A 247,085-nucleotide genomic window follows, 5' to 3' on the forward strand; every position below is an offset into this window, starting at 1 on the left:
CCCATTTCTGTTGGCCACCTGTGTCACCAAGCAGAAGTGTGACAGGAATATTTCCTTTCTGCCTGCACCATGCTACACTTCGTTCCAAACAAGCTAGGTGTCCTCACCCTAGTGAGTGGAGCCCCAATAAGAGGAGATTTTTGCCTGTCTTTCTTTAAATACTGAGGTAAACCCCACAACCCCCATTCTCACAAACTTCTCACCCCCATACCCAAATTTCTGGGCCTCCGAGGCCATTTCTCTCTCATCCTTGTGTGGCTCCCTCATGTGCAGGCACGTGTGTGTATGAAGAATTTCAGGGTGGAGGTGAGCAGGATGGGGAAGAAGTCAGCTGGGCAGCCAAGATCCTCGCCCGGTGCCCGGCTGCTGCCGCCATTGGGAAGCCCCTGTGGTGACTCACCCCATCTCTGTTCAAGTATAGCCCAGAGGTTTCCAGGACCCCATGTTTCTGCCAACACTAGGAGAGACCTACAGACCTACCCTGTCACTAGCTCGAGACACAGATGAGTAGCCCTTGGCCTGGAGCAGAAATAACAGTGGGTGGTTTGAGCCATATGATAGCAGCTCCCTTCAGCCTTCTGGGAGCCTGAATGCCTCAGGCTAGAGAGATTGGCTAGCTGGTTCTTCAATTTTTTTTTTATGACAAGGCCGAGAAAAACTCCAACTGGAGGAATTGGTGATAGTGACTGATTCAAATGGCTATCTATGAGACGGTGATGGTAAGGCCAGAGAGTGATCTGGTGTCCTCTAGGGCAGACAACACTGGTCGTGTGTGTGTGTGTGTGTGTGTGTGTGTGTATGTGTGTGAACATGTGACACGTGTCTGTATCCTCCATCCAGTGTGTGTTTTCTGTCAGCCAGGCACTGTGCTCAGCACATTCTAACCCCATCCCATTTATTATTTCCAGGTAGGGAAAGAACTTCATAGAGTTCATGTGTCTCAGCTGACTTAGCATGGTTTTGACTGGGACAGAGGGGATTTACCCAGAGCTCTGATGAGTCTCCCACTAGCACCTCCTAGAGGACCAGTCTATTATCCTCCAAATGTCCTCTTCCTCCCCATCCCCTTAACCTCTTACCTAGGGCCTTCATGTAGCCTTCAAAGTTCTCATTACTCTCCATTTCCCAGGTTCCATTCTGGTCCCTCGTCATGATGGTGGCCTCTGGTCTGGTGTAGGCGTCTGGTGACCGTGAAGGGACAGGCTGCAGGGAGACTGTGTTAAACCGAATTGCTTTTATAGCTTAGTTGGCTGGGTGTAAGAAGATAGTGGTGTCAAAGGTCATAAGGCTGACTCAAAGGAATCATCTTTGCCTCTGCAAAGTTCAGCAGGTCTGTGGGCAATCCGGGCACAAAGTCCTGCTGTTGCCAGGTGTGCGTGTCCCAGTGACCTCCACGACATGCTGCCTTGGAGCAGCTTGTTTGCGACTGGTGGCCTCCCACAGAGGCTCTGGCCTCACGTGGAACATTCTATCCAGTTCCTAAGGGAAGCAAACACTGAATATCTGCCCCACAAGCTCTGCAGCTCTGCAGCAGCCCAGCACCAGGCCTACCCACCACATCACCAGCGCTCTAACCAGGCTGGCGAAGCTGAGATGATGGCTCTCACATCCATGGACGTGTACTCGGTGCCTGGTGGCATTTGAACTTCATTTTGTCTTAGTTTACAACAGATCTTGGGTTGTACTTAACAGCCCTCCTTCCACAGGTAAGCAAGGCTCCAGGAGGTTAAATGACAAGCCGCCTAATAGCAGGTATCTTGTAAAAGACAGAGCCAAAAGAAGGACTGTGGCAACAGAATGAGACAGAAAGGGCCGTTGGGATTCATCATTTGAGGCCTAGCCAGAAGCTTACAGAGCATGCAGTAGCGGTGGGGATTTGTGCCTACACTCAGATTTAAGCACACAATTCCTCCCACCTTCCAACCCCCAGGTCTTGCATCCAAGAATGGAAGGAAGGCTGACCCAGTAGGGGGAGGGGCTGGAGACAAGAAAGGATGTTAATTGTGATGAACTAGAAGCCTGGGTGTTGATGAGCAAAGCAAATGGAGGCGTTGGTGCTGATGCAAGACCAAAGAGGAAATCCATACGCCCACAGGAGATCCAAACTCTTGCGGGCTGTGTCTTTAGCTTGGACTCTGCATAGGTTGACGGATCCGTTGAATGAGGCATGCCTGACTTTGACATGGGTTTAGATTTTGAGTTTATACTTGAACTAACCAAAGGGATTCAGTAAGTGTGAAACTACATTGATATATTTCAGTCCAGGCCAGAAAGAGTTCTCTGTGGTAAACACATGTAAAAAGAGGTTCGAAATCAGAAAACATTGTGAAGCTTATTACCAAGAGCTAGTCCCAGAAGTAAATGGGTCTCCAAGAGTTTCAGATACCAACTAGAAAATAGATTTTAAATCAATATGGAAATTTATGGAGATGAAAAATTTCCATAATCAAATTTTGGAAAAATTATGGAAATCACACCAAAACTGAAAAAGGCATAAAATGATATTTTTAAAAAAATTACTGCAGGTGTAGTGGCACATGTCTTTAGTCCCAGCACTCAGGAGACATAGGCAGGTAGATCTCTTGTGAGTTCCAAGCCAACCTGGTCTGTGTAGCAAATTCAGGATAGACAGAGCTACACAGTGAGATTCTGTCTCAAAAATATTGTTAGTATTTTAGAAATTAAAAATATAGTTGCTAGGGGCTACACATACATATACTCAGGCACACACATAAAATAAATAAAGAGATATTTAACATATACAGTTGCTAAAATTAAAAAGGCAATAGATGGTATGAAGAGTTTATTAAATATTGCTGAGGAGAGTATCTGTAAAATGGAAGACCCAAGAAGTTTACTCAGAGAGAAAATGTGCTCTATAGTTTTTATCAATTTGAGCCAGCTCTAGACATATTGAGATATTGCCTCCAGCAGACTATCCTGTGGGCAAATATTGGGGGCATTTTCCTGATGAATGATTGACACCCAAGGATCTAGTCTGCAGTAGGCGATGCCACCCATGGCCAGGTGGTCCTGGGTTGTATAAGAAAGCCGGCTGAGGTTTCAATAAAGGAACCTTGTTCGTAGTATGTGGCTTGGCTTTATCTCCACTACATCAGAGGGGTAAGATCCTGTTGTCTTGCTCCAAACTCAGCTCTGTTTGTCTAACAACTGTCCAGATTGCTACTTTTATAATTTTGGCAACTAAGATCCCATATGATACAGTACCATAACCCAACACCATTGACAAATGACTCACTTTTTATTAATGTCTATGTATGACTGATGGATGTCTAGGAGGGCCCAAAAGGCTTGGCGTCTTTGTCTTCACATTGCAGCTCTCCCCTCTGCAAGCTCAGCCTTGGACTCAGAGCTTTGCCAGCTGTTTCCCCTTGGAACAGGTAGGTGAGAAGCGGGCTGAGTGGCGAGTAGTGACTGTGGCTAGGAGGTTGCAATGGGTGGTGTCCTGTGGAGAGCACAGGCTGCTGAGCTCCTCCCCTGAGAAGGGCAGGGTGAGACCCAAGAATGGGCATTTCCACAAAGCCTCCAGGAGCCAGTGCCTTACCCCAGGACCAGAAGTGAAATTATTGTCTAACAGAATGGAAGAAAGCGTCACTTCCTGGCCTTGACCGCTGGGCACTTACCTACCTTGAGTTCCACATTTATTCGCTAGTCATCGTAAGAGACAGAGCAGAGGACAGAGAAAGAGAGAGACAGAGAGAGCGTACTTGGTCGTGAGTGTTTGCGTGTGAGCGCGAACAAGTGTGTGGAGACCAGAAGATGATCTTGGCAGCATGCCTCCTCAGGCATCACTCTTCTTATTTTTATTTTTTTTTATTAGAATTTAATTTTATGTGTGTATTTTGTCTGAATGTATGTGTGTGCATCACTTGCATGCCTGGTGCCTGTAGAGGCCAGAAAGGGTGTCAGACCCTCTAGAACTGGAGTTACAGATGGTCGCTAGCCACCAAATAGATCCTAGGAATTCAAGTTGGGTTCTCTACAAGAGCAGCCAGTGCTCTTCACTGCAAAGTCATCTTTCCAGCCACACCCATCTCGGGTTTTGAGACAGGGTCTCTCATTGGCCTAGGGCTTGCTGAATAGGGTCAGGTGGCCTCCAGGGTCTGTGCCAGCTATAAATGGTTAGAATGCCTGGTTTGTAGGTGTGGGTTCTGGGGTTCTAACTCAGGTCCTCATGCTTATGTAGCCGACAGCTTATCTTCTGGGCCATCTCCCCACATAGAGAAAAAGACGGATAGGCTCTTAGAAGGGTTCCTGGCATCTACTAATGGTCTGTTCAGGATGGCGGCGGTGGTGTGGGGCTGCCGACCAAGCTGCTGGCAAGGGCCTGATTCATCCTCACCCTTCCAAAAACCAGAGCTTTCGTATCCCATGGTTTCTGATCTGTGTACAGAGGTCAGAGGCGAACTAGGAGGAAACAGGGCCGTGAGGAAAGCAGTGGCCACTTAAGCACTCAGCCATACAAGTCCACGAAAGATCACGTTCCTCACACGTGGTCACAGAGCCCTGGTAGCCCGCCCTCCCTCCAATTCTGACCACACCTGAGTGCATCCCATTTTGTATCTGCTTACCTTCGGGGCATCCCTGAGGTGACTTAAGCATGGAAAAAAAATTACCATCTGTAACTAACCTGCAAAGAATATCCTGGAGATCAGAGGAAGAAAGGCAGACCAATCGCCAAGAATGAGCTCAAGGAAGGGCCCAGGCCAGTGTGAAGTCTTCAGCTGTGCCTGCCAGCTGGCCTAGGGAGGCTTCCTCTACCAGGGCAGCCTCACCCAGTCCTGCCCAGGTCCTCCCAAGTTCGCCTTGCTTGCTTTCTTCCTCCCTCCTCACTGTTTTTTGTTGTTCTCCTGTATTGAGGCTCAAACCCAGGGACTCCTGCGTCCTGGCAAGTGCTCCACCTCTGAACTCTTTCCAGGCTCCTCCTTCCCTCACAATGAAGATGGCTCTGTACTGGATGCTGCTCAGTGCCTCAGGGAAGACGCCATCCCTGCCTGCCGCTCCTCTGGGGTGATGCCCCTGTGATTCCAGCCCAGTTGCGTGTGCTCTCTGCGGAGATCAGAAAGTCCATGCCTTTGTCTGCAGGCCACAGGAGGAAGGCGACCTGGGATTTCTTTGAGTCAGAGGCCAGGCTGGGCCTTGTCTCAGTCTTTTACATACCTGGTGCTTAAAACATTTGCATTCCAGAAGGGAGAGCAGGAGAGCAAGGAGGTCATATTTCCACCACCCCTCCCCCACCCAGGACCCAGGGACCACATTGCCCTGGCTCAGGAAGAGTTTTAGTGGTTTCTTCCCGTCCCTTATCTTTTAGTCAGAGAAGGCAGGAGCTGAAGGGTTCAGTCCTAACCATCCTTTTCCCTAGGGGTGCTCCTTACCTCTCCAGGGATACCCCACAGAAACTTCTATTCCCTGCACCGCAAACCGTTTCGCCAGACCCAAGGGATATCTGGCCAGGTAGAGTTGGGTTATGGGTCTCTGAGGGCGTAGGCACCACTTCACTTTCCTCCCGTGCTTAGTGCCTGCAGTGTGGTGGCCGAGGACCATGCCAATGCAGGTCGAATGAGCACAGCTTGTTAGGGGTGTGACCAGGGTGGGACTTTCTGGGACATTAAGCCCTAGCTCGAGGCATCTCCTGGAGCTGGAAGGACAGAAGAACTTTGATTACAAGTGGTTCTGGGAACTATTAGCAATTCTTCTTTTCTAGACTTCAAACTAAATAAAAGCATTGGTGAGCTGATCAATAAGATATCGGTCCGTGCACTCTCCCCACATTTATCAAATGTGTTTGATGTCCTAAAATCAATGAAGATGCACCATTCAAAAACTTCTATATACGGTGTTATGTTCCAGCAAGTGGTTTGACCCGTGATCAGAATGACAATCGTGACCCTTTGTGTCCTGAGTACGTGGTCTGTCTTAGGTCAATAAAGTGGGGGTGTCCTTGAATTTTCACTGCCAGGTTGATGAATACTAGGTTCAGAAAGCTTAAATGATTTTGTAAAGGCCACATAGGTAGTAAAAAGATCATGGATTTGAACACAGAACCTGTCTGTCTGGTTTATCTAGCCTTGTTTCCCCAGGTCTTAGGACTCTTTGTATCCTGTTAGCATCATAAGTGATTCTGATACCCAGCAAAGCATGAGAACCAAGCGTGTGTTGTATACACCAAAGCGTGACAGAGCTAGGAAGCAATGAGGTAGCAGCTGTGATACAAATGAGAAAAGAGCATGCGTACGATCCAGGACAGGTGGAGTGACTGTCACACAGGCTCCCCTGGGACTGCACATTCCTAATGCCACCCTCTGGGCTTAGAAGAGCCAGGCCTCTGGAATAGACACAAGGATGCCCATGGCTGTGGCTGCCCTCCACGTCATCCTCAGGACAGACACTGGAAGGTGGGGCACAAGTACCTGTTTGGATCAAGGCTGGGTTGCCATGAGGAACCCCAGTGCTGGTGGCTCATTGTAGTAGCTGCTTTTCTTGTTAGCTGTGACCCGATGAATACCTGACAGAAGCACTTCGGGAGGAGAAGTCTATTTTGGCTCTGGCTTTGTGGGATTCTAGTTTATTGTGGTGTAGAAGGAGCTGCGGGCAGGCCTGCTTTTCATCCTGCCCGGCTCCCACATGGTTAGCTTTACACCCGAAATAACATCACACAAACTGTATTCATATAAACACTGCCTGGACCATTATATCTAGCCTCTTCTTGGCTAACTCTCATATCTTGCTTAACCCATATTTAGTAATCTGTGTAGCACCACGAGGTGGTGTCTTACTGGGAAAGAGTCAGCATGTTTGACCTGGCGGCTTGCTCCATTGCATCTGACCAGAGAGGAGAGGCATGGCGTCTGCCTCACTTCCTCCCAGCATTCTGTTCTGTTTACTCTGCCTACCTAATTTTCTGTCCTATCTAAGGGCCAAGGTAGTTTCTTTATTAACCAATGAAATCAACTCAAAACAGAAAACTCTACCACATCATTGTGGCAGGAGTAAGAGGCAGCTGCTCATACTGTGTCCACAGTCAGGAAGCAAGGAGCTATGAACAGTGGTGCACAGACAATTGTCTCCTTTGTGTTCAGTTGAGGACTCTAGTCCACGGAGGGGTACTACTTACACCTAGGATGGGTCTTCCCATCTCCATTACCCAAACTAGACAATTTCTCACAGACATACCTGGGGATTTGTCTCCCGGATGATATCAATGTCAACTATCACACCAAACCCAGCCAGGGACATCATTTTCCGAGGTCACTGGAACCAAGAAAGTCTGCTCTTGTTGACAGGGGTGGAACACCAGCCACAGGGCTTCTGAGGGTCTCCAGGCAACCCTAGTGCTTACAGGCTGTGTACTGGCTGGTTTGTGTGGCACCTTGACACAAACGAGAGTCATCACAGAGGAAGGAGCCTCAGTTGAGGAAATGCCTCCATGAGATCTAGCCTTAAGGCATTTTCTCAATTAGTGATCCAAGGGGAGGGCCCAGCCCATGGTGGGTGGTGCCATCCCTGGGCTGGTGGTCCTGGATTCTGTAAGAAGGTGGGCTGACCAAACCATGGGAAGCAAGCCAGTAAGCAGCTCCCCTCCACAGCCTCTGCATCAACTCCTGCCTCCAGGATCCTGCCCTGTTTGAGTTGGGTCCTGACTTCTTCCATGATGGATAGCAATGCTGAAGTGTAAACCAAATAAACCCTTTGCTCCCCAACTTGTGTTTTGGTCATGGTGTTTCGTTGCCACAGTAGAAGCCCTAGGATAGGCTGGGTGTGAATTGGCAGACTTGTTTCAGCTTCAGGCCTCAGTGGGAAGAAGGCAGAGGAGATGCATCAGGTCAGGTTTGTGCACCTGGACCATGTCTTAGTTTTCCACATACATCTGCCCCTTTCCACTTTCACTCCAGATGGCAGGGAAGGAGATCAGGCAGGGAGGGCAGAGGAGGACAGATGCCCTCACTACTCCCTGGTCACAGTATTGGAAGGAGGCCCTTGTACCTTTCCTTCTTTCCCTCCTCTCTTAGCAGGGAGTGAGCATCAGAGCCAGGGCCAATCCAGCCTACCTCACCTCCCCTGGAGCAGGTTTGTCAGGCCTTCCCCTCCAGGACTGTTGGGATTCTGGTGGCTGTCTATCATTACACTCTCCCTGGGATCTGCTTCTGGTTAACTGTGCCTCATCAAGGGAATACCTGACATTTCTCCCAATAAATCGTGTGGATGCTTGTCCCAACCCATATGATCTGTTTCCTTCTTATTTTTGTGTTTGTATTTTTTTGCTTGAGCAGTAACACATTTGCATAGCTCTGAATTCAAGCGCTATGCTAAGAAAGAGGATGCAACATGGCCCACCTGTGTTCATTTCCCATGGCGGCGGCCGCTGCAGGAGGCACCCACTCCCGCTGATTTCTGGTGCATGCTTCCAGGGTCTGCTTATGCACATACGATTGAATTCAAAGGCATGTTTTACTTCTTGCCTTTTAATCCAAAAAGTAAAATACAACTTTCTTAGCTCGTTTTCTGCTGCTGATCCAGAAAATCCAACACAGTAATTCATAAAGGATAGAAATTCATTCCCTTGAATTCATCCCCTTGTGGTTTTGGAGTTTTGGAGCCTTGGCAAGTTCAAGATCAAGGAGCTGGCATATGGCAAAGACCTTCTTTCTGTATTCTTACCTGATAGAGGGTGAAGGGGCCAGGGAGGGCAAACCCACCCCTGCAGGCACTTTACAAGGTATCCGTCCACACATCTGGACAGGGTGCATCCTTAGGAGCCAGGCCCACCTCGAATATTGCTACATCAAATAGGAAGTTTTCAATATATGGGTGACGGGGAGCATGTTCAGGCAGGAGCAACAAACTTGGTGTTATGGCTTGGATATGAAGTGTGTCCTATACTCATATATTGGGAGGTCAGTGGTCAATGGCTGGATCCTGACTTAATCAATCCATTGATCTCTTGGTGGAGCCATTATATGGCGGCATCATAAGGAGGTGGTGAAAAGTGAGAAGTGGTGTCTTGTTGGAGGAAGACAGGTCACTGGGGTCATAGTTTGTTCTGGTTCCTTCTTACATCATGACATCCACTCTGCTCCCATCTGCAGGAGGTTCCTCCCCCAAGGTTCTTGTAACCCAGCTCTTCTGTCCAATTTCCCCCAAGGTTCTTGTAACCCAGCTCTTCTGTCCAATTGCGTAAGAGCCTTAAGCTCTTTAAATCTGCAAGCCAAGGGACCCGCCCCCAACCTCCATTGCTCTTTTAGGTGTCTTGCCACAGGGACAAGAATACTTGGGCCCATGTTTGTCCTTTTACTTAACAGTTCTTGGCAGATTGTCCTTAGCACAGCCGAAGACATCCATGTTCTCTCTGATTATGCAGAAAACCCACAACTTACAAGTGCCACAAATGAATTAGCCACTTGGAGCTGGAGGTCATTGGGCTGCTTCCTTTCTGGCTTGTAATTGTGAGCAGTGCAACTCTGATCTATTTTAAGCTAGTATTTTGGGCATACGATAGCAAACGTCAGAATAGTTTCCACCTAGGCTTTCCTGATTTGTGACTGTTGTGACAGATCTGATTCCAGGCTGGACAGCTCTGTGTGTTATCAGTTTAAATCACTTTGCCAGTCGGATGTATTTCTAAATGTTGTCTTTGTTTGGGCGGATTTCTTTGATCCTAAATCCTAAGTGTTTTCAAATAGTTTTCACCTTTTTCTGTGAGTAGCTTTATGTCCTCTCTTCATTTTATAGTGGGTTGCTAGTCTTTTTTATTGATTTTAAAAGGCTTTTTAAATATTAAGGAAATTAATATATAATTTATTTATTTACTGAGACAGGGTTTCTTTATGTAGCTCAAGGTCCTGGAATTCTCTCTGTATACCAGGCTGGCCTCTAACTTGGAGATCTGCCTGAGTGCTGGAATTAAAGGCATGCACCACCACTGCCCAGCTAAGGTAATCAATCTCAGTGTATAACTTAAAAATATTTTCCTCAGTGTCTTGTTTGCATGTGAGCTTTTAAAAATAATACTGTTTAAAACTACAGTGCATGTAGTTATTATATAAAAGTCAGGTTACATGGAGGGGGGGGTTGTCATATCACTAGGCCCTGAGTTCCTGCCTCTCAGAAGTGTCTGTTTCCAGCGGTTAGTCGTTTCTCTAGACTATAAAGTCTACATTTCAAAATAATAAATTTCTATTACTTTATTATGTCAGTTTTAGACATTTTCTATTGATACTGTCAGTGGATGTAAAAAAATGTAATACTTTTATTCCACCACCCCCTCTCCCGTGTGTGTGTGTATGTATATATATATAAGTACATGCATATATGTTACATAATTCTAATTCAATTTTGGTGAGGTCAATAGCCAGCATTTATTATTTTGGTGAAAAAGTGTTTGTGATGGACCTATCAGCTCTCTTTCCTGGTGTTATCAATGGCCACAAAATTCTGTAGGCACAAAATGTCTGACACTTAAAATCCCACGTGCTCCGGCTAATCCACATCTTTGACTGTGTCTTTGCAAACTCTCTACTGTGCTGTGAACTCCTTCCGATGGGAGCCAAGCATCTGAATCCGACTGTTTCTTCACCCTCCTTGCAACATTTCTGCTGAGGTTGCTCCTCAAACCAAGAAGACGGTGCTGTTGGTGTCCTCAAATCCAGAGTCCCACGAAATAATTTCTTGGAGAATAAACTTGTGATTCTTTTTTTTTTAAGTATTTATTTATTTATTATGTATACAATATTCTGTCTGTGTGTATCCCTGCAGGCCAGAAGAGGGCACCAGACCCCATTACAGATGGTTGAGAGCCACCATGTGGTTGCTGGGAATTGAACTCAGGACCTCTGGAAGAGCAGGCAGTGCTCTTAACCACTGAGCCATCTCTCCAGCCCCCAAACTTGTGATTCTTAAAGGGAGTAGGTAGGCATACTTCATTTTCTGCCAGAGCTAACTTAAAAATCTGCAATCTTTGATCTTTGTTTTTGCTTTAGAGTTAATTTATTTTTTATTTATTTTTTTTTTAGTATTGATTTATTGATTGATTTTGCTGTTAGTCACCACACCGCTGGGACATCTGGCTGCAACCAGTGGTTTCCTCGAGAGTGTTGTGGGCAAACTGGATTGGTTCTTTGTGTCAGCTTCCTTCATAACCTCTGGGCTTCATCCAACCACATTCCAGTCTCACCACCCTTCACTTGCTGCTGTTCTCTCTGTCGGGGCTTTTGCTTCTGTGAATGAGTGTCATCTTTCGTCTTTTGTGAATTTTTTTTGTTAGCATGTTAAAGTTAATGGGTGGTTAATCGCCTCACCTGTCCTTCAGGTTGTCCTACCCGGGTATGTCCGAATAGGATTATTTTCCAAGTCTGTTGTTGTGTGGGGAAGTAAACGAATGTCTATGTACCCCACGTGGGCACCAATGATGAACCAAAGGAGCGAGCCTGCTGGAGGCTAGGCTGGTGCCCAGTGAATACTTAGATGAGCACAGCCGAGGGGCTGTTGACAGGAACAGGAATGAAGCAAAGAGCACAGCATTACTGGAAAGCTCCACCCCGTGTGTGTGATGACTCAAGAAAATTGCATCACTGCATTCTTGCATCACCGGAGCTCCTGTGCACCCTCAGGAAGCTTCTATCCAGCCATCTCTTCTCCCCAGCAGCTCTTCATTGGTTACGGAGAAGGGGCCTGATGAATCGTATAACCTTCTTTCATACCTAACCAAGTCTTGCAAACTTCGTCAGCGGTCTGCACAGTACCAGCCTCCCTTGGCTCTCTAGGAGGGAGTATTTCATTTTGGAGGAAGCAGCGTCCTGACACTTTATCTTTTACTTTGATTTTTTTTTTTTTTTTGCCTCATTTTCATGATGCTTCAAGGAAGCCGCATTACTGGAGTTACCTGTGCAACTTGGAGACAGCGTTGCCTGAGTTACTTCTTCCCCATCAGTGTCTCATTCCTCAAACAACCTTGGGAAGGGGCCTTAGAGACTTGTAGCTTTCTGAGGTTCTTGAGTCAAATAAGTTCTATATATTTCCAGAGTCTTAAGATTCCCCAAGAGAATGTTCCAGTTTGGAGAGAACAGCTGCAGACTATATTAGAAATATGAAACTGTTCATAATGTACACATTTCTGGTTTGTAGCTATGTAAATTATTCCCTACTATGACAATGAAAACAGTTTTTTGGGGGGGGGAAGGAATAGAAGTCTCTGTAAGTTATATTTTCCTTTAAATCACTTGAAATTCCACAGGTTTCTTTATTAATGAATGAGCTAAGATGAAATCCTCACCAAGCCTTCTCTTTTTATTTGTATACTTAGGATTTTGCCTTGTAAGCCGACAGATCCTGGGGAACTTTGTACCCAGAGAAGTCTGTCTCCTGAACAGCTTGAAAGACACCCTCCTCCACGCAACCCCGTCTGGCTTGGAGAGAATTCTGACTAGCACTAATCTTTGCTCTTGCAGACTTAGAGTCAGTGGGACTTTTCCCGCTCAGTTTATGTCTTGTTTGGTTTTGGTTTTAACTCGGCTGTCTATGCAAAAAGTTATATCTCCTCGAAGACAGAAAAACTGAGTATTAGCTTTATGGCATAGCCAGTCTGGCAGAAGATGGCCTCTACTGGGTGAGACACAATAGAGAAGACAGTGGGAGGTTTAAGTCTTTGTGTTGCTTTGTTAGTTTGTGTAGCTTACGCGTTTGTCAGTTTTGAATGCAAATTGATTAAAAATGTCATGGCTACTGCGGAGAATGAGAACATCTCCTTCATAACCGCTAGTGAAAGTATTTCGCCTTCGTTTGTAATCTGTGTCTCTGTGTGACCCAGGCTGTGGCTGTAACTGTAGAATTAAAGCCGGCGGTTCTCTCCCTGTCATTAGGAGATGCTGCTTCTCAACGAGTGTCTATGGATTCCTGTTTCTGACGAGGTAAACAAATTAAGCTGTGAAACATTTTAAAACTACAATTGCTTTTTTATTTGGTTGGTTTATACAATGAATAATTGCCTAAATAAAATCCCTAATATGTAGGCTAATTAAACATCAAATTTTTTAGCATGCCATGACAATGTGCTATTTTTCTCTTCAACCAACTCAGGAATTTTGTTTGTGTTTGAGACAGTCTCACTATGTAGCTCTGGCGGGGCTGGAACTTGCTGTGCAGACCAGGCTGGTCTCAGTTTTACTGTAACCCTACTGAGTGCAGCCATTACAGGAATGTGTTCCCAGACCCGACTCAGACACCTTTTTAAAAGTCTGGATTCCCACAACTAAAGTGACTGACTTTCATTTTAATGAAGACAACCCTTCTCTAATTTATCACATTATCACAATATAAATAAGTAGCTTATTCTAGTTGGTGTGGTTTCCCTTTTTTTACTTATCAAACAAGCTAATGTCGACACAAAATTTAAAATTAAGAAAAGTGTAAATCTATGTTGAACTAAATCAAATCATTTAAAAATCCTTACTGCAACAGTCCTTGTGTGTCTGTAGAATGTCGGCTGGAAGATGATTTCCAAGATCTCTACATGATTTAAAACTCTGCACAGACACTAAATCAGATCAAGTGTAGTGAGCCTGGAAGTGGTGGCGCATGCCTTTCTTCCCAGCACTTGGGAGGCAGAGACAGATCTCTGTGAGTTTGAGGCAGCCTGTTCTACAGAGTGAGTTCCAGGACAGGCTTGCGAGCTGCAGAGAAACCCTGTCTTGAAAAACAAAACAAAACAAAACAAAACAAAAAATCAATTGTGGTATGGTCAGTAGTCACAAAGGGCTTCTATGGGTAGAGCAGGACACTGACCTAGTGACCTGTAGATTATCAAACACTTTTTCTCGTCTTGGTAGGGAAAAAGCAAACACTACAGCAATGGTTCAGATTAAGAACCTTCTCTTTGCCACATGGCGGCCCACAGCACTGTAAAAGTCATGTTATAAGCTTTGTTAATCTCCTGAAGTGAGATCTTATCCCCCTCCTTATTTCGTGAAATAAGAGTTAATCGCACCAGTTAAAAGTTATCATTAGTTCCAGGGGTTGCGACACCCCCGGGGGCCCAGCTGGTAGGGCAGTATCCGAGGACGTGCAGCCACTTTCCTGGGCTTCTTGTCCTCAGCCCTGTGACTCTTAACTGACATCTTCACAGACCTTTTAGACCCTTTGCTCCTGCCGTCACCCATATTTGTGTTCCCTGTACTAGAACTCAAAGGGGAGAGTTATTTTAAATCTTTATTGCCCAGTTCATATTTCCCTGCAGTGCTCCCTAATTTTTTATTTTTTAGAATTTTCTCTTCTGCCTGGTGTTGGTATGAAGTTATGTCCTTTACCTTTTTTGTTACGTTTTGTTTTTGATACGGTGTCTTTCTATATAGCCCTGAATAGCCTGTAATTCATTATGAGAACCAGGCTGGCCTGGCTCTCACAGGCTATGCCTCCTAAGAGCTGGGATTAAAGTGTGCCTTACCACCATCTACTTCCTTGACGTCTTTTTAAGATTAAGGTTATTATTTTTTATCAATTCTATGTGTGTTCTAGATAGAGTTCACTTCCTGTTGTAGACAGGCCAGTTGCCTGTTATGAATCACCCTGTGGTTGTATCATCTGTTGAACAGAAACCATTCATTATACGCAATCAATGTGATGTTTTGTCTGATGGCTTGTGCTTCTGGAGTTTTACGTCTACCCCTTTGTGTCCTCAAACAGACACCCTTTTGCTCCTGAGGTTTTTGTTTTGCCGTTTCTATTCAAGCCTTTACTTCACCCAGAGTGTGCCTTCTGGGTGGGGTATTATAAGGGTGTCTGACTTTCTTTTCACTGGTTAGTGAACTACTTCTCCGCTCTCTGTCCCTTCCCCTTTGGTTTGTGCAGCCCTGTCTACTGGACATGAACTTCCTACCTCCACAAGGGTCTGGCTCTGGCTCCTCTGCTCAGCCCGCATCCTCCAAGTGAACCTGGATCACTTCACTTTGCCTTGGCAGTATATTCTGATCTCTAATAAAATAAATCTCTCCCCACACCACTCTTTACAAAGACTTGTTTATTCATGGGCATTATTATTTCGTGTAAACTGTGGAGCAGGGGCATCGTTTGGGAATAAATACAGTTTACAGATGAACGGGGAGGAATAAAATCATTTACCATGTTACATGATCAGATCAAACACAGAATGCCTCCTCACTCCTCGATCTTCTTCCAACTTTTTTAATAAAGTGTTAAGATTTCTCCATCAAGATCAGATGGTTGCACTTCTGGTAAGTTATAGCTGGCACAGGGCAATATTGTTGATTTGGTTGGTTGTTCTGATAGCTGGAAAATGTTATAAATTCTCTCATTACTTCAAACCAGATTGGAGTTTGATTGTGATTATTTTATTAGATAAGTAATTAATTATATAACCTCAAACACTGACAATTTAAACTCTTTAAATTTTTGTATTTCTCAGGTGAAATAATCTAAAAAGACACCAAAACAATAAAAGCTTCAGGGTTCTTTGCAGTCATTGGGGACTTGAAAGAACTTCTATTTATGTGGTAACGACTACTCTGTTTATTAAGGTGGAACAAGAGACTCATCTAAAGCCAGCAGGATGACTAGGTACCACATTACCTTAAATAGTTTCTTAAATTTATTTAAAATTTAGCTTTGAACTTGTATCCTAGACCTGAATCAGAATTAAAATGTCGTCAGAGGGCAAACAGAATCACAAAGAACAGAAAGGTCAAAGGTCACTTTTGCTTACTATGGTTTAACGATAAATTTGAAAATCTCTTATAAGCTACTAAAGGTGCTAGTGGGTTAACAGGACATTTGCCTAGCATGAACAAGGCTCTGGTTCTGTCCCTAACCAACATTGCAAAAGATAAAATTAACATTTTTATTGATTTTTTTTTTTAGTTCTGATAGGCTACTTTCTTGCTTTACTAAGTAATGTCTTCACCTACTAATGCTATACGAATGTTTTTTATTTCTTTGCTGGCTTTTTAGTTTATTTATCTATTTATTTATTGGCTAGCATGCCTGGTCTTAGTCATCATTGTGGGATTCTTCTTTGGTTGTTTTTTTTTTAAGATTTATTTATTTTAATGTGTATTGGTCTTTTGCCTGCATGTATGTCTGTGTGACAGTACCAGATGCCCTGGAATTGAAATAACAGACAGTTGTGAGACACCATGTGGGTGCTGGGAATTGAACTCAGGACCTCTGGGAGAGCAGCTAGGACTCTTAACCACTGAGTCATCTCTTCAGTATCATTTTCTTTGAATTAATTCAGTTATATTTTGTGTATATGTGCTCTGTATGCCAAAAGAGGGCATCATATCCTATTACAGATGGTTGTGAGCCACCATGTGGTTACTGGGAACTCAGGACCTCTGCTAAGCCTGTGGTTTGCCTGTGAGAACAATTTTCCTGATCTGGGACATTCAGTGTGAGAACCAGCATTGTCCTGAGAAAGCCAGGTCACTCTATCTCCTCTGTATACTCTGCCTGTGGCTGACCTCGGCAATTTTACAGTCTGTGTTCTTACTTAATGCCTTTCATGTAAAAGGAAGAAGGGAGGGAGAGGAATAAACGAAATGATTGAAGAAGAGAGGAGTAAGAAGGAAGAGGGGGGAAGGGTTCCTCATGCAAAAGAAGCAAGACTCTTTCCGATCCCACTGCCTTCTGTCTGTTTTTTTAAACATCTTGTCACGTTGATTCAATAGGCAACCAGACATGGCTTCTCAGGCACCCATTACCTCTCTTAATCAAGGGTTCAAATCTCCTCTGACAACATCTTCTGATTTTTGCTTTCCACAAATCGGGCGTGAGATACAGAAGAAAATTAAATAAAGCTTGCAGAGCATCTATTAAGCCTAAAACAGACTTTGAGATTTCCCCGAGGATTGCTGGAAAATCACAAGGATTTATCTTTTACCTTGTGAAAAGAGATGCTCAAAATAAATAGGTTTGGAAGGGTGAATAGAGAAAGCTGTCAAATCAGAAAACACTCTCTGAACGTATGCCTGGGAGATGTTATTAGCATAAACACTAAAGAAACCTCATACTTTCTATGCAGGTCTTAGGGATTCATCTATGCCTCATTTCTACATGTATTTTGCTTTTAAGAAAAGGAAAATACCCCACTAGTTAGAGGTCTTGCAAAATTGTTCTGTTGGTTTTTCCTGTAGTTATTTGAGTCTTCACAGTGTTGTATCTAATGATGTTTACCAAAAATGTGTTTTTTTCTTTTTCTTCCTTTTTTTTCCCCAAAGATTTACTGTGCATACAGTGCCATATCTGCATGTCTGCCTGCACACTAGAAGAGGGCACCAGATCTCATTACAGATGGGTGTGAGCCACCACGTGGTCTCTGGGAATTGAACTCAGGACCTCTGGAAGAGCAGCCAGTGCTCTAAACATCTGAGCCATCTCTCCAGTCCCAAAAAATGTTTTTCAATTGTTGCTTGAAGTGTTATTTGACAACAGACTCTTTCCTTTAAAAAATACAAAATGGAATCAAGTTATGCTTAGCCAGTGTTTTCCAGTGTGTATCTGATCAACAGAAATGTTTAAAGTTATTCTGGGTTTTCTGAGTCCCTTTGATGTCTGTGATACATGATGTACTTGCTATAAAAGAGGACTATGATATAATTTAATATTTATTTTTGTAAGATGGACATTCTATTTAGTGACTTCTTCGAAAACAGATTTACTTTTTTTACCACTTAACAAATTTTTTTCTAGATTACTTTATGAGTTATCAGAGTTTATTGAAAACTTAAAATTACCAGAATTTTATGTTAAATGATTACGTATTTGCCTAGGAAGCCGTCAGACTCTATCCTGAGTCTGTGGAAACTGATCTGGGTAAGCGCAGTGGTTTGAATGAGAAACATCCCCCCATAGACTCGTGTTTGGACATCTGCTTCCCAGTTGGTGACATGTTTGTGGTTTAGGAGGGGCAGCCTTGGGGGAGGAAGTCAAGTCACTAGAGGAGGGGCATTGAGAGTTTAAAGCCTCATACCATTTCCTCTTCGGTCTCTCTGCTTCATGCTTGTGATTGATGAGTATACAGTTGGCTGTTCTGGCCCCTGTGCCTGTTGGGGTTGCTCTCCCTCCCTGCCATGGTGGCCATAAGAGCCCATCCGGAACTGGAAACCCAAACAAGCCCTTGTCTTATCGGAGTTGCCTTGCTCATGAGGGTTTTCGTTTGTTTGTTTTGTTTTTTAAAATCACAGTAACAGGAAGGTAACACAGAGAAGAGAGTTGAGGGACTACCAAACCAACAGCCTTGCCCTGTGCCAGCTGTGACTCAAACTTCCCGAAGTGCAATCTAAACAGCTGGAATTGTTCCCCAGGACAAGAAATCCCCAAAGGAATGAGCAGAAGCGGAAACCACATGATCTTTGTGGAGAAATCTTAGCAGGTTTACTAAAGATCACAAAGGAGGTCGGGAATAATGTGGGAGAAGAATAAACAAGACTAGAACAGCATAGGAATCATGCCCTTCTACCACGGTCCTGTGGTACCACTGAAAACATGGCAGGCACCTCCAGCAAGCCCAGCTTATGCATATGTGTTATATGAGGGGTGGGTAAGGTGGCTCAGCAGGTAAAAGCACTTCTTGAGAAGCCTGTCAGCCTGAGCCCCACCCCTGGAATTCATACAAAGGTGGGACCTCACTAAAAGTCATCTCTGACCTCCACACAGGCACTATGGCATGCATGCCCACCCCACCTCCCCCAACCTCAGTAATACTAAATACAAAATAATTCTAAACTATGCTATACTAATCCCATTAAAATGGCTTTTATGGAGGGAGGTGGAAAATGAGGACATAAAAATAAAGAGGATAAACTCATTGTGTGTATGTGAGAGTCCTTTTTGGTCCTTGAAGATTTAATAAGAACATGCATTCAAAACCATTTGGCCTGTTGCCTTTGTGAGAAAGCCTTGTGCTTTGCCAGGGTTCTCAACTCCCTGCAAGCTACCTGGTCTCTTTAGGTTTTGTGAGTATTCTTTCCCATTCTAGTTTTAATTTTGTACACTTTAGACTTTTCTGCCTTGTCTTGATTTTGCTAGCTGGTGGCTTGTCTTCTATTTAGAGCTTTAACTGTTGGCTTTATTATATAGTTGTATTTTCAACCTTGTTCATTAACATACCTGTTAATTCCTTTCGCTGTTAGCAATTTTCCTTCTATTATTATTATGCTTCTTTTTTCTATTTTATAACTTTTCATTTCTTTGTGTTTAGGGTGGAGTAGTTCATGTGTGAAAGGTGTGTGTGTGTGTGTGTGTGTGTGTAAATATGTGTACACTTGTATGTGCATGCACCTAGAGGTCAAAGGTCAACTTTGGGTGTCATTCCTGTTCCTAGGAACTATCCACCTTTTTTCTATTATGACGGGATCTCTCATTGGGACCTGACACCTGATAAACCAGCCTGTCTGGGGATTGGGTGGCAGGGACCTGCCCACCTCTGCCTCCCCAGCCCTGGGGTTACAAGTCTGCACAGCCACACCCGAGTTTTTATGTTGGCACTCGGGATCAAGCTCAGGTGCTCATGCTTGTGTGGCAAGCACTTTGTACAGAGCCATCTCTCCAGTGTCCCTAAGGCTTCGTTTCTTAATTCAGTCATTCTGCTTTATCAAGTACTTATAATCGTTTCTTAAGATCCTTGATTAACCATAAGAACTTAAAGTGTTCTTCATAAAACTTCTTACAGTGTTGAAGTAATTATAGACACGCAAAGTCCCTTACTTTCACAACTAGCTTCCCTGGTGGTGACATCTTCTGTGAGCACACAGCATGACCAGAGCCAGGAAACTGTTGGCGTCCTGTGTAACACAGGGAACTGGGTCACAAAGCTTGGATGTCATCGCTTTTCTGCATGCTCTCCGTTTTGCGTTTTTAGGTATAATTTTATGACATTTAATCAGATGTATAATCTCCGCCACAATCATGTGTTCTGTCTCCCTCTTGTGCCCTTTCTTACGTCACTCCTCTCCTGCCCCTTCCCTGCTTCAGCTTCACGTGTGTCCTTTCTACATGTGTCATTGAGACCTTGCCATGTAAATGTGCCATATAAAACCTGACTTCTATGACTGGCTTTTAAAGGCACACACTCTTGTTTTCAGTGTGCCATGGCAAAGATATGGAGGAGGTCAGACAACAAATTTCTGATGTCACTTCTCTCCTTCTGTCATGTGGGTTCGGCAGAGAGAGAATTTGGGCTGTCAGGGTTGGTGGCAAGGCCTATTAAGTCATCCTCCAGACTCGTTATACTGGCTTTGAAAGGTCTGCCGAACGCCCTTAGGTCCATCCAAATTGCTGTTAAGTAACCATCATGTGTTGTTACTTACTACAGAGTGACAGTCCAGTGCATAATGTCCCACAGTTGCTTCAGGCATGTCAAAAGACATTTCGGTGTTAGTTTTTGGCTATTATACATAAAGTGGTTATAAGTAACTATATTTAGCATATAAATCTATGTAGTTTATTCATGAGTATGCCTGTTGCGTATATGTACACCATGTGAACCGAGAGGGTGTTGGATCTCCTGGTGAGAGAGTTACAGGTGCTTGGGAGTTACAGCTGCCTCGTGTGGGCACTGGGAACTGAACCCTGGTCCTCTTCAAGAACAGCAAGTATTCTTATCCACTGAGCTAGCCCCATTAAATTTTAAAGAAATTATAAACTTATTTCCAGAGCACACTTACCATTTTCTCTTCTTTCTAGAATAGTATGCTCAAATAACCTTAAATTCTCTGCACCCTTATTAACGTTCAATTTTATCGGTATTTACAGTTAGAGCCGTTCTGAAAAGCACTCGGTACTATGTCACAGTGTTTTACTCTGAACTCTCCCGATGGCTGATGTTGTTGAACATCTGATGCTCTGACACCCCCATTGGTGGAGGTCGCACTCAGGCCTTCTGGTCATTTTCTAGTTGGATTATTTGTTTTCCTACCATTGACCTTAGAGTGTTTTTCACTTATTTTGGGGATGAGTCCTTTGTTAGATGCATGATTTTTCTCCCACATTTCCCCCCCCCACATCAGTTTCTAATCATAGTGTTACCTTTAAAATTATAATTTATTTCAAAAAAACTGACTTGGTAGACCACAAAAAGAATGGGATTTATTAATGACACAGTGACAGTTGGGGTAGGTCATCAAAGGCTAACAGAGACACATTTTGCTTAAGTATGGCTTTTATCCCAGTCTTGAAGAAATCTGTGGCTGATTACAGGAACCTTGAGGGCTATCAATTAGGGGCTATAAAATGGCAAGAGTCCCAAAGTGCAAAATAGCAAAGCTTCTTAAGACCTCCCCAGGCATTATCTTGTTCCCCCCTGTAGGTGAGGCAATGCCCGTACCACCTGAAGAGCAACTGGCCTCTCAGAGATGACTCTTTTAGAGGCCAAAGGTCCCTGTCCACTGCTGCGTGGCAGGAACATTTCTTAAGTTCATCTATACTTTTCTTTGAAGGACCATAAATGATGGGGTGGTAAAGGTTGAGCTGATAACCACAGTGCATGGACTTCCAGGTATTAATTAACTTATTGAACAGTCCAGAGAACTGTACTCAGTGGGTGGGGGGAGCAGGAAGGGAGTGGAGAACAGCGTTTGACCAGATCCTCTGGCTGGCAAAAGTCTGACGGAAGTAGCAAGGTGATAAGATGGGTCAGTAAGGAAGCTCCTGGCATGTGTGGGCGGAATCGTCCCTTCCCTGCTAAGATGTCCTATTGGCAGAGGCTGCTCGTTTGTTTCCCAGCTTCCCAGACCTGAAATAATCACACAGAAACTATATTATTTGCAATACTGTTTGGCCAATAGCTTAAGCATATTTCTAGTAGCTCTTACATCTTAAATTAACCCATTTCTATTAATCTATGTATCGCCACGTGGTTGTGGCCTACTGGTAAGGTTCCATCTGGCATCTGGCGTCTGTTTCCTGTGGTGGCTGCATGGCTTCTCCCTGACTCCGCCTTCCTTCCTCCTCTATCTGCTTGGAATTCCTGCCTTGCTCTATCCTGCTAAGCCACTGATCGAAATAACTTTATTCGTTAACCAACAAAAGCAACACATATACAGAAGGACTTCCTGCACCATTTTCACTTTTCTGTTCAAATAAAAAAAGGTTTTAACGTTAACATAGTAAAATTACATATGCAAAACAGTTATCAATCAAGAATTACAGTTACAATATTTATATCTAATTTATCTTTTATTATAACTAAGGAAAACTATAATTATAACTATCTAGTCTTCACCTCCATCAAAGACTCTAAGTAAACAGGAAGTGCATTGTAAGCAACTTCTAAAACTCTAGAATTGACAGACATCTCGCTACCTAGACAGTCACTTAAAGTTCTTCTGTTCTCACACTGGCACCAAATGAAGCATGATTAATAAAAACTCAGGGTCAGAAATTGGGGTTTAACCTGAGGATCCGAAAAGTAAAACAGCCAGCCACAGGCTCTTACCTTGACCTCAATCTGAAGTGGAAATCCTGCCTCAAGGAATCTCAGAATAAGACTGTGTGTCTGAGAACTATCCCCTCCCTCATCTGATATTCCTCTCTAGCGCTGGGATTAAAGGTGCGTGTCATTGTGGCTACTGGGATTAAAGGTGCGTGTTACCATTACCTGGTTTATAAGGCTGACTAGTGGCACTGTTTGACTCTCAGATCTTCAGGCAGTTTTATTTATTAAAATACATTTGAAATGCCACTACAGTGTCCTGAACATCATCCCAGTCAAAACTGAGCAGAATTGGGAGAGTCATCCAAGGAACACTTCTAGGAGGACGGACTTTTTGAACATGTTTCTAAAAACAGAAGGGACATTCGTCAGGGGTTAGGGAGAGAACGAGTGGAGTGTGGACCCTCTGCATTCACTTCGGGAGAGAAGCCTGAGTCCAGCAGCTTCAGGGGGACACCAGAGGCCTTCCAAATACCAGATGAAGGGGGACACCAGAGGCCTTCCAAATACCAAATGAAGAGGGCATATGCTCTGTGACAGAGGTGGAGGTGCTGCCATGGACACAGGCGACTTTGAAGCCTCTTCTCATTCCCCGCAGAGTCTGAGATGTCAGGGAGAGTCCTAGATCACATTATTGCACTGAGGCCTTACTCACTTCAGGTTCTGTTTTTAAATTTTAAATTTTTGAGACAGGTTACCGGCCAACACTTTATTTAGCCAACAATGACCTTGAACTCTTGACCCTTGTGTTTCCAACTCCTGAGGTCTAGGACCACAGTGGTCTGCCACCATACCTGGCTCCCACTTCAGGTTCTTTAGAGACACATTCTGAAGGTATTTCCTCCTCCTCTGATCCCCCAGTGATGGACCCAAGCCAGGTGTTGTATGTTTTTGCCTACTTGAAATGTCCCCCTTACCTTCCAAATCCCTTCCCAGCTTGCAGGAGGTTTTCCGGAGGCCCAAGTGCCATCTATATCTGTACCTCTGGCTATCTGGAATGCTCATTTTGTTATCTGGCCCTGATATGGCATTTCCTGTGCAAATGGCCTAACAGATCTCCTGGCACTGAGAAGATTATCACTATCCGTGATTTGATTTCATTGCTGTGCTTTGCTGTTGTTTATTCATCTGGACATCACAGAAAGATGTTCTCAAGGCTTGGGAGCCAGAAGTAAAACACGAGTGTGGCTAAATCTGCTTAACCTTTGAACCATCAGATCCGCTTTCCTAGCTCCTACGAGCAGCAGTCTTCATCATTCCTTGATATGTACGTGTGTCACTTCCATTATTCTCTCTTCAGATCACCTTATTCTGTGTGTGTCTTTCTGTAGGAGTAGTCTCACTGGACCTAGGACCGACCCTCATCTAGCATGACCTTATCTTGTTCCTTACCTTGGTCGTATTTCCATTGTTTGCTTGCTGTTTAGTTTATTTGCACATTCATTCACGCGTGTGTGTGTGTGTGTGTGTGTGTGTGTATGTGTTTGAGTGTGTGTGTGTGGGCACATGTGGACATCAGAGACAGCTTTGGGGTGTCAGTTTTCTCCTGCCATGTGGGTCCTGGGGATCAAACTTAGGTCACTAGGCTTTGTTGTGAGTGCCTTAGCCATTGAACCATCTTCCTGGCACTATTTGTTTTAAGAAAGGGTATTACTAGGCTAGGCTGGCCTCTCTTGGACAATCTGCCTGCTTCAACTTCAGATGGGATTATGAGTGTGCACACCACCTACTTTCTGAATGAATAAAATAAAATAAAATAAAAGGAGGACATGACTGTACTTCAGGGCTTGAGGAGAAGGGTTATTGTAAAGATGAGGGTGAACATAGCCAGAGACATCTGGAAGAGTCCATACTGAACATGGTCAGCCAACTGAGCCAGGCCCAGTGAGGAGAGTTGGGAGGGGAGAGGGGAGAGGAAGAGAGAGGAACCTAGAGAAGCAATCAAGAGGCTGAGAGGCCAAAATGGCCAAAAAGAATCAGTAAAGCCAAAATGGCTGGGTTGTATAGGAATCAGAGCAGTCAGGGGAGAGGAAACCCAGCCCTTGGACTGGAGAGTTCAGGGTACGGGGTGCCGGGTGCGGGGTGCCAGCCAGGGCAGGGTGGTGCAGGGAGATCCTATAAGAGGTAGGGACTGGGGATTTGTGAGAACCTGGTGGCCACCATCAGCCTTGCTATGTTAATAGGCATCTCAGCCATTTGTCCCACGTTTGAGACCTAACACTTCGCATTGGGTTTTAAATGATTAAGTTAACAAGAATTGATATCACCATCTTTCCCAACTTTTGGTCTGAGATTCAAAGTAATAGTTAGGCTTGTTAGTCCTTTATTTGTCTCTCCTTAATGTCTCCTTATTCTAACTTTTTGGCATCCAGTGATGTGGCCTTCAGGAGAGGAGACAGTATGTGGTATAACAAGATTCAGCTGTCAATCTCAGAGCTGCCTCTTGGCTCTGCCTTTGAAACCTCTAAGGCAGAAAGTAAGTCACCGGCAGCCTGCAGGCCGTATATAAGGAGTCTATGAGAGCAAGCGTTTCTTCACGGTTCCCATCAAGATACCTCAATCTGCACAGAAGTCACCCTGATTTGTGTTAGTGTTGGGTTAAAAAAATATGCTAAAATTTGGTATGGTAAACAAAGCATTACATTTCACCATTCTAAGGGCAGGAAATAAAAGCAACTTGTATAGAGCTGGGCCTCTGCTTTAAGATGGCTCAGAGACCATAGGGGAGATACCCCAGTTGTTCTAAATGTGGGTTTTCTCACTGCCCCGCAGATATCCTCATGACCCAGTGCTGCCTTCCTGCAGATCAAGTGGTCAAAAGAGTGAGCAAGGAAGAAACAGTATCTTTTTATAGCCTAACCTGGGGCACCATATATATCACCCCTGCCTCCAGCCCTCAGTCTCTGTAGTCAAGGGCCAACAGGCCTTTGAAGTAGTCAAAATATTTTAAGATTGGCTTTGACTTATGTGTATGTGTATGTCTGTCGTGTGTGTGCAGGGTGCAATAAGGCAGAAGGTGGTTTCAGACAGCTTGGAGCTGACATTGCAGGAGATTGTGAGCCACCCAGGCTGAGTGCTGGGAATCAGACTCAGCTGTCTGGAAAAACAGCAAGCCCTCTTAACTGTGTAGTCATGTCTCCAGCCCAGAAGAATCTGGCGAAGTAGTTAAAACCATGGCAGCTCCCTTCTCCAGTTTTTTTTTTCTTTGCTCTTCTCCTCCTCCTCCTCCTCCTCCTCCTCCTCCTCCTCCTCCTCCTCCTCCTTCTCCTCATCCCTCCACTTGGTCCCCGTGTTGCATTGCTCTCCTCTCCTAACCTCTGCCCACATCTTCAGAGTCCATGGTAGGTGTGAGTGTGGGGGCAATGGGCGTGGTGATTGTCAAATTCAATCCTAGAAGTCCTAGGCAGCACTAATGGGGCGGGCATGGACAATCCCTCCAGGGTTAAAGCTTGGGTGTCTACTGGAGAAGAAGTCTTTCTCTGGCTAACATGGAGTCTGCCTGCTCATGAAAGAGCTTGGCTCTCACAAAAATTTTCTTACTGCTCTGCAATGCCAAGGAGTCTTTTCCCACAAAGGGTGAGTGAAAGAAGAAAGAAAATGATTGGGGGGACGCCACAATTTTAATAATGTAATTATATAATTTTAAGCAATTTAACCGTTCAGACATTCCATTTCTTCAGCAGGAGGCCAGGAATAATAATATTTATCCTAAAAAGCCATTATACCAAGGGCTGGAAGGCATTGGAACCCTGCAGCTGGAGTTAAAAGCAGTTGTGAGCTGCCCAGCATAGGTGCTTGCTGGGAATCAGACCCTGGTCTTCTGCAAGAACAGCAATTGCTGTGTCATCTCTCCAGTCCCTTTAACTAGGTCATCATCATTGTCGTCACCATCATCGTCATCATTGTCATTGTCATCATATTCAGAGTGGGTCAAGTGTCTGCTTCTACAGACGTGATAGTTGGATGGATTCCACAGAGCCTGCTTAAACACTCATGGCCTCGCTCACGGCAGTCTTGGCTTGCCTCTTTTCCTCTTAGTCCTTTCTTCCCCAGTAATCTTGTGTGTTGTTGCTGTTTTGCCTGTGCGGAGAGGTGAACCCGGAGCCTTGTGTGTGATAGGCAAAAACTCCACCACTGAGCCACATCACCCCAGCCACCACTTCCTAAGGATCTTTAAACAAGCTCTTTAATTGGTTAAACATTGCCATTCTCACACTAAAAACTTAGCAGTCTCTCCAGCGGCAGCAAATAGCCAACTCGTTTTATATATTCCCTCAATTGTATGCTTTTGTTTGTTTTGATTCCATTTTGTTTTTATGGCCAGTTTGTTAGGGCAAACAGTATAACTAGTTAATTTGTCCCCTGTGTCCCCTGTAGACTGTAGATTCCATCGTAGTACCTTTCCCTGTCTTCTAGAACTTACCCACTGATGAGGCGGGTTGCGTGCTGTTGGGAGTCTCCTGTGCGTTATCGATTGCTTCTCTGTCATGTCCTTTAAGATGTCCTCTGTCCTCAGATTTGTTTATGTTTTGCTGGACCGGCAGTCTCATGAGGTTCAGAGCTGATTTCTCAGTAGGACCCACACACTTGCTCATCTACCTCTTTGCTCTGTGACCGTAGCAGCCATGGAGGAGCAGGGCTTCAAACCATCAACTCATTAGGAGTTGTTAACTTTTCCCAGTCATAAAACGAATGTGTCTTCACCTTAAAATAATGAATAATATAACATGATATAAAGTGGAGAGTAAAAATCAAGTGTCATTTTCCTCCCGACTCATTACCTTTTCTCTGCACAGGTCGCCATGTTGATGTCATCCCCATTGATGACTTAAGAAATCGATGAAATTACTTCAGAAAGGTGAGGAAGGATGTTTTATGATGGTAAAATCGGGGTGGCTGTCACACTGAGACTTATGTGACTATGGATCAAGAAGATCTATTATATATGCATGTATATAACAAATAAAATAAGAATATAATAATATGCTTATTGTATGTGTTTACCTATATAAGTGCTAAGAAAACAATGGCCACACCTGAGACGGTCATATCAGGAAGTCTCAGGGACCACATGATTAATTTCCAAATGAGTAACTATTATTCAATAGATTTTTCTAGTTCAGAGTACCTGCCTTAGGCCAGAAAGAGAAACATGTTGGGAGACCTTAGGAATAACTCCTTATGTCTTTAGCATCCGTTAGCATGATCAAAGACTATCACATGCAGAGTATGAGAAGCCATGAGGAACACAGCAGCTGCCTTCCCAGGCTGCTCTGCCCACATCTGTGTCACCCCATCTCTACAGACCAGCTTTCTCTGCTTTTCCAAGCACCGCTGCAAAACACTTCTCTGACCTGTCTCCTGATCCACACCCAGGCTCAGGAGCCGCTGTTCAGTGGCAGAGACTGGCCAGCGGCTTTAGATCTCAGTTCCCAGGATCTCACGCAGGAGGAGTCGGGTTGCAAGGATCCCTTCCATCTGTTAGGGCTGAGGAACCAAGTGAGGAAGTAGAGCTGTGGCTGCACTGCCTCTTCCTGTTCTGGGAGAATGTGAAGGTCTTGTGTGAGGCTTGCCTCAAGAAGAGTGGGGGAGGGGATGTGAGATGGGCATTCAATGTTTTGGGGGGCCGGGGAGTGGAGTGGTCAGTGTCTTACTGTGTAACCCAGGCTAGCCTGGAACTTTCTATGTAGCCCAGGTTAGTCTCAAACTCCTGGCATCCTAGCTTTGTCTTCAGAGTGCTGGGTTTACAGCTGAAAGCCCAGGGTCCTAGTCATGTTCATTGGTTTTCACTGCAAGCAGAACTCAGAATATGGAAAGGGAATTCATTGTACGGTCTTGGTATCTTCAGAGTCAAAATTGAGGCTACATATGAGGAAGTAGTACTGCAGTACAACCCAGCATCCACCATCAATGTAGACAGTATCCATGACACCCACAAGGATGTCGTCCTAGTTACTTAGAATCTGAATTTTCAGGGGTAAATACACTAATTACATTTGATCAGCAATAACATATTCCCATATTGAAATATTACACCACATCTAGTAAATATGTATAATTACTAAATACAAGTAACGTTAAAAAGTGACGAAGCAGTTTTCTAACCCCAGCTGCTCAGGAGGCAGATTACAAATGCAAGACCTGCCTGGGAAATTCAGTGAGACCCTGTCTCAAAATAAAATGCTTTGAAGAGAAGGGGTTGAGGATATAGCTCAGCAGAGTGGATGCTTCCTTAGCATAAGGTCATAGATTCCATCCCCAGTCCAGCCAAAATAGAAATGATGGAGAGTGTGAGAGTCGAGCCTTAGGAGTTCACACACGGCCTCCTATGTGACATGCAATATTGGAGAAGGGAACCTTCTGGCCCAGACATTTACTCAAGACATTTCAATTGTTGACATTGTCTCCAAATAAAGTTGAATAAGAGGGGTGCAGAAACACAGTGATAGGAGAGGAAGAGCCCATCATCTTCTGTAACATTGTGCACCATAGTGGGGCCAGACAGTCCCGGGGCAGCATTGATTTGAATGTCTTATAACCCTATCATTATCTTGAACTAATGTTGCAGGAGGTCTTTCCGCCCCTCCAACCAATAGCTGCTGTAATACCAGCCCATTGGGGCGTGGTCTCACTCCCTTTAAAAAAGCGGCTATTTCCTCTGCTTGCTCTCTTCTCTTCCTGCTCCGCTGGAGACTAGACTCCCTTCCTGGTTGCGCAGATGGCTGTTGTCTGGGATTGTGATCTGTAAGTTTTTTCCCCTTTAAATAAATAACACCCTATTAATCATAACTCCAAACTGGTGTTGCCTTGTTCGTGACTTACGTCTTCAAACTAACACTGCTTAATACTATCATATCACCTCTTTCTGTGTGAAGCCATTTAATTTGCTACAGATAATTATTTGAGATAATCCACAATACTTTTAATTTTGGCAAAAACTAGTGGTTCTTTTTTAGAGTTGTCTCAAACTGGGCAATGATCAGGTTTTACTTTGAGAAATGCAGAGCTTAAACAAGAGGATATTCAGGGTGCTGAAGAGCGGGGAGAGGACCTCCGAGCTCATCTCTGAAGGTCTGGCAGGGCCTGTTGCTGTCACTGAAGTGGGAGGGGAATGCTCGCAGTAGTGTCTGGGCAAACCGATCCCTTTCTTGAGAATAGGATGGCGATTCTTGTCCTTGCCTCAAGCCCTGGAGAGGAAAACTCATGGGTCCCAAGCCTGGAGGGGACATGAGGTGGGGATGAGGACACAGCAAAACCCTTACAGGAGAAGGGTGTGGAAAGTTGGGATGTTCAAGTTGGGGTAGGATGGCTACTGCCACTGTTGACATGGATAAGGGACATCCAGAGTTGGGCTGAGTTTGATCACAGGTGTGGTGTTGTCTATTTTTGTTAGCGCAGTTTTGGCACCGTAGTTGGTTGAGGTAGTTTATAAATCAGGACTTCCAGAGAGATACTTGGGGTTCACATTGTCCAACTTTATTTATAGGAAGGCTTGGAGGCTCCCTGGGGGGTCTCAGAGTCTAAAGTTTATCCTTATATCTGGAATTGAACGGCACTTGTCTCATCAGAAGCTCCTGGGTTCCAGTCCACATCACATGTGCGCACGTGTGTATGTGTGTGTGTATATATATGTTAACCTGAGTCGTGTGTATATGTATATAGGGTATCAGTCCCCCTCCTATATGTGTGCCTGTATGTATATGGTATATAATGGAGAGTCTGAGTCTCTGACCCTTTCACCTATTGTTGGGGCAGAGTCAGGGCCTCCCCTTTTGATTTCTGTGTTCATGGGGCTTGTCCTGTACTTCAGCCCTCTTCACTTATAACTGTGGGCAAACTATTCTGCTTATCTCAAGCCTGAGGAGATTCTATGATCTTTTTTGTTTGTTTAAATTCAATAAATTTACTTTCTATGTGCTAGACACAAAAATAAATACTAGATTGTCTATATCTGTCTATCTATCCATCTATCTATCTATCTACCTATCTACCTATCTATCTACCTACCTACCTACCTATCTATCTATCTACCTATCTATCTATCTATCTATCATCTATCTATCTATCTATCTATCTATCTATCTATCTATCTACCTGTCTATCATCTGTTTGTCTTATAACCAATCTATCTGTCTGCCTACCTGCCTTTCTATCATCTTTCTGTCCTTGTTATTAAACTCACAATTATCACAAGCCTTTGATAAATGGATAAACTCAGGCACAGAGGACTGGTCCAAGTTCTTTCACCTCACAGAGTAAGGAAGGGACAGAGCTGGAGCTAAGCCCTGGATAGATGGATCCAGAGCTCAGCCACCACAGTCCGTCTTCAGTTGTAAAGTTGAGGTGCTCCTCAGAAGCACCACTTTCCTGAGGGAGTGTGCAGGGCAGACTTGCATCTCAGGTCGAAGTTACATGACGCCAGTACAGGATGGTCTCACTTACAGCATTCGTTGAGAGATTGTAACCTTTGGTCCAAAAGCAGTTTCAAAATGACATTCTTTCCGAGGTGACTGTCCCTGGAACTTGTAAAATGTGGGAAACTCTCTCCATAGCGTCATGGTACCAGTCCAGTCAAGCGCCATCTTTTGTCAATTCTTGTGGGTGCCACAGTGCTGGGGCCATGCTTCAGAGACTTGAGGGTGACTCCATTATGAGTGTCTGGTTATATTTTATATCAGGCACCTTTGTGTACCCCATGACAATGACATCCACATGCTGGTCAGGCAGCAGGGCTTGGCGTCACGGTAGTAGCATCCATAGCTTGGCACTGGAGGCAAGAGAGGCTAAAGTACCACAAAGAAGGCTGAGCGGCCACGGAGACACAAGGTGCTGGCAGCTTAGGATCAAGGCTCTGCGAAGTGTTGGAGACAGCTGTGAAAATAAAGAGCAATATTAAGCCAAACCTGTTGCTATGGTTACAGGTTTACGAACAACATGTTGTCCTCTGCTCCACATGCATTCCTTTGGCGGCAGATGAACTCTGAATTAATTGTGCCTGTCCCGTGCCAAACTCCTGAGTGCGGTTCTTCACTTGCTTTTATTACTACTGAGGCAATGGCTTCCAGCACAATTATTTTCAAAGCCTGAGCAGGTCACTTTCTTGCTCTAAAGCTTTCTTGGCTCCCTACTAACTGCCCACTAGAACCAGCTCTGGTATTCAGGCCATTCAATGAGAATAACACTGAGTTTCATGGGACCAGAGCTCTTGAAGTTCGGGCCACAGTTCCTACATGTGCTTGTACCAGGGTCACGTCTTGGTCTTCCATTAGGACTTAACTGTTGAGTATGGCATTTATGTATTGGAAGGAGAGCACTCATGAGGAAGGAGGCCTCAGTACCTGAGGTAGTATGGGACAACTCCTGGTGTTTCAAACATTTCTGAGTGTCCAGTGGGCACGGCACTTGGTCATTAGCTGGTGCGTAACAGGCCTTCAGAAACATCTGTACGATCTGTATGTGAAAGGTCTTTTTAAGAAGCCCTGTCTGAGTTCTCTACTGATGAGGACAGAAACCAAGGCTGATCAGAAAAGGGTTATCCCACAGCATAGGGCAGGCTAGGCTTTCTGCTATTTCTGTGACTGTAGGGGACTTCGGACCACCAGACCCTGAATTTCCTGTAAACAACTTTCTTCCAGTACTCTGAGCAGTCTGCAGCTGCTCTGAGCATAAGACCCTGATAGCAGGGGAGTGGTTTCTGGTGGATCCGCAGCTGAAAGATCCTAAGAGCTGGGGTGTGGCCAGAGCACTATATAAGCTGCCCCTGAACACAATAAAGGGGGCATTCTTGTTTCAAGGATGACCCATGTCTCTGTCTCTGTGTTTTTGTGTTTAAATTTCCAGGCCCTTGCCCGAGACTTGCAAACTGTCTTGTAGTGCAGGCAGTACGCTCAGGTGTAGTACCATAGTGCATGTAGTATAGGTGAACAGTACAGGTGACATTGATGATAAAAAAAATAATCTAGTTTTGACTATCTTAGCTAGGGTTTCTATCACTGTGAATAGACACCATGACCACAACAACTCTTATAAAGGAAAAGATTTAATTGAGACTGGCTTATGGTTTCAGAGGTTCAGTTCAGTATCACCATGTTAGGACATGGTAGCATGCAGGCAGGCAGACATAATGCTGGAGAAGGAGCTGAGAGTTCTACATCTTGACTCACTGGCAACTGGAAGCGAGCTGTGTGCCATACTGAGGGTAGCTTGAGCAAAGGAGACCTCAAATTCCACCCCTCATAGTGACACACTTCTTCCAATAAGGCCACACCTACTCCAACAAAGCCATACCTCCTAATAGTGCTACTCCCCTTGGGGGCAATTTTCTTTCAAATGACCACATAACTAAGGCAGTTTCTCAACTTATTATTGCTATTTCCACCTGGATAAATCTTTGTCATGTGCCCTGCAGGCTGCTTAGCAATGTTGCTGCCCAAGTCCTAAAATTATCACCGGACAACAGCTGAATTACCCATTGGGAACCCCTGGCCCAGGGCAGCAGCTCTTAATTCTGGTGGCATTCCAAATCATCTGGGAACTTTAAAAACTTAAGATGCCTGGTGCTTTGATATGGCCCAAATAGAACTGATTCTGGGAACAGCCAGGAGACTATAAGAACTCCACACGGATTTCTCATCTTACTACAGAGATAATTGCTTGCCCATGTTTATTGCTGTTCTATTCATAATTGCCAGGAATTGGAGAAAGCCAAGATGTTCATCAAGTGATGAATACATGAGGCAGTATGGGAACCTGTGGTGTGAACGGGTAACAAAAATGTGGTATATTTATACAAGGCAGTATTATTCAGCCGTGAGGAAAATTGAAATTATGAAATTTGCAGGTAAATGGATGGGGCTAGGTTCTGAGTGAGGTAACCCAGCCCCAAAAGACAAAGGTTGCATGTTTCCTCTTATATGCATATGTTAGCTTTTATGTATTTCATTCAGAATAACCACAGAGGAGATAGCTAGTAAGGGGCCAGAGAGGAAAGGGGGTCTTCTGAGTAAAGAGAAATAGAATATCATGTTAGAAAGGGGTGGAAGGGAAATTAAAACAAGAAGATTAAAGGGGGTGGGGGATTTGAGGGCAGGGTTGAGGCCCTTTGAAAAGTCATATTAAAATTTACTACTATAGAAGCTTCCGTGTGTGTATGTGTGTGTGTGTGTGTGTGTGTGTGTGTGTGTGAAAGGAATTCAAATGAAGTCACCATTTATGTAGGGGAGACAATATCCCAACTAGACATCATATGTTACCAAATAAAACCCCCAGGACCAGGAATGGGTTTCATCTTTTTGAATCTTTATCTAACAGGCTCCCAGACTCCTCAAACTCCACAGGCTAATGCCAGTGCTGCCGGTTACCCTGACATAAGCTGACAGTAAGATCCTATTGCTGAAGACACCTCATAATTAAGGCACAGAACACAGGGAAAACTATCTGGCACTCAACTGGAAGCTTTGCCTCTACTGGCTCGCATTCATAGTGCTAGATGGTGCTTTTATACACTATTAGAGGAGAAAAATAATCACCAATTTGACTCAGCTACCAACCCTGTGAGCTATAATAGTGGCCTGCCTGCAAGATATGCCCAGTGGTACAACCAATGGCAAAATGTAATGGGAATAACCTGGGAATAACCAACCACCACTACTTCTTCCTCCTCCTCCTCTTTCTTCTTCCTCCTCCTCCTTCCTTGTTCTCATTCTTCTTTCCTTTTTTTTTTTTTTATCAGATTTAAGACCCACTCCATGGGGGCTGGAGAGATGGCTCAGTGGTTAAGAGCATTGCCTGCTGTTCCAAAGGTCCTGAGTTCAATTCCCAGCAACCACATGGTGGCTCACAACCATCTGTAATGAGGTCTGGTGCCCTCTTCTGGCTTGCAGACATACACACAGACAGAATATTGTACACATAATAAATAAAAATATTTAAAAAAAGAAAAAGAAAAACAGCTTTTCCTCTTAAAAAAAAAAGAAAAAAAAGACCCACTCCATGAGATAAAACCTGTATTGTTAGAGTCTAAGAATCTGTGACTAGGTACTTCATGGGCCTAAGGGAAATCCTGCTGTTATTTTACAAACTGAACATAGCAGAAAGTTCCGTTTTGCAGTGGATGGGCATTAACAGAGACCCAGAACTGGCCTCTGTGCAGAGAGTGAGAGTCTTTGGAGTGCTCAGCCCTGAATCGATGTCTTTATCAAACTCCTCTCTGAAATACTGAGGGATATAAGCAGGAAATGGAGAGATATAGGATCCAGAAACAGTGGGTGACTTCAAGAAAACAGCGTTTTCCAGACGCAACAGGGCAGATGTACAAAAGAACTACAGAGACTGTGACAGTGTGCACAAGACCTAAACAAGTTCAAGTCAGATTAAAAAAAAAAAAAAACAGCACAAAGGAGGGGAAGTGGACACAGAGTTCTATTAAGAGTCAAGAAAGTATTCACAATGATGGCTTCTCGGAGAGAAAAACAAACAAGTTTTCTTCACTAGAGAGGTGGCGGGAGGAAAGCTTGGTGAGCAGATGGTCAGCGTGAATCAGACTCCATGGTTTTTAGTGTCCTTTTTTCTTTAAAGAGAAAAAATTTGAAGTAGTGTAGATAGAGCAGTGAAGGATCTGCAGTAAGTTTAGGGATGGGAAAGAACATGATAAAAATATATACTGAACAAAAATCTCAAATAATAAATAAAAAAATTCCAGAGTAATCAGGGTTTAGTGAGCAGGGAGAAGGAGGAGGAAGAGAATGAAAAACTCCCTCGCTGTCTGTCTGATATGTAGTTGGGTGTGAGAATGTTCCGGTGCCGGGCAGTCTGCAGGCTCCACACCCTGCCTGTGTGGAGGGATGGCTGATGCTCTGGCAGCAGCAGGCTCTAGGCTGCTGTGGAGTTGCTCTGTGAGCAGTGAAGTGGGCCTTGAACTCTGCGTGTGACTCCTAACCCAATACTATTTCCAAAGTGTGGAGTTCAGTTGGGTTGATTAGTTGGTTGTCAGGTTGATTATGGAGGGGTTGTCCTCCATGTGAGCCGTTCCTTACTTCCCTTCCAGTGCTGGTGTTCTCTCTCTCTCCTGGATTGAACCTAGGATCTTACGCATGCTAGTCAAGCACTCTATTACACAGTCACATCTCCCAGTCGTTTCCCTGTTTCTTTCACTTAAATATCTATCTATCTATCTATCTATCTATCTATCTATCTATCTATCTATCTATCTATCTATCCATCTATCCATCCATCCATCCATCCATCCATCCATCCATCCATCCATCCATCCATCCATCTATCTATCTNCCATCCATCCATCCATCCATCCATCCATCCATCCATCCATCTATCTATCTATCTATCTATCTATCTATCTATCTATCTATCTATCTATCTATTTTTAAGACAGGGTTTCTATGTGTAACAGTCCTGGCTGTCACGGAACTTGCTTTGTAGTCCCGGCTGGCCTTGAACTCACTGCAATCCACCGGCCTCTGCCTCCCAAGTGCTGGGATTAAAAGCATCTGACACCATTGCCCTGTGAAAAGTATGCTCGCACCAGGTATGTGCAGGAGGCCAAGGTAGCCAGACTAGGACAGCCAATCACTTGGAATCAGCACTACAGGTGGTGAGGAGCCGCCGTGCATGTCAGGACTCGCTCAACCTAGCACTCTTAACTGCTGAGCTATTGTCCAGCCTCTTCTCCACATTTCTCTACAGCAGTGGTAGTCCAGCCAGCAATCACTTACGCTTGGGTGTGAAGCTGAGGCTGCTCTCCCTTTCTAGAAGGATTTGCATGTCTCATTAGAATAGTGAGAAGAATGGCTTGGCATCAGCCCACCAGTGGGTGGGGTGGAGTCAAACCCAGTCGGTAACCGATTTGGATTACGGTTCATCTCATTCTAGTTTTGAATGAAAATTCTGTTCATTTCCGTTTCATTCATGGCTAACACAGAGGCATCTCCTGGGTGTGTGGTGCACCGGTGAGGCCAGATTCTGCTGGCCAGATCTCTTAAGGCTCTCAGTGACGAGGCTGATGGTGACTTTGGCTTCACTACACTGTGACTTGGTGTGGACAAGGGATGTGGGGAGTACTTGACACCCAGATGATAGATACCGAGCCAAGCACACTGTGTTCCTCCAAGAGCTCAGCGCGTGCCTCTGGGGAAAGAAGCACAGCTGTACCCTCAGGACTGAGTCTTCGGTGGCTTTGCAGTTTCTCCCTCTGCCCAAGGGAGGCATCAGGAGGAACTGGCCTCAGAGGCCCTGGAGAAAAAGCAAACATGGGTGGATGTAAAATTTCTCCAAAACACACGTCTTAAACAGATATCATTTTTATTGGGGGTAGCTTCATCTCAAGAAAAGGAAAAGAGACAAGACGATGAGACAGACTCTAATGGCAGATGCCTGGGTGGCTATGTGTTTCCAACCCATGTTAGGCAGAGGGTTGGGGTGCTCCTGACCACAGACCCATCCTATTCGCTCCTCAAGACCAAGGCTATCTTCTCAGGCTGCTCAGTGCACTTTCTTGAACACTTGCTTGCAGATCACACCCTGGGCTCTCATCTCCTGCAATGATAAAGACGCTCATTATTAGTTAAAGCAATGTTACATTTGAGGCTCCAAGCATCTCAGGACAGGGACTTGGAACATATTGAATGGCTACTATCATTCGGCATGAGCTTAACTAATTCCTTAGACAGCTGATAGAGTGGGAACCACAGAGATGAGGCTCTCTGATTCCTATAGACAGTACAGGCTGGCAGAAGGGTTGGTTCCCAGTTGACCAATAGGAGTCCTTGATGGCGCCCCTCTCCCTATTCCCTTAAAAAGTCAAAGAGCTTTAGCAACCCAGGCTTGGGACAGTCTGTGCTCAGGCTCAAAGGAACTGGTTCGCTAGTTTGCTTCAGAGTAGACAAGGATTTAAGCCTGGGTTGTCTATTGGAGTTACCTGGAGTTTGGGGACAGTGTTGAGTTGCCAGTATCTCAGTGGGTGGAGCCTGGCCTTCCAGCGAGTTCTAAGAGCAACCAAGATAGCCCAAGATCTGCCCACAGGGACAGCTCCTGCTGACTAAAGCCATGGGCCAATGGCAGTTAAACTCTGTGTCTTCCGAGTCATTGGGAAGTGGAGCTGGAGAACTGGACATTTGCGTGACATTCACTGAAGTTTAAGTGTTGACCCAAGAAGCTTGGAGCCCTTTAAGAGCCATGTGAAACCATCTGAGAACCTTCCCAGCCTGATTTGTAGTCTCTGACATAGAGCAGCAGGGGACACTGAGTGAGGGGACACTGAGATCGTGCCTGCCCCTTTTGTAGCTAAGCAAATGGAGGCCCAGGGAGGAGCCTGAATGGAGGATGGACCCCACACACAGGCCCCAAGCAGCTGGCCTCCTCTCCTCACAGCTCGCATCCTCACAACTGCCGAGGTCATGCGCGGCAGGATGGTGTCCTCAGACGAGGATGGGGACAGCTGGGGACCAGTGAGTGGCCCAGGATTAAGGTCATCTGGCCCAGGTCCCTTCAAAAGAAGGGTAGTAGTTGGGGGATTCCAGGGTAGAGGAGTGATAGGCGACTTCCCCCTCAGAGGACAAGGGCCATGTTAGCTCTGAGGGAGTGCAGGTCTCTGTGCTTGCTTTCCCAGGCTGAAGTCAAAGGGGAAGTGACTTTGACCTGAGGCTGAGGGTGGAGAACAGGACTGAACTGAGGAAAACCTTGCCTGGCCCCTGGCCTACGCTGAGATCATATTCTCCTGGTGAATTCGGCAGGAATTATTTGGAAGCAAATTTGGTTATTTCCATGCTTTGTGGAAGTGCCACCGGACAGGCAAGCCAGCCTCTCGGAGTTCCACATCTCATTTCCAGAGAACAGAAGGGCCTTGCCAGCTGCCAGTCCTACTAAATACCTCTCTACCTGCTCCCTCTCCTTGGACCTAGGGTCAGCCTAGATCTTGAAAACAAATTTCTGAGTCTCTCGGGCGTCTTCTCCAGACCCTTAGAGGAGAAACTTCAGAGTAGAACCAAGGCCTCACCACTCTGTTCTTTCCCAGCATCCATCGCTTCTGCAGGGAGTAAGGACCTCTGGGGGGGAGCACAGGCCGGGTCCCCACCATAGAACCTACCAGGTGCAGCTCATCACCCTCGATCCACTGGGTCCAGCCACGTCCCTCCTTCTCGCCCTTCTGCACACACTGGAGCTTGTCCCCGTCCCAGCTCACTGTGGTCTGCCAAGCAAAAAACCCACAGTAGTCAGTTCTAGGGAAGAACACACCCCACCCCCCTGGACCGGAAGAGAGGGATGCTTCCTGACCTCAATAATTCAAGATGCGCTTTTGGCAATTTTAGTGTAGAAAATTTGCAGCCCAATACTCCCAGCCTACCACATGCTTTTATTAAAGTGTGCAGATCAGTTTTAAAATTTATGAAAACCTTCATAAATTCCATTTAAAAGGGCAATTAGGAAGGGAAAATGTCATTGAGATAGGGTTGAGAATGGGGATTGGGAAGGAGGGGCTTCCAGGCTGAGCACAGGCTGCATCTGGGTATGCCAGTCAGGCCCGCATCTTGTCTGTGAGGAGAACCCTGTCTATCCCCTGACAGATCAGCCATTCAGTCATTATCACTTCAGCTTTTGCTAGGTCTTGTAATACCAACAAGGCCTCATCCATGCCCTCAAAGACCCTTCATCTCCCGGGGTTAATGACCTCAGATATCAACAGCCAGCTCCAGGAGTTGGCTGACAGCCACCTGCAGCTCTGAACCAAGTCTCAATCTCTGTGTTTGTAGCCTGCTACATGGGCTGGAATCTCCTGTATATGGCCCAGGTTAAGGTCGGTGGGGCTCTGAAGTCCCCTCTTCCACTCTGCTGTGCGGCTTCGTTTTAAAGACCTTACGCCACTTACGTCTCATGTGAGAGACTTTAAGGAGGTCAGCAGTAAGTTAAGGAAGGGGAAGCCAGGGAGGAAGAGATACTGGGATGGGCCCCAAAGGAAGGGTGAGTCCATGGGAGACAGGTGCTTGGTGGTCTGTCGTGAGATAGAGGCATAGGAGGGATAGAATAAGGTACAAGTACTCGCGACTTGAACTGTGTGTGGTCCTGTCCTACGAGACCAGCAGCCTATAGGCTGCACTCTATCTGATACAGCTCATCCCCACATCCCACCCTTAAGCCTTCACATCCTCACAAAGCATGGTATGCCCTTCCAGATGCTGAGACAGGGAGACAGGCATCTCTGAGGAGTTTCTGATTCTTTGGAGCAACCAAGACCCACCCAGTAACACAGGGGTGGATAGGGACACTCAAAAGAGGGCCAGAGCTCGGTCTGGTCTCCCTAGAATGGCCAATGAATAAGCACCCCGTGTCAACAGGACCTCAGCTGAGTGAACAGACATGCCTAGGACATTGCCCACATATCATACCCACCGTTTGGATACACAGTCCTTGTCAGTTGCCCTGTCTGCCCCTGGGAAGGGCTCTGTTCACTCTTGCTCACTGTGTGGCACTGAGTGAGTTTAACACTGACTCTGAGGCCCTGCATTCCCACCAGTCATGAGGGCGCTAACTCAGAGGCTTTAGATAGCTCAAGTTCTGAGCTTCCTTTGTTCTCTGTCGTACTTAGCATCAGGACCACCAGTAACAGTCTAAGGCGGATGGGAGAGAGGAAAAATCTGGGCAACGAGGGTGGAGTGAGGATTTCTAGAGGATCTTTCCCTTTCCCCTTGCTGCCCTTGAAGGGGTACCAGCCCCATCTTTGGGCTCGCTGATCACTACTGCCCTCTGCTGTTGAGATGAGTCCTCAATGGGTCACGTAGGAGGAGACGGGAGATGGAGACAGGGAGATTCTACATCTGTAGAAGGGTGTGAATTAGAGCTCCAACATTCATGTAAAAAGTCTGGTGCTGCCCTGTGCTTATGATACCATTCATTGCTAGGAGACAGATATTGGGAGATCCTTGGGACCCCAGCCTAATCTGAGAACCGCAGGCTAATGGGAGACAAAACAAAGCAAAACAAAAAGCAAGCAAACAAAATAAAAGAAACACAAATGTGGAAGGCACTTCTGCAAAATGCCTTCTAGGGTGGACCTCTGATTGCCATACACATGTGTCCATGCACCTGCCTATGTGTAGATGGGTGCATGAGTGTGCACACACACAAACCGTGCTGGGTGGACATTTCAGCAGGCAGAGTGCCTGCTGCACAAGCTGATGACCTAAGTTTGGGTGGGTCCTCAGAACTCACAATTAAAAGTTATGCACAGTAGTGCACGTCTATAATCCCAGGGTGCCCCTCAAAGCAGATGGGAGGTGGACAGAATTGCCTGAAATCAGTGGACCAATCAGCCTCACATAAGCAACAGTGAACAAGAGACCATGTGTGTCTAAGAGAAAGTGGAAGGTGAGAACCAACACGTAAGGCTGTTCCCTGATCTCCACATGCATGCCTTGCATGTGTGTAGCTGCACTCAATGGCATGAACACAGACACACAGGAGGGAGGCAGGTGCAGCCAGCTGTGTGCCACCTCACACAGGAATAAATCTGACCTCAGCTCCTGGAGGGGGTTCATAGTGAGGAGCACAGGGAGACTTGTGGGTGGCTCCTCTCCTTGAATCAAAGACTCAGTTGGAGCACATGTGTAGCCTCAAACTTGAGGAAGTCCAGTATCCCAGTCAGAATAAAGTGTAGTCCATGTCCAGTGAGACTGCCATGGGACAAAGCTGTTACTTTATGTCCCAAATGTAGCAAAAAGCCATTCCTGGATGTCATTCATGCCAGATGGGAAGAGGGATGGGAAAATGAGTCCTTGGCTTCAAAGAGTTCCTAAGAACACTTGGTTTCCTCAGCAACCGATCACCCTGTGTTTATGCAAAGACCTACTCTGCTGGTGTAGGGCTCCTGACCTCATCTAGGCATGGCCAGACTGGTTGGATCTCAGTTGTGATCTACAGTTTTGCTTTTTCCAAAAAAGTTAGTCAATGGGCAGACCCTCTGTTGTAGGAGCCCGCTTGTTCATTCACTGCTGCCCAGATTCGAAATAATCACACAGAAACTGTATTAATTAAATTACTGCTTGGCCTATTAGCTCTAGCTTCTTATTGGCTGGCTCTTACATCTTAATTTAACCCATTTCTATTAATCTGTGTATCACCATGTGGCTGTGGCTTACCGACAAGGTACCAGCTTGTCTGTCTCTGGTGGCGGCTACATGGCATCTCTCTGACTCCACCTTCTTTCTCCCAGCATTCAGTTTAGTTTTCCCTGCCTAAGTCTGGTCTGGCCTGCTATAGGCTCAAAGCAGTTTCTTTATTCATTAACCAATAAAAGCACACATATACAGAAGGACTTCTCACATCAACCTCCCGTAATGGAAAAGAAGGAATAGAAATGAGTCTATGGCATCTTGCTTCTTCAGCAATAACTGCCCAGCATTTGGTCTACTTCTGTCCAGCTGTTTATCAACATACCTCAATAGGATTACATTATTTCTGCCACTCTTTCATGCCTTGTTGTCTCTTCATTTAGAGACTACTCCCACTTTGACAAATAGTCTCCATGAGCATTCTTTTCACTGCTATGTTCTGTCCAGAAAATGGCCACATAATTTGTAAGGACCAGAGTAATATGAAAATCAGGGGCTCTTATTCAAACACACCAAGATTTGAAGATAGTAACAGCAGACCATCCATCCAGGCAAGGAGCCCCTTGAAGCCCTTGAAGCTGGCACTGGTGGTGTTTTAGTGAAATTACACAACTTTATTCAGCTAAATACCTCTTCTTGGGCATTGGATATTTTAGAATTCTACACTAGTATAAATAAAACTTTCTCGTACACATAGTTTTTTAACACATTTCCTCAAGACATATGTCCTGAGGAGGAACTGTCTTAGGGAATTGTGTGTAGATTTTTTTTAAAGCTTTTAATGGCCATGCCAACTGGATCTCCAGACTCACACCTGTTTACCCTCAGGTGCCAGTGTCAGGGAATGGGCATGACTGGGATATGATTTCAGACAAGAGGACATTCCTGATGCTTTTCAAGTCTCAAGGAGAGGAAATGCTGAGAGTGCGTGCGTGTGTGTGTGTGTGTGTGTGTGTGTGTACGTGACATGAACTGATGTCCTAGACTCAGGAACCTCACCTTAGAAATGAAGGCCAGATACATCCAAGGACAAGGCAGGGGACAGTCTCACTGTTACTCAGACTCTCAGCAGCTCTTACCAACATCACAGGAAAGTACAACAGGACTCGGGCCAGGGTGGCAGCTTATAAGCAAATCTTGTCTAAGTTTTTATTAAAAAATGAACAATAATTCACATCTCTTTGGCTCTGTCAGCAGCTTTCTGAGGGAGATACATGCCAAGAGATGAGTGAGGATAATTTCACACCACTCTGACAAGGGACTGTCATTTCATAAGCCATTATCCCCCTTCCATCCACTCAGAAATCCCAGTTGGTACTGCAGCCAAGAAGTCTGAGTGACCCTGTTCCAGGGATGCTTTTGTGCTTCTTTGTCCCTTTCAGGTGACTAGTAGTGGTTGTGACAGCGACCTGGTGTGACCTATAAACACCGAGACTCAATGTGGCTCTCAGGAAATGTGTGACATTTATTAAGGGTCCCACATGCTGCCACTTACTCCAAGGACAGGGATGACTGGTCACTTCTATCCCTCCATGTTGTCCACCCAGCCCTACCAGGCTCTCTCTTGCTGGACCCACCTCTGGCTCAGTCTTGTCTCTGTGGATCCAGAGGCAGGTCATAAGAGGAGACGCTGTGCCTGCGGTGACTTTTGTGTGCAAACTCCAGAGCCACACCTGACCCCAGCACCCACGCTCTTTAGATTTGGGGGTAAAAGGCAGAGCTCAGACAGTGCTTTGGCACTTTTTGTGTTTATTCTGTGAACTGGTAAAAGACAGAAACTGGCCTTTCCTCCTGCCGTTTGCTTTTAACACATGCTTTTCTCTCTGAGGGTCTTTCTGTTCCTGGCGGATTGTGAAGGCGGCCTCCGGTGCTTGTCTTAAACAAGCTCTTGGGTGGGAGGGGTAGGAAAGTCCTAAGCGCTAACACATGAGGACCAGGCCCTGTCCTGAGAGCCTGCCACAGCATTTCCGTCATCTGCAAGCTTTAGAACTGGAAAACAAAAGAACAAAACCCCTAAGCTTCTTATAAAGTCCAGTCTGCAGCCCTTGGGGCCTGAGAAGTGCAAAGGACAGGTAGCGGCTTCTCTTTTTCTGGTCTACTCCCACGGGGCTTGCAACTACCTAAAACCAGCACATACAGGGTGACGCTAACTTGCAGATGAAAACCAAATTAATAAGGCTTTTAAAATGCAAATGAGTAATTAGAGACATAAAGAGCACTAAAAACAGCTACTATGAATGAATAAGCTGTGACGAGACCTTTGTGGGCACAAGAGACTGCAATTCCGGCACGAGTCTTCAGCTCTACCATGTTAACAGAGAATGGTGACCTGAGTCTTAGGACCAATGAAACGAAATATGTCCAGATTAATAATCTTGGTACATTATTCCACCCCACCCTACCCCCAATTGTTTAAGAAAGGGCCGAAAGTGCCAGATACTAAAGTGCTAGCCACGGAGGCCAAGGTTCTGAGGAGAGGGTGAGAGGCTGGGCAAAAGAGTGTTGGAGGCCCCTGCCACCCAGCCCTGTTCAGGCAACTGGAAGGCTTTCTGGTTGAAGTGACAGTATCGTGTCATGATCACCACCACTATGGTCACCATCGTGACAAGTGCAGACACTCAGAATGCGCCAGGCAGTGTACTGAGCAGGTCAGGAACACATCACCTTGACACCTCAAGACCTCTTGGAGCCCTGGTCCTTCTCAGTTTAGAGAGGCCAGAGACTGCTCAGCAGTCCCCTGGTTTCAGCTGAGCCTTGCCAAGAAGGAGGAGGTGTGGCTGGGCTCTGCTGGGAACAGCACTCAGCTCCCCCCCCCCCCAGCTTCCTGCACACCAGGAAACCTCCCCAAGAATGAACAGTAGGGAGCTGAAGTGCTGAAGGTTTGAAAGCAGGAGGTTGCCCCATCAGCTGGAGGGAGAGGCAGCCTGAAGGAGACTTGGCCAAGAGTGACACTAGAGGAGACTTTGGAAAGTTCTGTTAAGCAGGAGAGAGAAGAGGAAGAGTCAGAGAATCCCAGGCAGAGGGAACAGCCTAGGAATTGCTGGCAGATCAAAGGGGAAGGGCTGCAGGGAGGAAGCGCTAGGCCAGCCTTTCCAGGGTGGACTCTCCCGTTCTTTTATATAAAGCTGGACCTGGCACTTCCAAAACAGGATTTGCTTAGAAGGTTTACAACCCCCTTCTTGTTGTCTTTGGGGCTCTAGCTGGCCAAAGGCGGTTCTGTGTTAAGCCCAGGTAGTGGTCTCTCCTGCCCCTGCTCCCAGGGAGTGCTGGAGACAGGATGAAGAGGGATCCAGGAGAAGATGACCCACCTGAGTGTAAAGAAACCTTTTGTCTCTCACAAGAGCCCCTGGCCTCTGCAGATCTTTCCCAGCAAACAGAAATGAGGAACCCAGAGGATATAAGATACATTCTTAATAGCTAGGGAAGAGTATGCAGCTCAGAGAGGTATTTCCAGGGAGTCTGGGATCCTCTTACCACATGTGGGATGCCAATCACTACTTTGTGGCAGAAAAGTACATACAAGTTTTTGAATGAATGAACGACTGGAAAAAGCCATCCTAGGGCCACACCGGCAGTTTTCAATGACTCTTCCAGAACAAACCCCAGGACAAAAAAAAAAAAAAAAAACCCAGGCAATGTGGCAGCCAGTTCCTCCACAGATGAGTTTTATAGAATATGCCAGCCATAGGAGTGACCTGGCTTCAAGGGCCTAAGAAGTGAGGGGTGATACACAGAGACATGAAGTACGGGCCATAGTTTTAATCTCCTGTCAGACTCTGAGCCCACAACCTGCCCTCTGCTCCCACAGGGCCATTGTCCACCAGGGATCTCTTCCCAGCTGCAGGGGAGTCTGCTACAGTCATGGAACTGTGGTTGAGCCATCTCTACTCCTTTCTGGTGAGGTGAGCCTGAGCCATTCACCCTACTTCTGCAGCTTCCATTTCCTCATTGCAAATAGGTCAGCTCAAACATGGCTGTTCCCATGCAGGCCATAGACTCTTGGGTCAGTAGCAACCTGGTCCTCTGCCGGCCTCCCCCAGCCTGGTCTGTGGTATGGAGTGGCACATGCCATTTTAAACCTTCCACTCTCCCAACCCTGTCACATCTTCCCTGGATGGGCATGTGTCCCTTCATACATGTGCCTAACCCGGTAATGATCTCCTGAGGCGACAGCTCACAGGGTGGGAGGATAAATACCAGCAACCCATCCCGCCCTGAAGATTTTCTCAGTACATCACTTAACTTTCACTGAGAAGCTGTAATCCCTGACTTGCTAATTACCCCCATTTCACAGGTTAGTAGAGGCTCAGAGTGGGGGAGGGGGGAAATAATTCCTCCCCCTCCCGACCTCCTGGGGCAACAGTTCACACAGAGATAAAATTTCAAAGGAGGTCAGGCCCGCAGAGTTGACGGCCAGGACTGACTTCTAGACTCCTTAGACAGGAGGGGGCATGGATGAAAAATCGTGTCCAGGAAGACAAGGGATAATTGCCTCCTTTGAATTCCGGCTTCTTAGCCAGCCCCGTGGCCTTCAAGACTGGGAAGAACAGATTTCAAAAGGGACCCTCTCTCCTGTTACTGATGAGACCATCCCGTGGCAGGGCTTCATGAAGGGACACCGCAAAGCTCAAAGGTAGGTTAACCCAGAGCTCTGATCCCTAAGACAATAGTCACACTTCTCTTTGCTAAGCACCTAGAGTCACACTGCCTGGATCCAAATCCACCAGGTGCCGGTTTATCCTGCATCGTGGAGAGAGAGAGAGAGAGAGAGAGAGAGAGAGAGAGAGAGAGAGAGAGAGAGAGAGGAGAGAGGAGAGGAGAGAAGAGAGAGAGAGAGAGAGAGAGAGAGAGAGAGAGAGAGAGAGAGAGAGAGAGAGAAAGTGATTAGAAGAATGTCTGGCAGAGGAAAATACCTGGCAGACATAATCTATTATTAAATCGGATTAGAGCAGATCTTGTATGACAGGGCCAATGGCAATCTTTTATACTGTCCTGCTATTTTCATTTAACATTCATTTAAGAAACACACTGGAACCCCTCATGCCAGGTCATGAGATGCAGAAGTAAGGGTCTCTGCTGTCTAGAGTCTCAGACACATTAGCGAGTGTCATGGGTGGCCTAAGAGATGGGTACAATTGCCGAGAGGAAGCCTGGGGCAAAAGGAAGGATGGTGGCGAGAAGGAGAATCCAGACAAGGCCGAGAGAATAGGTAAGCCTGGGCTAGCTCTCCACCACTGGGTAACTATGCTTCCAAAAGGAGGCAAGAGATTGTCCTGGAGGAGAGAGCAGAGAGAGCAAAGGAAGGCATCCCACTCAGGATGTGTGGTGGGGAGCGGGACTGGAGTGGCCAGTGGCTATTTCCTAAGGTCAGAGGGTGGTCAGCCCTGAGGAGCTCTGGGAGGTGTCAAGCTGGGAGTAGTGTATGAGCAGGTGGTGTGCTGGAGTGTGGAGGATGGGGGAGGGGAGATGACCGCAGAGGTATGGCAGTCATTAAGTGAAACCGTCCATAGGAAGTGCCGCGCTTGGCACACAGCAAGCACAAGAGATGTTAACTGTTATTACTGCTGTTATTACAGGCAAGATATTCAGAGCGGTGCAGACGGAAGGGGGTGGATATTACAAAACTGAGTCCTTGGAACTGGACGACGGATTGCCCATAAACACTTTTATCTTCACAGCAACCGTTGACATGGCTGCGTAGTGGTCTCTGGAGGTAAAGAGCCAGTCGTTCTGGCCACCCGTGAGGACTTGGAATTTAGGAAGCCAGCAGGAGTCAGCTTGTTCTCGGAACCACACAAAATCAGAAGTTGCAAACATCTAAAGTTCAAGCCCAAGGCAACAGACTTGAAGTGGTTGTGACCCTGGAAACTCTCCTCCTCACGGCTCCCCCCACCTCCCACCCAGTGTGTAAAGTAGAAAGGCAGGGGCGGGGGGGGGGGGCTGCTCTCCAGGACTCCTGGAGAGCTCAACAGAAACAAGGTCACAGGAGCTCTTAGAGCTATGTTTATGGGGGGCTGTTGGGGATTTTTTATTAAGAACCTGCACACAGACACCTTTGTGCAAACTTAAGGGGAAAGAGGTGTTCCTGGAATCCCAGCTCCGTGCATGGCTGTGGGCTGTCTGAGTCAGGAGTAAGACGATTTTCTGACTCACAGTCCGTTGTCAGACAGAGACCTTTTTTTTCACTGGCGGGATGTAGGAACAGTTTCACTGTGAGGTGGGAAAGATGGTTGTAGGGCCTGTGTTTCCTGCCACCCCTTTGTGTACATCCAGTTTATAGTTCTTTCCCAAAAGACCTCTCCGTTGTCCTTCTACTCCCAATTCAGAAGAAGAGGGCTGGTGGGGTACAAGGACGGAAAGATGCCGTGCTCCCCTTGTATTTGAGGTGCTGTTTCGGGGTGTCTGCATATCAGAGGAAACCCCAAGAGAAGTCAGAACAGTTAACAATAAAAATGGACTTTAATGAAGGATTCAGTCAACAGAAAAGGTACCTGGATGAGTTAGCAGGGGTGTTCTCTCTCTCTCTCTCTCTCTCTCTCTCTCTCTCTCTCTCTCTCTCTCTCTCTCTCTGTGTGTGTGTGTGTGCAACAAGCACTCTAATACAATTTAATTTACACAACACACAGGGTGTGGCAGGGTTCTAGAAAACCAAGTGACTGATGCTACAAAAAAGACCCCCCCAGAGAGGTACTACTGGTGGTTTGGGCCCTTGTTCTCAGGAGTGTTTCCAATCAACTCTAAGTCAAAACCACCATGATCTCCTGAGCCCGCAGAGAAGGGACTGAAGTTGACTGAGGCCTTGATTTCTAGAGGACAAATGGTCACAGGAGTGACTGTCAAAAGAAAGGAACAAACTCTCCGGGGTCCTCCTGTGAGGCCTCTGGCAGGAGGGTCCTCAGAGAAGGTTGGGCTAATAGCAGAGACCTCAGCACAGAGGTTATTCTCCCCTTCTATCCCTCAGGATGGGCTCCTGAGCTGGGCCCAGGAGGTGAGAAATCACCACCTCTACCCGAACTACAAAGGACAGGCTCAGGCACACCTCCTGGGGCTCCATTCCCACACCCCCACAGAGCCCACTGACGTTAGTCAGAGACACAGCCCCATCTGGATAGACCTTCAAAGCTTCAGCAAAGAAACCAGCTCCAGACCTGCTGGGCAGTCACAGCGTGCCGGAGGCCATGGTGACAGTGTGTCAGGCTTGCAGCCCTGCCAGCTCCCCTGAAGCATCCGTCAGGGTTAGTTCAGAGCTCCGCCACACCCTGCTTGCTCAAAGGTGGAGCCTGGATCCTCTCCTACACGGGGTGGGGGAGCGTTTCTGACCACTTCTGCCAACAGAATATAGGAGAGTTGCCAGGAGATGCTACAGTTTGGACAGGTGTCCCCAAGCCCCATGTCCCTGCTGGGAGGTGTTGTAACTTTTAAGAGTTGAGGCCTGTTCAGAAGCCTTCTGGTGATAGGAGGGGATACTCTTGAAGGGGATATTGGGATTCTGCTTTTATTCTGGCCATTACCCCTAATGGCCCATGAAACAGCCATCCCCTGTAAAGAGCTTCCTCCATGACCTATACCACCTTGACATGGCCCCAGAAGGAACAGCACCAACTAACCATCCACTAAAACTTGCAAGGCTGCACGCCAAAGTCAACCCTGCCTCCCTCTATCTAAATTAGCTCAGGTATTTTTGTTACAGCAGTGGAAAGCTACAGTGCCTTCGGAGCTCACAAAAATGTCACACACATCTGCCTTCCTCTCATGAGCAAGCCATCTGGAGAGAGAATCCTTGGGCCCCCAGCTGGGACATCCGCTCTGATCTTTAGCTCAAAGTTCGTGTTTGCAAATGAAATAAACGACTTATTTTAAGGTATTAGTTTTCAAGATAGTTTGTTACTCTGCAATTAAGAAATATATAATTTATCATCATATTTAATTTGCACAGCGCTATAGGTGGGTATAGTTTCTGGTTCCTCTTTGCAAATAGGACATGAGGACTCATCTCTCCGGGAAAACAGCTGGAAGCTGGAAGCAGGATTCAAACGCCTAACCTGACTCCCTGAACACTGTCATTCCCTATTGTCTCAGAACACTGTGCCTGTCCATCCGCATATTCAGTTGCCTCACCGGAACCCGGAACTATCTTGGGTTGTTGCAAGAGTGGTGTCCATGGGCAGTTCCTGGTCCTGTCTCCCACTGGTATGGAGCTGGACCACTCATATCTCCCGCCCCTGAAGGGAGCAGTTTTAATGAAGCAACAAAATCCTTATTCTGAATTATAATGAGAAGGCCATGGGAACAAGGGCCCTGCCAGCTGTTCCTCAGAGTACTAACAGTGTGGTCCTTTGGACCAGCAACATCAGCAGCTCCTGGGAACTGGTTGTTGGAAAGACAAGCATTCAGGCCCAAGCCCAGAGCTCTGAAGGAGAGAGAACCTTCTGGACAAGACAGGCTCAAGCGTGTGAAAACTACTGTTCTAAAGATTTGGGAGGTCATTTCAGGAGCTCTGGACTCTGAATGTCTTAGGATGTTTCCAGACACAAGAAGAGATGGGAATGCAGTTCGCCGGGCTCAAGGAGAAAGAAAGATGCACCGTTAGCTTAACTATATGGGAAATTGTATTCCCATAGATTTGTAAAATGTACAATTCCCATAACTGTAAAATGTTGAGAACTCCCACAACACTCCAAGTCGCTCTCTCTCCCCCTCGATGCCCATGTCCCTGACCCTGTCTTGTTTCCCCCTTCACTTGGGTTTCTCCAGGTAGCTGTGGAAGTGGGAAGATGGGTGTGGGCACTGGTCACAGAGTCTCAGGGTCAGGTCACATCAGCTTCGTTATCTCTCTCCCACAATCCTCAGATAAAATCCCAGGAAAGGGCGTGATGGGCATGTATCACCCTGTCTGCAGGTTCTCATCCTGGAGAGGTGCTGTGTTGTGGGCCCACCAGGATCCAGAAAGAGAGTAGGGAATTCCTACCAGTAAAAACAGGTACCTTTCTGGATGGGGCAGGGCAGGGGATAAGGAAGCAATGATGGCCAGAAAAATCAAACAACTGCAAGTTATTTAACAAACACTTGGCCTTGTCCGGGCGTCAGCAAGGGTTCTGGTCCTATTCTGTGCATGGCATGGCAGCAGAGCCAAGGTAATATGTATGATCTCCGTGGTCAGTCCTCAGAACTGACCCCAGGAAGCCAGGCAGAACAGCAATCACGATGCCCATTTTACGAATGTGGAAACAGAAGCAGGGTGTGTAATCAGCTGCCTTCACCCTGCAGGCAGCTGTGTTGACAGTGCCCCAAGCTTTTCCCACTTAGCCCAGGACCTCTGTGACCCTTTGCATGCTCACTGCTTACCTGACAGACATTGGGGCAGCGATCTTCAAAACACCATTTTTGTGTGAGCCCTGGTTTTTTTTTTTTTTTTTTTTATCTACGACATGGGTAACACGATCCCTACTGAAGAGCATTTGCTATGAGGACCTAAGGAAAAAAGAGGTGGGAGAGAGCTTGGTGCAGTCAGGTGCAGGGAAGATTGACTGCACGTTATGTTTCCTCCCTCCTGCCTTGCAAAACTCCAGACCCTCCCAGCGGGAGTCCTGAAAAGCTACTTTGTAAATTTTGTTTGGCTGCTTTAATTCTTCTGGTTGTAATCCTCAAAAGCATGCTACGGACACTGGTTTCAAAGGTCGGAGAACTTAAGCTAGGACATGAAAGAGATCCTGTGTTAAAGCCTTGGAAAAGACCCAGCTGAAGGGCCTGCTCTGGTCAGGGGGGCTCTAATGAGGCTCCCAGATCCAAAGGCATCTGAGTTCTGCAGCCTGAGGCGTTCATTTTACCACTGGCAAGACATTTGTTAACACAAGAACCCAAAGATCTCTCTAATGGGTCAAGAACAGGATCAGGAAGCTGGCAAGAGTTTAAACCAGAGTGCTAACAGAGGCTTGATGGATTTCATGTGTTGCCATACATAATTAGATGCCTGGCTGGATGAATGTGGATGAACGAATAAACGGGCATGTGCAAGGAAGTTATATGGAGGGGAAGGAAGGAAACACAGACAGTTAAAAAAAAAATTAAAAAATCTGAAAGTGCAGATAAGGAGAGGTGCCTAAAAATATGGAGTTAAAAAAAAAACTATATGCAGAAAAAGGGAATTTTCCCATCTCTCTTCTCCCCTCCTTTCCTCTTTTTGGTCCATCCTTCCCTTCCATTTCCTCCCTTCCCCTCTCTCCTTCTCTTTCTCCCTTCTAGCCTTTGGCAGGTAATTTGGCCAATTCACCAGCTGGCAGATAGACACGCGTGGCAAGGCTTAGGCTTTTCCGATACACACGCTGGAAACTGTAGCAGTTATAAGCTTTGAGGGGTAGGATACCAGCTGAGAGGAGGAAGGGGCCCTTTTCTTTTCTTTTTGTACTCTTCCTCTGTTATTTGGTTCTTTCTCCTTCCCTTTTATAATAAAAACAAAGAAAGCGGCAGTGGGCCAAGTGCTGGGAGCGGAAGGCAGGCCCCGTGGAGGGGTCATTCTGAGTTCAAAGCTAGATATGAAGGCGAGGCCAAAGCCGATGGAGGCAGCGCCAGACCCAAGCGAACAAAGCAGTCTCTTCCAGGGAAACCCTGACCTGGTGTCCACTGTGGGATGACAGATGGCCCTTCTGCCACCAGCATGCAGAGCCAGGCTCACTGCTGGTTCCTAGCTGAGGCTCAGTCTTGTCCCGTCCCCCTCACTATGGAGAGCAGCTGAGGACAAAGACCAGAATGATTGTAGTGCTTGTCCTGACCAGAAGCGGGGAAACTCTACCTGAAGCTGCAGAACACCTACTTGTCCCAGCCCCATCCTGAGAAATCCCCATAGGTTGACTGTATTTGACACTCACGGTTGATCTTGTCCGATAACTAACAGTACGGACAAAAGAGACTGCAGACAGTGGGGAAATCTTTTGTGTCTTTTGGATCCCAATCAGCCTTCCTATACATCTACCAGAACTGAGGCCTCTGCTTGCCCTGTGGTCCAGAAAGATCTCTACTGACCAGACTGGAAATGGTGGGCTAGGGGCTTCAGAGTCACTCAGACAGCTCATATGTTTCTAGATCATGTCCAGGGCGGCAGGTGAGGTAGATTAGAGCCAGCGACCTATGGTCCTTTGCATCTCATTTCTGCTTTTTATACAGGCACAAGTGTAGAGAGGCTGCCTTTCTCCAAAGCAGGAGCTACAGAGTAAACAAGACAAACAGCTACTTGACCCTCTGGTACCAAGGTGGAGAGGATGGTGGCAAACTACTCACGTAAAGGCGGTATTGATTGGTGAGAGACCTACACCGTGGAGCAAGAGTGCAAGTTCAGGGTTTTCAGCTCTTGATGTTTTGTTTCCTAAGAACAGTCAGGCATAGAATCTTTTTTTTTTCTCCCTATGAAATCTTAGACGCCTTGGCCCTCATTGGCAACTGACTCAAACACTGTGCAGGCCAAACAAAATACATCTGCAGGCTGGATTCTGTCTTCTGGCTGTCACTCTGAATACAGATGAGATTCCCATGGAAGAGGAAGAAACAGAGACATTGCACCAGCAATCTTCTGGCCCTGTGCAGAGGAATGTGAGCCTGGCCCCACCTTGCTGGCTTGTCAGGTCACATTTAGGTCCTCTCTCAGGTCCTCATCACCCCTTGTCCCTCTGCCATGTTTTGAAGCCCAGCCACACACAAGCTCTTGCAGAGTACCGGCTCTCTCACTGACAGCCGCCTCTCACCCACGCTTTTCTGAGTGCCCTGTTTCACCACGCCTGTCTGCTCTGCCTCCTTCCCACCTCGTCCTTCAGGACCCTGCTCAGGGAGCTTCCTTAACCATAGCTCCCTTAGCCCCAGCTCTGTGCCTCAGTCCTCTGTGCTTCTACCAGGCATGGGTCTGCAAGGGCCCACAGATACAGATGCATCTCCCTCCTCCACTACCCTGGGCACCCAGGAAGCCAGCTCCCCAGGCTGAGCTCAGAACCCAGTAAGAAACAGGTCTGAAATAACTTTTTTTTTTTTTTTTTGGTCAGACACTTGTCTTGCCCTTGGCCTTGCTTTCATTCCTTTCCTGTTTAGCTGGTTACAGTTACTTCCTGTCTATCCTTCAGGCCTCAGCTCAGGTAGTGAGAACTGTCTCTGACTCCAACTTTGATAACAATCCCATCTCCCAGAGAGTGAGGCCAACAAGTCTTGCAGCAAAGAAGATAACAGGAACACTAGCCCAGCATCCCCCAGAATGCCCCAGTATCCCCCAGCTCAGCCTGAGGCTAGATCCCTCCCTGGTTCACCTACCAGGAAGGTCTGAGAAAAGGTGGCCATTGCCCCTTCCTTTGTGCTCCAAATCCTCCCCCATCTCCCATCCCTTTCTAACTAGTGCAGAAGGGACCTCCCCCAGAACCCCAGGATCCCCCCCTAACTGCCCCATGACTTGCCTTGCCTCCCTTTGTCTTCCTGGCACACAAACGCTGTTATGACCTCTGAGAGTCTGACTTACACAATGACTGTGTGTTCTTGGATGTCAAGGACGGTGCTTTGCTTTTGTGTGTGTGTATGTGTGTACGTACACGCCTGGTGTCCCAACCACACCCAAGGGAGGCAGACTGCTCATTCAGACTCTTCCACTGTTTTGCAGGGAACTCCCACTCTGACCAGGAAGAAACCTTTTATATAAAGCTGATGAAGAATTGGTGAATTCATGTACACTATAACATCACCAGGCACACGGTAGACACCTAGTTTTACTAGGTGATCCCCAACAATAATCAATCAAGTTCAAGCCACCACACTCAGAACTGTAGTGATCCCAAATGAAGGCACATCTGATGTGTTGTGCTAGAACCCCTAAGAGGGAACTGAAGTATGGAGCAGAGTTCTATGTAGTGGCCCGGAAGCAGTCTTGGGCAATGGAGAGAAGGCAGACCCTGTCTGAAGGTGTCCTTTCTGACTGTAAGCATCTGGTGCCTGAGATTTGGGAGCAGTGCTGAACTCAGTGGTAACGGAGTGCAGCTGTGTGGTGACAGCCATTGACAAGTGAGGGAAGGATAGCAAGCTCCTCCTTCCTGCAAACAAGGCAGCTCCTGGGAGCAGGCACAAGTGAGGTCTGGACCCAAGACAACACAAGAGGCACTGGAAGCATCCTGGCCTCCCAGAAACCCCCGCAATTGGGGATGGCGGCCCGAGACTGACCTTCCGGAGTCTGCTGGGGCATTGCTAATTGGGGTCTGAGGGTCACTAGTTTCCCACTCTTAGGAAGCAGGGGCTGGGCCTTCCTGTACCCCTACTGTTTCTCCTTCTAGCTCTGGATGCTGGGCACTGTTCTATAGATTTAGGAATTGGGTAAAAGGTTGAAAGGAAGTTCAGGGCTCAGTGGGTATCAGGGTGAGCCAGGGCCAAATCCCAGCTTTGCAGCAAGAGCAGCAGGCCAGGGGACTTCCAGCAGAGGCCAAGGCCCCCTGCTCCCTATAGAGACTTCACACTAGATTACTGGGGAGACTATGCCTGGAGGGGTCCCTGTGTTTTCTCCTCCTTCCTTCCTTTTCTCTATCAAAGAGTTCACGGCCTTGTTGGGAATCCCAGGCCCTCTCCCCACTACTCTACCGGATTCATTAAGTCAATTTTATCTGTAAAATAGATGAGCTCCTATCTCCTCACAGTTAGGGTGAACCTTGGTGCAGCCACGTGTGTCTGAGCACCAGGTAGAGCCTGAATACCATGGAGACTCACTGAAGTGGAACCTCTGCAGCTGCCACCACCAGCCACCAGTATTTGAAGAGTGTTTTTTTGCCTACCCTGGGGTCATGGGGCTGGGAGGGAAGATCTGCAGTCCTTCCCAACACAGGATCATTGCTCCCTCCAGATGAACGAGCCAGCTCTGGAACAGAACCCCAGGGTAGGCGACATCAAGGGCTCGCGGGGCCTCACCATGCACTTGCGGTCGTCAATGCCTGTCAGATCCTCCTCAAACTCCTGTCCAACTTGGAAGTCCATAATGTAGTTGCGAAAAGTGCTCAGCGTGCGGATGATCATGTGGTCGCCATCCTGCACGATCTCTTTGTCTGGCTTCAGCAAGTTGGCGATTTTGCGCAAGGCCACGTTGACATCTGCAAGGGGTGCGGAGAGATAGGTACAGTTGTTTTAAAAAAGGAGAAGAAAAAGAAAAGGAAACGGAAAAGGAAGAGTTTCCTAGCTAGACAGCTTCGGGAGCGATCGCACGGAGGAACAAGGTTGGGATTCCTTGCTCAAGTTGCAAGGCTTTTGAGGGCCTTCTGTGCTCCCCCCCCCCGCCCCTTTTTTCTTTTGAAAATAAACTTTTTGTTTGTTTGTTTGTTTTGTTTCGCTAGCCTTTCAAAAACAAAACTAGCAAAGCTAACCCGGTTCTCCTAATTGAATTATCTGTCACCAGGGACAGCTAATGGACTCTTGCCACCAATTAACCCTAACAGCTCAGGCTTGCTAGTTGGCAGCCGGCAGCCGAACTCTGGGCTCGGGGTGACCGGGTCTGCATGGAGCCCGGGATTGCTCACTCAAGCGCGCTTACCGAGCGCGCGCAGGTACTCCTCAAAATTCTCGTTGCTTAGCATCTTCCAGTACCCATTGAAGTCCACAGGCATTTTGGGGACGGTCTGGGGGTGGTCGGACACCGAGAAGGCAGGAGTGGCTGTAGGCTCGGCCTGGACGCCGGCTGCCACTGCACTCCGAGTGACGGGCGGCCCGGAAATGAGCGCCCTCGGGGGACTCCGGGCTCTGCGGGGCGGTGACAGCTGGATTCCAAGCGTGCACAAAGCCCGCAGGAGGATCCATTGTAATCCTCCCTCCGCCCAGTGTACGAGGGCGGGGCGGGGACAGGGGCGGGGACTAAGGCGGGGGTGGGGGCGAGGAAGGTGCGATACTAGGTTTGTCCCTGCTGCAGGCCACCTTCTGGTTCAGAACTTGCATTTGTTCTTTTCACTTTCCCAGGCCAGAAAGATGTGGAAGGGGAAGAGCTGCTATTGGCCCTAATTTCTGTGTACCCTCCTGGGAGTCCTTTAGGCGCCTGGATTCTCACCGGTATCCGCCTGGGAGTTCTTGAAACGTCAGGAACTCTCACCCACAGACCTCTCGAGAGTTGAGAAGTTGTCTCCTCCGGGTTTACCATTAAGGAAGAGGTCATTTTGTCTAAAGCTCCACGCCAGTGGCATGGCCATTTTGGAAAAGCTGGTCTGTTTAACTCTGGGGATGAAGAGCAGCGCAACTGCCCACAGCTTTCCAAGGAAATGAAGCAAAGTTGGTGGTATTAAAGGTGCATTGGACGAGAAAACGCTCCAGGTGAACCGTGCACCGTGATCTGAGACCCAAGGCTTCTTGCCGGTCTGAACTGTCATTTTTCTGCGGGCTGTTGTGGTTTCCTCTCCATCGACAGACAGAAGGCGAGCACAGCCCTCCCCTTAATTCTGCACTTGGCTTCTCTCACTTATATTCTGTGCCCTTTCCAATAGCAGTGCAGAGAACGAATCCCCATTGTTTTGTAGGCTTCCATTACTTACCCAGCTCAGCTCCTGTTTGCCTGCTTCAGGGCTGTGGTTGGGGTAGGGGTGGGTGTGTTCCGTGGCTTCTGATCCTCGCTGCCATTGGCAACAGTAGCAGTGAAGACCTTTATCACACCTCACCTGTCACCTGTGTGCTACAAAGAGATGGCGTATTCACAGTGGCTGACTTTTTGACCTACGAAAGATTAAATATTTCTTTTAAAATTGTTCTTAGCACAGATCAGAGCCTGTGGAATGAGGGGTGGTATGCTTTCTTCTAGCTACAGAACCATGCCTCCTCCAGTCCTCAGTGCATTTGGCTAAATGACTAAAGAACACATTCTCTCATGGTGGGAAAAGTGTCCTCTCCTCTGGGAGAAAGGTTGGGATTTTAGCATCTCTCATTCTCTTGCTGTCCCCCAGGGCTCTATTGGAATGTAGAGCTATTGGAATGGACAACTATAGGAATGTATAACTATTGGAATGTAGAGCTACCCTGTATCTTGGAGAATTTTCAGTAGCACTTCTAGCCCCGACTAGATTCCACAAAGATGCCTCCAGATGTTGTCAGGTTCTGGGGTTGGGGGAATCATCCTGGCTGACTGCCACAGCTGTATTTGCACCACAGCCCTGGTCTCCATCTGCCCTTTGTCGGGCTCTGGGTTGCTCAAGTTGTGGGCTGTTATCCAGATCCTGGCGCTGGGTCTCCTCCCCAGTTAGTGCAGAGCTCAGCTAAGCTGGGTAGCCAAGGTAGCCTGTCTTAGCTGTGCATAACCCAAAAGTGTAAGAAGTCACTTTTGTGATCCTGCCTTGCCCAAATCATCTAGTCTAAGACACTGAATGAGGGGCAGCCCCAGCACACAGCGTCTTTGTCATCCTCACTCACTGGGATGGAGGACTGGCTAGTGGATTAAATGGTGAACTGATGTTCCCTTAGCCACCCCCACTCCCAACAAGTCTAAAGTCCTTCTCCTGCCCCCTCACATTCCCGGAACTTCCACCCCCTCCAGCCCCTTCCCTCTGTGCCCTGAGATGAGGCTCCTGAGATTGTTTATGCCAAAGCCCAGTGTAGTGCTCGTGAGTCCCGCTCTGGTTGCAGTGCTCCGAGTGGCACCTTGTGTTCTGGACAGAGGCATGTTCCTCTACCCACTGTCCTGCTCTGGGTCTGCTGCTCATCAGGGAAGACACAGATCTGGCCACTCCTCTCCCTGGTCACTTTGGCCATCTCCCGCTCTCTTGACCTTTGTGCTGAGCTGGCTTGCTGAGCACGTAGCTGCCGGTCAGTTAGTTTACTTTGTCTCTGCCTGTCTCTTTTTCTAGTGCCCTAAAATCCTGCCCTTGTGGGTTTTCTAGGAGGCTCCCTGTGGGGCAGTGGTTCTCAACCTGGGGGTTGAATGACCTGTCCACAGGAGTTGCCTAGGGCCAGTGGAAAACATTTACATTAAGTTTCATAAAAATAGCAAAATTATAGTTATGAAGTAGCAATAAAAATAATTTTATAGTTTTGGGTCACTGCAACAAGAGGAACTGTATTAAAGGGTTAGGAAGGTTGAAACCACTGAGTTAGGGTTTCTATTGTTGTGATAAAACCAGGACAAAGGCAACATATAGAAGGAAGGGTTTATTGTGGATAGGGGTCCCTTACCATCATGGTGGGGAGCACAAAGCAGGGGAACGGTCCTGGGGAGGAAAATGAAAACTCATATTTATAATCCAGAGCAGAGTGAGTGTACAGGGGATGAAGGCAGGAGCCTGAAACCTGAAAGCCTGCCTCCTGCACACCACACCCATACATCTTCCAAGAAATCAATGCCTTCCAATCCTTCCCAAACAGTTCCACAAAAAGAAATAAGACTGTGAACATATGAGCCTATGGAGGGGTATAGCTGCTGACTGTCTTGCAGCTGGGTCAGGTTGCATGCATGGGCTTTAGGGCAGATCACATGTTTTTGACATAACCCACGTCACTGTCTTACTGAGGGATATTGGGTAGTTACTTAGCCTCTTTAGGCTTCAGTCTCCACACTTGTAAAATGGGTACTTACCCCTCAGAATGGTGGGACCTGAAAAATAAAGAGATATAAGGGGTATGACACAGAGGGCAAATCCACACCCTCTATGCGTTATCCAGAGGGATCAGGAGTGAAAGAAGGGGGAGGGGGTAGTGCTGGCCTCTGCCCTACTCCAGGGTCTTAAGATCCATCCACTAAACTGAAGTGCAAGGTGTTCCACGGAAGCTTCGGGTACCACTGTGATTATCCTTTGGCTGATACCTGCCTCTGCTGGTCAGATTCTGTAGAGCGGGTTTCAAATGGCCTTCTGTGTGATTGACGCAGAGGAGAACAATGGAGGGCAGGGGCTACTGACCCAGGAGGCAGCTCTTGCTGGAGCTTCAGGACAGGCAGAGTCAAAGAGGGGATCCAGGGGAGGATCAGCATGCAGGGGGAAGGGAAGGGCGGAGGAGGAGCGAGTCTGGGGAAGCAAGGGGCAGGCTTGTTCATGGCAGGGTGCAGTACACGAGGACACCCCTAACTGAACTTTCTTCGTTCACTGGTCCTAAGAACAGGAGTGGAGATTCACAATCAATTCTTGGAGACCCAATGAGTGCCAAGGTCAAGAGCAGCCAAGCCAATGCCGTATGTATACAGTGGGACAAATAGGAGCAAGGGGCACTCCTGGACTGTGGTGGGTAGGGAGGAGGACTATGGGGGCACACTGGTGAGGAGCTCGGAGGAGCTCCGGGCCCTCCCTCTGAAGACCAGGAGGAGACATGCTTTTACATTCTTCAGCTGATCTGTTTCTCCACAGGGTAACATCAGAGGCACGGGGATCTTCATCACATGCCTGCCTTATAAGGTGGGCTATCTTGGCACCTGCTGCTGGCACAGCAAGCAGCTGGCTTAGTGTCTTCTTCAGCTGTTGGAACTACAGAGTTCCCCAAGGGCAATGAGATAGGCAGAGACTGTTCATCCTCAGAAAATACTCCTGTCAAGATGCTGAGAGGGTACCGATATCATCCCATCCTCTCTGACAGATCTTCCACACCAGAACCCTTATCTCATGCAGAGGACCAGTGGTTTGGCCTTCTGTCCTGTATTCTCACATTGTATCTCTGCTTCTCTCCTTAAGGGCTCAGCCTTCTTTGGGGACTTGCAGCATGGCCAAACGTCTCTGAAGTCACACTCTAGAGAATAACCCAACTCTAGGGTCAGCTGCCACCATGCTATCTTCAAGATTATTGTTTGAAAGAAAAAGGGGGCGGACATCAAAACTGCTTTCCTGAGTCCTGTGCTGGACTGACAGGGCTTTATCAAGAGGTCCTAAGGGCATTGACTGGTGAGTGTATCAATATTCAGACGTGAGTGAGATGGCTCAGCGAGTGAGCACTTGGTGCACAAGCTAGACATAACCCAAATTCCATCCTGGGATCCTACCCAGAAGGAATGGTCATTGTCCTCTGACCTCCACACATGTGGCATGTGCACACACACACAAACATATTCAAATGTGAAAATTATATACCCATGTCTATAATTCAATTCCTGGAGTCATAACCTAAGGTGTGTGTGTGTGTGTGTGTATGTGTGTGTGTTTATTTCTGTATAGAAGATGGCTCTACAGGGTGGGTCTGCTGCCTTTTGTGTGACTTCTCAACCAATCATGTGACATTTATTTCTGTAGACTGTGACAGACCATACAGGGCCTTTTCTCCATCTTTTCTGTCCCTTTCTCTCCTCCATTCTTTCCTCCTCCTCCCCCTTTTTGTTTTATAAACTATATCATTATGGAAAAAATTTAAACCAGAAAAAGAAAAAAAAATATTTAAAAACCCAACATGGATTCATCCCAGCTTTAACAGCTCTCAAAGCATGGCCAGCCTTCTTTCTTCTCTGTCTCAGCTCCCACTTTCCAAAGAATTTAAAGTAAACATGATGTATTGTATCGTTTTAAGAAGTCTCTCTCAAAGTCAAACGCTTGTGTGCTTTTGAGCATAAAGCAACATGTTTTACTATCTTCCACACTGAAGGTCAGAATCTCACATGATCTCATGGGTTAAAATCAAGGTAAGCCCCCTCCTGCCTCTTTGGGAGAGCCTGCTTCTCTCACTCTCCAGCTTCTAGGTGTTACCTACACTGTCTAGCTAATCACCCCAGCATTTTGACTATTGCTCCCTTCCCCAGCTTCTTCATTTTCAACACTCTGGCTGGTTTAGAATCACATGGTGTGTCATTCCACTGTGCCCAGCATCCCTTCTGCAGATCTGTCATAAACTGTCAGGCAGCTTTCCATCCCTGCAACAAAATCCCCAAGATAATTATGAAGACAAAGGACTCATTTTTGGCTCACAGGTTGGAGGTTCCAGTCTAACATCAGCCTGAGCAGTGGCTTTAAGCCTCTGGTGGGCATCCCAGAAGCAATGGTGAGGAGCATGGGGCAGAACAAGCTGGAGGCACAGAAATGAGAAAGGGATGCTATCATGACTGCTGTCAAGAGCAATGGTCTAAGGACCTCCCCACCAGGCCACACTTCCCAAAGGTTCACTCCCTCTCCAAAATACCACTCTGTAGACCAAGCTTTTATTTTATTTTATTTTATTTTATTTTATTTTTTTGAGGCGGCAGAAAAACTGTTTAATTTGGAAAGTGAGGGTTACACCGAGGGAAGGCCGGGTTCGCATTAGCAGGTGTGCACTGTGAAGCCAGACTGGCAGCAAAGGGAGCTCTCTGGACTCCCCATTTCATACCAGTCAGAGTCATCGTCAAGCACAAATCTGAAGAATCAACGTTCAACAAGCTGTCATCTCAAGAATATATTACCTAAGCAAACAGACCAAGCTTTTAATACCTTGGATTTTACCAGACATTTATCCACACCACAGCAGAAACAGGTTTGCGGGTCTCACGGTTGGCCCCTGAGCACCTCTGCAATTCTGCCTGTACATGGGGAACTAAGAAAAACCTCTAGTGAGTATGATGGCTTACTCCTGTAACCACAGCACTCAGGAGGCTGAGATGGGAAGATTACGTGAGTTCAAGACCAGCCTGGGCTACAGTATGGGGAGGGGAGAAATCAGAAAAGAAAACTCAAACCCTCATTCCAGTAACAAAACAGACACCAGTAAATATAATAAGAAAGACTGTCATGTGATCATCTTTTCAAGCTAATAAAGGGTGTGGGGATGGCTTTTCAGTGCTGCTTGGAAGACACAGCAAGAGCAGACAGTGACCCTTGGCAGAAGAGGTGAGGTGGGGAGAGATGCGAGGCAAGACGAGACCAAAGTCCTTGTGCAAAGTTAAGGGCTTTTCAGATGCCGCGAATCTTAACTACACACAGCTGTAGAATTCTGGGTAAGACGAGACTATAGGGTCTTGGTCTTGAGAGGCTCATGAAGTTTGGAGGGAGGTTTTGTTTGTTTTGCTTTTTTACTTGTTCCAGGCAGGTCACATGGGTGGAAAGTCAGCGCTGACTGGAGTCAGAATTTGTGTCTTGCTCTGTCTGGTTCCAGAGCCTCTGATCTTAACCACCCGTTGTCTCTCCAGTGAGGTGAGGATCTATGGGGACCCTAGCCTGCCGGATCTGATAAATAAGTCTGTGGAAGGGAGCCACAGAGAGGAAACAAGCCTCCCAAGCCATCATCAATATGGAAGTAGAAACTGAAACCCATGTAAAATGAAATCACTGGGCATATATTCTAAGCAGAAAAGGAAATCTATAAGCTGTTAAGAATTAATGTACCTTCGTAAGGTTCTGACCAGATTTAAAGGGAACAAATCCGGCCAGAGTGATATTTGTGTGATCTTGGAGTAGAGTTATACAATGAAGGGATAAAAGGGAGACATCCAGTCAGGCACACATTGATTTCCAGATAGCAGGAGACCGAGTCCTCTGAGGCAGTCCCTGGGAGTCCTGCTGACCTCAGAGGGATGGGCCGTGGTTGCATGGGGTTAAGCTGAGACCCCAGGCTGGATCCAATCTCCTCAGAAACCATGGGGGAACAAACATGGTTTTAGACAGGCTGCAGAACACTCAGGCATCTGGAAAGATGAGGAGCAGCCCAGGAGTTCAATGAGTCAAACAATGACCACCTCCAAATATCACATGGTCATTTCTTTCTACGACCTTCCTGCTCTGACTTGTGACTGACCGAATCACAGGGAACGGCCAGGGCTGGGTTTTAGAATTTGATTGGATTGAAACCGCAGTCCCATTGCCGCCTGTTTGATCTCAGCCACTTGGTGTCTCAGAGGGGTCATCCTCTCAAAGGAGGTTTGAGGAGTCTGACATGTATGTTTGTCACGGCCACCCTCGACCTATAAGGAAAACGCAACACTCGGAGCTCTTCTTGCAGCAGTTTTCCAGGACTTTATTCACAGCAATCTATCTCCTTCTCTCCCCTCTCTCTCCTCGGGCAAACCTCTCCCAGCTCTTAAGTAGGCATGGACTGCCAACCTCAAACTGCCAGGTGGGCACTGCCCATAGGGTCACGCATCTGCAGGCAGCTGATAATCATTGCATGATCATAGCATAGGTCAGGCCTTAGCCATCTTAGGAGTTGATTATACATCTCTATCAGGTGTGACACCACGTAGCTCGCTACAGTTCCCCCTTTTGTTTTGTAAAGCAAACAGGTAAGAGTAGAGGTCTGATCTCTGTTAAAAATGAAACATGTACTAGTGTTTGTCCAGGTGTCATCCACTCAGAGAACACTAGACCTGTCCGGTGCCTTTTTACAGAGGTGGGAGCTAGACACCAACCCACATGCAATCAGACTTGCTCTTCTTCTTCTTCTTTTTTTTTTTTTTTCAAAAAAAGATATAAGCTTTATTTTACTTTGTTGAAAAAAATTAAAAGTAAAACAGAGAAGTCCGTCAGGCTGGAGCAATAGGTCTCCTCTTGATAGGGTACATCCTGAAGCTCTATCCATGGGCATTGGCCAGAAGATGGGACCCCTTGGGATCTGTCCAGGGTTGGGTTTCATCCACCCATATTAATTTCCAACCCAGAGACCTGGTCCTGTGCTTACTTCTGCCCTGATCCAGACAGCTGGGAGGTAAGATGCAGGTCTACGGCCACAGGGCTGAAGATCCAGCTTCTCTGCTGGCTGGATCACCTGTGGTTGTCTCAGTAACATGAGTCATGAGCACCGCACAGCAGGAGGCAGGTCACAGCAGTGTGACGCTTGGTCTCGTCTCTGTACGGTGCTGGTCTTCATGACCTATGGCTCTTGAGCATGACCAAGCACTAGATTCTCTGTAACTATCAAACTACGTAACCCATTTATTTACCCTGGAATTCAGGCAGCACAACACAGAATAGTTGACCATGTGTGGGGAAGAGAAAGTAGCACCAAGTTACAGAGCCTGAGGCTGATCCCTCTGCAGTGAGGTCCAGAGTCAAGCAAAGTCTCCTGGTTCCTGACCATAGGCCAGGGGCTGTGAATGAGACTGGTCCCATGACGACCTCAAGTGGAGACCTATGGGGATGGATGAGGTCTTCCATCCCCCTGGTGCAGTTAGATCACTATTGCAATGCTAGGCTGGGGACTACCTTGGGCTTGGGATGCCCTCTAGTGCTGAAATACTGACAACATCCCAACCTGGGATCCAAGAGCAGGAATCACTACTCCGGGAAAGAAGCCACGTGCTTAGAATTTCTGGAAGAAAAGGTAACAGATGAAGTTGCAATGAAGGCCTTGCCCTTCAGTTCACAGATGACAATGGGCTCCAACAAAGAGCAATTTTTTGGAAGTAATAACAGCTCAATCAACAAAATACGGCACCCCAAACTGACACCATAACAATCAATATGAACCCCCACCCCCAGGCAGAGTTCAACACGGTTATCTTAAGGAACCACAAAGAACTTCAAGGAAATACAGAGCAGCAATTCAATATTCTGTCATAGAAATTAAACAGAGATGGAAGGACCTTAAAAACTGAAATCCTTGAACAGAAAAGTACACTAAATGAGATTTTAAAATATGATAGATGCTATCAATAGCAGAGTAGATCACATCGAACAAAGAATCAGAAAGCTACAAGGCAGGCAGGCTCAGGACCAATGTGATGGCTCAGTGGGTAAGAATGCTTGCTGCCAATCTGAAGACCGGACTTCTATCCCCAGGACAAAGAGCAAACCAACCCCACAAGCTGTCCTCTGACCTCCATATACACTCCGTGCATAGTTCACAGCGCTCCCATTGAATAAATCAATGTAATTTAAAATAGTTCCTTTCTTCTTTTCTTTTCTTTTCTTTTTTTTTTTTTTTTTGACAGAGTTTTTTGGTAGCTTTGGAGCCTGTCCTGGAACTCACTTGGTAGAACAGGCTGGCCTGGAACTCGTAAAGATCCACCCATTTCTGTCTCCCAAGTGCTGGGATTAAAGGTGTGTGCCACCACCACCAGGCATGTAATTTTAAATAGTTTTAAAAGGCAGACAGACATAGTTGAAAAATACACAATCAGAGAACAAAAACAAAGGATCGGATCTCTGAAACTATGAACCCAAATAAGCCTTCTGTCTTGATTAGATTTCTTAGGTATTTGTTATCTGGAAAGCCAGCAAAGTATTTGACTGAGTGGTTTTAAGATACTTGTTTCTCTGCATGCCCAAAGGACACGAGTTGTTTCTCTTACTTAAATGAATAATGCTGCAGACATATTACACACAGGTCTGAGAGGATCTGTTTGAATTTCTCTAGGGTGGATTCCTAGAAGGGGAATGGCTGGGCTGACTTCAGCCCTTCTAGTAGGTTGACATGAGGTCTCATTCTGGGTTAGGTTTGGACCTTTCCACACGACTTCTCGTCACTAGTATGCTCCCTTTGATAAAGTGTCTTGGGGCATTCCACCTTAGGTGACCTGCTTGAAGGACGTCAGGCTTCCAGGGCAGTTATACCACAGTGATGATTCCTGCAACCAAAGGACACAGACAGAGTAGAGGACTCCAGGTGCAGGCTTTGAAGTCTTCCACAGCGCAGGGGTCCCCAGAACACACTCATTCTCTAGCAGCAAAATGAAACAACAGTGCACACTGCTTCTGCCCAGGGAGCCTGCTTGAGATTCGAAGTCAGGGCTCCTTCCTGGGTTGGTGATAGAAGCACCTCTGGTACACAAGCAGCTGTGGCTAGCCACCTAAAAGGCAGATGCTCACCAGAAACAGCACTGTACGAACATCCCAGGCAGGGTGGCTTAGCAGGCTTCAGTATCCCAAGAAGAAACAAAGGCCTATCTTTTGACAGAGGTTTCTGGCCCACCTGGTCCTGCAGCCGTTCAGTCCCAAAGAAACACACAGAGGTCTACATCAGTTATAAACTGATTGGCCTATTAGCTCAGGCTTTCTTATTAACTAACTCTTACATTGCAGCACGCCGCTCCCGCCAGCAGAAGAGACGACTGCAACAGGATTCTTCTCAGAACACACTTTATTGGAGCACTTACACTAGAGGTTGTAAAGAGGCAAAAGACCCCGTCCCCGTGACGCAGAAGAATATATATGGTGCCAGACAAAGCCCTGACGTGTCATCAACCCAATGGCTCAGGCCAGAATGGAGTGATCGTGCTTAAATTATGATTGGCCAGATCGGATGGCCAGCTCGAAATACTCCCCGCGTTGGGGGTGGCTCGCGCGCGCATGCGCTGTGTGTGCGCATGCGCACAAGTTGTGCACAAGCTGTCAAGTTTGACGTGGAACAGCAAATGGCGCCCAGGCTCCGTGCCCCTGACATGACAGCGCCATGGTGCGCGCTACATTACATCATACATTAATCCATAATTCTTGTTTGTTTTAGTCATGTGACTTGGTAACTTTTATCAGCAACTTGTTTCCTCTGTGTCTGGGTGACGACTGCAGACTAAGCCTTTCCTCTTCCCAGAATTCTCCTATTCTGGTCACCCCACCTATACTTCCTGCCTGGCTACTGGCCAATCAGCATTTATTTAAACAATATTAAGTGGCAAATCTTTACAGGGTACAAGACCATTGTCCCACAGCACCTATCAGAAACACAGGCAGCATTGCAGAAGGTGAGTTCTCAGATGCCAAGCAAGCTGAGCCTCACTTGCAGACCCTCTGACCAACACTGCTGGGTCTGGAAGCTTTATCCTTTCCAGCCTGGAACTCTTTGGATCAACCTTTGACTGGGTTATTGATTCTGCTATTTCATTGTTAGACTTCTTGACATACTTTGGAAACAATCCATTTACTAGATACATACATTAGATACATACATTTTGCAAATGTTCCCCTCGGTCTGTGGTTTATCTTTCTATTTTCTTAATGGCTTCTTCCAGAAGGAATACCAGTAGGGAATGTGACTGTGTTAGAACACACATGCATGGATGTTTACTGCACACATACTTCCTAGGTGAAGAAGATCCTGACTGCAGGACCCAGAAGTGGGATGGGACACCCTTTTTGGTCACTGTACTGGTCAAGGTAAGAGCTGAGGATGCTTTGGATGTCATTAGGTGTCTTGGTTGACTATGGCAACTTGACAACCTAGAGTCATCTAAGAGAAGCCTTAATACAACTGTGGAGATGAGTGTGGTGTGGGCGTGCCTGTGAGAAATTATCCTGATTGTTCTCAGATATACAAGGGCCCAGCACCCTGTGGGTGGTGCTATTCCCCAGGCTGTGTAAGACAGCTAGCTAAGCATGAGGCTGACAGCAAGCCAGTGAACTCGCTGACCAGCATCCTCCTCCATGGTTTCCACTGTGCACTCTGTGAGCCCACTGACTAGCATCCTCCATGGTTCCTGTTGTGTACTCTGTGAGCTTACTGACCAGCATCCTCCTCCATGGTTCCTGCTGTGCACTCTGTGAGCTGCTTACTGACCAGCATCCTCCTCCATGGTTCCTGCTGTGCACTCTGTGAGCCCACTGACCAGCATCCCCCATGGTTCCTGCTGTGCACTCTGTGAGCCCACTGACCAGCATCCCCCATGGTTCCTGTTGTGCACTCTGTGAGCTTACTGACCAGCATCCTCCTCCTGCTGTGAGGTCATTCACTGGTCAGAATTAAAGCTGTATAGAATAGCAAGCCACCTCGCCTCTGGGTTCTTGCCTTGAGTTCCTCCCCGACGTCACATCCTGATGGACTGTAACTTGGAAGAATAGGATGAAATAAACCCTTCACACCTCTAACTTGCTTTTGGCCACGGTGTTTATCACAGCAACAGAAAAGCAACTAGAGCAGGAGGTGACATGAAGGGTGCACAGAAGGCAGTATGCACAGGACATGCAGGCACATTGCAGTTCCAGCAGGAAGTAATGCAGGGCTTCCCCAATGCGTCCCGGAGCATACCATTTGTTCATGTTCCAACTCCCACTCATGCAGTGTTTGCTAATTCAGAAACACGAGTCACAGCGAACTCCAGGGTGCTTCCTATAGTCCCTGCAGCCTGCGCCGTCAAGAGCAATGTTAAACAATACTAAACTATTCAGAGGCATGTGCCTGTATGAATCACTACAGAGATATATTCATCAGTCACTCATATCGGCATCCACAATGTCAGATTCTGGGCTAAGAAGATAACTTTATGACTGACACTGGATACTATAACATATGAAGACCTCTACAACTGGGGGGGGGGCAGCAACACTGACAGCACAGCAAGTGAGGACGAGGCTAAGGAAATACATATTTATGTATTAGCCCAATTACCAAACGTGCTTTGCAAAGCCGGAGCTCCATTGGTTTGAAATGGGATTTCACATCATTCTGTCCCAAGTGACACAGACAGTATTAGAAATGAAAATTTCTTTCCCCAGGCAAAGATACAGCACTGTTCTCATTTGGGTGTCGGAGAGTGTCATAGGAGAACCTTTATTTAAGGCTGGAAATTCTATTTACCCAGGAGCCTGAGCCACGGTTCTGTTTTTGAAAAACAAACAAAATACCCAGGCATCAAGATGCAAGGACACCTGAGGGAGTGGAGAGGAATGTGAAAGCAGTACACAGGGTGGTGCCGGGCAATGCATCAGGGGCAGAGCAGTGGTACACATTTTCCCTTCTGCTACTAAGGTGACATGAATCAGTGAGATAGAGCAGGTGACAGAAATCAAGATATATGTGTGTGTATGTGTATACATACATACATACATACATACATAACACACACACATATATAAAGCATAGGTCTTACTGTACTTTGTTATAGAAATAGCTGATGTTTGGTGGGAACTACACAATACAGACATGGATCAGGGAGAAGGCAGCATGCCCTCGAAGGCTATTAAACCCATGGAAAGGCTGGGCAGGGAGACCATGGCATGCTGGGCACCTGCTGTCAGGTGCAGTGGAGTAACTGGTACCTTGTTTGCGAGGTAATAATGACTCTAGGTCTCCATGGTGCCCATTTTGCCCCTTCTGCCTCAGGCTCTTTGCACTTGCCATTCTTCAAAACCACTTGCCTCCTCCACCCATCCCAAAGTCTCTGGAACACTTTCACCAGGGAAAACCACTTTATGAGAGTCTATTCCTTGTACAGGTTCAGAGAGACCCTTTCAAAAAAAGGGCCTAGAGTCAGGAACTCGGATTCCTATATGATTTGGATGTTGGAAAGTGGAAGGCCAAAGCCTGAGCCTCTCTAGCGCCACAGAGAACTTGCTGTCTCTGGCCATCAGCACATCAGTGTGGCCTTTAGCAGTCCCATCATCTCTGGCAATCACGTTAGCTTGTGATCATTGGATTGCTGGTTCTCCACTGTGCTACAAGCTTCCTATGGATGGAGACCGTGTCCGATCACCATTATGCCCCTAGCAAACACGAGGACCTCAATAAATGTGATTTGAACAAATGACTCGTGAAGTTCATTAACAACAAGGAAACCATCAACTCCCAGCGGGGAGCCTCCACTCATCAGGCCCTCAATGCCCGCATAGAAGGCTCAGCTATGTTGGAATCCTCGGCTGTAAAAACCTAGTCCAGAAAGACACTGTGAGTGCTGAGGGAGGAGAGAGGAGAATGGGAGCTGGGGTGCCTGGGAGTCAGCGGTGTGGTGTTCCAATTCCTGTGCAATGGCACTGTGCGCCTAGAATGAGCGTGACTTCATGCACGGTAGAGGACCTCTGGCTCACTAGTCTTCTCTGACAGAAGCTCCAGGTGGACACTGCAGCGTCTTGATGTCTTCAATGAGAAAGAGGAAAGAAGCCCCACTCTTCCCAACATCTGCATCGTAGCCTTGAACCAGTGGCTCTGAGCTGCGGCTGGAACTGGTGTGCTGGATGTTGGACAAATGTATTGGAAAGTTGTGTTGCTGTGGTTACTAATGATGCTACTAGCATCTTGTGCACAGAGGCCAGGAAGGAGTCCTCCCATGCACAGGATAGGAAAAAATTATCCAGGCAGAGTTACACAGCCCAGAATGTCTGTTGTTGAGGCTGAGGACCCCTTCTCTAACCACCTGTAGGCTTTTGGTCTTTTCCTTCTTGACCCACACAGAAGAGTGGGGGCAATGTGGTTCAGATAAGGGGTGGTACCCATCAGAGTGCCAAGTAGTTCTGATGGTACCTTCAGCAGTTAAGAACACTGGTTGCTCTTCCAGAGAGAGGTCTTGAATTCAGTTCCCAGCAACCACAAGGTGACTCAAAACCATCTCTAGTGGGATCTAATGCCCTCTTCTGGCATAAAGGCATGCTGCAGATAGAACACTCATATACATATAAAATGAATAAATAAATTAATCTTAAAGAAAACAAGTGATCACTTGGAGTAAGTGATGCTGAGGCCAATGAAACTCATTAGAAAGTCGATTCTGTTGGTTCATTTGCAGGGGGCCCAAGAGTCTTCCTGGAACTAACTCCCCAGAGTGCAATAGCAACTCTTACCTGCAAATGACAAGATTTTTTTCTTGAACTTTGGAAGCTTCCAGTCTGACTAGATGGGTGCTGGACTCAAAGAAGGGCATAGAAACTGAAACCTTGGGGGGTGGTATGTGCTTGGAGTCCCAGCACAAGGTCAGGCAGTATGGCTAACCTAGCAAGTTTCAGGCCATTCTGGGATAAGAGTGAAATCTTGTCGAACAACAACAACCCCAAACTAACAAAACCAAATCAAAACAGAACCTCAAAATCAAAGCTCAAACCCAAACTATATTCTTTTCTTTGTCTTTTTTCTCCTTCCTTCCTTCCTTCCTTCTTTCCTTCCTTTCTTCCTTCCTTCCTTCCTTCCTTCCTTCCTTCCTTCCTTCCTTCCTTCCTTCTTTCCTTCCTCCCTCCCTCCCTCCCTCCCTCCCTCCCTCTCTCCCTCCTTCCCTCTCTCTCTCTTTTCTTTCTTTCCTCGCTCCTCCTCTTCCCTCTTTTTCTTCTCTCCATCCCTCCCTTCATTTTTTTAAGTAAGAAAAAGAAAATTAGAGCTGGAAGAGTCTAGAGCAGGCCTAACCACATTCTCCACTTTGGAGTTGAGAACCTGCACCTCCAGCGGTGGAAGGAGCTAAAGGGCTACTGTGTGCCGTTAGACAAGCTCCCTTTTTTTTTATACAGCTCAGGAATACCAGCCTAGGGATTGATGTTGCCCATAGTGGGCTGGACACTTCATTAGTTAACTATCAAGATACCCGCTTCCAAAACGTGTACACAGGACAAATTCTGATCTGGATAATCCTTAATTGAGACGACCTCTAGGCAACTGTAGGCTGTGCTAATCTGACTAGGACATTTCTCTACTTCCAGTACTTAGGACACAAACTTTTAAATTCACGCCACTTAGATTGGAACAGGAACAAATTTCAGAGCAGCTAAAAAGAGGAGCAACAGCTGGAACACTGGGCATTAATAATATAACAAAGAAAAAAAAGAAACTTTTCATTAGTACTTTTTGATGTCAATTTATTATTTATCCTTTTGCCAATATTCAAACAGTCAGGCAGTCATAAAACATTCAAAAGAGCTTCTAAAACAGCTAGGCATCTGCTTTACTTCAGTTCCTCTTTAGAAATCAGGATATTGGGAACCCTAGTGTTTAGAGGATAGCAGTGTAAAAATACTTGCTGTATCAAAAATATTGCCTGAGGGGCTGGAGAGATGGCTCAGTGGTTAAGAGCCTTTGCTCCTCTTCCATAAGACTGGTTCCCAGCATCCACATCAGGTGACTCACAAGTGCCTATAACTCCATCTTCAGGAACTCTGAGGTCCTTCTGACTTCTCCTCATATTCACACACACACACACACACACACACACACACACAATCTTACACTTATTGCTTGGCTACAAAATAGAAACAATGTGGTCAAAAATTTTTTATGCTACACCATAGGCAGACAGAAAGGCAAACAGGCCATGGTTGGTAAGAGAGTCCACACTGGAAATCCATGATGCCCTGTTTCCAGATTTCTGAAGCCTCACTTGGTATTATTCTGTTTGAAAGAAGGATGTTGCAAAGGCCCCCTGTTCAGTAATTAGCACCCTGTCAAATCCTGCCAGTCAAGACCGCCATGCTGCACCTGGTCTGAGTTTTTCTTAAATGCAGAGGGCAACTGTGATCCAACCCCTCAGGGGCCTGCCGTGTTCAGAATAGCATCAGTGTGCATCCTCTAAGCACCAAGTAAGCAGGTCTCCTCAAAGGTAGAGGGGTTTTGCCTAATCCGAAGACCTGCCAAGCCATTTAAGTTGCTCTGTCCCAGCGACAGAAAAAAATCTCTCCCTGCAGCAGGAAGTCACCATGGTAGAAACGAAACAAACAGAAGGGAAACACAGACCCCAAAGCCAAACAAAGCCCCTGACTGCCCATTCTTCAGGAGGCCCTCTAGCTAGTGTTTCCTCTTCCTGTCCAGGGACTGCCACAGCTGTAGAGACCATGCTCCCTGATGTAGGCGATGACGGCGTCAGGGAGGAGGTACTTCACGCTCTGCCCTTGGCCCAAGGCTTTCCTCACAAATGTGGCACTGATCTCGTTCTGAACGGGCTCCCTGGCCAGGTGAATGTTGTGCTGGAACTGTCGGAGGATGGGCGAGTCCAAGATGTACCCTTTCGGGTCGTGCCCGCGCCGGCTCACACACACCAGGCCGAACTTCTCCACTATCTCCTGGATGTGCTCGTCTTTCCAGAGGTTGGGGGTGTGGAAGGTCTTCAGGACATCCGCCCCACAGAGGAGTTTCAGTTCCGGGCGTGCTGCAGAACAAGGGCAGAAGTTACAGGAATCTGAAGCGATACAGCAACATTATAAGTCATGATTTCGGCAACATCACTTTTGTTTAATATTGGCAAAGTGTCAAGCTAAGAAAAAGGATTTTGCCTTTTAGCACTCAGTGCTACTACTACAGAGGTCTGTCTGTGGTTGCTTTGGACCAGGGCAGAGAGCGTCCCTGAGGAGACCATGCTGTCCCCAGACGTCCATTATCTGATGAGACTTTTAAAGTCCCCATATCAAGAAGATGTGAGCGCTGGACAAGTCACCACCCAGCAACCATTCAGCCCTTGTTATTATAAGCCCCCGAGGACCTAGCATTTTCATAAAAACCTCATGACATTTCGTCATTTCAACATCAACAGGCTCTCTGGAAGACAACAAGGTCTCTACGATCCCAGCTGGTGGCCTTTGCATTTTCATTTGCAGTATGACAGAGCTCTAGGACAGATGGGCAGTGTGGCAGCCTTGTGGAGTCTATTCTAACATTTTTGTGTTCTTAGCATGGTATACTACTAGACACAATGTGTGAGGTAACATGTGACCCTCAGAAAACATACGAGGAAGGTCTGTTGTGCCCACTCTGCAGGGGAGAAACCAAGGCACGGAGAGGCTAGGAGAGAGCTCATGACCTCAGTCCGGAAGACTGAATGAATGCAAACTGGCAGCCAGTTTCCAGGTGGGGCACCTGTAGCTGCGGGGTTCTGCTGCCGCCTGCTGGTGAGAATCTGCACGTTCGTCACGAACAGGAAGCCCAGGAACACTAGAGAAGGACGGGATTAGCTGAGTAGCAACACCATTCATCTGAACAGGAAAGCCATGGCATGCCAGAAGCACATTCTGTGTCCCTGGTACTTCAGGAAACTGACTCCAGAAGATGGCAAAGGCTGGCCTTCCATCTTTGTCACCCTGAAGACTTGGCAAGGAAGAGATCCCGGGCTGCCACACACTGGGGGAAAACATGGTATAAAGGGTTTGCTAAGGTACAGTGAGATGCTGGAAGGATTTCGTTCATGCACAGAGGATTGATTTACAAAGAAGCAGGGCCTGCCCAAGGAAAGAAGAGAGGCTGCTGGCAGCCTCTGGGGGTCCAGCTGCTGTGGGGCCGACCCTGGCCTCCCAGCCCTGGGCTGGGGACTCTTCACAGCAGCAGACATCATCACACAAAGGGACTCTCCAATGTTGTAGCTTCAGAGTACTGGTCTAATCAACAACACTGGGACACTCTTAGACTAGTGCCTGCAAGGCTCTCGGTGGCCACAGACAGCCCCAAAAGTCTCAGGCTCAGTTCTGGTTCTACTGTTTGGTGGCTCCTGTGACCTCAGCTTTCAAATGGGAATGTTAGTAGTGCTCACCTTGTGGGGCTATTTTAGCACTGAATGAGTTTATCAAGTAAGACAGGACCATGGTTGGCAGAGTGTTTATGTTTTTAAGGGCTTTTCATTCAGTCGCTAATCCATTTTCCTATCCACGTATCTCTCCATCTCTGCAGAAATATCCATCTAATAAGTATGAATTATCTCCTTATTTCTAAAGCAATAAAGTTGTGCTACAAATTATCCAGTAACTCACGCCTTACTAATTTGGTATGGGTTTGTATTTTCCAACAGCTGTGAGGATTTGCTCTAATTCTTATTTATTGAATCACTACAGGATAGTAAGAGACCAGGGTTTGGCCTTTCGAACAACTGGCTCAATGATACTCATTTGATTTCAGCATCTCCTGGAACCTGGGGCATATCTGCTGTTTCTACAGGTCATGGAATAGACAAGACACTTTGTCTTCTCCTACTGTTCCCCCTCTTTGTGTATTTATGTGTGTGTGTGTGTGTGTGTGTGTGTGTGTACGCGCGCACGCGCATGCATGTGCACACACCAGAAGGGGATGTTGAATTTCTTTCTTTATTACCTTCTTTGTGTTATTCCTTTGAGGCAGGGCCTGGAGCTTATCACTTCTGAGCCAGGCTCACTGCCAGCAAGCCCTAGCAATATTCCTGTTTCCCATCCCCCATGGCCAGGGCTACAGGTATACATAGCTGAACCTGTCTTTTTACATAGGTGTTAGGACCTGAACAGCCATGTCCTCACATTGGCACAGCAAGCATGCAGCCATCTCCCCAGGTTCTCCTAGTGGGTTCTGTGGTGAAATTTTTGACATTTCAGCTTCCACATGAGACACGGATTATTAATATCGACAGAAAGAAATAATATTCACTTTGAGCTGTGACTAGAAAGGATTGAGCTCTGCCCCTCAATCAAAGGCACATCTGTGAGGTTGGAAAGTCCCTGTTATCCCCTGAGACAAGACAGTGAAGTGATCAACTCTCATGGCTTCATGTGCTTCCGCCCCCAACTCCGGGCTCATAGCGCCCCTTTAAATTCATTCATATAAATGCTACAGACCAAGTAAGTGTCCAAGTCCAAGTATGTAATTCAAGAATAAAGGCTGGAGGATGGAGAGATGCTCGGCAGTTAAGAATACTGGCTGCTCTTCCAGAGGACCAGGGTTTTACTCTCAGCACCCATAGAATGGCTTACAACTGTCTCTAACTCCAGTGCTAAGGGGATCCAATGCCCTCTTCTGGCCCCTGCGGGAACAGCACGTGCATGGAGTACAGACATACATGCAGGCACTACTCCCCACCAAATACACAATGAAAACTGAATAAAGGTTGCAGTGTGACTTGCCTGACAGTCACACAGTGATGTGAGTGGGAGGTCTGTGGGTATCTGGTGAGCAGTCCACTCTGATGTAGCTGCAGACTCTGAAAAGCAGATGGGCTAAGCTTATACAAGCAGCAGGGAAAATACCTTAGAACCCAGGAGCCTGAGTACTTGGTGTTGATGGCCTTGACAATCATCAGTCTTGTGACAAGTCAGTCTTGGGTGTACATTTCAGATTTCTTGGGAACCCTGGGAAAGTGACCTTGCCTGTGGGCCTATTTCTTCGGCTGTAAGATGGGGAGAGTAAAGGCCCCCTGGAAGGGACAGGAAATGACAGGCGGAGAGAAAGCCTGTCAGCTGAGAGGTATGACTACAGCCATGGACGATGACATGCAACTGGCACACTATGGGAGATCTACATAGGAGGGCAACAGAGCTGAACCCAGGAATGACACTTGACAGACGGCACCCACACTAACCATCCCCAGTGAAATAGGCACAAGATTGGGCACTTGCTGTTTTTATACAAAGAGAGCTCTCTGAGCCAGGCTCAGCCCTATCAGTCCAGGGCAGGGCCACCCTTACAGACCAAAGACAGGCTGTTGTTGAAGGCCCTGAGGTGTCACCCATTCCAGTGTGCCACCCGAGCAGCCAGGATAACAGCAATCCATATGAGGACAGGTGAGTCCAAGGAGGCTGCCAACTACAGAGGTGACAGTGAGGCTCAGATCTGGCTGCCACCAGTGCTGAGTTCAGCATGTAATCTGCCATCCCAGACTGTGACAACGTACATTAAAACACACAGCTCCCCAAGTGCCCCTTAGAAATAAATATGTCACTGGTAACATATGTGCTGTCCCATCAAAATCCAAGCTTATGCTGAGAAAAGCCCACCTTCCTGTTTGAAAATGTTTATTTTTTATTTTTTTCCTTTTCTGATGATGAACATGAAATGTATGTTCCCGATGAAACATATGGAAACTGTAAGTGTTGGAAACTGAAAACAACAACAGCAATCCATCAGGCTGACTCTGGTTCCACAGCCATCAACAGTTTGGTGTATGTTCGCAGGTTTCCATATTGAGTTAGACACACCAACAGTATGGAATTGAGCTTGTTTCCCTCTGAAGTTATGTACACACGATCATATGATGGCTCTTTCACTTCCCCAGGGTTTCTCCACCTCCTTGAAACTTCTGGTGCGGATTCTTTCGATGCATACAGTGTAATTTACTCAGCGTTCCTCTATATTAGTTGCTTTTATTTTCTGCCATTGTAAAAACTACTGTGCTCCTTAGACATGATGGTATAGGCCTGCAATCTCAGCTATTCAAGGGGCTGAGGCTGGGGGGTTGCAAGTTCAAGGCCTGCCTTGGATATAAGGGTCTCATTAAGTTTCTGACCTTTAAGTGAGACCCTGTCCAAGATTAAAAGTAAAAAAAAAAAAAGGGTGTGTGTGTGGTTAGGTATTTATTGGGGGCCAAGTACCTATGGCAGATAGGTCAGAGAGCCCTAGGAGAGAAGCTATTGCTATTACTCTGCTAAAAGGACACAGTATTAAACCAGCTCCTAATGATGTCTCATTATACCCATAGATCAGTGCATCTCTCAACCCTCATCAGAGAAGCTTCTGTTTTGCAGAATATGGTGATTAACACAGAGACTCACAACTGGTCAAGATGCAGACAATAAGAGACTGTGGAATGTTCAGCCTTCAAAAGGAGTATATATTATCACACACCCTTCTTCCCAAGGCTCAGGGTTCATTTTAGAAGACGGGGCAGCAAAACTGACAGAGGCAGTGGATGACCACAAACAAACAGGGTTTGGCAGGCACGGCAGGGCAGGCGTGCACACATGAACTCATAGATACTGCTACTGTGCGCACAAGTCCTGTGCAAGCTCAAGTTGGACAAGTGTATACAGTCTCTATTTCTGAGTAATCACAAAACATCACACTATGGGCGTCCTTCCCACTCAGGGAGGTCTGGGGAGTGATCTGGCAATTCTTATTTCTAACAAGACTCATGGTAATTCTGCCCTGTATAATCTTTGATCAGCATCTGAGGGCTCCATGGCAACTTTAGGATTTGGGGACATCCTCAAGTTTTTTCTGAGGTGAGTTTGGGAGTGCTCTCAGAATTCTGAGGACCAGCAGACATCATAAGAGTGCCATGGTTAAAAAGTGGTAGGCTCTGTCCTTTTCTCAAAGTCACAATGCACGGACGGAGACACGGCAAAGGTTCTGCAAAAGCCTGCAGTGAAGATCTGTTTGAGGTGCATCTACCCTTGGAAGTCTTGAACCCTTTTCCTATGAAAATGTTCACCAATTGGAGTTGGGAAGCCTGAACCACACACGTGGCCTGCTGGAATTTCAGCCAGTGGGGTCAGTGACTCCCAGCTTATGTTACATCCTTCCCTCCCATGCCCATCCTACACTCCCGAGTATTTGCGGGAGAGAGCCATGCTCTGAGCCTTGACACCGGGACTTTGCATACTCTGAAATCACAGGACTTGCCTCTACCAAGCAAGAAAAGAGAAAGTAGAGCTCAGGGTTTCCAGTTTAAGAAGATAACCCAAAAGAGCCTCAAGCTCCCCTAAAATTAAGCTTCTTTCTTTGTGTGGCTGCTAGGAACTTAGTCTCTCGTCCAAACCTTATCCTTTTCAAATCAAAAGGCTAAGGCTTATAAAGAACCCCAGAACCGGTCACCAGTTTGTCCCTGTGTGGCCCTTACTGTAATTCATGTCACAAGCACAAGTCACAGGGTGGTTAAACTCCTTTGGGAAGTAAATCTCAAATTAGCACAATTAATGGGGTTGGGGTGGGAGTGGGGAAGGCAGGGTGTCCGAATTGACCTTTTGACCTTGGAGATCTCTCTCATCTATCTATCTATCTATCTATCTATCTATCTATCTATCTATCTATCTATCTATCTATCTATCTATCTCCATACACTACCAGGCAGGTCTCAAGTTCTAGTTGATGCTGAGAGGGTTGGGCAAACCCCATAGGTTCATCAGTCTTCACCTGAATCCCATTGTAGACAAGGGAGTTGGCACCCACCTGCGGAGGCTGATGGTGTTTTGCTGGGGTCTGGGTCTTCCATCTGGGCTGAGGATTTGAGCAGCTCGCTGTGATGGTGCCTGTTGTGTAAACACAAGGGCTCAGGTGTGCTGTATTCTAGACCCCCAACATCATCCCAGAGTCTCAGAATTTAAGGCTTGCTCCTATACATCTTAGACCATTCCCTGAATATGGAGGATCCGCCACGTGTTAGGCAGTGCTCCAGGGGGAAGACAGGAAGCAGATGCCACAGAGAGTCCTATTCCGTTCACTTTACCACATTCTGCACAAACTGGGTGGAAGCAGGCAGCCTGACGCTGCCCCGCCCGTGCCTCTCAGCAATGCCCTATTGGAAACACAGGTGTTAGTGTTGAGTAGGTGCCCAAGGCAGTGGCTCTCAAAACAGAGAGATGTAAGCCGGGTGGTGGCGCACACCTTTAATCCTAGCACTCAGAAAGCAAGGGCAGGTGGATCTCTGTGAATTCGAGGCCAGTCTGGTCTATATAGTGAGTTTCAGGACAGCCAGAGCAACACAGAGAAACCCTGTCTCAAAAAACCAAAAGACAAACAAAATAACAACAACCCTCCCCAAACAAAAAACAAAACAGACAGATGTAAGTTTGAACATGCATCTTCCTTTGGAAAGCAGTAAGTAGTAATGCCTGATTTCAGAATTCTGAAGGTAATGAACTGTGTACAGTAAGCCCTGGCAAGGTGTGGCCTCCAACTGGCTCCAGAACACACTCTGATCATAAAGTTGTGTTTTAAAATGCTATGTGTGGTGGCTAAGAGCCTGGGCTTGGAGAGAGACAGCTGGGATTGAACCCCAACCCCCACACTGCCGGCTGTCACCCTAATGAATGACTTCAAGTCCCAGTCAGTACGGATGGGGAGCGACGGCAGTGCCCCCCACAATGGGTAGTTATGAAGATGAAGGGAGTTAATCCAAGCGAAGTCACAGAGCATGTTAGGGATGATCAGACTTATGCAAATTTGACATGCTCAATTTTAAGCAATCTATCTTCAAATTGAGACTCCGGCACTTCCTTTTCTCACCAAATACAGGTAACCTCAGCACTCCCGTGTGAGCCAATTTATCTTCCACCATCCCTGTACTCAAGGGAGCACTGTTACGGCTGTGTTTGAGAGAGGCCATTTACTTTCAGGACTCCGTTCCTTGGGGTGGTAGTGGTCCTGGCTGGCTCTTTGCTGCCTGCCTGGGTGGTATGCCAGTGTGCCCAGTCCTAGGTCTCTAAACTGACCCTAACAGCATGGCTTCTTGCTTGCTCAGGGACGCCCCAGCAAAGGGTAGATATGGCAAGAAAAAAGTCAGTCACCTCACACTCCCAGCCAGCTTCATCGTTCAGAGCAGTGGCTCTCAACCTTCCTAATGCTGTGACCCTTTCATAGAGTTCCTCATGGTGTGCTGACCCACAACCATAACATTATTCTCAATGCTACTTCATAAGTGTAATTTTTCTACTGTTATGAGTCATAATGTAGATATCTGTGCTTGCTGATGGTCTTAAGAAACTCCTGTGAAAGGGTCATCTGACCTCCTAAGGGGCCATGACCCACAGGTTGAGAACCTCTGTTTTAGAGGCTGGCTCTGGTATGGTTTCAGAGCCTAGGGGCTGGTGCTTGTCTGTTATTCGCTGTGTGACTGTGATCATCTGAGCATCTCTGAGCCTCCAGCTTCTCATCTGTAAAATGAAGACATGAGTTCATGTTTGCAGTGGGATCATGAGGCGCTGTGGGTGGAGGACAGACTTACAGGAAGTGGCTGTTTCCACAACATGGGGAAAAGTTACTGTTGTGGCTGGCGACTAAGTGTCTAAGGCTTGTGTGTTGAAGGCTTGGGCCCCAGCTGTAGATCCAGTCATTAAAAGATGGGCAGGTTTGTGAGTTGATGGCATTCTTAGGAGATGACTGAAGCTCTGGAAGGTGAGATCTAGCTGGAGAAAGTAGGTCACTCGGGGAGATGACCTTGGGGACCTGGGCCTTATTCTGGGCTCCTGTCTCTGTGCTTCCTGGCCACTGGGAGATGAGTTAGTTGGCACCACCACACCTCTCCACCTTGATGTCCTACCCCACGATGGGGTGGAGATAGCAATGCTGGATGAGGGCTAGAAACTTTCAAAGTGTGAGGAAAAAGACGATTTCTCACTAAACGGTTTCTTTTAGTCATTTCCCACTGTAAGAAAAAGTGACACGCCCAGCACCAAAGGCTCTCTCATTAAAGTTGGCCGAGACTTTATGGCACTGGCAAAAATGCCAACATCATCAGAATACAGAGTCTCCACTGAGTCCCTGAGTGAGCTGATAGCACAGTGACCTTTGGAATGCCGTGTTGTAAATCCACTGTGACCACATCAAGAGGACACTAAATGCGGCAGATGTTGGGGCTGAGTTCTACCACGATCCTAAAACCACTTGACTTTACAATTTTAGCCTGATTTTTAACCTTTTAAAAAGTCTTAATCAGCTGTCTGTTGAAAGAAACTGTTGACTCCATTGGCTAAGTCTCAAGCACAACAGCACAACCGAAATCATCTGGGACCCTGAATAGATGCCTGTGGTTAGTGTCTGTGCCAGTGAGCTGAAAGCCCTGGCCTGGGAGAGAACCTTAAACAAAGTTTTCCAAGTGATTTTGGCAGCCAGGGCTGTGACCATGTGTCAATTGCTCTTTAAGTGGATCTCAACACTGATGAGAATCCTGATTCTCTCATTCAGTGACTGAAGCTGGGGGACTCAAGCCTAGACAGCTATTAGAACCACCAGGAGCGGCCGAAATACTGGATCATTCCCCTCGTCACCCAGACTGGTGAGATGGCAACCTCTGGGGTGGGTGAGACATGGGTGGTGGACCTAGGATGTGCCCTGTGTGTCCAGTGTCCAGAAGCATTGAGCAAAGGGCACAGGGAAAGAGGAGAATGAGTGCTTGGCAGTGGCTCTGCTCACACGGGCAATCCGCAGCAGAAGTAGTGACACGGAATTGCTATGCCATCACCTCTTTGTCTGTGAATGGTTTTCTGGATTTGAGGACAAACCACAGCTAGCAGTAGAGCTGTAGGGAGGGCAGGTGGCATTAGTTAGCACCTGCCACCCACCAGCTGACATGCCTGCAGCATCTCATCAAACCCACATGGTGTCCTGTGAGCTAGGTAGTGCTATTCTCATTTTACTGGGGGAGGAACTGAGGTTCAGGGAGGCTAAATCACTTTCATCAAGCCATTCAGTCAAATGTGGCTTCAAAGCCTACGTCCCAGGCAACTGTGGCTCTCATAGGGAGAGGGAGAAGGGCCTAGTCACTGAGTACTTACTAAAGCTAAGTGGTTTGCTGGATAATCTGCTGTCTTGATTCTGTTCCCAGCCTGGAGAAGTGAGTGGTGAGAAAGGCACATTTTAAAAGGATGTTCTAGGTGCAGGTGTGAGTGTGGGAGTTGGCTTATCCCAATGGAGTGTTAAAAGGAAGATGTCATGCATCCACGCCATTACTAAACACGTGTCCTATCAGTTTGGCAGCAGGTTCTAAGATGGCACTGGAGCCGCTGAATGCTCTGTGGTCCTTTCCCTAACAGAAGGTGTAGGACCTGTATGACTGCACAGGTCACAGCCCCACAGTGCCTTCCAGCAGAGCAGCCTGTAACCAGTGATGAGGCAGGTCTGCCTTACTCCCCTCTAACAACCAGGGCAGTGACCTGCTGCCCTAAAGCACAGGGCTGGTCCAGGGATTTCAAATGGCTGTGCCGACTACGCTGAACACTACTAAGAATTCAAAAGACAAAAGATAATCTATCTATCTATTAACTGTCTATGCTCTTAAAATAAGCCCTTCCCAAGGCCTTCCCTTTTACATTAGAGTCTATGTTTAGCAAACAAGAAGAAAAGATGGCTATTATATAGGTTCAGTTTTCAAACTTGTCAACGACGAGAAATTAAGGCCCCAGGTACCGAAGGCGATGTGTTGGTTCTAGGACAGGAAAGTTGTTTTAAAAATCTTTCAATTATACTGTCTTCATTTTGCAAGTGATAAAGAGGTCTCAGAGAGGCTAAGTCACATGTTCAAGGTCACAGAGGTGCTAAATGGTAACAGTGGGCCTGACGCTGGAGCCCTTGGAATCAAGGATGTCCCCAAAGCCAGAAGCTGCTCATTTATTTTTTGCCCAGGGACCCCTCGGAAAACATGACTCTGCAGGTCTCTCTCTCTCTCTCTGGAAGCAGAGGCATTTCTCTGGTCTAAGCTACGAAGTCCTGGCTGGGGTCACCTCTGCAATCTGTCCCATCCTTCCAGTCTGCATTTGTTATTACAAAAACACACAACTCCTGTTACCTTAGCACCTTCACCGTTTCCGTCCACTGGGCCTGCTCGCTCTCCCATGGGTCCACCCGAATCCAGTCAGATGTCTGCAGGGCCAGCCGGGCCATGGCTACTCGATGATGGGAGGCCACCAGGTCTTTTTTTCCATAGCTGTCATTGACAGGAGAGATGATGCCCTCGACCACCTGGTACAGTCCTAGGCAGGGGAGAATGGTGACGCCACACATGAGGAAAGACACGGCCACCTGGCAGCACAGCATAGGCCGGTGCTCAGTGTTTACACCTCTTCCTGCACGTGAGCAGACATGGCCTCCTGGCAGACCAGTGACCCGTGCTTCCCCTCTCGTGTCTTCAACAACTTAGGGTGGTACTTTATTGAGAGGAAGCTGTGAGGTGGGGGCTAGGGCAGCAGATCATAGGACAAATAGCATCAGGATGTGTTTGATGAACGTCACGAGGTGCCTTTCTGTAGGGCATTGTATTTGTTTAGTCTTATCCCAAGAAGAGGATTCTGGGCTGGAAAACAAAGGGAGGAAATGCTGGCTAGTCTTTGGCAACCTGACACAAACTAAAGTCGTCTGGGAAGAGGGAACCTCTTTGTGGGATAATCTTTTTGTATACTGTGAAGATGTGTCGCTGTGACTGATGTAATAAAAAGATGAGTGATCAGTGGCTAGGCAGGAGAGGACAGGTGGTGTTTTCAGGGAGAGGGAGGAAGATGAGGAGGGATCTAGGCAGGAGAGGACAGGTGGTGTTTCCAGGGAGAGGGAGGAAGATGAGGAGGGATCTAGGCAGGAGAGGGTAGGTGGTGTTCCCAGAGAGAGAGGGAGGAAGAAGAGAAGGAATCTAGGCGTGCAGATTTTGCCAGCAGACTCAGAACAAGTAGGATGTGCTGTATTGAGAAGAAGCAAAAGCCACGTGGTAGGACATGGATTAATAAAAACAGGTTAATTTAAGTTATAAGAGTTAGTTGGGAAAAACCTTAAGCTAAGGCCAAGCTTTCATAATTATCATCATGTCATTATTTGTGGTCTGGCAGTCCAAGACAGTCTGACAAGAAAAAAAAAAAAGCTTGCTATAAACCTCAAATTGTCCAAACTATCACACTGGACTGAAGCAAGTCTGTGGGACATTTCCTTGATTATGGTTTGATATGGGAAGGCCCAGTCCACTGGGCAGTGTTACTCCTGGGCAGGTGGTACAGGTGGTACAGGTGGCACAGGAAAGCAGGCTGGATGAGAACAAGTCGGTAAGTAGCGTTCCTCCATGGTCTCTGTTTCAGTTCCTGCCTCTAGGTCCCCACCTTGAGAAACTTTTTTTTTTCCTAGAAAAGTCAATGCATTTATTTAAAGCAAACTCACAATTCTACTCAGATCGCGTTCCTGCCCTGGCCTCCCTCAATGACGGACTAATATCTAGAAGAAAAATAAACTGTTTCCTCCTTTGAGTTGCTTCTGGTCATGGTGTTTATCACAGCAAAAGGAAGCAAACTAGGCCAGAAGGAGTCTGGGACCGAGGCGGGGTTGCTGAGTGATGGGATGTGCCCTGGCAGTACAGCCCACTGTGACTCTGCAGTGTTGTGTGGCCAATGAAAGGGAAGCCAGACAGAAGGGGAGGCTGATGGGAAGGGAGTAGGCTGAGCTGGTTAACAGTGGGTATTGCCTAAGGACATTGGGCGCCTATGTGGAATTTAACTGATGAGAGACTAACTGGTGTGTTAAGTCCCTGAAACAAGGGCAACTGACCAAGCCTGTGTACTCGGATGATGCTACACTAAGAGACATTCCTTGTGCCTTCCAGCTTAAGAGCTTTTTTCAGATGAGTCTTAGGGTTTCTATTGCTGTGACGAAACACCACGACCAAAGCAACTTCGGGAGGAAAGGGTTTATTCTAACTATACTTCCATATCCCTGCTCATCACTGAAGGAAGTCAAGCAGGGCAGGAATCTGGAGGCAGGAGCTGATGCAGAGGCCATGGAGGAGTGCTGCTTACTGGCTTGCTCCTCATAGCTTTCTCAGACTGCTTTTTTACAGAACCCCAGAATATTAGACAAGGGTGGCACCACCCACAGTGAACTGGACTCTCCCCCATCAATCACCAATTAAGAAAATATCCTACAGGTCTGCCTACAGCCTGGTCTTATGGAGGCATTTTCTAAATGAGGCTCCTTCCCCTCAGATGATTTTATCTTGTTTCAAGTTGACATAAAAGCAGCCAGCACAGTGAGTGTATAAGTTTTTAAAATATTCGGTCACCTTTTCTCTGCTGGTCAGTTACTACAGGGGAATAGCACTGATTAATTTTCTTTTCTTTTCTTTCTTTCTTAATGAACAATAGCTTTTCCATCTAGAATTGAAGGTTTATTTATTTTATGTGCATTGGTGTTTTGCCTACATGTAGGCCTGTGTGAGGATGTTGGGTCCCCAGGAACTGGAGTTACAGACAATTGTGAGCTCCCATATGGGAATTGAACCCGGGTCCTCTGGAAGAGCAGGCAGTGCTCTTAACTACTGAGCCATCTCTCCAGCTTTCCGATTAATTTGTAATCATAAACTAACAAACACTACATTCCTGAAACAATCTCAGTTAAGGAAAGATATCTTATTATTATTTTAAGATTTATTTATTTGTGTGTGTATGAGAGACAGAGAGAGCGAGAGAGAGTGAGAGAGAGAGAGAAGAAGAAGAAGAAGAAGAAGAAGGAGGAGGAGGAGGAGGAGGAGGAGGAGGAGGAGGAGGAGGAGGAGGAGGAGGAGGAGGAGGAGGAGGAGGAGGGCCTGTAGGAGAATATGAGACCCATGTGTGTGCGAAAACCTGTGGAAGCCACAAGAAGGCATTAGGTGCCATGGAGCTGGAGCCACAGGCAGTGTGGGTACTGGAAATGAGACCTGCAAGATTCTGCAAGAACAGTTAGTGCTTTAAACCATTTATAGCCAACTCTTAAGTCCCAAATGAAGTGTGATTTATTAGTGTATTTAAATATTTGTTTATGCACACAATTCTTTGAGATTGGGTCTCACTCTGTAGCCTTGACTAGCCTGGAACTTACTATATATACCAAGCTAGCCTGACACTCACTGTGTAGATCACGCTAGCCTGGAATTCACAGATACTGACCTGCCTCTGCCTTCTGAGTGCTGGGATTAAGGGTGTGTGCCACCATATTGGCCTTGTCTTACCTTTGTGTGTATTGATGGGTTCTGGTTGCTAGTTATTTTTAGAGATGAAGACATGTCTGTAGTTCGCCTAGTCAGGTTTCTCATCAAGGCTACACCCTCCTCCTTTATATTCTAAAAGGACAGCATGAAGGACTGAACTCACCAGTGCAACCCTTCCTTCCCTTCTCTCCTCCCTTTCTTCCCCTTCTCCCTTTCTGCTTCCTCCTTCTCTCTCTGTCCTGGGGATCATATTTGGTTATCCAGTGCGAGCACTGTGCCCTTAGGCTGTACCTCATCGGTCAAGTCTTGTGAGGACTATAATTTGTATGAAAAGTCTGTAATGCTGGTTTAATCTCCTTACTGGTTAGCAGATGATTCAGATTTTTTTATTTTTCCATTATGATTTTTAGTAAGTTGCGTATTTTTTCAGAATTTTTCCCATTGTGTTTAAACTTTTCAATTCACTGGCATAAGGTTCATCACAACCTTCTCTTAAGTATTTAACATTTGCACCATCTTCAATGTGGGTCCCTCTCATTCCTAATGTTGGGCCCTTTTCTTTTTCCTTGCATAAGATTGCAAGGTTTGTTATTTTGTTAGTCTTTTTGAAGAGACAACTCGTGGAGTATTGATTTTTCTCTGCTAAATGTTTGTTTTCTGTCTCACCAATTTCTTTTCTTCTTTTTATGGACTCTACCCTGCAACTCTCTTGCTGTTCATTTCTAGCTTCTTGTGATATCTGCCCAGCTAATTAACTTGAAGTTTGTCTTATATCCTAAAATAAACAATCCAGGCTGTAAGATTCCCATCTTTCCTTATGCCCTGCACGTTTTAGTATCTGTGCTTTCATGATCTCTCAGTTCAAAGCGTTTTCTAAGCTCCACTGTGATGTCTGTTTTGATCAGCTATTTAGAAACATTTTTCTTAATTTCCAGGCTTATCATGATTTGGGAAGCTGTAGTTTTGGTATTCATTTCTGGCTTAGTTCCACCATTGTCAGAGAAACACTGTAAATGGATCCGAACTCTTGCACTGGGTTGTGTCTTCCTTTCTGTATGTTATGAACTGGAACATGAGTAGGGCTGGGGAATGCTGTGCTTCAGAAGCAGGTGCATTCATCCTGTGGGTGTTCAGTGTCCATCCAGGCAAGCCAAGTGGTGGCTTTGTTTACATCTCTTGGTGGTACTGTGTCTGCCTATGGTATTAGCCACAGAAATCTAGAAAATCTCCCACTAATACGTGAGTTTTTCGATTTTTCCTTGCCTTTCTCTTTTTTAAACATTTACTTGACATATTTTAAAGCTACATGACTGGGTGAATACACATCATAACATGTCTTTATAGAGGCTTTTTTAAATTGCTAGTAAGGTTGTGTTGAAATTTAGTCTATCTGATAAAAACATACACATGATGTATGCATTTTTCTATTTTTTTCTTTCTTGAAGATAGGGTCTCTCTATGTAGCCCTGCATGCCCTGGAACTCTCTGTTTAGCAAGGCTAGCTTCAAACCCACAGAAATCCACTTACCTCTACCTCCCTAGTGTACGGATTAAAGATATATATCACCACACCTGGAGATTTTCCCACCTTTTAATTTTCAATATTTCTACACCTTTTTTTTTTAAAAATAGGCAAGCCTTTGTTTATAGCCTATTAAGACATTCTCAGTCAAGTCTGACAATTTTTTACTTTAAATTGGAGCGGTGAATTCACATACTGTGATGTATTTTCATTTAAAGGTACCATGTTGTTTTGTGTTTTATCTTCCTTGCACACATTCTATGCTCCTTTCTTTTTTCTTGACTGTTTAGATTTTTATTATTTTATTATTTCCTTCTCTTTGTCTTTTAGAGTAGTCAATATTTGCACAATTTTACAATCCAAGGAGACCAAGTTCATTACCACCTTGCTAGTAGGACTCTGGGGTGCTGTCGCTTTATATGGCACTCTCCTAACTTACTGGTTACTGTTGTGGCTTCTTTAAATATGTATTTCTCCTTACTCTGTTAGACCATATTGTTTGGTTTAATTACATCAATACTTATACTTCTGCCCACAATTTCTATTTTCTTTGTACCTTTCTTCCTGTACACTAGTCTTTCTATCTTGCAATTACTCTCCTTCTAACAGAACAGTAGGATTTTCTTAAGTTGGTGACTTTATTTTAGAATATAATCTTGAAAGATACTTTTACTTAGTATAAAATAAATGGGCTAAAATGTTATTCTTCTTCAATACTCTTCAGCCATTGTTCTGCTGTCATTCCTATATTGTTGCTGTTGAGAAGCACCATGTAAGTCTGCCACTTCCGGGCAGGCAATCTGTATTCTTGTTGGCTGCAGCTGAAGATCCCAAGAGCTGGGGCGTGGCCAGCTATATAAGCTGCCCCTGCTGAACACAATAAAGTTGGCATTCTTGACATTCTTTTTTCAAGAATGACCTGTGTCTCCGTGTCTCTGTGTGTGCATGTGTTTAATCTCCAGGCCCCTTTCCAGGCTCGCGGACCGTACTGTAGTGTGTAGAGTAGACGTTTGGTTTACAACTACTGCCACCCAAAGGCTTATGATAATCTTATAACACAAATGCATTCGGTCTATCTGCAAACATCCCCATAGTCTTAACTGTTCCAGTAATGTCAAAGGTCTAATCCCAGGGTCCCCACTGAGACTCAAGGCCAACTCTTAGCTATGAGTCCCTGTACAAATAAAAAGAAAAACATATTTTCCAAGGAGGAATGGGGGCAGAAAGCAAGGTGAGGAACAAAGCAAGACTGAAACCCACTAGAGCAAGCAGCAACTCCTACAGATTCACGTCTGACGTAGAGGTATGTGGTGGCATGACTTGGACTCTAAGCTTATAAATATTCTACCTGCCTGGACTCTTGAATATCTTGGGGTCTCTTCTACAACATAGGCTTCACTCGCCCAGCTTTATTCACTAACCTGTTAGGAGCTTCCTTCGTGGAATCTGACCATCTGCATATTAATTAGCTGCACAGGCTTCCCCCGGAGTCCTGGTGAAAGCCTCTAGGAACCTGTACCTTGTATTCTGCATGTCACCATGGAGAGCACATGCAATTGTTGCTGTTTAAGCAGCAGTCAGGCCCCCTGACCCTCTTGGACTCTGGCTGCAGAACCTGGGGAAACACTTCCTTAGGAGGTTCTGTGTGAGCAGGTACAAGAGTCAAACTTTAAAAAAATAAAATCTTTTAAATAAGTTTATAGTTTTACACCCTGGATCTGGATTTATTAGGTCATGATAAATCCTGAAATAACTTCAAGGCATCCTTCCTATTGTCTCAGACTGAAGTACTTGGCTTCTTTCTAATGGTTCCAATCTATTTAATTATGGTCTCTTTTGCTTCAACTTTAAGGCTCTTTTCTGGCGAACTCTCATGCTTTCCACACCATTCTGCTCTGCTTTTTGCTCCCAATTTCACTATAAACCTAGATAAAGGCATTGTAATAAGCAGGCCACAAATGAGCGGAACATTATCATATCTTCAAAGTTCCTTCACCAACTTAATTAGTCCATTACTTTTGAGTTTAGCCATAACTAAAATTTTGGCACACCAATAAGATGTAGAGTGTCTTTGACAAAGGGTAACAAGAACAACCCCTGGTATATTCCCCCCTCAAATTTCTTGTCTAAATCTGAAACCTTATAAACATTGTCATTATTATATACTTTTCTATTGGCATTTTGAACCATTTCTACTGGTATTTTGAACCCCATAAGAATCACTCATAAAGCTCTGCTTAAAGTATTGTAGGATACTTCCTTCCCCAAACCAAAGTCCCAACAGGCCAAAGAATCATATAATCAGGTTTATCACAATAACAACCCAACTCCTGGTACTGATTGATTTTTGTATTGCTTGTTCTATGGTTAGTCACTGTGACTAAACGTAACATAGTCAACTTAAAGGAAGAGGGATTCACTTTGGTTTAAGATTGCATTAGGTTTTAGTACATCATAGCTAGGAATTCATGGTGGAACAGCTTAGTTAATGATGACACACATATGTGGGTAAGCTTTTAGTTCATGGCAGACAAGAAAGCTTCAAGGACCTGTTTTTAGTGTCTTACTTCCTCCCATCTCCCAAAGTTTCCAGAGTCTCCCAAAATAGTGCTATCAAGCTGGGCAGCAAACATTCAAATTACAGAAGCCTGGGGGGGGGGTGATATTTCAGATTTAAACTACAATATAACTGTGGTCTGCTATATAGGCAAGCATTGCCACATGCAACTAGGTAAAGTTTTATGTTTCCCTCCCTGATGTGTGTACAAATATAGATGTTTAGTGGTATCTTTTCTCTGTTCCAGTGTTTTAACTGCATCCAACATTTTGATTGGCCATGCTTTTATTTCCACATAATTCCATATATTTAAAACTTTCCCAAATGTTTTAATAGTTTATGTTGTCTCTTTTGCTATCAGCTTGACACACTGGTGATGTGGGAGTCCCCTCTGTGTGTTGTTTTTCTTGGTTAATGAATAAAGAAACTACCTTGGCCTGTTGATAGGGCAGAACTTAGGTAGGCGGGGAAGACAGAACTGAATTCTGGGAGAAGGAAGGCAGAGTCAGAGTGAAATGCCATGGATCTGCCAGAGACAGATGCTGAGAATTTTACCCGGTAATCCACTACCATGTGGCGATACACAGATTAGTAGAAATGGGTTAAATTAAAATATAAGAATTAGCCAGTAAGAAATTAGAGCTAATGGGCCAAGCAGTGATTTAGTTAATACAGTTTCTGTGTGGTTATTTTGGGGCCAAGCTAGCTGGGCAGCCGGGACAAACAAGCAGCCTCTCCTTGCAACACACTTGGACCAAAAACCATGTACTATATGATTTCAATAGTTTTACATCTCTTAAGTTATGCTTTCTAGTTTATGGTATGTTTTACTGAATTTTCCAATTGTGCTCGAAAAAAATGCATATTTTACTAGTCCTGTCTGCTGAGCTCTATATAGTTCAGTTAGATACAGGAGAACACTTCTCCTGTATCCTTCCTGAATTCTTTCCCATCTTGTATTCTGCCTAGATGTCATGAAGGCTGGGAGCTGGGAGCCGAGTGTTCACTTACAATTGCAAATTTGATAATTTTCTCTTAGCTCCATTTTCACTTCCTGTGTTTTATAATTCTGTTCTTAGTGTGCACATGTTTAGGGTTGCTATGTCTTAGGGGTCACTGTTGAGCTTTTAATTTTGTTGTAGTAATTGACAGAAATTACTAGTCGCTTCTTCAACAAATCTGGTATGTCATTTTTCATAGTTTTCTTTTTCTTTAAATACAAGTGTTTCAGTATCTTCATTTGAGAACACATTTCCAGCATTTGCACATGCTATTTTTATATCCTTTGTTCTCATCCATGTTTTTGCTTCTTTTGTGCTTACTTTAGATGCTTGCTGGATAATGTCCCTGACAGTTCTTTCTTTGGACTTGTAAGACAGAATTAAGATAGGCATGTTGAGGGATGACTGGACCGTGAAGTGAGAGGACAGGAAAAGGGGACAGCCCATCATATCAGAGGCAGCATGACCAGGCATTGATGGAAAGAGATCCCCTTTAAGGTTGGAGATGAGTTCATTAAGAGAGACAGCTTAAAGTAAAAGAGAGTCGCCGTGGACATGATGGGCACAGGGTTCTTCAGGAGGATGAGAAAGACTGAGCACGAACACAGGGAGCGAACAAAGGAGATGGTCTTGCTTTTATAAGTTTTTGGGGGCTGGTGGTCAGTACCACACTATCTAATTTAGTTTGATTTAGTCTATTTATTTAACTCCAAGCATGGAACCAGATACTTGGTAGGGCCTTAAAGCTTAGAAGGGGAGGGGCTGTGGGGCCACATTATAGCACTCAACTTCTTAGTTCTGTGTCAGAGAGAGAGAGAGAGAGAGAGAGAGAGAGAGAGAGAGAGAGAGAGAGAAACAGAGACATAGAGACAGGAAGAGAGAGAGACAGAGAGAAACAGAGAGCTAGAGAGAGGGCACTGCAGGGTGGGAGTAAAGTTGACTTTTCCAGGCTGTCAGTCTCATCAGTGATCTCCTAAAGTGACTGACATCTGTAGTGGCAGGCCCATGCTATCACACTAAGCTGCTTACGCTGTGGTTACAAATGTTTAATAGCTCATCATTTTAGCTTTGAAAGTAAAGCTTGAAAGGTGTTCTTATTGTGCTAGTGGATGAGAAAGTGCAGCTTTCCCTCCTGGAAACCGGAAGCTCTCCGATGCATTTTATGTCCTCGAACAGCTTGGCTGCCGTAGGCCCGCTGTCCTGGACTCTCATGTTCTGTGGTCTGGGGGGGGGGGCGGGGAGAGCTGAGAACGAGGCAGCAGCCTCCGCTTCTGATTCCAGAAGTGGCTCCTAAAGTCATTTCAAAGGAGGACGCTGTGTGAGTGTTCTCGCTGCAAGAGCCATGCTTGTGCACAGACGACACGCACCAGCACCTAAGGACCCAGAGCACAGGATTTTTTTTTAAACTCTTTTTTTTCTAGTTTATTTTATTTATTTATTTATTAAAGATTTCTGCCTCCTCCCCGCCACCACCTCCCATTTCCTCCCCCTCCCCCAATCAAGTCCCCCTCCCTCATCAGCCCGAAGAGCAATCAGGGTTCCTTGTCCTGTGGGAAGTCCAAGGACCACCCACCTCCATCCAGGAACTCAGGACCTTGAGGGGTGCACCCACACACTGAGACAATGGGGATGTTCTATTGGTAACTCACCAAGGCCAGCTGGCCTGAGTCTGAAAAAGCATGGGATAAAACCGAACTCTCAAGAACAATGGCAATAGGTTTTTGATTCTACTGCACGTACTGGCTTTGTGGGAGCCTAGGCAGTTTGGATGTTCACCTTACCAGAGCACAGGATTTTACTAGAGTCCAGAGAGCGGCAGGAATAGAACACAGAAATAGAGATCTGGAGCTCGATGGACTGGACAATAGGAGCAGAGACGAGCCTGAAAGTGCTTGTGGTTCAGAGTACAGCCATGGTGTGAAGATGGCTCCTTAGGCTGTTACCTTTCAGCAAAGAGCCAGGCTGGTGATGGGGTTGGGCGGTATGCTGGGTGACTTTTGACAACTTGACACAGACATTGACATATTTGCGAAGAACAAATCTCCACTGAGGAAGCACTTCCATCAGATTGGCCTGTAGGCGACTCTGTAGGGCTTTCTATTGATTAATGATTGACACAGGGCCAAGCCCACTGTAGGCAGTGCCACTTCAGGGTCAGGTGATCCTGGGATGTGTAAGAAAGCAAACTGGGTGAGCTAGGAGAAGCAACCTAGTAATCACTATTCCTCCATGGACTCTGCTTCGGTTCCTGCCTCCAGGTTCCTGCCTTGGCTTCCCTTGAAGATGGTCTGTAATGTGTAAGGCAAAAGAACCCTGTTCTTCCCAAGCTGCTTTTGGTTACAGTGTTTATCACAGAGAAAACCCTAACTAGGACAATGGGTACAGCTAAGGGGCCCAGCTGAGTCTGGAAGCTATAGGGCAGGAAGGCTCCTGTTTTGCTTTCCTCCTGGAATTCTGTGAGAAGGGCATCTCGCACTATCCCAAGCCTGTGTGAACAGAATGTCAGGGTGGCATGTATAGGCAGAGTACTTCATAAAACATCCTTCCCTCACCTTCACAGATTCTCAAGGCTCTTCAAACGCAGTGGCGAAGGAGGTTAAGAAGAAGCAGTCCAAGGGTACGAAGTACAGGGACCATGGTGAGCCCAGGCACAACAGCAGGGGTGTAGCCTATGCTGAGGAAGCTTCAACGGTGGAGGCAGAGTGGACTGAAGCTCACACCTGTGACCTGGGGCAGTAAGGACCGGGTGCATCTTTTCAGAGGCTGAGTGTAGGGCAGGATGGTTAAGCTGCTCTTGGAGAGCTTGGCAGAGAAAGATAAACTTCACTAATATCTGACCTGTAGTAGAGCAGTCTTTTTCTCCAACACTTGTGAAGCATCATGGAAAAGAAAGGATGTTACATCTCTGCACATCTGTGTCCCATTTTCTCCAGAGGACAGGTGTGTTACAGTCTATTTTCCTCTTATTTCCTGTCTATTTTCCTAGAAATGGGAGCCTAGGAGGGATATCTGGGGGCATACATACAGTTGACCTTCATGTTCACCTCTCGTTTATAGGAAAGCAGGACAGAAGGGCAGAGACCAACGTGCCGCTCTGCGGGGTATCCTGGACAGTCTGGTGGGTTAGCTCATTCGGACAGCAGGTCATACACAGAGAAATCGATGCTCTTTTACAGTAGCCAGGAGAGGAGAGTCAATCAAAATAGTACTTTGAGCTAAGACACCTTCATGCCTTCCAAATGGGTCATGAGTCTGAGCTATTTCCCTTCTGTGCTGTTCCTGGCTGCAACCTCAGTGTTGCCTGTTATGTATGAATAGGGCCTTGCTCTCCCATTCCGTGCCAGTTCTTCTCCTGCGACCCCCTGGTGCTCAGCCTCACCTCCATTATAGCTCATATATGATTGCATCTGCCCGCCCTTGTCTTCCCCAAGAAACTGAGAGCTCCTAAAGGACACACAATTGTCATTTCTTCCTGGGTAGCATCAGTTAGTAAGAAGTTTTACTGGCCTCATCCAGGGGTTATTAAAGCAATATAGGGCTGTGAATTTACCGCAGCAGATAGGGCTCCTTTTTATTTCTGCTCCCTCTGGAAATGAGTAAGATGGAAAAAGGGGAATAAAATAAAGTTGAGATCACAGAGGTGATGGAGGTGTGAAAAAGAAAGCAGTGGTTAACAAAGTCAACAAGACTTTGGAATCTGGAGACTGAGAATGGTAACAGACCGACTGGAGCCAGTAGGCAGCGGACCTAATAGAAGCCAAGTTATACCCACAGCCAAAACCCAGAGTGACTTGGGAAATGGAGTGGTAGTAAACTCTATAGGTCGGGGTGCCAGACAGGGAGAAAGCAAGAGCAGTTGAGAGTTTTTCTAAGGAACCTTAGATATGTTTCAGTCTCCTGCTGCCTACCCTAAATCTCTCACCCAGTCAGGCAACATATGAGCCTCCTGACTAGGTTGGACTGGAGAGAACTTTGATTGATGGGTATAAGTCCAGTTGAAGCAGGGTGGGGGGCACATCTGCCACATCTAGATATTATCCTTTAAGTTTCTGTTCCAGAACACAAGTAGCGATGTCTCTGGGGGAAGTTATCCAGATTCCTAGGGCATCTTCGCCTACTTCGGAACCTTACCCCTACACAAGCATGAGTGCAGTTGTGAGGCCAACTTCACACATGTGCCTGGAGTTTCGGTTGGCACTGGGATCTGCAACTATGCCTGGGAGTGGCAGAGCCTTCCCTGGTGAGCATTCTGAATGGAAGAAGGTCTGCACCATGGCGGCCCCTAGTTCAGACCACTAGTTTGAAAGTAAAGAACCTAGATATTTCCAGAGAGGAAACTATAGATTGAACATGCCTGGTTGGGAAGTGCTGTGCTTCTTGGTAGCAGGGGAACCCAGAAGACAATAGAGAGAAGTCTCCAAAACATTAAATGAAAGCGACTTCCGAAGTACAGTTCTCTATTTGGCTGATTACCAATCAACTAAAATAGGGACTGGCAGACATTTTCTACTAAGAACAGATGGCAAACGCTTAGGCCTTTTAGGTTTTAGGCTATGTACAATATTTCTTGATACTCTTTCTTTTGTAAAAAAAAAATTTAAATAGAAAGAAAACATAAAAACCCTCTTATTTCACAAAATGAATGAAAAATAGCCCATGGGCCAGATGTGGCTTGTGGGCTGTAGTTTGCAGCCCTCAGGAACACTGACTAAACCTTGTTCATGCATAGGTGAGGTCTTGGCAAATGTACCCATTATGCAGGCTTCCTCAGAAGATGCCTGAGGACGAAACTCTTCTAAAGTAAGAATGTAAATCAATAAAAGCAGAAAACATTCAAGAAAGAGTGTTCAGGACTAGGAACCAGGCAAGGGGCTCCCTGTGGAAACTAAGGAACCCCCCAGGAAGACAGTGTGTGTTTGGCATCATGGGGGACTAGCTGTTGGAATCCGAGTGTGTAGTTCTGGGTAAGTGTGTGGTGATGGTGGCAGACACAAGAAAATTTTGATAGATCTTCTGGAGGACCTGGAGTTGAATTAGTGAGAGGTGTAAGGAACCCAGGTAAACAAACGAAGCAGTCGCTAACTCTAGGATAAAAACAAAGCTTCTATGAGAGACAGTGGAGTCATAGGGAACTATGAGGTCTACTTAACACTCTTTACACTAACCCAAAAGTCTGCAGTAAAGATATCAGTCAAATGTTGTGAGGCAATCTATTCAGTGGGGCTTAAGTGTGGAGGAATGTGAGGATGGAGGCATGATCATAATGGGAAGCAGATAGTATATAGAGAACAAAGTACGTGCAGTCACCCTGCTCATCTGGTTCAGCTGGTCCCTTACGCTTTCCTTCCTGCTGTGTACGTCTACTGTTACACACTTACTCTCTACATCTGCGTTACAACTTCACTGTATGGACAACATTTCTTCTTGGGTAATAGTTCTCTTGAAAATATCATTTTTACATATCTTTACAATAATGGAAATTAAAAGAAAAATAAACAAATCTGTGCTAGAATCAATGTGTGCTGACCATCTTTGTAGACCATTGTCCCAACTTATGGATAATTCAAGAGATAGAAAAAGCAAAATCCTAAGGAGCTGCTTCTCCCTACACCACTTCTTAGAAATTCTGAACAAATGCGAGCCTTGCAGACAGACCTGTAACCCCAGCTACCTGGGAGGCCGAAGAAATAGGATGGGAATTTCAAAACTAGCTTGGGAAAAGTTATGAAACCCAAACACACACACTCTCTCTCTCTCTCTCTCTCTCTCTCTCTCTCTCTCTCTGTGTGTGTGTGTACATATGCTTGTGACTATGCATATGTGTGCTCATGAACATGGAGTGTGGAGGTTGATGCCAGGCTTCTTCTTCAGTTGCTCCACCTCACTTTTTGAGGCAGGATCTCTCACTAAACCCGGAGCTCACCAGATTGACTAGCCTGACTGGCCAGCAAGCTCTAAGAATTAATTATCTTGTCTCTGTTTCCTCCAAGCTGGGATGACAGGAGTGTGAGACCCTGTGTGTTTTTGGCATGTGTGAAGAATACGAACGCATGGCATTACGTGTGCATCTTTCCTCCCACGCCATTCCCCATCCTCTAATGCAGACTGGATGCTCTGCTCTGCTGCCTGGAGTCAGCACTGTATTTGTTCAGTCCTCTACCTGAAGAATTACATTTGACTATCTGTGAGTGCTCCCCAACACCTGCTTCGCTCTCCGGGAGAACCTTGAGAAGTTAAATAAACATACCTGTTGATATTTTCTTTTCTTTGTTTATTTACATCATTTTATTTTTAAAAAAAGAAAAGAAACTATCTTTTTTTCATTTTACATAACAATTCCAGTTCCCACTCCCTCCCCTCCTCCAATTCCCTCCACTTTACCCCCACCACCACACTCCCCATCCACTCCTCAGAGAGGGTAAGGCACATTGCTTTGTGGAAGGTCCAACGCCCTCCCTACTATATCTAGGCTGAGCAAGGTATCCATCCAAAGAGAATGGGTTCCCAAAAAGCCAGTACAAGTAATAGGCATAAATTCTGTTGCCACTGCTAGTGGCCCCACAGTCTGTCCCAGTCACACAACTGTCACCCACATCCACAGGGTCTAGTTTGGTCCTATGCTGGTTCCTTCCCTGTCCAGCTGGAGTTGGTGAGTTTCCATTAGCTCAGGTAAACTGTCTTAGTGGGTGTCCCCATCATGGTCTTGACCTCTTTGCTCATATTCTTACTCCTCCCACTCTTCAACTGGACTTTGGGGGCTCAGAGCATTTGAAAGACATCTCTATGGAGACTAGGCCATATTTCTACTTTGCCAAGTATCTCAAAGGCAGACTGTTCCACTTGGCATGTTTCTCACCTGTCTGGCTCAGGTTACCTCAAAAAATGTGTATTTGGGGTATTAACTCTATGGCTGATTTTCATTCCTGTTATGGTTTATATCTTTTTCATTAGGTTGTATTATAACCATTACATAGGCAACCCCACACTTTAGTTTACTTTATTGAACTTATAAGTTCTAATGTTTTTTTAAAATACTTCCAGGTCTCCAAGGGGTACAGTGACATCACCAGCAAGTAATGAAGACTGTGCCTCTATTGAGTGTTTCTTATTTCGGACTCATACTATTGGAAACATGGCAGTGGGAAGGTATTCCTTTCTGCTTCCTTGTTTCAGTGGTGATAATCCACTGTACATCAGATAGAGAAGTATTTTTATAGATCTAATTTACTAAGAGTATGAAAAAATAACCCACCTGAGTAGGTATTGCATATTACATAGTGACTTTTCAGTATGTATCGAGATGATGGTTTAGGTTTCATAAAAATATATTGTCTTAGTAATATGATACATGAATAGATATCTTTATAGGAAACTGTCCTTTAATACTGGAGTTAAATGATACCTGGTCTTGCTGAATTATTCTTTTATTAGCAATTTGATAACCTTCTACGTTATGTGGGTATTTTGTATCCATGATTACGCTGTTAAAACTAGCTGTAATGCCACAATCTCTTTATCCAATTTTCTCTGTGCTAGAAAATGGCTATGGTAGATTGAATCAATGGCCCCCATTCCTCATGCTCCCGTTATACCATTCTACAAAGACAGAATGTACTTCTCCTCCCTCTGACTGTGGGGACTGATGTGAAACCTGCTCACTTTGTTACATTTTTACCCTGGACCTCTGCTGTCAGCCAGCAGCTTCTGCATTCATTGTCCCGTTGATCAACTGATCTGTGATTAACAAACCATTAGTCTGGTGTGCTATGCAGGGCAGGCCTGTCATTTTAACACTTTGGAGGCTGAGGCAGAAGGATCACAAGTTTGAGATCTAAGCTATAAAACAAGTTGGTGTCTCAAAAAGAAAAAATAAATAAACCATTAATTGTCATGTCACTGAGAACTTGTGATTTGGATGTAACTAATGCTAACAAATGTAACAAAAATAACAGTGTAACACAAATGTAACAAAACAATGTGGGGGATACTGTTTAAATACTTCCAAACCCAGCTCATTATGGGGGGCTCCTCTTTCCTGGTCCAGTGGGCCTGGGGGGTGGGGAGAGACTGGGGCAACTGCCTGGGCCAAGCATGCCCACAACATGGATATGTTATCCTCCCCACATAGACATGTTATCCTCCCCACATAGACATGTTATCCTCCCCACATGGGCATGTTATCCTCCCCACAACATGGACATGTTGTCCCCCCACAACATGGGCATGTTACCCTCCATAACATGGGCGTGTTACCCTCCCCATAACATGGATGGGCATGTTATCCTCCACACAACATGGGCGTGCTATCCTCCACACAACATGGGCGTGCTATCCTCCACACAACATGGGCGTGCTATCCTCCACACAACATGGGCGTGCTATCCTCCACACAACATGGGCGTGCTATCCTCCACACAACATGGGCGTGCTATCCTCCACACAACATGGGCGTGCTATCCTCCACACAACATGGGCGTGCTATCCTCCACACAACATGGGCGTGCTATCCTCCACACAACATGGGCGTGCTATCCTCCACACAACATGGGCGTGCTATCCTCCACACAACATGGGCGTGCTATCCTCCACACAACATGGGCGTGCTATCCTCCACACAACATGGGCGTGCTATCCTCCACACAACATGGGCGTGCTATCCTCCACACAACATGGGCGTGCTATCCTCCACACAACATGGGCGTGCTATCCTCCACACAACATGGGCGTGCTATCCTCCACACAACATGGGCGTGCTATCCTCCACACAACATGGGCGTGCTATCCTCCACACAACATGGGCGTGCTATCCTCCACACAACATGGGCGTGCTATCCTCCACACAACATGGGCGTGCTATCCTCCACACAACATGGGCGTGCTATCCTCCACACAACATGGGCGTGCTATCCTCCACACAACATGGGCGTGCTATCCTCCACACAACATGGGCGTGCTATCCTCCACACACCATGGGAGTGTTATCCTCCACACAACATGGGCGGGCTATCCTCCAGTAGCACATCCTTTGAGAACCTGGCTAGTCCTCTATGTGACTATGTTACAACAGGATAGAAGTGATACTGCTTGATAACTAGATACTTCCATTTTAGAGTCTGGAGACGCTTTATCTTTTCAATACAGGTATCCTGCTGTAGTTTCTAAACCAGTCTACCTGCAGAGAGCTGAGTGGCCACATGTCCATGTTATGGTCTCGACTCTCAGCATTGTCTGTCAGGTGTGAGTGAAACAGTGTCTTGTCTTTGAGTTGTCTTGCTGAGAAACTGGCCAAGAGATGAGTGTGATGTCCACTGTGCTCTGTCCAAATTGCTGACTCACTGAATTGGGGAACATTACAAAATGGTCAATTTGTGCCACCAATTTTGGCGTGGTTTTTCATATGGTAGTGGTGCTGTCTAGTTTTATGTCAACCTGACCCCAGTTAGAGCCACAGGAGCAGAGGGAGCCTTAATTGAGAATATGCCTCTATAATATCTGATTGTAGGCACGACCAGAAAATATAGGATTTAGATTAGGTCTGTCTCCGCTTTCCCAATGCACTATGCTGGTGAGGGGCAGTGAAGTCAAGATGGGGTGGCTAAGCTAGCCAAGGCTAAGAAGGATACCACTCGACTCTTCACCTGTCCGAGTGTGGTCCTCACACCATACTACTTTGGGGAATGCGATGAGAAACAGGCCTCTCTGGAGCTGACCTGAAAAATGGGACCATCTTTGCCAGCAAGACTGGGCTTTAATAAAACGTTATTGCTACTTAAAACACTGGCAGCCTCACAAACCACGGAGCAAAGCCTTAACGACATTCCAAACTAAAACCTGCATTATTTCCACCGAGAATGCCTTGGCACATTTATCACATTTTATTAAGACCTACCATACATATTTTAAACAAAACTACACATACTAAAACAACTGAGATAAGGGGTGGCTAATGTTAGGATGTGGCTGCCGGGAGCATGGGCTGATTCCTTTTCTCTTTCATAGACTTAGTCCTGGGCTCAGCAGAAGCACAGGGTCCCTGTGAGTTCCCAGCAGCCAGCCCCGCCCACATCAGCATTCTCTTCTTGCTCATTTTTCTCTTTCTTTGGCTGTGCTGGCTGAAAAGTACCCTGGAAATAAGACCTTGAAAGGAAAATATCTAAGACAGATCAACAGGAACTGCCGCACATGCTTTGGGGAGTTCAGGAAACACGGGAAGAGAGCTGGAGGATAGCAGGTTTTTAAAAAGCCAGGATTTCAACCACACAGGGTAAGCCTGCTTTTAAAACGAGATTATGGTGATTAAACCTGGCTTCCAAGAGAAGCTCGGAGAGCTTTGCTCCAGCTGAGGCTGCTGAGGCCGTGGGGCCATTTGGGCACTCTTTCATTTCCTTATCCGATTCCAAGTGCGTTTAACACACTTTGCATATGGTTGTTTCTTCAGCCAAAATTTCTAGCCCTTTGCAGCCCAGTGCTCTAGGGCAAAGGCGGCTTTCATCCCTTCAGAAGACCATGGCGTGCCTGGATTGTGGAGGCCTGGGGTACAGAGGAGAGCAGGTCTAGGTAGCCTGCAGCCTCCAAGCGGAGTCTGAAGCTTCAAGTATGTGCACCACCCACCCTCTTTGGTGCTCTAGGTGCTTGCTGCTCTTCTGTCTGCTCTTGATCTCTCTGTCAGGCAGTGTTTTCCTTTCAACAAGCAACCTCTGCAGGTAGTTGTAAAGCCCCCTCCAGAACCTTTCAATGCCCAAGCTTACCAGTGGGCGTTTTCTCTTTCATTCATTTTCAAATGCCTGCTTTCTTTGTAAATACCTTTGTTACAATTGGGGAAAGTAAACAAGGCAGCAGTATTTCCTGTTGTCTAAACTTTCCTTCTGAGCCGGTGTAGAAGGGATTAAAACCCTTTTAAAAGTTTGTATTTATTTGGGAGGCGTGGATAAAGCTCCTGGGTCCATTCTCTCCTTACACCATGAGAGTTCTGGGGATCAGACTTTGGTTACTGGGTTTGGTGGAAGGCATCTTTACCTGCTGAGACATTTCTTTGGGCCTTTTAAAATCCTTATTTATTTATTTATTTATTTATTTATTTTTAGTCAGAAAGGATTTTTGGTCGTCTCTCCAACCCCATCCTCTGTAATCATTTACAGACCTGTGGCCCTGGCTGGATGACAGTGCTTCTGTTTGAATCAGTGGTTACAAAGCCCCTGTAGGGTGTGGTGGTTGTGTGCTTGGGGTCCTGCATCTGTGAAGATTATTAGAACCTTTTAATGTGCATGAAGGCCCGGACGCTCCCTCTGCAGCCCCCACACCCCTCTGTGTGCATCTAGTGATGGTGTGCTGGATGAATCTAACGTCTGTCTTTTAAGAATGCCACACATGCCTGGCAGTTCCGCTACTCTATCCGGACATAACGCTGATTGGCACAGTGGCAGCCCCTCACACTGATGCCCCGGAGCTCCAGGGGCTCACATGCTGGGCCCCCACATCTACAGGCTTTTGTCTCCAAGCCTTGAGAACCAGAGACTTTTGGCTCCAAGCTTTCCAAGCTGGAGGCTTGCTGCTCTAGGTGCTCAAGACAGAGGCTAAGGCATGCTTGAATGCTCCAGAGCTTTGATGGGGTCTTTAACCCTTGGCAACACTCTTGAATTCTTCTAGGGACCATGGCTTAAAGTCCTCACAGCACTGCCTCTGTAGAGCCCTCTGTTGGGATTCAGGCATTATGCTGGATGAACCCAGGCAGTATCCTGGCCCGCCCAGGGTCCTATGGCTTCTACATATGTACTTTATGTCTGCAGGTGCAAAGGTCCCTTTAAGAGACAAGCTCCACCCATTCTAGCTTTCTTCCCACTCCTTCTGAAGAGGCAGGGTGGTCCTTGCCTCTTCTTCCTCTTCCTCTTTTTCTCTGTATCTCTCTTTCCCTTTCCTCCCCCACTCCCTTTATCTCAGTAAAACTCTTGCATAAACTCTGCCTGCATGGTGTGTCTGTCCCTCACCCTCATGGGCTCTCACCCTCTACATGGCCCCTTGACCCTCTAAGGTCCACCATGTGCTGTTTTACAACACCCTCCATCTTCCACAATTTCAGCTTCTCCAACATTTCTTGCCCTTTGTCAACCTTGACAGTCTTAGCATCTTCCAGATTCTGCCCCAGGTTGGGCGCTCTTGGGCTGCTTTAGTGCTATGGAACTTTGGGTATCATGGCTCTTAGCCGTAATAATTCTCTACAACACTAAGTTTTGGATAGCAGGGCCCTTAGTTCTCAGTGGCTCCCGGTTGAGAGCTTCCTATTAGGCATATGGGCATAAGGGAAAGTTCTACAAGTCACTACATGTCACTGCAGGGGCCATATGCCTACTCCCCCAGTTTTGTTCACTTGAGAAAAAATTAAAGGGTACTTGGTGTGGGAAGTCCTTCTGCATATGTGTTGCTTTTATTGTTAATGCATAAAGAAGCTGCTTTCAGCCAATGGCTTAACAGAATATAGCCAGGCTGGAATATAGATATAGATATAGATATAGATATAGATATAGATATAGATATAGATATAGATATAGATATAGATATAGATAGTACTACTGATGGCCATGTAGCCGCCAGAGGAGAAAGATGCGAGCTGTCTGCTGGAACCTTGCCGGTAGGCCACAAACCTTGGGGTAAAATATAAAATAATAGAAATGGGGTAATTCTAGATGTAAGAGCTAGCTAGCAGTACACTTAAGCTACTGGCCAAATAGTACTGCAAATAATATAGTTTCTCAGTGATTATTTTGTGGTCTGGGTAGCTGGGAACGAACAAGCAGCCTCTGACTACAGGTACTTATAGTAAAGATTTAGGAAACATAACATTCTTCACAGTATTTAACAGTGCTAAACTCCTAGATAAACACAAGACGTGGGGGTTAGGTTCATTGTCTCAAGAGTAGGTGGGTGCTTTTTAAGTTTTTTGTTTTGTTTTGTTTCATTTATTTATTTTCAGACAAGTCTCATGTAGCCCAAACTGGCCTTAACCTTACTATGTAGCCTGCACCAGGGTTCAAACTCATGATCCTCCTGCTTCTTCCTCCTAAGTGCTGGGAATATAGGTGTGTGCCTGCGAGTTTTTAAGAACTTGGAAAATGTCAGGGTCTTGTGGCTTCTCAGGAACTGACTACCGTCTCCTCGGGGGCCTTAGATCTGCAATGAACTTTCCCTAGAAAGAAACGTAGGTGTGAGGGAGCAGCGGGGATGGGTTGTCGGCAGGCAGTTTTGGTTGGGTGTGTGGCCCTTTAACTCATGGGAAAGCAGTTCACCTCTGTCTTGTCCTCCTCTATTTGTGGAACCCATGCAGAGCGGCTGGGCTCTGTGAACATGAATGGTGGGGACTCCGTCACTTCATCTGCTCCCTAAAGTCAGGTTTCCTAGAGAACTCAAGAAACTGTCACCTCTCTGTACCCCAGTCCTTTACCTATATGATGAGAATTAAGGATGGCACCTATTCCAAAGCCTTGGCGCAGCAGTCAAATGCATGAGCATAGGGGACAGAAAGTAGGTCATGGGCAGCCCTGGTGGATGGCATACAGCAAATACTACTGAGTCTGAATTTTAACCCCGCCCCTTTTGTCACCACAAGCACCATTTCCTCTTGGTCACTCATAAATAAACAGGGGGGCAGTCCTCACGGACCGGGTCCTCAGCCTCAGGGAGGCAGGCTGCCATCACAGGGTAGTTAGTGTTGGGCAGAGGCACCCAGGCCAGCCTCAGGATCTCAGAAGAGGCTCAGAGAAGGGTGGAGTGGTTTTTATGGAGGCTGGAGAGATAAGTGGGCCACCCAGTGCAGACAGCAACCTAAGAAAGGTGGAGGCTTGTTAATCAATTATTTCTACCTTAATTATTCTGAAAGGGAAAGTTTGAGGAAAATTTCCAGAACATCTCAAGTCTGATGACTCCTTGACACTGCACGAGGATCTCTGGCCAGTTCTCGGTCGTTTTCAATTTACCTTCATGGTAATTTACACTTAAGGAAACTATCCAAGATCTGCCAGGGGATTCAATAAAATAGGTCATGGAGTTAAATGCTGTGTCGGAACATGGGGCTTAATTTTATGGATAAAATTTAAACTGCTTAGCTGTCCCCCACCCCCTTATTCGTGTTAAGACTAATAACTACCCAGAGTACAGAAGCCAGGGCACCATTTTGCTAATTCTTTAAGAACATCTGGTAAGGTTGTGGACTCTGCCCTCAAGGTTAACAGACATTGAATCAGGGAAAGAGTGGCCCAGTGGTCAACCTCTCTCCCACCTGGGTGCTCTTGAAACTGGGCAGGAACAAAAGTCTGGAGTCAGGATTTTCCTCAAGACAGACACTGGGGAGGATGAACAGAGGTGGGCGAGGTGGCTCTGACATCAGCATGGGTGGCCCAAAGGGAGGCCTGCTAAGAGTGTGCCTTCGTGGTGCGCCCGCTCACTAGTGTGTCTTCGTGGTGCACCCGCTCACTAGTGTGTCTTCGTGGTGCACCCACTCACTAGTGTGCCTTTGTGGTGTGCCTGCTCACTACTGTGCCTTCGTGGTGCGCCCGCTCACTAGTGTGTCTTCGTGGTGCACCCGCTCACTGGTGTGTCTTCGTGGTGTACCCGCTCACTAGTGTGTCTTCGTGGTGTACCCGCTCACTAGTGTGTCTTCGTGGTGTACCCGCTCACTAGTGTGCCTTCGTGGTGCACCTGTTCACGGACAGGGCGCTGGAGGAGTTTTGCTCTTTCCCAGGTGAGCAGGAGTCAGAAGAGCCTAAACCATGGAGACAGATGGCTTCTTTTCAGTCACCCAGGTCACTTTATTCACCTAGCCCGGAGCTCCCAAAGGAGACAAGGACCACTTTGTATAATGCTCAGGTTAACAGCTCTGAGTGCAGAGTAAAAGGACCTGGGTTTTCAGGTCGTAAATGCTTTCCCGACTTAATACAATTTCACTGTTGAGCTTTGTTTCTAATAATACACTTGAATTTACATGCCTAATATAGACCTTGGCCAATTCTGCTTATGTAAATTTAGGATGATCCTTCCACTTATAATATATGACACACTCTAAACTAACCGAAAGCAAACCATTCTCAACAAACACTTAAAACAACTGGTCCCTGTAGGGAGATTTTTTTTTTAAGTTGTATTTTTCCTCTCATTTCAAGTGCTGTTTAGTGCTTCCCTGTCTGCTCTGTAGGCCTCCTCTGAGGAGAGCATTCGCGGAGGGAATGTGCTGGGCAACACTGAGTAGGCAAAGTGAGTCAGGACGTTTCTGCCGGCTGCAGATCCTCTGAGAGCCCTGAACACGTGGATGTGCACAGTAACTAAGGAGGTGACAGAAGCTCGTTAGCTCTCATGGACTGTTCTGCTGGATGAGAGAGTATTCAGAGGTCTCTACAGACAGTGCCAAGAGGCCAGCCTGCTTCTATTTGGATGCACTGCTTAAGAGATGACAAGAAATTCTTTACTTTCCCGTTTAAAAAGGACTTCTGTGTGTATGTGTGTGAGAGAGATGAGGGGTGGGCTGGGGGCATGCACTTGCCACAGCATAAGTGCAGAGGTCAAAGGTCAGCCTTAAGTGTCAGTCCTTTGGTTGTCTGTTGATACATAGGCCAGGTTAGCTGGCCTGCAAGCTGGTAGGGATTTTTCTGTCTCTCTTTCCCACTTCAGCATAGGAGTGCTGAGTTTACAGATGTATGCTCCTCCGTTAGCTTTGCCGAGCTTCTGGAGATTTGAACTCAGGTCCTCACACTTGTGTGACAAGCGTCATTCAATGAGTCATCTCCATTATTTTATAACTGCAGGTATATATAACACTATCCCAGCTCTGTTATCCAGATTTAAATGCTGGTTTACATTACAGAAAACTCCATGCACTTGATCACCAAAACTGCTAATTCATGAGCATCGCTGGCCAACCCTGTGGTCGGCACTGTAACTACCACATTGGCAGCACTAGCAGCATCATACCACGGTTAACAAGATCACTGCTAACGCCATCACCACGACCTACAGCATGCAGTGCCCCTATTCCACACCTTCCCACTGTAAGCCAATATCAACACAACCCTGTGGGAAGAGGCCCGCAGCTCCTACTACAGAATGGCACCCAACAATTAATAGAATGGTTATTTATTTAAAGGGGAAAAAACTTACAGATCACCGTCCCAGACAACAGCCCTCTGCACAATCAGGAAGGGAGTTTAGTCGCCAGAAGAGGAGCAGGAAGTAAGAGAGAGAGGAGAGGGAAGTGGCCACTTTTTTAAAGGGAGAGAGACCACGCCCCAATGGGCTGGTATCTCAGCACCTATTGGCTGAAGGAGTGGGAGGAGCTCCTGCAACACAACCCCTCTCAGCATTAACAGTGTCAGTACAGTGTGCCACCACGCTATGACCAGTTGGCACCATCCACTCTACAGCAGGGCTTCATGGGCTTTTTCTACTTGTAATATCTTTTGTTTAAGAAAGTTTCACATGACCTCAGTACCTAGTTTTATAAGGAGATATTCAAACCAAACATTCACTGATAATAAATCATAAAAAATTTAGTTCAAAACAATTCTTTAGTATAGATATAATTTTGCCATAAAGTTGAAAACAAATTTTGAGTACTAATGGAATGAAAATACTCATTTGTTTTTACATAAATAATTAAATCTTGGCTGAATAGTTGATAATTCAGGACATAATGTCCAATATTTTTTATGGTTGATCACAATATTTTGATTTTATAATAATCAATGCTGAGAATGCTGTTCTGTATAAAAATATATATGCCAGAAGTATGTTTAAAGTCATTTCAGAAATTGTTACTAATTCTAACTTAAAACTGGTGAGTTCTAATTTTTTAAAACTTAAATTTTATTTTATGTATATGGGTGTGTTGCCTGCATATATGTGTGTGCACCATGTGAGCAGAGGGCCTGTGGAGGCCAGAAGAGGGCGTCAGAGTCCCCGGAATTAGTTACAAATGGTTGCTAGCAACAATGTGGGTGCTGGGGACTGAACCTGGGAACTCTGGAAGAGCAGCAAGTGCTGTTAACTGCTAAACATCTCTCCATCTCTTGAATGACTCTTTGTAAAACCAAACTCAAGTCAACAACTTGAACAGCACTTAAAAAAATAATCATTTTAGCTGGGCTATGGTGGCACACGCCTTTAATCCCAGCACTCGGGAGGCAGAGGCAGGTGGATCTCTGTGAGTTCGAGACCAGCCTGGTCTACAGAGCTAGTTCCAGGACAGGCTCCAAAGCCACAGAGAAACCCTGTCTCGAAAAACCAAAAAAAAAAAAAATCATTTTACATTTATTTATGTTTGTATGTATGTGCATGGGTAATGTGTGGAGTCAGAGTCTCCTTTGATCATGCAGGTTCTAGGGATTGAACTCAGGTCTTCTGGTTTGGCAGCAGATGCTTTTATCTACTGAGCCATTGGATGGTCCTCAAATAGGAATTTTGAAAATCAGCCATTTTAAATAGCAAAACCCAAAGACAGAATAATTTCATACACATTGTGAAATGGTGGTAGAAAAATACTAAGTCTTTGCTTTCCATGTTTACCTTCTCAGTATTGGGATTACAAGCATGAGCCGCCACACCAGGCTTTTCTCCATGGTTACTGGGGATCAAACTCCAGTCCTCTTGCTTTTGAGGCAAACACTTTACTGGCTGAGCCATCTCCTCAGCCCTATACTTACTATCTTCTTAATCCTTACCAGTCCTCTGGAAGAACTGTGGCTGCCATGCCTGTTTTCCTCATCGTCAAGTCATCATGCAGAAAGTTTAATTATTCCAGCATTACAGAGCTGACCAATTGCGGGACAGAGAACTGGGTCCATGTAGTCGTAACAAAAATACTGTACCACACTGCTGCAGTGTATAAGCACCAGCTGTATACACACACTCCCATGCAGGTTGTGAACCTAGAGATGTTTGGGCAGATTACTGATCTATGAGAGTTCCAGACCTCCTGCATTGTGAGCACAGGGGAAAGCAATGCGATTCAACTATAGAGAGAGGACAATCTATAGACGGGTCCTCATTACTTCACCTCTGCTCCCTGCATCGAGAGGCCACAGTGTGCCCGGCAAGACCAGCCCGCCCTTCTCTCACAGCACTACCCGGGTTGATACCTAGGGTTGATATCTAGAAGGGGCCTCCAGACAAACGCCTCAGTGTCAAAGAGCTGTCCACATTCCAGGCACTTGCACAACAGCAAGAGCCAGAGGAGACATACACCCTGGGGGAAAGTTTAAGGGTGTTGCCAGAATGCCAACAAGTGGGTATTAATCCTTCTTTCTCATCCTTGTTCATTTCTCCTACAGGCTGGTATAAATTATTACGCTGCAAATAATATTAAAAATAAAATAACATTTTTAACTCTTTGACATACACAAAGCTCTGTTACAATATGTATACTCTTTTACACATACTGACCTGAGTAAACACTATATATTTTAAAAGGAAATAGATATCCTCATGCACTGGTAAGATGTGGCCCATGCTAATAATCAACCAAAATCGTCCCAACCATTGTCAGGGCTGCTCTGACCCTGTGCTGAAGGAGGCTGCAGGGCTAACTCAAAGACGCTCGGGGCTCAGAGTTCCCATCCTTTCTGTCAGTGCCCAGGTCAGATCATGGCCTATCCTTCAGGGCTTACAGGTTTACATCCCAACAAAAGTTCAAATAGCAAGTGTCCAAACATTCCTCTGCATTTCCTGACTCAGGAGGTCAAGAGGTCATTTCAAGGTTGGAGATGTAGCAATGACATTGAAAGCCGGTTCTCTGTCCGGCTTTGGATGCTTTGCATGTTTATGTGTTCTGTGCTTATTTTAACTATACCAAGAACCCTCTTAGATCAAAACTCATGAGCGTTTACATCCCTAAAATGAGGGGGGGAGTGGGGAAGAGGGGAGAGGGAAACCGAGAAGAAGGAGGCAAGGCTGGGGAGGGGAGAGGAAGAGGTATGGGCGAAGAGAAAAGTCAACCTCATGGGGTTATTTTGGATATTCAAAGGGTAAAAAAGTATTTTGAGAAATGCACGAAATTATTCTCATTATTATTAATATTGTGTTGGTTTCATGATAAAATTATTTTAGACTAACACACTTGCTTAAATATCCAGATAATGAATCCAACATAATGACATCCTTTGCAATCCTACTTACTTTAACTTTGCCTAATTTTAGACTTTATAAGGTTGCAAAGATAATAAGTGTAATGGATGCTCATATACTCTTCATTCAGCTACTGCTAATTTTAACATTTTAAATAACCAAGCTACAGATCTCCTAAAGCAGAAAATTAACAAGAATCCAACACTACCTACTGATGATTCGAACATCCCACCACGCCCCCTTTCTGGTTTACAGTTGAATCTGGGATCCAGTAGCACATAGTAGCCCTGCATCTTAAGTCTCCTTCAACGAGCTGCTCACTCTCCAGAATCTGGACTCTGGAAATGCTCCGGCCAGTTACTGTGTGGAGCGTCTTTGTGTTGCCTGATGCTTTCTCAGGGTTCTGTGATGCTTATGTGCTTTAGGCAAGAGTACCTGAGAAGCCAGGCTGAGCCTTTCTCAGCGCCTCTCATCAGAGGGCCAAGGATGTTGAAGTGTATTAACTTGGGCGTATTAACCTTGATGCATAGCTAAGTTGGTATCTGCCAGATCCCAGCAGTGAAGCTACTATTTTCTCACGTGGATCTGTTATTAGTAAGTTCTTGGGGAAAAAAAAAAAAACACTACAAGACTATGCAAACACCCTATTTCCTATCATGTCTTCGCTTACTAATTTTAGCATCTACTGGTGATTCTGATCCACAACAATCATTACTATGATGTTTTGGGAAGGGCGATTTTCTTTTTCCAACATTCTTTCCACCATATTAACTATAATTCTGCTGTAAGAAAAAACTGTCCTTTCACCTGCATTTTTTCATTATTTTATTTTTATCAACATTATTTTTAATCAACATGGACTTGGGGTATTTATTTTATTCTATGAGGGTGTAATCTAGCATTCTTTCTTACTTTGTTTCTTAAACTATTCTAGGTGAGCCTAATAGGAATGCCTTTGGGTTAGCTCTGCAGCTTTTTCTGACATGTGTTCATGATCTATGAAGCATGTCCTTGTTTTCTGGAACACTAAGATGCCCAGGCTTAATTCATCATCTCCCTGTCCAGCCTTTTTCCTGTCCCTCTTCCTTCCTCCCTTTCTTTGTGGTATTAGGCGTGAACTCAGAGCTGTAGGCATGCAAGGCAAATGCTCTGTCACTGAGGTATCCCCAGTCTTCTCTTTACCTTTTAAGTTGCTCAGTCTGACCTTGAGCTTTTGATTCTCCTGCTTCAGCTGTCTGAGCAACAGGATTTACAGGCCTTGTGCCACCAGGTCTGGGAGCAGCTCAAACATTTCAAGGCACTCTTTCGTCTTTTACAGAAGAATGGTATTTAGAAGAGGGACCTAACTGCACCCACTGCTACGCAAGTTTTGTGTCTGTGTGTGTTCAGTTAGAACTAGTGAACTCCAGAGGTGGGATCCTCTTGTCTTTGCCTCTTTGGCACTGCTATTACTGGTGTTTGCAACTGCATTTGATTTGTTAGGTAGGTCCTGGGGATTAAAATCAGGTCCGCATGTTTGTGTGGCAAGCACTTTACTAACTGAGCCATTTTACCAGTCTCAAGCTTAGCGCGCTCTCTCTCTCTCTCTCTCTCTCTCTCTCTCTCTCTCTCTCTCTCTCTCTCTCTCTCTCTCTCTCTCTCCCCCCCCCTCTGTGTTTGAACTATGTGTTTATATTGAAACCTCAATTTTCAAGTCAATACAAGAGTCCATGCTAGACTCCCTTCTTTCCTGGGATGGCTTCCTTCAGTAGCAATAAACCTGGCTATTACCCACAATCACATACTCCTTCGCTGGACCCTAATATTTATATACAGATGTTGCGAAGCTGCACAACCACTCCCTAAAGGGAAAAGAATGAACCTGCGCATGCTTGTCCTGAGCTTTGCAGGATCCACCCTGCCGCTGTTTTCAAAGAGTCAAGGCTAGGTTCTTCCCCTCTCTTCCTCCGGGCAGTTAAATATTCATCTGTGACATAGTCAGGCTCATTTGCTACTGTTTGTATTTCATCTTGAGCTCTCCCAAGGCATCCTGGGAGACTTTAAATATGTATTTAGCCTTTCTGAAACTCAGAGCTGTGAAACAAGCACCCAGAGTAGTCTGCTCATCTCTCCTACCTGTCTCATCCCTCATCTTTCTCACTTCCTCCCATCCGTCCCCTAACTAACCAATCTCATTAGTTTATAAAATCTATTCTTAAATGATTTTGTCCTTGTAAATTTATTTTCTCTATAATTATCAGTAACTCATAAATTTCCCCAAGGTCTAACTCTATCCTGACAACCTCATCTTTAGGAATATTTATACAGACACATCTATTCAGTTTGTTTTAATTAATGCCCTCTGTGCTGTTGGGAATTCTGCTTCACTGATTGTCTGATCTGATACTGCCCTGGCTTTGCTGAATGCTCTTTGCATGGGGCTGTCGTGCTGGTCTGCTTAGCAAAGATGCCAAATGCTGGCCCCTGACTCTGAGTGATGGCTGCTTCCCATTTGTAAGGCAGAGAGGGTTACCAGCCCTGGCACTTGAAGCCTGGAGATCCCTTCTTAGGGGTTGGAGAGTTTGGTGTGATGGGCTGGTACAGCAGCAGTTCCGGTTCTGCATGCCTAAGACCTGGGCTTTGCTAAACACGCACAAATCCCAGCTCCTTATCTGCAAAACAAGGGCCTAGGTCCTTAACACTGAACCTCCAGGACGGTGTGGAGCAAGAAAGGCACTGGCAGAGAGGAGGGTGTGCTGGAAGACACCCAGTGTGTTCTTGCTGTTCCTTGTGTATTCCTTGTTAAACTTTTTGAGATCATCATGGATTTGCATATTTTAAAGAACTAACAGAGTGATCTCATGTACCCTTCACACTGCGACTCTCAATGGGAACAACCTACAGAGTTCTACTACAATATTTCAGCCAGGATCTTGAGACTGGCATAATCCAGTGACCTTCCTCAGACGTTCCTTGTTTTACACGCACTCATTCAAGGGTGCGCACAAAGCAGGTGTGAGTGCGGAACAATTCTGCAGAGATTATCTCATTACAATTTCCATGTAGCCATCAATCAAAACATGAACACTTCCATCATTGCAAGGACAAGACCTTGTTGTCTCGTCTTGGTCTCATGCTGCTTGTTAATAACTGTGCCCACTGCCCTGTTTCTGAACACCCACTCCTCATCCCTGGAGCCACTAATCTATTCTTATACAATTTTGTCACTTCAAGAGTATTATAGAAGTGTAACCATGTAACACACGACCTTTTAGGAATGGCACTTTTGACTCAGTCCTATTCCCTGGAGATTCAGCTAAGGTGCTGGTTCATCTCTTTTTACTGATGAGAATTCTGCCATGTGAATAAAGCCAATGCTTGAAGGACAGCTGGATGGCTTCTGGGCTTTGGCTGCATGAGCAGAGCTGTAATGAACATTTGTGTACCAGCTTTTATGTGAACATTTTTCCATTGCTCTGGGACAAATGCCCAAAAGTACAACTGCTGGGTCATATGGTAACTGCATGTTTAGTTCCATAAGAAGCCGTGAGACATGAGAGCTTTCCAGAGAGCTGGGCCAGGTTGCTCTCCTGCCATCAGTTAGGAGGCCTTCAGTTCTCAGTGTTCCTCCTGGCATCTATTGGCTGATGCCAAGACTTTGCATCTTAGCTATTTTGAAGGGTGTGCTGTAATGTCGTCTGTGGTTCTAAAGCCATATTCTCTTACAGGCGAATGCTAACTATCCTTCCCCGTACTATTTCCTATCTGTGTATGCTCCTGGATGAAGTGTCCCCCTGCCTGTTTCCTGGGTGGGCGGAATGATTTGATGGCTGAATTTGGAGAGTTCCTTATCTATCCCAGAAACTAGTGTCTTATCAGATGCGGCTTACACAGCTCTTTATGAGGATAAAGAACACTGCTATATCTCAGTTCTGTATTTGTTTGGGAGGAAGGAGATGAGAGGGCAGGAGAAGGAGTTGGGGGCGTCTGAGCTGATGAATGACAGGTCCCCCATTTTTCTAGCACTGGGCAGGAATGGGCAAATGCAGGGCTCCGTGAAGAGCGGAGGACATGAAGCACCAATGCAATGCTGTCCACACCGGAGCCTGGAGCGGCAGAGTCAATGCTATGACACCTGCCACAGAGGCTGCCTCCTCATGGACACTTTAAGATTTGTTTCCCTTAAGCTGTATCTCAAGGAAGAAACAGAAGGGCAAGAAAAATGCTGATGTGTTATTAAATCAGAAAAACACCTCCTTCTGAAAGAATATAATGCATACAATCTCAAATCCTTGAGTCTCACGTGACAAGGAAAAATTATCTTGGTTCAAAACAATTGCTGGAATAATTCACCATTCTTAAACCTATCTTCTCCAGAAAATTCTTTTAAATTAGAAACATAGAAATGAAGATTTTTTTTCCCCTTTAGACCAAGCTGGAACACTGCCCATGAATATATATTAAGATCACTCTGTTTGATTAATACGCATCCGTGTGAGGCCAAGATTAAAGGAACATGCTGGGCTTGTACAGTATTTACTCATGCTCTCACGGTATCTCTGAAAGCCCAGAAGACCCAGAGCTGGGGCTGTCACTGGCTTAAATGGAATTATTATAGCTTAATTTCCCCCTTATCTCAGATTGTACCGCACTGCTTTATCATGATGCATTTAATTCTCTCCATATGCACTGGGCAACAGAGAATGAAAATGCAAACGGAAAGGAGAGCAGAGGGGCTTTGCTCACCGAACACTGATCAGATATTTTTACTTAGCATGGAAAACTGTGAGTGTAAATGATGTCATGATGAATATGCCTCCGTTTAAAATGCAAGTCACTGTGATGAAAAACTGGGAGCCATAAAACACCTTTCCCCTCCTCAAGGTTGTCCAAAGGGGAACAAAAAAGGACAAGGCTTTGGGCTTCAGTTGTTATCTTTACGATGCAATTTAATCTGGCATGCCACAAGTATGTGGGGCAAGATCGTTAGGAAATAACACCATAAAGTATCAAGAAAGGACTAAGAGAAAACAGGAGGTACCATTCTGTGGTTTCTTGCTCTTCCATGCATAGATATGAGAAGATTATGCTAACCCCTCAGGTCATGGCTAGCCCTGAGCTGGGGCTTAAGTGTGATGCAAGGAAGGTCAAATCCACACTGGTATACAGTGTGCGCCTTTTATATAAGCCTTAAAATAAATAACCCTGCAAGGGTGGGAGATGCTAGTCCCGCGGTGACAACAGAAGAACCTAAACTCTGGCTGATGCGAATTGCTCAAAGTCAGGTGGCTACTGAGTAAGGTTAGTTGTAAACCCAGTGGCCTTTCTGTGACCCATAATCACAGAGAGGCGCAGTAGCTGCTCTGTATTTCACCACCACCATATTTTGTTCTATGAATTTGGGCATCTAAGAGATATCAGAAAGCTCTTGGTACCTGGGGGCAACCAAGTCTCAGCTGAGCTCTGCTGGGCAGCAATCCAGGGCTGAAAGAGGCACTTTTCTGGCGACTGTGCGTTCCCGTGTCATGGCAAAAATGCTATCCAGAGGGTACTTGGTAAAAGGTTCTCCTTTAGTCCCCTCTCCTAAAGTCCATCTTGATTTGGCACTTTGGCCTGCAAACGGAACACGTGACCACTTCCCACTCTCGTTAGCTGACTCAGACTCTGCCCTGACCACATCTGTCCCTGGGATTACACATTTGGAGACCTCACAATAACCCACTGTTGCCTCTCTACAGTGTAGGGTGAGGCATGAGAAGAACACAGGCCCTGGGGACAGAGAGCTGAGGACAGGTCTCAGTGTAACTTCTTTATGCCTCAGTTTCCCTAGCACAGAGTAAGGGGTAGGCATCCTGCCTGCTGACTCCTGCACAGCCTTGTACACACCATGCTGTACTCCCTGTGTGAAGCTGCTCTGGGCATCCATGCTATCTCAGTGTCCTCTGGCTCATTTGATTCAAGGATTCCTGAGACAGCAGAAGCAGCTGTCTTTGTAAAATGCAACTGAGCCTAGAGCACCACCTGCGGAAACTCTCCCACCTACGCCACGGTCACGTGGTCACGTCTAAGGTCCCGCATTCCTCTGCCTAGACTGTTCCTCCTTTCCATCACCGGCCATTTCCTTGTCCTTAGGGACCCTGCCACCAACAGACAAAACCTCAGCCACACATTGGCCTTAGACTCTGGCATGTTTCTCTTTACCACTAGTCTGAACACTACCTGGTCTATTTCCAAGTCTGCCCAGAAGAGCCATTTGGAGTCCCACTTTCTGGTCTCTAGAAGTACCCCTGTAACAGAAGACCCTGAGACCCCCTCATGTACTGAACCTTCACTGCGTCAGCTCTTCCCAGTCACTCTTTACCACGTGCTTCCGCCTCTCTGGGGCTCAGCCTGTGCCACGCTCTCCCCAGCCTTCGGTTCCGTCTTCACTTTTGATCTTTCTGGGATCCCGAGCAGTCCTTCTACGGATACTCCCAGCAAGACCCACTGCACAACGCCCCAACACCGCCACTTCCACTCCACCACACCTCAGTACCATACCCTCCTTCTATTCTCTTTATTCCTAACATTATCCAGAGCAGCCCCCTGGAAAAAGCCACCTTCTAGGGTCACTGAGAAATGTCCTCAGATGGACTTTCCACACTGACCCTGAATGCATTAGAGGTTCTGGTTCACGTGGTCTCACACAGCATAATCAACAGCATTCTCCTTCTCTGCAGGCCTCTCAGGACTGTGCCGCCCAGGCTGAAGAACAGTGGAGCAGCCTCTCTCCCCTGCTCCAAGCCCCACTTTCCAATACCCATCCTGGCCCTGCTCATCCACTCCAGGTTTTTTGAGCTGCAGTCCCATCTCCTGGTGCCCCATAGGGACCTTCCGGAGGAGGGGCTGAAAGCCTACAACCAATGCTAAGCTGTGAGGCCCAGTGGCTGGAGCAGCCTGGCTGGTGGTAGGTATTTGTTCTGCAGCTTGTTCTCATCCTGGCAGATCAGGAAATGGAAGCTTGGGCCAGCTTCTGTTAGTTAGGCCATAGTCCTCAAAGTACCAAAACAGCATCACCAGTGGGGGACCAAATTCTCAAATCCATGAGCTTATGAGGGGCAGTTTATGGCGTCCATGACAATGACTATGCTACAAATATTGCTTCAGCTGTCTTCCCCAGCTGGCTTACCGGCACCCCCTGTTCAGTGGGCAGGCTCACATGCACTACAGAGAGGAAAAGATGTGCAAGCTACTGATTCTCATCTCATACCCCTAAAAGTTACACAGTCATCTGTGGCAGCGTCTTCACTCAGGTAACTCCCCAGGCACAAACTGTCCTTGCAGCTCTTGGCCCCAGCTAACTAAGCTCACCTGCAACCTAAGTAATGCCTCATGGTTCTCCTCCAGCTCAGTCACTCCCAACCTTAGGAACCACCTCCCTGGATTCTCTGTATATGGCAAATCACCATACTATCCACAGTGATAGTGGCATATGTCACCTTGGTAATTCTGACTTCTATGAGATTTGCTTTCTGTCTGTCCCCACCATGAGGACTGCTTCTCCCCCCGCCCCCGTGCCCTTCAGTCTAGCACAGCCCCCAGCACAGGCGATCAGTAAGGTGTATGGAAGAAGCCTGGCATGATGGAGAGCCACCGGCTAAATGTGTGACTTCGGTCACGACATTACATCTCCCTGAGCTTCTGCCCAAGTCTCCTCATCTGTCAAATCAGTAACACCACGCCACAGGGCTGTTACCAAGGGTAAATGAGTTCTCACCGGGCACCTACCAGAGTGTAGTAAGCTTGACACAAATGTGGTTAAAGACAAGAAATGAATGGGTACTAACTCACAGCTAAAGGAGTGCCTTAATTAAGCTGACAAGGTTTGATGCGAAAAAGGAAACACAAGTAGACTTGTTGGAACATAGGCCAATGGCCAAACATATTGATCAGAAACACCAAACCATCTAAATAGCAGAAAACAACATTTAAATTTTATTCAGCCTCCATTTGTAAGTTTGTGACTGCATGTTGGGAAACAACCACTTACAACTGGGAATCCATCCAGCGTCTTCAGAGAAACACACTCTTGAATTCTTAATAGCTTCAGTGAATGCTTTAGGTGCGTCTGAGGCTATTGACTAGCCATGTGTTTGGCTGAACAATTTCTTTTGAAATCAGAAAACAAGAAAAAAAATTCCAAACAAACTTTTAAGAGGCACTGACATCCACTATGCAAATTCATCCACGAAGCCTGGAGAGTTTCTGTGGTGCCCGGAGCACACAGTGCAAGGCCAGGTGTGCCCAAGGAAAAAGGCACAGAAAACCCATGGGCACTTCTTATTCTTCCGGCCTATAATTTATTCCCTAACAGTCTTTAGGTTAAGGAGCTTGAACGCTGGGTGTGGCATTCATCCACGGAGAGGGGCCTCTGGTGGGGGATGACTGGTCACACAAATCTACAGACTCAGTTTCCACTTTCTCTCATCCACTGCCCTCACTGTTCATCATCGGGGACATTATCCCAGGGCCAGCGGCACTTGCTTTGGACACACTACAGTGCTTCTGTCAGGTTTTAAGGTTCTGTTCATGAAAAAAGGGAGAAATAAGTGTAGGAAGTGTTCCAGCTGGCAGAAGGGCTAGCTGTGGAAAGGGAAGGCAGAGAGAGCTACAGGAGGAGAGTATAATGTCTATGTAAAGGGGTGAACAAATGCTGTCAGGCTGTTTAATACCATTTGTATGTATGCAATACCATATAGAGCGCTGTGTCTGTGGGCTGTTTTTGGTGAATACACCAACAGAAGAGAGATTTTGTTCTTGTTATGAAAACAAAAGTCAGCTGTGGGGACAGATTTTCACACAGCCTTAATGGTGATCTGTTTTGGACGGAGAGAAAATGCACCATTTAAATGTCTGTTCTTAGAGAGGCTGTGTCGGGTCAAGCCTGGTGCACAAATCTGGCTGTGGGAGGTGGTAGCAGCCATCTGGGCTGTGGGTAGGAAGGGATGATGTCTAACTGTTTTGCCCTAAGAACCTTACAATACATCAACCTTAAAGTCAGAGGCCTTTTGTATGAGTCATGGTTGGCGGGAAAGCTACTCAGTGACCAGGTCTTACAGTCAGACAGATGTTTATAGCACACTTACATAACACACTTATAGCACACCAACAGTGTAGCCCGAGCAGCTCTATGTCCTGAGGATAACTAATAATGTTCTATATCCCTTCTTAAACTCTGCAGGGAATACTGGACCACAGCTATGTACATTTCTTTCTGCACAATAAAGGACAATTTTTTTTAAATGTAAGTAATAGCTATTTTTGAGAAAAATAATTCTTTAAAAACATCTAATATCCACATGGGTTTAAATTTCTCCATGAATACTATTTTATAGCTGATTTGTTTGAACCAGGATTCAAATTAGGTCCATACACTACACAATATTTTATTTATGTTTTGGAGTCTCTGTTGAATAATACAGTTTCTTATTCCTCTTTCTTTTTATTTATTTGTTAAATAAATTGGGTCATTTGTCCTAAAGAACTTATAGAATTTTATATAAAACTCAAGTCAACTCTGTGGAGTCATCTTTTTAAAGTCTAGTAAGTGTGTATGTATGTGTGTGTGTATGTATGTGCATGCGTGTGTGCACTTGTGCTTGTGGGATGGGGTTGTACATACAGGAATATGAAGGAGTGCATGCTTACGTATGTGTATATCAGGCCAGAGCAGGATTTTGGGGTCTCTATCATTCTCTGCCTTATGCCTTGAAACAGAGCAAACTAGTTCATTGTGTTGGTTAGGCCAGTTGGCCAGTTAGCTCCCAGGATCCATCTGTCTCCACCCCATACACACACACACACACACACACACACTCCTCCTCTCAGTTCCTATTGTATTTGATGTCATCTAGATTATACACTAGAAAACTTGGCTTTTCTAAAATTTTCTAGACATGGGCTATAAAATACGCTCTTTTGGAGCCGAGTTCATGCACTCAGTGTAATTATTTTTTGAGATTCATCTCTGTTATTGGTTTGATCTGTTTCTTGCTGAGTATAATTTTGCAAAGTCACAATCTGATCATGCATTCACAAGATGGCTTGTGTAGCAGCTCAAACTGCACAGATGCGGGTGGTGCACAGGAGGTAGACACTGCAGTGCTGTCTCACACAGCATGGCTCCACTTGCATCCCTCAGCCTGGAATGAGAGCTCTCCTGTCGCTGGTCCTCAGCCACCTTCCTCACAGGGTGGTGGTGTCACACTGTGGCCAAATTGCACGTCCTCTGTGCGTCTTTTCATGTGAACATTTGCCATTCACATATCTTTTGGGTGAATTTTAAAAATTTTAAGTTAAATCAAACTTAATATCGATATATTAATTTATACTGAGTGAATATGTGTTTATTTAATCACTGAGTCGAGCCCTTTACATTCTGGACACCAGTCCTTCATCAGATCTCAACACTGCAGATCTTCCAGCCTGTGGCTGGTCCTCTCTTTCTCTTAACTGTGTCCCTCAGGAGCATCTCTTCGTTTTGACCAACTCCACCTGACCATCGTTTTTCATCAAGAACCACACTTTGGGTGTTTTATATAAGAAATCTCCACCTCAAGTCACCAAGGTTGCTTCCTATTCTTTCTTCTGGGAATTCTCTGGGTTTGCACTTTTATATTAAGGCTTATGATCCATTTGAATTAGAGTGCATGGTTGATCTATGGATTAAATGCATTTTGTATAGAGACACCTAATTATTTTATTACCATTTATGGAACACCTCCCCTCCTCTACCACTCTGTCTTTTGTACTCTCATGCGGTTCCATTGGTCTGCTGGCCTTCAGCAGTGTGCTGCTGCCACGAGCGGTGCAGCTGGACCATCAGCTCTGCAGTCTCCCCACCCTGTGCTTCTTCCAGTTGTGCTCCTCCCCTAGCGATTCCAGTTCTACAGAAATGCTACAGTCAGCTTATTGCTACCAAAACCCTATTGCATTAGGATGAATCTATAGAAAAATTTGGAGATTTTCCTGAGTAAAAAGATGGTGGAGGGGGTGTGGGAGACATGCTGACTCTATTATATACCTTGTATTAAAATGTCCTTATAAAACCCAGTACCATGAGCAGTGAGTATATACTAATAAAATTATTAATAAAGTCAACAAAAATAAGTTCTTAACATCTTGAGTCTTCTAACCCATATACAAAGTTTTCTCCACTTTAATGAGGAGGTCTTTAATTTCTTTCATCAATGTCTTATTTATCGTATACTTTTTCACACTTTGGAAGTTCCAAGTTTTTTTTTTATATAATTGTAAATAGTGTAACTTTAAATTTCTATTTAGAATCTATTGTTACTGTTATATAGAAATACAATAACATATATTCAAAGGACCTGTAGGGTAAATATATATAGTCTTCATTAGAGTTTCTATCGCTGTGAAGAGATACCATGATTCCAGTAACTCTTATAAAGGAAAACATTTATCTGGGGCTGGCTTACAGTTTCAGAGGTTTAGTCCATTACAATCATGGTGGGGAGCATGGCTGCATGCAGACGGACATGGTGCTGGAGAAGTCGTTGAGAGTTCTATATCAGCAGGCAACAGGAAGAGAATGACACACACTAAACCTGGTTTGAGCTTCTGGGACCTCAGAGCATGCTACAAGTGAACACACTTCCTCCCAACAGTGCCAGCCGCTATGAGCCCATAGGTCCATTTCCATTCAAACTACCACACACACATACACACAAAATAAAGTTTAAAAACCAAGAATAAAAAGCTCTGACATGACATTACGAGACAAAGACCCTCCAAAGATGCTGTTGAGTTCACTTAGTGTTGGCTATCTACAGCTGGGCAGGCAGCCTACCCGTAAGAGGAACTCCTGTTTCCCTAGTGAGACACTCTTAGAGAAAACTAAATTTTCATTTGCAAGTGGTTATCAATTGGAGATGGTTTCTGGGTTAGGGATGAGGGCATGTGTCCACTTCTTTCAACTCTAGGACGCTGTCTGGTGCATATTCGTGGAGGCCCCGTGCATGCGGCCTCAGTCACTGTGAGCTCATAAGAGCTCGCATGATCTCATAGATTTAAAGGGCCTTGTTTGCTTGGTGTTCTCCATCCCCGCTGGCTCTGTGCTCTTTCCCACCTCCTCTTCTGCAGGTTCCCTGACCCCGAGGAGAGGGTTTGATGGAGACAACCATTTAGGGCTGAGTGTTACATGGTCTCTCACTCTGATGCTGTCTGGCTGTGGGCCTCTGGAACTTGAAACTGAGGTTAAGTTTGTAATTAAGGAAAAACTATCTTATCCCTGGTAATGCTCTTTCCTCTGAAATCTCCGTCCTCTGCTATAGCAATTCCAGCTTTTCTTTAATTGCTGTTCACGTGGGATACTTTTCAATTCCTTTCCCCTTAACATATCTATATTTTTACATGAAAGTGTGGCTTTTATATATAATCATTTCTTATTAGCAATTTTGCTTTTCATCATTTCAACCCATGGTAAACTTTTCTCTGAAAATACTAAATGGAAATTTCCAGAAATAGCACATATATCTTAAATAACTCTTATTATATGTACTGCTATACAGTCATTCCATTTAATTAGCTATTGCTGTTAATATCTTCCTTTGCCTAATAAATAAATTCAACTTACTATAGATAAGTGTGTGGTGAAACCACAGAATATCAAATTTGATGTGATTTTCAGCTTTAGACATCCATTAGTGGTCTTGGAACACATCTCCAAGGGGACAGGGCAGCTCTAGGTAGCCAAGACTAGCTCATTTTACTGGGTTATAATCTGACAATTAACACATGCCACTAGTCTGTATTTAAAGTGATTATTGCTATCTTAGGTTTTGAGGTCTCATCTTTTTTTTCTGTCTGTCCACCTGTTTCTGTCCCCTCTTTCATTTTTTGAATTAACTGAGTATATCTGGGTACTACATTATCTCTTTTGTATACTTATTAGTCATAGTTGTCTGTTCAGATCTTTTGGAGCTGAGGGCAAGGACAATGGCTCAATCTATAAAGAAAGAGCGTGTCTGCAAGCAGGAGAACCTGAGTTTAAGCCTCAGAGCCCATGGAAAACAAAACAAAACAAACGAACAAAAAACTAGACATGGTTTCACATGGACTCACAATCTAGTGCTGGGGTGGCAAAGACAGGTAAAATCCTGGGTGTTATGAAATATCATTTTAAGATGTGTTACATTTCTTTATGCTGTGGAACATTTGTTTAATGATGCAAATATATGTTGCATTCTTTTATGTTGTATTTGTTTAACTCTGTGAAGCTGTGTTATTTTGTATAAAACACCTGATCGGTCTAATAAAGAGCTGAATGGCCAATAGCAAGGCAGGAGAAAGGATAGGCGGGGCTGGAAGTCAGATTAAATGGGAGGAGAAATCTGAGAAAAGAAAGAGCAAGAGAACAAGGAGAGGACACTAGGGGCCACTCACACAGCCAGCCATGGAGTAAGAGTGACAGTAAGAGACGCAGAAGAAAAGATAAAAGCCCAGGGACAAAAGGTAGATGGGATAATTTAAGAAAAGTTGTCTACAGATAAGCCAGGCTAAGGCCGAGTATTCATAAGAAAGAATAAGCCTCCATGTGTGATTTGTTTGGGAGTTGGGTGGTGGACCCCCCCCCCACCCAAAGAGTAAGAGCAAAGGAGTAAAAGCAACCAACAACCCCTGGGGCTTATTAGCCAGCCAGGGGAGCCAGGTTGCTTAACAACCTCCAGGCCAATGACTGAGCCTGTCTCAAAATTAAGTGGGGGGAGGACCTAAGGAACACCACCTGAGGCTGTCCTCTTACCTCCACAGATGCACACAAGTGCACACAAGAACCTGTAGGCACGCATACACAAACACACACCCATTCAGAGTTTACCTTTGAGTAACACTGAGGCATTTCACTGGCAGAATACTTGGCTTTGCCCCTCCCCACCAGTGCACTAATGCTGTCCTGAGTTTACTTCAGCAGCCTAGAGTCCCACAATATTGAATTTTCACTTAAACTGTCTACTCCCTTCAAAGACATTTAAATGTTAACAGTGTCTATCTTACCCCATCTTAGGCAAGAAGCCTCCTGTGGTTACTGTTTCTCACTCTCTGCAGCCCCTCAGGGGAACATTCCTAGCTGACAATCCCCTGCCCAGGGCAATTAGGAGCACGAAGAACAGGTTTGCTGATGGCCAGTCCTCCCAGCTTCTGTGTCTGTGCAAGTATCCTCACTTTGGTTTTACTTTTGCAAAGGTACTTTTGCTGGATGTAGAGTTGGTTACAGAACTCTGGACTGGAGGGACTTCCTTTCTGTCCTTTAAGGAAGTCACTGTACTGAATTCTCCCAGTGAATTTGGTAACAAGGCATCTGCTGTCATCCTTATTTATTTATTTATGTGGCTGCTTTTAAGATTTTTCATCTTCCTTCTGGTTTTAAGCAATCTGATGGTCACATCCCTTGGGCAGTTTCCTTCCAGCCTGTTAAGCTTGGCTTCCCTGGGCCCCTTGGACCCGGGGGTTGTTTCCATCAGGACGCATTGCAGCCGTGACTTTACAAACATTTTTCCTACTCTCTTTGATTTTTCCTTTTGAGATTCCAGTGACAGGTGTATAATGCTGCTTGAAGTTGTCACACAGATCATGGTTACTCCTGCTTTAAAATGATTTTTTCCCTCTGCGTTCTCTTTTGGTTGGTCCCCTGCTTTATCTGCCCGCTCCTTTGAATTTTCTGTAAAGTCTGATGTGTTACTAACACTAACAGTTGTGCTTTCACCTCGCACACTTTTCTCATCTCTAGGAGTTTGATTTCGGCCCATTTTAAATGTTTTCTGTGCTTTTATTTAAACATTGAACATATGGCACATAACTATCGATTATCATCGTCTCTTTGTTAATTCTAACATCTGCTTCAGTCTTTGTTGGTTCTGGTTTGGTTTCAGTGACAGATTTATCTACTTTTTATGATTATGGATGTTGGTTCTATACGTTTTGATCATAGAATAGCAAACTGCCCTTACAGCTGTTTCATAGCTGACTGAATCACTACCAGAACACACGGGCCTACTTCCTCCCTATGCTGTAGTGCTGGGCTCTGCCAGACTTTAACCTTTAACCTTTCCCAATCTCATAGGCTGAGACTACTGACTCCCACAACTAATGTTTACAACTACAGCCCAGTGACAGGTGGTGGCACTTTGGTGGGATCACTGCAGCCACAGTACTGCCCTTGTGATATGTATACCCTGACTATGTCTCCCATGTTTTATTTGCATTTTCATTGTTTCCTAAGGATCTGGAGTATCCAGCCTCAAGTTTACTGGCTATTTACAGTTCTTTGGTATACTGTCTACTAATGTCCGATGAGCAATTTTAACTGCATTGTTTGTATTTCAAAAAAATCCTTTGTAAAAGCCATTTATTTGGATGAGTAGGCAGACATGATCATTTGTTCAGTAATAAAAGTATGTTTTGTAAACAAAGTCATTTTCTATAAAAAACAAGCCAACATTTGTGTATGATTTCTATGAAAAAATGACTGACATGTTACTCAAATACTTTTTTCTATATTAAAAATAAATAGGCATTGATTCTGGTGTAAAAATGCCTTTAAAGGCAAAAATTTTGGACAACACAGTAATACAAAACACATTTATGAAAACATAAAGCAGACATAAAATACATTTATGAATACATAAAGCAGTTTGTTACAGGGAAAGACATAGTCTTCAGAAAGAAAAATGTCAATTCCCATAACTGAAGACTGGTTTACTTGCTGCAGGTAGCAGGAACTTTCAAAGGCCTGTTCTCAGCTGTATGGTGAACGTGGGGAGCATCCAGGAGGCCCTGGGTGGGGCATGTTTTCCCTAACTACCCTTTCCCTGTGTCTTCACCATTGTGGGCAATGCCAGGTGTCCGAGGGGGAGGGCCTCTGAGATATCAACTCTATGGCTAGGGATGGACTTGCACATGCTGCACAGGTTGGAGGAGATGTAGCCTACAGCTTTAGTGGAGAATGAACAACCAAGCTGCCTTCCTCATGGTGCCAAAGACATCCTTAAACAAAGCCCCAACCCCGACTAACCTGTCTGGTGCAGGTGGTCTCTGGCCACCTCAAACAAGCGCAGGTGCATGTTTGTAATGGGGTTGAAGGAGCCGCAGGCCAGGAGCACCACAGGGATTCGGTTCTTCATGCTGCCACATACATCCACATCCACCGCAGCGGCCACCCTGCCTTTATAGGGACAAAAAAATTAGTTAGGAAGTTAGTATGGAGACAACTGTCTATTTCAGCTCTAAGCCATGCACAGCCATGACTCCGAGATAAACAAGGAGGCAATAACAGTAACCTCTATGAAAAGCTCACCATAGTCCAGGTACCGTTTTAGTGTTACAAACCATGTGTGACACAAACCTTTTCTCCACACCCTCTGTCATCTCACATGAAAGCTGTGTGGCCCAGAGACCTTAGGTGTTGTGCTTTCCTGTTGCTTTAAGGGACAAGCCACGCCCACTCCCATTACCTCTGACCTGCCCACCGCCATCTTGGGCCCCTTCCTCGTTCTGCTTCCTTGGCATGCGCACTCTGCCTCTCTCTTCTTTTATCTCTTTTCTCTCCTTTTATCTCTTCTCTCTTTCTTTCTCCCTCTTCCTTAATAAATACTTATGGCTATTTCCTGTGTTTATGTATCTGTTACCCGCCGCCACCGCCCGCGCGGCGCGTGCCCTCCCGCTGGTTGGAAGCTGTAGCCGCTTTTCTCATGGTGGGCTCCACCAGCCCGCCTGGGGATTGTTTTTTTAAGAATAACATTAGGAGCTGCTGGGTCAGGCCTGGAAATGAGGCAGCCCAAACTCAAGTCTATATTTGCTCTTCTTGACTTCTGCCCGGGTTCTCTGGTTGAAAGAAAATCTGTGTGGTTTTCATGATGTCATCTGTGAAAGATTTCAGGTGGCACTTTTCTCTATTTTCTTTTTTTCTCCGAGACAGGGTTTCTCTGTAGTTTTTGGAGCCTGTCTTGGAACTAGCTCTTGTAGACCAGACTAGCCTTGAACTCACAGAGATCCGCCTGTCTCTGCCTCCCGAGTGCTGGGTAAACTTTTGTATTTTGAAATAATGTTAGACTTCTAAAACAGCTGCAGAAAACTTTTGTATAAACAATTATGATATATTCGTTACCCATAATTCCCAAATACTAATCTTTTGCCACACATTTGAACATTCATTCTCCTTCCCCATACACACACACACACACACACACACACACTCCTACATGTGAATTTTTCCCATATGGTGTCCATATGGTGTGGGAGAATTGTCTGTATTACAGTAACATGAGGGCCTGCTTGTCAGGGTTTCTTGTCCTGCTCAGTTCCCATAGCCGTTTAGCCCCAAAGAAAATTATACAGAGGTCTTTAGAAGGTTATAAACTGATTGGCTCATTATCTCAGGCTTCTTATTAGCTCTTGTAGCTTATATTAACCCATTATTCTCATCTATGTTAGCCAACATGGCTCAGTACGTTTTTTCAGCAGGGTAGGTCACATCCTGCTTTCTCGGTGATCTGGGCAGGACTGTAGAGGAATGGGCTTCCTCCTTCCCAGCATTCTTCTGTTCTCATTGCCCCACCTTTACTTCCTGTCTGGTTGTCCCACCTATACTTCCTGCCTGGCCAATCAGCATTTATTTAAAACATGATTGACAGAATATAGACAATTCTCCAGTACCATATGGGCACCAAGGAGAGGTTATAGGAGAGATGAATGATCCTGGCCTGAGAGCTGAGAGCTAGCTGCTGATGGCTCTTTGGATTCCTTCAGGTTGCCCTGGAGGTAGCAGTGAAGTATCACCCAAGGCTGGCCTGGCTTTGACTCATGCTGTGCCTCTCTGTGAGACCAAAGAAAAATCACAGCCCCTCTTTGAGCCTCGGTCTCCTCCCTCCTCACCCACAGGAGAGCAGGAAGATAGCTGTGCGTGGGAGGCAGGCAGCCCTTAGAGGGTTAGTATTTGTAACCCTTTCCCCTTGGGCATGGGCTGGAGCTAGTAACTTCTTCAAATAGAATAGGGAGGTCCCTCTGAGATAAGGTTCCAAAAGCTTCTCACTTGTTCATCTCTTTGACTCTGCTTGCTCTCCCACTGCGTGCTGTGAGCTGCCCAAGGAGGAAGGGCTGACAGTGCCAGGGACTGAGAGAGAGCTATGGTCATCAAAGACCACAAGAAACTATGTCAGTAACAACTATGTATGTGAGTGTAAGCAGATCTTTCCATGGTCAAGTTTCAGGCGAGACTATAGCCCTGTGAATACCTCAAAACCAAACTGTGCTGGCTAGTTTTATGTCAACTTGACACAAGCTAGAGTCATTGGAGAGGAGGGAGCCCAAATGAGAAAATACCGTAATAAGATCAAGTCATAGGCAGGCCTGTAAGATGTTTTCTTAATTGATTGATGTGAGAGGGCCCAGCCTGTTGTGGGTGGTGCCACCCCTGGGCTGCTGCTCCTGGGTCTATAGGAAAGCAGGTTGAGCAAGCCGTGAGGAGCAAGCCAGTAAGCAGCACAGCCCTGACCCCTGACTTGCAGGGCTTCTGCATCAGCTCCTTTCTCCAGGTTCCTTCCCTGTTTGAGATCCTGTCCTGACTTCCTTCAATGATCAACAGTGATATGGAAGTGTAAGTCAAATAAACCCTTTCCTCCCCAAGCTGCTTTGGCCATGGTGTTTCAACACAGCAATAGAAACTTGAACTGACACTCTGAGTCAGAAGTATCTAGACACCTGACCCACAGACACTGTGGGGCCATAAGCCATGATAATAAATAAATGAATAAATTCATGGCATGCTATTTGAAGCTGCTACATTTTGGGGCAGTCTGCCTGCAGCAACAGTAACTGTGAGTGGCCTGGCCACAGGAGGCATTCACTCCTCTCTTGCTCTACCTGTCATGGTGACCCTGGCCACACTTCATGCAGCTCACAGGGAACATAGAGGGCTCTTAGTCAACAGGACCTGAGGCCTGTGTGTAACCTGCGCCCTCCTGTCGACATTTCCAGGTTTGTATCCAAGCATTGCTACTCTTAAATCTTAGCAACAGTGAGCTTTATGTTACTGGGTTCCCTGTAAGATCCCTACGACACCTTCTGTTAAAGTTTCCAGATTAAAGCTATTCCAGTTCCCCCAGACAGAACATCCCCCAGCACAACTGATAATATTCAGCACCCAGGACGTTCCTCCCCGTTTACTGACAGCCTCCTAGGGTGCTAGTCCAAGTCAGAGGGCTAACCTTAGAGGTGGAAACAAAGAGGGGCTGTTTATCTCTCTCAGGACAGAAAGGCCTAGAAGAAAGCACTGTCTGGGTGAGCACTGGAAGAAAGGCTCAGTGAGGACCTGCAGGCGTCTTGGCTTTTCCCTCAAGGTCACAAGAGTGCTGCTGCAGCTGCCTATAGCTACGTCACAACCTCAGGCCGACGCAATCTAAAGGACCAAGGACTAGAATGGCTGTCCCTCCTATTCAGATCACAAGTTTGATTTATTTATTTATTTACTTACTTACTTCTGTGCCATTGGTCAGAGCTAGGTCTCACAGTTGCCCTAGTCATGAGGGATGAGGGAGGCTGGACAGGTATGAATTTAGCCTCACAGTTTTCCAGTGGGAATCAGCAAGGAAGGGGGATTGGGATGGGGTGAGCTAATCCACAGGCCTGAGTCAGGGCTGGGGTACAGCTGCCCAGCTGCTGCGAGGGCAGAAAACTAACGTGGCTTTTCTGCCTGAAGCCTGGGCAGCTGGTCTGGGATGTACCTTTAAGTAAGTCCCATGCCACATTACTGAGGAAAAAAACAGAAGGTCAGTATGCTTCCTGTTCTCTGGATGGTACGCCCCATGTGAACAGGAGCGGCCTTTTCTTCTGTGGATCTCTGCTCCAAGAAGTCTGTCTGGCCTGCCATGGGGCTCAGTGGGCACTGAAAAGGGTTCCGCCAGCTAGCCAGAAACCTGCCTCCGGTCACGAAAAGGCCTAGTGTGCTCTGCGGTGCAGGGAAGTTGTTCTGGATGTATCCTGAGCTACCTGTGAGGATGCAGCCTCATAGTCCAGATGTAGCACATCTGGGCTCTCCGAGCTTCATTTAAGCAGCAGGAACACTACCTACTGTGCGCAAAGAACGTTGGCTACAGTCTGCTACTGGCTTCTCCCCAGGTGGGCGAGGCAGTTTAATGAGGAGTATGCAAAGTGTGTCAGCTATCCACAAGAGCAGGATCATGACGAGGTGCCCGGAAAGGAAGGCTCTTTTATTTTCACAGCTATTTTGAAGCCTTTGTTTCAATATCTTACTTCATTTTGACAAAATATAAATATTTAGAGCCACCGAAATGTAACCACAACATGTCAGGTTGCCTGGGGTTTTGGTTCATTTTTCCAAAGGTAAATTAGAACAGTTGTTTGAAAGGTGGCATCGGTGGTGGAAGAGCGTCACGCTGAGAAGAACAAATGGCTTGTACTAAGGACCTCTCTTTTTCTTTCCTTGCCATGGGCATAACTGCTTCAACAGTGACTCTGTTCTGCCCCATCTTGAGTAGGAGGAAACAGCACATGGCCAGCTGCACCTGACCCTGGCTCAAGAACAAGGTCAGTGTGTACCCTTCGTGTGTGCCTCCTGACTTCAGCTACACTCTTCCTCGCAAACCTGGAGAAAAGACAAGCATCAGATCAAAATGACTCACCCCAGGGGTCAGGAGGACACACCTGAGCCTGGCTTGCGAGCAAGTCTCATCAGATGCATGCGACAGGAGATCCTCTGCCCTCACTTCAAAGGGTGTCTAGAGGGGTGAGGACGCGTGAAGGAGTTCTCCAATCGGGAAAGACTGCTCATCAATAAGCCCTCAGCGGAGGCCTGCAGAGTGAGCAATAATTGCTGCTGGAGGATTTAACACCTTGAGGGTTCCTTCCTAGAATTCATCATTAACCAGGGACAGAGTGGATTCCACCTCTGCCCCCCTTCCGGTCTCCAGCTATGGTCTCCCACCTTACAGTCAGCTCAGAGAGTGATTCATCTGCCTGTCAATTAGGACCTGCTGCTTCTGTAATGAGGTTAAGGCTCCCTGAAATGCTCTCCTCACCCCATCATGCTGTGGGCTCCCTTTAAAGGTGCTCTGGGGCGTTTACCCACGGCCCCTCCTCCACCTAGTGAATGTGCACCTGCAGGCATTTCCCCCTTTCTATCAGCCACAGAATCTTGGAGGCTGCCTTTTCTCCCGTGGAAGGTGGGTCCTAGAGTGTGATTTCTACTGGCTTCCAACCTCTTACTTTCAAGTCCCAGCTCATCCCAGGACTCAGGAAATGCCTGTAACATCAGTGAGGACCAATGTCCCTGACATGGGTCATTTTGTTACATGGTTAATTATTTTATGTTGTTTCATTTTATTCTGTTGCAAACTGCTATTGGTCTGGGCCTTCTGTAGACAGAAATAGAACTAGAGGACCTATTTCTATTTGGGTGGAGTGAGTTCTATCTCTAGTTCTATTTGGGCGGATCTCAGTCCTCCCAAAGCTGTGACCCTTTAATGCGGTTCTTCATGGCTTGTGACCCCCAACATAAAATGTTTTTCATTGCTATTCCATAACTGCAATTTTGCCACTATTATGAATCATAATGTTAATCTCTTGGTGTTTTCTGAAGGTCTTAGGTGACCCCTGTGAAAGGGTTATGTCCCACAGGTTGAGAACTGCTGACCTAGAGATTACTGAAGACACCCCACGCAACAGACCCATCCAACCAGTTTAGACTGTAACTAAACAAATCTACCATGCTGTGCCATTTTCAGCACAATGATCCTGTCAATAGGAATATTGCCCCCCCCCCCCCACCACAACACACCAACCCCAGAGCCACTCCTCTGCTTTGAAGAAGTGAAAATTGATAGTGGCCAGTCTGCCCCGGCAGTCCCAGAGTCCAGCCAGTTTGTTCCAGATCACTCTCCCCAAGTGCTGTCCTGACATTCTGAAGGGATGTCACTGCAAGTTTTAGACATTATCCAGTTTTCACAACACAGCCAGGCCTCTGCCACCGCCCATCTTCCAAGTACCCACCAGATAACTATGTTTAGCAAATGCTAGTGTCTGGTCCTCTGGGCATCAGGTACAAGAGAAGGCAAAGAATATATGTACCCTGCCCTCACAGATCCTTGAGTCAAGGATGGGAGAAACAACATCATTAGGGGAGGGCTTATAGTGTAACAGCTCACCACAAGAGGCAGAGTAACAGAGTAACAGTTCCTTGATGCCCACATCCTAATCCTTTGACTTATGTTGAGTTACATGGTACGGGACTTTACAGAAGTGACTAAACACAGGGTCACTGTCTCAGAGTTTCGATTGCTGTGAAGAGACACCATGACCATGGCATCTCTTACAAAAGAAAACATTGTTCAGGGCTGGCTAATAGTTCAGAGGTTTAGTCCATTATTGTCATGGCAGGAACTACGGCAGCATGCAGGCAGACATGGGGCTAGAGAGGTAGCTGAGAGGTCCACATCCAGATTGGCAGGCAGCAGGAAGAAAGAGTGAGTCTCTGGGCCTGGCTTGAGCTTCTGAGACCTCAAAGCCCATCCCCAGTGACCTGTTGCCAATAAGGCCACACCTACTCCAACAAGGTCACTGGTCTTAATCCTTCAAACAATGCCCTTGAGCCTATGGAGTCCATTTTCATCCAAACTACCACAGCTAGGACACAAGGTACATATCTTAATCATCCAGTTTTATCAAGGCAGTCCTTACAGGAGGAGAGAGATGATATATGGATGGACGGACAGTGGTCAAAAAAAGAAGGGAGTCTTCAGGAAGGGGCCCACACCAATGTACGTGGCCTCCAGATTTCAAGGTCAGGCAAGGAAATCTGACCCTCAGGGCCTTCAGAGGGGAACAGGTATCTCGGGCCTGCTACCACTCTCTCAGCACACTTTGGACTTGTCATGGCAGCCACTCGCTGTCTAGGGGCAGCTCCCAATCAGGGCGGAGGAGATCAGGAACCCAGGTGGTGAGGGGGAGGTAGTTGGGGTGAGGCAGGGACATACTATCACAGAAACAGGGCAACAGGAGGCAAGAAGAAACACGGGTCAGCATGGCCCCCATGTAGGTGTAAGCTGATGTGAGGGCTCAACATGAGGATGCAGAGGCAGGAGGACCCTGCAGGTTCAGAGACATGAGGAGTAGAGATTTTACCCCATTGGCAAGGAGAAACCTTCGCAAGATTTTAAACCAGGAATGACCTGTTCAGATTTCAGTTTCATGTGTTCCAGAAAGGGCCTGCAGGGGAGGACCCCACCTTGCCCTGGTCTTGATGAGGGCCAGGTGGTCGCCATATCCAGGAAGCCAGCCTTTTCTGCTATACTGATGGAGGTGGGTCTTGTATCTTATCTGTTGATTTCATTGGTTAATAATAAAGAAACTGCCTCGGCCCTCATAGGACAGAAAATTAGGTAGGCGGAGTAGACAGAGGAGAATACTGGGAAAAAGAAGCTAAGTAAAAAAGTCGCCATGATGCTCCCACTCCAGACAGACGCAGGTTAAGATCCTCTCTGGTAAGCCAGCTCATGGGCTACACAGAATATTAGAAATGGGTTAGAACAATATGTAAGAGCTAGCCAATAAGAAACTGGACCTAGCTGGGCCAGGCAGTGTTTGAAAGAATACAGTTTCCGTGTAATTGTTTCTGGGTATAAACTAGCCATGCGGGCGGCCGGGTGCCGGGGACGCAGCCCTGCCGCTCCTATTTCAACACTATACACATCTGACCTCACTTGCCAGGTAATTCAAAGTTGGCCGCTGTCCCTACATACTCAGTTCTAACCCAGCACCCATCCTATGGTCATTTGCCTCAGGTCCTCACTGAGACACAGAAAGGAAAGTGAACCAGGCAGGTTAAGAGCCATCACTGAGGATATGATGTGTTAATGCCCATGGCTTGGGAGGCTGTCAATTTCCCTTTCCACGCACTGAGTGCCTCTGACAGCCAACCCTGGGCTGCAAACGTCCTGTTTATGGTAGACATAAAGCAGACTGCTTCGGGCAGAATAGAAATGGATTCAACAAGAATCTTCCATGTCTGTCATTACACAGACCGCCTGACCAGGATGCTTACCTTCAAGAAAACAAGACCCAATTTGTTTTTTGGGGTGGGGAGAGGCCGGCAACCATGTTTTTCAGGACCCTAGGTGACCATTTTTATCTGTGTGGATGTGTCAACCTCTCTGGGGCAATCAACCTTCACGAGAGCTAAGCCACTTTTCCTTTTTAACTTTGTTGGCTCTGCCCAGTGTTGCTATGGGCACCCAGTCCTGCTAAGAACAAAAGCAACACAGGCCTTCTATGTCGCTGGGAAGACCCTGTGCCAACCTCCCCGTGGAGGAAACAGACATGCCAATCAAGCACTCGTCCTAATTATGAGACTCCCAGGGAAGCAGGCAGCTTCAGTCTTGAGAACTTTCCAAAGATCTGAAGGAGCATGAGGAATGGGAGGAGGTCCCTTGCCATGCCACACTTGTGAGTGTCTGGGACTGATCTCAGTGCCACTGTAGGGGAGCTGAGGAATAGCTACTGGGTTTACTGAGCAATAGGCTCCACACTGTGCTAAAGACGCCGCACGCATCGAGGCTAAGTCTTCAACACACCTGGAAGGGAAAGGTTAGTGCCTACATTCTGGTAAACAGCCTAATTCACTTCTCCAAGCTCCAGTGAGCCCCATGGAAAGTAGAGATGACTACAAGGCCCCTACAGCATAGAATTCTCATGAGGACTGGGGCTAAGCCTTGGCCCATATAGGAGATGCTATCTAGGGGTCTGTCTTAGCCACTGTTCTATTGCTATTAAGAGACACCAGGACTAAGGCAACTCTTATAAAAGGAAGTATTAGATTGGGGCTTGCAGTTTTGGAGGATTAGTCCATTATCATCATGGTAGGAAGCAGACAGGCATGGAGTTGGAGCAGTAGCTGAGAATTTGACATCCTGATCCACAGGCAGCAGGTAGAGAGGAGACACTGGACCTGGGTGTGGGCTTTAGAAACCTCAAAGTCCACCTCCAGCAACACACCTTCTCCAACAAAGCCACATGTCCCAATCCTTCCAAACAGTTCAGCTGGAACCAAACATTCAAATATGTGAGTCTAAGGGGGTTGGTCTCACTCCCATCACCACAGGTTCCTTTCTTCTTCAGGTTCATTTCTTACCAGAGTAAAGGATAACAAGACAAGAAGCTCAAAGACACAGAACTTGGTCAAGATTTATCAAAGAGAAAGTAACACGGCACAGCCCGGCACAGCCCCACACAGCCCCACACAGCCCCAAACAGCCTGGCACAGCCCCGCACAGCACAGTCTCTTGGCGAGGGAAGGGGATCCAGAGCTGAGTCCATCTACCCCTTGGATAGCCTATGGTTTAAAATCCTTAAACTTAAGTATCCTTAAGTTTTGGAAGGGTCCCCTGATAATTCTGGGGACCATTCTGTTTGGTTAGGACCTTCTGCTGGGGGCCTTCTTGAGAACCTGAAAGAGGGGGCTTAGTAGCTCTTTGTATCCAGGAATACAAATCCTGTAACATCCCAACTCCTCCCCAAAGGCTCCCAATTGGGGGCTTTGGAGGGGAAGGATCAAGATTGGTTGGATTCATTCTGGTCCCAGGGCACCAGATTCTTGTGATAAAACTAGACCTAAGTTCAAGACCTTCGTCTGACGTAGTTGAGTCTTCTCCCATGAACCTTGTAGCCCCCATCATCTAGAAAGTTAAGGATAAATTCTGTCCCTTAAGTGATAGTCTCTTCAGTTGGCCCATACAGCTGGGGGTCATCTACATAAAGAATTAGTGTGGTTTGGGGTATGTCCATTCCATTAAATACTGGGCAAGGACTGGGTCAAATAGATGAGACAGTCCATTTAACCTGGCAAGCTTTCCAAATGAGAGCATCAAATGCAAATGTTGTTTGGCTTAATATGGTAAAGTAGGATGCAGGAAAAAGGTACCCTTAAGATCAAGCACTGGAGCCGGGCGATGGTGGCGCACACCTTTAATTCCAGCACTCGGGAGGCAGAGGCAGGCAGATCTCTGTGAGTTCGAGACCAGCCTGGTCTACAGAGCTAGTTCCAGGACAGGCTCTAAAGCTACAGAGAAACCCTGTCTCGAAAAAAACAAAAATAAAATAAAATAAAAGATCAAGCACTGGGGGCTGGGCTCAGTAGTTAAGAGCACCAACTGCTCTTCCAGAGGCCCTGGGTTCAATTCCCAGCACCCATATGGTAGCTTACAGCTATCTGTAACTCAAGTTCCAGAGGACCCAACATCCTTACCAAGATATACATGCAGGCAATACATCAATGCATGTAAATAAAAACAAACAAATAAATAAATGATCAAGCACTGAATAGTAGGCTGTCATGATGACCTAGGGATTAGTGGCCATGGTGGGGGCACTGCTTCATTAACTAACCAAAGGTCTGGAATTAACCTCCATTTATTGAGACCCTTTGGACACCTAAGATTGGAATGTTATAGGGACCACAACACTCAATTAGTAGCCCTTGCTTCTTTAGGTTTTATGATGGGAATTAACCCTTCCCTTGATGTGGATCTGAGTGGGGTTTATTGGGAGAAAGATGAGGAATCTTTAAGACGGGTAGCTGCCTTAGCCCTGCTGATTGTGACCCCCTTTGTTCACACTGATGGGGAAATGTTGGTCTCTACTAAGTGCAGACAGCAGTCCTATCCTGGAGGGAAGCAACAGCCAAACCTTAAGTTGGGACAACAAGCCCCTCCCCAGCAAAGAGCAGGTGTAACAGGTAGTATCAGAAAGGAATGACAGAAATAAATATCTTCCCGTGAGCAAACAAGTAGCTGGGTAAAGTAACATTTGATGGCCTTGCCTGATCCATATGGCAGAATGGGTGCAGAGTTGGGGAGAAGGGCAGGCCTGGGAATTGTGCTTCTGTGTTTGTGAGGAAGTGGCTGTCAGTCTTCCCCAGCCAATGTCCTGGGATCCTCTGGGTAAACAGGTCTAAGAAAAACCATGACCCAGGGTGGTGTTAAGGGGAGCTATTTGGAAGCCAAGCACCGAACCCTACAACTATCTCTTTGAACTTGGGACAGGATTTTGGCACATGTTTTTGTGGAAATGCCTTCAAAATGGTCTTCTTGTCCACTGAGGAAGTGCATCTCCAGGTCAGGCCAGATGGGTTCCTGGGGATGGGGGAACCCTCTGTGGGGCTGACTCACAGCAGCTACCAACTCTCCAGTTGGTCATCTCTTTTCCTGTCCCCTGTCTCCTACTGTAACCCTCTGTTAACAGCCTGGACTAAGTTAGCTTGAGTCTCTTTGATCTGACCACAGCTTCTGGGACTTGAGGAATGCCAGGCTGACTGGGTAAGAGACTTGTCTCTTAAGAGGATCTCCTCTTCCTGTGACCCTGACTCTGTGTTGGCAAACATTATTGTAGCCTCCTCAAGTCTGTTCAGGAAGACAATGTGGGAATCCTTATCTTTCTGATATATGAGGGAAGCCAGAGTGGTTTAGAGATTTCACTGCAGCCCTTCTATGATACAAGACAAAAAGGGGCTCCTGAGCCATTCATCTCTTTCACTTTCCAGCCTCCATTCAGATTTTTGGGAGGGGTCTGCTTTGTCCCTGCAAGTATCCTGTCTTTCTTATTTCCTCCTTTGACCTGAACAGTGGAGAAGTCATTCCCCACTTGGATATCTCGGTCACGGATCCTTTTCTTATCTAGAGAAGTTATGGGGTTTGTTCCAACAGTGGCAGGTGTCATTCCAGTCTAGTTCATATAGCTGGCTTAATTGGTAGAAGAACTGTATACATCAGTAGAGATTCCTAGTACCTCTCCCCCACAAATTCCTTAACCTTCGTCAAGGAGAAACACACATAGGGCTTCCTGTCTTGCCTGGGTGACCTGAAGGGGACAAAGTACTGTGGGTGGAAGGCTACTGGGAGTACTAGAAAGCATGTTTGGGTGGTGGGTGGGGGAGCATCCAAGGGGATTTCTCCTCCTGGCTAGTGAGTGGGTCTTCTGAATGAGAGCACAGTAGTGCTAGGGTCTGAATGCATAGTTTGTATTCTTTGTTAATTCCGGGTGGTCCTGGAGAAAAGCTGGATTACTCTCCTCCCTACAGAACAGGTCTCACTGGAGAAGACTGTTTTAATTCTTGGTCCATTCTGGGGGTCATTTTCTCTGTCCTCTAAGGGATATTTAGGCCAAGTACAGGTAGAGAGGAAGGTCGTGACCTTTATGAGAATTGGGAATCGAATTTCTTTTAGTTAGTCAGGAGGTGGGCTAGTGGGAAACACAAAGACCTCTGAGGCTGTTTCCCATCTCTAAAAACAGAATGGAAGAGGTAGATGGAAGGTCACCTATTCTTCCTTGGAACTCTCAGCCCTGCTCCGAGGAACTATCAGCATGGCCGAAATATATGCCCCTCCAACCCCACAGGTCTCCTCCCAAAGTAGGACTGAATCGTGTTCAACTGCCTTCCTAGTCCTGGACTCTGATAATTTTGCTGGAGTCCTAGCCATCTTTGATGCCTACATTCTTAGAAAAATAATAGCTGTAGGCTTATATTCTCTAGAAAGGATGATTTGAGACCAGTACTATGACAAGCTCCAGGGAAGGGATCTTCCTTCTGTGACCTTAAATGTCTCTAGAGAATTGCATTATGAGGAGTAATAAAACTCAGACCTATGTCCATTACAGTGGGGAATGGATTCCCAGATCAGCTCAGATGCTAATGTAAAGAGGTGGTGGGCCAGTTCAAGCACCCTCTCCTCTATTGCTTAGGGTCTTAGCTGGGGCCATCCTAGTGGATTCCTGGGAATTTCTCTAGTGCCAGGTTTCTTGCTAGCCCTACAATGGCTCCCTCAATCAAAATATCTTTTCCTTGCTCTCCTTTCTGTCCTTCCTCCATCTTGACTATCCCGTTCCCTCAAGTTCTTCTCCCGCCTCCCTTTCTCCCCTCCTTTTCCTCTTCCAACCTCTCTTCTTCCCCGATCCCCATGCTCCCAATTTTGTTAGGCTATCTTGTCTATTTCCCCTTTCCAGGTGGATCTATGTATGTTTTTCTTAGGGTTCACCTTGTTACTTAGATTCTCTAGGATCATAAACTATAGGCTCAATATTCTTTGCTTTATAGCTATTATCCATTTATAAGTAAGTACATACCATGTTCATCTTTCTGGGTTTGTTTTACCTCACTCAGAAGATTTTTTAGTCAGACTGATATCTTAAATGTCACCATAGAACCTTCACCCAGCAACTGATGGAAACAGAGGCAGAGACCCTCAGCGAAGTCCAGTTGGAGAGTGGGAGAAATGAGAATATGAGCAAAGAGGTCAAGACCGTGATGGGTTCACCCACTGAAACAGTTTACCTGAGCTAATGGGAGTTTACCAATTCCAGTCAGACAAGGAAGGAAGCAGCATAAGTCTAAACTAGTTCCTCCGAATGTGGGTGACAGTTGTATGGCTGGGGCAGACTGCGGGGCCGCTGGCAGTGGAACCAGGATTATTCCTATTCCTTGTAATGGCTTTTAGGGAACCTATTCTCTTTGGGTGGATACCTTGCTCAGCCTAGATATAGTAGGGAGGGAACTGGACCTTCCCCAAAGCAATGTGCCTTGCCCTCTCTGAGGAGTAGATGGAGGGGAGGTGGAAGGGAAGGAAAGGGAACTTGGATTGGTATAGGGAGGGAGAGAGAACTTGGATTGGTATGCAAAATGAAAAAAGATAGCTTGTTTTCTTTTTAAAAAAGAAAAACAAACAAACAAATAAATAAAAGAGGTGATGGGCCAGCCAATATAGGCCATATTCTCAAGGGTTTATATAAGGCATGAGGTCTCAGTGAGCCGGGGTATGTGGGATGCAGGAGTAGAGTGTGATGACCCAGATGGTAAAGGAAGGACAGAAAGTCCTGTCATGGGGATTCTCTGGAGGCTCATCCAGTCTCCATCTGGGTCACAGAAGGATGGGGGAAGTTGGAATATAAAAATGTCCCCAGAGATATTCAAACTGTGAACTAACAGTGGCCACTGGGTGTCTCTAAAGAATGCTGCCCATTTATTTCAGAGGCAACTGGTGTAGGAGGTCCTTCAGTATTTGTGTTGCTTTCATTGGTTAATCAATAAAGAAACTGCTTGGCCTGATAGGGCAGAACTTAGGTGGAGGGCAGAACTTAGATAGATGGAGAAGACAGAACTGTATTCTGGGAGGAAGAAAGCAGCACATAGAGCCAAGGCACCATGGTTCTCCTGCCCTAGATGGACGCTGGTTAGACTTATGCCGGTAAGCCACAGTCAAATGGCGATACACATTAATGGAGATGGGTTAAACTAATATGTGAGAGTAAGCCAATAAGAGGCTAGAGATAATGGGCCAGGCAGTGTTTAAATGAATACAGTTTCTGTGTGATCATTTCGGGTGTAAGCTAGCTGAGTAGCTGGGATGAAAAGCAGGCCCTCTCTCCTTCAACCAGTAACAGATTTCTCGGCCATTTCCCTTAGAGTTTTAATCCATCTGGTTCTTAGGATGAGGAGATGAGGTAAGGTCTCAGAGGGGAGGGAGGGAGAAAGAAAGAAGTGACTAGAGAGAAGGGAAGAGGATATCTTTACTCGTTCTTTTCTAGTTTTATTTTAATTCTAGGGTTGCAGCTTTCAGTGTCACTAGTGAGCACCTTCTTGGCATGAGGTGGATGGACCAAACCAGCTCCTGGGTTTAGACCCCACAGATCACCTGAAAATATGCCTTGGGTCAGGCTCCTCGGGATGGGGAGGGAACCTCCTACCAAGAAAACTGAGCAACACTGGCCCAGAAGTTCAGTCTTCCTGTGGAGGCAGACTTTTCCCCTCATGCCTTTAGGGTGAGAGAGGAGCCAGGCAATCATGGCCATGTTCTCAGCCCCTTTTGTAGTTTGGACTGGTTGGGACTGACCTTAATTGGAAGATGAGCTTCCTGCAAGTCCTGAGTGAATTACATTGTCTAGGGGGTCTTTCTTTGGGTTCATTTCTTTTGGAATAAAGAATTACAAGCTGAGAAGTCTGAAGATACAGCACTCTGTCAAGACTCATTAAAGTGAAAGTCACCCTATCCACAGCCCAGCATGCAGGGAGACAGATTCTATGGAGAGGGACCCAGAGCTGGAGGCTTCTACCTGGCTTTGTGAGGAGGGACCCAGAACTGGAGGCTTCTACATGGCTTTAAGAGGAGGGATCCAGAGCTGGAGGCTTCTACATGGCTTTGAGAGGAGGGACCCAGAGCTGGAGGCTTCTACATGGCTTTGAGAGGAGGGACCCAGAGCTGGAGGCGTCTACCTGGCTGGAGAACCTGTGCTTTTCTGTCCTTCTCGGTAGGGTGTCAGGGAGGGCTGGGTTCTCCTCTTTCTTTTGAGTGGACTGGCAGGATTCCACTGCTAACTGGGTGACCTGAATTAAAGGAGGGGTCTGACTAGGTATTGCAGAGGAGGGAAGTTTAAAATTCCCACTTTCCAGGGTCGTCCTGGTGGGAAAAGGATGCAAAAAAGATGGACTAAAGACAAGAACGTGGAAGAAAGAGAAAGTGACTCCATTTTTGATTGGAGTCTGGTTACCTCCTATTCCCCTTTACAGGGTTCTCCAGAGTCCTCTCCTGTTTCCTTTAATGATGTCTAATGCATAATTCCCCATCTCTGCACCTGCCTCCAGATTCTTGTTTATTCTGCTTGGAAAATATCCCATCAATTTTCCAGTTGCCTGTGTGTGAAACCTGGCAGCCCTTGGGCACACACCCTGCATCCTCCTGCTGTCACACAGGCCACTCACACTTGCATGTCTGGTGACATCAGGTAGGCAGGGGGATGGATGCAAAGTGACCAAGGGACATTGCAGTTGGTAGCCCCGTTTCCTACTCTTTTTTTCTTTAAACATCCTTGAAGCTTCAGATAGGTTCTTCCTGCTAAATCTGAAACTAAGGTGCAAGGCACTTACCCAGTTACCACACACGCACTAATGAAGGGTCTGCATCCTTAGAGGACCTGACTTCATTAGAGTATCATTTGGACTGTGGTTTGCCCCTTACCATGGATTGTTCTAGAGGATCATGGAAATAAGTACCACAAAGGGAGCTCTGATCCCCAGGGATCTAGAAGGAAAGGAATCACCTTATAGTCATAAACACCTGTAAAATCCACACTGTAGAACTTACTGAGCTGTTTCCCACTTTTAGGTAGCCCACTCCTATCTAACTTTAGAATGTATGCTTTGATTTGCTAAGTATACCTTTGCTTAAACTGTCAATGTCTTACAAGGCATGGTGGCAAGCTCCTTTAGTCCCAGCAGTTGGGAGAGAGAGAGACAGGTAGATCTCTGTGAGTTGTTTGAGGCCAACCTGGTATATATTGCAAGTTTTAGGACAGTCAAAGCTACATCGTAAGACCCTGTCTTTAAAACAAAACAAAACAAGCAAAAACAAAGGCAAAAAAAAAAAAATCAAAAGTGAAACAAAACAAAACCCCCAACTGTCTCTGCCTCTTGGGAATGAACCCAGGACCCTGTGGTTGCTAGGCAAGTGTTCTTCTACCACTGAACTATATCCTTCCCCTAGACTATGTCTCTTAACAGACAAGAAGATAAGAAACAAGAAACCCCCATAGACTCATTCCTTTTCCTGTTAGTCACTGAACCTGCCTCTAACTGGGCAACCACTACCTGTACCAGTCCCCTGGGTGGCAGGGGGAGGCTGGATGACTGGCTAGTACACCTCTTTGGGAGAGTGAGAGATTTATTGCTATTTGCTGAGCATGGTGGCCCATGCCTATACTCCTAGTGCTCAGGAGGCTGTGGAAGTGGGTCGCTGAGCTTGAGGCTGCCAGAACCACATCCTGCAAAATCCAGGCTGTCTTCATTTATATAGTGAGACCTTGTCACAAAGCAAAGCAAAGCAAAACCAACAAAGCACGTCTCCTCTATCCCCATTCCTGCTGCCTGCAATGTGACGGCTAGAGCATGGCAGCTATACTGGATGCTGAGGACAAGGGTCAACTCCAGTTGGGCAGAAAACAAACTAAGAAAAACCAGGATCCCAATACCACACTAGCCTGAGGCTGCTTACTTCTTGTCGTCTTCCATCTGGAGAAGAAATAATCTTCTAAGCTGCCACTGTTTTCTTTCTTTTTTCCTGTTGTGTCCAACTGAACATGATTCTAACCAAGAGAGTGATAGCTAAAGAGTGTTCATCCAAGTAGCATAGAAAGAAATGAAAACGTAAAATTTTACAAGTTCCTGTGGCCTCAGTTAAACTCATTTTATATGCAGTAACCCAAGTGCATATCATTTAAAAAGAAAAATACACCTAAGGAAAAAAGTCTGCTGTAACTTAATTTTTTCTATGAATTTTTCATGGGTGGAAAAGCCCTTACTCAGGGCTGTAGAAACATGAACTGTGCAGAGGCAAGTCTGTTCCCGTGTACATCACAGACGCTGCCCCACCGACTCCCCCAAAGCAGACTCGCTCCACACTGCCATTGCACTGTTTCGAGTGGGCATTTGCCATATGGCGTGGTGGTTTAATCATTTCCTGGTACTTGACAAAAATGAAGCACAATCATTTTGCAAAGAGCTTGTACTCCTAGATGGGTCTTTTCCAAATAACAGCTGTGCCTCAGAATTGAGTTACTCAATTCTCAATTTGTGGACACGATACTCAAACATTTACAAGTGAGTACAACCTCAAGTTATTTGGGCTATTTCCAGACATCAGAGACTATGAAGTTTCTAGCAATGTTCTGAGAGTTCAGCTGTCCACAAGCTCCAGCCAAATCTCAGAGCCACCAGAGCCTGTGGGCAGCAGTCATGTCTGACAGAGGGCCATGCAGAGGGGACCACCAGCTGGGGGAGAGAGAAGTCGGGCTCCAAGGTTCATGGAATAAACCACACCCCTTTCTACCTGCTCTCCACCACATGTGCAGACGACGCCAGGGCAGACAGCTCTGGTCTGGACTCTGTTTACAGGTCCCTACAGGACCACACCAACTTAATAACAAGCCAGACAGAGCTTCCAAGATAAGTTAGTTGGAATGACTGTCCATTAAGAGAAGACCTTCATGGAGCAGTGGGAGTCACCAAGGAAGAAACGTCCCCCAATCAAAACAGCAAGGCCCCAAGCTTAGCTACCATCCTCCTGTCTCAGCTGAAGGACTGCTCAGATCAGTCTGTGGCCATGTCTGTTAGGGATTATCTTGATTGATGACCCAGTCCATTGTGGGCAGCATCATTACTAGGCAGGGGGCTCCAGGCTGGGTAAGAAACCTAGCTAAGCATGAGCCAGGGAGTGAGCCAGTAAGCAGCATTCCTTCTGGTTTCTACTCTAGTCCCTGCTTGAGTTCCTCCCAGCTTCCCTCAGTTACAGTCTCTGGCCTAGAAGTGTAAGCTAGACACTTTCCTCCCTAGTTGCTTTTGGTTGGTTAGTGCTTTATCCTAGCAACAAAGAGGTAAAGGAGAACAGTACGTGTGGACTAAGACTGCATGGAGGAGCTCAGACAGGACAACACTGAGGGCCAATTACCCATCACCACTTGTACTTCTGCTCATTTTAGATGCAGAGCACCAAATGCTCAAGGACACTGTGCAGTGACCAGCAGCCTTGGAACATGGAGACACTGTCACTTTCTGGACAGAAACAAGTGAACACTGTTTGGTATAAACACTGAATGGTATAATAAAGGTGATGTCTATCTTCGGAACAAAAGACAGGCAAGTTTGCTACTCAAAATATTTGGACTCCCTAAGCATAAGGCTTGTCTTAGTCAGGGTTCTATTGCTATGATGGAAAACCATGACCAAAGCAACTTGGGGAGGAAAGGATTTGTTTGGCTTACAGTTCCAGGTAACAGTTCATCACTGAGGGAAGTCAGGGCAAGAACTCAAACAGGATGGGGACCTGGAGCAGGAGCTGCTGCAGAGGACATGGAGAGGAGTGCTTACTGGCTTCTCCTCATGGCTTACTTTACCGCTTTCTTATAGAACCCAAGACCACCAACCAATGGCTAGCACCACCTGCAATGGTCTGCGCTCTCCCACATCAATCACCAATTAAGAAAATGCTCTACAGGCTTACTTACAGTCTTGGTCTTATTAGAGGCATTTTCTTAATTCAGGTTCCATCTCAGATGACTTAACTTGTTTCAAGTTGATAAAACTAGCCGGCACAGGGCTCCTCTTTTGTAACCAAATCCGCTATTTATGGAGATGTCACCTGACCTTCCTTCACCCTCAGGAACTGCAGTCAAGGATGGTGGCACAAGAAAGTCCTGTTGCCCCGCTGTTGTTACAGCTGCAATGCCGTGGTCCGTGGCCAGGATTCCTGCGGCTTCCTCCAGTATTCACGAGGCGCTGTATGCCAATTTAGTGATTTGTAAGGACAGGGAACTCTTAGCACCTTTACCATTCTTGAGAAACATGAAAATAAATTCTGGACTGCCCCATGACCCACGAAGGACAACTGAGGAGGACCGTCAGGAGAGCCTTTCAAGGCTGTGACCACACTTGCTCCAGATGCCACACAATTATTTTACTTCTGACAGAAAGAGACTGTACACAAAGTGTGGCCCAGCTGTCCATGTATGAAAGGTGAATAGGGAGTCCTGAGCCTAGAGAGGAGACAGAGCGTCCAGAGCTGTGCTTGATTCCAGAACCTCAAACGCTTCTAGGAGTTAGAGCAACTGTTGGTGAGTGGGTTCCAGACCACAGCATGGGGCCAGACAGAAGGCATTGGTGGCCATGTGGGTCCCTGACAGACAGAAGGAATTGGTGGACATGTGGGTCCCTGACAGACAGAAGGCATTGGTGGCCATGCCGGTCCCATGAACTCACAGGTCAGCAAGGCTTCTTTTTGTTTTAAGGAAGGAGGATTCTGGCAATGAAGAAACAAAAACTGCCAAAGGATACGGTGTGACAGCTGTCTTTCCTATATGATCTCAAATCCTCTTATACTGGTTATTTTCAGACAAGCTTTAAAATGAAATGTAAGAATTCTTTTTTTATTGATTTTATTGAGCTTTACATTTTTCTCTGCCTCCCTCCCTTTCTCTCCCCTCCCCTTTAACCCTCTCCTATGCTCCCAATTTACTAAGGAGATCTTGTCTTTTCCTACTTCCCATGTAGATGGTCATAGCAGCATTGTTTGTCATAGCCAGAACCTGGAAACAGCCTAAATGCCCCTCAACCAGAGAATGGATAAGGAAAATGTGGTGCATTTACACAATGGAGTACTACACAGCAGAAAAAAATAATGGCATCTTGAAATCTGCAGGAAAATGGATGGAGCTAGAAAACATCATTTTGAGTGAGGTAACCCAGACCCAGAAAGACAATTATCAAATGTACTCACTCATAAGAAAAGAAAACCAGCCTACAAATCACAATTCCAGAGAACCTAGACAACAATGAGGACCCTAAGAGAGAAATATAAGAATTCTAAGTAAGAGGGGCTGAAGAGATTGTTCAGTGAGCAAAGTGCTTGCCATATCAGTATGGGACCTGCTTTCGAATCTGCAGAACCCACCTAAAAGTCAAACCTGAAGTGTAGGTCTGTAATCCCAGTGTTCCTACAGAGATGGGAGGAAGAAAACAGAGACTCCCTAGAAGCTTACAGGCCAACTAGCCTTGTGTGCCCAGCTGTAAGCAAGATACACTGTCTCAAACAAAGTGGATGGTGAGGTCGGAAGACAGACATCCAAGACTGTCCTCTAACCTCCACATGTTCTGTGGCATGAGAACACCCACTCTTACACACACATCATATACACTTATATACTATACATAATACCCATCATATATACAATACGCACTATACATAACACACAATCATATACAGATAAACACTATATAAATAATATACACATACATACTATACATAACACACATACAATATACAAATACACACTATATATAACATATATCACATATACATATACTCTCTATATAATGCATATATCATATACACATACACACTATATATAACACACAAACATAGAGATATACACTATACACACATCATATACACATATACACCACACATGACACACATATCATATACAAATACGCACTATACATAACACATGTATACATACACACTGTATATCACAATACTATACATTGCACACACATCATATACACATACACATTCTACATAACATATATACGCACATACTCTATACATAACACACACATTCTAAAAAGAACATCTTTGTTTTAATTTTTTCATTCTTTTGCTTGCCCCAATATAAAACAAACTGTTACTGCTGCCAAAATTTTCATGGCCACAAGAAGACAGTACAAGGACCTGAGAATACCAGGGAGGTAGAAACTCAGCCACGCTCTCCATACAGGCAGAACAGAGCATCACACGCAGTGGTGGAGAAGCAGACAAAAGCCCGATGCTCAACCATAGGTGTTCGCTTAAGAGCTTTGCTGGGGACAACATAACCAAGGACAGAGCCATTCTCTCCAGAATTCCACAGCACCATTTCCTCTAGAAATGAGAAGCCCCGCAGCCTACCTTCTCCTGATGCAGCTAAGAACCGACCGCCATGGTGATGAGCAGACAGCTGCAAATCCACGCAACCATCTATGAAATCAGAGACCTGAGCCAGTTTGGGGCTGTGATTAATTAACAATTTTAACTGTGCTCCCCGACATTTATTTAATGCTATGCATACCTGCTGTGCTGTATGGAAACGAGACCTGGTTGGTGGGCAGTTCAGTCGTGACTGCAGCCTGAGCCTGAAGCAGACCAGTTTAGCTTCTTTCTCAGTTGTTCTTTGGGACTCACTAGCGATACTCACTAGCACGCCCTGACTTCACTGAGATTACAAATGTACACTTGATGCCACTAGGCCCTAGGCAGAGGCTCACGTTCCTCGTGAGCACAATGGTCTATGCCCTTTCACAGGCAGATGTGGTCATTCTCAAGACCCATGTCTCTGAGCAAGTCTTCCAGTCCTCTACAAACTTCTTGCAGATGATATAGTATCTCTAAAGTTCAGTCTCATAACCAAGGCTCTTTACAAATATGGGGGCTCAGGCAAGGAGCCCCCTCTGGTTTAGGGGTCCCTGTGCGCTTCAGCCTCTGAACTGACATGGTCAGTAATCTCTCTCCCTTCATCCCTCAGACCACTCCTGTCTGGCTAGGAAGCTCTTTAGAGAAACATGCTCTGCACCTGCCTGGACACACTCCCGAACGGCTGTCCTAATGTCTCTATAATGTATTAACAAGCCATGGCCAAAGGGAGTTTTGCTGAACTAGGCAGTAGTTTGAGTCATTTGGACCAAATCCTAGAATGCACGCAGTGTGCTGAGCTTCATAGTTTAGGAGCATGTAGGTCTGCTGTGAAATTGCGGAGTGGAAGCATAAGACATTAGCTTTCACGTGATCAGGACAGGGCCAATTCCAAAACTGTAACCGGGCTTTCCTGGGGAGGATGAGAGTTAGAAGGTGCAGACGCTGAGCACTGTCAGATCGATGTGTGCTCACAAGATCATCCTATGTTTTAATGGCGCTTCCTGCCTAACAAGGCATACACTTCTCCTGGCCTTCTGCCCTCACTACTGTCTAGTACCCTCCACTGTTTCTTAACAACAGCAGAACACCCCTGTGTCCGTCTGGATAGTCTGAAAACTACCTCATTGTTTGAGCACAGCTTATTCTACAAGAAAAGAGTCAGGCAGCTTCTCAGCTTCCTTTTAATCTGTACACACAGTGTGGAGCTAGCTATGCAGCCCTATTAAAGAGCAGAAGGCCGTGTGCTGAGGTGTGCACACTGCTCATGCCAGCACTCTCTGGTTCAAGGAGTGTGTCAGCCAGAGATTTTATCTGACCCTGACTCTGCCACCTCACCTCTGAGGCCAACTTTTCAGTGCAGAAAGCAGAGCACCTGGCTTCTCCATGAATGAACACGCATTCTTCCAAAGGGCTCAAAGGAAATAGCAAGATGTCCCTGTCACAACATATACAGGAAACTGAGACACAAAGCCCCACAAAGAATGGCGTCCCCCAAAGATACCACACTCTAGACTCCAGACAAAACACTACTTTATTGAAAAAAACAAAGTCTTGCATATGTCACTGAGGCTACTGGGATGGGGGTGCTGTGCATCCCTGTAAGAGGGAGAGGAAAGAGGATCTGACACACAGAGAGGAGGCTGTGTAAACAAACAGCAGGGGAGGTAGGGACTGCTGGTACTGAGGACAAGGTCACAAACTAAGGGATGTGTGACAGTTAATATTGACTGACAACTTGATGGAGTGTGAGATCAGCTAAAAGACACCTCTGCATGTCTGTGAGAATCTTCCAAAAATGGTTTGCTGAGAGGGCAAGCTCTTCTTCCCTCACAGCAGGCAGCACCATCTAACTGGGGGGCTGGATATAGAGGTCTGAGGGAAAAAAAACAACGTGAGCCTGTTTTCCTTGGCTTCTTGGTGATTCCAACGTTTCCAGTGTACAAACGGCCATTGCTGGACTCTCTAGCCTGTACTATAAGTCAGTCTAATAAATTCCCTCTTACAATACACGTCCATTCTGTGGTACTACTCCTCCAGAAAACCCTGAGCAAGATAGAATGTTGGAAGCCATCAAGGCTGAAATGAAGGACAGATGCCCCTTGGTGCTTCCCATAAGACTGTGTCCCCTGATACTGTGATTTTTGTTCTGTGGGTCTTGATTTTAGACTTCTGGCCTCCAGCACTGTAAGTAAATATGGACGTTTTCGTTGTTTTAAACTGCCAAGTTTGTGGTCATTGCTGTACCAGCTATCTGTTGTGTATCACAGAGGTGTTGGTAAGAAGAATGAGTACACACGCACGCGCGCGCGCGCGCGCACACACACACACACACACACACACACACACACACGTGCGCACTGCTGCTGCATGTCTGAGTGTTCTCAGGAGTTATGAACAAACATCTACGCACTCCAGATAGAGACTGCTGACAGAACAAAGAAACCATTTCCCCCGAGTCCAATAGGTTTTATTGGGGTTACTTAGAGAAGTATGGGTAAGGAGTCACTCTGAATGACTCAGAGGCAACAGGGTCACTGAAAAGTCCATTCTAGTATGGGTGACTTCTCTGGGATGCTGCTACCATGGAGCTTTCTGTAAAATTTACAGGCAACTAGATGTGTTAGAGTCTCCTCTCCCAGTAATTGTTACACTTGTGTGGCCTTGAGCAGGGCTTTGTGAACCTTGCTTCAGGAACTTCTTGAGACTTGTGAGTTTACTTCCCAAGTCTCCTGACCCTCTATCCCATCAGGTCATGTTGTCATTGGAGGAAGCTTACACACCACATGTCTGTGGGTGCACGTAGAGGCCAGAGATCATGTCAGGATTCTCCTTTGGTGGCTGTCTATTTATCTCCTGGGACAGGGTCTTTCACTGAACCTAGTACTTACTGATTGGCTGAACTACATGGCCCACAAGCTTTAGGGTTCTGCCTATCTCTGTCCATAGATTTGGGGGTGTATCTATCTCTGCCCTTAGCTTTAGGGGTCTATCTCTATGTCTGCCCTCCCTGTGCTAGCATTAGCAATGCATGACCATGCCTGGCTTTTTCGGATGGGTGCTTACAGTCCAGAATCAGAGTCTCATACGATGTTGCAGGTGTTCTTACAGCTGGGCCGATGCCACAGGCCCTCTCTGGTAACTTTAACACAACTCAGCTTCAGTCTCTAGCAAGTGGGCTACAAGGTGCTGACCACTAGGCACCCACCTCCCAGGTCTGGGTGTGGTCTCCCCTGAAGCAGGAAGTAGAGAGCATGAAGAGAGGGTGTTTGGTTCTTAAAGCTAACGTCTCCGCAGGTGAATGGGAAGTGGACAGAGTTAAAACACTTCCCAAAAGTTAACCTCACAGTGCAGCTATGTCTGCGTATGTATGTGGGTGTGGGTGTCTACGCAGGAAGCACATCTTCAAACAAATGAAGTGTAATTATTAATAAACATGACCATTTAGCTATAAGAATATGTCAGTAGGCTGTTCTCTAGGGGTTTGTCTGCAATAATGAAAAGTCAGAAACCTGTATGTCTGCCAGGAGAGGACTGATTACATAGAGTTTTATATAGCTGTTAAAAAGAGTGACCTGTTTCTATATATATTGATATGGCAGATTATTAATGAGTAAATATTAGATTAAGAAATGCAAGTTAGAAGCAGAATTATAGCACTGTCTCATGTTAAACAAAGCAATCTATGTTAGTATAATATATGGAAATGATACACAGCATACATATATCTACACACATTTATAAATTCACTGGGTAGGTAAATTTATATATATCCAATGTCCAGTAAGTCACTGTCTCTCCAGAAGGAGCAGGCTTGTTGGGAGAAGGCAAGAGGAGTGGAATCACTTGGGCTATAGCCATGTCATTTCAAACTGAAATGAGTTTTCTTTATATAGAAATCTTTTATGGGTTTCTATTTTATGTTATTCTGTGGTATGTGGTGAAATATGCCATTTTGTACCATTCCGCTCCATTCTACCCATCACAGGACCCATCTCCTAGTCCAGACTAGCTATCCTGCATATGCTACCTGCCCACTACTCACTCAGTAGCCATCTGCTCTATCAGTCTGATTTTATAGCATCACAATGCTTGTGCTCAAGTAACCTGTTTGTTACTTAGAAATGGCTCCTATGTGTATGCGGAGTGATGCTGGGTGGCATTTGGGTATGCTAAAGCTGCATAGTGCTTCCTTTACTGATACAGGGAAAGTTCTCAATAAAGAAAAATAAAATAAAGCAAAACAACAACAAAAACCATCCTGACCTGGGGAGACAGCCTGGTGGATAAAGTACCTGTGGTGTCTGTCTGTAATCCCAGCATGCCTATGGCAAGATATATATATAGCATGCCTGTGGCACGGAGCCAGGGAACAATGGAGATCTCCCAGTGACTGTGTCCCAGTACCCCTAGTTACTGACTTGGCAATTTTCCCCCAGAGCTGAAGGGAGCTATGATTGTGATGTCTCCGAAAGTCCCTTCATCCCCAGGAAGGAAGGCTTTTTTTTCCTAGTAAGCCAACAGTCCCTGTAAGGTTGGTCACTGTATGTAGCCTTCTTGGTTTCCATAGTTGTGGCTAGGAAAAGGACACTAAGCTCTCTCATGGCAGAGGCATGTGGATCTCTGTGAGTTCAGAGCTAGCCTGGTCTACACAGTGAACTCTAGGCCAACCAGGACTGTAGAACAGGAAGACCCTGCCTCAAAACAAATAAATAAAACTATGATTCTAGTCCCTTTAGGATACATTAGGACATGGATCACTGCTGTCTGCAACACAAGCTACAGAGCCACTTGACAGCTACAAGTCCTTACACACTGCTTAAGATGGCTCTTTGTGAAATCATTGAGTTTTGCCTACTGAAAGAAACCAAGGCCCTCTTTCTCCCATACAAGATAAACTGTTTATTCTTCAAAGTATATTTTGCCAAGATTTGCCACACATCTGAAAAGCAGTGACACTTGAAGATTCCTTAATAAAATTTCAAGACTTTCATCTCCCGAATTTAAAACTGTCACACAGACACCCAGGATTGGGATCTGGGCTTTTCCATGGGGGAGCGACTCCATCTTAAAGGGTGAATCGCATGAATTAAGTTTTCAGCCCTGTTTATTGTGTGCTTCCATTCACAGCATCGGCGCCGGAGTCACACTCTACCCATCTTGCTGTTGAAGAACTGACGTGATGCTCCCTGGTCTGGGTTGTCCGAGAAGCCAGTGAGATCGGAGCTCCAGGCTCAGCGTTCTGGTTCAGCACTGGCAATTCTACCACAGGTGACATTGCCTTACATGAAGCAAGCGCTTCAGTTCCAGACTGTGGGGGTTACATCTAAGGGCCATGTCATTGCAGAATGCCCCCACACCAGGCCCAGTGAGACAGGCACCTGGGGACACACACAGAAGAGCGTCTCCCTGAAGGTAGGCCGTTGAGAGAAGTACAAGGATAAAGAGGACCCAGGGCAATGCTGTTCCATTTCCCTTCCTCCTGGAAACCGAAGCTGCTGACATCACTCTGAGATCGGCCCATCTAAAGCCCTGCAGAGATTTCACAACCACTTATAGATGGGAAGGTCTGACTTCCCCTCAACAGCAGGATTCAAGATATAACCAGAGCAAACTGCTACATGGCTTTCTTAAAAAAATCCCTCTCACTTTGCTAATTCAGAAATGATTATTTCTGCTTTAATCCAGCACGAGCATTTCAGCTGTAAAAGGAAGACATTTTGGGAACTAAGAAAATTTAGCACCTTCATCTCAAATGTTCTCAAAGCTTAACTGGGTTTTTATAGGAAATAGTAAGGACACAGGACACTCGGGTCACTGTATGAGAACTTGCATGGAAGGAATGGTATGAACACCCGCTGAGCACAAAGTACTTCAGACATGAAAACTTGCCTGTAAGAAACTAAATAATGGCAACCACCACATGGCTTCCATTTTGACTAAGAAGGTTCCACTTTTCATAGGGTAGTGTCTGTGCTAAGTAAAAACGACATAGATTAAAAACTCCACCAAAGCCGGCCGATGGTGGCGCATGCCTTTAATCCCAGCACTCGGGAGGCAGAGGCAGGCAGATCTCTGTGAGTTCGAGACCAGCCTGGTCTACAGAGCTAGTTCCAGGACAGGCTCCAAAGCCACAGAGAAACCCTGTCTCGAAAAATCAAAAAAAAAAAAAAAAAAAAAAAACTTCACCAAATGATTCCACATCCATTGATTCCAATAATTAAAAAGCCAGAGGTTGTGCTGAGAGGTTAGCCTAACATCTGTGATGCTAAGAGGGCAGATGCTGGTAACATGTGGCACTTTATTGCAGAAGATGCAGCTGACTCTCAGTGGCTTTGAACTACTTTCCATCAGAAATGATGAGATTCCAGATTCCTGAAGATCCTAGGTACATCTCCAAGGCCAATTTCAGAATGAGGTTGGCCCACATTTTCTGGTATGGCCTAGCTGTCAGTGACTAAAGGCAGAGTAATTCTGAGTCCAGGAGAAAAGCTGTAGAGTTGGTATGTAACCTGGGCAGAGCCTTTACCAGCCACACAAAGGGCACTCTGCCCTTGCTTTACCCTTTCCATTTCACTAGATGCCGATATTCCACCTTGGCAGAAGGCTACTGGGGCCCACAGCTGTGAGCTAATTTGTTTAAGGTTGCATGGTAAGATGAGCTAGGATTGGACCCTACCTGGCGGGTTCTCCAGGTGTCCACTGGCTGGGAGCTAACAACACACACTAGGGATGGCAACTGTTCCTCTCAGCTTCTAAGGAGGGCGTGGCTGCTTCTATTCCCAAGTTCTCAACTACACCATGCTTCAGTGAAATCACAAAACTCTCCAAAACAAATGAAATCCGTTTTAGTTTAGAAAGCAAGACCATAAAGATGCCCCACAGCCTCTTTCCCTAGGAGAGGGGATAGAGACCAATAGGCCCTGCCCATGTCTGCCCACCCACCCTCCAGAGAGGCTGGAGGTGCTGTAGAACTAAGTCTAGCTTTGCTTTCCTTTGCTGGAACTCTCGTGTTCAAAAGTGAAGGTGGAGAGAGACCTGCAGGATGCTTATCACAGAGGGGCAGTAGGTCCTTAGGACAGAAAAGAATTAAAAGTACAGAATGGGTGTCGTGGAAAGGACCTTCTTCCTATCTTACCAAAATGGCAGAGTTCAAATGTTAGAGGAAAAGACAGAAGCCAGGAATGTCGGTGTTCAAGGACTGGCTGTTTCACAAATGTCACAACTGATTGGTGTCACTCTGTCACTTTCCGTTCCCGCTGCATCCTATAAAAACACACGTTGGGATGAACTGGTCCTTAAGAACGCATCTTGCAGATAAAATGGGACTCGGGAATGCTTTTTTTTTTTATTTTTAAATTCAAGTGCAAACAATCTCACACCTCTCAGTGGGTCAAAGAACAGCAAAAAAGGGGGGTGTTGTTAAAAAACATCATCATTTTAAAATCTGTTCAGTTAAGAAATAATTGAAAGCAGAAGTCATAAAATAGTTGTGTGAACTGAAGCCCTTATTCTCTACGTACCTACTAGATAACTTAGTGGCTACTATCTTCCTAAATCAGCTTCAAACATAAAAACATCTGCACTATGAGACACCAACAAGGTCTAGTCCTGTGAGTCCCCCTTCAGGCCAAACCTCCCTGCCAGCTCGGGCCCCTGCCCAGGCCCTGGCCGCCCCTTACACCCCACATCTCTAGCTGCCACGATGCACTCCTTCACTATGATGGCTTTGTCCTTGATCCACTCTGTCCAAGGCACAGTAAGTGGACTCCCTGTCTCTTGTTGTCCTGCAGCTGAGATCAATCTACTGTTTTTGTATCCATGCCTTCCAAGGTGGTACACAGTGGTGTTTAATAAATGCGTCCTGAATGAATGACACCTTCATCTTGGACCCTATTGCTACAATGAAACACCATCATAAGAATATCCACCATACCACACTTGCCTTTTCTCAGTGCTTCCATACCAAATGACATATCCCCTTCTGGGACATCTGTCCTCCTTTTTCTCTACTCCCTCCCAATGCCAGGCCAGACCCTTTTCCTCCCGGGGCTGGGGCTTCCCACTCTGTGCAATCCCTCACACTGTTCATCATGGCACGTTCCTAGTCCAGCGCCTAGAGGAGCCCTGAGCTGGCTCTGGTGACCCCGTAAAAGCCTCAGCTCTCAGCAGTTTAGCCTCTCAGCCCCACCCCAGTGACACTTGCCCCTCCTCATGGACTAGAACAGCAGAAGGAAATGGGAAAAATAGAGAATTCTTTAGAAAGTCTAAGCAAATTTTAGATTAAAATTAAAACAGACACAAGAAGGCCAGTGGATCCAGGGCCAGGTATTGAGTTACACCAGGATGGGACTTCACAAATCTTATCTATCAGCAGCAATTGCCTGCTTCAGATTGTCTGAGACAGAGAAGTGCAGAAATGTAAGCGACAGTAGACCAGAGTCTACATGAGGCTTCCTAGCCCCTTCCTCTATCTCCAGCCATCTTTCTGAACTAGAACCCTCACGAGCCCCTGGTGGGGAGAAGGGGCATAAGAGGGCAGCCGCTTACAGCTTGACTCTTTCCACAGCATTCAATTCAGTGCTCAGAACCCCTTTTCCACACTCACAGGTCATCAGTTTCTATGATTTTTAATAAGTTTTGTATGACTACATTTATTAAGTACAACTGGCTCCAACACACTCTGAAACCACACATTTGCCTGGTAAGTACGAGCCCACACGATAGGAGCAGCAGGGTGTGGGCAGAGGGCTCAGCTTGCTGCCTTCCCATTTCTGTGCCCTGCACAGAACTGGCACAGTTCCAAGCCTGGGCTTGGGAATGCTAGCTGAGTTCCTCCCCAGAACCCCTACAGCGGATGGATCCAGACTGGCTACCAGCCTTCCACATCTTCTATCCATTCATTGAATGAATGCCTGCATCATGAGGGTACATGTTCTGACTCAGACCCAGAACTCCTACTGCAGATGGATCCAGACTGGCTACCAGCCTTCCACATCTTCTACCCATTCATTGAATGCCTGCATCATGAGGGTACATGTTCTGACTCAGACCCAGAGTGCTATGACATCCTGGGCAGGGACAGTGACCAGACCACAGCAGTGTCTGGCTCTCGCTGGTCTGTATGTCAGAACACTAGAGACAAGGTAAGTACCTGACTGAGAGTACACGATACCTGGTGCCCAGCTCTTCCCCCTCCTTGTGGTTCAGATTAATTTTTCTGATAGCTAACACAGCAGGGTTCTGGATTGGGGCAGTGAACAAGTGTGCAGGTCAGATTTGTGTCACCTTGGCCCAAGCTAGGGTCATTTTAGAAGACTGAACTTCAGCTGAGAAAATTCCCCCGCCAGATTGGCCTGTGGGCATTTTCTTGATTGACAGTTGATATTGGAGGGCCCAGATGGCAGTGGGCGATTACACCTGTGGGCTGGTGGTTCTGGGCGCTGCAAGAAAGTAGGCTGAGCAAGCCAGCATGCAGCACTCCTCCATGGCCTCTGCTTCGGTCCCTGCCTCCAGGTTTCTGCCCTGACTTCCCTACATGATGGACTGTGGTCAGAACATGTGTGATGAAATTAACCCTTTTCTCCCCAAGTTGCTTTTGGTGATGGTGTTTCATCAGGTCAACAGAAATCCTAACTAAGGAATCCAGCAACGATGACTCTGGAATGTCCTCGCTGTTGGTCTGAGGGCGAGATGATAAAAGCAGGAGTCCTGGTTCAACACTCTTGTCTTCTCCATGGCTCAGAGCAACAGAAGGCCGGAACGAAGAACAAATCACATGTAATGAACTGTTGACAAAAATAAAGCCGAGTGCAAACCAGGGCGGACTGAGAAGTAAACATGTTGCTCCCTCATCCACAGGCCTGAAACCGCAATAGGGCAGGGGTGAGAAGCCAGTCCACAGACAGACATGCCTCTTACAGACAGACACTGAGTCTGGGGACCCATCAGGGAAAGCAAGCTAAGCACTGGGCTCCAGAGCAAGGGCATAAATAGGATTAAAAAAAAAAGTTTTTTAGGCTTGCAACCAATTCAGTAATAGGACTGACCTCCTTCAGATGCTGAAAGCATTTGTGAGCCCTTCAGGCTTCTAATAATATCACAAGAAGAGGCGAGCAACAAACACATTGCTGTCCTGATTACAGCAGAACGGCGGGAGGCATTTACCACCCAATTTTCTATTTGGCTTGAAGACTGGGCAGGTGCACCTCATGATCCGTCTCTTGTCCAACACCAAGGTGAAGATGGACGCAGGGGCTCTGAACCACTCACCTGGCTGTGGAATACACTGTGGGCTTACTTTATCAGTGACACTAAGTCTCCATAGTTTTCTCAAAGAAGGACTTTAAAATCATGTCAAAGTCCTTAGCGGCCATTAATTGGCTTTTCATATCATAAACTTCACGCAGCACCTACTAGGTGCCAGGAGCCAGAGGGTAAGTTGCATCCCTGCACGGAAGCTTGTCTGTGACAGTAATACGTAGACAGGCCAGCTGCTAGAGGGTCAGGGCACGGGAAAGAGCTGGCACAGTGAAATCAGAAGGGCCGGATGCATGGAAGAGGGCTGTGGCCCAGTCAGTTTGAGGGAGCGAGGCCAGGAGGAAGTGACAGGTGCTTTGAGGAGGAAGAGGACTGAGGCACGGTTTGCGAAATCTGGGAAAGTGGGAGGCTCTGGGGCGTGGGGACTGCGCGAGGGCAGGCAGAGTAGACAGGTGGAGAGGGTTCTAGCTTGCCAAGGCTAACCTTGATCCTGGGGGCAGCAGCTGGTAGGCTGTCCCCTGAGGGACCTGAGGGTCCCCTGGACAGCTGGGTCTCTCCTGGGATGCCTTCTCTACTCACTGCTCCTGAGGCAAAGGCAGCTTGAAAGCCTCATTAGCAGGCGGGCCTCCAGCTAACAGCTACACCTGCCTTCCCTGCCTTCCTGCCCTCTCAGAGGCCACAGCTCTGTGCAATTGCATTCTAATTTCAAGAAGTGATAAACATATGTTCATGTTTCCATTTACAAGTTTTTGATTATCAGCCTGGCATCGCAGCTGCAAATTACCCATTTTCTATTGTAATTATTTTTACTTCTTTAGATGGAGGAGGAGGAATGCATTTTTAAATTACTAAAGTGCTCGAGCCACAGAGGGAGGGAAGAAGTAAGTACCACCACATCCTTGTGCCCAGGGCAATAAAATAGCAAGAGTTCAAAAAAATGCCATGCAAGATGTGGGCTGCATTGGAGCGGCCTTCCAGAGGACTGCATCTGCTCACAGCGATCTTTGCCTTAAACCTGGTCGAGTCTGCTGCGAGCCAAAGGCTTGGCTGCTGGCAGGAACTGTAACTCCAAGAGCAGCTCACTGGAAGCTGGACTTTCTCCCTGGGGGGGGGGCATTTTAAAGATGACTATGTCTATAACTCAGATGCACGCTCATAACTCCAATATTTGGTCATACTATGATTGGAAGCAGTCGTGCTAACTGCTATGGGGCTTCTTCCCGATAGGTCTGGGGCAGGGCCATGTGTGGTAGGGGGTGGCTGGGAATGGGGTTGAGGACAAGCCTTGGTAATGGATAGGAAGCAACGAGTTCAGGTCACTGGCTGAAAGTGAAAAGATTGTACCACATGGAGTTGCAGACCTATTGGTATCTTAATGACCCATTTAATTAGCATGTGATATTAACTGGCAGAGTGGATGTAAATGAGAATGTGCTCTGATGACAGCTGGTTTTGAAAGTGTCGCTCAGATAAGCTAAATGATGCTGTTCCTGGGATGGCTTGCTCACCGAGAAACTGTGCCATTGCACACACCATCCAGGTTCCTAAGATCTGTGTGCAACTACTTGGTCCTGGGGGATGAAGATGAGTAGGATACATCCAGTTCCTGATCTCAGGGTGTCTTGTAGAAGGGGAATGGGATGCAGGAATGAACTCCTATGGCAACACCATATAAACGGCCATATAAACAACAATAGGAAAACCAGCTAAACAGTATGCTATCTAAGAGGTACTTTTATGGTTTTGAACTCATATTCTGTGCCTGTACCTACACTGACCTGCATTTTATCTTCCCTCTGTGCTGACTCTATGTAGAGAAAATGGTTAGGCTATCTTGTTTCTGATGGAAGCTCAGAGGCTGAAGGCCTGGCTCAAAGATTCATTTCTACAGAGCATGTGCAGTTCCTGTGGACCTGAGGGACCACTTACTCCCACTATCTCTGGAGATGATAGGAGCCCTGAAGAGCCCAGATGCCCACCCTAGCCTTCAGCTCTCTGCTATTCATGATGGGCACATTCATTTTTGTCGGAAACAAAGATGTAATCAGCATGTTAACAGTCCTTTAGACATCAGTCATAAATTCTTCCCTGAGGAGTACCTCAGACTGCAAAAGTAAGGATGGAAAAGCAGGCAGCTCTTTCTGCAGTTGGATCCCAGGATATGCCTCCTCCAAGGGTGCAGCCTCTCATGCTCTCTCTGGGATGTGCCATGGGGAATGTACTGTGACCAGCTGCTGGAAGCACGAGTCACAAAGGTGTCCCCAGGAGTCTGCGGTATAGAGGGATGGTGTAGGAGTCTGACAAGGATGGCTGTGATGGGTCTTCCGGGTGTGCCATGGAAGGTGTTCTATGAGTGTGGTGTGGAGCAGAGAACAGAGAGAGATGCTCTGTTGTGAACTATGGGTATTACGTTGTGCACAGTAAACGGGATACATTCTGAGAGGGAAGGAGAGTCTGACACAAGCGAGTCTGATGGACTGCGGCAGGCATGTGGTAGGTGTGTGTGGGGGTGCTGTGGAGTTCTGTGCAAGCATGCTGTAGAGTGCGTGGGTGTGCTGTGGGTGTCTGTGTGTGAGCTGTGATAGGCTGAAGGTAAGGTAGCAGCTGGGATTCAGTGTGGTCTCTGGGCAGTGCTACAGTATCACACTGTAAGCACCCAACTGTGCCTAAGGTCATTCTTTCCTAATCATCAGGCGAGGAAACTTCCACCCCACCGTAACATTGCTAGCCTTAGCATATATATCCTGGGTTTAGGAGAGGCATGGGGACTAGTTCCATTTGTAACAATCCCAGGACAGTGGATCTCAACCTTCCTAATGCTGTGGCCCCTTTAATAGAGTTCCTCATTGTGGTGACCCCCAACCATAAAACTTTTTTCGATGCTACTTCATAACTGTAATTTTGCTGCTGTTATGAATTGTTATGAAAATATTTTTGGAATAGACGTTTGCCAAAGGGGTCGCAATCCACAAGTTGAGCACCATTACCCTATGGGCTTGTGTAGCTCACACCTGGAATGGCTTCTTCTCTGATCCTCCTCCAGGGTTAGCTGTCCAGGTGACCCTCTCTGGGAGCCCCTAAGGACCCAGCACGGGTGACAGGAGATACCCTTGAAATTCTCTCTGCAGCAGAGCCCAGCGGTAGGAAGTTTGGACTCTGGGTTCCCCTGCTGTGGTAGTTTGAATGGAATTGGCCCTCATAATCTCCTAAGGAGTGGCACTATTAGGAGATGTGGCTTTGTTGGTGTGGGTATTGCCTTTTTAGAGAAAATGTGTCACTCTGGAGGTGGCCTTTGAGGTTTCCTATACTCAAGATACCACCTAGTGTCTCAGTCCATTTCCTGTTGGCTCTCAGACACTTTTCCAGTACCATGTCTACCTGCCTGCCACCATGCTGGCCACTATAATAATGGACTGAACCTCTAAAACTGTAAGCCACCCCAATTAAATAAACGTTTTCTTTATAAGAGTTGCCCTGGTCATGGTGTCTCTTCACAGCAATAGAAACCCTAACTAAGACACTTGCCCTCACCCCCATGGCAGCTCTTCATGAATGACCCTGCTCTGCACTCCAGGCTCAGTCTCTGGGTGTCTCGCCCATACATACCTGGATGTACAGCCACCGTTGGCATGACTTAGAAGGTGGCAAACCCAGAAGCGGTGAGGCAGGTGGGTGAAGGGCTTGTTTTGAATACATGTGTCAATTTCCACTAAGCTGATGACAAGATTTCCAAACACAAAGTAAAGCTTAAAGACTTGTAAAGTGAATGCCTGCTTGTCCCAACGTACACAATTTTTACTTTATTGTTAATCTGCCTTTGATCCAGCTTACTTTTTTCACACTTAACAAAGTTAGATACTGACAGTGGTACATTTAGCCCTACAATCTGCATGCTCCCAACAGCTACATGCTGGCATTCACTCTCCTGCCCTTTCCACCTACCATGGAATCCAGAAATCTGGAAGGCAGCATTCTATGAATGTTGATCAATACATCCATGTCTGCCGCCCCTCCCGATGGGCACACATCATCCCAGAAACCCCACGTCAGTCCCATTAAATATCACTGTCCCCCTCCCAGATGCCACCACTACTCTGCTTTCCCATCATGGATTTGTCATTTAGAACCTTAAGCAGAAGTAAAATTTCACACACAGTTCCGTTTGTCTGATTTCATTTGGGGCAATCCACACGGTGGTTTGAATCCATAGTTTGGTCTTTCATTGCCGAGTGCTATCCCACTATTCAGCTATACCATAATTATGCTCTTACTGGGTAGTTTCCTTTTAAACAGTAAGGGTTTTGACCTATTGAACACAGCCATTCTTATGTGTCTTTTCTGAGGCAGACCAGGTGTCTGGTAGCACAGCCCTTCCTGGACAAAGAACACAAATGGTGTATATCACACTTTTGTGATAGAAGAGGGACTGAAAAGCACAGCTCTAGAGTAGAGACCCCCAAAGTGTGATGAGGTGCAGGGTAGTTCCAAAATAGACCTTACATCAACAGCTGGTTATTGTACTTATAGTTATCCCCCATTTATGACCCATGGAAAGGGAAAAAAACACAAAATGTGGTCTGAGTGTCCGAGGTGCAGACTCGTGGACATGACGTGTGGATGTCTAAAGTGTAAGCAGCACTCAGTGAAGCAATGGCTGTCAATGTCTGCTGCACAACAGAAACCCAGGGGAGTGCTGACACTGTTTCTGCCCGGCTCCCACACCAGGAGCCTTTCATATAACTGGCCAGTGCATCAGATAGTGGTAGCTATTAAAAGCTCCTGTGGGATGCTAATGTACAACCTGCATGGAAAGAATGTGTTAGGAAGCAGCAACTTCATGTGGGATTTCCCTCTGTGTGCTGTGATTACCATTAATGAATAAAGAAACTGCTTTGAACCTATAGCAGGGCAGAACTTAGGTAGGTGGGGAAAACTAAACTGAATGCTCGGAGAAAGAAAGGCAGAGTCAGAGAGAAGCTATGTAGCCCCGCTAGAGCTGGACAGAACTTTACCCGGTAAGCCACTGCCACGTGGCGATACACAGATTAATGGAGATGGGTTAAATTAATATGTAAGAGCTAGCCAATAAGAAGCTAGAGCTAATGGGCCAAGCAGTGATTTAATTATACTGTTTCTGTGTGATTATTTCGGGGCTGAGTGGCTGGGAACCAACAAGAGGCTCTCTCCTCCTACAGCACGTTTCAAAGTCCAGCAGCATCAGCATCACCTGGGCACTTGTGAGGACTGTGAATACCGAAGTCACATCCCACATCTACTCAGTCAGGATGCAGGGCTGCGGTGAGCAGTCTGGAGCTTCACAAAGCCCTCTAGCAATTCTGATGGACAGCACTGAAAGTCACTGCTCAAGTGGCTGATGGGACAAGCCCTACCTGCCATCTCTTCCTCACAGCCCAACCATTATCTCTGTCAGTAGTCCAGTTCATCCAAGATCTGTCCCACTTGACCCCACTATCATTTCCCCAAGGGAAATTCTCTTCTCTCTGGGATAAGGGAGGTGTGCGTGTGTCAGGTGCTGAGCAGCTGCTGGCCAATTAGCAACCAGATGGCATCCTAGGGTCCACTATGCCTTACCCACAGTTAACCCCAGAAAACCAAGTGCTGACTATAATCTTCTGTTCACCATGATTTTTGATTATCAGTGACCTCCTTCCACTCCATTACCCTTGATAATTGAGAATTGACTCTGCAGTAAAAGTGAATGTCTCTTCCACTAACAGAGCTGTGCCAGATTCATTTTGTAGTCCCCCACAGCTCAAAAAAATGTGGTACATCTGTGGATTCAATTCATACAATTCATCTCCCCCAAGAACTTAGGAAATCACTACTGAGATTGCTGGGTTTGTGTCCCTATGCCAATGACTTATCTGAAGAGAATGGAATCCCGTTGAAGGCTAACAGGAAATTCAGAGAGCTAAACCAATGCGTGTGAAGCTTGCCTCTCAGTTAGCAGTGCTCTCTCTCTACTCAGAGATGCCCAACTCAGTTCTTCGAGTTGGTAGAGTCCTTGGCATTGTTCTTAGCTTACAGTTAGAGAAGATAACAGAAGTGGAACACTTGCAGGGCAGTGCCTCTTCCTGCTGGCTTTTTTGATAAGGGAAAACACAAAGTAAGAAGCTACTCGGAGATGGGAGAATCTGATTTTTGGTTCCAGGGCTATGTCTGAAAAATGAACATTCACATAAAGCTGATGAGATCACAGAATCTTTCCCCTCCCAAAAAGAAAGCATGGGGAATCCGAGATGGCACACACCTGGAAAGGTGTTTGACAAACTACCAAGGTGGAACTCTTCTAATGTGACAGCGAAGCACACAAATATCTGTCGCTGCAGAGGAACAAGGGCCGCCCTTCCTGAAGGACAACGATCTGGCATCAAAGCAGCAACTGCTTTCTCTTATAAGATTCAGGACTGACTAAAAACTGTTCAACACATGCCAGAGCACTTGAGAGACCTGGAATTGAACCCCTCTGGCACCTACTTTTTCCTAGTCCATTCTCCCAGGCCATGTCCTACCTCTTCTCCCAGCCACCATCCAACCACAGTCCCTCAAGGTGCCTCTTCCACCGCAGCAAAGTGACGTATCTGTGTGTTTTCTCCTTGATTATGGGGGCCATGTCTATTTTGGATAGGGTAATCCTAAGAGACAGAGAATGTCTTTTACAGTGTTTTATTATAAAAAATTACCAGCATACAAAAATAAACAGTATAATGAATGTGACAAAAGGTCTTCAGATAATCACAAACATACTTCCATGTTAAACCTTACTGTTTGTGCTTAAAGTATATTAAAGCCCATTAAAAATAGTGTGCTAATTTTGTCTCTAAATACTTCAAAAGCACAGAAACACCCAAAAATAATGAAACTTTTGTAGAAGGATCGGCTGGCTGCGTTCCCGCCCGGTTCCCACATGGGTAGCTTTACACCTGCAAGGCTAGCTTTACACCTGAAATAACAACACACAAATTGTATTCTTTTAAATACTGCCTGGCCAGTTATCTGTAGCCTCTTATTGGCTAATTCTCACATCTTGATTAACCCATTTCTAATGATCTGTGTAGCACCATGAGGTGGTGGCTTACCGGGAAGGATTCTAGCCTACATCCATCTCGGGTCAGAGAATCATGGCAACTGCCTGAATTTGCTTCTTTCTCCCAGCATTCTGTTCTGTCTACTTCACCTATCTAAGTTGCTGTCCTATCAAAAGGCCAAGGCAGTTTCTTTATTAACCAATGAAAGTAACACAGACAGATGACCCTCCTACATCAAACTTTCTTTTATCTCTGCATCATGCTCACACCTAACAAAACTAGTAATTCACAAAATTTTCCAGTATTATCTAACACGAGTTAAATATTACGGTGTGTCTTATATAAAATAAGATGTAGATACAGTTGTCATTGAGTATCCAGTGAATGGAAGATTTGACTTATCTCCATAAAGTACCTAAAAAGAAAGCGTGTCACATCCTGTCTCATCTAGGCTTCCTCATTCCCAGACGCAGGAAAATGGGAGGGGCCTCTACCGAGGGAAGGGACACAAGCACTACCTGGTATAGGCTACAACATCTTCAACATGCTCCTAGGATGCTGCACTTGGCAGTGGAAGATATGACACTTGTCTCCCTCTACCAACACACCAGTGACCAGTTCTGTCAAGGCCGAATCTAGAGCCAGGCGCACCTACTTGGTGACCCCAGTGTAACCCTGAGCATGAACTCTTGGTGCCTCGGGTCAGGCCTTTCAATGTGAATAAAAAGGACCTGCTTTGGGCAGTGCCATGAAGGTTAGGTGAGAAAGCAACCATCATTGGTATCAGCAAATGTCACGGAGTGATGAGCATCGGGGTGCATTCATGTCTGCAGCAGAAAGTCCAGGATACAACCAAGCACACACCTATGTGTCCTTCCACGCTGACCTGGCTCAGGTGGGGCACTCTGGCTCAGTTTCTCCCCAATGTCAATGCTTCTGTCCCAGAAACTGTAGAGGCTTGAGGGCCCCTCTCTGCCTCCTCTACTGCTGTAAGCACACTGCAAAGATCTGAAGCCAAGCACTGTGTTTTTCTCCCTGTCCTCAGCCAGAGGGAAGGAAGAATTAAGGTTTCTTTGTACAATCAAAAGGAAAACAGTGAGAAAATCAGTACAGTAAGCAATCTGGGCCAGGAAGATTGGTTTGTTGAGAGTCCTCATTTCAAGGAAGAATAGGCTCCCTTTCTTGCTAAGACACTTTAAGAAAGAACTTTTAAAACAGATACCAAAGCCAAAAGATTAACATAGTAAGTCTTTCCTTGATCCCCGCCCCCCCCCCCCCCCGGAAGCATCTGCAATTCAGGTACTTTCCAGTCTGCACTCAGGTACTGAACACCATCCAGGATCTGAGCCTCCCTTTTGTGTGGAGCTCCTCCGGCTGTGTATGAACTGCTGGGCTAGCAGCCCTTTACGATTCTGGAGGGTCTGACATCAAAATGGCTGATGACTTCCACACCTCAAAACACTTGAGTCAGGAGAGCCCAGCAGAAATTTCATTTTCCTGGCTCTATAGAGGACCGCAAGTCCTCAATATTTTAGGTCTACCATTTCCACTGTCAAGTACCACCAAGTCCAGTGTGGTACAATTGGCACCTGAGCTGACAAAGGAGCCTGTCTGCATCAACACTGGTCTTGAACCTCCTCCAGCCCATGCATGAGAACAAACCAGGTTCAGGAATGAACTAAGGAAGGAGCCACACAGGCCCGAAGTGTTGACTACTCCTGAGACCCAGTGAAAAGGACAACTAGGGAGGCCAAACCTGAGCCACTGCCTTTGCTGGGGTTTCTGCTGCTGCGATAAAATACCATAACCAAAAGCAACTGGGAGAGGAAAGGGTTTATGTCGAGTATACTTCATATCAGAGTCTATTCTAGAAGGAAGTCAGGGCAGGAATCTGGAAGGAGGGGTCCCACTTACTGGTTTTCTCACCATAGCTTGCTCAGCCTGCTTTTTAACAGCATTCAGGACCGCCAAACCAGAAGTGACACCACCCTTGAGCTGGGCCCTCCCACATCAGTCATTAATTAAGAAAATGCAACACAGGCTTCCCATAGGCTGATCTTTTGGCAGCATTTCTTCATTCGGGGTTCCCTCTTCTAGCTGTGTCAAGCTGACATAGAAACTAGGCAGTATAGCCACCCAGTCACCTGTATCCTGTTACCTGCCCCTCCTGCTTACCTGGCCTCCTCTGGTCGTTGTGAACCGCCAGCCCCTGTGTTGGACGGCAAGGACATGGACTATGGTGGACATATTGCATGACCTCTGGAAGCTCATGGCCACTGAGTGGAGGCCTGGTATGAGGGTGAGCCTTCACTGTCGATGGGACTGGAGCCATTATGGAAACACACTTCGGACATGCCTACAAGGGGTCTCCAGAAAGGCTTAACTGAGGAGAGAGGATCCCCGCGTGGGCTGGAGTCCAGAAGAATGGAAAGGATGAACTGAGCACAAGCAGTCATCTGCTTCCTTCCTGTGGGGGCAATGGGACCTGCCACTTCACACTCCTGCCACCACCCCTTGACTACACTTCCTTGAACTGTATGCCAAAGTAAACCTTTCCTCCCATAAATTGCTTCCTTTGGAGACCTGGTGACAACAGGAAAAGTCACTAATCATCACAAGAATCGTGTGACCTGGCAGTGGTATCATACGCCTTTAATTCCAGTACTCGGGAGTCAGAGGCAAGTCGATCCCTGTGAGTTCGAGGCCAGCCTGACCTACAAAGCCAGTTCCAGGACAGCCAGGGGTGTTACACAGAGAAACCCTGTCTTGAAAAACAAACAACAGCAACAACAAGAATTGTGTGATGGGACCAGATGTAAGGTGGGGTGCGGAGAGAGGCCTATGTCTAGGGGCCTTGAGGGAAGCGTCCTGATTTATTCTTCCTTGGCGAGGGGGGCATATATATGTGACTCACTTCAGTGTTGTCTGCAGTAACTAAGGACTGGAAGCAGCTCAGAGCACACCCACAGAATTGATGAAATAAGCTAAGGTAGAGCACTAGTCATTACAGAATAGAGTGCATCTGTAATTGAGAGGGGGAGATGGGGAGAGAGATCCTCTGCATACTGAAAAGACAGCCCATGCCAGATACACTGTTAGATGGGGGGGGGGGGGCGAAGTGCTTAGTTACAAAGTGATGTATGAGAACACAGACTCCTAAAATATAGAAATAAACAGTGATTGTTCATGGAGCGGCAGGGACAGGAGAACATTCTCATTGTATTCATCTGTATGCTTTTCTCTTTTTTTAATTTTTTTTTAATTTTCAGGTGTGTGTGTTTGTGTGTGTGTGTGTGTATGAGTGTGTGTGTGTACACTGCACAAGTGCTTGCCGATGCCAGAGGAGGGCATCAGATACCCTGGATCTGGTAGTCACATGAGTGACAGAAACTAAACCCAAGTCCTCTGCAAGAGTAGCATGGGGCCATCTCTCCTGCTCCCATTTGTACGCTAGTGACAAAAACAAACAAAAAGTAAACCCAACCTAGAAACCTTCTATTTTTTTTTAGATACGGGGGTGAAGGTGTTATGAGTTTTATACTACCCCAATGACAATTTCCCATCACAAACTTTTCTTACAAAGTGATGGTTCTCATGGAGGGATGGGTCTATATTCTATCCTCTTAAAACCAGATAGGCTAGTAAACATGGCAGAGGTGATGCTATGAGATTTCCAAGGGTAGATGGAGAAGATTGATCCAGCTTCTACCTGGCACACTTGGGATTTGTCCCCATACCCCAGCGGCACACTAGGGAAATTCAAGTCATATGGATTCCAAGGTTCCAGATGGAAGCCACTGTCAAACTGACAAAGTGAGAAAGCCTGTGAGGCAGCTCCAGCCTCAGCCAGTCATTACTTACTTGAATGAGAGACCCAGAGCAAAACTGCCTAACTGAGCCTAGCCAACCCCACCTACCCCAGACCGTGACATAATAGTAAAATGACTGTTTGAATTTCTAAGTTGTAACTTATGCTTGACTTCCTAGGGCAGGAACTTTCTAACAAGTTTACCTCTGACCACCTCACGTAGTGGTAGCAGAAACACCCCAGTGGAATACACTAGAACAAATGAAACATGCTGACTGTGCATACCCATGGGTGTCACGAGAGCAAGCACACAAAAGGCTGCTGGACACAGAGGTTCAGACTCTAAGGATGAGATGTGATGGCCATAAGGATGTCCAAGGCACTCATGGAAAGATGGCCGTTAATACCCAGCTTGTAGATGAATTAAGTCACCCAGATGAAGTGGATAAAGGGGGCTGTGAGAATGTCCCCACTGAAGACAGCAAAGAAAAGGGAGCATGCTGGCGAGGCAAAGAAGGAATGGCCAGGGAAAATGAGAAAGGCCCAGAAACAATGGCTCCAAAGACAAGAACAGCTTACGGGGTTAAATGCTGCTGGAAGACATGGATGGGAGAATGACCGTGAGACCTGGCAATCTGGGGGTCACTAGTGACCTCCAGCACATGTGTCACCTTGAGTCAGAGCATTCAGCATCTCAGTGCATTCCTATCAACTCTAGTCTGTATGAAACAAGAGCACGTAATATTGGGGCTGCCTGTTTAATCTTTTGGCTAAACAAGAAAAGAAGGAAGACGAAATAAAATGTTCATGGTAGAAGAAAAAAATGAAGGGATACAAACAATGGCAAATTGAATAATTATCACAAAGGAAAGGTGAGAGCACATACATAGACCCCATCACCCAGCTAATTCTATATAGATATATATGCAATCACGTATACATTATATGTGTGTGTACAGTAGCTATTTTTAAAATTATTTTTGAAAACATAATTACATGATTTTCCCTTCCATTTCTTCATCCAGACCCTCTCATATACCCCCTTGCTCTTTTTCAAATTCACAGCCTCTTTTTTTTTTTATTAATTGTTGTTATACACACACACACACACACACACGTATTCCTGTACACATAAACACAACCTGCTTGGTATAATGTTAGTTGTAAATATGTTTTCAGTCAGTCCTGCAGTAACTATTTTAACCAGTAGTCAGGACGGGTACAGAGTAGAGCAGGGAGAAGCCACAGACTGGAGCTTGTGAGCCAGTTATGATTTACTAAGTGGCTGCTGGAGGCCTCTGCAGAGCAGGGTTTGGGCCCAAGCATCAGTCAGTGCTGTCTGCGTGTGCACAGGGCATAGCAATAGGGCATGAAATAGAATATTTGTCATCTTGGTCTCTGTGGAAATGCACCCCAGAACACAATTTAAAGGGAAATGGCTTCATTTTTCTAAAACAGTGGAATCTTGAAATCTTCCAATATAAATTCTAAAGTATCCATAACCTAAAGCGTATGAACTTTAGCCGCTAGCCTCACTGAGTAAGGCCCTTGCTGTGGTAATAAATACTCCAGTGGACTCAATTATAATAAGCAGATGTGGCGTTCCTAGGATCTTTTTTATGTCTCAAACTGCCATTGATATTCCTCCTCTATGTTTAGGAAAACAAAACAGATGGGAGGGTTAAGGACACACCACTGCCTGGTGAATTAAGTCAAAATACCAGCACAACCATAGCCCATACCTCAACTGTGCACAGTCTTCCTGCAATAAAGAGCTGACTCAGTCTTTAATTGGAGACAGACTGTTTCAGTAGAGAGGCAGTGACTACAAGTCATTTATCAGGACACCAAAAGCCATAACTACAGAAATTCCCTGACACTCTGGAATCAGCACCAGTGTAGTAAATCCAGTAAATAGTAAAACATGGCAAGGGAGATTTAACTGTGAGTTGATACAAATGAGGTTAAATGTTTTCTCCCAGTGAATTTTTCTTTTGAATGCATCTCAATGTACTAGAGAAATAGCGGGAGTAATCAACAGATGGGGGAACACTGCCACGAAACGGATAAATCTGATTAGACCATCAGGCCTGCGTTTGAAGTGTTGAGTCTCAAACCGTACAGCTGAAGAACACTAGCATTTGGCCTCTTAAGTCAATATTGGGATGCTAGCCCTATTCACTGGGAAAAGATCACATCTTCTTAAGGTTGGCTTTCGCATACACGTTGTGTTAGCTACCACTTAATTGCCCTTCAACCTGGCGTGACTGGCTGTGACTTAGTGCGGAATGACGGACTGGATTATCTTCAGCCTGCACACGGGTGCTGCTGTGTCTTAAGCATGGCGGCAGGCACTGCCAGGGAGATGGCCTTTGCTTCAGGCGTTGCCACCTTGGGGCAAGCCCGCTTCCAACCACCAAGACCTACAGCTCCTTGTCTAGATACTTTGCCTGGTACCTAGAATCTGACCACTAACTCACCCCTCAGAAATGATGCCCGACCAATGACTGACAGCACTGGGGTGGGTAAGCTCGGTCCTGGGCCTTCCCAAGAGGATAACTCCTGGACAGATCATCTGTAGCCTCTGGTTAGATTCTAATTGCTCAGGTCGGGCTCATGACATCTTTGGCTCAGTCCCCTGCTTCGTGCTAGCACTTCCTGGACTCTCTCCCGAATAAACCACTCACACCCATGTCTCAAATAAAGACACACCGGAACTCCCCTGCATCTGGATGACTGAATACACTCGCTTTGGCCAGCAATAGGCAGCACAGGTATACATGGATACATGAAAGACTACAGAACACGGCATTCAGTTCCTGCGATATCAAAGCCTGTGCCATAAGACAGAATTACACAGGGGGGATCCAGCGCTGCTGCTCCTGCTGTTGCTGTGTGTCTGTGCATGTACGTGCACACTTGTACACATCTTGGAGACAGGAAGTGCTAAAACTTCACCAATGATGCTCTCAAAAGTTACAAACCCAAATCAACCCCTCCCAAACCACTGGATACCAGGACGGGCATTAGCCTTCTTCACCTTAAAACCCCAAGACTCAAGTTCATGGGTTTGGGCACATGCACAGTTAATACATTCAGGGAACACAGAATATGACCTTGAATTACAGACCTGGAGGCACAAAGCCACACCTGCTTTGACTGAGCTGGGCGTGGTAGCACACACTTCTAATCTTAGCACTCAAGTGCCTGAGGCAGGAGGATCATCACAAATTCAAGACTAGCTTATTGCACACAGCAAGTTACAGCCCAGCTATGACTACAAAGCTATGGCTACCTTAATTCAAACACACAATAATAGCTGATTGGAAGATTCAGGATAAAGCCACAACTGGGTACAAACAGCAGAAAAGAACATTATTTAGCCTGTCTCATTTGAAACCTTTATAGACATAATGTTAAGTTTTGAATCTAGAATGGCCCCTATAGGTTCATGTTTTGCATGATAATCTCCAGTTTATGGTGTTGTTTTAAGAGGCCTGAGATGTTTAGGAGGTAGCACCTAGCGGACAGAGGAGAGTGTCAGGGATGGGCCTTTGGAGGTTATATCCAATCTTTGCTTTCTTCCTGGCCCTCAGCTTCCTGGTCCACCATGACGTGTGCAGCCCGTGTAACATACTCGCACCACCAGGAGTTGAACTGTGTTACTATGCCTTCCTCATCAGAGTGTCATTCTTTCTCCCTTAAGCTGTTTCTGTCAGAGACAGTGTGAGGGTTCATGAGGGTTCAAATAGGATTACAAACTCCATTGGGAAACAGCAGAAGCCATGTGTATTATATTTTGGGAAAGAAGCAAAGTGTACATTCTGTCCATGTCCAGAAAATCCGAGTGAGGATGAGTTTAGAAAGTAATAGACCAGTCACAGAGGCCCAGCTGCACGATGACTTCAGCTTTCTTACAGTAAACGCAGGCTGAACATTTGCTGTTTTACTCTTTGGGACACAGAACTCATTTTGATTAAAATACTGAACCTGAGAACTAAGACCTAAGCTTTCCCCTCAGGGAAGAAAGCCTCTATAATGAATGACTGAAGCCCCTCTTCACTTAAGAGGGGGCAGCCTAAGGGTTTGACTGCTGCTCAGAGACCGGAGCTGGTATTTGATAACAGCAATGTCACTGTACTCTCAGCCATCAGAAAAGCTTTTCTTGTCTTTTGATTAATATGGATTTAAGAAAATTGCGATATGTTAAATTGTGGATTTATTGTTAATTCCCATTCTAGAATTATGGTATTGATCTGGTAATATTTATAACTGCTTATAATATGTTGAGAAAAGTTTGATGTGCCCTGTAAATGTTTGGATTTAATTGTGGATTTATTGTTAATTTTGGTATTGACCTGATAATGTTTATAACTGCTTATAAGATGTTGAGGAAAGTTTGACACACCCTGTCAATGTTTGGGCTTAATGAATATGTTAAGAATTTTAGATTTTGATACAACCAGCTGAGGAAACATTTTCAACTCAGGCGATCCTCCTCTCCTTTAAATAGGAGACTATAGTCTTTAGGAACATGATTATTCATATAAGATTAGGATTTCTCCTGACAAGAAAGTATGGCTCCGAGACACAAAGCCCAAAGGTATCTCTCTCCCTTAATCTCTTTTGTTCACAGAGGTCAGCAGTCAGAGACGGGTTTGAAGTTTCTTCTCCCCAGATGCCTAAGACAGGATCTCGCATCAATGGAATGCCTGTTCCAAGGATGGGTAAATTTGGGTAAATGAAGGAGTCTTTGCCTAAGACAGATGTGAAATCTGTCCTGTTGCAGAAGCACAGGTTTTATTAAAATTAATAAGAGGGAGTGGATTGTAGGGCCATATTATACAGGCCCATATTTCTACTCCGTATGGTGGCCAGACTTTCAGGCCACAGTTTGTACCTGGCCACACTTTTCCAGACAAACTGTTGCCATCCTAAACAAAGGGTCAGAATATGCTAATGGCGCTCAGCTCCTTCTTTGTAACTCAGGACACCTGGGAAAGAGGTGTTAATTCAGTCTCCATGACAGATGAGCCATAGCTGCAGACATGACCTAAGTCCTGTTAGTAGGAAACGGAATGCTAATGAATTCCCCCCTCACTTTACATTTTGGTATAAAAGCTATTTGGAGAATAACCACAGGTGAAATTTTCAGGATATGAACTCAGGATTTCAGGAGGGATTCCTGAAAACTCCCTCCTTATTTAAAAAAAAAAAAAAAGTAATAGACTAGGGGGCTGGAGAGTGGGCCCAGTGGCTAAGAGCACTTGTTGCTCTTGCAGAGGACCTAGGCTCGAGGCACAGCACCCACGTGGCAGCTCACAACTGTCTGTAATTCCAATCCCAGGGGATCTGATATCCTCTTCTGACCTCCACAGGCATCAGGCATGTACGTGTTGCACATACATACACATATATGGGCAAAACACCCATACACATAAAATAATAATTACTAGCAAGGTTTTAAAAAGTAATAGACTGGGGCTGGAGAGATGGCTCAGCGGTTAAGAGCATTGCCTGCTTTTCCAAAGGTCTTGAGTTCAATTCCCAGCAACCACATGGTGGCCCACAACCATCTGTAATGAGGTCTGGTACCCTCTTCTGGCTAACTGTATAAATAATAAATAAATAAATATTTAGGAAAAAAAAGTAATAGACTGATTAATTTGACAAGAGGAAATTTCAAAACAGGATAGCATTTAGGCTTTAGCACGGTTATTGCTGACTTATATCCAGTTTACAATGAAAACTGGGACGAAAATGTAGAGCAGTTTGGCTAGGAAAGGAGAGTGTTTACAGGTGCAGAGAATGAGGCTGTAAGTGTTCAAAAGATTAGCACCCTTATAGAGAGGCCAACACTTTGTGCTCTGTACTGGAACCACAAGAAATGTGCCTCGAGAAGATTTTGGGGATCGATGGCAACTCCTTCATCTATCACGGACTCCAAGGTACCCTGCTCACTCAGAGATGCTTAGAGAAGAGCTTTTCCTGGCCCAGCAGTTGAAGGACACAGAAACCACTGTATGGTCCAAAGAGACCCAGGTGATGTCAGAGTTTGGCACTGTCCATATAGTCTTAGTTTTATAAGCAAGCGGAATGTAAGTTACGAAGTCATGTAGGCTTGCATTCAGCTTTTTAAGGAAAGTCTAGTGGGTCGGGCTACACAGAGAGAAGCTCATGATAATGCGATGTATAGAGATCTGAAGCCTCTAGGGAAACCCAAGGGATCTTAGAGATGCCAGGGATGTGGGGCATCTGTTGAGGAAAGTCACAGGCACCAAATGGAGTCAGCCCAAGAGAGAGGCCATGCAGTCTTCGAACAGCAAGTCCATGAGGGTGGGGCTGCAGAGGATGCCACCACATGCCCCAGAAGCTGGCAGTAGAGGTGCAATAGTTCAGTTTGCCCTGCTGCATTTCAGCCTTGCTTAGCGGCAACTACGCCTCTCTACGGCGGCACCATTCCTCTTGTTTCCAGCCAGGGGCAGTACTTTGGGAGGCTGTGGAACCTTAAAAATGTAGGAACAAACTGGCAAAAGCAGGTTAAAAGGGCAAAGCTTTGAAGGTTAGACCCCGGAGCTCTGGTTTCTTCCCCTCCCCCTCAATTGCTCTACCACGAAGGAACTCTGGTGCTTTCTTTTCTCTTTCCTGGCTGGATGTCACGTGAACAGCCACTACTGCATGTTCCCACTGTCATGAACCCTTTGACTCCACCTTTCCCACAATGATGGACTGAGACCCACAAAATCATAAGCCAAAGGAAACCTTCCTTCCATTAAGTTGTCAGAATCTGTGATCACAGAGAGGCAAAAGTAACTAACAGAACTGCTGTAGCAACACAGAAAATGTAAAGTCATGAAAATGAAGTATCCATTGTTCCAGGACCTCCTGGCAGACTTGTTTTTCTGAACATGATCAATCTAACAGCCTTCTGCTCTCTCTGCAGCTGGGGACTCAGCTTCATGCACACGGCCTCACCAGTGTGGTGTCCCATAATTTCACCATCTCCCTGAACAGTTAACTCGGGTCATGCCCAGGTTTTCACCATGACAAGTGATGATGGGCAGAGAGTCATCATGCAGGACTCGTTCCACTCTCGGACTGTTTCCCAGGCGAAGCTGAGAGACAGCCCCCTCCTTCCACCATCTACAGCTCTTCCAATTCTTAACAAAACATGTAGTGGGGAGCAGACATTAGCATCCTTTTTCTCCCACACACGAAAAAAGCAGTAAGACAAAAAGTGGCCAATAATAGTTTCATAAAAGAGGCCAGATGGGAATTAGATGCTAAGCAGGCTTGGCTACTAAGGATAGGCTTCTTATGACAAACTCCTACCTCTGATCTTTAAAATGAGCACTGAGAAGTCAATAATAATTTCTAGCTAGACTCCTCCATGCCAGGTACTTGGTGCTAATGATCACCTGCTCACAACTCCCAGCCTTCTGCAGCCTTCTCTCTGTCAACGGCCACTTCTTACAACGACATTCTCTCTCCCATCCGCCCCTCTCTGAGCTCAAACTGAGGCTGTGTGCATCACTTTTTTTCACCATCTCCCTCTGCAGCCTCAGGAGCAAAGGCCCTGGCCAATGATGGAGTGCAGATGGCAGAGTGCGGATGGCTAGGGTAGGACACAATTAGGCTGGACCCTGTTTGTCAGCCTTGTCCCTCCCATTCTGCCAATCTCCGGAGCACTGAGATGGGGAAGAATCATCACACACGTGCTCACTCTCTTCTGCACGGGAGTTCCAACCTCTTGCCTGTGCTTGGCCCTGCCTTGGCACTTGGTTTTTACAAGAGGAACAGGGGTGGGGGAGGTGATGGAGGTGGAAGGCAGGGGGAAGATTGGCTCTAATTTAAAAGCATCTTAGGAGCTTTAAAGAGTTCCAGGTTGACTGATGGACACATTTACTCCTCGGCACCCCTTTCATAAATATCTACCACTTAACATGCACTTTCAGGAGGCATAAATACCTCCTGCATGTCAGCCTTTATGGAAGGGAGATTGCCAGAGCTATTTCTTTGCTCCATGGCCATGAGCCACACAATTACAATCCTATTAAAGCTGTGCCCTGGGAATCCAGCCCTTCCCCACTGGTCTATGTGGCAGTCAAACACTCCCCACCAGGAGTCAGGGGCCTCTGGTGCCTCTGTCCTTTGCTCTAGGGAAACAGGCAGCTCAGCTCTCTAAATAAAGTTGCCACTTGTCAACATCCCTGGACAAGCAAATTATGTTAGTCTAATAATATTCAGGCATACAGAGATAATGTTTTCCATAGGCATTTCTGTCAAAGCTATCAGCTGAAGGTAGGCATGGTGTCCCTCACAAGTGACCACTCTAGGAAGGCCAGCCTCACCCTGATACCGCTAGCCTAGCCAGCTCACACAGGTGCAGACATACAAGGCCCACCCGGGGGGTCAGCAGCAGGTACCTTTGCCTTCCCTTCCTCTAAGATGACAGGCCACTGGCCACCATATGCTAACATCTATGTGGACCTTTAGCCTGATAGGCCTAGGTATAGGATACAACAGGGTCTCTGGACATGCTGCCCCTCAAAAGGAGGAGGGCTTTCGTAGCCAGCTTACCAGATATGCCCTTGGGTGAGTCAGTGCCACCTGTCTGAGATGGGCAGTAATGACACTTGGGGTTTACGAGGAGACAACAGGGAACCAGGAGCTGCACCAACGAGGGTAGGGAACATGAGGCCTGCTTTCCTGCTCGGAAGCTGGCGGCACACCGCTTTAAAAGTGTACATTCTCGGTCGGTCTGCAAATCACTGCTCACCAGAATCTGTAGAAAAATGCCCTGCAGTATTCTTCGAAGGTGTGTGACCATGTTTAACCAGCAGTGTTTACAGGCCTGCTTTCACCTGCTGATCTGGTTCCCCAGGCCTCTCCTGCTCAGCACATGACCACCTTGACAATTCGAGGCTGTCTGTCCACTTACGGGCTCTCACATCTGTCTTTACTAAACCTGCCTCCTGTGCTTGGCCTTCATGAGGATCAAGACTGCCATTTCTGAGTCCCCACTGAAATCCCTAGGATACTGGCTAAGGTATCTGTACAAGGAAACAATAGAGGGAGGCTGGACCACGGGTCAGGTGCCGCGCTAGGACCCCGCACTGCAGTGGAAGAGTTCCAGCCAGCAGAGGCAGCTCTGCGGCCTGCAGACAGGTGTCCCATCACCATGAAGTCAGAGATGACTGAGGAAGGCTCACTTGATACAGCTGTGCCTCTCTACTGCCTATGAATCAAGATTTTAGGAGTAACTGTGGCCAGAGGCAGGGCAGCAAGGAGCAGAGTAGGCCTCCCTGGGCAAGAGGCCAGGCCTCTGGCTGGCAAGGCCAGACAGTTACAACTTTCAGATGATGTGGGCACCTTCAAGCCAGGCATATTTACCCTCAAACCCATCACCTCAAAGAACTTAAGACTCCCCCATTGTGTGTTCCCATATTCACACTGGTCATAGAATGCCTGGCTGTCTGAGGCTGGGGATGCAGCGCGGTGGAAGAGCCCTTGCCTAGGATGCATGAAGTCATGGGTTCAATCCCTAGCACCACAGAGAAAAACAAAAGAAAGAAAAATCCCCATCCACAAGGGAGGGTGGAGTCCACTGTGACTTGTTAAACACCACTTCATTCAGGGTCTGCACGGCTAATATATGGGGTGGAAGCTGCTGGCCCGAGGCCTGCCCTGTGCAATGGGATCTGTCCATCTTTACTAGGGAGCAATGATAAACGAGCACAGACAGACACTGGTCAGGACAAGCCACTTTATTTAAGGGCTCTGACAGCCCAAAGTGGTTTAACATAGATGCATGGAAGATTTATCTAGATGATAAAACACCTGCACTCAAAGGCACATAAATTATGATTTTGCAGGTTTTATTTTTCCTTTACAAGTAACATTATACAGACTGAGCAGGTTTTATATATATGTGTGTATATATATATATATATATATATATATGCATGTATCTGCAATTAATGGAAAAAAAGAGGCCATGAATTTGAAAGAGGAAGGAGGGATATATGGGAGGGCTTAGAGGGAGGGAAAGAAAGAGAAAGATAATGGAATTATATTATAATTTTAAAAAGAAAAGAAATCCCACAGTCAAGTGTTTTAAGTAATAAAAGAAATACACATGAGGCTGATTGCACTTCATACACATGATCTGGTCATCTAAAGTGCCTCTGCTACCACACAGGCCTGGTTCAGAACTAGGGTCACCCATCTGTGACCTTTATTTTCCTTGTGGTAGAGGCAGTCTATGGAAGGATTAATAAACATCACACAATACCAATAGCTATCACTGACTGAGGATTTTTCCACACCCCGTCTGTGTGCTGAGGTAAGCCCTTCAGGTACTTAACTTGCTTATTATGAGCTGGGTACAATTCTGGATTAAAATATAGATGCTAAGGCTTCAGTCATAGGCTGTGGGATGTGATTGGAAAGCCAAGGAGTTATCCATGAGGCTGCCTCCTACATGAAAGGGCTCCGTCCTCTGCAAATGCTTAAAGCACATTATTTTTCTCTGCCTTCATACTCAGTTAAAGCACACACACACACTTCAAAAAGTTCTCAGTTTATTTTCACTTGTTCATTCATTCATCTGTTTGTCTACTTAGAGCATGACTGCCTAGTGCAGGGGCTATAATGTTCCACAGCTCCCATGCCACTTGGTGAATGAGATCAGTCTCAGGCAATTATTATAGCCATTCTACCTAAGTCACAAAGATTACAGAGCTCAGTTAGAGCAACAGTAGCCCACTGCAGGGGACTCACCCAGTCGGGAGTTAAAGACAAGCCCTGAAGGCAATTCTGGACCTTTTGACTAATTTCTCCACTTTTTTTTTCTTCTATTTCTTTTCTGGCCCAGGTTTTCTCAGACTCGTGGGTCTTTTGACAGTGCGGGTGGATAGAGGTTCCCTATCAGGTAGAACACGCCTCTCATTTGGAGGCTGCTGCTTTCTGGGGGAAACCACTGCCACAGATAACTCACCCCCCACTAATCACCCTGCCCAGCTCCTCATCCCCCCACCACACTTCCCTCCCAAACCTCATCAGTGTCTGCCAAGATAAGGAGTGGGCAACGTCAGTAGTGTAGTAATTTCCTACATGCTGGATACAACGCCAAGTATTCTGGGTACTCGAGATCCCAATGGCCTCTAGAGCAGGCACCATCGTTCTTGTTTTAGTTTATTTGGAGAAAGAAAGGGGACGGGATGAGTACTTCTTCAGAGCAGAACTATATGCCAAGAACCTGCATGCTCCTTATGACTCAGAGGACAAGCAACCTCTTCAGACCAGCTGCATAGCTGGGAAGCCGCAGGTCTATGGCTGCCACGATAAAGCCTCTCTTCCAGTCTTGGCCAGCATACTGCCACGGCTTGTGAGGGGAACAAGGGGCGGGGGTTGCACCATGGCTGTTCTTTCTCCTCTCCTTCCAACACTATATTAGTCATCTATTGACCACAGCCCTCCAATGCTACCAGGTTCCTCCCTTAACCGTGTTCCCCATTCTCTTATCTTAGTTTTAGAAAACCATAAGTCTATATCAATAGTGTGGACAAGAAGACATCAGGATCATTCAAGGCATAGAATATACCAAGCTTCTTTCTTTATTAGTTGTTGTTACAGACATATATGTACGTATTATTCTATGTATTAATTGTTACATACATATATACATTATGTAACAACAATTAATGAATTTGAAAGACAGCAAGGAGAGGTTATGGGAGGGTTTGGAGGGGGAAAAAGGAAGGGGGAATGATGTAATTATATTATAATCTTAAAAAAATAAAGGAAATAATCTAAATGCACACATGTAGATAGCAAATGGCTGACAGGTGTTTCTCAAAGTACCGAGCATTCTCTCAAATCTGTGTTGGTGTCAAGTTCCAAGGGGTCCTCAGGAAGGGATCAGAAGAGATGCTCCCTCTGGGGAGTCATCTGGCAATTTTAGAGAGCGACACAAAGAGCTGGGAGTCGCCTGGGAAAGTGTGGGAGCATGTATTCTGGGACTCTTGGGGCTGGCAGAACCAGGTGGAGCTTGCTGGGAAACCTGCCAGACAGAAGGCAGGCAGCTTTCCTCACAAGGCTCAGGGTCAGCATGGCCACATGGCCAACCCTGCACAGGCGCCAGGAGGGCTTCTCGGAAGCCTAAGAGCCAAGGAAAGGTCAAGTGTTTCAGAAAGGAATGACTGAACCAGTCCTCAACTTAAAGAGCAGGCTGTGTGTCTTCTCTCGCCTCAGAGGAGAAAGGATTAAGGAAGGGAAGGCATGCTTCCTCAGGGACAGACACCCAAGTTCAGTCCTGAGGCACCTAGCCTCCTTGCAAGAAGACATCGTCGTCCCCCATGCTGCACCTGCCTCAACAGCTCTGGCGGCTGCATTCCACAAACCCATTTCCCGGTGGTACAAGCAATGCCACTCTAGAACAGAGGTGAGGTTAAGGAACTGCTGTGACAAACGCCATGTCCAAAGCAACTAGGGAGGGAAGGCTTTATTTGGCTTATACTTCCACATCACAGTTCATCAGATGATGGAAATCCAGGCAGGAGCTGAAGCAGAGGGCATGGACGACCGCGGCTTCCTGGCTTGTTCTCCAGGACCACCTTCCGGGTGAGGGAAATTGGAAGGGTGTGGTGGAACCATCACTACCGGCTGGACTCTCTCACATCTATCTTGCACAAGAAGACGCCCTCTCACCCTGGCCACCAGGTTAGTCTGATGGGGGCATTCTGACCTCTTTCCTGATGAGTTTCGCTTGTGTCCAGTTGACCAAAACTGACCAGCACAGGACCCTGCAGATCCCAGCTCTCTGCAGGCCGGTCCTACTGACCCCTCCTTCCCCAGCCCACAATTTTTTCACCTGAGAAAATGTGCCCCTGCGTTTTCCACCCAGGCATTCAGAGATTCGCCCGGCAGCTTTAATTCAACAGGTTTTGCAGGTAGTGAACTGGATAAAACCTCTCCAGCACTCTGGGCTCTTTTATCTCCACAGCCCCTACTAACTAGAACGTTCATACTTTAACGTGTGTGGTTTATCTTTGCAGCGGGTCTCCCCTGAGCTCCGCGGGGTGGCAGGCTGCACATTATCCCTGGGACCCCGGTACTTAGGCCAATGGAAGGAGAACACCGCATAACACACCGTAACTGTTACACGCTTATGTTTAACTGACTGTACACACGTTGCAGGAGGGATCCGAACCCGTGTCAGCTCGATCCTGTGGGTCAGAAACGTGACCGTGAAACTGGCACGTTTCTGCGCTCCGTACCCACCTGACGCCCTTGTGTGTGTGTGTGTGTGTGTCTGTGTGTGTGTGTGTCTGTGTGTGTGTGCGCGTGCCTAAGTCTGCACCGCCGCCGCCTCAAACGCTTCGAGTCACGTGGGCCCCGGAAGAACGCGGGACCCAAGCAGGCGGCCAAGGCCGCTGGCTGTGCTTACCTGCGCGTCGCTGGGCTCCGCAGCGGCACCCGGAGAATCTCGGGGGGTCAACAGAGACCGTGGACCTAACGTTCAACAAGGGTTACTCGCCTAGACCTAGGCTGGGGGCGGGGCCCAGAGTGAACTTGACCTTGAGCTCCCCGCCTCCCGTTGTGGGCGGAGCCCGAGGAAGTAGGCTCCAGCCTGGCCCCAGCCCCGAGGGTGGGTCCGATGAAGCACCGCCCCCTCACAGGCCAAAGGCCACGCCCAATGCCCCGCCCCTGCTCCTCAGGGGCACAGTACGTTACAAACCCGTTACAACCTTTGGCCTTTGCTTCGCGTTTGTTTTTATTTTTCGGTTTTGTGTTCCGTTTATTTATTTTAGACAACTTTACTCTCCTTTTTAAAGGTCTGAATTAAAAATCTATCAAGCAATGTATGTAAATAACCACTTATAATAAAAGTGTAAACGTGTAAAATAACCACTTATAATGAAAGCAACAAGCCCTCTTGCTCTGCTCCACCCATAGCCCTTTCTGATCAGTTCCTTCTTTTCTTTTGATGGTCACTTCTTGTCGCTAAAAAAAAGAGAGAGAAAAGAGCTTACATAGCGATTTCTTGATTTATCTATTGACTTTCTGCCGTGTTACATGAGGATTTACTCTCCCTCCGTCCCCACTTCCCTTTTCTGACACATTTACACCCCTCTTCTCCAGCTCTGCCCTGGTGAGGATGAAGGTTGGGGGGGTGGGGTCCTTATGATGACATGGTTTGGGGGATGGGGACATCAGAGCTGTTTTAGAAAGAAGATACAATTAGGGCTTTCTAGTAAGTATATTCATTCATAGCAAGAAATTACAACCAAATCCTTAGAGATCAGATCTTATTCCCTGAGGTCTGTGTGTAATTTAGGACCTTAATTTGCTTTGCTAATACAGTGTAGCTTTTCAGCCTCCCCATAACCCTTTATAACTGCCCAACACTCACAGGGATCTTGCAGGGAGGCGTCTCTAAGATCAAGTTCACCGGCGCCTGTCAATTCTAATGGAATGAGTTGGAACTACAAAATATAAATATAATAATAATGACATCAAGGATAATGTCAAGGCTTTGTGACTGCTGAAGTCTTAATCTCCCCCTCTTCGTAACCACAGCGACAAATCAGCTCCTGGCTGTGGGGAGGGCTTTATGAAGCTGGCTCTGGACCGTGTTTCTGCCCCCAGCCCCTTTTAGTCTTCCCATGCTCAGGAAAGGGTCACACCTTTGTCTTTAATCGGTACATGGGCACACAGGTAACCCCCGCTAAGTACCCAGGAAAAGGGTACCTCCCCACTCAGGTAGTAGACTCCACGCCCTTTGGGTCTCTTTTCAGGTGGCAGGATGCAATGTGTCTCCGTAAGGTGACCTTGAGCAAGCAGCTTTACCTACGCAGGTTTCTGCTTTCTTCCCTGTAAGCGGCAGGCACAACCCTCTACCACACTGGAGTTGGAGGTTTAAGCGGCATAATAGCTGAGTGTACAGTGCCCTCTGGCTGGTCTCCTACTGATGCCAGTTTGTGTGCCCGCAGAGTAGGTGGTTTATCACAAGTTGGGGATTTTTGTGAATATAGGTAGCATATGCTGCAGCAGGTTGGTTAATTCCGTAAGTTAATCAAAGGCCAAGCCTTTCTGAGCCAGGACCTGGGGCTGGGAAGGCAGAGACTAGATAGAGGAGATCTTGAGCAACAACTCCTGCAGAGCAAGTGCTCTATCCTGCCCCAGTGAAGACGAGGACCTGGCTGAAGAGGACCCTGGCTTCCTGGGCAAGAAGTAGTGTGTGCTTTTGGAAGGCAGTCACAGCCATAACATAACATTCACAGAACAGGCAGGTTTAGCGAACATAGGGAGAAAGACAGGCCTGAGAAATCCAGTCTGGGCATTCTGAAGGGGAGTAACTGGATCCTTTGACCGTGGTCACAGCTGACTACTAGATCATAAGTATAATGGGGGCTTATGGGTAAATATAATGTCTCTACCGCTTGGCTCACTAAAGGAAGGTGTCTAGGAAATGGCCTCGCAGAAGGACAGGGATTTGCTGTAGAGGATGTGTCTGAGTCTTCATAGGCGATCTACAGCACAAGAAAAGTGAAAAGCTGTTTATTCATGAGGTATGGATGAGAATACAAGTAAGGAGGAAGCGTAGAGGACAAGGAAAGTGTTCAGGAAGGAGGTCCTGTAAAGCCAGCACTTCTGTCTAACAGGTGACTAGACTCAGAGAGTGATCGTGAAGGAATGTTCTAGAAAGCAGCATGTAGAACATGGCTCGGGGTTATCCCTCCCCTGGATATCTGCAGGAGGCAGGTCCCCAAGGAATAGAAACGAGCTCTCAAATTAGCTTGTATTTGTGAACAATTTGGAGATTATTTCCAGGCATAAAATTCCGGTATCAGCACGAGAGCAACAGTTGTCTAACGCTGCCCTGCTCTTGTCCTCTGTCGCCATCAGGTTCTTCTGAGGCTGTCTCCCTCTGTAGGAGCTCTTTGGGCGGCCAGCAAGGTACAGCTAGCTCAGAGTGATGGTCTTAGGCTGTGTTCTGAGGACCTTCTGAAGAACTGGCCCTTAGAAGAACTGTGCATGGGACCATTGCCTGGGCAACCTCTGCCATTGGATGAGCCCTTCTTAACTTGTCTTCTAAGCCCTCATTCAGAAAAGCAAGCTGTGGTTGAATAAAAAAAAATAGGATGTGTGAAAGGCCATTGGTGGACTTTTAAAATGACCAAAGATGGCAGGCTTTTCAGCCACTGCAAGTGCTTCAGAAGGCGGGTGCGGACTTAGAACCAAAGACTAGAGAGATGATAGTCATGTCAAGTCTTTCTTTTCTAGCTATTGAAGCAGGCCTTCACTAGAGAGCCTCTCTGGAACAAGACAGATCCTTTCAAACCCTGAATCAGTTCACACCACACAGAAGGCCTTACTGGTTTCTATCACAATTAGTCTAAAATCACAAGGCTCCTCACGGCCCACACGGCACACATGAATTATGTCATGCACACCAGCCCTTCCTCATCTTCAGTCTCCTGGATGTTGCTGTTCTTTCTCGGACACTGTAGGGGGTTTTAATAGGAAATGGTCCTCACCCCCCAAGCACTTGTGTTTTGGGTACTTGATCCCTACTTTGTGTCTTTTTGGTAGGCTGTGGAAATTTTAGAAACATGGTGCTTAGCCGGCAGACATACCATGAAGGGCAGACAGTGACTATTATAGTAACCGGCTTCTGGGTCTTCCTCTGTTCTCTTGATCTGGCAAGCTATGAACAAAGCCACACCACAAGCCTCTGCCGTGATCTGCTTCGACCACTGTGCCTCCCCACCACACGTACACACTGCCTTGACCCTCTGAACCGTGAGCCAAGGTAGCTCTTTTCTCCCTTAAGTCGTCCATGTCAGGCGTATAGTCACAGTTTCGTCAAGAAGAGTCACTAAGACAGGCACTCTGGCCCTGTCCCCACCAGTACGGCGCTTCTCACTCATGGGTGGGATAGGCTCCTCCCACTTTCAAGCCCACCACCCACTCCTTAGCTTTCCATTCAGCCAGGCTGCCCTCAAAACCAGGGAGCATTCCCACATGCCACCCTTTCATAGTATTTTCGTTTACCTGCCTTTGGAGTACATTTCTACCTTTTAATCTGTCTCTCACACTGTAGTATAAGGTCAAGAGGTCAGGCTCCTCCTGATGTATTCCCACATCTAGGACAGCACCTGGGAAGCAGCAAGTATTTAAAAAGTGTGTGTTGAATGAAGGAAGGACTGGGTGGATTGAGTAAATGACATTAAAAATATCATGGCTAAACACAAACATAAAAGTCTTGCTAAAAATCAGACTTTCAACTAACGTTAACAGGTTCTTCCCGCACTAGATGAATCTGTGGGGGCACAAAGGGGAAGACGAAGAGACTGAGCTGCCTTCCCTAATCTGATTCACAATTACAGCTTGAGTTTTCGAGAAATCTTGCTGTTTTATATTTGACCCAGTGTCTGTGCTAAATACTTAAGTAAAGGTTAGCTTGGAAGGCTGCATACTTATTTAAAGGTAGTAAAGAGAAAAAAAGAAAAGAAAGGTTCCCCTGGTCCTTTGAATAATTCAGCATGGTGTTCTATGACTTCTGTTGGCGTTGGAGAGCCCACGATGGTAACTGGTTACCTGAAAATAGAGGCCTGATCAAATATTTATTATCTCACTTATTTTCATTTTTTTGCATATTTTGTATTTCGGCTTCTCACTTTGTTTTTACCCCTGCAATCGCACAGTTCACACCAAAGCTAATAGGATGTTTCATGGATTATTAAATGCAGCTAAGCAGTGAGCCTTTTCTAGAACATAAGGCCACACTGAGGCCGCACTGCTGTTCTAACAAAATAATTTTTCCTTGAAGGCTCAGACTCCAAGTTTACAGGGGAGGCGCTCTCCTTCCACGCTGAGCTTTTATAAGGCTTTTTAAGGGACGTCAGCAGAGGAGGACGACCTCCGGCGGACAGCGCATGCTCCCTGAGACCTGACTCGTGGCTGTAATTTAGACGCTTACGATCAGACACCGCTGAAATGATTGCGTTGCAATTAAAGCAGGAAAGCACCAACTAGTGCAGATTTGCTCTGGGAAACCTGGACTGTGGTAAGAGGGGAGTAGACTCTACCTAGGCTTGGTTGTCCGGCAGAATTGTTCCAGCCTCAGCAATACCCCATTTCTGAATTAGCTTTCCTAATGAAGCCTCTGCTGAAATCCCCATCCACGCTTTGACGTTCATTCGGACCCCCTTGTTACCGATACCGTCATCTGTGAGAGAGAAGAAGACAGGTTGGGGCCAACCTATCATTTGGAGACGAACACTCGCGCCACATGATGAAAGGCGATTTTTCTCAAGGTCACGCACAAGTGGTCAGGGATGGCGTCCGTGTGCCAGTCGGAGTTTTGCTTGTGTATTCCAAGCAGCAGAGTAGAAGGGACCATATTGGTTTGAATGTCCCCTCAGAACTTACAGGCAGACTGGCAATCTGGACTGAGAAAGAAGTGGGAGGAAGCAGTTCTGGAAGGCTGGAATGTGCACCGTTAGAAAAGGAGCCCTAAGTGGAGATGCCCTAATTGGGATATGCACAAGGAGAGAGAGTTAATCTCCAGGTGCTTCTTCTGGTCTTGTCACACTCACACATGGGGACAAATCCTGAGAGAGGCCCTCTGGTCAATTGACGGATACTAGGATCCACTCCACCGCCTGGGAAAGGTGTTTGGCTTTGGATGCTGAGTGGGATATGTTTACTCTCCTTCCGAGACTCTTTGTGGGTGGAGAATGCTGAGAGCGGGGGGTGGGGGCGTAGTTGGGGGGATATCCCCAGCAGAAGCCCAGGAAGCCGTTAGAGGAAGACAAGGACTAGAGAAGCCAGGTGCAATGACAACCTTATTTAGTGTAGAGTAACAGCCCTCGTGCAGCTGAAAGGGGCCACTAGATGCAAACTGGACTTGTTAGGTCAATCAGGAAGGCTTTGCTTTCCAAAGGCAGGGTGCCTAGCTCTGTTTCTTCCTTGTTTGGCCATGGACTGTGGATATGATCCTGGTCAGACATCCATCTTAAGTCAATGTGATGGCAAACAGAACATCTACAGCTCTTTGCCGAGAATGGAGGAGTGGGTGACTGAAGTCACGTGGGTGAAACATAGCATACGCAGCCGCACCAACTCGAACGTCCTGCCTTGTGATTTCTTACAAGAAAACTGAACGTGTCCTTGACCAAGTCACTGAACTTAGTAACCCACAGTCGAGAAGGATCCCATAATACAAATGGGTCCTAGAATTCTGGTCTTTTGACTCTCTGTGCAGTTGTGGTAGTTTGAATGTAATTGGCCCCCATAAACCCATAGGGAGAGGCACTATTAGAAGTTGTGGCCTTGTTGAAGTAGGTGTGGCCTTGTTGGAGGAAGTGTGTCACTATGGAGGTGGGCTTTGAGGTCTCATACTCAAGATACTGCCCAGTGTCTCAGTTCATTTCCTGTTGCCTTTGGATCAGGGCGTATTAACTCTCAGCTCCTTCTCCAGCACCATGTCTGCCTGCGTGCCACCATGCCCTGCCATGACGATAAAGGACTAAGGCACTGAACTGTAAGCCACCCCAGTTGAATGTCTGTCCCCTCCCTCATAAGGGAGTTGCTGTGGTCATGGTGTCCCTTCACAGCCATAGAAACCCTAAGACGGGAGTATCGTTCTTTCTACTTACAAAGACACAGTTCTTGACTTTAAGGTCAAGTTGAGGTTGCATTATACAAAGTTCTCTATCAGATCAGATCCAGAATGATTTCTGGAGTTACAGAAGAAGGGATCTATTGTGGGAATTGGCTCCCGTGACTATGGAAGCTGTGAAGTCTTTCAATCTGTCGATCTTTTGCTAGTTGGGGGAGACAGAAAAACTGGTGGAATTTAGTCTGAGTTTGAAGGTTTGAGAGCCAGAGAGGATGCGGGGAACACCTGGGGGTGGGGAACAGATGGGGGTGGGGAGCAGGTGGGGGTTGGGCAACAAGAATACTAGGATAAGCTTCTGAGTCTGCTTGAGGAAGGAAGGACAGAGGCAGTGAGGGAGGGAACAGGGAGGAAGGGAAGAAGGTCCCTGATTCAAATGCAGTCTCCTCTGTAAGTACCCTCATCCTCATTTCACCCAGAAATAATGTTTTACCTACTCCCTGGTTATCATGTATTCAAGTAAAATTGACAGGCAAAATTGTCCATCACAGAGGTTAAAGTAAAAGAAACTAGAAAGCAAGAAATTAATTCACAATCTATTTTCTGAAAATGTGTGCATACAAACTCACGATGCAGGTGCCCTTGTAGCTCAGATGGAAGTGTTGGGTCATCTTAAGCTGGTGTTATAGGTGGTTGTGAATCACCTAACATGGATGCCAGGAATCACACCAGAAGGACAGCAGGTGTGCTAATCTGCTGAGTCACTCCCCTTGCCCCTACAATCATTCCTTAGCAGCTAGGATACACTAGAATGGCAAAGACGGCACTGACCCGGACATTCTTGCCCTTCCTCTGGGTCCTGTCCTCTTTCTGCTGTGATCACTCTCTGATGTATCTTCATCTTTCCTGTTCTCTCCTCTTGCTCATAAAGAGGATTAAGTCTCTCCTACCTCATGAAGAAAAAACCCTCCCTTTACAAGAGACCTCTTTCCATCCTCACCTCCTCTTCTAATCTTTGCTTTGCAGAGGAGGGCTCTGCCCACATCTTCTCTCCTCCACTTAATCCTTTGGTTCCCAGCATCTATCCACTGTCCTTGCCTGCACCCAGCCCTGCTTGGTGTCTGTCAGTTCCTCCCAGTACGTCCTTGTCCTCCCTTCCCTGAGCCTGTATACCCGGTGGTCCCTGGCTTCGTAGGTGACAAGTCCTCCTTTAGCTGTGGCCTTGCATTCTCTTTCTCTCTCTCTCTCTCTCTCTCTCTCTCTCTCTCTCTCTCTCTCTCTCTCTCTTTTTTTGTGTGTGTGTGTCTTGAGATGCCCTTTGTCTTATCAAATGATACATGATCTTGGTAAATTGTCATGTGTTGTTTGAGTTCCCTGAGAGGTTGGCTCTGGAAACAAGGTTACTTCACCCCCGTTTTAGAGCCAGGTATGTTCATCTCAAAGTATCCTCCTTGTCTGAGTGTGGGCTGGGAAGGAACAAAACAGTAGAACTGTCCAAGAGTGAAAACATCACAGCCTTGAAACGCAGCTACAAGGCAAGCTACAAAGGTTATGATTATTTATCCCATGATAAAAATGAGCCTCCAGCAGGAAATAGAAGCTGGGTGTCCAGCCATAGAGCTCATCTGTGGAGAGAAAGCTCAGTTGAGGACTCCAGTGGACTGCCTCAAGTTTCTGTTGGGTGTTGTGAGCACCCAATTTGATAACATTGTCTTTCTGTGGTACTATTTGTCACTTTACATGGAAACCTTACCAGAGGGGACATTCTACTCTTCTCCCTTGATCCAACCCTCTAGTTGGTTGCCTTAATAGGGCTTTCCTAGTTGGTTTCTGATGGATGCTTGCAAGCCCCTGATTTGATGATTTTTTTATCTATTTATTGCTATTTATTTATTTATCTTCTGCTCTTTATGTAGTTAATAAACTCACTCATTCAAAATGGGAAGTCTGGCAATTGTAGATTACTCTCTGGACCCTACAGAGCATCAAGACTGTCCATCAAAATCCCACACCTACCCTATCTAGCAAGATTCTGTACCCCTCTTTAGAAATCGAACAAGGAACACAGAAACAAAGACACTAAAAATGTTGACATTCACTCTTTTCCACACTATGCTCTGGTGGGATTGTGGAAGGGCTCTCGCCACATGGGAGCCCACAGCTGCTGGGTTTCTTCTGCCTGCTTCTGCCTCAGCTTCTCAATAGCCTCCTAGAAACTTTCTTTTCTATTTCTTTGGCCAGAAGCTGCTTCTTTTGCTGGTGTCTAGAGAAGCCCTGGTGATCGTTTGGTCTTTATCTAAACATGCGGATACAAAGCACACCACAGGCCCTGGTTTGTATTAGGTCCTGAAGAAACTCCTTATCAAAGCACAGGTCCGGTTACTGCTCTAGAGGTGGAGGAATCTGGGAGGATGGAGCCTAAAAACGAGGCCGACTAAAGTCTCACGCAGTAGTTAACTTTATTCAGAGCATCAGACAGTTTACTCTGAGGGTTAAGAAGTCCCCTGAGTAAAGTGTACAACCCCAAGGACAAGCTGCATGTGGCAAAAACATGTTCTTCCATAGAGGCATATAAACAAATCCCAATAGCCAGTTGCAATGAACAGTCTAAAGTAAACTCCCTCCTGTCCGCTACTCCTGGGAAGTGCATGAAAGCATCATCTAGGAACAATTACCTGGTTTTTGGAGAAATGGAGGTCACAAGACTCATGTCTTGTTTTCTTGGAGTTTTCTCACAAGCACTCAGACTTCTCTTGGCAGGATTCCATTCTTGGACTGTGTTCCAATATACCTCCCCTTGTTCCACCCCCCCCCCATTCCTCCATGCAGCCATCTAAGAGCCGCATGCTTGTGGACAGGCCGTATTGCTTTCTACTGCCTTGACAAGGCCCTAGTAACCAATGATCCTTTAGGACCTGGAACACCCGGGAACCATTTTCCTATTGACACTCATTCTCACCCAGCACTGTGACCCTGTCCAGTCGGTCCAGACCTGGAAGGGCCACAAGACCTGCGCTGATCTTTCCTACCAGCTCAGAGCACTTGGCCTTGTCCTGCTTCAGGCAAGAGGTCTAAAACGATGGCAAGACTCTTGCTTCGGCGAAGTCATATCCTTGACCAACAAAAATACTTTATGACTAGCAACAGCACCCACTCTCAAACTATAGAGCTCTTGGGAAAGAAAAAAAGGAACAACTCGTGTTTCTCTTCCTTTTATCACCCCCCTGGGCTAGCTTGGTTCTCCAGGAGACAGGTGCTGAGGTGGACAAAGACGCCCAAAAGGTCTACAAGGGATGACTCATTCAGAAGGCAAAAGAAGAAATCAGGACTGGGAAGGGGATTTGGATGCAGACCCCCAAAGAGAAGACCTGTGTTGAGCAGCAGTGGCCTGGCCATGACCTCACCCATGCTTGGTCACTAGCTGCCCAGTAGCCTAATGGCCTTGATTTGAAAGCAAGGGAGATAAGAAGCCGCTCATAGCAGGAGACCACTCAGTGCTCAGGTCAAACCTTTTAGGCAGTTATAAGGAGTGTCTCTGAGGGCCACACCTACCAAAAAGGGAATATTCACAGGCACTTACAGAGGGGTCTTGGTCACTACCTGCACATGGCTCTTGGCCAAGGGGTTTCCTGACAAATGGGGTAGTTGGGGTTATATCTGCAGTGAAAACATGTTTTGTTTCTCCCTTCCAAATTCTAGAACAGAAGATTTTGCCACCTAGCAGGAGGCTCCATCCTCTTCCAGACCTCTTCCCTCCATCATCCCGTGGTGCTCAGTGCTCCGGATGGATGGAGTGCTCAGACCACCTGCTGGGTAAGTAAACCCGGGAATGAATGTATCGCAAAATAAATGAGGCAAGGAGTGATGGTCCAGACGAAAGACTGGAAGAAGGATGAGACAAGAGCAAATCTAATGAAGCCGCTTCAGCAACCCGACCACCAGCCAGTTCCTGTAGATGAGGCCATTGCATCCCCCTGCTGGGGATGCCTAGCAGGATCAGTGGACTGGCTCCTTTGATGGCAGGGCAGAGCCGGCTTTCTCTCCTGCCTATTTCTCAGTGCGGAGGGCTATTGTTTTCAGACTGAAACATGGGGCTCCTGACTTAGCCACCCTTACCAAGAAGACAGTGGTGGCTAATGGCACAGAGAGCACAGATTGCTAGGGAGGGCATGCGGCTCCCCTGGTTGCAGGCAGAAGGTGGTAATTGGCTGCTATCTAGCACTTCCTTCTGTTGGTCTTCATTGCTTCACACTGTGTCCAGATGGCACCTGAGGCCGCGGTTTCCAGTTGTGGCTGCAGCTGGTGGGAGTTCATGCCCCTGGAAGGGAGGAGAGAGGCCCAAGCACTCCTTCCTCACAGTCTGGGGATGACTTAGAGCCATTTGCTAGTTGTCATGCTCTTCCTTGGGCATTTCCAGAGCCTGTGATAGGACGGGCGCTGGCAGGCAGGAAACCGGCTGGGCCAGGATAGCTGTGATAAGTTAGTTGTCCTGAGATCATTTTCAAAAGGCACAAGTAGAATTTCACTTTAATGATCTGATGAGGACGTCCCTGCTTTTTCCTTCTAATTGAGGACACAGAAGTAACACAAGTCACCTGTCCCTTGTCTATACACTGCCTTTCTTGGGGACATTGCTTTGTGAAAGCAGGAGAGGAGCGTGGAGAAGCATAAACTGACCCCCCGCCCCCCAACACTTGGCGCAGAAGTGACATGTCATTTTCCTCTACATTTTTGTTAATCAAGTCCGGTGCCATTGATAGATCCCACATCAAGGTACCCAGTCACCCGCCACCCACCCACCCACCCAATTCTGAGTCTGATTTGGATGAGATAGGAACACAGAATTGTCCCTAGAGGGAACCATCTTGTGAGTCCCACTGCATAGACTTGCTCACACTTGCCACTAGCCCCAGGCGATCTGTTGAGGCCTGCCTGAGGATGCCACCTGCAGGTGAAGGAGACAGGGGGCTCTATACAACACCTCTGTCCTTTAGTGGCTGAGAGGCCAAAGGTCGAGTCTGACTCCTACTTCTGCTTGTGTGACCTTGAACAGTTGCCTCACCTTTCTGGACTTCTAAACGAGAGCAGACGTGCCTCCTGATGAGGGCTTCTGTGAAAATTCAGTCAGGTATTAGACAGATGCATTGACCATTGGGGACTTTATTATGATAAAGCAGTTCATGCTAGCCAGGGACACTCTGGAAAATTCAGAAAAATAGGAAGGAATAAATGATGTTAAACTGTTCCTCGTCACCTAAAGATAGCGGGTGTTAAAAACTTGGCATATTTCCGTTAAAGGATGGAAGCATGCTATTTTTAAAACTGCAGCTGTTTCTGTTTTGGGGTGGAAGGACAAGGAAAGCATTTGTTTGGGAAGACACCTTAACGGGCTCATTAGCTCGCCTCTCTTGTTCTGCTTGGCTAGTCTGCATGGGAAGCATTGGATAAAAGTGCTTTCTGAGTGCTCCGAATATTAATCAAACAAGTTTTTCAGTCCTCTGTTAAAAGCAGAGATAGTCCATAGCTGGGGCTCTGGAAACTGGAAAAGACAGGTTGGAGCATGCCGGGATGCCTAAAAGATACCCGAGACAGAGGTGTGCTGGGAGCAGGTGAGGGATGCAGAGAGAGGGTGAGCCTGGCAGAGGTCAAGATAGACTGGGAATGGGCAGGGGACTGTGCTGCTAGTTTTACATCAACTAGGCCCAAGCTACAGTCACTTTAGAGAAGGGACCTCAATTGAGAAAATGCTCCCCCGTTCCACACCAGACTGGTTTGTGTGATCTTGCAGTACATCTTCTTGATTGATGACTGTGGGTGGGGCCATCTGTGAACTTGAAAAAGCAGGCTGCGCAAGCTATGAGGAGCAAACCAGTAAACAGCGCTTTCCCATGGTCTCCGCATAAGTTCCTGCCTTGAGTTCCTGCTCTAATTTCCCGGGATGACAGACTGCAAGCTCTAAAGTGAAATAAACCGTTTTCTCTACAAGCTGCTTTTGGTCATAGTGTTTTTTTATCACAACATAGAAATCCTAAGACGGTGGCAGGAAAAAGCTTTCCTCCTCTGCCCAGGTCACAGCCCTAGTCATTGCTAGTTTAAAGACTTCTTGTAAAGCCTCTTCCACCCAGCAACCTGATGTGGAGGGTGCCCTGGGGGGAATGCAGGAGAGGGATGCTGATCCTAAAAAGGTTGAAGTGTTTGGGAAGTGGGACAAGACACACACTTGATGGATGCTGAGGTTTCTCACTGGGGGTGAGGAGCCCAGTCCTTGAAAGCTCAAGGAAGAGGCTTTGGATGCCATCTTTCCTATGTGGCTGGCACTTGAGTGTGTATAAAAAAACGAAGAATTCTGTTCATTGACATGTAGTAAGCACAAAGCATTGTAATGATCTGCAATGACATGTGTGTAAGTGTGATCAACACAGCTGAAACCGTTCTGTCTACATTCTGTGTAGTCTGCTTCTTCTCCAAATGTGTTACATTGAGGATCTCCTACATCATCAAAAGCTCTCCACGACATTGCGTTATCATTTAGTGTTTAGGAAAGATCACCTCGCCCTCCCTATACCTCCTTTGGCTCTTGCCACCCACCTGCTTTGTTTTATGATTTTCTCTTGGCTGAGTTGGCAGAGGAGCCATTGATAAGGTCTTTGGGGAGGCCAATTATGGAAAACATGGACCGAGTCACAAGTGAGTGATTTCCATGTTCTCTCCTGTTTCGGAACTCGCGTGAAGATGCTTCCAGAGAGCAGGTACAATTTTGTTATTTGCTGGCGTGGTTAATGAAAAGATGAAATTGGAGCCTATGAACACAACATGTAGGCAGTACCATAATTAGCCCTTTGGAAGGTGAAGAATCCACTTTAAAATAAAAGAAAATAGCTTTGCTCCCACCATGGAATGGCTGCAATTTTCCAGCTAGTGCGGAACCTGCAGGGTTTCTATAATTACGTCCCCCAGGTCTTTTGTTCACTGTGATTTCTTCCTCTTTTTCTCTTTTCCCTCTTTCTTTCCTTTCTACTCTCTAGTAAATTCCCTTTGGTACAAGAAGCCTGAGTAATACTATTTGCAAACAGAAGAACCCTTCTCCCCATTCTCCCCCCTCCCACACGGAATGCATTTATCTTGAACTATGAAAAGAAAAAGGTGAGTATTTATGTTCTTAACATACTGGAGTCATGCTGTTTAGAACTTAGCAAACCTTGGCCAGGGGAAGATTCTCTGTTAGTGAGAGAGCAAGCACACTGAACAAGGCTAGGGAAAGTTTGGGGTGGGGGGAATGACTGACATTTGATGTGACAAATTGCAGGCAAAGTGGTTAACCAAGGGGGTGGGCACTGCCCTTGATAAGACTTAAGGCTAGCACCTCACTTCTCTCTGCCTCACTTTCCTCATCTGTGCATAAATATCCCCACCTTGCATGCTGCTTTCAACCACATGGAAACGCCCAGCACCATGACTGAAGCACGGTCCAGCCTCAGCAGCTCTCCATATTTGTTTTGTAACCATTGGATGAGTGAGTTCATTGAAAGAACGTGAGCTGACAGGGCCTGATTGGCTCAAAGGGACTTCCGGAAACCTAGAAGCCCGTCAGAACGGGAGTCTGGAATTTCTCAGAACAGCTATCTTCGAAGGGTTTGCAGTGAATTATCTTACACGAACTATTGTCCCAGTCTTATGCAGGCATAACAACTTGCCCAAGTCCTTGTCAGTGGCTGAACATAGATTTAAATTCCATATCATATGTGCCCAGCCTCCAAGCTCATTTCTCTGCATATTTGCTTGAATCCCATACTGACTGCCAGGCGCTAACTTTTCATCAGTGAAATTTGGAGCTTGTCAAAGAGGTCATGCACAGGGCCCTTGTTTTCAGACAGACCAGACTTGAAGCTTTAGACTTCTCTTCTGGCTGTGCAGTGTCAGACAAAGAACTTAGCATCTTCAAAGTACCCACTATAAATACAAATAAATATAAATACACCTGCCTCCAAAATGCCTTGTTCCTAAAAGAGACAATATTCTAAAGGCAGTGTATGCAGTGCCTGGTGGATGTTTGTGTGTGTGTGTGTGTGTGTGTGTGTGTGTGTGTGTGTAGAGAAGAGGAAAACTTACAGGATTTAGTTTCTTCTGCCACCGTGAGGATCTTGAGGGTTGAACTGAGGTTTCCAGGCTAGGCAGCAAGTGCCCTTACCCACTGAGCCATTTTGTTGTCCCACCTGGCATTTCTTAAATATCCAGAGGGGCAGTAACTTTTGTGACATCATCCCTCAAGATGTTATTAGGATTCACTGAGGTCACAGACACAAAAGACTTTAAAATCCAGGAAGCCCTAGATCCAGATTGACCCCTATCATAATGCCATCTAGTTCTATGGCCCTGTGGTGTTAATGGCCACCTTCCATTGTAGTTCAGAGTCCCTACACTCTCCACATTGCATTGTCTCAGGGCTGAGAGAGCAGTTATCTTGAAGAAATGTTTGCACAAGGCTTCAGCAGCCAGCGTTGAGGCTTAAGCATCAATCCCCTTTCTGACTAGTTTCTCCGCAGGATTTAGTCAAACAGAATTCTGGTCCCTCACTCAGTACACAGCAGCACTGAGACCTGTCAGGGTTGCAGGAGTGGGGAGTGCCTGATCTGTGATTACAAATTTGCTGCAGATCCCCAGTTAACACACTGTGCCCTTTGGGAAGACTAAAAATTGACTGCGGAGTCAATTTACTGCCTCAGCCCGGGAATCTGTGCCCTGATGCTGGGATGGGGGCATCATTGTCTCTGTCAGATCTGAGAGCGAGGTGGTGGTCATAGTGGAAGGTCGGACGGCATAGGACACCAGTGGCTGATGGTAGTTTTCCTTCTTTCTTTCCTTCTTCCCCCTCCTCTTCTTCTCTCCTACAAAGAATTATAGAGTCTCAATTTAGCCAGGTCCTGGTCTAAGTTCTGAGTCAGGGATGAATCGACCTGGCTGTGGTCTCAAGAGAAGCAAAGGACCATGACTTGCCATTGACCAGTCATGACAGTGGGCCTTGCTGGTGGGTAATGTCACAGGACCAAACATTTCAGGAGAAATGTCATACTGACTGAGCACTTAGCAGTACTGGCTGGACACAGAGGGGTTTCGAAGAACCTGAGCAATGGCCTGATGTCACACGGAAGACAGAAGCCATTTGGTATGGATGAAGAGCAGAAGGTCAGTGAAGGAAAGGTGAGGCCAGAGGGAGAATCCTTAAGTCAGGCCAAAGGATGTGTGAGTGTGTTTGTTATGTGGAGACACTCAGTTTTCCAATGGCAAGTCTAACATCCATCCTCTGCTTCTTAACACACATGGCATGGTGCATCTTCATGTCAGCACGATTGGATTTGGAATCCCTGCAGACACACCTCAGGGCGTCCCTTGAAGAGTATTTCCAAAGAAGTTTAACTGAGTCAGGAAGACCTTCCCTGGATATGAGTGTCATTATCCTAGGTGCTGGGACCTGATTTGAATGAAAAAGGGGGGAAGGGTGCTGGGGAATTGGCTGAGTGAGTAAAGTGATTGCGAGGTAAGTATGGGGGACTAGGGTTGGGATTCCCAGCACCTATGGAAATGCCAGGCAGGCATGGCAGTCGACTGTAACCACAGTTCTGGGGAGGCAGACATAGGATCCCCAGAGCGAACTGGTTAGTGAGGCTAGCTAGACTGGCAAGTTATCAATTCAAGTGAGAGACTCTACCTCAATGTATAAGGCAGAGAACCATCAAGGGAAATGCCTAGTGTCAGCCTCAGGATTCCACACGCACAATCACACTATATGCATGTATGCACATATGCAAGCATGTATACATACATGTGCATACCACTCATGTATGCACATGCCAAAAATAAGGAAAAAGAAAAAATGAGCTGCACATGAGCCTTTATTACTCTATTACTCTGCTGTTTATGGGCCCAGTGATTTGGAATTTCCCTCTGTATGCTGTGAATACCGTTGGTTAATAAAGAAACTGGCTTGACCTGACAGGGTGGAACAGAGCTAGGTGGGGAAAACTAGGCTGAATGCTGGGAAAAAGAGGGTGGAGTCAGAGAGAAGCCATGGAACCGCTGTCAGAGACAGACATGCTGAAACATTGCCTGTAGGCCACGAGCCTCATGGTAAAATATAAAATGATGGAGGTGGGTTAATTCTAGATATAAAAGCTAGCTAGCAATATGCTTAAGTAATTGGCCAGACAGTGATTTAATTAATAGTTTTTGTGTGGTTATTTTGGGTCTGGGAGGCTGGGAAACAAACAAGCGGCCTCCCTCCAACTGGTCCAGTGTGACCTTACATCCTGTTGCCATGACTTTCCTATTGGACTGTATTCCTCAAACCCTAAGCCAAAACAAACCCTTCCTTAAATTGCTTTTGTCAGGCGTATAGCACCCCTCCAAGGCAGTGTGTGGCTCACACAGACTTTTATAGATAGAACCCCTTCTCTTCCCCAGGCATGGTTAGTAGACCACTGTGGGATTAGAAACCAAGGCATAAGGATAATGGACCAGTTCTTTGAAACTGTCAAGTCCTTTGAAATCCATGCTACCATGAGAACCAGAGAGAACGCGCCAAGAGCTGGTGGTCTCTAACTTCTAACCTCTCTGTTGGGGTAAAGTTGGAGGGGCTCTTCTGCATTTGTGCAGATTAGAGTAGGCTCTAGAACCAGGCAGAATGCTGTGTGACCACCCTAGGGAGGGCGGGCATGCTCCTAGGCTCACAGAGTCAGTGCATATATGTACTGGCTATATATTTGTATTATATTAGAGCAGAAGTTCTTTTGAGGGGAACCAGGTTGCACCCCAGCATCTTTCAGAGTCTGACTCAGAGCTCGGAAGTAGGTGACTGAATCAGCACATGTGCCATTTGCTCCTCATACTCCCCCACCCCATTTTCTGTTTTTTTTTTTTTTTTTTTTTTTTTCCAGTAATCGTTCCCCACTCCACTCTGTAAGGAGGCTTAAATCATAGGACTGGGGGCACCGTAATCTTACAACTGTCTGCCTATTGCCTTTTAATTTTTTTTATTACATCCAGAGAAAACGGTGATAGGTTTGGTCAGGTGTGTCAGTCACACCCATCTTTCTAGAAGGACTTCTTTTCATGCTTAGGGTAGAATGGCACCGTTTTGTTAGGTCACTGAGGCCTGGGATAGATGGGGGCTGAGTTTCCAGAGCTCACACTGCAGGACAGTTTTGTCTCCAAATATTCTGAAAGCCACGCACATTATTCTCTGCTTCCACCCAATGTGCCTTCTTCTGGGGAGCCTGTCCTGATTTCTCCCAGTCTTCTTCCTCCTTTCTGTAGCATGGGCTTCCAGATACTTGTACTGATACCTGGTGTGATCTCAGCAACTTACACTGGCACCTGGTGTGATCTCAGAAACTTACACTGGTGCCTGGTATGATCCCAGAAACTTACGCTGGTGCCTGATGGGACCCCAGCAACTTACACTGTTGCCTGGTATGATCTCAGAAACTTACACTAGTGCCTGGTGGGACCTCAAAAACATACATTGATGCCCAATACAATCTCAGACATTTGTGTTGATGCCTGGTGTGATCTCAGACACTCATGCTGACCCTTGGTGTGAGCTCAGATACACGGATACCGGGTGTGATTGGACAGCCATCTCTGTGGCGAACTGAGGCTGGGCTTCTGGATGTCTCTGCTTTTTCTGAAAGTTTACTTTGTTCCAACTCTTGCTGTTTCCCATTGAAAGTCACTCACCTATTCAACTCTAAGAAACGCTGACAAGTGGCATGTTTTCCCCTGATGGTCTCACAGGAAGATGACATGGAGGGGGGCAGTCATACCCCATGTCTGCTACAAACTCTTCTAGGTATCCCTTTAAAACATTCTGTGACTGTCCTCCCCACCCCCCTCTCCCTAAATCTTCCCTTTTCAGCCTCTCCAAGTGTGCCTTTCTTTCTTATATGAAAGCCTCCATGATGTACAACTCCAGGGATTCTGTTCAAATCATAATTCCCTGTCTCCCGTGAAAGGCTCACGATACCTTCTAAAGAAACCCAATACCAGCATACTACAGCCAGACCATGAGGTACAGCTATCCCAGACTGGACCTACTGTCATACTAGCTCAAGCACGCTCTAGCAGGGACCTCCCACTATGGGTCTTTGGCAGAGCAGCCCTGATATCAGGGAGAGGGATGTCATGGGGCCATGCTCAACATCTTCCTTTATAAATGGAAGGTACACTGCCAAATTCATCCACCTGCCAAGAGGCATGGCTGGCAACACGCCCTTCAGAATGCTGTGGTGCTCATCTTTCATGTGGAGCTCAGAGAGGGAGATGGTACTCTCTAGCTTTTGTTGTTGTCTTTTTAAGGCTTGTCACAATGTCATGCACTTAGGAGAGACTGAATAAAGGTACTTCTGGCCCAGTTCAGGTCACTAGTGATGGGGCATGATTCCCTCCCCAAGAGAGGTAGCAGTGTGTTGGTGAATGGACTATGACTACAGATGGCTTGGGTACCAAGCTCTTCTACCACTGGCTGCACAGCCTAGAGCGAGTTGCTTAACCTTTCCATGCCTCAGTTTCTGTTTCTGTAATTTTAGGGGCCTTACTATATATAGTTGTCATGATTAAATAATAGACACACACACTTAACAGCAGAACATTCTCTTTAGAAAGCACGATACAAATTGAATTTATTTATTTATTTATTTATTTATAGAAATTGTCTAGCAGTGTAGTCTGGCGGGAGGAGAAGCAAATCTTGAACTCATTATATAGGCTTTGTTGCCCCATAACCTCAAATTCATGGTGACCCTCCTGCCTCAGTTTTCCAAGTGCCATGATTACAAGCAGGTACCATCACACCCAGCTGAAGTTATTGCTATAGCTGGGGATATTGAGCTCTCTGACTTTGCTATTTTGACAAAGATATTCGCTATTTTAGTAAAGATAAAAAAGTAGCTGTTTCCTGTTCATTCAAGAGACCTTTGGGGCGACGCATTTGAGAATATTTTAAGGAAATAATAGGAAAGGGATCATCAGGCCAAATCTTTCCAGTCTTGACTCAGGTATTAGCTTTGGTTGTAATCGTGTTTGAGTCTCCAAGTTTCCGGTCACTCAGGAACTACAGCCTGCCTTAGCGCTGGCCTGAGGGTGTGTGCTGACTTCCACGTCTACACTTGAGTCAACTGAACACAACAGGTCAAAGCCTGGAGAGAAATGCGTCGAATCCCTTGGTGGGGTAAAGAGATCCTGCTGTTATTACTTTAGGGCGTTCGGTAAGGAATAAAACAGGTTCCGCATCTCAAGCAATGGAAATTTCATCACAAAACTCAAGCTGCAGGAAGGAGGGAGTCCAGACAGCTAAGTCTGCACTGGACTTTTGAAGCAAGTAAATAATTTTGTAAAATAATACACAAGCTACCAAATTATATACCTAGCTTCCAAGAAGGCTCAATAGAAGAGTGAGTACCCCAAAGTCACTTTGCCTTTTGTATCCCAAATATTTCACAGCTGACTGTAACCCCGGGCCACTATTCTCTTGTACATTCTCTCCCTCTCTCAGGGGCTGGATTTCCCACAAGTCCCTGCTGTGTCTTCTGCTCTGCTGCAGACACAGCCAAGGTGGCTGCCATGGAGTATGTTCTTCGTGGCTCTTTACAAATCTGAGATATCCAGGCCACAACATCCCTGCTCAGCCTCTGAGTCCATGCACAAACTCCCTGCAGGATGGAGCAGTGGGGCCATCTCAAAGCTCTAAATGATTGGGCTGTTTACTGTGCTGTTCAAATCCATAAACCCAACAGAGAAAGGCAAAGAAACTCTTCAGGGGGTCAGGGATTTTTCCCTTCACCATAAAGAAGTCAACACACACATTGGCTAATTCCCCTTCCCCAGTCAACCCACCATAGTTCCATGTCCAGCTGGGTAGCTCCCAGGGCTGTAAAGGGCTCTAAGGATGTTCGTTTTTGTTAATTTTGCAGCTGACAGTTTCTTTGCCGGTTTAAGATGCCCGCAGCCCGAGATTGGTTAGTTCTCATTAGCAGGGGAGAGGCGTTGTCCCACTTTGCACGGCGTCCATAAATCACATCTTCAGGTGGTTTTATCATGCTAGAACATTTCTGAGCGCAGGGCCTGATGTGAATAATGCCCAGGATGTGGGCCTGTGTCGGGCAGCCTGAGCGAGAACACTTCCACCATCCCATCTGGGATTCTCTGAACATCCATGCCGAGCACAGACAAAGGTGAATTAGTTCCAGACAAAAATGCATCACTGCTCTATTGAATAGTCAATTATTAAACACATAATGGAATCCGTGGTTAGCAAGGCATGCCAGAGATGTGCTGTGCTTGCTCAATTTCTACAGGAAGAGGAAGCCGGCTGGTAATTTTTGAAAAATGAAACAATTCTGTGATATTTATGATAAACTTGAAAACACATTATTGCCCCCTCCCCCCGCTACGATTTGGGCTTGGGATTTCTATTCTTTATTCACGATTTCTTCTAGTTCTTTCTTTAATTAGGTCTTGGGACAGTCGAATCTTAAAATTTAATACTCAGTGGGTAAATTGTCCCAAGTGGTAAAGCACTAAAACCCCTTCACAGGTTAGGGTTTGTTTTGGACTTTAGCCAACACAGCGGAAACTCTGTCTGTACGGATAAGGATGTGAGTATCATGGGCCCTGTGCACAGAAGCACTTATCTGCCCGCCCCGCATCCTTGGCCTCACGTCTCACATGGATGCAAAGCACCATCTACTTCTCTGCAGTCTAGGCTTGCTTTATGCTGGGCAGACTAACCCAGGATGAGAGAAGCTGCTGGGTGGTTTGGATGCGAAGTGCTACCCTTGCATCGGCCGAGTTTCACGTCAAGCACAGGCACCTTGGTTGGCTCTGTCCAGCGTCAATGGGTGAGAGCTATTCAGAGTCCTGACATGTATCATTGGCTATGTTATATCCTCTCTGGTTTGACTCAACTATAAAATGAGTGGGTGGGGTTTTCAAAACAAGGTGTGTTATTAAAATGGCTTGTTTATAAAGACATTGAAATTAGAGGCAAATTTTAGAGGGTTATGTGGTTGGTTGAACAGTCTTAATTCACCTGGACTGAGTTAAAGACAATCATGGTTTCTTTTCTCTGCCTTCACCCATATTCCACTACTTTCTTGTCTCTCCCAGGTGCTATTAGATGCTGCACCCAGTTTCAAGTTTCAGGAACTATGGCCTGTTCTCCCTAGGGAAATCCTTAGCCCAACCCAAAGGAGGGAAGAAGGTGGGTGCTCCTCTTTCTGATCCCAGGAGTTGGAGATGTAGTTTCCTTTAGGACAAGTTTATCCTTGGCCAGGGGGTACGATTTCTAGAGATGCCATGCCTTCTGCCTAAACAAGTGAGCCAGAAAAGGATCTCCTAGGACAGGTTTAAGAGAGGGCACTGGAGGACTTCTTCCACAGGAGGGACCATGAGATGGGGCAGTCCCTCCACATGGGGATCTACACTGAGGAGACAATGTTTTCATGATGGATTGTCTCTAGACCCCTTACTCCTTGTTTATCTACCCAGGAAAGTTTAAGAAACCAAAGCCCTGGGAGTCCCTTCCTGTTCTCACCTCGTCCCCAGGGAGAAGAGAAGAACTTTCCATTCAGAACCCTCATACCCTCCTCTCTTTACAACCCTCCCCTGGATGCCAGGGCCTTGCAGCAGCCTTCTGAACCAGGATCCTCAGCTGGGAAAGGACAGGCTACGCTGTGACAAGCCTGCCCAAATCTCTGTAGCTTAGCCTTGCGTGAGTTAACTTCTCACTCAAAGTCTAATGCAGGTTAGCCAGGGAGAACCACCACCTGGTCACTCAAGGGATGGAGTATATCATTTTAAGATGCCATCATCTTCAGGAATGTCTTCTGAGAGCTCCCCCCAGGTAGGTGAGTGTTGGGACAGACCTCTTCCTGAGTCTCAGATGCCATGGGGATTAATTTCTTTAATAAATTCCAGCTTTCTTCACAGACACTCCCAGAGGTTTGCCCTTTCTCCACAACTGACTGTTGTGGCATACTTGATAATGCTACAGGTCAGAACTGGACTTGTCTGCCTTGCCCTGGGACTGATAATGACCTTGTGCATCTATATAGCCTCTTTATTTTCCAAGAACACTTAGATTTATGAGCTCACTTTAGTTTCCCAGTGGCTAAGAACTGATGGACCACTTCCTTTCTGGAGAAGTCAGGCATAGCTAGACTCAGCATCTCCACTCTTCCCTTACAGATGTGGTTGGCTCACCGGCTGATGGCCAAGTGAGAGTGGCAGTGGACGGACAGATGTTACGTTCCTCCTGTGTGCTCTTTCTGCTTTATGTCCCATCCAGATTCCCATCAGGTGGCTCCTTGTGCCAGCCTGGAACCCATCTTTCCATATTCACTGTACCCCCTGAGATCTTGCAGAGTCCAAGATTCTAGTTTAATGATATAATGACAATTCTGCTGGCTCCTAGCACTCGTTTGATGGTTGCATCCTATGTGGAACACATCGGGTTTTCATTGGGGTGGGGAGAACTGAATGTATCTGTGAAATTCCCAGAAAAGACTTTTTTAAAAAGCTCTTTAAAATGTGCTAGAACTGTCAAAAGTAAGAGATCTGGCATTTTAAATTGTTAAACACAAATCATAACTCTGTTTGGTATGAAGCAACATAAAATTGCAATTTTTAAAACAAAAGAAGTACAAATAGAGATTTGAGTTGAGCAGGGTGATTTGCACACATGCATGTTTCTTAGTCTCTCCTGAGATACCAATAAAATGGCAGGAAGAGCAAATTCAAATGATGTAAATCTGCGGAGACTAGAGAACAGAAGCAAAGATGACCACAAAGGAGAAGGGTCACACGATTGGGAGTGTGGGAATGTGGGTGGTAGAGACAGTGGGAATGTTCTGTCTACTGTAGAGAAACCAGTGAGGACCTGATGCTTCTTCACATAGAGGTAAGGGGCTCAGGAAGGGAGGCTCAGATGCCTCCAAGGCAGGTCTGAAGCAGATGGACAGACCCCCAAGTATGTACAGATTGCTGGATTGCTGGTGGATGCTGGACCTTGTCTTCTTTAGCTGATGATGAGAGATTAGTATGCAGAAACCCTACTAGGGAGGTCCCGATAAGAACATTCAAACTGAGGGGAGGGGGCTCTAAGGATGACACCAGAGACAGAGGGATCAAGTCAAAGTCCATAACAGATCGGAAAGAACATCCCCCTCCATTTCCAGGTCCCATGGGAATGTTGACTGCTTAGCTGTCAGATCTCTAATGTTTCGTGGTTCTAAATATTTTCTGTGTAGGTATATTCCAGGACAGAGGATAAGCGCAGACACAATACTCTCACTAAAACAACAACAGCAACAACAAAACAAAGAGGAGAGGAAAGAGAAGGAAGTTATGGGCTCAATATATGATGTTTAAACTATGAGATATTAACTCAACTAATGGGAGAGGAGAGAAGGGGGCCAGGGAGAACGAAAGTGAGTGAGCGAGCAAAGGATTGGTGAGAGGAAATCATTGAGGAGTCATTAATATAAATATATTTTATATAATTTACACAACTGCAAGACCCATGTTGGAGATAGGAAGGCTTGGGCAGGTGTTCAGTACTGTGGATGAATTATCTATATGATGGCTAAAGTATTAGCAATGACGGGAGGATGAGAGGAGAGAGAAGGAGAGTCCTCTAAAAATAAGTGCGAATCAAAATGGCCCAGACTTAAAAGTACAGCCCGGAATGTTGGCAGATAAGGTATACTACTTCAAGATCCTTAAAGGGACTTCTTGCCCACTTAGAATTCCCCCACGTGACCAAACTGTCAATAAATGAGATAATTTCCTCCTGGGGATCCCTCTGAATTTTAAGGAGGGTGTAAAAATATGATAATAAATAAATAAACAAACAAACATAAATAAATAAACAAACAAATAAATAAAATCCAGGAGGTCGAGGAGGAGGGAGAAGCCCGGCAGGTTGGTGACAGGTGTGTGCTGGGATGCCAGTCGTGCAGAAGAGCAAGGAACTGGGGCAGGCTAGGGCAGCAGGTGGAGGGATCCAGGAGAAACCTGGCCAGAAAAGTCCTGAAACCTAGTGATCTGTCTCCTGCACTTGACTCTAAGGAGAACTGCTTTACATCTGGACCGCGCTTAGCTTGAGTTAGTGACCGACGCTCAGACAAACAAAACCAACCAACCAAAGAAACAAAAAAGCAAAAACCCGAAATTTAAGCAAATGAAAAGGCAAGGTTAATTTAATTTCAACGCCAGTAAAAATGAAAGATGTGAGAAAATAAAAGTAATTACAATATGTTCTTTGTCTCAGTCATGAACAACATGTACATGGTCCAAGACATGTAAAGAGTAATATACCCAAACATGTATAATATGACTGTATTGGGAAGACAGGAGGAGAAATTGTGTGTGTGTGTGTGTGTGTGTGTGTGTGTGTGTGTGTGTGTGTGTGTATGCGTCCACGCACGTGTGTTAGCAGTGGGATGGGAGAGGACCCCACCCACCACCTTTCTAAGTAGAAGTTGATATGGTAAGGCTTAAAATAGGCCCAGCTTTTAAGCATCTTGCTTTGCAAATGTTAGCAAGGAAAATGTTCAAGAGTTGGATTCATTTTACTCTGAGGTGCTGGACTGTAGTGTGGGTAGCACGAGGCAGTAAAAACGGGCAAAGAAGGATTTTTTAAAAAAACTATTTCTTTTATTTTTGATATTATAATTGCATCGTTTCCTCCTTCCCTTTCCTCCCTCCAGACTCTCCTATATACTTGCTCTCTTTCAAATTCAGGGCTCCTTTTCAATAATGGTTGTTAAATATAATACATGCGCACACAAACAATTATACAGAGTATATACTGTGTTTAGATATTTAGAACTAGTTTTTTGTGGGTGTCAGAAGCTTGCACAATGTGGAGCCATTCAAGAAAGAGAATTGCAAAAAGAAAATTAGGGACCAGGCTTTGGAAGGGTTTATCCAAATGTGGGACTCAGAAGCCTGACATCAATTGTTTCTGGTGCAGCCACTACTGGGGTCAGGGGCACTTGGCCACAGGAAACTCCACCTTGCTTGTCACCATGTGCTAGCATCTCTACCATGTGTACATGTGCTACCATGTACACATCCCTAAAGAGGAAACAGTGAGCTTGTTACTGAGATCCAGCTGACACGGCATTTCAAGAACCCTTTCCTGCTTGTATGTCTGCCATGGGGATGAAATATTTGGCCTTGAGGATCATTGGTCCTTCTTTGGTGGACATTGTGGTGTGGGTGTGAACTATTTCTACACAGGCTCAAGGGTGGAACTTTTAGGAGGTGGAGGGACCTTGCTGGAGTAAGTGGGTGACTGGGAGGTGGGCGTTGGGATTATAGCAGATTTCACTCCTGCCCCCCCCCCCCCGTCTCTGCTTTCCTGTTCTCTTGGATGTGAGCAAGCCGCCTCACACATCTCCTGCCACCGTGACTTCGTCACCATGATGCTGGACTGTATCTTCAAGTTGTGAGTCAAAGTGAACCCTTTTCCCCTCCAGTGGCTTCTCACTGGGAGTTTGGTCACAGCGAGAGAAAAGTAACTACTCTAAAGCACATGGTTGTTCTTTACCCACTTTAAGAGGGCTGTGGTAAATTTCCTTGTTTACGGCTGCTTAACAGTAATTGCAAGTCAAAACATACAAACCTCGCCCTTCCTTTTGTTGCCCTGCCCCTGTTCTCAAGGCTCCTTGATACAACGGCAACTCCCCAGAGCTTCTGCAGCCTCAGCTGTGGGCAGTGCACCACGTGAAGCAGAAGCCCAGTGTTCAGGGGGCAGCTTAGTGGGTGGGCTAGATGTTCCCTGCCAGGTGACAGAGCTCATACTACAGTCAGGTAAGAAATGGGAGATACCAGGGCCAGAGGCTGATCTTGGTGAGGTGCAGCCTCTCCTACAGAAGTACAGCCCACCCTGCCCCGATTGCTCCAAGTCACCTGCACAGAAGGCCTAGGTAGAAGACTCGGCCAGATATGATTCATCCTTGTGTGATGCTCAAAATGTTCCAACCACATTCATCTGCCACATAGTGAGTACCACTGCATTCTGGACACAGAGCCCTGGACAAGGCCCTGCACTGGAGGGAGTGACCCCTGGAGGAATTTCAAGTGAATAACACCTGCCTTTGTTTGTTCCGAAGTACCCATGATGGGGCTCAGACTTGCCAGATTTTCTGTCTCATAGCTACCAGGGCCTATTTTTCAAGTTACCAGTGCTAACATACATAGTTCCATGCCTTCTGGGAGGCCATTCTATTGATGGGGGACATAGGATTAGGGAAGAGGTCTAAATTATCCTTGCTTCTGAGGAAGCTCCAGTCCATCTGTGAACACAAGGCACACTGTCTAAATCCCGAGCTGTGTAGAAAGGAATTCTGGGCAGGCAAATAAAGCAATCACTCTTGGGGAATTTCTTGTCGAATGGGGTTTGATTCTTTTTCTTTGCTGTAGATTTATTAAATTTACACACAAATAAAAAAATCTAAAATACAGATGTTCTGTTATTATCAGCATTACTGATCAAATAAACTTGAACTTGCAGTCAGTGCGGTTTCCCCCCTTCCTGTAGTTTGTACACACACACACACTGCTCTGTACTGGGGATGCCTAACTAACTTCCACTACATTATAGAGAGCCAGTCTGGACTCCTTCCTGGGAAACCCTTAAGGGCATCCGGGCTGAAAGAGTCCTTCCCCCTTGGTCCCAATCACTTCAAAAGTTCCTCCATCAATTCACGGATTGCACGGGAGATAAAGAGGCTGCTTCCCCACCAAACCATAACTAATAGAAGTCAGGGGGTGTTTGCTGACTATGATGGTTCCTGGTCCAGACTCTGGCACACAGCAGGTACTCAGAGGGTGCTGTCTACGCCAAATGGGGCATCTGCTCTCCCCCCCCCCCCAAGCTGGCTGGTTAGTGTGAGTCTGGGGATGAGGGGAGTGGGTACCGATGTGGATACACAGAAGCTCCCACAGGTGTGAGTCAGTTCCAAATCCATGGCCTCTAAGACAGGGCTGGTCTTGTACTTTCTTTAGTTGGTTCCTGCTTGCATAGTTACTGCAAAGACAGCCAGTACCAGTGCAAGGGGTTGGGGACCCCTCGGAGTTGGCTCAGAACACACACAGGCAGCAAATTTTCAGCACAAAGATTTATTACCCGGAGGGACAAGCGGGAGCGGTGTGTGTGTCCCTGGAAGGGACAAAGGAGGATTGGGCAAAGGCAGATCACATGCAGCATGTGTCCCCCACCCCAGGAACTGTTTTTTTAAGGAGAAAAGGGGAAGTCTGTGAGGAGGGTTAGTTGGAAAGTCCTTATTGGCCAGGTTAGCCAGTGTAGCCAAATAGTGAATTTTGATTGCTGGACCTTGAAATGTTTCTGAGTTAGTGCCCAAATAAGGGAATAGACCTGGGTGGGCAGGCAAGCTTTAGGAATGAAAATGAACGGGCGCAAGGCAGGGGGAAGCAGAGTGGGCAAGACCTGCCTGCAATGTTTGGTCCTGCTGGGGAGCCCGTCAGGTCCCCTTTATGCGGTCAGTGTAGGAAGAAGGGTGTGGTGGGATGCTGTCCTCGGGTACCATCTGACCATCATCTGCCTGAGCAGTCTGCAGCTGTGATATCCATAGGCGATCTGTGCAAGGCTGGGACTGTTAAAGCCACACACGCAGGTGGAAAGGGTCCAGGAAGCTCTTCATCTCCTGAGCGTGGAGGGGCAACTTATGGTGTCTGGGCAGGAGAGATTTTTCTTCACGTCAGGGTTGCACATGCTCTTAGAAGCAACCCAAATTAAGCTCGTTGACTCACCAAACTAGACTTAAGGGGAATTGGTTTTGGCCTGTTGCTAGTTTCCTATCTGGAGTGAGCAGACATTTATCCATCACCCCAGGAAAAAGTTCACACAACATAGAAGGCTTAATTTTACCCACCTAGAAGTTCATTTCTGTTCCTCTGGATGTCTGACAATGTTTGTATTTTTTTTCTTTTGCTTCATCTTAAAACTTTGAATTGTTATGAAAAATATGATACTGTTTGGGGCACAGGAACCTATAAATATTTTTAAGTGACTAGTTGAAGGCTTGATTATACTGAAATATTTACAAAATTTAATATCAATCAAAGTCACTCTATATCATACTGAAAGGGCCTAAGGTCCAAGCATGCAAATAACACAATTTAAAAATTGGAAGGGAATCAGAATAGTTATCCAAAGAAGGTATAAAAATAGCTAGTAGTCGCATGAACTGATGCTCAGCAGAGCAAGTTAGTAAGAAAACAAAAAAAAACCACGCCCACACCTAAGTGCTTCACCCGCACTGGCATACTCATAATCAGATGGATAACAAGTTTTGGCAATGATGCGCAGATGCTGGAACATTTACATGCTGCTGGTGCGAATGCAAAATGGTATAGCCGCTCTGGAAAACAGTCTAGCAGTTACTCATCAGACCCAGAAATTCTATTTCTAAGTATGTACCTGCGAGAAGCAAAAACATATGTCCACACAAAAACTTGTCTGAGCGTGTTTGGAGTCACATTCCTCATAACAGATAAATCATGGAGACAGCCCATGTGTTCAGCCGGCTGATGAACCACATACGGTATATCCAAGCAGTGGAATATTATGTAGCCATAGAAGGATTGAAGTTCTGGAAGGTGAAATAAGTCCAGTCTAAAAAGATCATACACTACATTATTCTGTTAATATAAAATGGTCACTAGACAAATTTACAGACACAAAGTCGATTATTAGTTGGCTTTCGGGAGAAGGAAGGGGGAACCACTGCTAACTGGCACAGTTTATTTCGAGGTTCAAGACTGCGGTTTCATCACATCGCCATTTACACTGTAACAGGCGAGTTGTACGGTGTGCGCATTCTATGAACCTATTGGTCTATAGCATTTGAATTCTGAGTTATTTCTGGGCAAATCTGGCACCTTCTGTCACTTTGGGTTGCCCAGGGAAGTAAGCCCAGTGCTAAGTATCAGGAAGCCTGTTCGCACAGAGATTTATCAGATCATAGACAGATACGCCACAGATAGGGGAACAGTCTTAACATCTGTGTGCCGACTGTCTGTGCACCATTGTCAACCTGCCTATGTGTGTGAGCATCTGCGTGCGTGTGTGTGTGTGCATGTGTGTGTGTGTGTGTGTGTGTGTGTGTGAGAGAGAGAGAGAGAGAGAGAGAGAGAGAGAGAGAGAGAGAGAGAGAGAGAGAAAAGAGGAAGAAGAATAAAGAGTGACAGGCAGGACCTGCGTTTTAGTTCCAGTTGTGCGGGTTCTGGCCTGCATGGTGCTTGATTCTGATCCTTGATAGTGAAATAAGAGGTGGGAGATGGTTCCAGCCTTTGAGAGAGGGTAAGCCTCTGACTGGGATCCACAGTGCTAGCCCTGCCACAGATTTGCAAGGCTTCAGTCCCTTCAGTCCCCTTTCATCCCTGGCTCTTTTGTCTCCTTTGGGTTTTCTTTGGTTCTGGGGCCACCTCGTCTGCTAGTAATAGTGATCCTCCAGCACCCCCACCCCAGTCTTGCTTCTAGCTGTGTCAGGGGCCACATGTGCTAGAGTGGAGAAAAATCAGTGATGGTTCCTCTCTCTTCTACTTCTCAATCCTGAAGTTTTCCAGTTTCCTTAGGGTCCAAAGAAGAAAAGGCAGAACAGGGTGATTAGAGCAGGTGGAGGAGAAGGAGGGAGAGGGGGAGAAAAGATGGGGCGTCTTCATGGCTTTGGCTACAGGAGATATGACCAATTCTAGAACTGAACTCAGCTTCTGACCAGGGTTTGAGGAGGGTGAGACAGCAGCAGACAGTGAGCTAGGGGCATCAGTTGGTCACCCTTGGAGTCACTTGTGTGGGTGGTACCATTACAGTCACTACTTTGGAATCCTGGCTGACAGCAGGGTCCTTTCTTCTCGGAATGAAACACCCTGCCTGTGGTTGTGTTAGTGTCTGGAGATATCCTGTCCCCATAGGCCTCCTACCTTAGTGACATCATCATCACAACAGTCATCCCGTCCACCACAGCCAGCAGTTCAGCTCCTGACTTATCTCGATGAGGGAAAGACTTGCTCCCACTCTGCAGATGGGAGTGCAAAGCCATTGAGATGCTTCCAGAAGCTACCTGGGGCTCCCGGTATATCTGCAAATGGGGCCCATTTCCTCCACCCGGCGTTGGACTCTGACTCTCTAGATGTTCTCTTTTCTCTACTGGCATCTCATCGCTGGCAAGCCTATTCATGGATGGAGGTACTCAGTGTTTGCTGACATCAGAGATTTGATAAGTAGAGCAGTGGGCACATGCGGCTAATCCTCCTCACTCCAGGCAGCAAGGCATCTGGAGAGCTACCACACACCAATACCGCAGTCCCGAGCACTCCCAGAAGGTAGCGTCCAAGGACTCCTTGAAGATAGCGTCTTCACAGCTACCCAATATACCCTTGGAAGTGGCTGTGGTCACTGGCCAGATTTCACACACGCTCACTCTCCATGGCTACACCCCTGTGGCTCCATAATGGAGTCTCTGTCAAAACGCTAGTTAGGTCTATTTTTAAAACGTCCCATTTAGCATAGAAGTGATGCCAGAAACGCAGGCTATAAAGAAAGACGGCAAATGATCACTTCCTCTTCCAGTTCCATCCCAGGCCTGGAGCTCCAAGGCTTATGCAGAGTCTATTCTTGGACATCCGAGACAGAAGCTTCTCTTTTTTCTTCTCATTTTTTTTATAATGTCAATCAAAATGGAAAGCTATCAGCATGCTTTGTGTGTCTAGGATAGCACATGAGTCAACGGGTTAGAGTGGGTTGTTATTATGGAGACAAAAGCAGGGTGTTACAGTAGAAATACATCTAAGTAAACAAAATCAGCATCTTCCTGAATCCTGCTTTCCCACAGTGCTTGTGGGGCCCTGTGGTGTGCTGGGGAAGACCCTGAGGGAATGTGTAATGAAGAGCCGGATGGTAGCAGTGAGGGCTCTGTGGCTCTTGATGCTGCTTTAAGTGGAACGCTACAGATTTATACCCTTTCGTCTACCCAATCAGCACCGTCAGCATCTCCGCGTCACAGCGAGGAATCAAAACCCTGGCAGTCAGGCTCAGACTGTGAGCTCTTAGCCCCGCATGCACTGCCTGTTAGAGGCATATCCAAGGAGGCCATCCTAGCAAGGTAGGGAGAGTCGCCTGGACATGGTGGAAGTTGTCAAGGGACTGCGACCCTTGAAAAGGGTTTCATCTCCTGTGCCCACCGCCCCATGATGCCCTCCAAGTACCACGTGCTTTCTCCTACTTTGCTGCAAAACCCGTTTTTTGTTTTTTTTTTTTTTTTTTTTTTTTTTTTTNTTTTTTTTTTTTTTTTTTTTTTTTTTTTTTTTTGCCTTGTGCTATTGGCTTGAAGACACTCCCCTTGCCCCAGTAAATCCATATGCTGAAAATTTGACCCCCTGAGTAGCAGTGTGAGGAGGGGGTGCCTAAGATGAATAAGGGAAGATCTACCCTCTTGTCCTTATGACCAGATCAAGGTCATCAGGGGGTGTCATGGTGTGAGTTCAGCCCTGCTTGTGTGCTCACTCTTGAGCACGGAGTGATATGGCATGAAGGTCCTGGCCGGGAGCGAGTGCTCTGGATTTCCCACGCTCCGGGATCCTGAGCCAACTTGACTGCTATTGTCCCTATCAGCATTCTAAAGTATTCTGTCAGGGTAGCACAGGACACATGAAGACCCCTTGTTCTGATCCACTCTGGGTCTGTGAGAACAGAGTCATCTTTGTTCTCTTGGTGCCGCTGTCCTGCAAGTCGGGACTGGCCCCACGCAGGAGTTCAGTTCACTGGACTGTGTTGTTGACGCGTCATGGAGAGGACAGCTCAGGTAGCCGTATGAAAAAGGCGTAGCGGTGTGAGGGGACAGGAATCTGTAAAGGACCTGAAGGCCTCTGGGACACCGGGCCAGAAAGACAAGATTGCCCGGCCTTGAATGTCAGGCAGGAAAAGGAATCTGGAGTTGGTATCTGGAAAGTTTGATTTGAGAGACAGTGGGGACACGGGAAGAATCAGTGAACACAGACAGGAGACATTAAAAGATTCCTGCTGGCCCGGATGGGATGTCAGAGAGACTGGAAGTGGGATGTGTACCAGGCTCTTCCTTTTGGGCCACCAACCAGCTCCCAAATCATGACACAGATGCTTATTATTAGTTTTTTTTTTATTGATTTTTATTGAGCTCTACATTTTTTTTTCTGTTCCCCTCCCTGCCTCTTTTCTCCCCTTCAACCTTCTCCCAAGGTCCCCATGCTCCAAATTTACTCAGGAGATCTTGTCTTTTTCAACTTCCCATGTAGATTAGATCTATGTATGTCTCTCTTAGGGTCCTTCCTCATTGTTGTCTAGGTTCTCTGGGATTGTGATTTCTAGGCTGTTTTTCTTTGCTTTATGTTTAAAAACCACTTATGAGTGAATAAATGGGATTTGGCTTTCTGTGTTTGTGTTACCTCACTCAAAATGATGTTTTCTAGCTCCATCCATTTTCCTGCAAAATTCAAGATGTCGTTATTTTTTCTGCTATGTATTACTCCGTTGTGTAAATTTTCCTTATCCATTTTCCTTATCCATTCTTGGGTCGAGGGGCATTTAGGTTGTTTCCAGGCTCTGCCTATGACAAACAAAGCTGCTATGAACACCGTTGAGCGCACATGTCTTTGTGGCACGATTGCGCACCCTTTGGATATATACCCCAAAGTGGTATTACTATGTCTTGAGGAAGGTTGTTTCCTAATTTTCTGAGATATCACCACACTGACATCCAAAGGGGCTGTACCAGCTTACATTCCAGCAATGCAGGAGTGTTCTCTTTTCCCCACAACCTCTCCAACATAAGTTGTCACAACTTATTATTAGTTTTGAATGCTTGGCTTAGCTTGGGCACATTTCTGAATAGTTTTTTTAAAAAAAAAAACAAAATATGTAAAATTAACCTGTTTCTCTTTATCTACCTTTTGCCTCGGGATTTTTACCTTTCTTCTGTTTCTTACTTTCAGGGCTTCTTCTCTACGTCTGGCTGACTGGTGTCTGCCTGTTTCACGCCCTTGTTCTTTCCTCCTCTCATTCTTCCCTCTTCCTCTTGAGCCTAGATTTCTCCTCCTATTTACCCTCTCTCTTCTGGCCAGCCCTGCCTGTCCTTCTTCTTGTCGAGCTATGGGCCTGTCAGCTTTTCATTAGACCAATCAGATGCCTTAGGCAGGCAAGGTGACACAAATGTAACATCTTTGTCCAGTTAAAATAATATTCCATGACAAGGATGCTCTGAGGAGGAACCAGAAAATCAGCTGCTGGATACTGCTCATGCTATGAGGCAGGTGGAGACCCCAGTGGGTGCCCTCCTACCCCCTTCACATTCCCCCTTACCTAGTGCCATTATGGAGGGGAAATAAAGGGTCCTGCTCAAAGTCACTCCTATTGGCTAGTACCAGCCCCACACAGTGTTTTGGTCACCGTTATCTTTTCTATCACAAGTACTGAGCCTACAAGCCTTCACCTTTCTGCCAGGCTGCAGTTTCAACCGTTTTATTCCTCTTGTGCCAGGAACCTGGCCTCTCCCATCATGCCGGCAAGGGAGAAGAGAAGGGCTCTTGCTCAGCAGAATTGATGCGAATGCCAACTCTGATTTGAAAACAGCCCTGTCTTTGGGAAGTCAAGTTTCTCCCTTATAAACTCTTTTGAGTTCCCAATAGAAGTGGAATAATCATCTATAAGAATAATAAAATCATCTTCTCCATTTGACAGCATGCGTTTCCCAACAGACTTAGCTGTGAAGCAGGCACTGATTCCTGGGACTCGGTTTTGCTTACAAACCCCATCTCTTCACATAACAGAACTGCTGGGGTCACTCAACAGCAAACACCCACAGCATATCTTCAGCTTTTGTCTGGAGGTGGGGAGGGGCTAGATGGGAGTCCAGCTACTTGTGGACGTCCCCCACTGTTGTCTAAGTAATATCACCTAATCTGAATATTCCCCTATCCTCCTCATTTGCACTGCTCTTTTCTAGACTATAGCTGTTAATTTTGTGAAAAGATGGGCTAAGGGATGCCTGGTCAGTTGATAAACATTATTTCTCTGTTTTAGAGAGGGTATGGCCAGAGGAGATTGGCACTTGGAGTTGAGACTATGTAGCCCAGGCTAACCTTGAACTCTTGATTTCTTGCCTTAGCCTCTCACGTCTGGGATCACAGAGGTATATCTTGCCATCTGTTGAGTCTGGCATTTGAACTGATAGATTGAATGAGGGCAAGTCTTCTTTACTGACGAAGGTGAACATGAGCCAGTCCAGGAGGCCAGGCCAGAACAGAGAGGGAAAGAAGGGCATATCCTTCTTTGTTCTTCTAGAACTGGGGCTTCTTCATTTCTGGCCATAGAGCTCCTGAGTCTCAGGCTTTGATGTTCTGATATCTGTATCTATCTTGGTGCCTGGGCTCCAGGCTTTTAGATGTGGACTGAGCCACATCATTGACCCTCCTGGATCTCCAGTATGCATATGGCAGTAGGGAAGGTCCCTTGGCCTCCGCGATGCGATCCAGTTCCAATGATAAACCTCACCCTAACTCCTCTCCTGTTTGTTTTTCTAGAAAACCTTGAATAATCAATAGACTTCAGGTTTGTCTCCATTTCCTGATATCCTTAAGTGAACCATCGCCTGAGTCGCCTGAGTTAGTGCTAATGATGTCTCTGAGCCTTCCCTTGAATTATGATTGATGAGTTCTTTCTTACCCGAATCTAGGAAAGAGGAGAGAATTCAGTGTGTGTGTGTGTATGTGTGTGTGTGTGTGTGTGTGTGTGTGTGTGTGTGTATGTGTGATGTAGTGGGGGTAGGTGTGGATTATAGGTAACCGGCTCTGGCTCTACCATTGACTGACTTACATAAGTCTTGCTGAGACTTTTCTTATGTATAAAATGAGAATGAAAACAGCAAACTCATATGTTGCTATATTAAAAAATAATTAGTATAAAGCATTTTCCATAGTGCCTGCCATAGAAGTAAACTCCCAGCTGATGGCATCTGTCATTGTCATCTCTTCCCCCTGCCTTCTTTGTACATCATTTCTTATATCCCTACAGCTATTATTAGTCTGAAGAGATACCAAATGCGCAGGGTGAACTCACCAAGCACAGTATGTCTATTAAAATTTTAACCTGAATTGTGTTTATATGTATACTAATGCAATCATGAAATACAATTTAAATTTTTTTAATGGAGGAAGTGACCTATGAAATCAGAAGTACTAGAGGTCTAGAAGCACCCAAGGCCCATGAAATCAAAAGTGTCCCACACTGTTATAGTCAGGATCAGGCCCATCTTTGGGGTGACTAGTAATAGTACAATGAATGTCTCTAGGGTAGGACTTTGCTGGAGCTCATGGTGCAGGCCCAGCTGTCCAGCAGGAGCTTAGGAACTAGGATCTGGTCTTCCAAGACAGAGAAATTCTCCTGTTCTACCTAGCATGCCAAAGTATGTCACTTGACTAAAGGTTTTTAAAAGTTTCATACCTAAGAAATGTGAGCATTAAGGACCTGGAAGAATACAATTCAACAGAAAGGAAAAGACCATTTGATAAATAAACATTAGACACGAACAACTTAGGAAGTGGAAACCATCCTTTCCTAGGGCAAAAGTCAATAGTTCTAGCAAACTTGTATCAGTGTTTTCTAGAGCCATTTGCAAGAAAATCCTGAGTGTGAAAGCTTGACTCCTGGAATCACTTCTAACTACTTAATTCCAAAAGCAAACACCATCTCTTAAAACCCTTCTACCATGCCGCTTTTGTTCCCATGGGGAGAGGAGGAAAGGACAACATGGCCTGGATCTATCGACAGTCTCCTTTCACAGGATTCAGACCCTAAACGCTGAGAAGTCCAGGCATGCTCATGACCCTGAAGAGGGGATATCATAGTTTTAGGTGCACTCACTCACAAGGTCATGCTTAGTCATGGGGATGATTTCATTATTACCCAAGAAGGACTTTGACATGGAGTCTTCTTTCCATTTGAAGATATTTGGGTGGCTCTTCTGCCACTTCTGGCAATTACTCTAGTAACTTAATGTTTACAGAATACTTGCTGCTCATTAAGGACTTTCTGTGCACATCTAGTCCTGAGTAACTTTGTTCTCATTTATTTAGCTTGTATAATATGTGTGTGCATGCAGTGCCATGGAGTTCAAAGGAAAACTTGTGGGAATAGGTTCTCTCTATTCATTTTGTAGGTTGTGGTGGTTTAAAAGAATGGCCCTCAAAGGGAGTTGTCACTATTAGGAGGTCTGGCCTTTTTGAAGTGGGTGTGGCCTTGTTGGAGGAAGTGTGTCATTATGGGGTGTGCTTTGAGGTCTCGTATATGCTCAAGCCACTCTCAGTGTATTGGTTCGCTTCCTGTTGCCGGCATAGCTAGGTGTAGGGCTTTCAGCTTGAGCACCATCTCTGCCTGCACATCACCATATCCCACCATGATGATAATTGATTAAACCTCTAAATTATAAGGGAGTCACCATAATGAAATGTTTTCCTTTGTAAGACTTGAGATGATCATGGTGTGTCTTCACAACAATAAAAACCCTAACAAAGGCAGAAGTGGGTGTGAGATCTTGGGGATGACTAAAGAAAGGAAGGATTGGGGTTTAATAGTGATGTGTTTGTATGCCACATTGACAAGGGGTCAGTTTTATTGGCTGGTTTTGTATATCAACTTGACACAAGCTAGAGTCATCAGAGAGAAAGGTACCTTGGTTCAGGAAATGCTTCTGTGAGATCCAGCTCTAAAGCATATTCTCAATTAGTGATCAATGCAGGGGGGCCCAGCCCATGGTGAGTGTTACCATCCCTGGACTGGTGGTGCTTGGTTCTGAAAGAAAACAGATTGAGCAAGCCTTGAGGAGCAAGCCAGTAAGCAGCTCTCCTCCATGGTCTCTGCATCAGCTTCTGTTCCCAGAATCTTGCCTGTCAGCTCCTGTCGTGACTTCTTTCACTGATGAACATCATGTGTCTTGCATGGATGTCCTTTGACACAGGAACTGTTAGCACTTATGCTTTACAGCCGAGGAAGCAGACGCACAGTCTAGTGAAGTAATTTTCCAAAGGTCAAGTGTATCAAGCAGCGGAGTCAGCATTCAGAAGTCCAGCAACTTCCTCCAGAGCCTCTGCTGGATGCCTGCTGTTCTTGCTGGTCATCTTCCCGCCTTTGTTTGTGTTTCAGCAGCAGCAGCAGCTCTTCCTTCAGAGGTATTCTTTCACACTTGTCTGTCAAGTCTTGGCCTGTGTTTATTTCTTCTCCATTCCCCATCTCTGTCCTTACTCACCCTACATTGTCTCCTATGCTAAGAGTTTTATGCAAAAGTGTAGGCAGTATCAAAGTTGTCAGAGCCCAATGGAGGCCTTGGGGCAAATCCTAACAAAAACTGTAAATGGAAGGGATCGTGGAGAAGATTGTGCATGCATTTGGATCATAATAAGCAATGCTACAACAGAATTTTCCAGAACTACCACATTGCACCAAAGTCGTACACAGTAACTACACCTATCAGGCCATTTGCCCGGCAATTGCTTGTTCAACCTTGGATTGACACCATTCTTATTATTGATCCCCATAGCCATGATAATTGTTCCAAGGTAAATTATGGAACCCTCCCCTTTAAAAACTCTTGTCTTCATTTCCCTCCTTGAACATGCCCATAATTTACTGTGACATGTGTACTCCCATGGCAATGTTCATTCCTGATTAAATCCATTATCTTTGGAGAATCTTTGTTTGTTATTGGGGTTGACAATAGGCTTGTCTCTTTAAAAAATGTCTAGAGGTTCTCATTTGTATAAAAAGTAATGTTCCATAAAATCCATTCTGGTTCTGACTTTTCCCATTCAAATCTATGCCTTTAAATCCATCCATGTTGATTTATGTGTATCTAGTCCACGGCTTCTCACTGTTGCCTGGCTTTTCATTCTCCAGTACATTTCACTTAATTGCCATCCCAATGATGGATCCCTGAGCTTAATCTCCTACTATTAGAGCTAATAACACCATTGGTAAACATCCTCATATTGGCTCCCTTACAAGACATGTGCACTTTCTTAGGTATGTAAGTAGAAATAGAATTTTGCTACTTCTGTAAGAGGTGCATTATTTTATTTAAGTGGTACAGCATATTTTGCTTAAATTATTTTTTTTTACCGCTTTTCTTATGCTTATAGCATAAGCAAAGACCTTCAGTGTCCTGTTAAATGGGGCTTCATACAGCAGAGGCTACTTCCTTGTTTGCTCTTTTGAAGTAAGTAAGTCTTGAGAGTCAACCCCTCCTGCCTCTTGTAGACTCACAGGTGACAGTTTCTGGGGTTACAAGTGGCCTTTTCCTCCACTAAGATTTACTTGTACTTTTCTTTTGAAAATTTACTATTTTTATTGGGGAAATAGCTCACATCTAACTCTTGATTTTAAAGCACTGGCCTCTGCTACATCTAAACAACACACTAGGTTTAACAAAGGCCCTAGAGGAGGCCAGTGGGTAAAAAGAACAGCAAAGGACAAGACATGACTGTCTTGCCTCTAGGGAGTTATGTAGCAGTTCTCACTTGAGCATAAATGTTGCTCTGTTTTGTTTTGATTTCCTTAAAGTAAAGTGAAATTCTTTGATTAAGAGCATATTTGGATGCCTTTGAGTGCTCAGGCAGCACCCAGCCTGTAAGCATCTTGATATCAGGCACTTATGTGGTCAATTCCGTACTGTGCACTGAATTTCATTTATTTCAAAGTTTTCAAGAGAGCCTCTCATTCTCAGAAGAAAGATGTGCATTTGAAACCTTTGGAATCTCAGTGATGCCAGTGTTGTTTCACGAATGTGAGCTGCAGGGAGCAGAAGAACGGGTTTTCAATGAAGACAGATCATCGGGCACACAGAGCCAGAAGACAAAAATGATGGTGGCAGTCCACCTCCTGCTTCTGTAATGAGCACCCAAGACCATGAACTTAGAAAGAATAACCAGGTATCTGTGGCTCAGTCTGGGAGGTTTCTGCGGGTGACTGCCTGGTCCTTGTTTTAGGCTTGTGCAAGGTAGTGCATCTCGATGAAGATGGTGTTTCTGGAGAGAACTGCTCACTTTCTGACCAGACCAACTAGTTCATCAACTTTAAACTCAGCATCCCACAGCATTGTAGGTGCTGGACCAAATGCCCCAAATTCCTTGCGATGGTGTGGCGACCCTGGCCTTTTATTTGACTGCTGTTAGAATTCTTATTCCCACCTGGAAACCCTAAGGGCAGTCTCTGCTGTCTGCATTCCTATCTGTATTCAGATCTCCCGAGTCCTCTCATAATCACCCATGAAGCTCTATTTATATCATTCTAGGTTTTAGCCAGCCTGCTCCTCCAAGCTTTTCCAAAATCCTCCTGCAAACCAATTCAGAAGGCATCAAAATCCTCCAGCAAACCAATTCAGGAGGCACTTCTACATTATCAGTCAAGACAGTTATAGCAGAGCTCGCTCCACTTCATGGTAGCAATTTTCTCTGATAGCTTTCCATTACTGCAACAAATTCCTGCTGTAATCAGCTTAGAAAGAGAAAAGGTTTTCTTTGGCTTACGATTTTGGAGTTTCAGCCCATGATCAGATGGCTAGCCACATTACTTTGGGACTGCGCCGAAGCATTTCATTGTGTGTGTGTGTGTGTGTGTGTGTGTGTGTGTGTGTGTATGTGTGTGTATAGGGGAGAGTATCACAATTACAATTGGGGCTAAGAAGGAGAGGAGAGAAGGGAAGAGGAGAGGAAGAGAGAGGGAAAGGGGAGAGAAAAGGGGGAGAGAGAAAGGTAGAGAGAGGGGAGGGGAGGGGAGGAGAGAGGAGAGGAGAGAGGAGAGGAGAGGAGAGGAGAGGAGAGGAGAGGAGAGGAGAGGAGAGGAGAGGACCTCTGAGATACTAATGTCCAGGGGCATACCCCAATGACCTAAATACCTCTCACTAGTCTCTACCTTGAACATTTCCACTACTTTGCATAGCAGCACACGTCAGCTTATTGATGAATTAGTCCTCTTTCTTCAGACTTCACAGTGGAGGGAGGAGTGAAGGACACCATGCCACTATGCAGCTTTGACAGTGGTGTTGGTACCCAAATAAAGCATGGATGGGACACTAAATACAGGGAGGAAACAATAGATACAGGGAGGGTGACGAATGAATTTAACAAGAGAGATGGAGAAGGCCTTGCTGGACACATGGGTCATTTGCCCTGAAGGGCTAACAGGAAGTTTAGAGAACACACGAGTGTGTGGGGCCTTGTGAAGGATCCAGGGTTTCAAGTTTGACAGAAGCAGGCATGAGTCTAGTCCTCGGATACAACCTACTTGTTGTTGAGCATATACAAAGCAGCGTGAGCAGTGCTAAGCATCAGGATATTTTAGTGATGATTAGAAATGCATGTAAAACATTCTGTATATTCTACCTCATGCAAACACATGTCGACATTTACACACATGATTTGCATGCATGAATTCAGAATGGTTCTTAGAAGAAAGAACTAGGCACAAGCTGGTGAAGTACTAAGTACGTTTTTAAAGGTAAAGGCAGGGGACAAAGCCTTAGCTCCTGCCTTTTGCTTGGGACAACCTACCCTATTCCCTCCAGGAGATCTAAGAGCAGATTGGAGGGTGTGGTTTGAGTTTGGGTCATGTTCTCCTGATGTCTTCTTTTGTAGGAGCTATGGCTGCCTCCTGGAGAAGTCAGGAGTAGCTGTAACTCTAAGGAGATGTGAGAAATTCCAAGAAACAGGAGCTGCCTTATGGCAGAGTGACAGATTCTGGGTCTAGCCAATGAGCTGTGGCTGTTAGCAAGCTATAGAAATGCGGTCTGCTGTCATCCACAGGAATCCCTGACCCTCGAGGCCACAGTTCATCCCTAGCCAGCACCCACAACTGGCTCCTAGAAGACCATGGCAGGCTGTAATTTGGGTCATTCCTTGACTTTTGGGCTTTCTGCTATCTGATTCCTAGCTGATGCATTCTGTGTGTGTGTGTGTGTGTGTGTGTGTGTGTGTGTGTGTGTGTGCGCGCGCGCGCGCGCGCGCACACACATGCACATACGTATGTGTTTATATGTGTGTTTATGTACGTGTACATGTTTATATATGTATGTCTGTACGTGTGTGTGTGTGTGGGTTCATATTTGTATAAGAATAGGTTGAAATGGAGGCCAGAGGTCAATTTCAAGTATTGCTCCTCAGGGCCACCCCCCCTTGTTTTTTGTTTGTTTGTTTGTTTTGAGATAAGGTTTCTCATTGGGCTCCAGGGCTGGCTCATTAGGCAGGGATCCACTTGTCTCTGCCTCCACAGCGGTGCTATTACAAGTTCACACTGTCATGCATAGGTTTTGTGTGGGTTCTGGGAGTCAAGCTCGCATCTCATGCTTGTGCAGCAAGTGTTTTACAGAGTGATCTTCTGTTCCCACTGCCTCCCTACTCTTAACAGCATCGCTCTACTCCAAGTGCTAATTCTGTGTCGGGGATCAGCCTGGTGAGTGGAACTACTGCAGATGTCATAGAAAAAGAAATTTATTGCCGGGCGGTGGTGGTGCACGCCTTTAATCCCAGCACTCGGGAGGCAGAGGCAGGCGGATCTCTGTGAGTTGGAGACCAGCCTGGTCTACAGAGCTAGTTCCAGGACAGGCTCCAAAGCCACAGAGAAACCCTGTCTTGAAAAACCAAAAAAAAAAAAAAAAAAAAAAAAAAAAAAAAAAAAAAAAAAAGAAAAAAGAAAAAAGAAAAAAAAAGAAAAAGAAATTTATTGTAAGAATTAGGCTTTTTCATACTAACGGGAAGAGTTGTGACTCAGAAGTCTTCACTATGTACTGAATTATTTCTGCCCATATTCCCATGTTAAAGTTCTGCTCCTGGACTTTAGTACTGACCTTTATAGGTAGGGCATTTACCATGAGAATTAAGGTTAAATGAAGTCAGTACGACAGACTGTAGTCTGATATAACAGAATACAGGATTCAGCAAGGGGATGGCTGATCCTGAAAGGCAGATGGGGATGGCCTTTCTGGAGAGTTGAGTTGAGTTTTGCCTTGGCTGGCGAGTTGGAAATTTAGAGAACACTTGTGTGTATGGAGTTATGGGATTTTTATAAGGGGTTTAGGCTTTCAAGTCTGGCAGAATGGAATGTAAACATGAGAACGGTATATTAGGATATAGGTTCAACCCTGGAAAAGAGCATTCTGGGCCAAAGAGAAGACAGCTGTCCACAAGCCAAGGTGAGAGATCTGAGAAAAAAAAGAGTGCTGGTACCTTGAATGTGGACTTCTAGACCCTTGAGTTATGAGAAAATAAATCCCATCATTTATATGGTACCTGGTGGTGTAATGCTGTCCTCCCATGCATGGCCACTGCCTTTTTGCGCTCTCAGCAGCTATGATCGCCGAATAAGATCTGCACAAGGTTGGGCCCATCACCATTCTGCTACAGGGTGGGAAGGGCTCCTGAGGCCCCGCCCCTCTTTGAGGATACAGAGGCAGTGAACTTGCTGGGACAGCAAGGCTTTTCTTCAGGGCTGTAGTTGCTTGAAAATCATCCAAGCTCCTATGAATAATCCCTGTAAACCCCCTGGGCTCACCAAGAAAGATCTGAGTGGGATCATTTCTTTGATCTGTTGCTGGTGCCCAGACCTGGGATGAATATATGTTTGCTCATCTTCCCAAGAGAACTTCAGTCACTATCTTTCTGACATGGATGTTGGAGCTTATGAGGAATGTCTGAACAGACAGGTCCAGCTGTGGAAATGGAAAACTGGATGGAAGGAAAGAAAGACATGCAGGCAGCTGTGACATCTCCGCATTTGACACTGTCCTGGTTTCTCAAGAATTTGGTGTTGGGTCTGAGGTGGTTTCAGTGATGGAGAACAAGTTAGAACTGAGCGGGTATGTCATTTCTGCTTTCATGCACCATCTCTGTCCTCAGAAACCAGCGAGAGAGAGAGAGAGAGAGAGAGAGAGAGAGAGAGAGAGAGAGAGAGAGAGACTACTGCTTTACCATCCACCCTCCAAGTCACAAGAGATTTCAACTTTCACCAATTTCAACTTGAAACCATAGAGAGGAAAAAAAACTTTCCTGGAATGAAAGTTTCCATCTCGACATGGCATGATACAGCTCACTAACTTCTGTGAGCCTTTGATGGGAAAGGGAAGCCAAGGACGCTAATCCTGATCAGATTCCCTCTGAATGGTCTTAGGAATGTGGCCAGAAAGAATCCCATTGAATTTTTTTTGAGCACTCCCTAAATCCTTTGTCCACTCTGCCTGCTTTCTCCTGGGCATAGCTGGTGCCTAGTGGCTGCCCCACCAAATAGGCCTCTTCTGACATGTGTTACCCCCTCACCCCCATCACAGTTCTTCCCTCAGAGGACACTTTAGCTTAAGGCTCCTCCTCCATCTTTCCTTTCTAGTTCTTGTCCTGTTCCCAGGTCTCATAGGAGCATCGAGCCTGGGCTCCCTCTGTTTGATGGACAGGATGAGCAGGGAGAGCCTCAGTTCTGCCAACAGATGAGGCATAATAATGAGTGTGTGGAGGGGAACTGGGGGCCTTGGGAGAAGTGGGCCCCTGGATGTCCACTTTTAAACCTAATCTGTTTCTACAAATTGTTATTGGAGTGACAGATTCATTTTATAAACAGATTAGGGTAGCTTTTCTTTATCACATAGCTTCAAGCTGCTTCCTTGAACTTGAGAGGTGGCATGGACTGGAGCCAGGAAAGGGATCTTAGATGGCCCAGTAAAGGCCTTTGGGACACATGTGACTTTCATCCATCACATAGGTCCAAATTGCATGCAGTCTGAAGCCTCGCTGTTAGAGACAAATGGCAGGGATTATTATTGGGGTAATACTATACAATCAACCAGGTGTTTCTGCATCTCCTGCCTCAAGGTCCAGACTATTGTGATGTTTACATGTTATCCTAACAGGTTCTGTGTATCTGAATAAATACTTTCTGGAGAGGTATTTGAACAAACACAGAAGATGCCAAAGCCCTGGCTGCTGGCCCAGACAGAGAGCAGAGCAGAGGTGGTTTTGCACTGGATCCACATGCTCGTTGCCTTATTAAATCCAAACATTCATTGAGGATATCAAAGTGAGTTTTACCAAAAGCCAAACAAGACTTGAAATTGGAAAAATAAGAAGACAGATGTGTTTTTGATAATATTGAGCCTTTGGTGTGCTATTTAGGACTTTAAATAGGGATTATTGAGAAAGGGCTGAGGGATCCACTAAGAATGCATTCCATTTCTGGCCTCCCGTGCTCCTGCCCCCAAGGGTCAGTGGGCAGCAAGCTATAATTACCCCTCAAGTGGTTTTAATGACCCGGGAGGGAATTCTGAAATCTTAGGTCGGACCGAACAGGTGTCTCTCTCCACTTGGGTGTGGTTTACAAATCTAGTTTTCTCCAGATAAAAACACTCTTGAGAATTCCCAAGAGATGCGATTTCTTGAAGATGGAAATAGATGTTATCTATTTTAAACCGTATGTAACCCTGGTCTTAATGAGCACCTCTCCCCTCCCCCACTTCCACTCTGTGTGTTCTGTAAGCTTCGGAGACAGAGATATCTGGCATGCTTTTCCATGTTTCTTGGGGAAACTTCTCGGGGAAGAAACATTCTGAGCCTCTCTAACAGGTGTCCTTATAAATGCCCCTGTAGGCGGAGGCTATTCATTCTTTCACAGCCTCCCAGACCCGAAATAAACACACAGAAACTGTATTAATTAAAACACTGCTTGACCTATTAGATTATGTATATTTCTAGCTAGCTCTTATATCCTAAACTAACCCATCTCCATTAATCTGACCATAACCTTGAGGCCGTGGCCTACCGACAAAGTTCTGGTGGGCTTTGGCGGGTGGCATCTGTCTCCTGCTATGGCTACTGGCTTCTCCTGACTCTCTGCCTTCTTTCTCCCAGCATTCAGTTTAGTTTTCCCACCTAGCTCTATTCTGCCCTATCACAGGTCATAACAGCTTCTTTATTCATTAACCAATAAAAGCAACGCACATACAGAAGGACTTCCCACATCATCCCCCTCCACTGTGATGTGTGTGTTAGAGAAAATGTGTGTTTGGGTAGTTGGCAGTCAAGTGATCACCTTAATCAGATTAAGGGGACCATTCCTGGTTTCCCTCAGCCTCCTTATTGTCCTCCAATGAAACTGATCACGTTATCCCTGTCACTGGGGCTCTAGGAAGAGATGGCAGAATAATCAGGCATGGTGGACTGGCTTTCCAGGCTGCAGTGCCCTCCTTTAGGCCAGTTCCATCTGGACCAGACATTGGCCAGGATGCATTTTCCCAAGAACCAGCAGAGGGAGCAGGCAGCAGGAGCCAAGCACCTTGCAGGGCCTCCAAGGGAGCATTAGCAATTCTGATTCCCATCTGTTTCTCTCTGCTTCTGACACCAACCAAGCACTGTAGGGCCCCTCCTTAAAGCTGTAGTAGATTTACATCCCTCAGCAGATCAGAGAAGTTTAGTCTCCCTTGCATTCTGCACTTTGAGTAGTGAGTTTCCTGCAGGAAATGGAAGGCCCAGGAAGGGCAATCTGCTGCCCAGGTCCCTGTGAGTCCCTCACTGAAGACAGCAAGTGTACTGTCACAGAAACCTGCAGAGGGAGGTGACCTCTCAAGAAGGTGACTATTTGAAGAGAAATGTATTCAAGGACCAATCTGAACAGAGCCAGGTGAGAAAGACTCAGTACTTACCGGAAGAGTGAGTTAGGTAACAGTATGGACTTGTTGGCTGGTAAGGATGAGTCATCATGGGCAGAGGTTGTGAAAATGCCCAAAAGGAAAGTCTCATTCTTATGGTCACTCGTTTATCCTCCATTTGTGGTATAATCTATACCACATTCTATACATCTATGTAGCTGTATGGTGGGCAAACTCGCAAGCACACATTTGATGACTATTTACTAAGGTGACACCCACATGACATCACTCAGACCAAGATATTGAGCATTTCTAGAACCCCAGAATCTTCCTGTTATCTATTCTCCCAAGGTCATCACTATTCTGACTTCTGTCACCATTGATGCTTTGTCAGTTGCTGAATTCAGTGACAAGTTCACATTTGAGTTTGGCTCTCAGTGTTGTGCTGGGCACTCTTGGTTCCTTTTTCCTTGATGCTGGCTAGCATTCCCCTGCATGAATGTACTGCAAATGCTTGGCCATTTTTCTAAAGGGTAGGTTTTTGGCTTGATCAAGTCTTGGCTATCACAAATGGAGCACTGTGAGCATACATTCTTGTATAGGTCTTTGTAAGGATGCATGCATTCTTTTCTTTTGAGTATGCATTAAGAATGAAGCCACTGGTTACAGGACATGTTTGTGTTTAGTTAAGCTGATACTGCCAAACAGTTTGTTAAGTGTTGAAGCAAATTTCCCTCCTGCAAACAGGGAGGGATTATGTTGGAGAGCTTTGAAACCAGTACTATTTGGCTTTGTCACTAACTTCCCGCTACGTTGTTTTGCACATCTCCCTGTAGGTTCCACTTAGGTCAACACTCTGCCCTGGCAAACAAGTAAAAAAAAAAAAAAAATCACCACCACCACCACCAACAACAAAACAAATCTCAGCAACAATGTTAGAAAAGAACCCAGTTGGAGGGACCAGCCGTGGATAACAATGGACTCACCACTGACAGTCTCAGAATAAGGCTAGGCTCAGGTGGAGAACTCCTTACTGTCGGCCATAGATGCTGTCTATATGCAAGAGTGCCACCCTGTTTCCCTCCTCGGGCAGTAGCAGAAGAGAGAAGTACCCTTTTCTAGGAGAAAAGGTGCTCCGTGTGGTACTGCAAACCATGCCTCCATTTACATTTTATTGACTTATTAAAATGAGATCCAAATGTTTCATTCTTCTCAATTATATTTATGAATGGAAACTCAAAGCTTCTGAGGGTGATGCTTATTTGAACATATGGTCAACTGTCAACCTTCGAGAGCCCGTGACTGAGGGACATGGAAAGACAAGAGGTTGGCATTTTAATCAACATTTGTTCTTTTTCCTGTCTTCCTAACAATTACATGAAAGAACTCCCCTCTTCTGCGGGGAGAACTGCTCAGTTTAAATCAGAAAACTTAAGGAAACACCAGACGCAATCTAAGAGCATTAGCAGCATCTACAGCTGTGGACCTCAGTGCAAATTAGCCTCCTTCCAGAGTTCTCTTCAACTTGGATTTATTTCTCCGTAACTTTGATATGTTTTCTGGGGAGGGTTATGGATATTGGGATGTATAAAAGACCCCCCCAGGGCTTGAGTCACAAAGAGTTTAAATCTCAGAAAGATGAGCAAAATGCCATAGTGATCATCTGCAGAGAAACTCAAAGTGTGACAGATGACCGTGAGACTGGACTGGGCTCACCAGGAAGCATGTTAAGGATGAGGTGAAATCAGGCTTTGATCTGACGAGTGGCTAGAGTCTGGCCGTATGAAAAGGAGGGGGAAGCTGCTGAGGCAGGGGACGGTGATAGTCAATGTGTGGGTGAGCAGAGATGAGCCGTGGAGATAACAAGCAGGGTGGTTTAAAGCAAAACTCATGTAGTATGGTGGGGAATGGAGTTAGAAGTGGGTGTGGTGCTTTGGAAAAGGAAGCCTAAATCAATTTTCTGATCTCTTTCCCTTAGGAGTTAGTGCCTGGGGTGTATCAGAACAGAAGTGATGTATTTTTTTTTTTTTAGACACTCTAGATGCTGAAAGCTGCGGATCTGGTCCAGCAACTCTTCTCCCAGAATCTCCTGTATTGAGTATTGAGATCACTCTGAAGATCTGGGCAAGAAAGTGTCAGTTCTCTCTGGGCCACGAAGAGCTTCCTCTCTCACAGGGCTGCTTTGATTTAGGGTGGGATCCAAGAAAGATCTCCAGGAGACAGATGTCCCAGTGTAAAAGGATGGAGAAACATATCCTTGAAAAACTTAGAACATAACAGGGCTAAGATTTTTGAATTAGAAATCAAGAGGCCAAGAGGAGGGGTGGGATTTTGATGATGAAGCAAGGAGCTGCCATCATGCATTAAGTGCTTTCTGAGAACCCTACACACAGACTTTCTCAACTGTAACATGATTGGTTGTCTAATTTGTGTGTGTGTGTGTGAGAGAGAGAGGGGGGAGGGAACACAATTCTGTGCATAATAGGTTGACCAAACCACACCTCACCACTGTGTTGACAAAGCTGGCCATTGTCACTGGGCATCAGAACTGCCCTAGCTGAGGATTGTTGTCCTACAAGGCAGGTGCGCCATAAACTCCACTTAAGTCTCAGGACAGTGAGGTGGCTTCCTTAGTGTGTGACTTGACTAAACACTGTTAGAAACAGGTTCTGAACCCAATCAGTGTGGCCAAGCAGCTTTGGGTGAGGCTGTTAAGGGTCAGAATCAGCTCCAGTAAAGAGCTGAGGAGAAATGGCTGCTCAATTGAGTTCCCTGGACTCTAACTTTTGTCTGTGCCTTGGAAAAGGCTGAGTGGCGAAGTATCAGACTCCTACCCAGTAGGAAGGAGCAACTGGCTGACGACAATTACATCAAGATAATAACTGAATATTTAAACTAAAGATGAAAACATTTATTTTTCCACAATTCTAGGCTCCCATTTTAGAAGCGATTATTTAGGGAGTTTTAGATTAAAATGCACTTGGTGGCTTAAAAGTTGATAGGGTAATAAAAACATGGCTTCCCTATAATTCTAGAGATGATATTTGCTTCTCTCCAAATCAAATTCAGGCCACACATGGCTTCTGTCACATCCATTGATCTGTCAGTTTGTCTCACATTAGAGTATTATAAAGAAAGCTTATAAACCCAAACACCTGGCGAATCAGTTACAACTCAAGTCTTTTCTCATGGCATCTTCCCTGCTTGTTCCGATTGCTTTCACGCTGCTTCTGAGTATTCAATTACTTATTCATCAAAGTGATATTGTTAACTTAATAGTGCTGAGTTTGGAGCCAGGGATACGTAGATAAGACAGTTCCACACTGATGAAGTCTGATGATGGCCCGGGGCCAACATGGGCACCATAGATTCCTTCCCAAGGCATTCTAGAAGGATGGCAGGGCTCCCCTGTGTGGTTGAGTGTGGGGTGCCCCAGAAAGAAGATGCAAAATGTACAAAGGTTCAGAAGAACGGCAGCTTGAAATGCTGGGGGCCACATGGCAGTCTTCACAGGAGAAAGTCAGTAAGGATGCTGCACAGGTTCCAGGCAAGGTGGACCCCATAGGGTTCCTGTAGTTTGGACTCCTAGTCCAGCGTCACTTTTCATGTGTCAAGGTGTCCTATGAAGCCTTCTTCCAATTCTGCCTGTCTCTGTTCCTCCTTGAATCTCAAGCCCTCACTTGTTAATCTCACTTTTGTCGGCAGAAAACAGGTACTTCCAGACACCCAGGAGGCTGGGTGCCAAGTTCAAGGCCTGCTTTGACTATAGAGCAAGTTCAAGGCCATCTTGGACAATTTATTAAGACCCTATCTTTATAAAACAGTTTCTAAAGTGCTCACTCTCTCTCTCATGCACATGCGCGCGCGCGTGTGTGTATGTGTGTGTGTGTGTGTGTACTTGAGAGGGGTTAAACTCAGAGGTAGAGCATTCATTTAGCATTGCAAGGCCTTAAGTTCAATATCCAGCACCAAAGAAATAGAAGAGGAGGACTAGTGAGAAGGAGAATGGTGGTGTGATGGAGGACGGATTGGGGAGAAAGTACCATTTTGCCCTGGAACTTATATCCTGTTGTGTGATATTAAAATAATTTCACATGTCACCAGAAAATTAAGCAACATTTTAGAATTCATTCTTTCTTCCCAATAACATCAGATATCAAGCTCAGGAGGGTATTCTGTCAAATTACTTTGAGAACCTGAAGCTTCCTGTCCACCTGTCTTCATTGGTGGTTTGGGATTCATTTTCTTTTCCTGAATCATCCTTAACCACCAGTCCCGTCACATGGGGAGTCCTAATAACTTTTTGACCTCCAGTCCCGACCTTGCTTTTCTTTCCTTACAGCGTTCAGCTGAATTCCCAAGGTAACGTTGAAAATTTTCAAGTGCTTCACAGTTTCTTTCCCGCCACTCTTTCCCCTACATTTCTCAGTAGCGGAGACCACCCCAAGCAGGAGGAGGGTTCTCTGGAGCTTGATGAATGCATCCGGCGCTTTGATCCTGCGGATGCGAGGGGGAGTGTGGTTTTATGTTGGAGTTGGATGCTATGCCCTCACATCTCTTTAGTCTGTCGTTCCAATTGATGGCATCTAACCTGAGACCTTTCTCCACGTTCGAACGTCGCTCATTTTCTGGCCCTGAGAAGGTGAATTCCCTGTCCTGTCAGCAGATCATTATCGAATGTTCTGCCTTATCTCTCAATAGACGCCAGGCAGGCATGGCCTTTCTTTAACTAACAGGCTTTGCTGATCTCATAAAAAGGGGACTTGAGCTTTATCCTAGTGTATTTGTGAGAAAATAGAGCATTAATAGATCTTGATTTGGTGGTAATAAATTGGTGAAAGCCTGCAATGCTGGCCGCACCTTTTACTACTTGGTTAGCAGTGACAGTGTCTTATGTGCTAATGCGTTTAAAACGCAGAACGCACTTCCTCACGTGGCATCTCCTTTTTAATTTCCGATCTCCGTGTGGTTGTCATTATAAGAGAGGCAGAACTGGGATTTCAGTGAGAGTTCAGTGGCTTCCCACCCCAGTGCCCATCACACAGGGGTTATTACGTCTTATTTGGAAAACAATTTCTCTTTGTAGCACTGAAGTTTCCAAAGTGGTGTCTTGTATTTTTTCTTTTCTTTTATATTAAGCATCTGTTTGCCTCTGTCCCCTCTATTCCTTTGATTTCTTAACTTACTCTCAACACTGGTAAAATAATCTCAAAAGATAGCAGCTAAGAGTCCTTTTTCTGTTTGGGACCCTTCTAAAGATGAGTCAGACGTACTTCAGTGTTTAGCACCCTGGACAGTGTCCACACTAGCCCCACCTCTTTACATACCCCAGCCATTGTTTCAAACTCTTAGCTCAACTTCAATTCTGCTAGATGTGTTTTAAACAACACATCTATAGTTAGCATCACTGTACGAGACCAAGACTTCTGACGAAGTCCAGTTCGTGGCACATGCCTTTTACCAAAATTAAAAAAAAAATTTCCTGTATCTCTGGGCATTCTTGCTGTTCTTGAGTGTCCCAAGATCATTTCAGCCAAAGGAACGCTGTCTAACTTTGGGAGAGTTAGTTATTTATACTTTACCCATGACACGATGTTGGTGATGATGACACCAAGCCCAGAGTCGTTACTATGCATGTTGAGGATTTACTTTAGGTGACAGGTGCACAGTAGTCCTGGCTTATTGAATTATTAGTTGAATTGACTTTAATAAAAACATATAGAAAAAGCAGCATCGAATAAAGTGATGACCAAGGAAATAGCCTTATGAAGATTTGTAGGCTTTAACATAGCATAAAACATCACACTCTCTAGGCTCTAGAGTCTAGGGCATAACATTGGTATTTAGTATAATTAATGAACAAGCCCTCCAGAAACCAAACTCAACAATCCAGGATCTTGCAGACATTTTAGTAAATGTCTAATGTGTCGCATTTCCTTTCAGAGTTTAAATAAAGATCAATTTACAAAAGACAGGCATCCCAATTCTTTTAGGATTTGGTTCCCTAGGAAATGAGGCAGGGCATAGCCTAGTGGATTATGGGTCATTTACTGAGGAGCCATGAAATCCTCTTAAAATCTAAAAATCTCCTTTTGAATTTAACTTTTCATTTAGAATAAGCCTCTACAGATTCACCGGGTATTGCAAAGGCAGTACAAAAGGCCCTGTGTCCCTAGCGTCCTGTTCCTCAAAAGTGTTGTACCTTGTGTAATGGGAATTTAGTGTAAAACCACAGAACTGATATTTAGTACAATGTGTGTGTAGTTCCTCCTGTGAATCATAACCTTGGATCTCTGAGAAGTGGGGGGTGGGGTCAAGTAGAGCCAGTGAAGCTTCCCTGAGCACACACTGGCTGAAAAGCATCTGGCTGGATTATATTGGCCCCCTCACACACATGGGACCCTCCCAGGTGATTTCAAGGGGGTCAGCATGCTGTCCAGGCTTGCTACAACCCTCAGGCAGAGAGAAGGCAGACCACTTCAGATCCTGAGAATTACATGTGGGGTTTCCTAATCCTGACCTGGCTGAGACACCCGCCATGTAGCCCTGTTTATGAAGCTGCAAATAACGTGCTTCCTGAGGAGGCAGCGATGGTATTTTATAGGGGTTTAGAATACCTCATAAAGGACTTTTATTCAGCATGCTTAATTTTAAATAGGTCCTTAAACTGCAGGGCATCTAAATGCCAGTGTTCTTTGAATATATTTATATGCTTTCTTCAAGGAGAAAAGCAGCAGGAAGGGCCGAGACAGGGAGAAAGATGAGGCCCCTGTCCCAAGAGCTTCCATCAGGAAAGGCTAAAACCAAATGAAGATGTTTCCCTGATTAACAGGGATGTGAAAATGATCTTCATTTTGGAAATAACATGTCCGTCAGGGGGTGACAGGCCATCCTACTAATACACAGTAGGTTTTGTATGACTACAGAAGGACCTGTGTGCATATAGGGCCTACTATGTGCTAGATTCCTTTAGTGCTTAGTCTAATTTCCTACAAACAAGATCAAGTTTTTACTTGACTGGACCTCCTTAGGGGGCAGGAGTAAGGCTCAATGCATCAACAATAGATTCCCCCCAATAGATTCAGAAATAGCCTAGGACAAAAGAGTTTGATGTCTGCCCTTGTGAATTCTTTGGCAATGCTTTTTTTTTTAAATAAACCATATAATAGGTTGAGAAGAGGCGAAAAGACTTACATGGCAAAATGAGATCTTCATCGTGAACATATGACCAGTGCCAGTTCTATAGTGTTTGATCAGTGTTAACTATCACTGTTATCTTATTATTTTGATTACCAAATACAGAGCACTTACTGTGTTCAAGGTACTCTGCCAAACACTTCAGCAATCTCCATGTTTTGATCATCAGGAGATGGGAACATTGTCATGTTACTGATGGTAGATAATAGTCATATAGGAGATACAGTTAGACCATGGCAAAGGTCAGGTTTCAATCTCAAGTGGCCCGGGTCCGTGTTCTATTCTGTGCTGCTTGAGTTTGTTGAGTGATCTCTGGGATGACATCATACCGATGGGCTCTCAATGCTGCTGTCTGGACCTGGAGATCTCACAACTAAGCTTGCACTGGCCTTGCCTGGAGAGGTGTCACATCACGTCTAGGGTGTCACTCTCCAGGTCTTCACTCAGAGGGACTGAGATGAGCCTGGAGAATGCACATTTGTCGCAGTGTTGTGAGGTTGATGCTACTACCCTGAGATGTCTCTCTGAGCACTATGGGGAAGGGAAGGCCAGAGGAGACCTCTCTGGTGCCAGCAGGTGGGCTGTAAGAACATCTCCATGACTCTGCCCATCATGCTTTTGCAATAGAGTTAGCTTCATCTCCTCTGATCCCTCACTTGCTCCGGACTTCTTTTCCTGACCCTCTAGGCAGTCCCACAAGTGGTGATGCTTTTTCTATCCAGCCCAGGCCTTCCATCATGGGTACATGACTGGTGTACCATGGAGACACACAGCCTTTGTGTTCAAAATGGTCCCATATCTGCAGTTTAATATTCCAGTGTTGTTGTCTTTTTTTATTTTTTTCGAGACAGGGTTTCTCTGTAGCTTTGGTGCCTGTCCTGGAACTAGCTCTTGTAGACCAGGCTGGCCTCGAACTCCCAGAGATCCGCCTGCCTCTGCCTCCCGAGCGCTGGGACTAAAAGCATGCACCACCACTGCCTGGCCAGTGTTGTTGTCTTGAAAACCACAATTGTTTCTTTTCAAATTTGGGAAATGAAGCATGTGGGAGCTGAACTTTGGCTCATACATGGTCTCACCTTTACTGTTTCTCTGGTATGGATTCTCAACTGCCTACCTGCTACCCTCAAGGAGTCTACCTACTCCCCTCTCATCCCTGTGTTATTCAGTTCAGGAGGTGGGATCAGGTTGCTTGCTATGAGGAAACCTGTGGTCTGAGATTACTGTCTGCCCCACAAAGGGTTAGATGCCAATAGAGAGAGGGATAGTTTAGAGTCTCAGGGTAGGACAGGTGGAAACTGCTCTCATTCTGGCCCATATGTGCTGTAGCACACTTGGAAGACACTCACTGTCTCTTTCTCTCTTTGCCTTCAATCCAGCTGCCAACCATGTCCTCAAGAGAAGGAAACAATCTCTTGAGTATGGCCCATTGGCTGTGAGTTGAGACATTGATCTAATTGACTCACTGGATGTTGGCCAAGACTTGGCATCTTCATTTCTCTCTGAGATATGCAAACTTTATGGTTGCCCTAATGAAACCTTCAGCTGGGCAGTCCCACACCAAGGCTGTGGGGCCTGCCGTGCTCAGAAGACTGTGGTTTTTCTTCCCATCCCAGCATGGTACTGGCACCCAGAGGGTAGCAGATATAGAAGAACGAGCTGACTCATGCAGACTCAGTTCTCTGTCTTCTCGGTAGAGGATAGGAAGGTGAATACATCAAAACCAAGTTTCTGTCTGAGAACTACCTGGGCTAGAGATCACGAGGTCTTCTGCCTTTGGCCCATTTTCCCATTCAGACATTCATGTATTCAGAAAGTCTTCCTGAGAACCCCATCAGCATGTAGTATTGATATAGACCATCTCCCTAAACAGTGACGAGGCTTAAGATCACAACAGAGAGGTGGTAAGGCAAATCCCTTCCTCCAGAAGTGCATCCCACAGCGAGGAACGGGATGAGAACAGACAGCAAGGATATAACACCGTAGCATGGCAACTGCTCTCAGGAGATGCACAAGGAGGAAGCCAGGGAGTGAGATGTGATCTGCTCAGATCCGTGATTGCCTCCCTCCTCAATATGTCCTATGTGTCCTTTATAGTGTGAACATGACAGAACTTTAGCATGAGAATAACACACGCAAAGCATGATACTAACATGTGGAAATGATGTCAGGAAAAAAACATTCTTCCCAGGACCCAATGATTCCATCAGCATGGTTTCTACAGCCATAACTGTCTCAGTGAGATGACTCCCCAGACTTTACTTTTTGAGTAGGCAAGAGAAAGAACATCATTTGAAGCTCATTTTCCTGTGGTTGTCGGGAACAATAATAAACATGTCTTTTCCTTACCATCACTAAAGATGGAGACACTAATGAAAGAGAAGGCTAGGGATCCTGCTTCCAGGCACAGAGCTGTGTGAAACCCCTGGCAGGGAAGGATGCAGTTTACAGGTCATGTTTGTGAGAAGTTCAGGGACCTCTGACCTGGAGCCTTAGGAACATAACTCTGTGAAAGCTCGTGATTGTGTGTTATAATGGTTAAGGTGTGCTTGGTCTGGAAGGGTCTACATCCCAGTCACATGTCACTCCCTCCTAGCTGCGTCTAACAAGGAGGCAGAACACTTGGTCCAGCTGTATCTTCAGAAGTCACCACCATCCAGTTTCTAATTCAGATATTTTCCCCATGAGATCAGCATGTCTGCCATGCAGAGAAGCTGTCCAAGACAAAATCGGTACCTTTGTACAAAACTCAGAAGGTTTGGCAGGTACTGTGGTGACAAGAGGAGGCTGTGTCACTTGGAAGAGTGTGTTTTTGTTCCCACTGTTCTTTACATCTACTGAGATGCTGTCTTCATCACCCATTAATTAACTCATTTAAAAACAACGTACTAGACACCTACAGATGTGTCGGGACTTCACGCAAGTGCCAAGACTCTGGGTCCTTTCCCATTTTGTGGAACTTCACTTTGTGAGACAGCAGAGTGCTGTGTGATTTCAAGGTTCTGTTAAGAGTTTGCCTAGAGAAGTGCAGGCATGTGCATGCGTGCATGTGTGTGTGTGTGTGTGTGTGTGTGTGTGTGTGTAGAAAGGTGTGGGGGAGTCTTGGACAAGATATATAGGGCTCAAAAGAGACTTCAGAGAAGAGGAAAAGAACAAACTCAATCCTGAGAGCTGAGGCCCCAACACTGAAACATGTCATTTCTAAGAACATTGGTAACATTTAGATATAAAGTCAAACCTTGGCTCTGATAGTTATTAGCTGTTTGACCATGAACAAGTCACGTGACTTTTTTTTTCTGAACCTCACTCATTTTGTCTGCCAAACGAGTCTAACAAATCAGACGTTGAAGCAGCACACCACTTGTTCATAGTGTGTGATATTGAATGTGCTGAGTCTTAGGTGTGGGGCAGAGGAGGGGGAAAGCATTCAAGGCTTCAAGAGTGAGCGCACAACGTGTGGTAGTGAATGGCCGGTGCCTGGTGAGTTGGCTGGAGAGTTCACCCGGTGAACTGGCTGGAGAGTCCACCTGGTGAATTGGCTGGGGAGCTCGAATTGGAACGGAGGTTGAAGGGCGAGGTGGAAGGTGGCGAAGTGGCATAGTGGGTGCTTGAGAAGAGCTTGATGTCACAGAGGTGTCTTTGAGAATTTTTAGGCCAAAAAATAGCACACTAACACACAAGTCTCTTCTATCCAAGTGTGCTAAAAACACGCTTTTGGAGAATCTGTATCTTGATACCTGCACCCACAGACAGAGGTTGAAGTGAGGGAAACATTGTGTTTTATCCTCCCTGCTTCCATTGACTTTGGTGCCTCTATGGGTGTTGGGTGATGATCCATTGACACATCTTTCAAAGGGTGAAGGGACCAGAACAGTGGCTGTGGACCAGCTGTATACTCTTGAATGGAGCACTTTTTTTTTTTTTGGTTTGGAATTAAGTTAAAAATTGGCACAGAGAGAGAAGTAAGACCCAGTTCACTAATTAGGCTGACTTCCAAGCAAACAGTGTCTTTGGGCTCAGCACATGGTGTGGGGGAAACATCAACATGTCTAAATGGGAAGGCATAGGAGCCATATGTTGGCTGCCTCCGCCCACACAGCTCCTCCAGACACATCCGTTCGTCCCGTGTCATCTGAGGATGAGTGGCAGGGAGACAAATGCACATCTCAGTCACGAGCAGATGCACAGCTGCGCGGTTCCAGCTGTCCTGGACCTCTGATCCTACCGTGGGCATTGCCTTGGCCATTGGCAGCCTGTCATCCTGGTGGGCAGGCTGGCCTGTCTCGGCACCGTTATTAGGCTTGCCATGAGAATCCTAGAGTGTCAGACACGGGATTAGAAGTGCTGTTCTTAGTGCTGAGTTCTTCCCCCGACTTGCAGGCTGATCCTAAGCGTGGGCACCATACACTATTTTGACTGCATGGTGCAGGTGTTTAATGTCTACTCTATAAGGAGGTATGACTCTCTGGTTGCGGCAAATGCTTCCTAAGCACTTAGTCTGGTTTGGACTATGTACTGGGCTGAGGAGTCGGGAGGATAAGTAAGAGAGGCCTTATGGTGCTCTTAGTCTGGCTGGAGGGAAAGCTCTATAAAAAGGTATTCCAGACTCGGATAGCATGGCAAACGGCAGGAAGCCTCTGACTCAGTGGAAGAAGTCAACTTCTGGGATCAGCTAGAATCAGGAGACAGTCATGTGTCTATCTCCGGCAGTTCCATGGCTTCTCTCGAACTCCACTCTTCTTTCTCTCAGCATACAGCCTAGCTTTCCCCGCCTATTTCTGTTCTTCCCTGCCATAGGCTCAACGCAGTTTCTTTATTCGTTAATGGTAATCACAGCATACAGAGACATCAAGGGGACCAGATTCCCATAGGAAAATGTGTTTTAGAAAACATTCTGATGAATATCTGAAATAAATATGGAAAGGAGGGTTCTCTTGCTCCCAGTATTTGCTTTCAACAGGCTTAATCAGCACACAACAATTTACCAATGTAATGCACATCACAGTGAAGTTACCTTGAAGCCCAGACACTTTAGAATCTTGGTGTTGCCTCTACCAGAACCTTGCTTTATTTCTCAACACAGAAACCATTACCTTGCGCTGATCTGCAGAGTCCTGGACTATCAATGGGCTGGGGGCTGAGCAGGCACCAAATGTCTTCACACCATTTGGAAAGGAAGAAAGCAGAAAGCAAATCAGGAAAAATGACCAAAGCCCCAGCCCTACACAGCACTGATAAAGATCTGTTTTCCCATGAGAAGATCCTTCCCCAGGGGTGAGGGGCTTCAGTTGGAAGGGAAGAAACATTGCCATAACGGTGCCTAAAGCACTTTAAATAGGATGCCTGGATCCGTTTTTTTTTTTCGTTTGCTGCCCTGTGAAGGAGGTACTTTTGTATTGCAGGGAAGGAGTTACAAGTTTCAAGAAACAAAAGCAAGGGATAGGAAGCTGGAATTTAAGTCTGGGTTTGCCTTAGTCTCTACATGGTCTTGAAAGAAAATCCATCAAGGAACCAGATTCTGGTTCTTAAGTGACTGTCATTAATCATGGCTGAGGAACAAGCGGGGAGACCAAGTTAGAAGGAGAAAGAGATACAGTGCAACCCCTACCCCCTATCCCCACAAGTCGCCAACCTCTCTGGGGCAGTTGCTGCAGGCCTAGTCCCAGGAGGAGGGCCTGCAGGCCACCTAAAGAAGTACTGCCTATATCGCAAGGACAACAGAGCTCTTATGGGCTTGTAGAAATGAAAAGAAATTCCCATGTCAATTTAAAGAGCCTTGGAGGTTGATGTGCAGAGAATGGATGGGCAAAATAAAGTTGGATTCTGGGGGGATTCGTTAAGATGCATCTCAGGGATCTACTTTGGAAAGAATCAATACTGGGTACTGTTGGGGGAAATTCAGGATGACTTGGTCCTGTCCAAACATATCCAGGTACCAGACCTGCACAAACTCCTGGTAGATGTTTTTTTGTGTTGTATGTAAGATAGGCAAGGGGTTGGGGGATCTGTAGAAGAGAGGGAGAAGGGGAGGACTAGGGCAGAGGGAGGCAGGGGTGTTTCCTGAGAGCAGTGAGCTTATGCGTGTGTGTGCGCGTACACACATTTGTGTGTGTGTGTGCGCGCGCGCGCACACGTGCGCATACATGCATAGACTTGCTCCTACTGAGTCTGGAAGAAAGAGAAGCCTTTTATAGGACGTATTGAAAGTGGGGCAGTCCAGGGCAGTGGTTGGACAAAGTCTAGGGGAATTATATATGCCTAAGACTGGAGCAGAGCTTTCTTTTTAGATGAAGAATAGCAAGAAATAAATCTGGGGAGGAGCCTGGACGCTGGATAAGATTTGGAGCCTCAGAGGGCTCAGGACTCATAGGATGCAGAGGTAGGATGGGAGAGTGGCTCAGGTGGGAAGACATTGTCCAGCAGGGAATATGAACTCATACTTCCTACTTTAGTGGCACAAATTCCATAATATGCCATCCTCAATAGCAGGCACCCCCAAGCACTGGTTATGTGGATAGCAAGGGGGCAAAAACAAGACATTTGCCAGAGCCTGTGGTGTGGGCTCCTTCGATGAAGATGACAGTTATGGCTGAAAGACTCAACAGATAGAGATATTAGGACCATGGTACCCTGGCCTTTTTTTTTTCTCTTGCTCTACTTCCTTGTTGGTTGATCAGCCCTCTGACTCAGGAGATGGATAAACATAACACAAGATACCAGCCTCCCTGTGCTGACCCCAGATGAAGCAGTATCAGGGCATACTTTGAGACACTCAACCCCAAAGGCTGTTGGCATAGAACCGACTTTTTCTGAGAAATCTCCCACGGACTGACAGATATTCTGACGTTGTGTCTTGGTTTTTCTGTGCTGCCTTTGGGGATCGTGGGTCCTGGAGTGCAGGCTGAGCAGCCTGATAGCAGCAGAGGACAAGGAGGATGACCTCATGGGCAGGACAGTCGATGAGGGTGGCCGGTGGACTCCAGGCTTCACCTCCCCACCACCTCTGGCCCCTTGCTGCCTGCACCTCTCACTCACTTTCTGCCTCGTCAGCGTTTCCCCGCTCCCTTACAGTAATGGGCATTGACAGCTATTGATTGGCGGTGACAAGACGCAGAGCTGAAGGTGAGAGGGAAGGATTTTCACATGGTGTGCAGTAAGTGAGGCCTCCCATCATTGTCCAACCCTAAAGCCTGGCACCGCCTTGCTCCCCATTTCTCACTTTCTAAAGGGGGTCTCTTTGAGACCTGGGGAAAGTTCATCTCTTCTGCAAGGGCTCACTTGATGACGCCAACACACAGCCCAGCAGCAGGTGTGATCACTATCAACATTTTACTCTATCTTTTGCAGGAGGGGGTGTCCAGGAACTCACTATGCAACCCATACTCGCCTGGAAAACATAATGTTTCTGCTTTATCCTCCAGAGTTCTGGGGGCTCCTAATGTTTCTTAAGTCATGGGTTCCCAAGCTGGAGCATGTATTAGCACTGTTGGAAGGCTTGTTGAGGCATAAACTGGGGAGCTCACTCCTGTATTTCTGGCTTGCAGGTCCAGGAAAGAGCTGAAGAATTTGATTTCAACAAGTGAACAGATGTGGCTGGTATGAAGTGACAGTTGATGCTCAGTGGTCTTGTAAGACTTTGGGTGGAGAAGGGGCCTATTCAAGAGCCACACACAGGGCTTTGATAAGCAGGGCCTTAATATGTTGCTGTCCATAAGTTGACATAGAGTTTCTGTTGCTGTTTCCTGCTGTGTGTCAGGGGAAGGAAAGAAAAGTTTGAAATTGTTGGGCTGTATTTTTTGATGGTATAAAATATTAAAATTTGTCAATTATGTTGGCTTTCCTCCTTCCTGTTAGTAAATGAGTATATAAAGTACTTAGAATAACATCAGCAATATGTCAAATTCTATGGAAATGTTTGTGATCGTTGTAATGACTGGGATACTGTCATTCTGCTGAACCCCACCCCTTGCATACAACTTCTTTTTCAAGATTTTGGGGAGATGGCAATTACCACTTTAGGCATTGGTTCACTGGATTTTCTGTACTACATTCAAACGTTGAGAACAGTGGATTATATATTTTCTTTTGTTTTTACACTTCTTTGCACTTTCTTAAAATTTCTACCACAAACACAGATTATTTACCGCAACAAGCAGAAAACAATGACTTTGTTGGTCTTAACTGCAAAACTTGGGGAAAAGGTTATAGGAATGTGGGTGACTCAAAGGCAGTCAAACCACTGAAAACTTTCTCTTCAGGATGGATGATTTTTCTTTGGCTGAATGAATTAAACCCACGATTCAGACAACTTTCCTTTCTCTGTACCCTGGCACCTCCTGAGACCACAGCACTATGTGCTTATTAGACAGACTCGTGACTGTCTGGGAGATGCAGGACGGAACAGCTGGAATCTCAGGCGAGGGTCTGCTGATGTTCTTGCCTCCCTCTATGAAAGAATAGTCAACAAAACTGATTGAGGGTCTCTTTCAACTAGCCACAGATGCTCTGACGAAGATGATGGCTGTTACACACTGAGGCTAACACTCTCTGATGGTTTGGTTTTAGAAGACTCGGGGTCAGAGCTACCTTCTGCACTTGCTGGCTGCCGGACAGTTAGCTTCTCCATATTCACTGGTGTTCTCGTGTGTAAGTGTCTATCACTTTGTTGTCTTTATTTCTTGGCATTTTCGCAAAGGTTAAATGTGGGAAATCCTATGCCCAGCACTCCACCAACACTTGTTGACCATAGGCTCCTTTTCCTGATGTCATTCTGACATCTGGCTTCCACCACAGTGTTATGGCAGCATCAGTATTCAGACCCCCAGGGATGACTTCTCCAGTTCACACTATGGTAGGTTTGATAAGGATTATGTATTTCCTCTCTGAGATGCATGGTGTGTAGTCCAGAGGACAAAGCATGCATCTAAGCCCACAAAAGTCCTAATCTGCCATTATGGGTCTCTATGCTACATCATGGGACACAGAGGGTGGCAGTGCGGCCAAATCTGTCAGTCCATGATTTGCTTTGTGCTTTGCAAGCTGCTGAATAAATTTGTCTGCATTTGGTACAAATTCCTCAGCCACACAGTCTTAATATGTTTTGTGCTACTTACAATACTGTGTAAGTATTGGTAATTTTATAATGCACAGAATTTGATTTCTCATTGGTTTGGAGACTGAGAAGTCTAGTGCCAAGGTACTAGTATTCTCTTACAGGGATTTCTTGCTGCAACATTGTATGGCAGAAAGTGAAGCAGAACGCATCAGATGGGGGGAACGCAAATCAAATAATCGCACACTAGCTCCGAATAAGGTATACTAAGGTTTTTCTTTATTAAAAGGGAAACTCACAGATCCCAACAAGGAAATAAGAATGGGGCCCGACATCCAGGTGTGGCATGTGGAAAGAAGAGGGGTGAGTGGACTGGGACTGTGTCTTCTTGGTACCCAAAGCCATGCCTTGACCTGGTCCAGCCTCTCAAAGGCCATTGGCTGAAGGAGGTTCCCCATCACCTCCCCTTTTTTTTCTAAATAAGAGAGTTCCAAACCCAATACAAAACTATATACAATAAGAACACATGTCAAGTACAAAAATTAGAATTACAACCTGCATAAACAATATTAAGCAAGGAGCATATGCTAAATGTTTTAATAATCATTCTATCCTAAGGAGTCTAAGTCTTGTATTAGCAATGGCTTGGCTAAATCATAAGAAGAAAGTAACTAACTATCTAATCTTCAAACCCATTGAAAGCCTGAGAAGGGAGATAATATTACTTGAGTAGGCAGGAAGTGCAATCAAGCAGCTTCTAGAATGTGCAGTAGATGACAGAGACAACTGGCTGCCTGGGCAATCAACCAAAGTTGTCTCATTTGCAATGTTGAAGCAACCAACTTTGTCTAAGGCCTCGAGTAACTGACAGACCATTTTCAGAGGCAGGAAAATTTTTCAAAACTGTCTTGCCCTGTCTTGACAAAGTTTGGCAGTCTTTTTTTTTCTTGTATCCTGCTTGTTCAGTCCAGACACTGTACATTTTGTCAGTGGTTGAGGCATGGGAAGTTCCTTGCCAAGAAGAAAACAAGCTCCAAGTAGAGTGTCTTTGGTGCTCAACAGTTTCTTGGGAAGAGTTAATTAATAAGAAGTCTGAGCTAATAGACCAACCAGTTTATAATTAATGTAGGCCTCTGTGTGTTTCTTTGGGACTGAATGGCTATGGGACTGGGTGGGACAGAAAGCCCTATCAACAGATTGACATGTCAACACGTGCCAACTAAATCCACAAAAAACCTGAGAGAGCTTGGAAAGGAATTCAAGACACAAACAAACAAACAAAAAAAAACAAAACAAAAAACAAAGTTTAGCTGCATTCTTTTTTTTTTTTTTTCAGATAGGCTCTGTTTGTTGGCAGCAAACAGGGGTACCAGAGCTCCTTTAAGAGAGGTCTTCCTGATTCAGCATTAGTGGCTTCATGTTTTGCCAACACAAACAGATCTGACTCTTTTGGAGGTCCTGCTATGGAGAACTTGAATGGGGTTTGTGGGCTCGGGTGCTTGTATGCACACTCGGGGAAGAAAGTAGCTGAGACCATGCCCACGACTCAGCACACCCCACCTTCCTACCCAACCTAATCCCCCAACCCTGGACTGGGCAGCAATGGGATAGAGTCTGCTAGGCCTACACAGGCAGGAGGGCATGGCAGATTCCTGCCACCATACACAGCGGTATTTCCAGGCCCTGCAGTGTGCTATATGGCACATTTAGCTTTTACTCAGATACAAAGGGTTTACATGCTGCACAGTAATACTCAGAGTTGAGGTGGTGAGGACAGCTCCCAGCCAGTAGTTCCAGAGTCAGCAGCCCATTAGTTCTCCCTCTTCTTGGCTAACTCTCACATCTTGACTAACCCATTTCTAATAATCTGTGTAGCACCATGAGGTAGTGGCTTACAGGGAAAGATTCAGCATGTCTGCCCTGGCGGCTGGCTCCATCGCATCTGACTTCACTTCCCTTCTTCCCAGCATTCTGTTCTGTCTACTCCACCCACCTAAGGGCTGGACTATCAAATGGCCAAGGCAGTTTCCTGTTGAAATAGGAGCGGCGGCAGGGCTGCATCCCCGGCACCCGGCCGCCCGCATGGCTAGCTTATGCCCGAAATAATTACACGGAAACTGTATTCTTTCAAACACTGCCTGGCCCGGCTAGTTCCAGCTTCTTATTGGCTAGCTCTTACATATTGTTCTAACCCATTTCTAATATTCTGTGTAGCCCACGAGCTGGCTTACCAGGGAGGATCTTAACCTG

At 46.0% G+C, this 247,085-nt stretch overlaps 3 protein-coding genes and 1 long non-coding RNA gene across 4 annotated transcripts in view; 1 reads left to right on the top strand and 3 right to left on the bottom strand.

Annotated features, from left to right (window-relative positions):
- Rbp2 (retinol binding protein 2) overlaps positions 1-1,194 on the bottom strand; it is a 17,838-nt gene extending 16,644 nt beyond the window's left edge. Inside the window, exon 1 of the mRNA XM_050157291.1 lies at positions 1,080-1,194. Coding sequence (XP_050013248.1) covers positions 1,080-1,152 — 73 coding nt within the window. The 5' untranslated portion in view covers positions 1,153-1,194. The remainder of the gene's footprint in view (positions 1-1,079) is intronic.
- Positions 1,195-36,755: 35,561 nt separating this feature from the next.
- Positions 36,756-56,374, bottom strand: Rbp1 (retinol binding protein 1). Its single transcript, XM_050157235.1, is given in 5 exon segments — positions 36,756-37,006; positions 38,556-38,657; positions 55,492-55,670; positions 56,108-56,210; positions 56,212-56,374. Coding segments are annotated over 5 exon segments (597 nt in total). The 5' UTR covers positions 56,371-56,374; the 3' UTR covers positions 36,756-36,952.
- A 15,529-nt stretch (positions 56,375-71,903) lies between these two features.
- Positions 71,904-182,840, bottom strand: Nmnat3 (nicotinamide nucleotide adenylyltransferase 3). Its single transcript, XM_050157233.1, has 5 exons — positions 182,685-182,840; positions 126,643-126,792; positions 83,264-83,447; positions 78,931-79,010; positions 71,904-73,186 (listed from the first exon to the last, which is right to left on the bottom strand). Exons 2-5 carry the CDS (start codon positions 126,749-126,751, stop codon positions 72,822-72,824), a joined length of 738 nt encoding a protein of 245 aa, XP_050013190.1. The 5' UTR covers positions 126,752-126,792; positions 182,685-182,840; the 3' UTR covers positions 71,904-72,821.
- On the top strand, positions 181,454-243,542 carry LOC126510606 (uncharacterized). The gene is made up of 4 exons (XR_007594445.1): positions 181,454-181,957; positions 192,564-192,677; positions 204,024-204,117; positions 243,328-243,542. It is a non-coding gene; the product is annotated as an uncharacterized lncRNA (long non-coding RNA).
- Positions 243,543-247,085: the final 3,543 nt, after the last annotated feature.

Source organism: Alexandromys fortis, unplaced genomic scaffold, assembly GCF_014885135.2.
Source record: "Alexandromys fortis isolate MF-2015 unplaced genomic scaffold, M_Fortis_MF-2015_v1.1 scaffold_85, whole genome shotgun sequence".
Lineage (NCBI taxonomy): Eukaryota > Metazoa > Chordata > Mammalia > Rodentia > Cricetidae > Alexandromys > Alexandromys fortis.

What these genes read in the sequence shown, in the direction of transcription:
- Nmnat3 (XM_050157233.1), bottom strand. Translation starts at nt 126,751, where the DNA reads ATGAAGAACCGAATCCCTGTGGTGCTCCTGGCCTGCGGCTCCTTCAAC. An exon ending in AGACCACCTGCACCAGACAG is followed by an intron (nt 83,448 to 126,642) that starts GTTAGTCGGGGT and finishes TCCCCTGCCTAG; the next exon opens with GACTGTACCAGGTGGTCGAG. An exon ending in GAAACGGTGAAGGTGCTAAG is followed by an intron (nt 79,011 to 83,263) that starts GTAACAGGAGTT and finishes TTTACACAACAG; the next exon opens with GCACCATCACAGCGAGCTGC.